The sequence below is a fragment of the Myotis nattereri genome (assembly GCF_964212035.1).
Source record: "Myotis nattereri genome assembly, chromosome: 14".
NCBI classification, from domain to species: Eukaryota; Metazoa; Chordata; class Mammalia; order Chiroptera; family Vespertilionidae; genus Myotis; species Myotis nattereri.
This window is the reverse complement of record NC_138089.1, coordinates 18,122,287-18,367,125: the sequence shown is the minus strand read 5'-3', so window position 1 is coordinate 18,367,125 and position 244,839 is coordinate 18,122,287. Positions and strand designations below refer to the sequence as shown.

Sequence of the window (244,839 nt, the reverse complement as noted above, 5' to 3'; positions counted from 1 at the left end):
ACACCTAGTTCAGTCTCCTGGCAGCAAGATCAGGATTGGAACCCCAAGTCTCGATTCTCAAACTCCAGCGGTCTCCCAAAGAGATGACTGACCAAACCTATAATTATAACAAAATTCTAGGCCAGGGGTGGGGAATGTTCACCTCTCGGGCCATATAAGGTCCGGGAAATCATTTGGTCTGGCCCTGCCAAAGCATTAGGGGTGAGTTAATTAAATGTTTGACGAAATATAGCAGGCTAATTTTTAAGATGATTATTTTGTAGGGCCAGCAAATGATGTCAGAAATATCCAAATGGCCCTTGGCAGAAAAAAATGGCTCCCCACCTCTGCTCTAGGCCTTGCTACTTAAAGAACATCCTCAAGATCAACATGAAAGTTGAATTCCTATGTCCTGTGATAAACATCCCTGTTTAACAGCCTATATGGAAAAGCTACTCATGGTTTGCCCCACCTATTTGAATCAGCTGAGTAAATGGAAGGACAATGAGTATAATAAAACAATTATTCCTTTAGTAAACAGTTCATGTAAAAACATGAAAAAATACTGATGAAAACATGAGCTATATTAAAACAAAATGTTCATTATTTTAAGATAAAAGTGACTTTTTAAATTTGGAGGAAGAGGCACTTTACTTGATATAAAAGAGGCTACAGAAGATCAGAAACAAATGTTGAGGTCTCTGAACATTTTTGTTGGTTTATTAAAAGTATCCCTAAAAGCTAATTTTATCAGATTAAAAGATAATAAATATGAACTAGTTGCATACTGGTGCCACTACTCAATCAAGGCAATCCTCATTTGTTTATCAACAGCCAGCCTGGAAGGTAGAAATCCTAGGCCAGGGGTGGGCAAACTTTTTGACTCCAGGGCCACAATGGTTTTTTTGTGTGTTTTTTTTTTTATATATATTTTATTGATTTTTTACAGAGAGGAAGGGAGAGAGATAGAGAGTTAGAAACATCGATGAGAGAGAAACATCGATCAGCTGCCTCCTGCACATCTCCCACTGGGGATATGCCCGCAATCAAGGTACATGCCCTCGACCAGAATCAAACCTGGGACCTTTCAGTCCGCAGGCTGATGCTCTATCCACCGAGCCAAACCGGTTTCGGCCACAATGGGTTCTTAAACTGGACCGGAGGGCCAGAACAAAAGCATGGATGGAGTGTTTGTGTGAACTAATATAAATTCAAAGTAAACATCTACACTAATAAAAGAGAAAAATGGTAATTGGCGTACGGCGCTACCGTTTTCATTGGCTAATCAGGGCTATATGCAAATTAACTGCCAACTAAGATTGGCAGTTAACTGCCAACTAAGATGGCGGTTAATTTGCATATGTAGGCACAATGCAGGGAGGCGAAAGGGAAAGCAGGAAGAAGCCCCCTGCCACGGACAGTGATCAGAAACCCAGGGGGGAGCTAAGAGCTGGGGGCCGCCTTTGCCCTGCCCCCCAGCCATGATCAGAGAATCAGGTGCCTTTTCCGCCCTGGCCAGTGATAGTAGGAAGTAGGGGTGGAGCCAGCGATGGGAGCTGGGCACGGTCGAAGCTGGCAGTCCCAGGAGCTAGGGGTCTCTTGCCTGGGCCTAAAGCGGAGCCCAAGATCGCGGGGCCGCTGCAGCTGCGGGTCCCCGCTGCCCGGGCCGGACGCCCAGGCCAGAGGCGTTAGGCCTGGGCAGGGGCGGAGCCTGCAACCGCGGGGAGCTGGGGGGGCGGAGCAGGGGATTGGGGGGATATGATGGTCCCCTTGCCCAGGCCTGAAGCCTGGGTCAGAGGCATCAGGCTTGGGCGGGGGGTGGAGCAAGCGATCAGAGGGAGATGGGGGTCCCCTGCCCAGGCATGATTCCTGGGCCAGAGGCCTCAGGCCTGGGTGGGGGTCAGAGCCAGTGATCGGGGGGAGATGGGGGTCCCCTGTCCAAGCCTGACACCTCTGGCGGAGGCGTCAAGCCTGGGCAAGGGGCCGATCCTGCGATTGGAGGGTGATGGGGGTCAACGCCTGAGGGCTCCCAGTATGTGAGAGGGGGCAGGCTGGGCTGAGGGACACTCCCCTCCACCCCCACACCCAGTGCATGAATTTCGTGCACCAGGCCCCTAGTCATTACATAAAAGGGTACGGTCTTTTTTTTTTTTTTTTTTTTTTATTCATTTCAAACGGGTGGATCCAGTCCTGCCCGCGGGCCGTAGTTTGCCCTCAGCTGTCCTAGGCTATGCATAAAGCAAACACACCAGTTGGTGGTAAAGGGTACCTAAAACTAAGACTAGAGAACCAGTAGTCTTCCACAGAGACTACATCTTAAATTTTGTGATGATAAAAATTTTATATTACAAATCATTTAAAATTTTTTAATGAATCAGTATTATACATTATAAGGTATAAGAAAATTAGAAATCTCTAACATAATTTTAACTACATAGTCAATTATCATAGCAAAAAAATTCAGGTTCTGCTGGATATTACTAATTACTAATATTCAATGTTATAATATTTTTTAGTTGTTTAATGGGTGCTAACCATTGCTATGTGCTGAATATGTAACCCTGAAGCAAGTGGACATGGTTACCTCCTTTGACTTTATGGTTCAGTGGGGAATATATCTAAAACTAGAGTCAATAGTGATGGCTAAATGGAGACCTACAGGTTAAGTGAAGAGTCAGCTCTAGGAGAGGGATAGAGGGGCATACATTTGGTAAATCCTACCTATCTCAGGAAAAGTAACACGGTGAGATAAAGAGGATATACATATGTGTGTGTATATATGTATGCATATAGATATCCAGTATGTATGGGGGGAGGGGAGGTGTGCAAGGGGAAGAGCTACCACAGATGTAGTCCATGGATCTGGGGCACGGGCTACCAAAGGTTAGAAGTATAAAACCTATGATGTCCCTTACCCTCAACAACAACACAAGGAACATTAGAGAATATGAGAGTATATCATTAAATACCCAGGGACCACAATTTCATTTTTAAAATTTTGAAACATGAAAATAATCCAATTCAACTCATTTTAAAAATAAAAAAGCATGGGGGGGGTAGTGTTGAGGGAAGTGAAGGGATTGAACAAAAAAGAACTCATGGACATGGACAACAGTGTGGTGATTGCGGGGGCGGGGGGAGGGGAAGAGGAGACAAATGGTGATGGAAAAAATAAAATAAATAAATAGGAAAGGGCAGTAGCCCAAGATCACACGGCAAACTAATAATTACAGTTAACATGCATCGAGTACTTTCTATAAGTCAAGCACTGTTATAAGAGTATTAAATGTATTGTCTCATTAATCCCCACACAAAGTACTAATGTTATCTCTATTTTACAGATAAGGAAACTGAGACAGAGTATTTAACTTTCTTAAGGTCATTTAGGTCATAAATGGTAGAATCAAGATTCTAACCCAGGCAGTCTGCCTCCAAAGCCCATGCTCTTAATAACTGCTGTATGCTAACCTCTCTTCTTAGTGGCAAAACAAAGTCCAGAACCCAGTGTATTTTCCACTTTGCCATTTCATATCACCTCCTCAAACAGTACTTTAAAAGACAGGATATAAATGGTACAACTCAGCAATAATATCAGTATTACTGATGCATAAACCTTTGACTCACAATTTTACTTCTAGAAATTTATAATACAGATATACATATTCATTCACATTCTTAATGTTTATTTATTCTTAATGTTTATTCAAGGATATCCACTGTTGTTTGTAATGGGAAAAGTGTTTGTAACAGCAAAGGACTGGAAACAACCTAAATATCTACCATAGGGTATATCCATACAATGGAATACAGCCATATAAAGGAGTGAAATATTGATACATGCTACCATGTGGAAGAACCTTGAAAAGATTATGTTAAGAGAAAAACCAGATACAAAAAGTCACATATTGTATTATTCCATTCATATGAAAGTTTAAAATAGGCAAATTCATAGGAACAGATGATAGGTGATTACCAGGGGCTGGGAGAGAAGAGAATGAGGACAGACTGCTAATTAATTATAGGATTACCTTTGGGGTGATGAAAATATTCTGGAACTAGATATGCTGTTAGTTGCACAACTTTGTGAATATACTAAAACCCACAAATTATACAGTTTAAAAGGATATATTTTATAATATATGGATTATATCTTAATTTAAAAAAAAAAAAAAACAGAGAACATACGCATTCCCTGAGGACAGATCCTCCAAGCAGCAAACTCTCTTTCCCATCAGCTTTGAAGAAGCAAGCTGCCATGAATTCTACAGCTGCCAACAGCTTGAGAGCACTTAGAAGAAAATTCTTTCCTGTTGAGTGTACAGGTGAGAAAGCAGCCCAGCTGACACAATGATGTCAGCATTGTGAGACCCAGGCACAAAAACCAGCTAAGCCATACCCATCCTCTGACATATAGAAACTGTGAGGTTATACATGGTTATTGCTTTAAGCCACTAACTTTTTGGTAATTTGTTACACAGCAATAAAAAACTAATTATAGAGCCTGGTCGGTGTGGCTCCGTGGTTGAGTGTCGACCTATGAACCAGGAGGTCACAGTTTGATTCCAGTCAGGGCACGTGCCCAGATTTCGGGCCAGATCCCCAGTATGGGTTGTGCAGGGGACAGCCAATCAATGATTCTCATCATTGATGTTTCTATCTCTCTCTCCTTCTCCCTTCCTCTCTGAAATGAATAAAAATAAATGTTTATTTTATTTTTAAAATTTTCAAGGTACTTCGTTGTTAAAACAGGTCACAACACGAAGCCTCTGGCCTGTTCTGCCAATGCACAAGCTACAAATGCTTGCCCAGCAGCTAAGGGGCACTCTGCAGTAGCATGTTTGAAAACTGAATAAAAATCTGTATAAAACAAACATTCAAATAGTTTCCATAGGAACACAGATAAGTATGACCCCGTCACCTAGGCCTTCCACCTTCTTCCATTTGTGCCAACCCCACTTACAAAGACATTTCAAAATTATCCATAATTAAGTTAAATGGTCTCCCCAAGTCCCTTAAGTCAACTACACTTGCATAACAGCTACAAGAATGGCATCTACACATTAACAGGAGCTGAAATCCCGCTCTCCCAGGCACCAGACACAAGCAGAGCGCTGGTGTTTCTGCTTCTCCACCTCCGGCTGGAAGTTGTTCTGGACTTGCCACATCAGTTGCCATGCCGACCCTGACATCACATAGTAGATGGTCAGCCTCTGGAACCCATTGAGAACAGAAGCAGCGGCAGTGTAAGCACCCATGTTTTCAAAGAGCACCCAGTCCCCCACATGCATCTTGGGTAAGCCGCAGCGCTCTACAATGCGATCAAGGCTGTCACAGGTTGGTCCCACATGCTGGATGAAGAATACCTCTCATCTGGTTTGGGATGCTTCTGCAGAAGGTGCTTCCCGTGCACATGATCATAGAAGATGCAATTAAATGATCCATATACTCCATCACTCACATAATACATAAAGGTTTTTTCACTTAACTCACCATCATCAGAACCTGTTTGTTCCTTTGATACCAGTTTTTTTGGCAATGATATTAACTGCAAGCGTGAAAGCTGATGCAGCATAGTATCTGCCTGGCTCAGCTATGAATGTCACTCCTGAGTCTGTTGGAAAATACTGGGTTGATTACACAGGCGATCTCCTCGAATTTAAACTTTGCATACTCAGATCCAGGAAAGCCACCTCCAACATCCAGCAGATACATGTTGAAACCAACCTCAGCTCCCATGTCAAAGACACAGGGGGCATCAGAGATGGAGATCTCAGGGTCAGTACAGCCACTTCCCATGTGGAAGCTGACACCAATGACATCAATGTTTCGCTCTTTTGCCTGTTCCAAAAGAAGCTTGCTCTTTTTAAGTATGGCGCCAGATTTAACACTGAGATGATGGACTGCTTTGCAATCTATAAGACCAACTTTGCCTTTGGATGTGCTCTGGCAACTTTCATCAACTCAACTTCACTATCAAAAGTCATCATCTGGATTCCATTAGTGGCATCATATTTAATCAGAAACACTTGTTTACGAGGATTTGCATAGATAATCCTCCCGGGAGGCACCCCCAAACTCTGCACTAATTGTATTTCAGTCTTGCTGGCATAGTCAAATCCCGTCCCGATGACAACTAGAGTCTTCCCTATGGTTCTGCTATCACTGCATTTGACTGCATAAAAGGGGTATACCAAGGAAGAGCTTTTAACCATTTCAGATGTTTCTTTAGAATGTCTCCCAGATCTGCAGCAGAGAAGGCATCCTTATCATTGGAAGAAGAGACTTCATCAATTTTTTGGTCTAGACCAGTGGTTCTCAACCTTGGCTGCACATTAGAATCACCTGGGAATCTTTTTAAAATCCTGATTTCTGGGCCTCATCCTCCCGAAATTCTGTTTCTTTGTTACTAATGTTGTGGCCCCACCCCATAACAAAGAAACAGAATTTCCGGAGGATGAGGCCCAGAAATCAGGATTTTAAAAAGATTCCCAGGTGATTCTAATGTGCAGCCAAGGTTGAGAACCACTGGTCTAGAAGGTCCTTGGCAGTAAAGCCCTCATTGAGGAAATGGCAGTCAAACTCTTCATTACTAATGTTGTTCCTCTTCATAGTTTTTGGATGTTCCAAAACACAACACAAAGGAAAATGAAGAGGGTAGGACTTAAGAAAGTATTGCCAGTTGTTCATAAATGCAGCTCTCCAGGAATTCCAAGTCCACAGAAGATGGGTGTCCTCTTGGTGCAGCAGTAGAAATGCCCTACGAGCACAGGGGCGCCTCACGCGGACCCCATGGGCCCCTCCCTCTTCTACTTTCTCTAAAAATCAATGGGGAAAAAACCCTTGGATGAAGGTTAACAACAAAACTAACATAGAGGTTACAACATGCCTGGCATTTTTCTAAGTGCTTTACATAGGTTAACTTTATTTAATTTTCACATAAACTCTATGAAGTAGTTACTCATGTTTTTTCTGATAAAGAAGCTCATTATGTGCCAAAAATGATTCCCATTTTTTTTCTGAAGCTCATTATATGCTAAAAAAAGAAGAAAAAGTTAGCATCTGTACACCCAGAAAAGGAAATTCAGTTAAGTATATACACTTATTTGTATAAAACTTTTGTGGAAGGCTACCTAAGTAACTAGCAAATTGGTTGCCTGAGGAAAGGGAATGGGCTGCAAGAAACTTTTCACTTTATATCCTTTCGTACTTTAAAGCAAAAGAAGATTTTAAAAAACCCTCTTCATACAAGAATGAAATAGTAATATTTACAATAATTTAGCCAATACAATAATTTTATGTTTTTTTAAAAAATATATATTTTTATTGATTTCAAAGAAGAAGGGAGAGGGAGAGGTAGAAACATCAATGAGAGAGAATCACAGATCAGCTGCCTCCTGCACACCCCATAGTGGGGATCGTGCCCGCAACCCGGGAATGTTCCCTTGGCTGGAATCAAACCCAGGACCCTTCAGTCCGCAGGCCAATGCTCTATCCACTAAGCCAAACCAGCTAGGGCTATGTTTCTTTTTAAAAATAATTTAAATTTTTTTTCAATTACAGTTGACATACATTATTATTATATTAGTTTCAGGTGTACAACGCAGTGATTAGACATTACTTACTAAGTGATCATCCTGATAATTTCACACCCATCTGACACCATACATAGTTATTAGAATATTATTGACTATACTAGAGGTCTGATGCACGAAATTCGTGCAAGGGGCTTGGCCCTCACAGCTGTGGCAGCTTGCCTCAGCCCTTGCAGCCCTGGCTTCGTCTGGAAGGTCATCTGGAAGGACGTCTGGAAGGTCGTTCGGCTGTCTGGTCTAATTGGCATATTACACTTTTATTATTATAGACTAGGGGCCCGTTGCACGAAATTCGTGCACTGGGTGTGTTGGGGGGGGAGTGTCCCTCAGCCCAGCCTGCCCCCTCTCACATACTGGGAGCCCTCAGGCGTTGACCCCCATCACCCTCTGATCACCTGATCGGCCCCTTGCCCAGGCCTGACGCCTCCGCCAGGGGTGTCAGGCTTGGACAGGGGACCCCCATCTCCCCCCGATCACTGGCTCTGGCCCCCGCCCAGGCCTGAGGCCTCTGGCCCAGGAATCATGCCTGGGCAGGGGACCCCCATCTCCCTCTGATCGCTTGCTCCACCCCCCGCCCAAGCCTGACGCCTCTGACCCAGGCTTCAGGCCTGGGCAAGGGGACCATCATATCCCCCCAATCCCCAGCTCTGCCCCCCACCCAGGCCTGATGCCTCGGCCAGAGGAGTTGACCCTCATCACCCTCCGATCACCAATCACCGGATCGGCCCCTTGACCAGGCCTGAGGCCTCCGGCAGAGGTGTCAGGCCTGGGCAGGGGACCCCCAGCTCCCCGCGGTTGCAGTCTCTGCCCCTGCCCAGGCCTAACGCCTCTGGCCTAGGCGTCCGGCCCGGGCAGCGGGAACCCGCAGCTGCAGCGGCCCTGTGATCGTGGGCTTCGCTTTAGGCCCAGGCAAGGGACCCCTAGCTCCTGGGACTGCCAGCTTCGACCGTGCCCAGCTCCTATCGCTGGCTCCACCCCTACTTCCTGCTATCACTGGCCAGGGCGGCAAAGGCGCCTGATTCTCTGATCATGGCTGGGGGGCAGGGCAAAGGCAGCCCCAGGGCCGCCTTTGCCCTGCCCCCCAGCTCTTAGCTCCCCCCTGGGTTTCTGATCACTGTCAGTGGCAGGGGGCTTCTTCCTGCTTTGCCTTTCGCCTCCCTGCATTGTGCCTACATATGCAAATTAGCCGCCATCTTGTTGGCAGTTAACTGCCAATCTTAGTTGGCAGTTAACTGCCAATCTTAGTTGGCAGTTAACTGCCAATCATAGTTGGCAGTTAACTGCCAATCATAGTTGGCAGTTAACTGCCAATCATAGTTGGCAGTTAACTGCCAATCATAGTTGGCAGTTAACTGCCAATCATAGTTGGCAGTTAACTGCCAATCATAGTTGGCAGTTAACTGCCAATCATAGTTGGCAGTTAACTGCCAATCATAGTTGGCAGTTAACTGCCAATCATAGTTGGCAGTTAACTGCCAATCATAGTTGGCAGTTAATTTGCATATAGCCCTGATTAGCCAATGAAAAGGGTATCATCGTATGCCAATTACCATTTTTCTCTTTTATTAGTGTAGATTCCCTATGCTGTACTTTCCATCCCCATGACTATTCTGTAACAACGAATTTGTACTTCTTAATCCCTTCACCTTTTTTACCCACCCTGCCAACTGCCTTCCCATTTGACGACTGTCAAAATGTTCTCTGAATCTGTGAGACTCTTTTTGTTGTTCTTGTTCATTTTGCTTTCTAGATTCAATTGTTGATAGATAGGTATTTATTGCCATTTTGGTGTTCATATTTTTTATCTTTTCTTCTTCTTCTTCTTAAAGAAGACCCTTTAACATTTCATAAAATATGTAGGTGTGACCAGCCCAGTCTGTGTCTCTGCCCCTCCTACCAGTCTCAATGTGGCCTCTTCTTTAATTCTGTAGTTGTAGGACTTCCATTCAGCCAGATTTCAGGTGATTCTGAATGATGGTTGTTCTGTAGTTTAGTTATAATTTTGATGTCTTGACAGGAAGCTCCCATATGTTTCAATATAGAGGAATTATACTAGTAGACTTCCACATGCTAATCATAGCAATTAAGTAAATATATAATCAAAGTTAAAGGATTCACATATAGTAAAACAAAAGCATTAACAATGTACCTTTGAAGTGAATAAAGTCACTAATAAGAATTGATAGTAACAATAATCATTAACATTTGCAAAGCAATTTCATTTGGGGTATTTATGTTATGTTTCTTTTTTTTGTTCGGTTTGTTTTTTAAATATATTTTATTGATTTTTTGCAGAGAAGAAGGGAGAGGGACAGAGAGCCAGAAACATCGATGAGAGAGATGGATCAGCTGCCTCCTGCATGCCCCCCAGTGGGGACGTGCCCGCAGCCAAGGCACACGGCCTTGACTGGAATCGAACCCGGGACCCCTGAGTCCGCAGGCCGACACTCTATCCACTGAGCCAAACCGGTTCGGCTGTTTGTTTGTTTTTTAAGTAAAAGATGTTATCTGATGCTTACATATACCTGAATCTTCAAACCTTCAAAGGCCACACAGCTAAAAAGTTTGTCTTTCTTTCTTTCTTTTTTCTTCCTTCCTTCCTTTCTTTCTTTTTTTCTCTCGACATTTCCATTGAAATGCAGCTCTAGGGAAAGATAATAGAGGCCAGTCAACAAAACCACCACTAATAGATCCAATTCACATAACTTTAAGGATCTTAGAGATTAATTAGTCTGGTCATTGTATTAATAAAGACAATATTACAAGCCTACAATTTCATTGCCTGTTCAGATGCATTTAAAAATATGAAACTGCCGCCAAACCGGTTTGGCTCAGTGGATAGAGCGTTGGCCTGTGGACTGAGGGGTCCTGGGTTCGATTCCGGTCAAGGGCATGTACCTTGGTTGCAGGCAAATCCCCAGTAGGGGGCGTGCAGGAGGCAGCTGATCGATCTCTCTCATCGATATTTCTAACTCTCTATCCCTCTCTCTTATTCTCTGTAAAAAATCAATAAAATATATTTTTAAAAAAAAATATGAAACTGCCATTCCTTTCATTAAGCTAAAACAATAATCTCATTGAGCAGATATTTCTTGCATTTATCCCAAGAAAGTATAAGAAAGACCCTTTTATTTTGGCAACAAACTGGGACGAAGTTCACTAATGGTTGATGTTCGAGAGTCTTTCCATGCAATGAAGAGAAGGCAGAAAAAGAATCCTAAGTTGAGAAATAAGAATATAACCCTAACCGGTTTGGCTCAATGGATAGATTGTCGGCCTGTGGACTCAAGGGTCCCAGGTTTCTATTCCGGTCAAGGGCATGTACCTTGGTTGCGGGCACATCCCCGGTAGGGAGTGTGCAGGAGGCAGCTGATCGATGTTTCTCTGTCATCGGTGTTTCTAACTCTCTATCCCTCTCCCTTCCTCTCTGTAAAAAAACCAATAATATATATATATATATTTTAAAAAGAATACAGTTGGAGATGAGCAAGTATGCAAGTATCCCTTAAACTACCATGTCACCTAATTCTGATAACTACAAATCTCCCCTAAATCCAGTAGTTAAGAGCTGCGACTAAGGTTTACATTTTTGTTTCCTTTTTGAGTCAAACCCTTCTAAATCTTCTGTTACATGTAATGCCATGGATGAATCTTAAAGGCATAATGTTAAATGAAATAAGCCAGACACAATGGCATATAGACTGTATGATTCCATTCCTATGAGTTCTAGGCCAGAAAGAAATAATCTAAGGTAATAAAAGAATAGTGGCTCCCTTGTTGAGGGGAGGGAGTTTATATTGACTCAAAGGGGACATTAAATAACTTTCTGAAATTATGGAAATGTTTTATATCTTGATCTAGGTGATGTAACAACAACATAAGCAAAATGAAACAAAACTCCTCTACAGGTTCTCATTATTCAAAAGATAATAAAGATAAGAATTTTTCATATGACTTTTAGAGCCCTGCTGACTCTGACCTTTGTTGACCTTTCTATGTCCACTCCTCTTTCCTAAACTCCTTGGTGCTTCCTCAGTCTGGCACACTTGCCCAGCTCCCCTGGCCACATGGTCAACCTTAGCACATGCTATTTCCCCAGCGTACTATGCTCTCCTCACTATTTTCCTCCCCCATTAGCTCCTGCATTTCCTTTGGTTTGTCTCACTTCCTTGTGTAAGCTTCTTTGATCAACCCACTTCTGTTCCAGCTTGGGTTCCCCTCTTGAGTATTCTCATAGAACCTTGTTCCTTTCACCCAGACCAGTGGTCAGCAAACTCATTAGTCAACAGAGCCAAATATCAGCAGTACAACGATTGAAATTTCTTTTGAGAGCCAAATTTTTAAACTTAAACTATATAGGTAGGTACATTGTTATTAACTTAAGTAGGGTACTCCTAAGGCTTAGGAAGAGCCACACTCAAGGGGCCAAAGAACTGCATGTGGCTCGCGAGCCGCAGTTTGCCAACCACGGACCCAGACTATTTACATCCCACTCAATCTGTGACTACTCCCTCATTTGTGGGATTATTTAATTTAAATCTCTCTCTCCCACTAGACCCTATGCCCCACTTCATGGGCTGAGGGGAGATGTCTTGGTTTATTTACCATAGTATTCCCAAAGCCTGGCATAGTGCCTGGAACACAGTAGATATTTACTAAATATGTTTTGACTGCTGAGGACAACACAGTGGCTCTCTGGTATTTTCTGGTAAGAAAATCGCCTATCTCATACTAGAGGCCCAGCACATGAAATCTTATGCGGGTAGGGTCCCTAGGCCTAGCCTGCGATCAGGGCCATCTTCTGCCCGCTCGCCAGTCCCCAGTCCTGCCCAGCCACTGCCCACCCCAGTTCCCCGTGGTTCCCTGTTTGCCATCCAGCAATCTGAGCCTGTGGGCCGGGGGGAGGGACCAAGAGGTCTGCCTTCTGCCCGCTTGTCAGTCCCCAGTCCCACTCTGCTGCCACCCACCTCGGTTCACCCGTGGTTCCCTGTTTGCCATCCAGTGATTGGAGCCTGTGGGCTGGGGGGAGGGACCAAGAGGGGTCAATGCACCTCATAGAAACTGGTTGATTGGTCGTTCTGGTCATTATGTTGTTATGGTCACTGGCCTTTTATTATATAGGACTAGAGGCTCAGTGCATGAAAATCACACCCTGAGGGGGGGGTGTCCCTCAGCCCAGCCTGCACCCTCTCCAATCTGGGACCCCTCGGGGGATGTCTGACTGCCGGTTTAGGCCCGATCTCTACAGGATCAGGCCTAAACCGGCAGTTGGACATCCCTCTCACAATCCAGGACTGCTGGCCCCTAACTGCTTGCCTGCCTGCCTGCCTGATCAGCCCCTAATCGCTTCTGCCTGCCAGCCCAATCACCCCCTAACCACTCCCCTACCGGCCCGGTCATCCCCAACTGCCCTCGCCTGCTGGCCTGTTCAACCCCAACTGCCTTCCCCTGACAGCCATCTTGTGGCGGCCATCTTGTGACGACATGGAGCAGCCATCCTGTGATGACATGGGGTGACCATCTTTGTGGTGGCCATCTTGTGATGACAAAAGGGTGTGACGGTCACCTAGGCTTTTATTAGTATAGATCAGTGGTTCTCAACCTGTGGGTCGCGACCCCTTTGGCAGTCAAATGACCCTTTCACAGGGGTCGCCTAAGACCATCCTGCATATCAGATATTTACATTATGATTCATAACAGTAGCAACATTACAGTTATGAAGTAGCAACGAAAATAATTTTATGGTTGGGGGTCACCACAACATGAGGAACTGTATTAAAGGGTCACGGCATTAGGAAGGTTGAGAACCACTGGTATAGATAATCTGATTTGGGTTTATCCTATTAAATATTTACAGGTCTATCTTGCTTTAAACAAACCGGCTTCATTATATGGGAATCTAGACTTAACCAAAATATAAATTAGGGTGTGCCTATGAACTCCATTTAAATGATTTATACAAATTCAAAGTGCCTTATACTGAATGTGAGAAGACAGGTAAATTTCCTTTGCCAAATCCAAGACTTGTTGAAAATCAAAAAGCTTTAACTCTTGGAAGTGATCATTGTGTTATATCAGCTGGCTGACCAGTATAGTCCTAGTTACAAGATCATTTACACCACTGTCATTTTCATCTGGAGAAAGACTCAGGTTTATACTAACTTCAAATTGTGTTTGTGGAGTTTTCTAAGAAGGATGGTGCACAAAGAGAAAAAAATGCTCAAGAGGAAGTGGTACACTACAAAAGTGCAAAGAGTGGTAAAATATGTGGAAAAAAATCAAGTGTCTTAGGTTTTTATATTTTTACTAGAGGCCCAGTACATGAATTTGTGCACAAGTGGGGTCCCTCGGCCTGGCTGGCGATCAGGGCCAATTGGGGTTGTGGGAGGTTGGCTGGGGGGAGGGGCTGAGGGAGGTTGGCTGGCTGGCTGGCCCCGGGGAAAAGCCACCCCGATCGGGGTCAAGGGGGAGAAAAAAATGCTCAAGAGGAAGTGGTACACTACAAAAGTGCAAAGAGTGGTAAAATAATTTATCATATGCTTCATTTATTCTCACAACAAATATTTCTTAGGGACTCTATCTGCTACCAGACCCCAGACTGGGCTTCTGGGGAACCAAGTGAAAGTAAACATCTATCCTGGTGCTCCCATCACCTGATTTAATCTTCACAGCAGTTGTCAGTGAAATATTGCCACTTTTAGCAGAGAAGGAAATGGTAGCTTAACTGTCTTGCTGAAGGAAACACCACTGTAAGTGATGGACAGGACTCAAATTTACATCTCCTTACTCCAGTTTCAGGCTCTTGCAAATACATTTGCTTGTAGGTCTCTGTGATCTCTAATTTGTTAGTCAAGGCTCTCAAGAGAAATAATGATAACTTATGAAGTTATAGCACTAATACTTTTTAATCACTCCTCTATGTATCTCTTCTCCTCCCCTGTTTGTCCCTTTATTATTCTCAGTGAATAGGAAACTTCCCACCAACAACCTTACAAACACACTTCATTTTCACTTTTTCCTAATGGCACCTAGTGATTTTTATGTAATTTGTGGACAGACAGAATTAAATCAGTCTTCCAGTTTCCTTGAAGAACAACTGGACTGAAAATCTGCTTCCCTTTTATATCACACTAGAGGCCTGGTGCACGAAAATTCGTGCACTTGGCGGGGGGGGGGGGGAATTCCCTCAGCCTGGCCTGTGCTCTCTCGTAGTCCGGGACCCCTCAGGGGATGTCCACCTGCCAGCTTAGGCCCGCTCCCTGGGAAATTGGGCCTAAGCTGGCAGTCAGATATCCCTCTGGCAGCCTGGGAGCCCTCGGGGGATGTCCGACCAACAGCTTAGTACTGCCACTGCGCTGGTCAGCCATGAGCTGGCTTCTGGCTGAGCGGCGCTCCTGTGGAAGCACAGTGACCATCAAGGGGCAGCTCCTGTGTTGAGCATCTGCCCCCTAGTGGTCAGTGTGTGTCCTAGTGACCAGTTGTTCCACCTTAGGGTCAATTTTCATATTACCCTTTTATTGCTTTATTATTTGGTGCTTCATAGTACCAGAAAGCTACTCAGACTTTAACTTTGGAAATTTTCTCCCCAATGCATAAAAGCCCAGTAATAAAAGGTATAGCTGACATGATCTTTTGCTACATAGTAAATACTGGTTTTAATTAAAAGGACCTTAATTAGCCCTGGCCAGGTAGCTCAGTTGATTAGAGCATCCTCCTGATACACCAAGGTTGTGGGTCCAATCTTTGGTCAAGGCACATACAGGAAGCAATCAATGAATGCAAAAATAAGTGGAGCAACAAATAGATGTTGCTCCCCTCCTCCTCCTCTTTCTCTCCTCCCCCCTTCCTTTTTCTAAACTCAGTAAATAAAAAATAAAATAATAAATGGAGACACTAATTAATAAATGTCCCATCAAATGAATGTGCAAAATACGTAAATAATGCCACATGTAATGCCAATAATAATTGGCCACACAAAAAAATAAAATACTGACACATGATAAAAAATGGATGAACCTCAAAAACTATGCTAAGTGAAAGAAGCCAGTACAAATAGCCAAATACACAATTTGACTTATATGAAATGTCTGGAATAGGGAAATCTATAGAGACAGAAAGTAGTGGCTGTATAGTACTGGAGGAATGGGTGGATTTAGGGTAGAAGCTAAAAGATCCAGGTTTCATTCCAACTTCTTTTTTTTAAATATTGCATTTTAACGATTTAAAATAAAAGTTAGATTATTGTTTGGCTTTAAATAGCTATTTCAAATGTCCTTTACCATAATATTCCCAAATACACACAAAAACATGTTTTTCCTAATTATCTTCCCACTTAATGTAAAAATATTCCTGTCTAGGAGAAATATGCAAAACTAGATACTTACAAAAATTACAACCTAGAGTACCGCACTCCCAGTGGCTCTGAAAAGATAGGCATTAATTATTATTCTAAGTTTTCTTCTAAGAAGTCTTTGGGGAACCAGCCAAATTTAAATAGGGTAATTATAGGTCTATGGTTGCAATTTACACAAATTATAGAAACATAACACCAGACATTTATCTAATTGAAGAAAATACGGTGTTTGGTTACATATTTAGAGGAATTCTACATGTGGTTTGTGCCATTCTCTTGAGAACCATATTCTCTTGGGACAGAATATGCTAATAGTGTTTAAAAATTCAGTCTTGCTTTACTTCTTGAAAACTCAAAACATATATTAAATATAAAATACTATTTTTATTTTTTAATAAAATAGTATTAAAATAATATAACTCCATAATTCCTTTAGAAGATATTTATCCACATCCCTAACAGAGATGTCAATCAGTTACACTCACTGTTATGTGCTGCTGCTTTCTTTAAATGTGAATGAACTCTTCACTTTCCTAATCAGTCTGCAATCATAGGTACTATGACCTTAGTTGAGTTTATGTTTCCTGCAAATATAATGACAATGTAAGATATTTAATACTGTCAATTTTTACAAGTATTTTATACTCTACATAAGTGTGAAGATGCTATTTCTATAAAAAAGCATATTAGAATTTAGATTCTTGTAGAATTGCACATATGTTGTCCCAAAGATTTAAGCTACAGAAATTATTCAAGCAAGATTCCACATCCCTATTTCCTACATAAAGAGGTCTGAAATAGAGTCAGATTACAAGTTTTATGTGTGTGTTGTTGTTGTTGTTTTAAATAATAACATACAAGTCGGTCTCAATGCCTCCAACAACCTCCAACCACAGCCTATCTGCAGTAACCTACGACACTTACAAGACAGGAAAATGCCTCATGCCCTCACACTGGGACACTGCAACTTGGAGATTACCACACCGATGTTACTGGTACTCATTTGTTACACTTGCTTAGTTAGCAATTACTTATTGATCAACTTGTGCTTGCCAGAACTGTAACTGATGCAGGGATTAAAGATAGACATATATCCTGCTTGAAAAGACAATGAGGCAAAGGAGGCCATCTAGTAGAGATTCTGAGTTAGCAAAGGCCAGAGAGGAAGTTGAAGTGGAAGGGAGCGTGATAGGAATCTAGATAGAGAGGACAATAAAGGAATAAAGATACCACTGTGAGAAGCAAAAAGATTTATGCTGCAGGGAAGCACAGCTGGTCCTGTGCTGTACAGGGTGAGGCAAGAAGTTGAGAGGCAGACTGAGCTGAACTGCAGACCTGACATATCTCCTGCTTGAAAAGATGAGAGATGAGAATTTAAAGACTTTAGGTAGAGTTTGTGTGTGTGTTTTTTTAAATAAAAACATTGTGTTTTTTTCTTTTGCCTTGCAATCTGCCTTTAATTTTCAAATGGAGACCTATACAGCAGAAATAAAGGCACAAAGGAAAGATGGATTTAGAGGATGGGAGGAAGCTTGTTCAAATACGTGTAAGTTGACATTTTCATTCAAGTATAGTATTAACGTAGAGATTTCTAAATGGGTCACCAGCTTAAAACATCACCTTTAAAACAGTGAGAAATAAACAGCTATTATCTTGTGCTTTTCTTCTCCAGGAACTTTGTTTAAATGGTTATGGCTGCCCCTCCATGGAAGGCAGCTAACTGCTGTCACCGTATCAAGTTTTAACCAGACATGCTTTTGCAGCCATCCACCCACTCAGTCCATCTCATTTCCAAGTTTCTCACATAGGCGAGTAGGTTCTGGTTAATAAAACTTACTGTTGTGTGAAAGATATCAGGGAGCCAGGATGGTGTGATCAGCCACCTTTTTGGCCAACAGCATGGTCACCATCAGCACGGCCCTCTCCGCCTCCATGTCTGTAGGATACTCTGCTCCGGCGCAGCAGCACTCCCTTCAGGCTGCTGATTAAATTGCAACCCTGGGGCACAGTCTTACAGCAGCATCTTGTGTGCAGAGAGAAGGATCAGAGAAGGAATGCACATACCCCTTACAAATAAAAATTCTTCACAGAACAGGGAACGTCTTAATACTAAGGAAGCAACAGTCCTCCTGTTTAAAAAAACCAGACAACTCAGGAGGGTCTGGACTAAAGTTCTGTACTCAGACAGAGGGAAAATCAGGCCTCAGAATGTCTGGCTTTTTTTTTTTTTTTTTTTTAAACCTTCATTTCCTTTTACAAGAGTCCAGGAAAACCATAGGCAAATTAAAGGGGTGGAGGTGATTTAAGGGCCCATGTCACCCAGTTTTCAAAATCAGGTAAGTAAAGCCACCTTTTCTGTTTAAGGTGGTGAAGTACATTCCATGGCGAATGTCTGATAATAGTATTACATTTTCATTTTCCCACTGAACCCGTCAGTTCATCCATGCCCAAGAGGCTGCATCAGGAGACAACAGATTTTTCTGGGCAGAAAAGATGAAAAAACTAACTTAAAAATTTAACAGTCAAGTTGTTGCTTTTCCTAGAGACACAGTCAGAATACAAATAATAACAAATCGTGTCTCTTAGATAGTACCTAAATAAACCAGGAACGAGTGAATTTAGAAACAGTGTTGCACCCAGCACTATTTTCCTAAGGTTCTGTTTACACGTATGATGGTGGATGTTGGGTCCATATCACACATTCCCTTTACTCTACAAACGGGGGTAGGAACCTTTTTCATGCCAAGGGTCATTTAGATATTTATGACATCATTTATGGGCCATACAAAATTCTCAGTTTAATTAGCCTGCTAGCCCTAACTGGTTTGGCTCAGTGGAGAGAGCAGCAGCCTGAGGACTGAAGGGTCCCAGTCTCTCTCTCTCTCTCTCTCTCTCTCTCTCTCTCTCTCTCTCTCTCTCTCCCCACACACACTCTGAAATAAATGAAAAAAAAAATTTTTAAAGTAATGAAGTACTAATAAATATTTCCTTGTTACCAAAACAAAAGTAAAAATAAAGACGTTAGGTAGAGGCTGATTCAATCAGATGTGTAATTTTAGACCAATCGTTCTGGTTTCTGCTATAGAAGGTGGTTTATAGGGATATAACCTGAAAGCAAGAAGACCAGTTAGGAGACTTGTTGCAAAAATCTAGGCAGGAGATGGCTTGGGACTTCACTATTCTTGGCCATTGTCAGCCTAGACACAAACAAGGCTGTGTCACAGCATGAGAGAATTTCAAAGGGAAGAAGGAAAGAGGTGGGAGAAACCAGTGATAGCTGCTGAAGAAAGCTATTGCTGTCCTCCTTCCCACCACAATCCTGTTTTAAATGTGCCAGTGATTTATATTCTCTGAAAGGACCAAATAGTAAACCATGAAATGATGCTACCAGGTGTTTCAAAATAAACCATGAAATGATGCTGCCAGGTGTTTCAAAATAAACCACATAAAGAATGGAAACGCTTCCAATTTGTAATTCAGATGCAGAAGACTTATAATAGTTCACAATTTTTAATCCCCTGTGAAGCATTGTAAGTATTTTCCCTATTGGAATGATTTAACAGAGGACCACAGGGTTTGAAATGGAGTGATAATGAGAAGACTGGATGGCTTCAGATTTCTTTCTTTCTTTTTAAGATTATGAGTTGATTTATTCAGTAACAATAAGCCAAGTCACAGTGGAATAAATTACTTGCATTGAATATATAAGCAGTTTATTATCTAAAAAGATCCCATTTAGCAAAGATGTATGAACTCACTATATTGTGGGGTTATATTGGCCTTTAGCATGTATAGCTGAGCACTATAATATAGAAAACTCACTTATTCAGGAAAAAAAGATGTATGTAACAAAACTTGGTCTTCTCCTCATCACTTCACCCAACCACCAAATTTCCTTCTAACTTGCCTCTTTATTTTGTGACATTAACCAGACGGATTCCAAACTTCATAGTCACATTTGACCTTTTCCACTTTGCAATTTCTTATATCCAGGAAGTGACCAGTGAATTCCTATAAAGTACTTTGTAATCCATCACTTCCTGCCTGCTCTCACAGTGAATGGCTTAAGATACTCTTTTCCATTCTAAGACTAGTTTCAGGCAGTATCTGGTGTGTCAAAATTGGCTCCATAACATTTAAATGCACAATATTGTTTTTAATGTAAAAGACATTTAAATGCGTTTAAAAATAAAATTTGAAATCAAGCACTTGCAGAATATCTAAGACACCTCCTTGAAGCTTAAGGCTCTGAGAAAAGAATCTAACACTGGACTAATTTGGCACTTCATAATCTCCCTTTATTTTCCGCAAAAAAACACACACCCTCAGGAGCATATACACAAACAGTCCAGCAGAGAGCAGCAAAACATCACTAACCAGTTTTTTTTACACCCACTTCCCCCCATCAGCAGCTTTTCTACATTGCTTAACAATTATTTTATGTTTTTAAACTAATATTATATTAGTTTCAGGTGTACAACATAGTAATTATACATTTATGTACCTTACAAAATGATTATCACAATAAGCCTACTCCCAATCTGGCACCAGACATAGTTATTACAATATTATTCAGCAGAAGAGTCATGTGAACATATTTGTTTATATATGTATATGAATTAGTCTATCTCATAGTAATCATGAAATTGTAGCACTTATGTTTAGGCAGACTAGATTTCTTTCTCGAATTCTGAGGCTGCTGAAGGCTTTTGGATGGATAGAACCTGAGATAATAGCAAGAGGAAACAAAGGTGGGCCACAATGTCTTTTTTTTTTTTAATAATATATTTTTATTGATTTCAGAGAGGAAGGGAGAGGGAGAGAGAGATTGAAACATCAATGACGAGAGAAAATCATCAATCAGCTGCCTCCTGCATGCACCACACTGGAGATTGAGCTTTCAACCCAGGCCCGTGTCCCTGACTGGAATCGAACATGGGACCATTCACTCCGTCCACTGAGCAAAGCCAGCCAGGATGGGCCACAATGTCTGAATGTCTTAATGGGGTCATTGGCTGGTGGTTTGCCAACTCTTTTACAAAAAAAATATTGTGGTTTAAGGTACAAAGGGATTCTTTTAAAAAAATATGTTCTAACTATGTGCCTGAGTTTTCTCATCTGTAAAATGAAGATCATTGCACCTAAACCACAAGGGTTTGTTGGGCAGATTAAATGTAAAGTGAGTGGAACACTAAATGTTCACTGTTTTATTTTTTTTTAATTATGGCAAAAATACATTAAAAATTTTACCATCTTAATCATCTTAAGTGTATAGTTCAGTAGAGTTAAGAACATTCACATTACGTATAACCAATTCTCAGAACTCTTTTCATCTTGCACAACTGCAACTCGATACCCATTAAACAAAACTTCCCCATTCCCCTTCGGCCAGTCAGTGGTAACCACCCTTCTACTTTGTCTCTGATTTTATCTATTCTAGGTACCTTATATTAGTGGAATCATATAGTATGTCTTTTTGTGATTGTCTTATATACTTAGAATAATGTCCTCAAGATTTATCCATGCTGTAGCATGTATCAGAATTTCCTTCCTTTTTTTAGGCTCACTAATATTACATGTTATGTATATACTAGAGACCTGATGCATGAAATTTGTGCAAGGGGCTCAGCCCTCACAGCTCCGGCTTCTCCTGGAAGGTCGTCTGGCTGTCCAGTCTAATTAGCATATAACGCTTTTATTATTATACTAGTAGATACCTGGTATATTCTAGAACAGGAATTTATAAAATAATTTTGTGACTACTGCTTTCAGTCATGGTGGAATAACAAAGATCAGACTTATCCTCCCACTATAAACAACTAGAAAACTGGCCAAAATATATAAAACAGTCATATTCAGACATTAGACAACACGCAGTATGGATCATAATTCCCAAGGGAAGGAAACCAAAAGGTAAGCTTTACAACCACCCAGATATTTTATTAGAGGCAGCCCCCAGGCTGTGGATGCAGGAAGGGTGATGGAAACAGAGCCCGCCCAGCACCCTGTCTGAACTGAGAATCTGGGGAGGCCAAGGTTGTCAGGCCGAACCTTAGAGACAGGGAGCAATGCAGAAAAACAGCCCCAGATATCTGAATCGGCGGTCTCCTTGACCATGCATGTGTAGGTGCACCTTCTTGAGGCAGGCAAAGGAAGACTGGGTAGTTGTAAACTGAATAATACTCAAAGCTCTTCCTGGGTGAAGAGATGTGAAAACCTCAATTAGCCGAAGTCGTCAGTAGCCAATGTAGTACACAGTAGTCAACCGAGCCACTCAACAGATATTGAGACAGGTCATCACTTAGTAGTAATATTGAACAATTCCCAGAATAAAGGCTTACTTACATCTATTGTAGCAAAAATTAAAATAGGCCTTGAAAGTATCAAATTGATCTGTATAATTAGTTTACCTGCTTACCAGAACAAAGCCTAAGATTCTTTAAAGTAAAACAACATTCGGACACTCAAATGGCCAGTATCCACCAATATTACTCACATGTCAGGAAAATGTTGACTCATAACCAAGAGAAAAAAAACAATCAATAAAAACAGGCATAGAAATTATAGGAATGATGGAACTAAATATATAAGAATATTTAAACAGCTATTATAACAATGTAAACATATTTAAATGAAAATATGAACATAATGAGGAAAGAATTGGAAGATACAGAAAAGGACCAAATGAAACATCCAGAGATGAAAAGTAATAGTATCAGAAATGAAAGTTTCTCTGGTGGCACTAGTTAGATTAGACACTGATATAAAAATAAATTAGTGAGCCCTAACTGGTTTGACTCAGAGGATAGTGTTGGCCTGGGGACTGAAGGGTCCCAGGTGCAATTCTGGTCAAGGGCACATGCCTGCGTTTCAGGCTCAATTCCCAGTAAGGGGCATCCAGGAATGATGCCCCTCAATCAATGATCCTCTCTCATTTATGTTTCTATCTCTCCCTCTCCCTCTCCCCTTCCTCTTCAAAATCAAGAAAAATATAAATAAGTAAATAAATAACTGAACTTGAAGACCTAGCAATAGAATCTATAAAACATGAAACACAAATTTTTGAAAGATTGGGGGGAAAAAAGAATAGAGCCTCTGTGACCCATGTCCATTAATTAAAACATATTATTATGAAAATGCCAATTATCTCCAAATTGACCTATATAATACCAGTTAAAATATCAGCAGGCTTTTTGTAAAAATTGACTAGCTCACTCTAAAATTTATTTGGAAAAAGCAGAGGATGTAGAATAGCCAAAATAATCATAAAAAAACCCCAACACAATAGTTATTCACATTACCTTATTTCAAAAAGTGCTATAAAGATGCACAATCAAGACTGGGCAGTACTGGTGTAAGAATCTACATGTAGAGCAATGAAACAAAACAGAAGGCCCAAAAACAGAATATCAAGTGATCCAGTGGTCACTTGAGTTTCAAGGTACTGCATTAGTGGTGAGGGGAGAGGCTTTTGAATAAACGGTCCTGAAAGGTATATATCCATCTGGGAAAAAATGAACCTTACCACATGACATAAACATCTTCGTCACCTTTGGTAGGCAAATGTTTCTTACACAGGATACAAAAGCTTGAAACATTAAAGAAATGAATTAGACTTTATCAAAATTAAAAACTTCGCTTTCAAAGGCACTGTTAAGAGAATAAAAAGACACAATGGGGAGAAAATATTTGTAAAGCAAAAACTGGATAAAGGACTTGCATTTAGAAATATCCTCGGGTGAGAGTTAACAAAAACATTTTTTTTTAATGGGCAAAATATTTGAATACACACATTGCAAAAGTAGATATGGGATGGCCAATAAGGTACATCAAAAAACAATCTCAACATCATTAGTAATTAGGGAAATACAGCTTAAACCTCTATGAGATATGATTACACACCCACCAAAATCATGAGAAAGAGAGAGAGAGAGAGGGAGAAGGGAGAGGAGCAGGAGGAAGAAATGAGGGAAGGAAGGAAGGAAGGAAGGAAGGAAGGAAGGAAGGAAGGAAGGAAGGAAGGAAGGAAGGGCCAAACAATACCAACTGTGTTTTTAAGCATGTGGAGTAACTGGGACTTCCTGTTGATACTGGAATATGAAAAATAGCTTAGAAGTTTCTTATAAACATACACTTGATCTATGTTTCATTAATTGCATTCCTAAGTATTTACCCAAGAGAAATGAAAATATAGCTCTACGCTAAGACTTGTACATGAATGTTCATAGCAGTTTTAGTTATAAGTCCATCAACATGTGGATAGATAAACAAACTGGTATATTCATACAGTAGAATACTAATCATCAAGGAAAAGGACTGTGGTACTGATACATATACAACCATCTGGATGAATATTTAAAGTGTGATGAGAGAAAGAAGCCAAACACAAAAGAATACATACTACATTGTTCCAACTATATAAAACTCTAGAAAAGTAAAACCTCATCTATAAGTGGCACAAAACAGAACAGTAGTCACCGGGACCTGGAGTGGGTGGCAGCATTGACTGGGAAGGAGCAAAGGGAAGTCTTTGGGGATAATGGAAACGTTCTATATTTTTACTGTGGTCTGGCTACGTCAATATAAACATTTTTCTGAAGTCATTGAGGAGTACATCTAAAATAGGTTCTATTAAGTCTATGTAAGTTACACCTCATTAAATATGAAAAACATATCTTTGCTTACTCCAGTAGGTTACAAACCAACTGTTCACCAGGCAGTCCTAACTCAATCGCCTGTCCTGCTACTTGGTGTCTCAACAGGCGACTCCAGCTTAACATGTACAAACCTGAACTCACAGTATTCTTCCCGAGACCTGCTTCTCCAGCATTTGCTATTCATTCTCCACATTGCAGCTGGTGCTCTTTTCTTTTCTTTTTTTTTAATCCTTGCCCGAGGATAATTTTTCCATTGAGTTCTTCGAAGAGAGTGGAAGGGAGAAATAGAAACATCAACGTGAGAAAGACGTATCCATCGGTTGCCTCCAGCACACGCCCCTATTGGGGCTATATGTGTCCTTGACCAGGAATTGAACCTGAGACTCTTTGGTCTGAGGGCCAATGCTCTAACCACTGAGCAAAACTGGCCAGGGCGCATCTGGTGATCTTTTAATTGAAAAACTTTATTGAAATAATTGTAGATTTACATGCAGTTGTAATAAATAATACAAAGAGACCCTGTTGGCCCTTCACCCAGTTTTCCCCAATGGTAACATTTTGCTAAACTATAGATTAATATCACAACCAGGATATTGACATTGATAACATATGCCAGTCATACTCAGATTGCCTCAGTTTTTCTTGCACTCATTCGGGGGATGTGTGTGATGCCAATGTTGGATTTTTCTTTTCCGTCTTATAGATGCCTAGGCTCTGTTCATTTTTCTTTTTAGTTTTCTCTCTGTGGTTCAGATAAATTCTGTTAATCTCTCCAGAAGTTCCTGATTCTAGTGTCTGTTACCTCCACTTTACTACTGAGCCCATTCAAAGTTTTTTTTTTTTTTTTTTTAATCTGTAATTGCATTTTCAAGTTCTATAATTTTCTTTTGATACTGTTTTGTGTTTTATTTCTTTGCTGAGATGGTCTATTTTAAAATTTTTGTTTCAAGAGACTTTGTAATTGATATTTGAAGCATTTTTGTGACAGCTGTTTTAAAATCCTGGTCAGATAATGCCAGAATTTGATGTATCTTGTTGTTGGCATCAATGGGTTGTCTTTTCTTATACAAGTTGTAATTTTCCTGGGTTTGGGTATGATAGACTTTTTAATTGTATTCTGGGCATTTTTTTTATTATGTAAGGACACTGGGTCTTAATCAAGTATTTTACTTTTAGTAGACATACTCTGGTTTCTCTTCAGATTGCATAAATCTTTCGCCTTTTACTTTTAGTAGACAATTACCCTGTTTAGCCTGTCGGTCCTGCCCTAGTTTTGTGGACTGTGGCTCCAAAGGCCATTTAATTTTCAGAATGCTGATGGGGCTCCCACTGGTTCCTGCCAGTGCTGGGGGGGAAGACGGGCTGTCTCTAAGTTGGGGAGGTGGTCACAGGCCCATGGGGACAAGTTTGCTTCCTGGGCTTGTTGTTCATGGTCCCTGTGGTACTTCTTGGTGGAGAAGGGTATTCTCAGGCCTGGTGGGGATGGAGAATACCTCCCGGAAGCTTATGGTTAGCAAGACTCCTAAAAAATCCCCTTTGCAGGTGGTACTGAGTTCATCTGGTGCTGCCAGAGGGACTTCTATTTGATCTGGGGAGGCGTGAGCCTATCTGGGCTGCCTTCTGTTGCTAAGTAAAGAAATGCTGGGCATGGATCACCTTCTTCTGTTAGGTCGGAAGACCCCTGCCTCTGTGTGTTCCTCCAGTCCTGGGGTCCCAAACCAGTTCACCTTCCTGTTACTATCCGTCAGAGTTTTTCTTTGGTTGCCTCTTGTGTTATTTCCAGGATTTATAGCTGTACTGAGTGGGGATTAATAGGGAGAAATGAGCCTGCACCATCTTATCTGAACCAGAAGTCTGGTTAGTCTTCATTTTTCCATTTATTTCTATTTTTTTTAAATATATTTTATTGATTTTTTTACAGAGAGGAAGGGAGAGGGATAGAGAGCCAGAAACACTGATGAGAGAGAAACATCGACCAGCTGCCTCCTGCACACTCCCCACTGGGGATGTGCCCACAACGAAGGTACATGCCCCTGACCTAATCGAACCCGGGACCCTTGAGTCCACAGGTCGATGCTCTATCCACCAAGCCACACCGGTTAGGGCAGTCTTTATTTTTATTTATTATTCTAATTGTGGTACAAAACACAGATCATGAACTTTACCATCTTACGTGTGCAGTTCAGTAGTGTTAAATACATTCATGTTGTTGTACAACAGATCTCCAGAGCTTTTCCAACTTGCAAAACCAAAACTCTATACTCATTAAACAAGAACTTTCCATTTCCTCCTCCCCCTTGCCCAGCTGTTAGTAACCACCATTCTACTTTCTGTTTCTGTGAATTTGACTACTTTAAATACCACCTATAAGTGGAATCATGCAGTATTTATCTTTTTTGTGACTGGTTTACTTCACTTAATATAATGTCCTCAAGGCTCACCCATGTTGTACCATACAACAGCATTTTTCTCTTAAGGTGAAATAACATTCCATTGTATGTATATATCACACTTTCTTTATCCATTCATCCGCTGATGGACACTTGGTTTCCACCTCTTGGCTATTGTAAATAATGCTCCTATGAACACAGGTGTGCAACTATTTCTTCTACATACTATTTTCCATAGCAGCTGCACCACTTTACATTTCTACCAACAGGACACAAGGGTTCCAATTTCTTCACATCCTCACCAACACTTCTTGTGTTTTGGGTTTCTGTTTGTTTTAATAGTAACCATCCTAATGGGTGTGATGTCAAGTATCTTTTCATATGGTATTGGCCATGGTTCATCTTTTAAATTTTTAAATTTAGATTTATAATGGGTGAGTAGTGGTATCTCATGGTGGCACTAACGAATTTGTTTCAGTTCTGGGTTGTTTTCAATTGTTTTTTATATTTTCCTCTTCACCATGGGTTGCATTTTCCTGCTTCTTGGCGTGCCTTGTAGTCTTTGATTGGATGGCAGGCTCTGTGAATTTTACCCTGTTATGTGCTGGATGCTTTTGTATTCCTATAAATATTCTTGAGCTTTGTTATGGGATGCAATTATGTTACTTGGAAATAGTTTGGTTCTTTTCGGCCTTTCTTTTAAGACTTGTAAGATGAATCACAGTACTGCTTATTAGAGAGCTACTGAAAGTAGGTCCTTCTGAGTACTTTACCCAATGATGATATTCTTCTAGTGCGGTTTGTGGGAACAGGCACTATTTCCAGCACTGTGAGTTCCCTCGAATCCTTTTGGATAGTTTCCCCACCCTTGGATAGTTTCTTACATGTGTGCACTGATCAGCACACAGATGAGTGCCTGAGGGGTTCTCTCTCCATGCAGTGCTCTCCTGTGTCCTCTAGGTTGTAGCTGCCTTGGCCTCTGTCAACTCGCAACTACATCTCTTCCACTCAGGGGGTTCACTGGATTCTATTGGGTTCCCCTCCTGCACTGCTGCCTGAAAACCCCCTCAAGGCTGTAAACTGGAGCCATCATAGGGCTCCCCTTCTCTCAAGGTCATTGCCTGGTGTCCAGTCTCTTTAAAACCATAATGTGATGTATGTTGCCTTTCTTTTTTTCTTTTCTTTTGGTTGTTTTAGGTGGAAGGTAAATCTAGTCCTTGTTACTCCACAATGCATTACTTTTATTAAAATTTTTTAAAATTTATTGATTTGAGAGATTGATTTGTTGTTCCACTTACTTATGCATTCATTGGTTGATTCTTGTACATGACCAGGATTGAACTCACAATCTTGGTGTACTGGGACAATGCTCTAACCAACTGAAGTACCTGGCCAGGGCTAGAACTTAATACTTTTAAAGAGATTTAAATAATAAAAGTCTTTTCAATTTTTCTACATAGTTGCATTTTAATACTCTTCATTCTGTTGTGTGGATTCATATGCCCACCTGCTATTGTTTTCTTTCTATTGAAAGAAGATCCTTTAACATTTCTTGTAGTATCAGTCTGCTGTGATTAACTCAGCATTTTTATGCCAGAAGATAAAGGTTAGGAAATCCACCAAGAGAGAATAATATCTATGGGGAAAATTAGGAATAAAGAGATAAGAATATCAATAAGAAAATCAACCCCGGAGATAAGAAGCCACATCCAGGAGGTTCAAGACCTCTCTTTCTGGAGTTCCTGAAAGAGAAAACAGAAAATTGTAGGAAGGAAAATACCAAAAATACAGGGAAATATTCCAGATTCTCTGAACTCAGAACCCCACCCTCTCCCAAGCATGCAGCACAATGAATGAAAAAGATCCAGGCCAACGCCATACATTTAAGACATTTCATAACACCATGTGCAGATTTAAGTCATTATTAAATCCTTCCCTAGGCTGGAAGGATTACTGGAATTCAGAGTGGAGCTGTGACTTCATGTCAAGAGATGCAGCCAGCCCAATGAAAACTATAAGCTCTTAATAGTGTTCAGAGTGATTTCATATACACTATTTCACCTTTTAAACTGCCTGAGGGCTTACATTGTCCTCCTTTCATAGACATGGGATAAGTCAGCGGTCCTCAAACTACGGCCCGTGGGCCACATGCAAATACAAATATTGTATTTGTTCCCGTTTTGTTTTTTTACTTCAAAATAAGATATGTGCAGTATGCATAGGAATTTGTTCATAGTTTTTTTTTAAACTATAGTCCAGCCCTCCAAAGGTCTGAGGGACAGTGAACTGGCCCCCTGTTTAAAAAGTGTGAGGACCCCTGGGATAAGTAGATACACTGAATAGGAAACCTAGAATGACATTTTTCAAACCTTCATAGATAACACCATTCACTAATATTTAGGTGTGTTTGTTTCTGAACATGGACAAGTTGCTTGGAATGCATATCCAGTTTTCTGAAGAAGCAGAGCCTGGTTTCTAATTTTTTTCTAATCCACCAGGTCATTTTTTTTGGAAGCTGTTTCCAAATTTATTATTATTTTTTTTTCTAAGAAAAAATTTTTTGCTTTGTTGTGATCAATTTCTTGTCTGCAGTTTTTTTTTTTTTTTTTGCTAAATTATAGTTGCCATACAATATAAATGTTGAAACACTATATTGTATGTGAAACTAATAAGGTATTGTATGTCTTCCAGGTCAATTAATGAACTGCTTCTTTGGGTAGATGTACAGAGCTGACTGACATGCTTCGTTGGTAGGAGATGTGACATGAAGAGCAGTCATCTGCAAACTTGTTTGCATAAGTACTCTTGAGGTACATTGAATACAGTTGTCTTTTCTCATTGTGTGTTTATACGGGCAAGGTTTTCAATCTCCATCATCTTCAGATTCCTTCTGGTGGGTTTGGGCTTCAGGGACCTTCTTCAAATTCCCTTCCCACACTGTAATTCTACCATTCTGCCAATTAACAAGGTAGCATGATTTAAATGAATCAACTACATCAATAAGAGGGCTTTTCTACCATGCCAAGGGGAGCCCAAGTGGTCAGATGTTCTCTTTATCAAATCTTCCAGTGTCCTCAGGCTGGTGGAGAATTTGTAGGTGGGCATGGGCTGAATTTAAATGAAAAGTTGAGTGGCGAGCTCACCAAAATGGAGGGTTGCCATTTCCTGTAAGCACAGAGACATGGTTAAAACAGGACTGTTATGAAGAGCTCTTCAGTCTCAGCTGCTGCAGACTGTGCTAGGAATGGAAACAAAAGCAGTCGGCGGTGGTGACCACAGCCCAGAAGCTGAAACCACACTCTAATTTTGCACAAAACTGCTAGCTGTGGCTCTTTTCTTGGCTTGTGACTTCATTTAGACTGTGAGGGTTACATTTCGTTGTGTGTCAGATAACATCCTGAAAGTAGACTGGAGAAAACCATTTTGCCCTCAGTCATTTGTACTAACCTACTATTGTCAGTAAAGATGTTTTCTAACATGCTAGTACAGATACACTCGAGTATAGAGGTCAGTACAATCCTGGAGCGAAAAGTGGGAGGAACAGCCGAAGTGGCCCTGGAGAAGGAAAAGAAGGCTGAAAAGGAAGGAGGGGAAGGGGACAAGGAGAACAAGGAGGGAGGAGCTGTCATTTGGGAAAAATATTTGGAGTTAAATTTATGTGAACATTTTTGATTACTCTGGAAATTAACAGTATGTTAAAGAAAATGGTAAGAGCTTCTTATAAAGAGAAGACCAATTACCAGCTTTATTGGACCAGTATGCTATTGACAATTGGTTACCAGCAGCTTAAAACTGTTTAACTTTTTCATCCTAAAACCACTCTTTGGGGGGATACAATAAACCCTTGATTTTGTGGACCTTTAATTTTTTAAAAAATTAAATCTTTATTGTTGAAAGTATTACATATGTCTTTTTTCCCTCCACTGACCACTTGTAGCCCACACAATCCCCCACCCTGGGCCTTCACCACCCTATTGTCTGTGTCCATGGGTTATGTACATATGCATGCAAGTTCTTTGGTTGATCTCTTCCCACCCACCCACCCAACCTCCCCCACCTTCCCTCTGAGATTCTGCAACGCATGCGGTAATTGGTTGGATTGTCACGTGGTGGCACGACTTTCTGCAGCAGTTCCCAGGGGACAATGCCCTAAGCCACGCCCCAACCATGTGCATTTGTTTACTCAAGGTGGCTGGTGAATGCAAGCATTTACTAGAGCTAGACCTATTAGGTATAAATTTTAAACTACTATAATGCATGTAGACAACTGTGAAATTAAACTTTTCCTACATACTTAACATTAATTACACAAACCTGTCTACCTAAGTAAAAACAGGTAAGCTAACTAATTTGTCAATTTTTTAACATAAGCATTCAGAAAACCAACTTTATTGTACAATGTACTTTCAGCTTTAACGGACAACCCCCACTCAAATTAGTCCATTGTATCAAGGTTTTACTATAAAACTAACCAAAGAATTTCAAAGTGAAATTTGCCTTCTATTGTTTAGTCTTGAGTGCTTCAACAGTCACCTATGCTAACAGTGAGATCCAATACTTCTTGTCTATAAGAATTCCGATTTATCACTTGACACATAGTACAGATTCAAGATATAGTTGTTAAAAACTAATAAATGGGTAAGTGGATGAGCAGAGAATGATCTTAGAAATACTGAGTTCTGCAAAAGCTTTGATAGGTCAAAGCAAAGCATTCATTTCAACCTGCACCCTCTTTTAAAGTTTGCATTTGGGAACAAGCAAAAATTTTGGAAAGAACCTCCTGGGGAGGTAGTTGAAATTTGATGTTTGTAGGGTATAGACTATACACAAAGAGGACAACATTTTAAAGTAATTTATTGGAAATACTCCCAGAAAGTTTAAGGCCATAATACAAAAACATTCATTTCATCAAAACATTCATTGACTTTCTTCCCGAAGGTCAGCTCTTGACAGACCTCTTTTCTTGACGCACTGGCCAAAGTGGCCGATGGTTCCTGCAAAGAACGAGTCATTCTTTTTCCTGACATCAAACACCTTCTCTCTGCTTCTATCTGCAGCAGGTTCATTCACTCCCCAAATCAGTAAGAACTTGAGAAACGAAGCAGTTTTAAATAAACTTGCAATAGGAAAAAAATTTCACCATGTTTAAGATCTATAAATAGAGAAATAAGCTTACAGGGTAAAATTGACCACAATATTTTTTGTTTTTGAAAAATAAGTAATATACCTTGTTTCTATATTGATAAATCTTGTTACACCGCTTCTCTGAATGCACATGATAGCTGTACGTAATAAAATGACAACATAGCATTTACTGCTTTCTTTTCTGTAAACTTGACACAGAAGATTAAAAAAAAACCTTTTTGGCAATAATTTAGCATCATCACTACTAGTGCTGGTGTGGGTATAACTTTGCACAGGTCACCCCTCATATTTACACTCGCAGGGGCTTTTGTGTGTATTCAGTTAACTTTTTAAAAGGTCTATGACCCACTTGGTGCTGTAAATCAAGGCTGGTCAAAGAGATACTAGTTTGGCTACCTGATCCTAATTAATCATAGACTTAATTAAGTTGGCCTTTGGAGAAGGTAATTGTGATTCCCAACACAGAGCCAGAGAGGGCAACCTCAGGACCCAAAAGCAGAGCAGGAAAGCCCGAGGCTCCGGCTGCTTGGCCTTCTTTTCTCTTTTACTATTTCTCACGTAAGGTCCTGATGAATGTACTTCTTCCAAATTCTTCTCACGTTTCTATAAACAGAGTTGCTGACTCGGTTTTAGTCCTTTTTCCTCATCCCTTCACTGATGCTCTAACAGATGAAACACAGTGGAGACCCTGGCAGATGAAACACAATGGAGATGGGCTTCCTCGCTATCCTGCCGGGTTTTCCCAGGCGCTCTGAGATTTATTCTCATGTTTTAGGCTAGAAATGGCTCTCCTAGGCAAGCCAGCTACGATGACAGAGACTCCGGGTGCAATGCACATTTCAGTTCAAGATTCAGAGCTGACAAGTGCGTTTGTGCTGGTCCTGTTAAGGCCAGACTCTAGTTCATGTCCTAAGATTATTGCATCAGATTTGCACTGGATGACATGACAAGGTCAGGAGGGTATTTCTTCCTTTGGAAATGAAGCCTCTAGGGCCCCCGGGGATGTTTACAAGCTTTGTGGTTGTATAACATCGAATCAAGTTCACTGCCAGGATTGATCTTTCCCGGTTTTCCTTCGAATGCCATCAGGGCACACGAGTGCCTTCTTCGTGCCCTGTGTGGAAGGCCCCCTAACCTCTGTGCCTTCAGCCACCACACCAAAGAGCTAGAAAAGCACTAGGAAACATGGAAGGACTCTTTAAGAATCTACATGAAACAGTAGTTTAGAGACTCCTTTTCTGTTTTTTAAAAATCCAGCAGGACATTTGAAAATAAGTTGTTCAAGTACCTCTTGATCCATCCAGACACTTGCGAAATACAATACAGGAGAACAGGCCACAGATTCCAGCTTACACAGACAGACGGGCGGTTACAGTACTGGGGACAAAGATACAGACACGAGAGAGTGGGTCAACACGGTCACAACATATTAAAAAGTGCTTCTCCAAACCGTTCCATGAGTGGAATGCAAATACTGTACAGGTAAGACACAGGGCTACTTCCAGGAAGTACTTGCTTCTGTCAGACATTGCTTTCAACGTGCTTGCTGTTCCCACAGGAAGAGTCTGTCTGCTCCATGCGCTCACAGTCGAGGCTGACCTCACTCGTGTCCATACTGCAGTCTGAGTCACTGTCCGATTGGTCCATCTGCTCCAGTTTCGTTTCTCCCTGCGGCTCCTTGCTCCCGGCGGCGGGATTTAGGAACGGTCCCTCGGAGTCGAGCACCCCAGCCTGCCCGGCAGCACACAGCACTGTTTCTTTGGCTTGACGAATACAGTTGAGCCACTGCTGTTTGTTGAAGGTGTCATTGGCTTGTAGTGAGTGGGTCTGACTTTGGGATCCATTTTTGAAACTTACTCTAAAGAAGTTTTTAACTAGAAATGAAAACACATGGAAAAAAAGGTCAATGGACAGATATCCTCCCAGGCCAAGATAACACATGTCGTGACACTAACCCCAGGTCCCTATGGCACAGGCATCACTGACTGATTACAAAATATGACCCATGGATCCGGGACATGGCTCAGAAGTGCCCTGCAGCCACCATCAGTCAACCAGAGTTGACACAGGTCTAGCTCTCAGTTGCCCTCAGAAGCTAGCAAATGGGTATCAGCCTGGAAAAAACTAAGTCATGTTTCAGGGGACTCCGGAGTACTGGTCACCCAACCTGGCTGCATTATCAAAATGCCCTGGGGAGCTTATTAAAAACATAGATACCCGGGTTCTACCCTTAGAGATTCGGAATCACTTAGGTCTAGGGTGTGCCTGGTAGTCTGTAATTTCAACAATTTCCTCACCTAGAGAGCATTTCAAGTTTCAGAAGCTCTCTGTAACATCAAAACATGCCTATGAATCTTCACGATGGAACCTTTTCATTTATATCCAGTGATTGAGAAGATATGCAATGATGCAGAGCGGTTATAAATTCGGTTTCATTTAAAAATGAAATTACATTTTTAAGATCTCAACAGGAGTTATGTGCATTTAAAAAACAGTAGTGCACACTATGCAAGACATTTTATTTAGTTTAATAACAACAACATCAACTGGCATTTAATGGTCCCACGTGCACTGCTTGGTTCAAGAAGGATCTGTGTCACAATGCCTGGCACAGGGCCAGTATTCAAGAAATAGAAGTTACTACTACTACCACCATCACTAGGGTGGAGGACTGATGAATAGCTAAGAGGTAGTACATCCTAATTACTCTGACAATATGATGCCAATGTTACCACAAGAGTCAAAATGTCACTTTCTCAAAGAAGTCTGCCCTGACCATCTCATCTAAAACAGATCGCCTACTGCTATCCCATCTATCCCCTTACTTGGTTTTAGTATCCTTAACAGCACCCATCTATCTCCTCCTCCATCACAATGTAAACTCCATAGGAGCAAGGCATTGAACTGTTTGTTCACCAGGGTGTACTAGCGCCTAGAAGAGTGCTTGACACGTAGAAGATACTCGATAGACATGGCTATCTTAGCTTCTCTTGGTTAGCGCCTTTGTTTATTCAGTCTCAAGTTAGAGAAGCTTATTGGAGTATGGTAAGTACAAACGAACCCGCAGCCCAATCGACCATCCTTACGTCTCTTTAGAGACAAGCCTGCCAGCTCAACTACAAAAGGCACTGTTATGCAACTGGTATCCACCTAGGGACTATCTGGTATTAAGCACGCTTTTATAAAGAGAAAGACAGAGAGAAAGGGAGCTTAAGAAGCACCAGTTCAGTTATGTGCAGGCAGGTTCACTTGCAGTATCTTACTTAACCCTGAAGACCACCTTATGGAGTAGGTCTGCATGTATCCCCACTTTGCACATGAAAAACCGAGGCTCACAGAGATTGAACAAAGCTACACAATCAGTAAGCACTGAGCTAGCTCTGGGATGCAGTTCAACTCCAAGGCCATGGCTCTTCTCTTTTCACCAGCCAGCCACGCCCTCTGAACCACCATTGCACTAAACGTTCAACAGGTCAAAACAAACTGTCGTCATACTTCTCTCATTGTTGCTGAATGCCCCTCGCAGGGAGCCGCCCAGCCTCACTTCTCCATCCTGCAGGTCTTCCAGCAGGAGGTCCTTCACAGGGATCGGCTGCCGGTACAGCTGGTAGCAGAGCTGCTCATTGTGGGTGATGGCTCGAGTGATCACCAGCACTTCTTGGAACAGGAAAACGTGCAGTTTCTAGAAGAGAAGAATCCACAGGATGTTCCTAGGCAACAATCTAATGAGTGGTTGATTACTGGACTAAGAGGTCCACAGGTACCAAGTTCACACTGGATTATACACTTCCGGCTCAAGTCCACCTCCAGGTGAACAGAAGTCAGGCAGGTCCCAGATGCACCCATTGCCTTTCTTATAGGAGCCTCCCGAGGGCCCCGTGGAGAAGGCCTTTCTGCCTACAGACACCAGCAGCCAGGGCTGCCTTCACATTGCAATTCGGAACCTGTGCAGACACACACGGTCCCAGCTCCCATAAGAAAAAAATAAAAATGGGGAACAGAATAAAAGGGGGTAATGAAGGGGTTGGGGGGAGATAGTACCTCCCTGACTTTGGTTTACATTACTCAATATAATTCTAAGAGATCAAAATGAATAATCTGTAATAATAAAAGCATAATATGCTAATTAGACCTGACATCCTTGTGGACGACCTTCTGGATGAAGCCAGGGCTGGGAGGGAATTCCGGGTCCTGGGTGCCAGAGGGAAGCTGGTGTGGGCAGCCGGGGGAAGGAAGGCCTACTCTTGCACGAATCTCATGCATCGGGCCTCTAGTAGTCTATTAAGGATAAGACTGGTATATCAAAGCCTAATATTAATCTCTTCTTCCAAAACTCAAAAAAACACTTGTTCCTTCAACCACAGAGCTGATTATCAGCTTCATGCAGGCACCCCCCCTCGGAACACTGCCCATTCCCAGGGAAACCAGAGCATGCTGCCGCAGCCAAGAGAAAGAAGATCAAAGACGTCGTCCTCCTCAGTTGAGTTCCTCAGAACCTCAGTTCTCTGAAGAGGTTGTGTTTAAAAGGCTGACGACCGATGTGTGTGTTGTGGGCAAAAGAAAATCTCAAAAATAAAGGCTTGTGTCAAACCACATCATGAAAGCAATTTTGCCAGGTGGGGGGGTGGGGGGGGGGGGTGGGGGTAAACTGGCTCCATTCAGTTCCATGTGCCAGACTCTTCTCACTGTTGGAAATGCTTAGGGAGTGAAGTGAAAAGATCCACCACTTTGCAGCTGGGATTTTTTTTCTAGTATTTGGAAGTATTTGGGATTGTCCACTTAAAAGTCTCAAAAAGGAAATGGGTAGAAACTCACATTGAAAATTTTTGTTTGTTTTTTGTTATAGAATAGTACGTATTTTTCTATTACTCAAGAAGTAAGAGAAAATAATTTTTCAAATTTATTGGCATAAACTTGTTCCTGGTAGTATCTTATTATCTTCTTTTTTATTAAAGTATAGTTGACACAATGTTACTAGCTTCAAGTATACAACATAGTGATTTGATATTTATGTACCTTACAAAGTGATTACTACGTTAAGTAACCATGTGTCACCATACAAAATTACTATGATATAACCGACTATATTCCCTGTGCTGTACATTACGTGCCGTGACGTAATTCATTTATGACTGGAAGTTTGCACCTATTACTCCCCTTAACCTTTGTCACCCATCTAGAATCTTGATTTGGGGCAGAGGAAGCACATTCAGCATTCTCAGATACTTTCCTATTTGGGAGAAGTGAGAGCTACCCCCACCCCATCACAGACAGACACACACACACATGCATGCACACGCATATGCACACACACATTCACACCAAAAACTAAAGCTCAACCAAATGTTGGCTGGCGGAAACACAAATGATAATTCTGTATTGTGGCGGGGAGGAGGGGAGGAGAGGTTTGAGGAGTGAGAGTTTGTTTATCAAAATGACTAAATAGGCATTTAAAATAGTTGAAAACATAGTAAAGCACAAAATAACCAAGTGAAGGGCTTTTTTAGGGGAGAAGTGGTACAAAAAATGTGTTAAAACTTTTTGTTTTTGGGCAAGGAGAAAAGGGATTGGCCATCGTTGTACACACTAAACATTATCAGAGATATTTATACTCTTTCTACTTAAATCAATCTTATAGCCACTGTAGACAGTTTGAACTCAGATTATCTGGGAAATCTTTTTTTTTCCCCCTTAAAACAATTTTTTATTGTTGACACTATTACAGATGTCCCCAACCCCTTGCCCCTTTGGTCACCTCCACCCAGTCCCCACACCCCTTCCCCCCAGTCCCCACACTCCTTCCCCTGGCCTTCATCATACTGTTGTCTGTGTCCAAGGCCTAGCTATATATGTTCTTTGGATACTGTTTCCACCTTCTTTTACTCAGTTCCCCACACCCGCCTCCCCTCTGACATTTGTCAAGTCTGTTCCATGAATCCATGCCTCTGGTTCTATTTTGCTTGTCAGTTTATTTTGTTCATTAGATTGCACATATTAGTGAGATCATACGATATTTATCTTTCTCGACTGGCTTATTTCACTTAGCATAATACTCTCTAGGTCCATCCATGCTGTGACAAAGGGTAAGAGTTCCTTCTTTTTTTTACAGCCACGTAGTATTCCATTGCATAAATGTACCACAGCATCTTCATCCACTCATCTACTGATGGGCACTTGGGCTGTTTCCAGATCTTGGCTATTATAAATAATGCTGCTATGAACATAGGGTGCATATATTCTTTTTGATTGGCATTTTGGGATTCTTAGGGTGTATTGCCAGAAGTGGGATCGCTGAGTCAAAAGGCAGTTCCATATTTAATTTTTTGAGGAAACTCTATACCAGTGATGGCTAACCTTTTGAGCTCGGCGTGTCAGCATTTTGAAAAACCCTAACTTAACTCTGGTGCGGTGTCATATAAGAAATTTTTTGATATTTGCAACCATAGTAAAACAAAGACATATTTTTGATATTTATTTTATATATTTAAATGCCATTTAACAAAGAAAAATCAACCAAAAAAATGAGTTCGCGTGTCAGAAGTGTGTCATAGGTTTGCCATCACTGCTCTATACTGTATCTGGGAAATCTTTAAAAAAAATTTTTTTTAATCCTCACCCAAGAGTATTTTCCATTGATTTTCAGAGAGAGTAGAAGAGAGAGGGAAAGACAGAGAAATATCGATGTGAGAGAAACATCGATTGGTTGCCTATTGCACTTGCCCTGGAGCCTGCAACCGAGGTACGTGCCCTTGACCGGAATCGAACCCGGGACCCTTCAGTCTGCAGGCTGATGCTCTATCCACTGAGCCAAACTGGCTAGGGCAGTATCTGGAAAATCTTTACAAAGATTTATTATCCCTTACTTATGAATGCTCATTGAGGATTCCTGTTCCTATTTTCTGCTTCTTTTTGCCCTCAAGAAATTGGGTTCTTTTCCTGACACAAGATTTTGTTTATAATGATTTCTACAATTCTACTGGGGAGGGGGGAAATAGCTAAAACAAACCTCCCATCTCAACTACTATCTTTGTTCTCAAAAATCTGTCTCCCTGCCAAATGAACTAGAGTTCGTCTTTAATGCCCTACCCATCCAACCAGTCTTAGTCCTTGACTGAGGAACAGAAAGAGAATAGGCTCTTATCCCATGGAGCACTGCCTCTTCCTGACAATTTCCCACAGAGCTCCTAAAAATGTGTGGTCAGGAGCCAGAGCATTCAGTGTTACAAGTCCACCAGTGCTTTCCAAAAACCAGCAAGAAGCAGAATGCAGCTTTCTACCCATCGGCCACTCCTTAGTCAAAGAGAAGCACCTTCTAAGCAGTGGTCTGCGACAGGTCTCATTACCTCCACTGCAGCACTGATAATGGGTGCTGCGACATGTATTCAGTGATTTCAAGTAACATTTCCAAGCCTGCTCTTAAACGCCATTTCACAGTCCAGCTCAAATGATATTCCTTGAATTATCACAGCTCGATTAAGAACTCTTCAATATAGTTTTGGCTGCCCAGCCAGCGTGGTTCAATGGTTGAGTGTTGACCTATGAACTAGGAGGCCACGGTTCAATTCCTGGGTTATGGGCTTGCACATCCCACTAGGAATGTGCAAGAGGCAGCCAATCAATGATTCTCTCTCATCATTGATGTTTCTATCTCTCTCTCTCTCTTTCCCTTCTTCTCTGAAATCAATACAAATATATTTAAAATATAAATATAGTTTTGGCTTTCATTCCAAGATACTGAAGGTAAAATACAGTAAAAGTGGAGACTCTTTCTCAACACTGAATTTAAATATATAGTGTAGATAATAAAATTTATATGTTATATAAAATACGTTTTACATTATAACATAAAAATTATAACATATAACATGTATTAGCATTATTTTCCACTGACTATACATAAAAATAGCCTGGTCAGTTGAATGAATTTTGAACTCTCATGCAATTCAAATTCATCCTTTCTTTATATAAGCATTCACTCATTCATTCATTCACTCACTCATAATAGGTTCTGGGAATTGACACAGCACAGTCCTCTCTCAAAGAGTATGGTGTAACAGGAGATTCTGACAGAGAGGTGGAGAACTGCAACCCACTGCAGTAAGCACTCCAGGGGAGACTTGTACAAGGTGCCATGATAGGAGAGGAAGAACAATTTCGATATCTACTCAATAATAAAAGCCAAGAAATGGGGTATCTATAGGTCAGAGGTAGATACACAGCTAATGGAAGGTAGGTTACTATTTAAAAAAACAAAACATTGGTCTCAAAATGTCAGTCTGTCGATGGGTACCAATCCTACGAAAGAAAAGAGCTTCTCACAATGCTAAATGCACTCCATGCGAGAGCTGTTTCCCTGAGATCACCCGCTGTTTCCTGATATCCAAGTGGGAGGAGATACTGTTCTGTGTTTGCTTTAGAAGGTTATGATCAAACAAAATAAAACATTGGCAACTCTATGTTGTTTTCCAAAATTCTTTCTATGTTATGGTCATAAAATTAAAAAATATATATGTATACATAAATTATAAACATGTATTTGTAATATATGTTATATATAAACTAAAGGCCCGGTGCACAAAATTTGTGCACTCGGGGGGTTCCCTCAGCCCAGCCTGCGCCCTCTTGCAGTCCAGGAGCCCCGGGGGGATGTTCGGCTGATGGCTTAGGCTTGTTCCCCAGCCGTCAGTCAGACATCCTTAGCGCTGCCGTGGAGGCGGGAGAGGCTCCCACCACCACCGCTGCACTCGTCAGCCATGAGCCCAGCGGCACTCCCCCTGTGGGAATGCACTGACCACCAGGAGGCAGCTCCTGTGTTGAATGTCTTCCCCCTGGTGGTCAGTGTGTGTCATAGCGACCAGTTGTTCAGCTGTTCGGTCAATTTGCATATTACCCTTTTATTATATAGGATTATAACCATCTGTATCATAAAAGGCCTGTGGTCATGACACCATAACGACAGAACGACCAAACAACTGGTCACCAGGAGGTACGTGGAGCACCTCTCGCGGGCCGGGACTTGCGGCGAGGTGGGGCTGGCACGGGGCTGGTGCGGTGGAGGCGGGGCCCACAGCTTGTGCAGGGCGGGTCTGGGTCTCGCGCGCTTTCGCGCACTGGGCCTCTAGTATAATATATAAACATGTATAATATATGTGATTCTCTGATATAAAAGACAATGGAAAAGCCATTTTTGTCTAAAGAACATGACCCTGGGTAGGGAAGGCATAGTAACAGGAGGCTCAGCATCAAATGGATTAAGTGTTGGGGGAGGCCCAGGGAGAGACCACTGAAGGGGAGTAACCACTCACCATGCCCCGGTTGTTCTTCAGTTCGCCATGACAGCACAGCACTCTCGAGCTGTCGATCAGAGAGTCCTTCTGGCCTTCTTCCAAGTAAAGAAGCCGTTCTTTATAATAATGGCATTCAGATTCCCCAGTCTTGATGTTGATTTCTGCTACGATTCCCTGAATGATGTTTATCTATGGAAACAAAAAGAGTATGGGGAATGGAAGCAAGCCACCCACACTAACGAGTCCCAGGGGCTCAGCCTAGAACAGTGGTTCTCAACCTTCCTAATGCTGCAACCCTTTAATACAGTTCCTCATGTTGTGGTGACCCCAACCATATAATTATTTTTGTTGCTACTTCATAACTGTAACTTTGCTACAATTATGAATCGTAATGTAAATATCTGATATGCTATATGTGTTTTCCGATGGTTGTGACCCACAGGTTGAGAACCGCTGGCCTAGAAGGTCGCCATGATCCACCTGGATCTAATTCTGAGATTCTGTTATCCAAGTTGCTGCTTTGGGAAAGGGGAAAAATAGAATGCTTTTAATATGCTGTATCTATCTATCCATCTATACACATACACTACATCCACATGTATTTATACATATGTCCACATACATTTATCTGTAAACACATACAGATATTTGTATTGTATATAAAACTAATGTTGATGAATAATCTTATTTGAGAGGACAAGATATAAGGTACTATTTTCGATAGGCAGGACTCACAGCTACGACATACACTTAGGCCCAAGCCTCAGCACATGTGAACAAGTGAGGGGGCAGAGGGATTTCAAAGCAATGACGGATGCAATTCTGTTAATACAAAATGAAGCAAAGCAAAACGAAACCAAAACAGCACGGCACGGAGATGTGATCAGTGGGCGTGAATTCTGATGGGTTGTTCTATCACATAGGTACATCGAGAAGTTAGAAAATACTAGAAAACAAAGGAACAAGAAATCAGCTGAATAAAAACTAAGACGCCAATCAAAGGCAAAGTAATGACTTCCTCTGTCCTCTAATAGTGAAAAGACCAAAAGTCCCAACTGCCTTGCGGTGGTATTAACTGAAAGAGCTAAAAAGTGACCAGGTCTTTAACGTGTTGAAGTGGTAGTGAATTGTCTCTAAGATGGGTAAGTGATTATTTTTCACATGCGAGTGAAATGATCTTCTCAAAGCAACTGGATGAAAACTTCTACCAGTTATAACTGGAACATCCACGTGAGTGTGACAGAAAAGCGTACAGCTCCGAGCTAAAGCCTGGTGACGGTAGCCTATGAACAGATGCATAATCTGTATACTTTTGTAGCTACTGAGAGTTTCAAAGATCATTTATTTATTTTTTATTTAATTTGCTTATTTAAAAATATTTTTATTGATTTCGGAAAGGAAGGGAGAGGTAGAGAGAGAGATAGAAATATCAATGATGAGGGAGAATCACTGATCAGCTACCTCCTGCATGCCCCCTACTGGGGATTGAGCCCACAACCTGGGCATGTGCCCTGACCGGGAATTAAACTATGACCTCTTGGTTCATAAGTTGACGCTCAACCTCTGAGCCACACCAGCCAGGGTCCCCTCTTGGTTTTCAAAAATGACTGATTATTTACTGCTACTTTAAAAAACAAACAAAAAAAGAAATTGCACAAAATATGTTAAAGCTATGACTCATCCTTTAACTTAATTAAACTAATGTTCGTTGAGCATCTGTTCATTGTTAACATAGGGTGCATTCAAAGAAGCGGGAGGGTCTCTATCCTCAAGAAGCTTAAAAATATTATATGGGAGGTACCTGAGCCACTGATTCATTATCCTTTTATTTATTACATTTTTAATATGTTATAGAATCCATATATTTCCTTGTTTTTAAAGATCTTAGCATTAATTGTTATGACTCATAAGTTAATTATTATTAAGTATAACTGGGCAGCTGACATTAACCAGCACTTGAGTCAATTTTCTGAGTTTCCTGCAAGGGTCCAGGAAACCAGAAGGAAGATGCACCACAGGCATAAAGACATGTTCACTTCCTAATTTAACTCAGGAACTGGAGAGCTGGCATATCACATGAAGATTAATAAACTCAAACACCACGTGGTTCCTTAGGCAGCTATGACTACTTTCAAAGGTGCTTTTTTTCCTCTGGTGTTTGAAAGTATAAAGAGCCAAAACAATGGAAACCATCAGTGTTATTCCCTATTCTATATGTACGTTTATAATAGTAACTCTGGATCTGCTTTATTAAAAAATCTTATTTTGTATTTATAGCCACCTGTACACCGTCAGAGTCTACTCTCTCTGCACTGGTTCCTAAGAGGAATTTATTTTGTAGAATTTCATCGAGGAACAAAGCTAAATATAGTAGACTTCCAAGAGCAAAGAGTCATGGCAGTTGTACATTAAAATTAAATTTATTGTTGCATCTCTCATCAAATCAAAGGGAAGGGGCCGGTAAAGGGAGATGACGAGAGATGCCTGGTAACTAACTGAACTGGGATTAAGCCCACATATGCTGGACTCATCATCCTCAAAGTGGAATCTGAAAGCCCTGTCTGGCTAGTCCCTTGGGTGGTAAGAGCATCTCCTCACAGGCTCCTGACATGAACCAACAATAGCAGCCTTCACTGCTGCTGCATCAAAAGCAGGACTGTTCTTCCCATTGATGGCAGCGATTTTTTTCTGTTATAGGAGTTGGGGAACAGCAACTGGCAGAGGGGAGAGACAGCCTTCAGGATCATCTTCTGGCTGAAACCATCCTGAGAATTTAAAACATTAAACAACTAGCTCCCGGAATATCTGAATATACAGAGTCCTATTATAAGAATTTCTCTTTCGGGGGAAATTTCTATCAAGCCTCCGAAACACTGTTAAGCAATTCTAATAACGATGTGATACTTGATGCATTGCATTAGCAGCAAGACCTCCTTTAGATCTAAGTCACAGGACGGAACGCTTGGTGTAGAAGCAATTTACGTAGTGTTCTCTGTTTTTTTTAATTTTATTTTCATAGGTGGAAACTTTATTCAGGGAACATGTAAGTTAAGCTACATTTATGTTTATCAAACATTCACCATGCTCCCAAGAGTACAGGGCTAAATATTTCTGCGCATCTGGGGTAATGCCACAAGGATTTTGAAAAGAAGATTAAAAAGTGCTGTGCCTACGTTGTGTAAGTGGGCATTCAGAAGACTTGCTTTGCAGACATTTTCCAGTGCGGGTTTCCCATGCTTCGCGCACAAATCTGCCTGAATTACCAGGTGCAGAGTCAACTTCGGAGAAGGGCATCACATTTTATGCACTAGGGAAAGTGGTGCAAACAATCATATTCTTTTTTCCCTTTTAGTTCAAGCTTTAGCTCACTGGGTGTTTTTTTATACACAGAGTATTATTCTTTCATGCTGCATATTAAAAAGAAATCTTCACAATAAAACTGTAAGCAAGCCTGTGTGCTTTAAAAAAGTAATTATTTAGACTAGCGTGAGCTCCCTCTGCTTTCATTCCTGCAGACCACACACTGGCTGGGATGAAATATGGAAAGGAGGCAACTCTATTGCACTCTTCCCAGTCATAAAAACAGACATGATGAAGTGAGATGGGCCTCATCCCTGGTGCCCGCATCCCCCATCGTGCTGGACTGGGGGCCTGGTCTGTGTAAGTCGGGCCTGCCAGACACCTCATGAATCAGGAGAGTCTTTCCTCTTTCTTCTCTGTCCTTACATGGAGGCACTGGCCCAGCTCTGCATCAGCGAGGCCTCTCCGCAAAGCTTGGTGGGCAGCTTTCTGTAATTGCAAAGGCAACGGGGCCCAGAGTATCCAGGCTTTCCGCTCCATGGTATAGGATCACAAGGAAGTGGAAACAGCCCTGGATTTGCAATCTACACTGACAGGTTCAGGCAGCAGCCCCATCCCTTGCCGGCTCTGGGCCCGACAAACTGTCTTCCCCTCCAAGCCTCATCTAGAAAATGGTCCTAACAAGAAGTTACCTCATAGACTACTCTGAAGATGAACTAAGAGCTGATTTACTGGGTATTCAACAAATGTCTGCAGGTATCACTGTTAGTGTTGTTGTTATTACTTATTATTAAGCCCTTCTTTGGGAGGAGATGGGCAGGGTGCTCAGTAGGGTCAAGGCTTCTGATTTTCAAACCACTGACGCACATCCTCTTTCTGCTACTGTCACAGACCCAGTCAGGGAACGAGCCCTATGAATTGGCCTCTTAGCCTCCACACCGACTGCCACCTCTGAGCAGGCTCCTGCGACTGCACAGCTGGGCAGCTGCACCAAGGGACTGTCCCTAGTCTCTCCTTGTCTGTCCCCCGTCCTACAGACCAGGAGGTAACTTGTCCAAGGTTACACAGTTTGTTGCGGTGGAGCTGGGATTTGAACCTGAAGCCCAGCTACTTAGAAAACAAAAACACAACAAAGAGAAAATGTCTCCAACTGACATTTAAAATCTTCTATAGTCAGCTATAAGCCCCCATCCTCTGCCTTCTCTCCCCACTGTTTCCTCAGACTATCCTCAACCTCTGGCTGACCGCTCCATGCCTCTGCCCAGGCAGGACCTGTCCTGTCACATCTTCACACTCTGCACAGGCCCTTTGCTCCTCCAGCCCACCATGTCCCCTGCCTGTCCCGCCGAGTACCCCAATCAGAACCCAGCTCTCTGGGCAGAATGCTCACAGTTCACATTATTCTCATGATGTAGACCCCATTTCCCCCAATCTCGATAAACATTCACTGGAGGCCTGCATCCAATTGATTGGAGCTACATTTTAAGTGGGTGCTGATTTCAAAAATGGGCTTTGGGGCTCAGGTAAAAGGCAACTCCAATTTGCTAACTAGGCAAAGATATTCAACTTAACATCTCCACAGAGATTTTGACCCTCACAGCAATGGTAACAAACAGATTGCAGAATCAAAAAACTGTAGTGTCAAAGGAACTTTAGAGTGCATTGCACGTAAACACTACATTTTATAGGTTAGGAAACTGAGAGAGGAGAAGTGACTTGCAAAATAAAAAAAAATAGATGATTGATAACACAGCCAGGCCTAGAACTCAAGTTTCTTGAAGCCCATGTACCCAGAGACCCTTCATTCACCCATTTACCTAATCCTCTACTGTCCCATGGGGGAACATAATAAGGCAGGAGAGAAAAAGAAACTTACAGCTTCTTCCAGGTGCTGCTGGTCTGGGTTATCATTTGGTGTGTGCCTCAGGATTTCTCGAAGGAGCAGAGGGTATTTTACCAGGCGGCTCCTTGGAATATCGAGGAAATTCCATAGATCTAGTTTGCGGCTGAAGGGGGATTCTAAACATCGCTGAAGGAAATCCTGGACTCGGTGGTCTTGTTTCTTGTGGTCCAGCAGAGCTTTGGCGGCTACTTGATTGCTGCAGTAGCTGTCGTAGGAGCTGAGACAAGGCAGCTAAGAAAGGAACATGAGAAGAGGGTTGAAGTGTTACAATCACTGGAGCTACAACTGACACCACTTGCTGGGACTGAACAAAACCTAACTGGTCTCCGGGCCTGGCCCACGTTCCTTTATCTGCAAAGGCTGAAGGACACAGACCAGTGGAATCTTCAAGATGACAATGGAACAGTGTTTTCTGGCTCTGATTTGCTTGCACAAATTGTCTTAGTTGCATGTTTACTTTCTTGATAGTTAAGACCCCTATCCTAATTTGTTTGCATTTCTGCTAATCTAAGCTAGAAACAAAATAGCTAAAATTATTGCATATGCATTAGTTCATAATTTTCCCAAACTTCCAAAAGTATCTGGTGAGGGGAGAACCTCCTATTACAAATTGTCTTTTAAAATTATTCATAAGAAACATATCTAGAAGACTTAGTAGCGTAAAAAGAAAACAAGCAGCCAGACTCTGCAGCCAGCCCTTGGCACAGCTTGGAAAAAGCACCTCGACGTTAGGTTAAGGTTGACTGATTCAAAGGTGGACAGACGATGAGGAACTCCAAGAAGTTAAAGCAAAAATGTAATCAGTAAAAAAAATTGATGCAAGAAGCATTTAGTAAAATCTTTTAAATTAGTTCTGACAGGCCAGAAGTCGTTCTGGCTCTACCCACTGGTTAACACCACACTACCACGCAAAAAACAACTTAAGCGTAAAGACTTTGGAACACTTCAACTCCACTCTCTCCTTCCAGCAAAATACTAATCTCTCTGAGGTGTCCCATCAGTCCAATCGTGCAAACACGGACTCAGAGACTCAGGGAAAGGGCTGCTCACCTCCCTTTTTCACTTCTCCCTCAAAGAGGCACCCTATACCATGCATCCTAATGCATTGGCTGTCAGCTTCCAGAAAGTTCCTGGAGGCAAGAAAATGCAGCCAACGGCCTTGCTGTGTGCTTCTCTCCCTCCGACTATGAAGCCACATCCACCACGACACCTGCTCTGCAGTGGGATTCAGTGAGAGTCGTTTGTTTCTGTAGCCTTAGCACTTTGCACTGGGCCTACTATACAGCAGTTTGCATTCTGAATTAACAAATAAATGAATGTTTAATGGATTACCAGATTAGTTAATATTTGATTGTTTGGGAACACGGCTTAAAAATAAGTTGTGGCAGCATCTGAACCATGGGTCAAAGTTTAAATAGTCTGCTGCTTCTTTTACACCTCTTAGTGAATTATTTTTTCAGTGACTGAAATAAAAAAAAAAAAGATACCAAGGAAGCAATGTTTAAAAAGTTCACTGTTGAGTTTAATATTCCTTGGAAATGTCTACCTTCTTTACATGTTATGAAAAACCTCTATTTGTGTTAAAAAAGAGTTGCAGAAATTCTTTCCGTAACCTTGTATATGAAAGTAATAACTGGTGCGCGCACACGCGTGTATACACACACACACACACACACACACACAGCAGATGTGGTTTGTGGATTGTAACTTAGATTTTCAGAGTTAATTAAAAGGAGCCTCAGGCCCTCTCAACTTCATTTCCACTTCCTCGCCTTTTAAAGAGACTTGGAAATGTCTAATGTGGTTATTACAGAGAAAGAAAGCAGCAGTAACTAGTGAGGAGGCCCCAAAGACACTGCTGCTCGCTGCCCAATGAGCCATTTACTCTCTGATCCTGCTGCCCCTGCTGCCATGGCAACCAAATCGGGCTCTGGTCCTGTGTTCACACCTGACAGGGTGCTCATTTCCTGGGCATGACCTGGAAGGCTATCTGGTGCAGTCCACTGACTAGAAAAGGCCACAGGTGATCTATAGCTAGATAGGAAATGAAGAATGTACACATCTTGGTTCCCAATTACATACACGTGTACTTATATGAAATGTGAGAGGTGACAGACAACACAGTGGTTAAGAGGACAGACTGGGATCAGGGAGAATCGTTTCAAAGCCTTAACTCAGGCTGTTACTAGTCACGTGACCCTTCTGAGCCTCAGCTTCTCCACTTACAAAATGCATAGACTAATGTCCTCCTCTCCTTTAGTTAAATAAGCAGAATAAAAAGTGTAGCACGAACGTGGTTCCTGGTTAAGAATCGGTAAGGGCCAGCTGTTATTATTATTTATCCTTAGAATATTTTTATGGAAGAAACTGGTTTAGAGAAGCAAGACTACATGCTCAGCTGGAGACAAAACCAGTCTGAGTGTGTTCTCTCCCCATCCCACCTGCAAAGCTCTGCACTCGCCATCTCTTTAAATAGACTATCAAGAAAGAATTTATAAGGGAAACTCACTTTTTTTTTTTTAGAAATTCCTTCTATCTCCCTAACATTGTGAAAAGTGACACAGAACAAATCTATATTTTTGCTTTCATGTGCCCTGCCTCTCTCCTTGGAATTAAAATTGAATTAGGACCCAAATTAACATGAGAACTTGTGCCTTGGAGAGCTTATCAATTATTTTATTACTGAAAAAAGGGTTGGTGTGAAGGTAAGTCACTTGGGAAGTTGTTTCTTTATGATGGGGAGGCTGATGAGAGCAGGCTGACCCCTCAGGGAGACTGATCTTCAGTACCCAGAGAGGTTCCCTGAAAAAAAACCAAAAAACAAAAAAACCCCACACTCCTATAAGGCTTTCAAAGTAAAAGTAATTGATTCATTCAAAGGTCAAAAGGGCTGGTCAGGGCTAACCCACTTGGCAGACTCACTTGTTTAAAAGGGTTTTTCCCCCTCTTTTTCTTATGGGGAGAATAAATCAATTTTTCATGGGTCAAATGGGCTCTGACTTTTCTCATTCAAAGTCCACTAAGATGTTTATTTTGTTCTGTTAAAAAGACCAGAGCTCAAACAGATGTACCCTTTGGTTTACAGTTCCCACTCGCACGGACACATCTGCAGTTAAAAGAGGGAAAACATTTAACAGCTCGTCAGCCTGATAAACAAGGACCGTTACTATGAGGTCTGGTAACAACGGGCCAGTTGTTTAATTTTAGGCTGCTCCTCGAGCTGCAAGTCCCACTTGATGTCTGAAGGATGCAGGTAGCAATGGGCCCAAAGGACTGCAAAAGCTATCCCTCGAGCAAACCAATGTTCTAATAGAAGTGACAAACATTTCTTTCAGAAAAAAAAAATTAATAAGGCAAATGCCTGTACTTTTGCTTCTGATACAAACTGACAATTTGTAAGTTGGTGTCTGAGGAAACCATGCAGTTCCATGTGGCCATCTCATCAGAAACAGCCGTCACCACGCTGATTCTGGAGTGGGGTTTCTCTGGCCCCGGCCCCCCATCAAAGCAGCCACAGACTCAGAAGTGTACGCACAGTGAGCACACCCTCTCTTCTCATTGCACCTTCTCTGTCTCCAGCTGTCTGGCTCTCTTTAGAGAAATTTCTTTGTGGGCTAAAGAAGTTAAAACATCTACCACAGCTTATAATAAAATGAAAGTCAAAAATATAAGATGAATGACCGCTCCTGAAATATTGAAGCACATTTTCTAAATTATTCACATGAGAACATTACTTGCCTTTCAGAAGCCCTTGGGATATTTCAGCCTCTCTGCTAAAATTGACTCCCGAACTAACGCTAGCTAAGTCATGAAACCCTCAAAGTTTCTGGATCAAGGCAGTAATTGAGAAGCATAAGTTACTATAAGAGATCAATGTCAAAACTTAGGAACCAGAAGGTTTTGGGAAGGCTAAAACACAAATGCAAATAGAACTGGATAAAGAGAACGCACATGGTAAGAGTAGAGCTCATAACCTTCACAACATTCTTCAAACAGCGGATGTCCCTAATCCTTGCTGTTGTGGCACTATCTGCCTATTTTCTAGATCAGGGGTGGGGAACGTCTGGCTTGCGGGCCATTATAAGGCCCTCGAAATCATTTGGTCTGGCCCTGCGAAAGCATTAGGGGTGAGTTAATTAAATTTTTGACCAAATAGAGCAGTCTAATTTTCAAGTTGGTAATTGTGTATGGCCTGGGAATGATGTTATAAGTATCCAAATGGCCCTTGGCAGAAAAAAGGTTCCCAGCCCTGTTCTAGATCATTGTGTGGATCAGAAGGATGAGAGGCCTAATCCTGACTGGAAGAAGTCATCAGAGTACTCTGCTTTCACGACCTGGTTCATAACAAATGGAAAACACCTGGGGCTGGGGTAGAGCACTCAAGCATTCACAGAGGGAAACAGAAGCATGCCATAGGAGTGATGGGGCCTGTGGCAAAATAGAGAGTACATGCCTGGCCTAAAATAAATCAGTCAAATGAACAACCACCGTATGGACCCAATAAAACACACGTTCAGCCCAGGACCATACATTTAGAAGCCCTGATCTAAGGTCGCAGCTGATCCCTTCAATTAGGAAAGAAAAGGGGTGATATTGAGATGAAGGTCAGCATTCTATGAAGTTACTTAGAATCAGATATATGCTAAACAACAACAACATTTAGTTATCACCTTGTTTATGAAACTACATTTGGCTATAAGAGGTTTTTGACAGCCTGAATAAAAGTTTTTTATGGCCCTGGCCAGTGTGGATCAGTGGTGGAGCTTAAACCCATGAACCAAAAGGTCACAGGTTTGATTTTCCGTCAGGGCACCTACCCTGGTTTCTGGTTCAATCCCTGATCGGGTGCTTTCAGGAGGCAACTGATGGATGTTTCTATCTCACATCAATGTTTCTCTCTCTTTCTCCCTTCCTCTCTTTCTTAAAAAATCAGTATAAACATATATTTTAAAAAATATTTAAAAGTTTTTTTATGATGATGGATAGGAATATGTCCCTAACTTTGTACTGGAATAGAATTGGTAATAATTATATTATAATTGGCCTGAATAGAACATTAACTAATGTTACTTTATTTTATTGAAATAAAGGGGCATGCTCTCTTTAAATGCAGTAAATGTGTAATAAGAAAAAAAATTATTTCCCTGCTTTGAAGAGCTACAGCCTAACTATAATGATAAATTTTACTAGGAATTTGCTGTTTTATTTGTTTCTGGTGTGAAATCGGTGTTTGTTAATAAAAAGAGAAGTCTAGCTAATATGAAACTCCATTTAAATTATTGAAATTTATCTTCAATCAAGACCAGAGAACTTTTCTTACCCAGCCCACGAGGATGGCACCGACGTGTTCAGTTGAGCCATCAGGCTTCCGGACATCTCGAAGCTGACTAAGGAGCTCTGGTAAACAAACAGAACACTTACTTTGTTAGGCATTCAAATATGAAGGAGGCTGGAGGTAGGTTCTGGGTTACTCACATTATTACATAATCATGACTTGTATAAGACAGCTCAATTAAGGCTACAAGTCACAACTCATCCTTGGAACAAAATTATACCTTCATGTAGAGGAATCAGAGAGTCCAGTGTTCCAAAAATCTGATTCAACTCCTGTTCTGTCATTATGGAGAGTTTCAGCATGGGGTCGTGATAGGCCTGTGCAAGAACCACAAGAGATGGAAGCAAACATTTAAACTCGGAGGAAGTAAGCTGTTAATGTAAATGGTTTCTGAGAGGCCCTGAGAATAACAAAATATTTGGCTCTCCCCAACAACTTCTCCCATAATGCTGCAGAAACAGCAGATGGGTGTGGCTGGAGCAGATGGGAATCCAGCATTGCCTTGAGCCTTTTGTGGTTGTTCATAAACCAAAGATTTTTTAAAAAAATTCTAGTGTATCATACATCTAGGAAAGGGCACAAATCCTAAGTATAGAGCAGATGTGATTTGTATGTTTTAAAATTTTACATTATTACTACCTCTTATTAATGATAATTAACCCACAAGAACACCCAATTATTTCCAGGGTACTGTAATAGAATACAAAGACTCAGATGGCACAGTCTCTGCCTTCAAGATTTATAAAGCTAATTGGGAAGATAAGAAAAACACACGGAAAGTTAAATATATGTTTAAGAAATAGTTCAAGCCCTGACTGGTATGGCTAAGTGGTTAGAGCATTGGCCCATGCACTGAAGGGTCCTGGGTTTGGTTCCCAGTCAAGGGCACATACCTGGGTTGCAGGTCTGATCCCCAGCCCTAGTCAGGGCAGGTGCAGAAGGCAACCAATTGATGTGTCTCTCTCACATCAATATTTCTTTCTCTCTTCCCCTTTCTCCCTCCCTTCCTTTTTCTCTAAAAAAAATCAATGGGAAAAATATCCTCAGGTGAGAATGAAAAGAAAAAAAAAGGGGGCTACATAGGCTACAAAGCATGGGTTTCATCCATTTTCCCACACACAATGTGATTAAAAAAAACAAATCCTATATAATAAAAGGCTAATATGCAAATTGACTAAACGGCAGAATGACCAGTTGCTATGATGCACACTGACCACCAGGGGGCAGACGCTCAACACAGGAGCTGCCTCCTGGTGGTCAGTGCGCTCCCACAGGGGGAATGCCGCTCAGCCAGAAGCCCGTGGCAGCGCTAAGGATGTTTGACACCCCCTCCCCCCCCCGAGGGCTCCCAGACTGCAAGAGGGCGCAGGTCGGGCTGAGGGACTCCCCCTCCCCAGTGCACCTCCCCAGTGCACAAATGTTGTGCACTGGGCCTCTAGTTTCCATATAAAAGACCCTAACTGACATGATAGTACACAAGTGACTCACTTAACCGTATTATCCACTTGTGAGATTCAAATGACTATTTCTAACACACAATTCCAGTTTCAGACCATCTACACTCTCTCTCCCGTGGATAAGGAGGCCCTGCACGTGAAACTTCTAGGACAACAAAACATACGTAAAGCCAGGCCTCCACCAACACTTTCCGATTAAACTGAAGTATTCTTTGAGGTGCACTAGAAGCATGCAGAGGAGAACCCCTAAAGGCGCCAGGTCCGGAGAGCCTTCTTGTTTTGAGCCATTTCCCCCACGGCTTGGTTTGTGCAGGTTTTTCTCAATTTTGGATGAACCTTAGTCATACAAAGAGTGCTCATAAAGACAACCTTAGAACTGTGAAGTTAGAGGGAAAAACATGGGGTGCCTCACATGACCACTGGATTTAAATTTACCTTTTTTGCCAATTTCAAGTCCTCTATTAAGTCTTCTTCGCCTTGGGAAAGCTCGAAGATCGCCTGAGAAGGAAAGATAAAATACATCCACTGAAGCATCTCATTTATGAGACCAAATTCAAACAGTGCTCAAAGCTCCAAATCTACTTACTTCTTAAGTATTTTTAAAGGATTCTTAAAGAGTTAAGTTGAGCTGCAGCAAATGTATCGAGTGGCTAAAAACTACAAAGGAAAGATTTTGCAAAACTTCTGTATAATGTGCTTATCTGTTTGTGGGATAAAGGGGGTTCCAACGTACGTTTCCAACCCAACAAGTCATCTTTCATGTTATAGATCTCTGATGCAGCCAAACAAGAGGGAACTATTTTAGGTAAGATAATTACAGATTGAGCCACGGATACGAGTTTGTTTGAGTGGCAATCATAGTGAAGGATTCAGGGTTTGCTCTCAGTGATGGATGTGGCAGTGTTATTAATTGGGCCATCACAATTTGTCTTCCTTCTACTCAACATAAGGTGCATCTCAACGGAAAGTGTTTCCTATCAACTCTTGTCCTGAGGCTGGAATTATAGGAAGAGTCTAATATTTTATCGCTCTAAATGTCCGGTGAAGTTAATTCATTCTCAATTACTTTGCAGGCCTACACGGTACAATAAATAAAATTACAGGAGCTGGCTATGTGCAAGAGTGCATAAAGGGACCATGTCTAATTTGGCTCTATTAAGCCATCATAATTTAAAGGCTGTGGTGTGCAGAACGCTCTTCTACTCTCCTCTGGGAGTCTAAATGGTGGCAAACATTACATTATGAAAAGACTCCACGTTGGTGGTGCTAGTTCGGGGACTCCTACATTTCTTTTAGACGGCAAGGCAGAAGTGAGCAGGGTGGAGAACCCCTCCATTCCTGGGGTTGGTGGAGCCGGACACTTGCTGGAGCCCAGGACATGGTGTCCCTCCGAGGCCCAGCAAGGCCTTGACGCCATGCCCTCCAGCTACTCTTTTTTGTTTAATCTTTTATGTTGAAATACAGACTCACGTGTGAAGTTAAGCAAATAGTACAGAGAAGTCCGGTACACAGCCTTTTCAGCTTCCCCGAATGGTGGCATCTTACAAAACTACAGAACCAGGAAGTGCATTGGCACAACATCCTTAACTAGCCTTTACTTGGGCCTTCCTCACCTTGTACACCTGTTTTACTAGAGCTCACGTACATAGCCTGACTGTCTGACCGAACGTGACCCCAGAAGAGGGAAATCACAGAACTCCACAATGGGGCAGGCCACAGTCAGTTATCTGTGGGGGGCAGCACAGTGTCACCGTGCAGACCGAGGGCTTTGGAATAGGACAGGACCTGGGTTCAGAGGCTGGCTCTGCCATTTTCTGGTGCTCACTGTGCTTGCTGATTTCCTCACCTGCGGAATCAGTCCCTCCCTCCTTCCTTCCCACTATCAGGCTGTACAAGTAATACATGCACACTAGTCACCCTCGGAAAACACAGAAAAGTATAAAGAGAAAATTTTTTTGAATGCCCATAATATCATCTCGCTAACCATCATTAAGATCTTGCCATATTTCCTCACAGGACTTTTTGAGTGCAAGTAAATGCTTTATTTACTCATTTTAAAATAGATAATGCATTGCTTAGGTTCAAAATTTAGAGTGCACACATTTATACTTGCTGAAAACTTTCCCTCTCACCTCCTTCCAACCACCCAGTTCCCCTCCGAGGAGGCAACAATATTACCAGTTCCTTGTGTTCCTTCCAGAAATGTTATATATTTTTAAATTTAAAAAATTACTTATTTATTAAATTGATTGGGGTGATATTGGTCAACATGAACATAGGTTGCAGGTGTGGGTTAGGTTTTAATGTTTTAAAAGCAAATATATACTTAAAAACACATATGTTCATTTTTCCTTCCCTCTTATTTCACATAAATAGTAGCATACTCTTCACCCTATTTTGTGCTTTGCTTTATCCACTTAGCCATTCATACATAGCAGCACTTTTTGTGTGTTTCTACAGCTACACAGAATTCCATGTATGGACATTCATTATTTAACCACTCCCTGGTAATAGATGTTCAGGCTGTTTCTGGCACTATTATAAACGTTACTGTGATGAATGAGCTCACACGTACATCTTTTCATCTGTGTATAAGTGTGCCTGGCAGATAGATTCCTAGAAAAGAATTGCTGAGTCAAAAACCTAGAAAATTGCCGAAGCCGGTTTGGCTCAGTGGATAGAGCGTTGGCCTGCGGACTGAGAGGTCCGAGGTTCGATTCCGGTCAAGGGCATGTACCTGGGTTGCGGGCACATCCCCAGTAGGAGATGTGCAGGAGGCGGCTGATCAATGTTTCTCTCTCATCGATGTTTCTAACTCTCTATCTCTCTTTCTCTCTGTAAAAAATCAATAAAATATATTAAAAAAAAAACCTAGAAAATTTTCAAGTACTCCCTTTTCCAAGGTCAAATTTGCCTCAAAAAATATAAATTCTAAGGATTTCACAAGATGATGCACATTTGAAGTATTTAGCACAGCCTGGCACGGGATGAACTCTCCATAAAGGGTAATATGATCATAGCCATTTAGGGCTATTGGTACAGAAAACTTATCGGAAATGAAATTAACTGCATTCCCCAGAAGAGTTTTCCACAACACTGAATCAAAGTTTCATTAACTGAATATTTTAAAATATTATAGAAGTTGCTATTAAAATATCACTAAATGATTATGATTATTTTTTGTGAATTCCAGGATCGAAAATAGACATGTCCCAATTCACCTTCTTTGTAAATATAGATGTTCATATCAGTTTCTTTTTCAAATGGGGGCCACACCCACCCAGCTGAATGCTGGTTTCTCGGTTCCTTAAAAGGTCTGACACCCCCATTTGTCTTCCTTCTACACATGCCAAGGAGAATGCATTTGGAAAAGCGGCGTAGACCTGCAGTGCACCTGCTGCCAGGCACACGGTCAACTCCGTGGGCCCCACGCCTACCTCCTGACGTTTGATTTCCTTGGATGTAAGCATCTGATTGACGCACACGTCGAAGGTCTCACTCCACAGCTTGCTGTCTCGCCGCTTGGTGCTCGAGGGGGCGGCATTTCTGGACCAGGGCCGGGGGGTGAGGATGTCAGGACGGCTCTCGCTGCGGAAGCTAATGGAACGCTGAACAATAAGAAAAACAAACCGTCACGGGGGCCGCAGGGCTGGGTGGATCACTCGAGCAGCTTCCTGCCCCTGACAGAACATAAATCAGACATCTGCAAGAAAGAGAGGACAATGCCAGAGGCCTTTTGGGAAGGAGGGCATTGTCTAGAGCCTACGTGCTAAGGAAAATTGGGCAAGGGGCCACTTCCCCGCATACACGTGCTGGGAGTACCCACGATCTGGATAAACACAAGAACATGCACAAAAGGCAGCTCTCAGACAAGCGATGGGTCTACTTTTTTCCATTAAACATTTCCACTCTTCCGAAGAACAACACTGACAGTAGTAGATGTCCTTAAAGAATTCTACTCCTACTCGCCTCCTCCTTCTAGGAACAGAAGCCCACTCTCCTTGCTATTCTACTCACTCACTTTGGTTGGGCTCTCCCAGTCCTGGCCAAGCAGAGTACCCCATCCTGGTTCTGGAAGGGGCATGTGATTCCCTGAAATTTCATGAATCATGGGAGGAAGAGTGAAGGACTCTTTATTCTTTTGGGATGGTGAGCTCCAAGAGTTAACATAAGCAGGAGTTTTTTGCAGCTACTCTCCCTGGTCACAGAGAAGAGTCGGTTGATATAGGAAAGAATGAAGAGACACAGAATGAAGGATGGAGAGAGACACCAATGGAGGAAGGCGGGGAGGGAACAAGCTTTACCCACACGGTGAGAGTCCCCAGATCCCACTGTGCTTGAAGCCAGGAAGAGCCACTCTCAGACTAAGGCGCTAATACATTCTCCTTTCTGTTTGCATTCATCTCAGTTAAGGTTCTGTCAACTTAAAAGTACCAACTAATACACATACTAAATATCAAACAAATGATGCCTGTCCCCGAGTTATTTTCCAAAGAGGTCCCAGTAGATTTTGGGGTGGCCTAAGCACCCAAAGTGCACCCTTAGGGCTGAAACATGCTACCATAGTGTTTTCTCTTGACAAATACAAATGATCAAGACGAAAGCTATGTGCATCATATTCAGCCTTCAGCCTAGAAGATTTCAACACACTTATTAGAAAGTTTGCTAAAGTAATGAGGTGTTGCTGTGCTCAAAAACCACATTCTTGCCTGGCCAGCGTGGCTCAGTGTTTGAGTATTGATCTATGAACCAGAGGTGGTCACAGTTTGATTCCTGGTCAGGGCACATGCCTGGATTGCAGGTTTGATCCCCAGTAGGGGGTGTGAAGAAGTAGCCAATCAATGATTCTCTCATCATGATGTTTCTCTCTCTTTCTCTCTCCCCCTCTCCCTTCCTCTCTGAAATCAATAAAAAAATATTAAAAAACAAAACACCCCACATTCTTACTTAGCAAGTGCTCCCTGCCATGGCTGTGGCCACATATCCATGGCCTTCAGTGTAAATTTCCAACTCTTCAGTGTGGTACAGAATGCCTCTTATAATCGGACCAGAGCATGCATGTATATAGTATCACTTCCTGCAACTCACCCATTCTCTAGCCCTACTATGGTATCTCTAGCCCTATTAGACTATCTGCCATTCCCTAAATGCATCATGCCTTGCCATCTTCTGTGCTTCTTTCAAGAAGTCTTCTCTTCCTAGAAAGCTTTTCTGTCATTTCTTACCTAGTTCATTCCTGACTGTCTTCAGGATATAACTCAAACACTTCCTCTAGGAAGGTTTTACCAATGTCTTCCCATGCTCTCCTAAAGCAATTTGGACATATTGCTGATACAGTAACAATCACATTTTGTTATACTTAGTGGTCACCTGCTCTGAATTATAAATTTACTGAGGGCAAGAATTGATTTTATATGTGACATATGTGTCATCCTCACTAAGACATTATGAGGTAGCTTCCAAATATTTTGAGATTCAACAAAATTTACAAAAGAAAATTTTAAGACAACTATTCACATGAGGACATTGCTAAATAAGGTATACTCATCTGCTTAATGGAATATTATGTAGTCATTAAAACAATTCTGAGCTAATTTAACAGACAATTTTAACAGCTGAAAATCCCTTCTATGCAAAAAGATTAAATCAGTATATGAGCCCGTTTGGCATGGTTGAGTGTTGACCTAGGAACCAAGAGGTCACAGTTCAATTCATGGTCAGGGCACATGCCCAGGTTGTGGGCTTGATCCCCAGTGTGGGGCGTGCAGGAGGCAGCCGATCAATGATTCTCTCTCATCATTGATATTTCTATCTCTCTCCCTTCATCTCTGAAATCAATAAAAAAATTTTAAAAAAAATCATTATATGAACAGTTTATGATCATGAAAAAAATGCACATGAGCAAAGATATAAAGGGGATGCCACAAAACTCTATTTTTTTTTACCTGACTACATTATAGGTAATTTTTAACCTAGTTTACAAAGTTTTGTAATTCAAGAAAAATGAGTAAGTGAAAAATGTAAAAAGAAATTTCCAAGGGACCTCAGGGTGTTACCAGCAGGAAGCCAGTTCTGTCTGCAAGTAGCAACACAGCTCCTTAGGCTGACATGGCATCCCTGAGCTGCTGGGCTCATTAACGAGCTCGAGCTCACGATTGCTGGGCCAGCCTCGGGCTGGTCAAGAAAGTACTTGCTCCAAATACGCAGTTCACTAATGGTATCTCATGAATCCTCGTGATCTCCTGAAAACAGGCCCTTCTGAAAGAGGGAGCAGACTAATGTTGCAGATCCCCAGCACGCAGAATCAATTAGCCACAGGCACGGAAAGGTCAAAACAAGCAAAGTGAGTCATCAAATAACCCACTCATCTGTTAGTGGTTCTGATCCCAGCCTGGGGGAAAGGGGAGTTAAAGAGCAGAGAGAGGAACGCACAAAAAAGCAGATTCAAATGAAAGACATTTTCCACTTTCACTTGAGAGAATCAACGGCCCACCTGTTAGGGCCTGACCAACTTCAAAATCCCCCTCCCCACCCACAGTGTGAAAGTAATTTATGCTAACTTTAAATTTTCATACGTTACAAAGTATATAAAGTTAAGTACGTGGGTGGGGGGTGAGGGCATGTGCTGGGGGGGTGGGAGTGGGTGGGGAGAAGTCAATGGCGGGGGGGGGGGAGGAGACATATGTAAAACTTTCAACAATAAAGAATTTTTTAAAAAGTGTAAAAAAAAATTAAGTACAAATCCTCTCATTTTTCCAAGTCCATTTAGTAGAAGTGAATGCTATTAAGTTTGTTCTAGATCTTGTCAAACCTTTTTTTCACATTTGCTAACATTCACAGAAAACAAAGTTTTATCTTTTCATTTAATAATGTCTTTCTGTGTTAGTATAAAAGACTGACTTTTTAAAAAATAATTTATCATCCTAACCGGTGGTTCAGTGGTTAGTGTTGGCCCTTGCACTGAAGGGTCTCAGGTTCGATTACTGGTCATACCTGGGCTGCAGGTTCAATCCCCAGCCCTCGCCCGGGCTTGTGCAAAAGACAACCAATTAATGTGTCTCTCACATTGATGTTTCTCCCCTGCCCCCACTTCCTCCTTTCTACTCTCTAAAAATCAGTGGAAAAATATCCTTGGGTGAGGATTACCAAAAATTATAATAATAATAATAATAATAATAATAATAATAATAATTTTTTGAGGTGAAGCTTCACACAACATAAAATGAACAATATTTCAAGTGAACCATTCAGTGGCCTTTAGTATATTCATAATGTTGTGCAACCATCTTTATCTAGTTCCAAAACATTCCATCACCCAAAGTCACTCATTCTTTGTTTTTTCTTTAATCCTCACCTGAGATTTTAGAGAGAGAGGAAGGGAGGAAAGGAGAGAGAAAGAGAGAGAAGATGTGAGAGAAACATCAATCGGTTGCTTCCTGTACGCACCCCAACCAGGAATGGAACCTGCAGTCTCGGTCTGGCCCCAACCAGGACGGATCCCGCAGCCTTTCTGTTGTACAGGACAATGCTCCAATCAACTGAGCCACCTGGCCGGGGCTAACTCTTTTTTAATGGTGGCTGAGTTAGTATCCCATATCTGGGTGGACCACATGGACTCAAACAAACTCCAACTGATGGACATTTAGGTCCTTTCCTGTGTCTGGCTATTACAGAAAGTGCCTCAGTGAACATCCTTTCCGTATCTGTGCTGGTATTTCTGTAAGGCGGATTGCTTAAGTAGAAGTCCTTGTTTAAGAAAATCAACACTTTAACATTTGCTCTGTGCTGCCAAGTTGACCTCCAAACAGTCTGTCCCAGAAAGGCACATGGCACGACAGTACACTTTTTCCAGACTCTCATCAACAGGACATTATGATCAACCTAACAGGAAAAACAACCTTACCTCCTTGATTTCCGGGTCATGTTTTGAATGTCAGATTGGGCATATTTTTATGTATTTATTGAAAACCTTCCCAGAGGGTTGGAGATTTTCTTCTGTTGCGGTTTGAAGAAGAAAAGAGATGTGAGCCATACCAGGTGAGCTCTGTTGCTAAGGATTCCTCGTTTTGTGTTTCCTTGGTGATTGCTGGGCTAGGGTACTAAGGGGAAGAGACGGGATGATGTTCACCATGTATGTCACACAGGGGCCGTTATGTGCTTCCCACGCTTAGCAATTCTGGTGAGTTCTCTCCGATCCTCACAACCGCCCTGCAAGGTAGGGATTTATTCCCATTTTATGATAAGGAAACTGAGGCTCAGAGAGGGTGCCTAATGAATGAATGGCATGCGGTATGTGCTGGGCACTGAGGGGAGCTGTAGAGCCCTGCTATACCCCCAGGTAAGGAGTCCTACCCCTGTTTTGCACATGGGGAAACGTGAGTTTCAGAGAGGGTGACACTTGGCTCAGGGTCACACAGCTAATGCAGTGTCCCAGAATTTAAACCCCAGTCAATGGTGAACTCAGAATGACACCTAGGTCTGGTCTATTTCAGTCCAACCTCTCCTCCCCCCAGTTTTTATTTTTTTAAATATATTTTATTGATTTTTCACAGAGAGTAAGGGAGAGGGATAGAGAGTTAGAAACATCGATGAGAGAGAAACATCGATCAGCTGCCTCCTGCACATCTCCTACTGGGGATGTGCCTGCAACCAAGGTACATTCCCTTGACCGGAATCGAACCTGGGAGCTTTCAGTCCGCAGGCTGACGCTCTATCCACTGAGCCAAACCGGTTTTGGCTCCCTCCAATTTTTAACCAATATCCTGCTTTGCTTCCTCTAGGAGAGTGGTTCTCAACCCTCTGGCCCTTTAAATACAGTTCCTCATGTTGTGACCCAACCATAAAATTATTTTCATCGCTACTTCATAACTGTAATGTTGCTACTGTTATGAATCGTAATGGAAATATCTGATATGCAGGATGGTCTTAGGCGACCCCTGTGAAAGGGTCGTTCGACCGCCAAAGGGGTCGCGGCCCACAGGTTGAGAACTGTTGCTCTAGGGTAAGACTCAAGTGTGGTGGGGTGCATGCACCCAAACAGAGGAGTTTCAGGCTACTTCTGAAATGTCCACTAACATTTTGGACCAGAAAATTCTTTCTGGTGAGGGGCTGTCCTGTGTATTACAGGATGTTTTGCAGTACCCTTACCGCTAATCGATAGATGCCAGTAGCGCCCCGCCCCTGTTATGACAACCTACACATCGCTACACATTGCTGGCTGTCCCTGGGGTGAGAAACAGTGGTCTATGGTGGCCAGCAGGGGCTCGCTTCGGAAAGAGGGACCCAGCCTTGGGAGGAACTGCATACAAAACAGAAACACATATATAGATCCCCCCCTGGCATGGTGGTGGGGTTCTGGGTCTGGAATGAAAAACGTTCCAGGACAAGCAAGAGTTTCCATGAGGGAATGCTGCCTAGCACGAGTCAAAAACCCGAAGCTCATAACTCCTAGCAGCTACAATAACAACGGCCATAACAGGCAGAGATAATGCAGACTGAGGAAATGGGTGCTCGTGTTTATGCCGAGTTGGTATGTGGAAAAGATGCTGCAGGTGCACAGGGGGCTGTCTGTCAGGTGGGGGCATGTGCCAGAGGAAATGTAAGCCCAGCAGGTGAGGCGCGATGGAACAGATTTGGTTTGTTAATGCTGCCTGTTCCGCAGGTTGCTCCCTCACCTTTTCCAAAAAACAGAAGGTCTCTCCAGCCAAAGATAACACGCTCCAAACAAAGAGCTCCAGCCAGGAACTTCTTTATGCCTCTTGCTATTTTGTAACAGACAGTTTATTATTAAATGGACTGGAAGCTAGGGGCTATACGAGGAAAACACATTTCTATGTTGCTACGACAATGGGTTAAGCCAAAATGTTCAGCGGCTACAGCTGGGACCAGAAAATGTTCTCCAGCAGCCCAGTGGGGGAGTGTCTCATGTAAGGCTCGATGAGAACATTTAACTTAAACCGACAAATGACACCTTCCCGCTGTGTGGCCTCCAGCACATCTGACCCTCATGCTGATCCTGGAGAGGCACCGGGCAGATTCTTGTGTTTTGCTCCCTTTTAATAGATGAGAAATCCAAGTACCAGAGGATTAAAGTGACTGGCACAAGGCAAGTGCTGGAATCGGATCTGAGCCCAGTCTTGTGGCTACACAACGTGGATTTAGGTAAAGAACACAGGCTTTGAGGTCAAATAGTCATGGCTTCAAGTCCACTCGGAAGCCGAGGTCACCTTGGGAAAGCTAATCCCTTTGGGTCTCGGTTTCCTTTTATGTGGAAGGGGTGTGGTCATAGTATCTCACAAAGTTGAGGATTAGATAAGAAAAAGTATGTCAAGGGATTAGCCACGTGCTGGCCCGTGGTCAGTAGGAAATGAATGTTACCTGTCATTGTTACTACACCACCATCTGCACTGCCACCATCAATGTTTATTCATATGTTTTCATTCATTAGCAAACAGCAGGCATCTCTGAACTACTGGGACCAAGTAGCACCCTGGGGGCCGTCATTAGGATAATTTACAGGAGGCAGCGTTGTTGAAACAGCCTAACATGACCAACAACAGGGATGAAATAAATTACACTGTAACCATAAAATGGAACATTATACAGTTGCTAAAAACATTCTTTTTGAGAAAAACTTGATAATGGGAAGGTCTCACATGCAGCATTAAGTAAGAGAAGGGAGATCCCTATTTAAACACAAAATGTTAATAGGTGTCACCCTGGGTGGTAGAGACTATGGATGATTTTCATATCCAACTTCATACTTCTCTACATTTATTTTCCAGAATGAAGAGGTATTAACTAAGAAAAAACAAAACCAGCAGGACCGTGAACACTGAGTTCAGTGACGCTGTAAACATAAAACTACATAAAAAGAATCCGGTTCAGATTGATGCACATTAAAAACATAGTAAAAAGAGAAGAAACCATTGGCAGCAAAATCTCAGACATCTCTTATAGCAATATGTTTATGGATACATCTCCTAGGACAATGGAAACTAAGGAGAAAATAAACAAATGGGACTAGATCAAAATAAAAAGCTTCTGCACAGCAAAATAAACCATCAACAAAATAACAAGAGCCCACTGCATGGGAGAATATATTTGCCAGTGATACATCTGACAAGGGGTTAACCTCCAAAATTTACAGGAAACTCATACAACTTAACAAAAGGAAGATAAATAATTCAATTAAAAATTGACAAAGGACCTAAATAGACAGTTTTCTAAAGTGGACATACAAAAGGCCAAAAGGCATATGAGAAAATGCTCAAAGTCAGTAATCATCAGAGAGATGCAAATCACAACAACAATGAGGTACCACCCTCACACCTGTCAGAATGGCTATCATCAACAAGTCAACAAACGACAAGTGCTGGTGAGGATGTGGAGAAAAGGAACCCTAGTACACTGCTGGTGGGAATGCAGACTGGTGCAACCACTGTGGAAAACAGTATGGAGTTTCCTCAAAAAATTAAAAATGGAACTCCCATTTGACCAGTGATCCCACTTCTAGGAATATATCCCAAGAAACCAGAAATACCAGTCAGGAAGGATATATGCAACCATATGTTCATAGCAGCACAATTTACAATAGCCAAGATTTGGAAACAGCCTAAATGGCCATCAGCAGATGAGTGGGTTAGAAAACTGTGGTATATCTACACAATGAAATACCGCCTGCTGTAAAAAGAAGGAACTCCTACCATTTGCAACAGCATGGATGGACCTGGAGAGTATTATGCTAAGCAAATCACGTCAGTTAGAGAAAGATAAATATCACATGATCTCACTCATTTATGGAATATAATGAACAACATAAACTGATGAACAAAAACAGATCCAGAGACAGAAAAGCATCAATCAGACCATGAAACATCAGAGGGAAGGTAGGGGAGTGTGGGGATAAGGGGGAAAGATCAACCAAAGGACTGTATGCATGCATATAAGCCTAACCAATGGTCACAGACACCGGGGGGGGGGGGGCGGTAAGGAGGGAATAAAGACACATATGTAATCTCTTAATCAATAAAGAAAATAATAAAAAAAGAAAAAGAAAAAGCTGTGGACCATTTATACAATGGAATACTATGCAGCTATAGAAAAGAAAGAACTCTTACCATCTGCAACGGCATGGATGGACCTAGAGAGCATTATGCTAAGTGAAATAAGCCAGTCAGAGAACGATAAGTATCACATGCTCTCACTCATATGTGGAATCTAATGAACAACATAAATTGATGAACAAAAACAGATCCAGAGACATAAAAACATCAAACAGACTGTCAAACCTCAGAAGGAAGGAAGGGGAGGGGGGTGGGACTAGATCAACCAATGAACTCATATGTGTATATGCATAACCCACAGACACAGACAATAGGGTGGTGAAGGCCTGGGGGGGCGGTCAAGGGGGAAAAAAGGGGACATATGTAACACTTTCATAATAAAGATGACAAAACAATAATAAATAAAAACATGGTAAAAAGGCAAACCCCATAGACCCAGTGCAAGGAAAAAGCTTTCTGTAGCTGGGAGAGATTCTGAGTAGATGAATGAAAAGCTGAAGAAAATATTTGACTCAAGTGTGGGGACAATATTGCACAATTTGCTTAATGTAAGCCAACAATTAGGAAGCCTTCCAGAGACTTGGGGCGGCAGCCCAACCTCTTCATTGGGCACCATAAAAAGGCTTTAGTACAATAATATTCGTGATAAAATATTCCACGAGCCTAAGTGGCAATGACGGCCCTCCCGCCACACAGGGAAACAGAGAGGGAGGGTCAGCAGTGAAGTGGGATGACCCCGACGGACACTCTGGCCATTATGTTGAATCCTGGCAAACTGCAGGCTTCATTATGACCAAACTGACTTTTTGCAAAGGCCTACTGCAGGAGAGGCACTGCGAGAAGGGTGCAGAACCCCAGCTCCCGCACTTCCTGGCCATGTGACGTCGGGCACATTGTCAGCCTGCAGGTTCCTCCCCTAGTAAGTCGTGAGGAAGCCTTCCTTGCATCATTATGGAGGAGAGGAAATGAAGCGATGAATATAAAGTACTTTACATGGAAGCTGGCTCACTGTAAATACTCCACTCACGGAGTTGTTACCACTACGTAAAAATTGACAAGTTTTCAATTATAATAGTCAACTATTACAATGGTTTAACTACTACTGTAGGAGAAGTAAAGATTGGCAAAAGGTCAGGAGTTTCCCTTGACATGGAATACAGGTCACCACTCAGCTATACCCTTACCTTCCAGATGGAAAGGCAGTATGGTTTCTGGTTGCTTCCTCCAACACACACACACACACACACACACACACACACACACACACACACAAGCTTGTTTCTGTATTTGCCAAATAACTTAGGACCAAGGACTTTTGTCACTTATGGAAAGTGTGTGACCTTGGACCAGGGGACTAAGTGTGAGGTCTGTGGAAAAGAAAATCATGGTTTCCAGCTCATGGAAAGTAAGCAAATACGCTTTTGGGTTCTCCTCCTACTTATTTCCCAAAGCGAGATGCCATCAGTCTTCTCTCAGTCCCTCCTCAGATCTGAAATGCCCTTTCTCCCCTCCATCCTCATCACCACTGAGCCCTTCCAGGCCCAACACAACCCCCCCACCCCCCTGCCACCCGCCCTTCCTTCAACCCCTGTCCCAGGCCACTACCAAGCGTCCTCTCTCTAATATGCTCATCATATAAGATTTTCAGATCTTAAATATTTTTATCTGGTTGCAAAGGTAACATATTATTACAGGGTGGGGTAAAGATTTGTGATCAGGATGTCTAAAGCAGTTTATAATGGTGGAAAATGAAAACAACTAAAATATCCAATAATAAAAGGATGATTAAATAAACTGGTATATCTTTTTAATGAAACAGTGTATATACCCAGGAAGAATCGGGTTTGTGAAAAATATTTAATGACATGAATATGTATTCTCATACTATAAGGTTATCTTATACTGTTAAGACAAAAGCAAGTTAAAAATAGTGCTTATAATATGATTATGGTTTTGTTTTTAAAAAATACGCATGCAAGTATATAGTAAAAGAAAAGATTGCCTGAGTATATGCCAACATGTTAATAGAAGTTTTGTGGTGATGGGAGATGGGATTACAAGGGACTTTTATTCCCTTTTCTGTGCTTCTCTATATTTTTTAAAATGATGTTATGTAACCAGAAAAGAAAGCACAATAGAAGGTAGGTATTTAAAGAAAAAAGAACAAGTGCCTTCAAAAATCATTCTTCATATAGAGTTATATAATAATGTGAAAATATTCACAGCCTAAATATCCATTAATAGGAGACTGACTATATAAAATAAATCACATCTACACACTGGAATAATATATGCACAGTCCATTAAATTACAATCATATTTCCAAGAATAACTGTGATATAATATTTCCCTTAAGCCATAACAAAATTCTCATCCAGCTAAATTACAAAGGGAAAATAGGAATGAAAGAGATAAAACACACTAGGAAAAATGCAAAAAAAAAAAATTAAAAAACCACAAACATTAAAAGATATAAACAGGATTATTTAAATTTAATAAAAGGTATAATTCCCCCAAAAGGCTGTAACAATGAGAAACAGGACCCTTTAAGTACCCAACTGTACTTGGAAATATGTGAGGCCAAGACCAATAGAGATGCACAAAAAACCAATCACCCACAGTCTTTGTGAGGGGGTCTCATCCAAAAGTGAACAGATCACACAAAGATAAGGCTGGATAGACTGGGAGTAACCCCAAATTAGTCTCAGAGTGTGTAGTTTATGTAGTTATACCTGGAATGAAATTGAAAGGGAATTATTAAAATCTTAACAGGGGTTATTTTAGAATGAGAGGCTATGTGCGTTCTTTTCTCTCTCTCCTTTTCTGTATTTTTCCATAATGAACATACACTTTTATAATGGGGGAAAAAAAGGAAGTTCATGTTCAAAGAGGAGGCAGGGCACAATCACACTGTAATGAACACGGCATTCCACAGCACACGCTAGACTCAAATGAGTCCGCCAGGTGTGCACAGCTGTGACGGGAGGTGACTGGCCAAGGGGCGGAAGGCGAGCTCGCCTTCCTCACTCCACAGGGGTGCATGCAGGTCCCTCTTGGAGCTGGGCCGGATTTTCCTCCGGGCAGGCCAGCGGAGGATTTATGGGCCCAGAGGGATCCAGACATCTGTGCTCCATCTACCAGCAGTGCTAGCCTCCCCCTGGTCAGCAGCAGACGGAGCGCCATGCAGTCGGCTGTCCCTCTCGGATTTCCACAAACGCCGCCTTTGTGCTGAGGCCCGAGCCCCCAGTCCATGTGGGGCACAAGGGAGGCAGGAGAGAACAAGGCCTGCAGTGTCTTGCTGAGCTGCTGCGAGCACCACTCCACTGGTGATTGGGTTTTAACCTTTTTGGAAGAGGCTGCCAGCCCCACACTCTCCTGATATCCTCCCGAGGAGCCAGAGGAAGGACTGCTAAGTGCTCCATTATTGATGAAAGCATCGTGTTTGGGTATGTGAGCCTCACTCATCCCTTCTCCTATAATGAAAGGAGCCCAACATGAGAGACACAACTGGACATCCAAAGGGATATATATAGCTCCAAGGTGCCAGGAACCAGCGGCGAGGGGTACTGTAGCAGAGAATCAGGCTGCTCAATCACAGCCTTGAGTTGCTTTTGGAAGGAGAAAAGGTATAAATATATACACACATGGGTAAGAAACGAATGCTGAGAGGTAGCCCCTACACTCCTTGTTCTCTGTTCCTCTCCTTTTAGAATAGGCATCAAGGCCACAGTAGGCAAAATGAGGAAGGATATGAGGTTGGGTCACTGAGCACCCCCTTTGGGACTTCCCCTTCCCCCTCCTCCTCCCTGCTCCTCAGGCTACATCAGCATCCTTTCCCATTCTAGCTGGTGCGGGAAGCATAACGACATGAGATTATTGAGATGCTAGGAGTGGAAATAATTTTGCAGAACGTGCACTGCATGCACCAAGGTGACTGCTAGAAATATCTGGTTGTACTTCACAGACCCCCCTGCAAACATGGCTGTCTTACTCTGCATACAACCACAGGAGCCTATTTCCACTTGCTGACCCCTCAAGGACACACTCACAGCATAAGCACATTGTTCAAGTTCTCTCTGTGTCTATGTGCATGACTATTATGCATAACTCTGCTGGGTTGTTTCTGCCCATAAATGGAGCCTGGAAGTAGCTATTCACCAGGATATTTAAAAAAATAAATAAAAATGATTTTGCTACAAAAAATATTTGAGGTTTTAGAAACTAATCTCCACATGTCAGATTCCTCCCTGGGGTCTGGCTTTCTCATCCTTGCTTGGCCTTGTCTATTGCATTTTAGACATGGCTTGACTTCTTTCTGCCCCAGTTCTCTTGGTCAATGCAAATTGTCAAGACGATCAAATATTTCCTGCAGCGTTCCATGGTAGGTTCTGCATAGAGCAGAAACAGAAGAAAAGAAATAGAGGTTGCCTGGGAAGCCAAAGAAAAGATGTTGAAGGTATGACAATGGGGTATGACAATGGGGACATTTGCAGATTACCGCTCGCTGGCTACTCAGGCACAGCTCCTTACTGCCATGTGGAAACAGAAGCCCAGCACCACCAAGCCTGTAGCTCACGTTCATTCCTCAAGAGGAGTCAGAAGGCCAGGTCCTTACATAGATTGTTTTGATTTTTAATTGTTAGCTCAAAACACTGTGCGGCCAAACAAAACACAACTTGGGGGCCAGATGTAGGCCATGAAGTTGTCAGAAAGCAACTCCATCTAGAATGTAAGCAACATGAGCTCAGGAAGTAGGGCCTGGTGCATGACGAGGGGATGAGTGAGGCCCTTCCTTGAGCAGAGGGTGGACTGTCCTAGGAGAGACAATGGGAAGAGATGCTGGCAACATGGGGGGGAGGGTTCATAATCAAGGGGGGAGAAATAACTACAGAGTGAATGAACTTGAGCCACAGTCACTGGGATGGAAAGGAAAGGGTGAAATAGCAGTAGACAAGCAAAAGAATTTCCAAAAAGCAGAACTCAGCAAAAGACCAGATGTGCAGGACTAGGGCAGTGATGAATCTTCCAGAGGAAGCCTGCCATGAACTTGGCCAGAGGGCTGAGGGGCTGGTCACGGGGGAGAGAAGGTAAACAAATTTTTCTCCACTAGCTTCAAAGCCCTTCATCTGCCTCCTCCAGACAACCTTCTTTTTTCCTCCTCGGTTCTCCCACAAAGGGGACCTGGGGTACCCAGAGGCCCCAGCACCAACAGAACCAGAGCCAAACCTATAGGTAATTATGTGCTGAGGTATTCATTCAGAAGACACTGTGAGCAGAGTTAACAGAGGAATGGGCCCGTCACGGGAGAAGCACCGGAGAGGGACGGCAGGCATCTCTAGGGAAGTGGCGAGAACAGCTTGGGCTACTCGGTGTCACAGCACATTGGCTGAATGGTGTGGAAGCAACGACAGGAGGGGATGAGAGAGACTCAAATCGTTCTCAAGTCATAGATTATCAAAGCATGGGACAAGCCTTGGGTTCCAGTCCACAATTTTCCTAATGACTCACAAAGTCAAGAAAAAAATACTACAAAAAAAAGTGTTCAGGACAAGTGAGAAAAGGCAGACTCAAGTCTACTTCTCGGCTAAACAAGATGAGCCTTCTCATGGCGTGACTTTTGCGGGTGTCAGTCTACAAGAGGGCGTTTATGATGATCAAATTGGGTTGGAGGCCTGGACAAATCTCAGTTTTCACTTTAAAAGATAAACTTTATCAGGAGTTTAAGAACAAGAACAACTACCACCACTTGTGAACCAAAGAATTATTACAGTAGGTAATATTTACTTCCTGGCTAACTAATTAGTAAATTAGTGATTGCTAACTAAGGATCAAGGCACTATACCAAGCCCTTTAAATGCACTATCTTGCCCTAGCCAGTTTGTCTCAGTGGATAGAGCGTTGGCCTGCAGACTGAAGGGTCCCAGGTTCAATTCTGGTCAAGGGCATGTACCTTGGTTGCAGGCACATCCCCAGTACGGGGTGTGCAGGAGGCGGTTGATCGATGTTTCTCTCTCATCGATGTTTCTAACTCTCTACCCCACTCCCTTCCTCTCTGTAAAAAATCAATAAAATATATTTTTAAAAAATGTACTATCTTGTAAATATTTACAACAATGCTATAAAGGAGCTGGTGGCATCAACTCCAGTTCATCCATTAGGAATAAAAGCAAGACCTAGAGATGTCACGTCATCTGCCCAAGGTAACAAAGTACTTGAGTGACAGAGCAGAAGTCAGAGCTGAGACACTTCATTTCTGGGGCCCCTGTTCTAAGCCAGGGGTCAGCAAACATTTCCTACAAAGGACCAGATAGCAAATACTTTTGACCTTGTGGGCAATATGGTCTCTGTCACAACTAGACTCTGCCACTAAAGTACAAAAGCAGCCGTAGACAAAAGCAGGACATATACATTGGGCAGACCTGTGTCCCAACATAACTTTATTCACAGACACTGAAATTAGAATTTCATACCATTTTCATGTGTGGGGGAATATAATTCCTCTTTTAATTTTCCCCCAGCCATTCAAAAAAGTAAAAAACATTCCTAGCTTGTGGGCCATAAGGAGACAGAAGGTGGGCTGAATCTTTTCCCACGGGCTATCATTTGCAGATCCCGACCTGCACCACGAGTCTCTCTTGCCCTCGGACTCACATCCTTAGAAGGCCCGGAGACATGTTAGCATGAAACCTGTCAGAGGGCGTCTGAACGGGCCACACAACTCGGAAACACAATTGTGAGAAAAGACTGGACAGAGATGACTCGTCAAGTTACCCCTCTCAAAGGACACCGCCTCACCCCAGTTTACAAGTTGAAATACCTCTCTCTTCCTTTCGGTCCACTGCCTTGCTCCCTTCTGTTGAAATAAACCTTGATTCAGGTCAGGCTGAAGCCAGGGCAGATTCTCGGTAAAACAGCAATGCCCTTCCCGCACATGGTTTTCTGCCAACAGGAGCCCACTGCGCCCTTCTTACCTGCAGGGTTTGGCTGAAGCGCTTTAGCGGCGTAGCCTTCACGGGCGGGATGAGGTTTGCTAGTGATGTGACTCTGGAAAGGGGTTTGACCCGTTTATTACTTGGCTCCTGTAGATCAAAACAAAAAAAAAGAAGGAAGAAATGAAAATGTCGTCAATTATGAAGAAAACATAACTCCACCACAAGTCCTCCCCAGCATGAGCTGCACACGGATCTGTGAAATGCAAACAGTGCCCTGTCTCACCCCAGCTGCGCGGAGGTGACCTGGCTTAGGCTCCCGAAGGGGCAGTGGCAGCCAGATGTCAACAGAAGCAGCCTCTGAGTGCACAGCTCATGGGCCCAGATCTGCTCCCTGCCCCCACTCCCAATATCTGCCAGTTTTTAACTCAGTAAGATCATCCTTCCCAAACCCTCCTGAGAGAAAAGCTGCCTCAGATTCCCCATCCAATGACCTTGTCAGGCGGCTGCCTTTGATACTTCTGGCTTTTTCTTTTGAAAAACCTTTCCTTCACCTTGCGTAAAGCCACTCTCCACATTTCTTTATGCAATGGATTTTCTAAAGCACGAGGAATCTTTCAGTTAATTAAATTTTAAAAAAACTTAAAGAAGTTCTTCTATTCCTGGGCTCTTAAAAAAGCATATTTGCATCTACAGTATATTTGAAATGTACACATTAATACTTACAAAGAATAATCAGACAGCAGAAGAAAAGGCACAAAGAGAAAACCCTGCCATGGGCACCGGTTTTTATATTATATACAACCGTAAGCTTTGAAAATCACCTCCATCACCTCCACATAAAATACTGTCAAAACTGCACGTTACCCCAAACCAAGCTGATGGGGGAGAGGGAGCCTGTCCGTTCCAGTGACTTTGCAGATAAGAATTACAGAAATCAAACAGCAGACTGAAAGACAGAGATGACAGACAAAACATCCTGCAAGGACAAAGAGAACAGTTACCCTTGTCTTCCTAAGCTCCATCTGACCTGCGGTGGACGCTGGACAGCACATGAACACACCAGGTTTTAACGGAAAAGGCCAAGTGTGACAAGCGTGGTGGCGAACCTCAATCATTTCCACAGGGAGTCTCAAGATGCTCATCTTTCTTTTTCAGCCATCGCTTTCTCTCAGAGTTTCGAGGGGTAAGCCAGAACTTCTGCTTCTCCAGGACGTCCCTGCAGGGTGTCCTGAACATAGTAGGTGCTTGGGAAAATCTCGTCTGGATTTGGAATTCTGCCAAATGTCATTTTATGCCCTTGCCAGTCTCGGAAACCAGAAGCCTTCTTTGACACAGACCCAACTTTTCTGGCATTTAAATACAAAAATAAGAACAATTCCACAATGTGGCCAGGAGTGATGTCACGGTTTCTCGAAGCAGTGAAGCACTTTTCCAAGACAGATAATGAATCCAGGCTGCCGGCTACCTCTCCAGCATCTCGGCTTGCTGAGCTGAGCAGACAGCGGGAAACTCTCCCAACACCGGGAAGGCTCAGTTCCAAAACGCAAAAGATAAATCTCTCAGCGAAAGAGACCTCGCATTCTAATTCCTGGAGTGGCTGAGAGAAAGATCCAATAGCCCTCTGCTTCCAGGTGACAGTGCCCTTCAGGATGCTCTCCGTCCAAGTCCTGGCTCCTGAGCATCTGTCCTCAGAGGAGGCTTTTAAAAATATGCTTTACGTAAGAGCTGCATCACTGGCATAATGAAAACACACACACACACACACTCTTGAGCACCCCCTGAATTCCTCTAGGTGGGTGCTGCCTTAGGCTGGCAATGCCAGCATAGTGATATTACCACCTTTGGTGGCATGAACTGCACTGCAGCAAGTGAGGTGAGAGATTTCCTGGGGTGGGGGCCAGGGCTTGGTCTCCAGTAATCCTGTACCCACCTCAGAACCTGGAGACTCCTGGGCCTCTGTTTCTTTAATGGCTAAAGCGGCCGGGTCACAGAGTCTACGTCAGAATGGGGAGACGGAAGGGCACATGCCAACTGAGTTCTCTCGCTTTAAAAGGGGGCAGGGAGCACTGCACGCGCGGCGGGATAGGAGAAGACTCAGCTCTGTTCCACTGCTGTGTCATTTTTTCTACGGTTCTGCTGACTCTGCCGTCCTTTCACCTGACCCAGTTGGATGGGCGTTTTCTGTGCAGCTACAGAACGTACGCAGGATGCAAACGGATGCAAACGCCAGCTCCGCTGCAGGCTGTGCAGTGCTGCTAATGAGACTGCAATGAAAGCTCCCTTCCTAAGGCACTGACCATGTGGAAGTAAACATCAGGCTGCTCTCTGCCGGTCTCATTCCCAAGTAACGAACAACTGAACCAGAAACTACGTTTGCGTGACTTAGTGCTGCGATCCAGCAAAGCAGGCAGGTGCGATTTTAAAACCAGAACATTTACAGGCTACTGGGTCTATGGAGGAGGTTTTATGCATGACCCACATGAGTAAAATATGAGTTATGGTGTGCTCTTGGAGGGCTTCAGTGAGAATAGGCGATTAAAAAAAAATCTTGGCCTAATTTGATTTTTCTTTTCCATTTAGTCAGTATGTCTCCAGCTACCTTTAACGGCTGTCTAAAAAGAGCCCTCAGGGAAAATGTTTCCAGAGTCTAGTTAAATAGCTCTACTCAGAACTAGCAAACGCACTACCAGGGTTGCTTCCGGGCTTTACAGAGAGATGACAGAATACGACTTGCAGAGGCTTCCGAGTCCAACAATTCCAAGGCCAGACCAAGCTGGGCAGGGTCAATGCTAAACCTAGGAGCAAGGTGTCCTGTTTCAAGTGCAGACACCGCCCTCACCATGCAACTTCAAGAGAGAGCAGAAGGGCAGCGCACTAAATAAGTTTAAAAGAGAAGAAAAGTAAAAGGCATTGCATGTTTTGTGTAGGCAGCACTTTCTGAATAACAACATAGTTCTGTTGCATCTTTTCCAGCCTTATAGCTTTTTGTTTTTCTTGTCTTATTGCACTGGCTAGGACCACCTATATATTGTTGATTACAAGGTGAGCTAGTGTGTACACTAGTCTAATTCCTGAATCAGAAGTGATTATTATGAAGCTTTCATCCTTAAGTATTATGTTTCTTGAGAGCATGGACAAGACACCCCTTTTCAAGTAGAGAAAGTTCCCTTCATGCTAAGTTTGCTGTGAACTGTTATCATGAATCCATATTAACTTTTATCAAATGTTTTTTCCTTTTTTCAGAGGACAAGGAAGGGAGAAAAAATGAAGGGAAAAAAGAAGAGAGGGTAGGAGGAAGGGGAGAATGAAGAAAGGCATGAAGGTCATATTTTTTTCATCAATCAGGGCATGTGCCCTGACTGAGAATCGAACCAGCAACCTTTCAGTGCATAGGATGATGCCCAACCAACTGAGCCACACTGGCCAGGACCAGCACAATTTTTTTATTCCTTCAAAAATAATTCCATTCTAATAGGCATGACATAAGGAAACCCCCACTCATTCTCCCTGCACCTCATCGTTGCAGTCTGAGTGGGGCTGGGAGCCACACCATAGTTGTGGCTGCCCCAAGACTACCTTCACTGGGCCATAAACACAGCCCAGAGGGCCCAGGAGCACAGCCACATGTGCGGGATTTAGACTGTTCTACGGCAAGGCAGCACTGCTCCTGGCTGCTCTGCATCTGGCCAGGAGCAAGGGAGAGGAGAATCAAGTGTGCCAGCAGCAGATGCTTTTGCCCATGAGTTGCTGGAGTCATAAAAACATGCCTTTCCGGTGCTTGGAAATACGAGGGAAGGGTTATGGAGAGCTCCATCTGTATAACAGGAGGTGTGCAGTTCCCAGGGGTCACATTTCACCCACCCAGTAACCCTCTAGGATGCTTTCATCACCTTCATGCTAAAAAGGAAGTTCCAACCTCAGAGTAATTGAGGAGCTCTAGCATTATTAAATAAGAACGAGCTAACAACAGAGTGAAATGCCCTTCTCAGTGCATCACATCGGGGTGCATTATGTCACTATATGCTATTACTGCTGATGTTAACTTTGACCTGTTGGATAAAGTGGTGTAATGGGTTGAACTGTGTCCCTCCCAAAAGATGTGCTGAAGTTCTACCCCCCCGAACCTATGAATATAACCTTATATGGAAATAGGATCTTTGCTGAGGTAATCAAGCTAGGATGTAGCCACACTAGATTACAGTGGGACTTAAATCCAATCACTGGTGTCCTTAAAAGAAAGGAAATTTAGACAGAGACACACAGGAAGAATGCCAGGCGATGACAACGAGAGCAGCTAGAGTGATTTATCTACAACACAGAGAACACCGAAGACTGACAGCCAACACCAGGAGCTAGGAAGGCAAAAAAGGATTCTCCCACGGGTTTCAGAGGGATCATGGCTGTGCTGAGACCTTAACTCTGGACTTCTAGTCCCCAGAGCCATGAAAAATAAATTTCTGTTATTCGAAGCCACCAGCATGTGGTGCTTGGTTAGAGCAGCCCTGGGAAAGGAATACAGGTGTGTCTGTCGGATTTCTCGATTGTAAAGTTACTAGCACAGTAGCCACTCCCACCACCCTCGGGGAAAATGTTCCAAGACTCCCAGTGGCTGCCTGAAATGGACTGTACTGAACTATATATACGATGTGTTTTTCCTAAACATACATATCTATGATAAAGTTTTATGTTTTTATCATCTTAACTAAGCACTTAGCATGCACTGTGGCCATAACTTTTGCAGTTTGAGCAAAACTAGCACAATGTTCTTTTTCCTTCTTTACAATTTCACAGAAGATTTGTTCTTACTGCAGAGTTTAGCAACCTCAGCATATAAGTTTTTTTTCTTTCCTTACATAGAGAAATTTCACCTTTTCACTTAAAGGACGCACTTGATGGCTTCTCTTCGGCATATCTGAATTGCCAACACCACTACTCTTGTGTTTTGGGCCATCAGTAAGTAAAGTATGGGTGACTTGAACACAAGCACTGCGGTACCCTGAGAGGTGATCTGATAACTGAGATGCTACTAACTGGCTAATGGGCAGGGAGCATAAACAGCATGAATCTGTTGGACAAAGGGATGATTCATGTCCTGAGCAGCACAGCACGAGATCTCATTACACCACCCAGAACAGTGTGCAATTTAAAACTTATGAACTGTTTGTTTCTGGAATTTTCCATTTAATATTTTGGAGTGTGGTAGACAGCAGGTAACTGAAATTGCACCGTGGATAAGGGAGAACTGCTGCCCTTCCTTTGTAATGAACACATATATTGGAAGAGATACTTTGTGACTATGTGCATCCTTTTAAATCCAATTCTGCCAGTGTTTACCCAGCACCTGCGAAGTGGGCTTCACTGACAGGTGCACTAGGAAGAGCATCTCCCAGTGAACAGGGGGAGCCAGAGGTTGATCCAGGCAGAGTGCCCAGGAGAGTCAGTGTTGGCTGCAGCGGGCAAGGAGTGGGGCATGTGGGCATCAGGCAGGGCATCCCCAGTGGCTGCAGGGCAGAGAGGCAGCAATGAGGAGGCCTGAGCAGAGCAGTGGGGCTGCAGAAATAGGAAGGGGAGCTTCTCTGGAGCCTGAAAGTGACTCTTCTTCACCTTATATCTATCTATCTATCTATCTATCTATCTATCTATTTATTTAGAAAATAGGAAAAAAACAATAAAGAAATAATGGTTTCTAACTCCAAAATTTCCATAAAAAATATTTTTTTCTGTTCTCTTTCCTCTGGCATCTGTTCCCAGAAATTGAAAAGAAAAAAATGAGTCCCAAATCTAATGGAAACCTGGCTTCAGTGATTAGGCCAAAGCCATTTCAGAATTATCGACTTCTAACCCATAAGGTGAGCAGAAGATCTTCAAATCCAGACCTATAATTTTCCCCAAGAGATGCTTATCAGTGATTCCAACAAAGGACTACATGCGCTGTGGACGTTGATAAACCACCCGGAACAGCTCCCGAGGGAGCCTGATACCTTTGTCTTGGCTCCCCTCAAAGACGGAGGCCACTCCCCTCTGTTTATTTTCTCCAGGAGTCAGGCTGCCTTGCTCCAGCACCCAAGGGAGATCTGATTTCCTCTTTGATAATATGGCCCAACTCTCTCCCTACCGGACCCTTTAAGGAAAACATCCCAATTTCCTTCCTTCTTTAAAAGAAAAAACAAGTTCTGGTTTGGGGGGGAGGGGGGTATCTTTATTTGCTAATGGGAAATAAGGAGAGCCTGGCTAAATAACATCTCAGAACACGCGGAGTTAGTTCAGTCCCATGGCCATGTTGCTGCAGACAGGGTGTTGGATTGCTGTGTTTAAGATCTGATAATTTCTCTAGCCACCAACCCCCCCGCCCCCCCGCCCGTGGAAATGCTGAAAAGCATATGATGGAGGTGTCACAAGATGGTCTGGGAAAATTCACAAGATCAAACCATCAACCCCCAGGGCCACACCACTGAACACATCAAGGTTGGAGAAATTACACTTATTCCTGCATAGTGAGTTTGTCTTTGCCTGGGACAGTCAGTCAGCACTAAAGAGTCCGGTCAGCATCTCCAGCATCTGGTCAAGGTCAGTCGATCTGGTGGTCGTTTTTAGGGCAGCTTTGGTTAAGGGAGAGGCATTGGGGGGATATATGACTGAACTCAGACAATGCTGGCATGAACCTCTGAAAGCCTGCTCAGTCCCTGCCCAAACACAGCCTCTCATATAGTGCAAGGAAGAAAATGAGGGTTGAAAGAAATCGTACTTCATGACAGTTTCTGTGGTCATCCTGGCATCATTTCCTCCAGGCCTTCCCTGTTCCCTGCAAGTCCAAAACATGCTAGAAAAACAGTATAGCTCTCTAATGTTTGTATAAACCGAATGACAAAATGAAGGAAAGGTGGGGTGTGGAATGAGCTAGATGGATTTCATCCAGTACACATACCCTAGAGAAACACTTAATGTTACTACAAACTTTCAGAGGGCATGCCATTTTGTTTCTGAGGGAAGACCTCAAGCACATTATTATCTTTATTCTGCTCATTATCATTGAATTTTTTTTCCTCCTACATTGGAAAAGTAACCTATCCTACTTGCCTTCCACAGGGAAATTCATTTTTGCTGAATGATGGTTTGTAGGCTGGAAAAAAAAAAAAAAAAAGAAAAGAACCTTGGGAAATAACTCAGTAAAAGGTAGGACTCTGAGCCCTAGCCAGTTTGGCTCAGTGGATACTGCGTCGGCCTGAGGACTGAAGGGTCCTGGGATCGATTCTGATCAAGGGCCTGTACCTCAGTTGCAGGCTCCTCCCTGGCCAGGGCCCTGATCAGGGCTTGTGCAGGAGGCAATTAATTGATGTGTTTCTCTCACATCAATTTTTCTCTCTGACTTTCCCTCTCTCTTCCACTCTCTCTAAAAATCAATGGAAAAATACCCTCGGTGAGGATTAAAAAAAAAAAAAAAAAAAAAAAAGGTAGGACTCTGAGAGCTGCAGCAGGCAGCAGCAGCCTAGCTTACGGAGTGTAATCTCTTAGCAGTGCCAGTAAAATAAAACAGAACCACTGTTTCAGACACTGTATTTTTGGCTAAGGTTTCACTCCTCAATTACTTTCAAAGTTATTCATTTCAGTCAACATTATAAGGGTAAGTCAACATTTGTCCTGGCAACATGCCCAAAGTTGTTATTTTATTAGTCTGCTACTGGTTAAATTGGCCCAAGATTAAACACATCCAATAAATAGCCCTAAAATATTGGAGTTTAGTAGAAAACCACATTCAAGTTCTCTTGCACAGGATGTTACTATTACTTAACCTTGGGCAGAAGGAGACATGCATACCCACACCCCAATAAGTTCCTTTTAGCAAATGCCAGCCCACTGCCTGAAACTCATCTTGGTCATGCCCAGACGTGGCACTACAGACCTTCGGAGAAAGAGGAAGTGGAATATTTAGCCCTCTCTGCGGTCCCTGGCTCACATCTGCCTCTGAAAGGCAAGCATAGCTCTTCCTCTGTTGAGGCAGCAGGGCCAGCTGATCAGAGCTGTAAGCACTTCAAGAGTTTGACCTTCTGAAAAGTGAGGGCTGCTAGCAGTGTCTGGGGCTTCCAGGAAGGCCAGCCTTGGGCCCAGAAGATGTGTTCTCATGAATAGATTGAGGCTATGCATTTGGGGCAAGAATGCCACAGGAGGGATATGACCACTATGCCATAACCATCCCCAGGTCTGGAAAACGGGGCCAAAGCTGCGCACCCCCTGGGGGGAGGATGCCAACAAGGGCCCTGGAGGTGGCAGTGGTGGCCTAATCACAGCCACAGGGCCCAGAGGAAGGCCCTGCGGTTCTGGGCTTTCGCAGTCGGGTCATTTCCTATTGACTTCTTGGAAACCTTGAGGTGGGATATCAATGCTATACTTGTTTATCTCTGTAAAAGGGCTTCCCTGGCTTCCCTTTTGGGCTGGAATGGAGGGGGGGTGGAGAACAATGCCACTGGGCATTCCACCCCTGCTCAGGGTTCGGGAACTATTGTGTACAGACACTTAGCAATACTCCTGAAGAAAACACCTCCGTAGCAAGTGACAAAGTTCTTATCACTATGGCTCAGAGAATGTTGATTCTCTGCACAGGACCTAAGGGTAAAATAGGAGACAACCTTTCTGAGCACAATATCCTATGGTCTCAACACCCTGACTTTGGGCCAAAAAATGTAACCTCCAAGGGCTCTGTCTCCCCAGTGAAGTGGGGGTGACTCTCCTATTCCCTCACAGTGTTGCTGGGGAGCTGACAAGAGATCATGCCTGCCACGTGTCTGGAACAAGCCTGCCCCATAAGTGGCCCAGCCTTCCCTCCTGCCCTGTCCATTCTGCTCTGGATTTCCCCTGGCCTCCCAGGGACAACGCTGGAGCCCCACGTCACCTGCCACCATCTCACCAAAGACATGCTCTGACCACCGAGGCCCTGCAGCTGGGAGGCCAGTATTTTGATTTCACATTCCTGCCTTCCCTTTCTTCCTGCACCTTTACTGTCTGTTTAGCCAAGCTCTGGCTAGATAGAGCAAAACGGGGGCGGTTTGGCAGGATCCAAGGCTATGTCCTGAGGAGAGAAAAACTTTAGCCTTGAAATCCCAAAATCAGAACCTGAGTGGGGGAGGGAAACCCAAGTAGGTGGGGCTTGAGGCCGTCTGCTTCCACCCCTCCCACTGCACCCCACATTGCTGAATTACAGGCTAGAAAAACTGGTCTCCGATCTTGCCTGTTCCCAGTACTATCCGGGATTAGGCAGTGATAGGCACTCACTGATACTGACTGACTCAATGATATGCATTCAGCCCCTGCAGATGTTCAAGGTGGAAGGTCTCCTCCAAATAACATGTTACCTTTGGCTTCCAGAAAGGACGACACAGATCCACTGACATGTTCTCTATCTCTCATCCACCTGTCATTCCTCGAAGCTCAGCATTCTCTTAACTTCCCAGAAGAGGGGGGAAAAAGTACAGAGATGACAAAGGATGCCTAGATCTTAATCTCAATGTCCCAAAGGAAGAACAGCCTGTTCCAGCGGAATCTGGTACAATCAAACACATCTCAGGCAAGCAACGCTGACAGCCAGGTCTGCCATCGGACTGAGGACTCGGCTGGGACAGGGATCCCACATTCAGCTGCTGGCTAAGACCTACAGGGACATCTGACCAAGGACCCCGGGTCTGCAGTAGAACATGGACTCGCATCGCATGTTCACCAGACAGCTTCTGTTTCTGAGAACAATGACTTTGAGCAAACAAGCCTTGAAGAGATGAAACACAAAATACACTTGCTGTGCTCCCTGGTAGCACCTGGCTTTCTCTCCTAGCACACCGCATTCCTCAGATCACTGGTCCACGCACATCCTCAGTGGCACGCGCCTGCACTTAGGACCCAGAACACAGCATCTGGGTGTTTTAGAACAGCCTGCTCTCAGCTGAGAACAGAATACACTGAAACCTGATTATTCAAAATGGAAAAAGCTACCAGTCACACAGCACAAGTGACTGATTGAATTGGGAATAAAATAAAAAATTTTAACTTTCCTGTGTGTGGCTTTCAGCTAGTATCTTACCACTCACTGACCTATGAACGGGAAGCAGAAAAAATAACGTGCAAGGCGTGCTGTTCAGGAAATTGAACATGCAGAACACAACATTAACTTTATTTGAGAGATAGTAGTTTTCATTCTGTACCACATTTTTAATCACAGGAATTAAAAAATGCCACGAACAATGGATTTTTCCAAAGGCTCATAAAAAACACTGGCTCTCAGTGCTATACATTTGCAACCTTGAAACACAGTGATTATGTGTTATTTCTAACTCTCAGCAATTAATATGCAGCCGGATGTATCATTATCTACAGTCTATTAAAATTCAGAAGCCTGTGAATTTGAAAAAGAGTGAATCACACCATCCACAAAGGAGGCAGAAGCCTCAGAGAGCCAGCTCTAGTCCCCAGTCACTGGCGGCTCATTTCAATTACAAAGACACAAGAGGGAAGATGAATAGACAATGGCCGTTGACTCAAGAGAAAAGAAGTAAATACAAACCTGTCATTTGACTGTTACGTTTTTTTGTGTGTGTGAAAAATGTTGGTTAAGCCATTGGAGAGTCGGTGCTAAGGGGTGCCAATAAAAGTTTCCAGAAGAAACAAAGGCAGTTTTGTGGTAAAAGAAAAAAGTTATTTATTCCTGCCTAAAGTACCCCTGTGGCAGAAAGGGGCAAAGTTCCCAGGAGTTTTCCAGGCAGGCCATCCATAGGGGAAACTACAGGGGGTCTAACGAGGCAACAATTTCCCTGGACAAGGTTCCCCAAGGGCCCCCAGGGATGGAGGGAAAGGCTCATTTACCTGGCAGGCACTTCCTCCTTCTGCTCCGCAATTTAGGAGTCAGGCTCTGGGCTGCTCCTGAATTTGCAAAGCAGAAGTGGGGCGCAAGGGGGCTGCCTGAGCCTGCAAAGCCTCCTGAACTACTAAATTACATGCTGCCAGGGCCCCTACCTACTCAGACTCTAGCAATTCTCTAGAAACAGAGAAATCGTCCCACCTGACCCAGCTGTGATTCTTCTGACTGCCTGACAAGTAGAGAAGGACGTGCTATGTAGACAATGGGGATCCCTGGGTGTGAAGAAGGAGGCACCAAGAGCCATGGAGTTACCCCATGCCGGGGGCTGGAACATTAGCAGGAACATGCACACATAAATAGGAAAACACACACACACACACATACACTCACTCACTCACTCACTCACTCATCTATTTTGTATAGCAACCCCCATCACTCCATTTTATAGAAGAGGAGGCAGGTGTTCATCAGAGAAGTGGAGTGACTTGCCCCAAGTCATTCCCAGCAATTAATTAGCAGAGTTGAAATTCAAAGTCAAATCTACCTGAGTTGAAAGCCCTCCCCGCCACCCTCACACTGGCTTCCCAGGATATACAACCCCCTTTTCTAACATAAATAATGTAATAGCAGTAACACTGAGGGTGACTTCATGCCAAGCTGTGCCCAAGTGCTGTCAGTGCCCGACTTCCCTGACTTCTCTTAAGTCAGTATTATTAACAGACCCATTTCACAAAGCAGGAAACTGAGGCTCAGAGGGGTTAAGAACCTCGCCTAAGGTCATACAGCCAGTAGTGCGTGTGGCAGAGCCAGGAGCGAGTCCCAAGGCTTTTACTCAGCAAGGACTTGGCTTTTAACCACAATGCTGCTCGTTTCCTAAGCTGGGTGGGAACCCTGAAGGAAACCAAGACTGCAGAGGCAGAAGGGCGGTGGAGACTGAGGCAGGGGGTAAAAAAGTAGAAGCTGTTCTTCCAACATTCGAGCCCTGTCACTCTCACTCTGGAATCCATAGCCCCTCTTGTCTCCTCCCCAGCATCTTCCAGCGGCCAATAGTCAATGTTCCCCCTTAAAGGCACACCTGGGAAGTGGTGGTGGGTTACCATCCAGCATCGCAGGTTCATTGGATGGCTACCTCCCGGTACTGCCCTCCTCCCAGTCTGCCAAACTCCCCAGTGAGATTGCCTGCTTCCCTACACCCCTTCTGCTGACTGACAATTACTGCCTGGATGTTAGGATTGTAAATGAGTTGGTCAAACCGAAGTAGAAGTTTCTTACATGCCTCTTTCTCTTCTTTTTTTTTAAACCCAGGAGGAAAAATGCTAGCTGGAGTCTAGTCTCAGTAAATACTTACTGACAATCCAAGAGCATCAGGGGTCATTTTCAGTTGTCTAATTCTTCTCCAACTCATATCCATCACGCTATGGAGTTTCCCCACATTTCTATCACAGGATCCACTTGTAATTAAAGTGCCCTGCTAATGAATAGGGCATCCTCACCTTCCCTGGGTCTGTGTCCTCCCCAGTGGTTAAGATTTCCTGATGAAGCCTGTCAGCTGGGAGTTGGCCTTGAGGACAGATGACATGCTCCTCATTTCCTGTGACCAGGGTGCCTCTACCCAGAGCCCAAACCCCACTAGATATTTTTCATCCTACCTGGCAGGAATGAACGTGAAGCGTACCAGTGAGCTTGGAACAGCTTTTGTGCTGCTGTTGTTTTTTAAAATAGTGCCCAGTGTCAATGCGAATCCCTGGGAAACTGGGTGGTGTTTCCTAAAAGGAAAGTGACCTCCCAGCAGACCACTGACAGGGCTGGTCATCCAAGCTTCCACTGGAGGAATATCTATGCAAAACAGAGGCTGCTGCGGCCGCCAGTGAGCTGTGGGCCCTTGATCTGTGGCGCCCTCTGCATGCCCATTTCATCTCCAGGATTCCCTGGGAAGTTCTCAGTTTACAGATGAGTCACTGGTCCAAGGTCCCCTGACTCACAAGCGGCCATTCAAACACAGCTCAGTCTGACCCTCAAACCCAAGTTCCTAACCACTTCACTCGATGGCTGCCCCATATGAAAACGCAATCTTGCTCAATCCTTCCCTCAGGGTGAAGGGCAAAAGAAGACGGGTTAAATGATTTCAGCTGGAACTATGGAAACTAACTTTGAAGCTTTGAAAAAAAAAAAAAAAGAGAGAGAGAGCTTTTTGTTTTTAGAACAGAAATCCAGTTTAATTGATTTTTTAATTGGTCAACCTTTAGTCAAGAATAGTTACCTACAATACATTAAGACCAGTTTTTTTTTTTTTTTAAGGCTAGTTTTTATCAGTTTAAAAATCAAATCTTCAGTATTTAAAATCTGGGTCCCATGCTCAAAGTCCAAATTTCAAGTTTAGCCTAAAGTGGCTGTGCCCAAATTTGAGAACTTACTGTGGCAGAGTTCTGATTCTACAATGGCCTCAGAACACTCCTAAGTACTGTTTCTAAACGGTTGATACCATCATGACAATTTTTTTTTTGTTGTAAAATGTGCATATCACCTGAGCTATTGTGTAGTTAATATTTTCTTAAGTAACTCATATCTTACTTAAGCAAACTTGTAAAAACAAACAATATCACTGCCTTACAGGGAAAACCACTATCACTTGCCATAATTGGAAACTAACTTTAAAAAATGAGTCCTATTGTTAAATTCTTGTTAGATACCCCTGCCCAAGAATGCAGAGCCCAAAGCCTGCACTTCCTTAAAAGTGAAAATTAGCAAGGGATAAAAATTGTTAAGGATACACTAGCAGCAGGTATACTACCTGCAAACTGAGACTTTCTCCTGGACACAATCAGAGGGATTGGTGGAGAACTGAAAAGAGAAAGTGATTCAAAATTATTTTATGTCTTGCCTTGGCCTATGTGGCTCAGTTGGTTGGAGTATCGTCCGGTACACCGAAAGGTCACAGGTTCCATTCCCCGTCAGGGCACATATCTAGGTTGTAGTCTGATCCCCAGTTGAGGTGCGTGTGAGAGGCAACTGATTGATGTTTCTCTCTCACGTTGAGGTTTCTCTCTCTAAAATAAAAATTTTTTTTTAAATATTTTATTGATTTTTTACAGAGAGGAAGGGAGAGGGATAGAGAGTTAGAAACATCAATGAGAGAGAAAAACATCGATCAGCTGCCTCCTGCACACCTCCCACTGGGGATGTGCCCGCAACCCAGGTACATGCCCTTGACCGGAATCGAACCTGGGACCTTTCAGTCCACAGGCCGACGCTCTATCCACTGAGCCAAACCGGCTAGGGCTAAAATAAATTTTTTTAAAAAACATATCCTTGGGTGAGGATAAAAAATATATATATTGTGTCTTGCCTCTGTATTACCTTGTCCTGTGTCACCTGAGCTATGCACAAGAGGTATGAAACTCACCTTCTGAGAAATAATGATCTAACCTAGCCCGCTCATTCCAGAAACAAAGGCTCTGAGGTTTCAAGAAGCTGAGTCTACTTGTGCCCTGTCCCCAACTAGTAGGGAAACTCTTGTACGAACCAACTGAGAAATAAATGCTGGTAAAGAAACTCAGATGAGTCATTAAGAGTCCTCCAAAGTGAGTTCCCATCATTCCATGTTGAGCCAGAACAAAGCTCTCTCTCCTAGACTCTTAAAGCCTGGACATAAGACATTCAGAGACTAATAAGAGAAAACCAGGGTTCTTTAATGATATTTCTCCTTCAAAACTCGCCAATAAGACACCATCAAACAGCTGAGGCAGAAGGAGGTTACTGCTCGCCTCATATCTGTGGTTGACACTTAAGCTACCATCAATTTTTCCTCTTTGCACAATCTATTTCCTTCTCAGCCGTTTCAGCCCCCTCCTGCAAGACCACACCCAGAAGCACCCAAGGCAATCACCAACCAGCAAGGAGGATGGCTGACAGAGGTGTGTGAAAATGAGACAAGACTGTCAAAACCTAGCAGGATATTGATGAGCCACTCACACCCCTCCCCCACATGTGTGAAGTGAAAAATAAGAATAGTCTTCACCAGTGACCTTTAATTATCCTCTCTATTTGCTTGGGGTTGTGCTTGACATGCCTGTGTCAAGTGGGGATTATGAAATGTTAGCATTTCAATATAAGATAACACACTTGAGCAGGGAGTTTACACTGGCCTTGTGTCAGGGCCAAAAAGCACACAAAAGGATGCCTTATCACTTAGCCTCCTTGGCCATGGGCCCAACTCCATCTCTTTCCAACCACTAGCTGGTTCCTTACCCCCTTCGCTGGCTTCTTCCTCAATGTGAGGTACCTGCTAAACATTTAACTTTATTTTTTCAAGATCCTGACATTGGATCTCAGTGTTTTATTTTAGCCAGGTTGCCAACTTCTAGTGATGTCTACAGAAACAGTACCCTCAGGGAAATGCTCTATTTCTCCTTAGCATTTAAGGATCACCTGTGATGCAAACTAGACCTGCAGAGCTCAATAAGACAGTATTTTAAGGGATGTCATCTACATGGATAGAAGTTTGGTTCTAGCCAAGCCAGCGTGGCTCAGTGGTTGAGCATCAACCTATGAACCAGGAGGTCACAGTTCGATTCTCGGTCAGGGCACATGCCCAGGTTGTGGGCTCGATCCCCAGTGTGGGGTGTGCAGGAGGCAGATTAATGATTCTCTCATCATTGATGTTTCTATCTCTCTCCCTCTCCCTTCCTCTCCAAAATCAATAAAAATATATTTTAAAAAAAGAAAGAAAGAAGTTTGGGTTTATCCATTCTCTGTGGGCTTTTTGTTGACTCTAACAGGGATTTCACATCAAATATGAAAACCTTGCACTTGGATCTGCTGGAGTACACGCCAAGGGAAAGGCCCACCGGTCCACTGGCCCCAAGGCAAGGTCGCTGCATGCTGTGTTCCAGCCAAGTTTATAGGGTTCACTTTGAACACCCCCAAAACAGTGTTGTTTACAACTGACCTCACTCAGGAACATGCCTGGCTTAAGCCAACATTGTGTTATGCCAAGAGGTCAAGGCTAGGCAAGGAGAGACCAACATTTTGGCCCTGCCTCCTAATCGCTCTGAATCTGTTTCTTCTGTTGATAACAAAGAGGACAGTCCTTGCCTCGCTCAGCTCCCTCAGCTGGTGCAAGGTTCAAAGGGGATAATGCTATTTGAATACTGGGTGGCATTTCTGCGAATGAGAACTTAGCGAGCACGATGAGAAAGGGAGGTGCTCTGTCTGGAACATCCTTCCCCCCACTTCTCTACATCCCATGTTCATGCATATATGTTCAGATTGGTTACATCAAGTATATAATTATGCTCAACCTTTTTCCCCTTAATTTTTTCCAGGAACACTAGGATAGATCTGTTTGCTAGTGTGTAATGGCTCAAATGATGTCCCTGACTCTTGTGCCAGAGGCCATGGTACATGGAACCATTCCTCCATTATAGGTCAGAGAGGTTGCTGGCTTTTCTGACTCATATAAATAAGTTCGAGAGGGTGCTGGCCTGGAATCAGACAACTGGACTTGGAGAGCTTTAGCTCTGCCATTCCTAGCTGTGTGATCCAGGGGAAATCACTGAATCCCTCTGCCTCTTAGTAGCCTCATCTTTAAAATGAAGAGAGCCCAGCTGGTGTGGCTCAGTGGTTGAGCATCGACCTATGAACCAGAAGGTCATGGCACATGCCCGGGTTGTGGGCTCTATCTCCAGTGTGGGGTGTACAGGAGGCAGCCGATCACTGATTCTCTCTTATCATTGATGTTTCTACCTAGTTCTCCCTCTCCCTTCCTCTCTGAAATCAATAAAAAAATTATTTATATGTGTATATATATATGTATATACATATATATGAAGATATACTCAAGTGAGGCAAAGAATATAAAAGTGCTTTGAAACTTATAAAATGCACAAACATAAAATGTGAGCATTATTGCAAATGATATCATTATGAACAACTTTGGACAAACAGCTCTCCCTCCCCAGAACTGGGACACAGGGTCCAAAGATTTTTTTGTCTTTTAATGTGCACTGACAAGTTCCCTCATTCCACTAGTCTGTTATTTCCCTGCAACATCCCCAGCACTGGGTTTTATCGTGTCTTTCAAATATCTGTGACATCAATTAAGTATGAAATAGCACATTTTTTGCCTCTTTTATTTCTATAATGTCTATTAGGGTGAATATTTTAAATAATGTTACTTTGATAGATCCTGTGTGTGAATTGCACATTTGTCATTGGTCATCTTGGAGTGTTCTTTTACATCTGTATAAATTATTTATATGTCAAAGATATTAATTTTTAGTCTGTCATCTCTATTTCAAAAATCTATTGCAATGTATTAGTCTACTTCCCTTGTCTAAGGAAGCACATTAAGTATAAAAGAAACCTTGTGTTGGTACAGCATCATACAGTGCTTTGGGCTGATCAATACTCAAGATTTCCAGGCACACAGGGGATGCCCAGTAGAAACAAGCAAGCAAGAAAAATAAGTTGGACAGCATGTTCTATTTGGAAGTGTTAGAGGAACCGGGAGTCTAGCCAAGAGAAGATGAGCTCCTGAGAGGTTGGGGAGAAGAGTGGTGGGGGGGGGGGGGGGGGGGGAAGGAGAAAAGTTTTCAAATATTTAAGGGGATAACCCACGAGAAAGTATTACCCATGAGAAAGTAATATTCAGCTCCAGAAGGCATCACTACAACTAAGAAAGAAGTTTCTCATGATCCACACTGAACAAAGACAGAACGTACAGCCTTAAATGTAATGAGCTCCCTGTCCCTGCAGGTGTTTAGCAGGCTGAATGGATCACGGAGGGGATACAAACTGGGCTCCATATTCTCAACAGGCCTTTCCCACTCTGAGGTTCTCTAATGAAATGACCCTGGGTCATTTCCTGGAGGCTAGTTTTGTTTGCTTGTTTCATAAATCCCCCCGGGGGGGGGGGGGGAGCTTGTTTTGTTACTCCTTTCCTCCTCATCTTAGAGCCCCGAGAGAAAAAAAGTTCAGTGAGTTTACCATAAGGTTTCTGGTTCAGCTTCAATAAACTGACCTTTAGTAATAATTGAGCTGCCTTCTCGCAAAAAGACACAATGGCCCAAACACAGGAGGTCCAGGCACAAGTGTTTCTCGACTTAAAAAGACCCACTCCTATTCCAGCCAGTCAAAGGTCCAGAAGCCTTTCTTGATTAATTTATGACACCGCCTCTTCTGAGCTAATAACTGGTGTCAATTCATACAAAACGAAAGGTATTAAAAGCCACCGCCCTTCACTCCAATGGTCCATCAGCCAACACAAGAATAAATGGCAATGCAATCGCAGCCATGGCCTCCTTTTGTGTGACCTGAACCTGTTACCAGCGCTGACAAATTATGGAAGGCAACTGCATGCATACATCACAAATGAAGTCGCCTTTCAGATATACACCCGATGCCATTAATAACAATTACATGTGCACAGGGCTTTGCGAAATTAGGATACGATCAGTAATTTATTTTCATTCAGTTGTTATGAAAACAGTGGCTCTGGTCCAGGATCTTACAGGCACTCGCAGAGTGTCTTGAGAAAATGACACAATTTGCAAATATCCATATGGCAGTCGGGGCCTTCCTGCTATCGGTTTACTTAGAAGGCTGGTGGTTAATGTGGACTAGCAAAGTGACTAATTGCAGAACTAACTGTGTCACTTCCACAGAGCTGAGCCTGCAGAATTCTGCCAAAGACCAGCTCCCTGCTGAGAAACACAAACGGAAATTATGGACACCTATCGCCTGCCTGCCTCCCCCCCTCCCCCGCCCCCGCCCAGCCCGCCTCCCTCCAAAGAGAGGTTTGCAAATCCCACTTCTGTGGGTCCCAGTCTGAAGTATTGATTACTGGGTAGGTCTCCCATCCAGACACTCAGGAAAAAAATGGGCCTCTGACCATGAGAGGGTTCATTCTTCATGTGTTATGCGGTGAGGAGACCAGTGATTTAGTCATTTAGAGGCAACGTGCTGTGATTGGGAAAGTAAGGACTTCAAGGTCAGACTAGGGTGGGAGTATTGGCTCCTCCACCTACTAGCTCAGCCACCCTGGAAAGGCCAATTACCCAGCTCTGATCCTAACGTTCTTCTACAAAAAGGGGCAATTATACCAAACCCAGAGAGTGAGGATGTTTAGAAGACTACAGGAAGATCCCTCCTGCACTGCTGTGCTCAAAACAGCATCAGGAAATTAAGATGGTGATCACGTTTCTTAAGATTGTTTTAGGAATCCTTTTGAGATGCAGAGGTGTTGATGATGATATTTATTGAGCAACTACTATGTGTCAAGCACTGTGCTAAGCACAGTACAGGAATCATCTCACTGACCCTCGCTATGGTCCTAGGAAGGTAGAACTAGTTCATCCCCATTTTCACTAAGGAAACAGGGGCTTAGAGAGGCACAGTAACTTGTCCAAGGCCACACCATTAGCAGGTGGCATTGGGACCCAGGCAGTCTTATTCCAGAGTGGATGCCTTGACCTCAAATGTACATGTCTAACGTCACCATATTTTCCTCTAATAAACCTACTCCTAATTCATGTGCATCCTGGAGGCCCAAGACCCCCAGATATTTTCCATGTGAACAAGATTGGATGACCATAACCAAATCCTATCAGCAAGGGATAGCTTTTACCTGTGTAACTCCATATGGCTCCTCACCCAGCAAGATCTGAGGTCACATGATTCACGGAGTCTATTTATTTAGTCATTTGAAGAAATTCGATTCTTAGTGCAATAACTCCTTGGAACTATTTCCATGCAGTTCTTTGTACGTACTGTCAGTTCAACACTATATGATACAGATTTCAAAAAAAGTATAAGCCAGTTGACTCTTTTAGCTCTCCAATGGCATGTGGGGAACACAGCCCCAGGTGCATACAATTTCCAAATACACGTGTGGACTGATTGGGGCATACATTATGACAGAGCCATAGGGTTCACTTTATTCTTTAGAGCTAAAGCTTAAAGGTACTTCTCAGCTACAGAAAGTACTCAAGATTCTATATTTAAAATAAATATTTGAAAGCGTTTTACATTGTCTGTTAAGTTTTACACTCCCCCCCCCCTTTTTTTTCTTCACAGAGATAAACACTCTTAGATGCCACTAGGTACATGGGTATTAAACACTGGACTAAATCTGGCATTGGATCTTGGTTCAGCTGCTGATTTTCTTTGTGACTTTCTGCAAGTCACCTCCCCTCAGTGTCTTTATTCATAGAGAGGATAATAGATGCTTTATGTTAACCTTACAGCATGGCTGGGTCTCAAGTGAGACACTAGACATGGTACTTAGAAAAGAACCAGAAATCCTTCATTTCTCAGTAGGTGTCATTCCAAGGGCCACACAAGGCTACTACTGGATGAGTCAAAACCAGAACATACAAGAGACAAAGGGACAAAGGCAATGACTACAAATACCACTAACTAAATCTGGCTTAATCCTGACCAATATCTGAGATAGTGAATCTTAAAACCAAAACTAAGCTGTCCATCACATTATCAGGTAATTCTTAGAAAGAAAACAACAGAAACACCTCTTTGTATTTTCATTAAAAATGAAATGGACCCCAAACCCTTAAGACCTTAACACCAGGCTCCAGAATCCTTAGCCAACATAGTCATTCATTTGAGTCTTTTTTAAGAGCAAACCTCCCCATGGGGAAACACTGGCTTTTAAGTTACAATTGGTATAATTTGTGAGCCTAATAGCTTTCCTTTTAATGACTTGGTCAGGTGTTCGGAGCACCTAACATGCTAGAAGCACCAGTCCCCCCTGGCATGGGAAGTAAGCACCCAACAAAGATCAATTGAGCAAAGCTGCATCGATGATCAGAAGAAGTAAGCTTAGTGATGCTCAGGTGATACCACGTTTCTCAGTGAAAGTCTAGAGCCACGGACTAATAAGCTCCTTAGATTTCAGTTAACGATTAGAGCCGGGAGGACCTACCTGGTTATGGGTATTAAAACTGAACATTTGCAACCCAACTCATACGCCCATGTCATAAGAAATACTAGATTAAGAAGCAGTATTATATTAATGTCATAATCCATACAGAACATTTTTGTCTAAAATATTTTAAGAAAATAAATTTTCAAAATATGTCATTTTTCCCCTTTCACTGGGGACCATCATTGAAATAAAAAAAGTTACAAAGCACTTAAATATCTAGTAGAAATTTTGTTAATGATTTTAAGAGAATCTTTATTGTTGGACATTTTTACTCAAATGTCTGATATCAAATGCACATCAGTGACACCTGCCCCTTCCCCATGAGCCTTTCCCTAAGTGCCCTTCCCTAGCACATTGGTTGCAACGACAAAAAACAAACACTAGAAGGCACTTTCCCATTCAGCACTGTGCCCCTGTCCTCCCATAGCAAATGCAGAAGGAATAGCCATGATACATCTAAAGGGCACAGGTGCTTTGTTGTAACTGCCTTTGAAGGTCAAAAAAGGATTTTAGAAAGGCCAGTTTTTTAAATTATTATTATTATAACCACATTCCTTCTGCAAAGAAAATGATCAATGTTAAAAAATTACTTCCCTAGAAACTAACAGTCAATGCCTCGTTTATAAACAAGTATATAACCACGTTTTCAAAAGGCCAACTAGCCTATGCTGGTTTTTAAACACAAATACTGATGACACCTGCTGGTAGAAAATGTATTTTCATTAACTGCTTACAGAGAAGTGAGCCCTACAAGGTTTAGCTGTCTTTTGCACCGATACTGAAACCAGAAAACTAGCCCCCAAACTCACTTAGGTTTCTTCTTCCAGCCTTGCCTATCGTCATTATCAGGAAGTGATACGCCAGATCAATGAAGCTTGGAAATATACTGGACTGGGCACCTCTGTCTCAAGGTATATACAGCATAAGAGATACTTCTACTCGGATTTACACACTTTAAAAAAAAAATCCTCAATGGTGTTACCTGAAAAACATTTACCAACTACTTTTGAAATAAAATAGTTCCTCCCCCATCCTTACTCCCACACCAGGACATCTTCATAAAATGAAAATAAGTTACGTTATATAATCTGGATCCCTTAGGAAAATTAATATTTGGCATTTCTTTGTGATGATACATTTCTTTCATCACATTTGTGACACAGAGATATATTTACGTTCTAAGTATAAGAATAAGAAAAGACGAAGCAGATGGGTGTTAACCCACATCTTTCACCAAACTCCTAAAAAAAAAACAGGAATACGTAATAGCAAGAAGGAACTAGTGAGAGCCCAGAGCTGTTTTCACTATTATTTTATGTGACCCAATTCAATGTACTAGTTAAACACGGTTATGCTTTGCTTCCTCCCAAAAGGAAGCTAGTTTGAGGGGCACTAGCTTCACTGCTCCTACATTCATTAAATTATGAAGTTCCCATTGAAAAACCATTCTATCCATTCCAAGCCTGAACAACCTGAATCCTATGCAGGTGCCGTCCTGTCAAAACTAATAAGAGTCCAAACACCACTGGGGCCATAACACTTCCACAGCTGCTGGGAACAGAAACTCGTTGTGAAGATGTACAACTGAGCTGGGGTGGAGGGCGGGGGTGGGGGGAGAAGTTAGTTTGGGCTCAGCTTACAGAAGGCTGATCACAACTAGAGACCGGAATCTTGTCAGCTTAGAGCAGTTCTCACTAGAAGCAATGAATCTTTGATGCTGTCCTCCTGAATATACATAATCCAGTGAGCCAAGTACACACAGCCGAGCAGACCCAAGGGTGCCAGGTGGGTGGGACCCCCAGGAAGGCCGGATGCACATCGGCCTCCATACTTTCCCTGGTCCGGGTGGTGGTGGAAAGTGTCAATCTCCCACTCACACACGAGCAACAGTGATGAGCTGGGCCCTGTGAGTCCCACCATAGCTAGCCAAGAGAAGAAGGTGGCACAGGCCTGGTCCACAGGGAGGGTTCAGATCCACAGGCAAGTTCCCAGGAAGAGAAATATTTCTAATGTTCCAAGACAGCTTCCCCCGGCCCCCGAGATTTTAACTCATTTTCAGGACCCATGTGGGAGGCACTCAAAATGATCATTTAGCCCCCAGACCACGAGCTGACTGACCCCATGGCCACAGGTGACATGCAGAAGGGCGCTAGCCTTTGTTGCCAAGCCTGACAGGTGAGATATCCAACCCCGGGAAGAGGAAAGGGACCCTTAGAGTAGCTCTTCCCGGAACTGGGCCTGCTGATACAGTAGGAAGTCCCTCTGCCAGGTCTCTGCAGAAGATTGACACTTGCAGGAAGCAAGGGTGAAGGAGGTGGGGGGGGGGGGGGGTAGAGGAGGGGCAGGGGCAAAAGGCTGCTGCTCCCTGGTGGAGAGGAGCAGGGACAGGGACAGGGACAGGCAGAAGGCGGCGGCGCAGGCTTGATCCACAGGGAGCGCACAGAAGGCAGACAGTGAGAGACGGAAAGAATGAGCAGTGAGTGACACGGAGCCGGACCGGAGAGTCCAGGGGAAGCCCCTACCTCGGCGTCCTTGGCCGGACTGCTGGCCGGGGAAACCTCCAGGCTGCAGTTCGCCCTCTTGACCGAGAGGTAGAAGGGGTAATCCTTGGCCACCATGGCGGCTGCCGGGCCTGCCCTTTGAGGTGTCACCGCTGACCCGAAGCGAGAGCAAAACTCCCAGGCGAAAGGGGGCCCCAGCTCCACGGTGCCGGGCGCCGCGGCGACGCGGAGACTGACAACCGGCTTCTCGCCCGAAGGCACCCAACCCCGCGCGCCGGCTGGAGGGGGCGGGGCCAGGGCAGGGCACGCCCACCTGGTGGGCGGGGCGGGGCGTCTCGGGAGCCCCAGGTGCCGCCCCGCATCAGCGCCTCGGGCGGGGGCGTGATGGCCGCCTGGCCCCGGGGCCGCTGCGCTGGACCCCGCAATCCCTGGCGGGGGCGGGGGCGGGGGCGGGGGCGGGGGCGGGGGCGGGGAGGTCGGGGAAGAAGCCGGGCGGAGGGAAACTGCCCCGGGGAAAGCAGGCGTTTGGAAAGCCCACCTTGCTTATTCCCAGCCAGGCTCCCCTCACACACATTTTTTTTAAATGAACGCCAATATAACAGAGTCTATAAACAGTAAAATGCGCCCCATTTAAAAAATGTTTTTATTGATTTGAGGGAGAGAAAGGGAGAGGGATAGCGAAACAAACGCATCCATGAGAGAGAAACACCCATAGGCCGCCTCCTGCACGCCCCCCACTGGGGATCGAGTCCGGGCACGTGCCCAGGAATCCAACCGAGGACCTCCGGGTTCATGGGTGGACGCTCAACCACTGAGCACACAGGGGCAAACGCGCCCATTCTAAGTGTACAGCAGTTAAGTGATGACAAATATAAATGCCTGTAATCTCTGTAACCTCCTCCAGAGAGCTCCCGGGGCCCTTTCCCTGCAGCCTCAAGGCAACCAATCTACAGCACCTTACTAGAAAAAAACACATTGCAAATGCCCAGCAGGCAATTACAAGGTCATCTCCTGCAGCCCTGTCTGGGCAGTAAAAACCAAGTGGCACCTGGAAACAGCTAATATCCACCAACAGGGAATCCTATATAATAAAAGGTCAGCCACCATAAGCATATGAACAGAACCACCATGGCCCCTCCCAGGGCTGGCTCCACCCCCAAGCAAGTGGTGGCAGGCATGTGGTTAGAGGTGATCAGGTAGGCAGACCAGCAGTTAGGAGCAATCAGGTAGGCAGACAGCCCCTCACTGAGCTGGCTCCACCCCCAAGCAAGTGGTTAGGGGCGATCAGGCAGGCAGAGTGGTTAGGGGTGATCAGGTAGGCAGGCAAGTGGTTAGGGGCAATCAGGCAGGCAGACCAGCAATTAGGGGTGATCAGGTAGACAGGCAAGTGGTCAGGGGTGATCAAGCAGGCATAGGGCCACTCGCAGGGCTGCCTCCCCTCCCCCAGCAAAGAAAGAGGGAGGCCCAGGCCAGCCAAGCCATCACATCCCACACCTGTCTCCTGCAGAGGGAGGTCACCAGTGGCAGTGGAGCAGGGGGCAGCGCTGCACAGATGGCAAGCAGTGGCAGCTGCGGGGGTGGGGCCAGCTGCCTACAGCTGGGGGAAGAAAAGCCCGGATAGGCCCTGATCTCAGGCCAGGCCTAAGGACCCTACCTGAGGGGTCCTGGATTGTGAGAGGGTGCAGGCTGAGCTGAGGGACCCCCCAAGTGCACCAATTTTTTTGTGCATTGGGCCTCTAGTACTTAAACTCTCCTCATTATGGAGCACTCTTAGCAGCGGTCAAAAAGAAGATGGGTCTGGAGTGGAAAGGTCTCTAATGTATGAGTTCAGTTAAAAATTAATTGCAGAAAAAGCACAGTATAATGCCATTTGTGTAAAAACACATTTACAAAAGAATACCATATATTTTCTATAGATACCTGGAGGTAAGTACCATTGGGAACCATCCAGAAGGCTCCACAGCAAACTCCCATCAGGAGTTCTCAGGGCGGAGGGGAGGCAATCAGTACCAGAGGGTACCTGGCATTAAGGGATTAAAGGTAACAAAGGAGACTACAAGTATAGCTAATGCTCTTAAAATTGTTTTTAATCCTCACCCGAGGGTGTTTTTATTGAATTTTAGAGGGAGAGGAGAAGGGAGAGATAAGAAGAGAGGGGGGGAGGGAGGGAAAAAGGGAAGGAGGGAAAGAGAGAGGGAAAGAGGGAGGGAGAGAGAAACATTGACTGCTTGTCTCCCATACCCACCCCGATCTGGGATTGAACCTGAAACCTAGGTATATGCCCTGACTCAGAATCAAACCCAAAACCTTTTGGTGTACAGGACAATATTCCACCTGGCTAGGGCTGTTCTTAAATTTTTTACAAGAGAAATATATTCAAGTGTTTCTTGGGAAATTAGAAATTAGTTTTTAAAAATTAAAATGATCATTACCTTAAGTTACTTTGTCGACTGCACTGTAGGATTTTCTCCCCCCTCCTTCTCAGAGTCCTGGCCACAGTGAGTGTGGTTTGGGGAAGCGTCTTGTTTCGACTTCCTCCGTGTGCAGGAGGGAGTGGGAAAGGAAGTGTGTAGTCCCTGCTTCTGTGTTCTCTGCTTCCAGCTGAGGCCAGAATCCTCACTTCCCACTTCCCAGACAGGAAACCTCACGATACAGGACTCTTTCATCTCAGGTACCAAACCCACACGCTGGCACGAAATCCACCCACTTCCCCGCCCAACAAGTGGAGATAAACTGCCTCCAGAAGGAGTTCTAGGGAGAGCCGGGACCAGCTTTGCAGCCTCACTGCTGCCACAGATGTGAAGGAGACTCCTGAAGGAGTGGGTTCCCACGGAGACGAGGAGAGCGCCTGCATGCTTCCTCTTAAACATGGACCATAAAGCGGTGATAAGGCAGCGGGGTGGGACCACTGATTCCTCCTGCCTGTACTCCTGAACACAACTCTGTCCTTTCAGCCTGGGCTGGGCGGATGGGGGGCTTACACAGGTGGTCTCCACAAGCTGGGCTAAGCTTGGTGGGGGAGAGAGACACCCTCACCTCCAAGGCCACCTTACCCAAAGCAGCCCCTGGTTAATTCTGCAGCCAAAGTAGGGCCAGGAGGCAGGGAGATGCCTCACTTAAGGCTCCCCTGGCTGCCAAGGACATGAGCTGAAGCACCTGCAGCTGCTCCTCATTCCCTCCCTGCTCTGGCTCCCATGGGCCCACCATCCCAACTAGAGCAACGGTTGCCAACCTTTTGGACCTCATGGACCACCAGTGGTCTGTGGGCCACCGGTTGGCGACGGCTGAACTAGAGGACTCTGCCAGCAACAGCCCTTCGGCGGTGGGCTTTGATCCCTGGTGGAGCTTGCTGGGCCTTGTCCTCCAGTTGGGAGGGTGCTTCCAGCATTTGGTGAAGAAAAGAGCGACCCAGCAAACTACGACAGACCTAGGATTAGACTACTCACTGTAGGATCTGCAGGGCCAAGCAGGAAATCTGACACACCATGAAATCCAGTGTAGTAATAAACTAAGCCTAAGGAAGGGAGGGCACTTTAACCTCAAGTTTAAGTACAACTACCACAGAGCAAAGAATAGTCATTGGCTGATGAGAACGCTTCCATATTCACTTTCTTATAACGTTTTTTATTTGCCCCTCCTTAAAATATTTTGATCCTTAAAAATAACCAATATGCTTGGCGACACAACATATGAGCAAAGTTACATCTTTTCTACTATCCATGCTAGGGAGAACTGGGGGGAGAGGAGAGAATTGATTTATAGCTAATGGCCAATAATAATTTAAATAGCGCTGCCAACAAAACAAAACAAAACGAAAATAGGCCCCAAAACGAATGTGAAGGGAAAGATGGCAATCTGGAGTTTTCTTGGGAGGCCTGAGACAGTTAAAGGATTTTCAAGGGTATTGACCCCACGCAATTTCCATCTTGTGCCCTGACTTTAGAACCTTCTCAGTGTGTGATGTGCTGCTCCCAAATTAGCAGATTTGGGCTTTGGGAAATCTGCCTAGGATTCCAACCAGAAGTGTCTGTCACCAAAGACTTTGTCAGAAAGCAGGCCGCTCCACAGAAGGGTCCCCAAGCACACACCTGAGGCTGGTGTCACAGTTGAGCGAAGCCACCCAACTCTGCAGTGCTGCCCAGCTGAGCGGGCCCCGGAGCTCCGCATTACCCATCCTGCCTGTGTGTGTGTTTATGGGCTTAGGAACAACTCTGCTCTAACAGTCAGCTCCACTCAAAGCAACAGCACAAAGTGCCTTTCAGAACTCGCCTTGGGCAAAGCCCGTTATAATCCTATAAAACGCTGCACAGCCGGGCAGTGTTCCTCGCTAGCCAGAAGCCTGGAGACTGGAATAAAGAAGTCTGTTCTGCATTTCCAGGACCGGTGCCAAGAGCAGGGCCTGCGTGCTCGCCTGGGCCGAGCGGGGCTCATTTGTGCTGCTGGTAGAGTGGTGGGTCTCCACACATAAGCCCACCACTGATTATGAGCTCCTTTCAGACGAACCGTCAGCCAGGCGTGGCTGGAAGACCATCAATCAACTTCTCAAATCCACTGCCGTGACTGTGAGCAGAACAGGCTCAGCATGAGGCTAAAACTTCAGAAGTTAGAGCGGTTGTGACAGTCTTCTCAGCCAACGGGACGATGCTTTGTCCTGTCAGCGCTATACTTAACACCAGGGTTAGTGTGTTCTTCTTTTTCCTAAGCCTCACTGTTCATTCGTTCGTTCATTCATTCATTCATTCATTCATTCATCAAGTAGGTAAGAATGCCTATTACAGATCAAGTGCTCAATTAGTTACATTTCTCCCATCTTTTCTGCCCATTCCTGAACCTCTATGCCAGGAATACACACCTGCTCAAGGAACATGTTGAGTGTAAAACATGGCCGTTCAACGGTAACCTCTGCAGAGAGGTATGCACTTGCAGAAGAAGCTCAAGTAACAGTAGCCCATCCTCCAAAGCATGGCCTTCAGCTTCCTTGGCATCTAAAGCCATCTCTTCTGTCCCTGCTAGTCTGACATGGTCATGTAGATACATGTCAGACACACATGTGTACCAACACCTCTCCCCTCCCCTTCCTTTTGGGTGACATACCCAGTTAATGACCCAGCTCCCTCTCCTCTCTGCAACTTCAGTCTTGATGGGAGAGGGGAGTTAAAAAAGCCTGCAGAAGTCCTGGCAGTGAATTCTGAGAGATTGGGACTATGGTTTACTGCCAGACAGGTAAAAATGGCACAGATGAAGCATTGAAGATATCTAAGATCATACCAGTGTCCAGTGTTACTCTCCCTCTGTCTGGGGATACGTCTACTGGCTCCAGGCTAGATTTATGAAAATACATCCCTAGATATTCTAAAGCTGCAAGGCTTCATTCTTGCATTCTCTTAAAGATCTCATTTTCTGAAACAAGTCTGAAAAACTGGTTAAGTGACAGAATTTTTCTCTTTCTCCTAGGATCGAGCTAATCCTGTGGATTACTAACTCTAATGCAAAAATAATCAAGACTCTATGTTTGGGGGGAAAGGAGGAATGAATATCTGTTTTGCCCTAATATGCCACATGCAGGTGCATTCCCTAGGTTCTGGTTCATTTACAGCTGTGATTCTCAATGGGGGCGGGGGGGGGGGGGGATGGGTGCGGCCGGTGATTTTAACTCCGGAGGTGACATTGGCAATGTCTGGATAGACTTTTCATTGTTCCTGGGGGAGAGTGCTAGTGGTATCTAGTGGGTAGAGGCCCAGGATGGGATGCTAGAAAACATCCTATAATGTACAGGACATACCTCCACAACAAAGAGTTAACAGGTCCAAAATGCCAACAGTGCCACTGTTGAGAAACACTGCATTACAGAGAGAGTAAAGCTGAAATATGGCATTAGAGCCAGAGAATCTTTTAATTTTGACCTCAAGGATATTTTCACCTTGATCATTGATTGATGTCAAATGTTAGCTTAGGCATGGCGGTGTAAAGAAAACAATGGTTGAGTGCCAGCCCTGGCCTGGTAGCTCAGTTGGTTAGAGCGTTGTCCTGATATACCGAGATTGCGGGTTCAATCCCTGGTCAGGGCACATATAAGAATCAACCAATGAATGCATAAATAAGTGGAATGACAAATTGATATTTCTCTCTATGGCTCTCCCTGTCTCTCTCTCTAATCAATTTTTAAAAAAAGGGTGAGTGCCAAGAAGCCTCAGAATATTGACATGCCTAGAATCTTTCCCTGATGCCCAAACTTGACCCTTAACCGAATGACAGATTTCATAACATATGAAATGGACAAGAGAATAAGGAAGGATATGGGAGTAAGGCAGGCTGGGGGCGGTATAGAAAACTGTCTTGGGAAGGGCACGAAATGTTCCAAAGCTTGGTCTTTCCCAAAACAACCTTTACCGCCGCATTTCATTGTTTTGGGGGGCAGAAATGCAATCTCAGTGATGAAATAAAAACCCCACAGAGTTCAATTCATTATTGTTTTGGCTGCACAGCGTGTGTGATGGGAAACTTGTCTTCACTCCAGATGTTGCAATAAGAATCCTGAACTTCTCCAATTTTAGCTGATTACTATCAGTAACTTGTTTTGCTTAGAGAATCCAAGCTATCTCTGAGACTACTTTCTGTATAATTCTAAAGGGTCTTTGAACTTTATAGATAGTCTGCATTTGTTTGAGAGTCTTTAATATTTTTGAACAAAAATTCAATAAACTTGTTTATACCCCAAAACTATTTATTCCCTGTAGACTACAGCTAATGTATGCATTGCGTAGGTTTTAAAATACTAATCATTGCATGGAGAAATTAGAATCCAAAATGTATAAAGTCTAGCTTTGGATATTGGAAGTGTTTTCTATCAACTACAAACTCAGCAAAGTACCATATTTCATCAAACCTAAGATACCACAGACTGTAATATGTGGTATTATTTTATGTACTACCAGGAGAGAAAAAAAAAATGCTGCCAATTATAACATATGATCAATTCCAGAGAAGTTAAAAAGTGGAGCAAATGTGCATAAAATAAAATATAACAGTATTCATCCATCTGGCTGGGATTTGAAAACACACATTTGTAGAAACATGACTTCTGGGAATTCAGGGACAATAATTCCAGAGACTACCTGCGATGAAATCAACCAAGAAACTTATCAAATCCGTATCCCTGGGCCCTACTTTGGGTCCATGGAATTGGAGTCTTTAGCAGTGGACTCCAGAAATTCGGATCACAGTTATCAGCAAGTCCAATAATGAACCTGGGCCCCCTCCTTCAGAAACACTTTCATTGCAGATCCTCAAGCCAGAGCTGCCCAGGGGTAAAATGTGGCAGCATCAAAATCCAGAATGGGCACGGGAGCGGCTTATTTGCTCATCCAACACTGAGAAACTATTCTGTGCGGACAGGCTGCTATATGCGTATGGATGCCTTGGGGGATACAAGGAAAACTATGCAAGTCCGCACTTCAAGTAAACTACCAACTGAGCCACCCACCAGGAGCTGTGTTCTGGCTCTCGGGACTTGATTTACAATCTAGTATCCAGTTCCAATGAAAAACATGCTTATCTTCATAGCCAGGGGGCACGACTGCATTTAGGTTTTTAAAAAATTAGCTGTAGCAGTCGAGAATGGGAGGAGGGTAGTTGGCTTGAGATGTTTACTTGAACAAGACCTGCGTCTGAGGGGAGGCGGGGAGGGGGCTGGCATGTGTAAAGGAACTTAACTACAGAACAAGTTCAGCTAGCAGAAGCAGACTCCCAGCAAGCACATGCCTCACTCGCCTGGCGGGAGCGGAAGTCGGCTGGGGTGTGCTAGAGAGAGCAGCCCATTAGCTGAAGTGTTCTTCCAGCCCAGGGCGTCCGACAACACTGCAGAGGGGTTAGGAGGTGCAGGTTCCCTGAGCACTTTGGTTAAGTGGGTGCTGACTTACATGTGCTTCTGCTGTATTTGAATTGTTTTTCATCTCACATCCAAAACTAAGCTCAGCAAACACAGGTCTCCCATGCCCACAATTCTGACTGAACTAAGAGCCTTGGCAACAGAAGGCTGAACACAAGCATCAGCCCTGGTTCACCAACTTTGATCACCACCCTGTCATTTAGTTCTTTGGCATGAGGAGATAGACCGCCAGATGGCTTTCTGGCTAATGCCTCTCATCCGAGGCTGTCCCTGATGCCCAGGATCGGAGAACCCTTGCTTTGTGACCCCACAGTGCTGACTGAGCACCTTTCTTTCCCCTGTTCTCATCCTGCTCACAGGGACTGACTTGCTGTGTCTCCACTGCCCAACAGCAGCGAGCTGCCAGGGAACAGGGGCCGTGTCTGTCTTGCTCACCACAGTGACTCCAGCTCCTTCCATCACTCTGGCACATGGCAGAACAGTGATGGCGAACCTATGACACGCGTGTCAGAAGTGACACGCGAACTCATTTCTTTGTTAAATGACATTTAAATATATAAAATAAATATCAAAAATATAAGTCTTTGTTTTACCATGGTTGCAAATATCAAAAAATTTCTATGTGACACGGCACCAGAGTTAAGTTAGGGTTTTTCAAAATGCTGACACGCCGAGCTCAAAAGGTTCGCCATCACTGTGGTAGAAGGACCCATAATTGTTAAATAAAAATTAAATTGAAATGGAGCTATTCAAAGAACACATCATGAAGGAGGTAAATCCAGAGAATTTTTGCAACGAGGGACAGAAGTTTCTGAGATGGGACTGAGAAATCATATGCACAATACCGCAGCAAAAAGACATTTTGAAAAGCATACCTGAGTCCCTAACGCTTATCTTCTTGAAGAGTCCAAGACTCACCGAAAGCACGTGGAGAGCCAGCTCCTGCGGTGTAGGCTGTGGGCCCTCTCGGATATTACTGAGCTTTCAGTTCCCCTGGCTTCTTGTAACACCCCCGGCGGGTTACACTAATTCCTGAACAAGGTGGACTTTCCGGGAGACTGAAACTCTGGCGGCAAAGGTATGTCAAATAGTTTTGTTTTCAGAGACACCGTGTAACATGTTCATCTGAACCTTTTCCTTCCTCCAAAGGCACTTTCTTCCTTTTCCTGCTCTGTTTTTTATTTCAGGCTAAACTATAATTTTGTTTTTCTTTTCAACTTGCCATGTTTACACCTAGTGCTATTTAAGTATATTTGTATTGATTTCAGAGAGGAAGGGAGAGGGAGAGAGAGAGAGACAGAAACATCAATGATAAGAGAGAATTATTGATCGGCTGCCTCCTGCACGTCCCCCACTGGGGATCGAGCCTGCAACCCATGCATGTGCCCTGACCGGGAATCGGACCCTGACCTCCTGGTTCCTAGGTCAAAGCTCAACCAGAGCCACTCTGGCCGGAGCCACGCCGGCTGAGTTAAACTTTGCTCTCTTGAGTTAGGCCCAGAGGGACTGACTTTTAAAGGGGTAGGAGGGATTTTTGCCTGTTTCTGCAAGATTAAGCATGGCACTTATCTAAAGTGCCCAGACTGATGGGAAATTATGGACTCCAGGACTTTTTATCCAAGGAAACTGCCCTGCTGGCTACTCTACCAAGGGATGACCATGGTCTCCTGTCTGGCCTTTCTGGAACATTACATGCTCTGAGAGCTCAGTTTGATCTAAACCCAGTACATGCTGCACAAAACCCATCTGTCAGTGAGTGGGAGGAAGGGAGGGTAGAGGTAAGAGAGAATTAAAATTGTAAAGCCAACATCACGTGGCTTCCTCCTTGAACTTTAATAACCCAGGGCTGCCTGCAGGCTCTGAAAAACCAAATGCAATGGGTAGGGACAAGGATTGCTCTGGTGCCAGGAAAATGCAATAAGACATAAACTTTACAAGGTAAGCAATGAATAAATGCCCTCCAGAAACAAAAAGCCTTTAACATCTCTGAAGTTGGCAGCCAGATGCCTGAAACGTTGGTTCAGTGCATCCAAAAGGCACAACAGGTAGGACCACCTTTTAGATGAAGTCATTGTCCAGGGCAAACAATAGCTGGGGAGGCTGGATTTCATGATTCAAGGAAGGAGGGGAATTAGTTCAGTATTTTCTTTGCCACAGCAAGACCCATGTGAATGCACATTAGAGGCTTTCCACATGTTGGGCACATTTTCTAGAATGTCTGTAAAGGAAACACTGCAGACTGCCTTGGTTTCTGAAAGAGCTGTCTTTCTCCCTGGGAGGGGGAGGGATCTGATTTGTCCCATGATGGTTCTTGAGAAGATCCGCAATTCCAGGTCTTCCTTCGGGTCTCCTGTGGTTCTGAAATGCAGTTCGGGGTGTCTTGTTATGCTTTACCCCCAGAAGTGTTGCAGGAAGTGCCTGTCACCATAACTCAAAAATAAAATTGAAAACGATGCTGGCAGAGCTCAAAAACCAAAGGGATCAGCATTCTGCTGCAGTTTCCTGTTCATAAAACTTTATAAAAACAACCCACCCATCAAAGAAAAAAGCCTACAACAATAGCTCATTATTCTCTTCCTAACACTTGCCTCATACCACTATGAAATTAGGTGCCATCACATTTCCTGAGTTATGGGCTCTGAACACCACATCCCTTTCCTCCCGTCCTCGCCCCTACCCCACCTGGCATCATTCCTGAATTTACTTCTCTAGTGTATGGGCTCAGCAGAGAGAGGCCAGCATCCTCCTTCCTACCTGTCCAGAGACCAAGCACCTGTACCAGCTGGAAGCAGGAGTAATGGAGGCTTCCTTCCCTCAAATTCATTGTCATTTCCTAGAGAAACTATTAATATGGAAGGTGCAAAGTTACAAAGTGAAAAAAAAAAACCCCAAAACCATACAGACTGCTCCAATAAACTGAAAAATAATATAAATGCATTGCCTTGTGACATTAATTTTTGGCTCTAAAGTAGAAATGTATGGAATATTCAACACCCCATCCTTTAGTACCTGATAGACTATAGGACAATACAAGCTCTAGAAAAAGAAGCTTAGATGCAAATACCACGTTTTCCACTGGCTGTCTATAGGACTTCGGACAATTTATTTAACCATGCCAAACCTCAGTTCAATCATCTGTGAAATGGGGATATGAGAGTTTCAAGGCTTTAATGAGATAAAGCATATTAATAGTTTAGCGAGTTAATACATATGTCAGCATTTTAGATACAAGGTAAACAAATAATCCACATTGCTATTACCTTTCTGGTATATAAAACATCCTGCTCCCTTTTGTTTCCATGAATTAGAGAGGAAAACATGGGATTTGGGGAACCTTGCTTCCAAAGGGGTTAATTCTTTAATTTAAACCAATGGTTTCAAATCCTGATTTAGTTACTGAACATACATAATAAAAGCAGCACAGAGAAGAGTGGAACTGACCTAACGTTGAAGACATGGGGTCCAGTCCTGGTTCTACAACTAAACTTGCTGTATGACCCTCGGCAAGGCAATTAAACTCTTTGGGGTACAGTTTCTTGAACTATAAAATAAGGAGATTTAAACAAAAATGCTTATCTTCCTAGCCGGCGTGGATCAGTGTTTGAACCTTGACCTATGAACCAGGAGGTCATGGTTCGATTCCAGGTCAGGGCACATGCTCGGGTTGCAGGCTCGATCCCCAGTGGGGAGTGTGCAGGAGGCAGCCGATTAATGATTCTCTCTCATCATTAATGTTTCTATCTCTCTCTCTCTCCCTTCCTCACTGGAATCAATAAAAAAAATGTATATTCAAAATGCTTATCTTCTATGATTCTGTAAAATAGCAACAACTGATGTGTATATGAAATATTGTTTCAATTTTATCCTATTTTATATCAGGAAAGAATAAAAATGGTAATGCTATTGATGAAAGCATCCTTGCTTAAAACCAGCATGTTTGATATAGGCAGCCCACAGTTTGGGTCGGTTCAGAATAATCATATTTCATAAGGGGTCATCAGAAAATTCAGCTCGATGTCCTCATTTGTCAGGAAATGCATAAGCATATGGATTTCTTTAACATCGAATGGCCAAGAAAACAAGATTGAAGCAGGGGTAAGATCAATTATGACCAATGAAACACTGAGGAGAAAATGCAGCTAGACTAAAAATGGAAGGGAACTGGCCTAACATATACTGTCAGTTAAAAATAGGCCCTTGGCCGCATGGTGCCCTGTTATCTGTACGACAACATTTGGTTCCGATTGTGTCCTCTTCCTACAGCCTGTTACGACTGTGAGAGCTCTCTGTTCCTTCAGGGACAAAGTCTTGCTGCCGTGTGGATTTTCCCCCCAGTCATGACTTCCTCTCTGCCTTTGGATAGGCTCTGCTTATGTCCAAGTAGCAGGGCTGCAGCCGGTTCTCTCCTGAGTGCAACACACAGATGGCTGCTGGCGAGAGCTGAGCACCAGGGGCTTCTCAAGGCTGAGGGCCCTGTGCACCCAGGCCAGCTGCCAATGCAAAATACTTACTGATGTCACACATTTTAAAATTCGGAACTAAAGACAAAGATGCATTGCAGCAACTTCTGAACAGTGCCTTATAGATAACAAGTAGAACCAGAATTAGCCAACAAACCATAAGCTTCATTCTTCTTTATTCTGTGTCTTCCACTTGACTGTAAGTTCCCTAAGGGCAAGAACAATGACTCTTGTTCACAGTTGTAACCCCAGTGATGGCAAGTGACCAGAGCTCAACCAGTGACGGCTATGGCTGATGCTGACTGAGGGTCTGCTCTCTGTCAGGCACTGTTCTTTGACTTTACAGGATGTATCTCAGATAATCCTCACAACAATCCAATGAAGTGGGTACATCTATTAAAGGAGAAACTGAGGCACAGGGAGTTTAAGCAACTTTCCCCAAGTCCTAGAGCTGGTAAGTGGCAGAGCTGGGGTTTAAATGCAAGTACTTTGCTTCAGAACCCGCAGTTCCAATGATGAAGTGGAACATAATTTCTGCAGTCTATTTGCAACTTAGCAGGTCTCCTAATGCCAGAGACCATGACACTGAGGGTCAAGAATGTGAGCCTATTAGCTATGTTGGAAAGAACAAATGGCAGTCAGAAGACCTGGGTTCAAACCTTAGCCCTGGACTCCTATACCAACTTTGGTCAAGTCCTGTGACCTCTTTGCTCACCAGTTTCCCCTGCAGGTTAATACGAGGTTGGATGGTCACGCAGGTCCCTGACCGCTGTAAATCCCAAATGCTAGAGTCACCCTAAACACACTCCTACATCCAGACAACTGCAGGTCACACAAGTGTGCTCCTCCGTCCTCCAACGAGGGAGAACCACCAAAATACCCTCGACAATCAAGCAAGTTCCTCAATCTCTCAGAGCCTCGGTGCCCTCATCTGCAATTAGGATATAATAGCACCTACTTCAAAGGGTGGAGGGGAAGATTATAGAGAAGCCAGGTAAGGGGCTGACACATAGCAGTGATTTCATAAACAGTAACTAGGTTTATTATGGTCCCAAAGAGAGCTTCGAGGTAAGTCTGGAGGAAAAAAATACCTTCTCAAAGCCCCTGAACCAACCAACCCATCAAAAAGACAGTGTGGAAACAAAGATTTTAAATAATTTCTAAGAGTAGAATCCCCAGAGCAAAAATTCCGTATTGGATTCTCTTTCAAAAACTGGAGCAATGCAGCCAGGTTTGAGTTGACTTTGGATAGAACAAAAAGGAACCCCTGTGATGTGGGGAGTTCACGTGTGAGTGCCGAAATGCTAGAAAGCAGTGTTGGGTGCCATTTGCTCTACGCCAGGCCCGTGACAAGCACGTGACATGTATTATCTTACTGAGTCCTCGCAGCCTGATGAAGAGGGTGCTTTCCCTGTTTTACAGCTGAGGGCAAAGAGGCTCACACAGGTGAAATGATGTGCTCAAGGTCACGCAGCTACTGATCTACACAAGAACTCAGTCTGCTAGGAACACTGATGGCCTTAACCACAGCTGCACCCCCTCCCCAAGGATAGACTGTTGTTGGCCTCGGCATGGCCCAGGTCCAAAGGGAAGCGATCTTTGTCCACAACATGGGCGGGTGGCTTCATATGTAGGGTGTGTGTGGCTCAAGCGGCCTTGGGTGTTAGTCTCTCTTTAGCGCCAGACTCCTGGGAGCTGTGGACAAATCATTTGATGTTCCTGGATCCTGTTTTGATCAAACAGAATGCAATGGATTAGAGCAGCGGTTCTCAACCTGTGGGTCGCGACCCCTTTGGCGGTCAAACGACCCTTTCACAGGGGTCGCCTAAGACCATCCTGCATATCAGATAGTTACATTACGATTCATAACAGTAGCAAAATTACAGTTATGAAGTAGCAACGAAAATAATTTTATGGTTGGGGTCACAACATGAGGAACTGTATTTCAAGGGCCAGAAGGTTGAGAACCACTGGATTAGAGTTTTCCAATCCAAGTCTTGTGGAATATTAACCACATTCATTTTGTAACCAGGAGGTCAGGGATGAAAGAGTCAAGGCTTGAGCTGACCCTCTATCGTGATATCCTGGTTGGGGGAAGTAGTGGAATATGTTGGCAAGCAGGACTCCTCAATTCCCTTTCATCTTGAAAATTCTGAAATTCTACTGAATATGACGGGATAGAGGAAGAGAAAAGGGAAGAGAGGACCTCACAGGAATCATGGGGGAGGTTGCAGGGGCTCACCTTGAAGCTGTGTTTACATACCAACCACACTATACATACTTAGCTTATTTGGGATGCTGTTAGGTGGAGGGAGCTGGTGCAGAGAATGGGGAAGAAAGCTAAATCTCTCCTTTTGAAATGATCCCCACAGCACACAGTAAGCACTCAATAGATGCTGATAGAATCGACCTCAAAGGAAAACAGATCTGGATCAAACTGACCGAAGCGGAGCTGCTGCAGAAGATGTATGAGTATGTCAAAAATACTAACAGCAATGCCTTTCTTTTGTTCCCAGCCACCCACTCCACCATAAGCCATTTTCAAACTAAAGATCAATTCTCTTTTGTGCGAACGAGCACACCTCTCCCAGGGGGATAACCACAGGTAAACCCTCCCCCTGCCTCTATCCCACACATTTGGAATCTGAACAAAGGTGAGCTGTCTGGAGCTAAAGAATTCTTCTCATTTTCAATTGTATCGTTGCCCAGGGTAATGACAAATATTGTTTCATGCGTTTCCAAGCTTAGCTTTAGAGCTCAAAGGATAAAGTGCTTCCGCAAGAAAGAAAGAGTAGAAAGGAAAGAAAATAAGAGAGTGAAAAAGCTTAAGCCACACATATATGACTTTAAAAAAAAAATTAAAATAGCAGAATCTTGTCCTCCCCGGAAAGGTGGCAGTGTGCCACAGCCTCAGACCTGCTGATGTCTCCATCTTCAGACACCAGGAGTGACAACCTCAAGGAGTTCTCTTTGTGCTGTTATTCTAAAAGCAGGATTTCAGAGTAACCTCGGTTCATCTGACTCCTAGCTGATGTTTCTTCCATGATACCAGGTAACCTCATGAGCCATGTTCCCATCTCACACACACACACACACACACACACACACACACACACACAGGTTGGCGCATAATAAGATCTCCATACATATTTGTTGACTAAATTAAAGAAAAAGATTCAGAAGATATGTACCGAAGGCCACCCACATGAGTGGACTGATTGACTGTTGACTGACATTTAAAAAGTTTTATGTAACTTTGAACTCATGTCCAGAGCAGCCCCACCCTCCCCCTCCCCTGCCTTTTCACATATCACCAATTATTCAAATCCTAGACCAAGTTTTTCTTCTGAGAAGCCTTCCCAAATCAAACAGCCCACAGGAGATGGTTCCTGCTTTTGAGATCTAACAACCCTTACTACCACCACTCGGTGATCGTGTTCTGCCAGGCGGCAAGTTTTGAAATTACTTAACTTTCTACAGCCCCATAACTTTTTATCTCCCAACCTAGAACTCCCGAAGGCAGGGCCTTTCCATGCCTGCCTCTGGATCCCTTCTTAGGGCACTGGAGCCAAGAAAGAATGACTTCCAGAACAATGACTAATCCATTCAACTTCTTCCAACTAGTTTCATGGTCAACTGAATCTCTGTGCTTTTCTCCTGCTGCTGGGAAGGCCAGTTACAACTGGTAGCTGGTCAACTGCATAAAACTCCACTGAGGGAGGGACTGGAAGGATGTGTTGTCCCCATAAAAATTAAGGAAAATACTTATCAAACCTCCAATTCTACTCACCAGTTTACAGAGAACAGGAGGGTAGAGGGAAAAGTAAAGCTATATTGTGAGAAAGCAATCCCTGAACCCCGAATAGAAAACATTTCACAAGACAAATGACCGGGTTTCTACAACAGATCAATAGCATGGGAGAAAAGAGAGGGAGGCAGAGTTTTACAGCATATCACCCGTAAGAAATGGGTGGAGCATGCTGGGACCCTGACTCAAACAGGCCAACTGTACAAGAACCTCTTTGAGACACATTAACAAGAATCCTTTATTATCACCTATAATGCAATCCAAAGGCAAATTTGAATTTGGGGAAATTGATGGTACTAAGAAATTCTTAGTAGTCTTGTTAAATGTGGTAGTTATATATAAAAAACAAACAAACAAATAAATTGTCCCTATCAGGTAGAGATGTATACCGAAGTACTGACAAGTAAAATGATATGAGGACTGAGGTTTGCTTCAAGTACCCCCCGGAACAGTGTGGTGAGATTGTGGAGGCTGAATGCTGGGGGAATGGAGGTGCTAATTTTACTATTCTCCCTACTTCTCTACAGTGGGCAGATCGTAAGGTGTCATGTTTAACATACTAAATTGCCCACCTTGGAAAGTTAGCTTCCAGTGCTGGTGAGGGTGTGGTGAAAACGGCACACTTACAATTGTCGGTGACAGTAAAAACTATCACATCAAGAGATGTCAGTATATACCCAGAGCGATATAAAAGTGCAAATGTTTCGGCCCTGTGTTCCTACATGTGTGAATTTACTAAAAGAAAATAATTCAAAATAAAACATGTTCAGTGCCTAGTCATTTAATAGTGATGAACTAGAAATAATAATAGGATAGTTACTAAATATGGAGAATGCACTACGTGCCGGGAACTATGTTAAATGCGTTAGATGCCTTCTCCTCTAAACAACCCTTTGAGGAAAGTATTCTCCCAGTGACGTCCCCAAGAGGCACAACTAGGAAGTGGCAGAGCAGGAAATATGGGTCAGGCTGGCTCCAGGCCCTGCACACAGCTACCCTGAAATCTCAATGTCGAACAACAGGGATGTTTAATGAAATTATAGGACAGCCACTGGATAAGCACTGTGTAAACATTAGCAAGTATAGTTATGAAGTCAAGCAACGTGAAAAATGCGAGGTTAAAAAGGCAGGAAGAAAACTGATTATCAGGGCACCTCTGCAGCCTGTACATACGTGGAAAAGCGTGGCAGGGAAAATACACAAAATGAAAATCCTGGTGGCATCAGAAGGGCAGTCTCCCGATTATGAGCCATATGGTTATGTTATTTTTATAATGAAAATAATGAAAGGGGAGGTTATTGAGCTGAGGAGTGCGACCACTGCTGATGCAAACAATTTTGGTGGCGGGGTTTCCATAAATATTGTGAGCCATCGGTTTCTTCATGTAAGTTTTTTCCCCCCTTTTTCTTTGGAAGTCTACCAAATTAAAGAAAGAAATATTCTTTTCCTTCCTCCCCACACCACCCCCCCTCCCCCGCCCGCCCCCAAATATCTTTCCAGTGAGCTCTGCTAGGAATTCACCTATTTTGATCAGGAAGCAAGAATTATCCCACAGTTTCCTCTTGCAGCAGAGGCCGAGTAAGATGTTACAAGATAAGATAGATGTCTTAGACATAGCCCAAGAGGAAAAAAAGACAACAGTGTAAATGAATCTACAAAGGACTGTTTTATGATTGAGGTTGCCTCTGAGTCTTGTGAAATCCTCTCACAGGTCGTATATTATTCGCACGACTGAGAAAAGCACCAGAAAACAGAGATACAGTTCTCCATCTTATCATGGTCCAGCCCAGGCACATCCTCACGGCATCTACCAGACTGCTAATCACCTCAAAATCCCATCCTGCCATCAGCATCCTGGATTCTCTCCTCTTCCTCCCCCTCACCTCCCAGACAGACACATCTGATCTGCTGCAGAGACAAGTTCACGGTGAGATTACAGACACGGAAGTGCTTTGGAATCTATGAAATGCTCTACAGATGGGAGGTTATCCTGATTAAAAATCTGATATGTGCCCTTGTGTGTTTCTTTGGCCATAAATGAATTCCAGGGACGTGCCTTGGGGAGGGAAAAAAAAAACAACTAACTAGACCCCGGGTTGTTTTAACTGCGAGAACCAGGGTTGCCATAAATAATCAGCGTTTTATGACAAAGTTTCTACAGGACCCTGGGGATCATTATCACCTGGGATAATGCACTAATCTGTGAGCCAAGCCACACGACCATGTGCGACTCTCTGTGGTATTTATCAGTACCTGCCACCAAGATAACAGCTTAATCTTGAACGGAGGAGGCAAGAATATTTTAGAGAAAGCCCTGCCAGATATTCCCCTTAGAAAAGTTAAACAAGGAGGAAAGACTTGGGGAAAGAAGGGAAACAGAACAAGCTAGACAGCCAGCTGGAAGCGAAGGCAGAGCGAGAGCCACCGACCCTTCAGGGAGTTAGTGCAACTTCTGCTGAAGATTAAGGAAAAGCTACTGTTTCCAAGCCTCTGGACACCAGAGGGGGGGAAAAACACACAAAAGAGAATTTGCTGAACAGAAAGCTTTAAACAATTCAAGTTCAAACGAAGAGAATTTCAGGAATTAGGAAGAGAGGAAATTGCAAGGTGCTTTGCAAACCACTGCAAAGAAAGATGTTTATTAAATGTCAGTGATGAAAATGGAGCTCTTGTTGCCGTGCAGTTTCTTTCCGAGGGGGGAAGGGTGAGGATAAGAAATAATCATAGTGGCAAATAATAATAGTACTTGTAAGAATAAGTGATTGTATTCCTGGCAGCTGGCCTTTTGGACCCCTTATTAGGGGCAGCACTGCTGAGTACTTTGTAAGCGTCATCTCCTTTAATCCTCATGACGGCCCTGTGAGCTCAGACCTACTAATGACCCCCTTTATAGATGAGGGACCTGAGGCTCAGACAGGCTCCACAACTGCTTTGAGGTCACCACGACAGGACTATGATTCAAACTCAGATCTGTTTAAAAGCTCAGCCTTTGAGCGATGTACACACAGGTATATAATTACCAGACCTTACAGATCATTCTGTTTTTGAAGATCATCGATAATTCTAAAATTCACAGCTAATGGCCATTTTGGTCAGTATCCTGGCTCCTTGCCTTCCTTCCTAAAGATCAGAGGAAAGGAATGGAATGGAATGCTAGATCTGGAAAAGGTGGGAGGAAACCAATTAGGAAAATCTGGGGAATTTTCTTTTTTATTTGTGGTCCATCATTATCAAGAGGTCAACAGACACCAGGATTCTCAGAGTGAAACACATTAGTGGCATCACTGTTTAAAGATTCTCCTAACAACCCAAATGCTCACCTCTCAAAGGGAATGCGAAAGCCTTGTGAGGTGACAAGGCCAGGGCTCCACGGCCAGCTGACAACAGCACTGGAGGAGCCGGGACACTGGAGTCTGAATCCTGACTCACCTTTGCTCTGGGATCCTGGGTGAGTTCATCTTCCTGAGCCTCAGCTTCCTTGCCTATAACATGGGGATGGAAAGAGGACACTTTCTGTTGTGAGGACTGAGTGAGATGGTGCCTGGAAGGCAGGAGCAGGGTGCTGGACACAATGTCAGCCACTGCTCTTGGCACAGCCAACAAAGTAGCCAGACCACTTCACTGACAAAGACCGCTGCACTCATGCCACACTCTTCACAAGATGTAGAACATTTGGGTGTGGAATGAGAACATGACTTTGTAAAAGCACCAACTAAGAATCCTGTCTGCGCCCTAGCCAGTTTGGCTCAGTGGATAGAGTGTCGGCCTGTGCACTGAAGGGTCCCGGGGTTTAAGTGCAGTCCAGGGCACATGCCCGGGTTGCAGGCTCGATCCCCAGCGTGGGGCGTGCAGAAGGCAGCCGATAAATGATTCTTTCTCATCATTGATGTTCTCTCTCTCTCTCTCTCTCTCTCTCTCTCTCTCTCTCTCTCTCTCCCTCCCTCCCTCCCTCTTTCCCTCCTGCCCTTCCCCCTCTCTCCATCTCCCTCTCCCTCTTCTTTCCTCTCTGAAATAAATTATATCTATATCTATATCTATATCTCCTGTCCAATTCAAGACCTTGTTCTTTCCCCAAACCATAGTCAGCGGTCGAGAAGAGAAAAACAGCACCTCTGTATATATTTTTTCTATTGGGTTTTGGTGTTTGACAAACACTGATAACACCCGATGGTAGCTTTTCCAAAAAATTCCATTAGAAACTCGCAAACCCGACAGGCAGCAACATTTTCTGTTTGGGCAGTTTTATTTTGTAATGCTGGTGAGAACTGACAAAAGCTATTACTCTTCACCATCACATGACATAACTCAGTGAACCTTCATTTTTATAGGCTTAACCAAGCCCAACTGCTCCAGTCATGACTTTCATTGCTTATGTTCTTGGCACCTGGAGTAGATTCTTAGAACAAGAAGTTCGAGCTGCAGGGCACTCTGGGGCTTTGACTCGCTCAGCTCAGCAGCAGTCCCTCCCTCTTGTAATGACAGTTCTTCCCTTTGCTTTGGGGCAACTGCCTGTCTCTCGATGCTTGTCATTTCAGAGGGGCTGAGCCCAGTCAGTCCCTTTGGAAGGACATGTGACTCAGGACTGGCCAACCAGCAGCCCCTCTTGCTGGTCACAGCAGTGGGTTCAGGAAAGAACATGAGAATCAGGCTTGGGATTTTTACAGGAAGAATTGGGCCAGAAAGCAGCTGGAAATTAGAAGCAGGGAAGCTAAGAGCTGCTGGGGGCCATACTGCCACCAGGAAGGGAGGACATATCTGAGAATGGAACCACCCAAGAGAAATAAAAACTGGGAAGTGAAAAGAGAGAGAGAAATTCCTCTCTCTCTTTTCACTTCCCAGTTTTTATGAGCACCTAGATCCAGCCATGACTGAAGGCAAAAATCCTGGACTTTTCTGTTATGTGAGCATAAATTCCCTTTTTGCATAAAGGAATTTGAGTTGTGTTTCTGTTACTTACAACTGGAAAAGTTTCGATTCAAATGCATACACAAAGGTCTTTACCATATAAATGAGTACTTGCCTCCTTACTCCCTTACATTATTCAGGATTTACATTACATCTCTAAGTCTCACTTCCCTCAATGAGACTGTGAGTTCCTTGAAACTAGCAGACAAGTGTGATAACCTACTGGTAAAGTAACACTTTTTGCCAAACCCAAACTATGTGTTTTTAAACCCATATTTCACATGGTATACCAGGAAAAACTTCAAATGGATCAAAGATTTAAATGTAAATGTGGAAACAAATAAGTTCTAGAAAAAGATGGGCAAATTTTCTGGTGTAGTAGGGAAGATTTTTCTAACCATGACTCAGTCTAGAAGAAAAGAAGACATTACTAGATCAAAATATAAAATCATTTTATAAGAAAGCCAAAGAGAAGAATGTAGGAAAACATGGAGGATGCTTCACAGGGGAGCTGTTGGAAGCTGATGGCATGAGGAACCAGGGTCTCATGAGTATCCGAAGCTCCCTCCAAAAGTTTCATTTGCCTGATTATCCTCTCTCAGCTGTCCACCACTCTGCACTTGATCATCGCAGCAGACAGGAAAATCCTTACCAAAGCTTCAGGCCAGAGGTCTACTTAGAACTGTGAACAACTTCCTACTTATCATGGTGACACCAATATACCTGCTTTTATTATTTTATTTTATTTTTTTTTATTATTGACTGGTTTTTTTTAGAGAGAGAGAAACACTGACTTGTTGTTCATTCATTGGTTGACTCTTGTATGTGCCCTGGCCAGGGATCGAACCCATAACCTTGGTGTATCAGCACGACGCTCTAACCAACTGAGTTACCCGGCCAAAAATGTTTTGAAGTGTTTTTCTTTAAATCCATATTTCACATGTTATACCAGGAAAAACTTCAAATGGATCAAAGATTTAAATGTAAATGTGAAAACAAATAAGTTCTAGAAAAAGATGGGCAAATTTTCTGGTGTAGTAGGGAAGATTTTTCTAACTATGACTCAAAGCCCAGATCAAAATATCACAAAACATAAAACACAAAGACCCATCTACATGGCAAACACAATAAAACATCATAAACAAAGTAAAAGACAAACAATAAACTCGTATCAGAGAGCTCTGATCTCCATAATATATGAAGTCCTTCTAGAAATCAAGAAGCAAAGGGCCAACACCATCTCTATATGACTGTGTGTTTGATTAGTATGAAAACAAAGCCATTTATAATGCACACCCCCCCCCCCCCGCCCTACCCCTTCTCATACACATACAAAATGACCTGGATGAACCGGCACACCTCCGGCCAGACGGCTACAACGGGGCCTGACAAAGTGCTGAATCACCCACAGCTCACCCCTGACCTCCAGGAAAAAGGAGGGAGAAACCGAATCATGCACCTCCAGGAGGCCCTCCTGTGCAAGAAGATTCCTCAGAGAATCAAGAAATGACTTGTGCTATGTTTCCTCAGTTTCCCCAAAGTCAGAAAAATCACAAATCTTAGGAAAACTGCTGGTGTTTAGCATGAGCATTATTTACCTTTTTTTTAAAATGTATTTTTATTGATTTCAGAGAGGAAGGAAGAGGGAGAGACAGAAACATCCATGATGAGAGAGAATCATTGATTGGCTGCCTCCTGCATGTCCCCCACTGGGGGGTCGAACCCACAACCCAGGGATGTGCCCTTGACCAGAATCGAACCTGGGACCTTTCAGTTCACAGGCGGACATTCTATCTACTGAGCCAAACCAGCTAGGGCCATTTTTTACCTTCTTGACACGGTGCAGCAGGCAAAGGCATCAAGCTTATATCTGATTAATGCAAGCCCTCTGATCACTTTTCCTTGCTCCTCCCCCATCCTCTATGCTTAAGAGGTAATGCCTGATGTTTGCATGAGGCCAAGTTAGCAAATTTAGGAAGAACCAGGGGAAAAACCGGTGTTAGTTCTTGATAAGTCATTGATGAAATGTTTCTAAAGGAATAAAGGTCACCTATTACCTATAGGGAAGGAAGCCTTGTTTAGAGTGGGTTTTGTTTTGCTTTTAAGATTCCTTCGTACTTTCTTTGTGCACAGAAATGTTTCTTTGTGCACTAACTTCAATCCATTACTATTTGGGGGGAAATGAGAGATAGTTGACATTTTGAATTATAAGTTAGTTCTGAAACCTTATACTAGTAAATTCCACCATGGGATTATTCTAATTAACTGGGACACCCATTCATTTGATTCAATTCATTCAGTGATTTCATTTATTCAATGGTTCATTCACTTACCCAACCAGAATCCCTATACGGGCTCATCACGATCCCATACCTGGGGATACAAATGTGATTCCAACCCCATTATGAGTGATCCACACCTGTTCTGGAGACACTTCTAAGACAACTAGAGAAGATACAAGGTGAGCAAAAGTAGGTCCACAGTTGTGGGTACACGAAACACAGAGCTTATTCTTATATTATTATTTATTAATTATTGTATTATTTTTCATACAAACAAGTATGAAAGACATTATGAAAGAGCCAGCAACGATGCAAAGAGTTAGCCTGCATTATGTAGACCTTACTCTCTCCAGAAGGCCCATCCTCCAGACATTCAACACGAATGCATGCTTTTAGAGACGCAGAGCCTGCGGAAAGTATGCTTTATTTGATAAACAAACGATTTCCTAAAGAAAGAGTAGAGTCAGGATCAGAATCAGAAAGTTAAGAAATTTTATTTTTAGCTCTTGAAAAGACGGTTGCTGAATTGTTCATTAAAAAGAGTGGTGGTGATGCCTATGTCCCAGAGAAGAGTTTAAGTGAAAGAGACTTTATTTAAAAGAAAGGGGAGGGAGCAAGCAAAGAATCCAGATATTTTCCTTCTTCTGCTACCCTGTTCTGAAAAGAGTGTGACCAACTGAGTTCGTGAGGGATCAAGCCCATGCCTCCTGGTCCAGCATTACCTCCACAGTCCCATCAGCCAAGCTGACTAGAATTGACTGCTCAGTGGAATTAGTCTTCCCTTTCTAACTGGCTAGAAAACTTGGCAAGAAGTTTTGCCTGACAGTCCACCAGGCAGAAAAAGATGAGGATAAAAGATGGTCCAATAATTACCAACGGGAAGAGGATGACTACTCATTAAAGAGGCTATTTCATGAAGCTATTTGAAGCTGGCAGGCAAGGAAGTGCTGTGGAGGCAGAGCCTGTGGAAACCTGCCCCTTGTAAACCCTGGACTCCAAGGCCATCACCTCTAGCCCATGAGGTCACAACAAACTGCAACAGGTCTCGGCAAACAGTTTGCTCCCAGGAGTCAGAAAAGGCTTAGTTCTGAGTGTGAATTCACCCCAGCGTGAACACACAAGCAGTGATTCTGGGGGAGACAGGGCTGTTTGCTTTGCCTTGTGAGTGCACAGCCGCTCAAACAACTCTTCCCTGGAACGTCAGGATTATAAACTTCCTTCGGCAGCTGGGAAATTGCATATTGTAACACTCTGCTCAATGTGGCCATCAGAGCCTTCAAAGTGTATGGTTTTGATGCAATAATGTCACTCCTGGGAAGACAGCCTCTTGGATATGTGCGGAAGTATAACTACCAGGCTGTTCCTAACAGGGTTGTTTATGCTTTAAAAAATAGAAACAACCTACATAACATTCTATAGGTGCTAAATATAGCCATAAAATGGAATAGTATGTAGCCTTTCAAAATAAAGATATAGGAAAAAACTCATCGATGTTTCCCCAGTTTTCTATGATAAACAAATATTTTTGTAAAGCATGTGGAAAACACCATGGGGGAAAATAATGAAAAATTTTACATGGGCCAGTGGGTACGTAGTGAAATCATAATTCAAACGCATTGAAAGAACATAATACCGGTGTGATTCTTTTTCTTTTTTTTTTTTGTAAAAATCTCTACATAGTACAATCTAGATTCCATTGAATTATCACTGAATTTTGCATTGTTATTTATCAAAACCTAGTCAAAAACTGGGAAGAGAATAAAAGGGCTTTTGAAAAAATGTCATAATTCACACGCTAATATAGCCCATGTACCTCCGTTTTAGGTATTTTTCCTCCCGTAATTCTAGGAAGCCCAAGTACCTGGTTATAAAGTCTTTAAAGACTAGCAGCTGAAATATAGATGAGAAAGAGCTCTATAACATACAAAAATGCTGACGGCAGGAAAGTAACAGCTGGCAGCCTGGCAATATGACGGGAGCCAGAAAAGCTGTAGCCAGCTGACCAGAGGCCTCAAAAAGCACAAATTCCTGGGGCCAAACAGCCCGAAAACATCAAGAAGCCAATGCAATGCAGCAAAGCATAATGACTGGTTGTCACCCAGTAACAGCAGGTGATAATTATGTTCACCTGTCAAAAGGCAGGGGGACATAACATCTATTTATATAACTGGATAAATTGTGTATTTGCAAATGTACATTTTAAAAGTGGGATTTTATATATATTTATATATTGGTGTGTGTGTGTTTCATTATTTTGGTTTTTATATTAAAGAAGAATGTATGATGAAATTCAAATAGACTGTACTTTTGTTAGCAGTACTATATCAATGCTACTTTCTTGATTTTGACAAATGAACCAAGATTATGTAAGATATTAACATTAGGGAAGCTGAGTGAAGGGCATACAAGAACTCTCTGTACTATATTTGCAACTTTTCTATAAATCTAAAATTATTGCAAAATGAAAGTTTATTAAAAATACAAAATAGCCCTGGCCAGTGTGGCTCGGGTGGTTAGAGCATCATCCCGAGCACTGAAGGGTCATGGGGTTGATTCCAGTCAGGTCACATACCCAGGTTTTGGGTTCGATCCCCAGCTGGGGCTTGTTGGGAACACAACTGATCAATGTCTGTCTGTCTGTCTGTCTCTCTCTCCTTCTCCCTTCATCTCTCTAACATATCCTTGGGTAAGGATTACAAAAACAAAGAAGAATGAGGGCTTGGTTATTCAGACATATTTCTCCACCCTGCACCCTCTCCCCAAATCTCAGGGGGTCTAGTGGCTGAGGTTTTACTGATTGGGTTTGCGGACACTGTTGCAAGGACCCTTTAACTCTAGAAGGCTACCTTCTTTACCGTCTGACTGTCCTAGCAAAGGATCACATTTTAACCCTCTACCCTCCTGAGAAAGGGAGTGAGCAGAGTAGTAAGAACACGGGACTGGTCCCCAGGTTTGCAAACTCTGCTGCGGGATCCTGGCGCCCTCAGGCTCGGAAGTGTTTCATCTGACAGGAAGCCCTTTAGGGATGACTTAAACCACCAGATCCAGGCATTATCTCATCTTGGCACTGTGTCAGCCTCAAGTGGCTAAGAGGAAGTGGGAGATGAGCGGCAGCTCCAGCAGCTCACCTTGTTTTTAAGGGCACATTTTTAGCACTTTGAGGCAAAGAGGTTACTTTCTTTTGTTTGTTACTCCTCACCCAAGGATATTTTTTCCCATTGACTTTTTGAGAGAGTGGAAGGGAGGGGGAAAGACAGAGAGAGAGAAACATCAATGTGAGAGAGACTCCCACACGCACCCTAACCAGGGCCGAAGACCAGGCCTGCAACCAAGGTACGTGCCCTTGACTGGAATCGAACCTGTGACCATTCAGTCCCAAGGCCAACACTCTAACCTCTGAGCCAAACCGGCAGGGCAAGAGGTTCCTTTTTAAGATCGTCTCAGACATTCTGCACAGGAGAGGTGGAGACTTTCTCTGCTAAACTCTATAATGAAAAACCCAGGCTGTGCTCAGGAGAGCAGCCAATGGTCAGCAACAGGAAAAAACACTGCTCCGGGGGGCCATAAATATTACCATGTCCAACGTGTACTTGGTCTTCAATGACCATGTAAAAACAAGCGTCCTCGGACAAGACATGGTCTGTGTTTCCACAGGCTCACAGAGAGTCAAAGCGGGAATGGGACAGAGATGTCATCCAGTTCCCACATTTCACAGATAAGAAGGCTGAGAGTCCAAGCAGGCTCCCATCAGACGTCTCCTGTTAACGTCTCCTGTTAAAAATATCTCTATTACAACACACATTCCCTGAGCCACAGTGCATTGTTTACACGTTCGCCTCACAAACGTGTGCTTGCTGAGGGGCTTAGCACAGTGAGCATCAGCAGCAGCCAATAAAAGTTTGAGACAACAGGATGGAAGTCCAGCTCTGCCCTGACTCATATTCCCAGGGACCACTTCACTGCACCTTATTTTAACGCTGAGAAGACAAATCTTCCTCTTGAAAGGATGCAAAGTCAGACAGGAGTACATGGGGAATTCACTAGGTGATATATTATGAAATTAATACCATGTATTCAAAACTTGAAAAAAATATTATTTTACTAGATAAAGACTAAAGCAGTATTTTTCCTCTTTTTAAAAGGTAAGAATACCTATGATGTTGCTTTATTAAATTTCATGGGTAGGAAGGTTTACTGAGCTAGAAAAGGTTTAAAAAATAGTGAACTAGGCCGGCTGGTGTGGCTCAACGGTTGAGTGTCTACCTATGAATCAGGAGGTCACAGTTCAATTCCTGGTCAGTGCACATGCCCGGGTTTTGGGCTTGATCACCAGTCAGGATCATGCAGGAGGCTGCCAATCAAGGATTCTCTCTCATCACTGATGTTTCTATCTCTCCTTCTCCCTTCCTCTCTGAAACCAATAAAAATTAAAAAATTTTAAAAATGGTGAGACAGAAATAGAAAGCTTCCTGTTATTAACATATACACAATTAAGCAATGCTAAAAAAAAAAAAAGCCTTTTGCCCCATAATATAGCCCTAAGATTGCTGAAAACCCCTTTTCTTCATCCCTGATAGATGAGTACTTCCAGCTCCTCATATGTACTAGTCAAGTTCAGGGTAAAACAGAATCTTTGCCTAGAGTAGCAGTGGCGGGAAAAACCTAGGCCATCAGGTAATGAGGCAGACGCTCTAAAGAAATGATGAAAAGGTGAACTTGGGGGCTTCCTAACAGGTGGGCGCCCCAAACTGAATCACCTTTTCAGCTACAGCACACTCCCACTTGCTCCGTTACATGAAATATTTGAAGGCCTCCATTTAGGCACAACTTAACCAATTAGCTGCCATCAACTCTGCAAGGTTCACACTCTCCCACGTTCTCTATCAAGATGATCACTTGAAAGCCAAGTAGCTGCCCAGCTGGTGTGGCTCAGTGGTTGAGCACCGACTATGAACCAGAAGGTCCTGGTTCTATTTCTGGTCAGAGCACATGCCTGGATTGTGGGCTCGATCCCCAGTGTGGGACGTGCAGGAGGCAGCCTATCAATGATTTTCTCTCATAAATAATGTTTCCCCCTCCCTAACTCTCTAAAATCTATATATCTATATGTATATATATGTATGTGTGTTTGTGTGTGTGTGTATATATATATATATATATATATATATATATATTAAGAAAGCCGAGTAGCTGAGTAAATTTCACTTTTCTAAGTACAAAGAAGTACAAAGTTAACTAGCAAGCACTAGAGAGAGCACATATACAGGCTGGGAGCACATAAAAAGTAGGGTTACAGTTATAAGTACCCGAAACAACAGTTTGTTCTTGTATTATTATTTATAAACTAGAGGCCTGATGCATGAAATTCGTGCAAGGGAATTGACCCTCACATACATGGTGACTGCCTCAGCCCTCGCAGCCACGGTGCCTGGCTTCGTCCAGAAGGTCATCTGGAAGGTTGTCTGGAAGGTTTTCCAGAAGGTCATCTGGACGGTCATTCCGCTGTTCGGCCATCCAGTCTAATTAGCATATTACACTTTTATTATTACAAATTATTGTAATATTGTTCTAGTTGGTGTGACTCAATTGGTTGGAGGGTAGTCCCATACACCAAAAGGTGGTGGGTTTGATTCCCGGTGAGGGCACATACCCAGGTTGCGGGTTCAATCCCTAGTCAGGGAGCATGTGGGAAGCAACTGATTGATATTTCTCTCTCTCCCTCAAAAAGTCAATAAAAATTTTAAAAAATTATTGTATTATTTTCCATATGAACAACTGTAAACCTATTTTTGCCCCACTCTACTAGAGACTCCACCTTCACAAAGACCATTAGAAAATTTTTTGGGTGTGAGTCTATGCATTTCAGAGAAGCTATGTAATCACTTAGAGTATGTGTTTTACCTTTTTCAGCCATCAGAGTGATTTGATAGGTAATTCCATTATCCCATTAAAATGTTAACACAAAGAGGACCAAAAAGTAATAGTATAGAGAACGCCCCCCCGCCCCCGCGCCCCGCCACCACATACACATACAAATTTCCAAAATGAGAAGCTGAGCACTGAATCACCACCAAAAGATGGCAGCAACTTTTATAGATGTTATACTTACTCAAGATCTTCACATTTGTTTTATTGTTTGCAAAGACCTTTTTCTTTTGGTAATAGTTTGTAAGTACTACACATTATGCTTTATAGATATTAGCTCAGGTAATCCTCACAACTACTCTATGACACAGAAACTACTATCAGCAAGCCTACTATGAGGTGGGGAAATTGAGTCTAAGAAGGTTAAGGCAAGATTTGAACCCAGTTCCTCTCCAAAGCCCAAGCTTCTGACAATGTTTCCCCCAGTATGGCCCATGTACACTAGCAGATTGTGAGATATCATATTAAGATGCAAATGGATAAACAGATTTTTAATAGTTAAGAATGTGTTCATTTTAATGCAGATTAGGAAAAAAAAGTATTTAACTAACTTACCATAAGTTACATACATTGCAAAAGCCAGAAAAATAGTCAGGAATTGTCATGCTATTTCTCCTAGGAATTAAGGGATCTGGCCCACCAAGGGATGGAGTCCATGCCAGTCTCATTAGACTGGTTCTCAACTGAGTTCATCAGCCTGGACACTAAATGATTCCTAGTAGATACCTAGAACCAATACTTTTACCTTCAAAGAGGAGTTTCTTTTCTTAGCCCTCTCTTCTCCATCAACTATCCCCCCTTATCCCCCCCTCCACCAACACACAGACTGGTGAAGTGATGAAGCACAGAGATGTCTGGGAGGAAGCCGACCTGCTCACTCATCTCTGTCCTGAACGGCTCATCACAGGATTCCCCAGGGTGGCCATAGCTAACTCCTGAGCAAGGGCTCTAATCAGACAATGGTCAGACATCAAAGACCTCGCTGACTTAGAAATCTCGAGGGGGGGGGGCAGGGGGGACGGGGAATCCTCATGGTGATGTGGTATTTTTAGTTCATCCTTTTCTACTTGTTGAAATGACTTACAAATAACTGCAACTTTTGGCTGGGCTAGTCACAAGGTGGGCTGACGTTGTGTTCCATACTCTCGACTAAGGAACTTCTAATTACACAAGTAACACATAAATACTTTCTCCTTGTAGGAACTTAAAATATTAAAGATTAGACTCAAGTTCTCCCAGACTGCCACTGCATCCAATACCAGACCCCATCCTCAGAGGGATCATTTTAATAAATTTAGGGTGTTACCCTTTCAGGGTGTTATGCTCTCAATTAATTTGTTTATCTTTAAAAAATAAAATGGCTTAGCCCTGGCCAGGTAGCTCAACTGGTTAGAATGTCACTCTGATACAACAAGGGTTCGGGTTCAATCCCCAGAGCACATACAAGAATCAGTCAATGAATGCATAAATAAATGAAACAACAAATCAATGTTTCTCTCTCTAAAAAAATAAAATCAATAAATAAAAATTTAAAAATAAACAGAATTGCTTTTATCTTTTCATGTGGTTTGATTTAGCACACAAATGGCATCATATTCAAATTTCTGTGACTTGATTTGTTTTTTATTGTAACTTGATGTATTAAATCTACCAATATATCTTGGCAATCTTTTACCTCAGACCTACCTCATGTTTTCATATTTCTTTTCCCCATTAATGAATTCATTCATTCTTTCCTTCCTTTCATTTCTTTTTTAAAATTGCTGCATTGTACTCCAGAGTGTGTGTATATATGTTTTATAGCTTAAAACGTGAAAATATCATGCAATTCAACCTTTGGTTTTTCTATAATACTTTTTTAAAAAGAATAACTTATTTATTGTTTTTTAAAGAGAGAGGAACAGGTTGTGGGGAGGGGGGGGAGGAGGAGATACTACTGGGGATTGAGCCCGCAACCAGGGCATGTGTCCTTGGCCAGGAATCAAACCAGCAACCTCCTGGTGCATGGGACAATGCCCAATCAACTGAGCAACACTGGCCAGGGCATATAACACTTTTTCTTAGAGAACGATGACACAAGAAGAAACTCCCCTTGAAGTTCTATGGTTTCTGGCTCCTGAAAACCTGCCACTAGAAAGACCGACGGGCACTCAGGCATGGCAGGACAACCATGTGAGGACAGAGCAAGAACTCAAGGAAAGAGGCCTCAGGACAAACCAAACCTGTTGACACCTTGATTTTGGCCTTCTGGCCACCAGAGCTGTGCGAAAATAATGTCTGTTGTTTAAGCCAACAAACAAACAAACAACAACTGCCACAGATTTCATTTCAGGAAAAATAATACATGGATAGCAATCTGAATGAGGGTCAACTTGAGTTCCATAATTCCTGGTTCAAAGACACGTTAACAGGATACGGAGTCAGGCAGAATCCTAACTCATGGTCTTGTTAAACAACATCCTTGAATCTCAGACTCATAATTTGCAAAATGAAGATAATATTCACCTGTCAAGGTCACTGTCAAGACTGTGTAAGAAAAGGAAATGAAGAAAGCAAGCACTTAGTATACGACAGTTATTTAAAGCTTCATGGCATGGTTCTGCTCAATAGTGGAGAATGCAAATCAATTTCTATTACGTAAGATTTCCAGTTTATGTTAAAAAATTATGGTGTCCAAGTTTCCCTTGGAATATCTTATTAGTATGGATACTGTACCTTGTGGATTTATAGGGAGGGAAACTGAGACAGAAAGCTACGCTCAAGCTACACCATGGTACCAGGATTAGCTTTTCTGAGAACCGTTAAGTTCCTGTACTTATGGTTCATCATTATATTAATGAAATAATGCTTGGAATTGCTACCTGAAGCCTTCTCAGCATGTCTCTGGAACCCTGCCTGCCTCTGTTAATCTTCTTCAAAGGACTATTATTCAAATTAGTTGAGTTAAACAAATTAGAGTTAAGAACAACTAAAAGGAGCAACATCTTTCAGGGAAAGAATATTTTTAAAATGAAACAAAACAGCCCTGCTGGTGTGGCTCAGTTGGTTAGAGTGTCATCCTGTGCTCCCAAAGATGGCAGGTTCATGCCTTGTCAATGCACATACCCAGGTTGCGGGTTCAATCCCCAGAGTCTGTACAGGAGGCAACCAATAGATGTTTCCCTCTCACACTGATGTTTCTCTTTATTTAAAAAACAACAACAACAACACACACACACACACACACACACACACACAAATGAAACAAAAAAGAAAAATAAAACCAATACCAACTGGATGGGACTAAACTAATCAGCCTGAAAGATCTGGTGGGGATTCTGGAAGAATTTCCCAAGGGGGTCATGTGACAACAGCAATGTTTTCTGGGAGACCTACAGGCTGTGGTCCCTTCACCCTCTTGTCTGTTCCATCGCCTCTACTAAGTCACTGAAATCACAGATGGCAGACAGCTTCCTAGGGTGGCCCTCATGACCCCTGCTTTCTTGTGTTCATGTTCTTGAATGATTCCTTGCCCTTGAGTAGAGGCTGGCCTATTAATTTGCTTCCAGAGATATAGAATATGGCAAAGTCACAGCGTACATGACTATGTGTATGTGATTACATGATTGTGTGTAAGACTGTAAGGCCTGTATTTCTCCTTTACTGGCACTGAAGAAGCAAGAGGTCATGTGGGGAAGCCCGTGTGGCAAGGAGTTGAGGGCAGCCTCTAGAACTGAGGGCAGCCTTGGCTAATAGCCAACAAGAAGCATGTGGCTCTACAATCACAAGGAACTGAATGCTGCCAACAACCACGTGAGTTTGCAAACAGATCCTTTCCCAGGCCAACCTCAGATGAGACCACAGCCCTGGTCAACAGGTTGGTTGTAGCCTTCTGAGAAGTGAAAGCAGAGGACCCAGATAAGCCACACCAGACTCCTGACCCACAGAAACTCTGAGATAATAAACATAGGTTGTTTGAAGCTGCTAAATTGGTGGTAATATTGTTATAGATAACGAATTTGTCACATGTGCTTCCACTCCTCCCTCTGAACCCAGGGGAGAAACCATAGAAAGCCTGGTCTCACCGGTAATAAGAGAGCAAAAATCTACAGCAGTATTGGGCTACCAGGTCTATTTGATGACCCCTGAATAGAAATGAGCCTTATTCCAAACATTGGTGCTATATGTTGTGTTTCTTTGTTCATTGATTTTTCCTGTTTTGTTCACAGTGAGACAGAACAACATACATTTTAACACATAGAACTCCATGAGGAAGCGATCTCCCTGGGAGATTTCCCTGACTTCCTGATTGATTTACCAGCTGCCAGGCTCTGACTTCATTAAGCCACTCTCCCAGTTCTTGACCTTCTGGAAAGACCAATCCAATCTGATCATCTCCCTCTTCCAAAGCCTCTACGACATGAAGAATCAGAGACAAACTCCCTAGCAAGGCCCCAAGGCCAGGTTTGTTGAGGAAATAAAGAAAGAATAAAGACATGTGGAAGAACACTTATACTGCACTGCAGTTGTGATTCCTCAACGCCGTATCTCAGGCATCTTCACTTCCCCAGCGCCCAGCACAGCTCTTCCCATGTAGCAGCTGCCCCTAAACTTCTAATGTGAGGCTGAAACAAAAAAGCAGCATCACTCTCCACGGCTCTAAGGATCTCTGAGTTTCCTTAGTTCTGGAAGCCTACACTAGTCCAGCTTGCCCAAGGTCATCAATCTATCCGTTATATAATATTATTAGGGGCCCAGTGCACGAATTCATGCACCTTGAAAGGAACTGTGGGGCACAAGGCTGCAGTAGGCACAGGGGCGGGTCTCGGACCATCCTCCACGCCTCTGCCCAGCCTCTTCTGCCGCGGCCCCTGGTCCCCTGTCTGCCAGCAGCCCAGCTCCCACTGCTGCCGCTTCCACGCACTGATAGCACCAGCCTCACTCGCACCCACTGATGGCACAAAGTGATTGTGGCTGGCGCCAGCAGCAGGTGCAAGTGGGGCCAACACTGTCAGCGGGTGCAAGCGGCGGCTGCTGCCCTGATCGCTCCTCAGGAGCAGGGGGAGGTGGAGAAGCCCTGAGGGGTGATCGGGGCTGGCAGCCGCTGCTGGCACCCACTGATGGCACCAAGCAATCGGGATCGGTGCTGGGTGCCAGCAGTGGGTGCAAGCAGTGGCTCTGGCACTGGTAGCAGGTGCGAGTGGGGCAAGTGCCGGCAGCAGGTGTGAGCGCCCGGTGGGACTCTGGCACATGGGAGCAAAGAATTTTCAGTAACCACCAGAGGCTCACCCCAATGACAGCAACCAGTGCCCCGCCTTGGTCTGGCACTCCCGCTCACCTGCTCCACCATCCCACCACCAAGGCCCGCCATGTTCCACGCTCTGTTGCCTGCTGCCGACGCCTGCCATGTTCTGTGCATGGCCCCCGGTGGTCAGCGCACATCATAGCGACCGGTTGTTTGGTTGTTCTGCTGTTTGGTGTATTTGCATATTAGGGTTTTATATATAGAGATGTTTAACAATTACTAGTAAACTTCTTCTTGGGTCCATAACAATTCCCTTTTCACTGCAATCCAAGGGACTTTTATTTATGCCATTCATTTGCTATATTTTACTCCCCTTCACAGCTCAAAGGAGCACAAGAACACAAACACAATTGAACAGAAATGTAGAAATTAGAAAATGGGGCTAGAGGAAACAGGAGTTGAATGAAAAGACCAGGTCATATGGTCTCAGAGTTTATGGAGGTATGTTGATAGTGAAAGTGGGCTGTCGGGGCAGCAACAATTAACAAGAGCTCATTGTTAGGGTAGAAATGACTAGAGACCTTCCGGGCCCAGGTGTTGTTTATTCAAAAGGGACACATTTGTAGAAATTGCTGTGAATGGGCTCAAAGTATGTGTAAGCTGTTGGATTTGCTGTTTTGCTGCTTTGAATGCTCTTCTGTACACCAGAAATTATGTGGTGCTCCTTTGGAACAGGGCTTGCTCAAGGACTAACTTCATAACCTTTCCCCATATACACAGTCACCTCTCTTCAGATCCAGTCTTTGACCAAATGGGCCCTTAGTGGGCCCAGGGCCTTGTATCCTGTCTCCTTCCCCTCCATGGCAAAGCTCTAAAAAGTGAAGACTCATTCATAAGGACACAGTACTATTCAAAGTGCTCCTTTTCATAGGCACTTACATTTTAACAAGGAAAACACCATAATTATTACAAAATTTATTGACAAATTATTTTCACATATACCATCTTATTTGATGCCTGGTGCCCAGCACATGGTAGGCACTCAGTTGTATTTACTGAATAGATGGATTGAGAAACAGGGGCTCCGAGAGGTAAAGTGACCTGCCTAAGGTCACACAGTGAATCAGAGGCAAAACGGGGGAGGGCGACACAGATTTTCTGATTTCACATTCCAAGCTTCCTTTATTCCCACCAAGTCACAAACTATAGACAGAAAGATTCACAAGAATTGCAATTTGTAGGGAAAACTTCCCAACTCTCCAGAATTTATTCCATGAAAGCAATTTCTTCTGCTCTGCAGCCAATTCACTCCTACCTAAATTGTGGCATAGTTCTAAGAATCAAACTCACAAATTCATCCCAGAATTCAGCCTTGTTTCAAACCTTCAATTCAGTTCCCCTAAGCAGTTACTGGCCAACTGTGCTGTCCACACATGTAAGGTGCTTCCGCGGTGAGGCAGCAGGCTGGGGGTTCCCAGGAGCACTTTCTCATTTCTCCCTTCAAAGAGTCTCTTGTTTTCCGAGGCTTGCTTGAAAATAGTGACCCTCCACTGTTTGAAAAAGTTGAGATGCCTCTAAGAGCATTTACCTTTCATTTTTATAGATGGGAGTTGGGCCCCACCGACTCGGTGCAGAGTGTGGGGGTGAGTGGGGAAGGGGGGAGGATGACACAGGGCTGCCCCCTTGGAGGCTGTGAGGCACAGGAAACAGCACACAGAGACGTCACAACCGCGATAAGCCCTGTGAACTAGAGAGAAAAGTTCACTGTGGAGCAAAGCAAGGCTTGAGCGGAGGAGGAAGTAGCTTTGCAGCAAAAGAATACTGATGTTGTGACATTTAAACTACCTTTGGGTTTTATTTATGGATTAAATGATACGATGCTTGAATGTGCTTAAGATTACAACAACAACCAAAGAAAGAATGTGTGAATGGGGGAATTGGTAAAAGAAAAATGGTAAAGCAATGGGTAACGATTGGAGCTGGGTGAATCAGTTTATGGGGGCCTCATCATACCAGTCTCTTGAATTCTGTGTATGCTTAAGCATTTCTACAATGCACAAAAGTAAAATATTTGGAGAGCCACGTCTAAGATGGGCCATTTGCTAGCTCTGTGGCTTCAGGCAACTCACTTAATTTTTCAGAGGCTCGGTTTCTCCAAATGTATAATGGCTACGGTATGCTTTCACTTAGAGGGCTTTTTTGAGATTTAAATAATAATAAAATATATGTAAAGGATCTGGTACCACTTCTGAAAAAAAAGCTCAACAAGCAGTAGTTACTACTGTTATCATGTAATAAAAGTTATTTGGGGGGAGGGGGAGAGAGATCAGCACTCAGCTCTCCCACTAAGACATCTTAATACACATGCTGTGCAGGTGGCTTCTAAAAAAGACTGAACTGAACCATAATTATTATCAGCAGGTATCCAGGTCTTTATTTAGCAAAACCATAAAAGAGATTTATTTTTATCTTAATTGCAGTGAACCAAGCCTCATTCACCTCCCGCGGACATGAGAGCCAGCCTTTTCTGAAGCGACTTCATCCTGTGTATCCCAGGGTTACAAAATATCACCTAAGTGTCCTGGACCTACAAAATCATATGGCCTTTCACCAGAAATGTGCATAATCCTTCTTTACAGGTTTGCATGAAAAACTGGAACTCTGATTTGTTTAAAATAAAAGTAACGCATGCTCAAGGAGGCTCTTTTGTACATACATACAGTACAGTTTAGGATAGCCTCTGGATTCATTCTAGCAATGCAGAGTTACAGCTCTGATCAAGTTTCTTTGCCTGTTTCATCCTCATTCGTTTCATCTGTAAAATGGGGACAGTAATAGTAAGTAGCAACTTCTCAGGATCGTTGAAAGGTATAAAGGAGAAAATAGATGTTAGGCCATACAGTAACAGCTCAATGCAGGCTAGCTGCTTTTATTATTCGTGTACCATGACCTCAGTAGAAAGTTCTCACATTGACTCATCCCTCCCTCCCATGATGTCTGTGGCCTGTTACCTTAAAGATGAGGTTTTACCAACTCCCGTAGCCCAAAATAGATGGTCCCTCCCCACCTCTGGGTGAAATAACTTAGTTAGCAAAGAAAACACACTTTGTTTTCTATTTCTAGATACCAATCTTAAAGTAGCACAAAGAGTGGAAGAGTGTGCCTGAAATCCTATTTTCAACTTAGGTTGGCTGTTTCTAGAATTCAGGGAACAATGTATTCTAAAAATACTGTGCCTGCCTCTCCCCATCCCCCCTCGAAGGCTGCCTCAACACTGCAGTCGGGACATGACAGCTGAAAGGGCCTTTTGGAAACCACTCCTTACAAAATGTAGCCCCGTGCCTTAGATCTTATCAATTTTGGCCCAAGATCCAAAACTAAGTTGCTTTATGCATTTTCTGAGCTTTAAGCAGCGCTTCTCCCACCACAGAAATGCACTGCCAGACACTGCTCAATAGAGTTTTTAAGCCCTATTTGTTTAATTGATGCTTTTCCACATCATCCATCATATGTAAGTACAGGCCCTGTGGTTCCTGGAATTTTTGAAAATACAGGCAAGCTGTCCTCATCTGATGAAACAGTTGTGTACCAAGATTTCTTTGTAAACTTGGTTATTTGGAACTTGAAATGAAGTGAGGTTCCCCACCCCCACCCCCACCGCCCCATGCATAGAAAACCAAGCCATCTGAGATCTAATTACTGATGAATTGTCATGTTTATTTATTTGACAACTATATGCAATGCATAGTGTTTACAATATACCTGCCTATCACTATGTGAAGCACTTGGAGAAGGTCCAATTAAACATACATTCCCAGTCCTCAAGGGGCTCCAATTCTAGTTTCTACTTATCAGTCATTATACAGAGCTTACGAATGTCGGGTCCTGTGCTAACCACTTTGCAAACATTAACTCATTTAATCCTTATAACAACCATATGAGGTAGGTATTATTATTATCCCCATATATAGATGGGGGAAACTGAGGCACAAGAGAGGTCAAGAAACTGTTTAAGGTCATGCGATTAGTAAGTGACAGAGTGAAGCCCAAGAAGCCAGGTGGTCTGGCTCCCAGATTCATCTACTTGCTTGTCCACCATGTGGCCTTTCCATGGGGAGATGCTCTCAAATTCCATCCGAGGTCCCCAGCTGTGTGCTGGGGTGGGGGCCTGTGTCCCCCATGTCCCCACTTCCTCTGCACCTACTGGGTACTCCTGTCCCTCCTCCATCCATCTCTGCTCCAGGGACTGACAGAAGGCCACTGAATACCACTAAGGCCTCCCCTGCCTGTCTCCTAGCACGCTGGATTCCACTTTAAAACCCACTTCCCTCCTTCCAACACTGTCATGCCTCATCTGGACTATTTTATACCTCCTAATGGGCTGTCCTTTCCTCAGTCTTTCCTCCAATACTCTTTTCTTTTTTTAAATCCTCACCCAAAGATATGTTTTTATTGATATGAGAGAGAGAGAAGGAGATAGGGGGAGAGAGAGAGAGAGAGAGAGAGAGAGAGAGAGAGAGAGAGAGAGAGAGAAACATCGATCAGGTGCCTCCTACAGGCTCCCCAACTAGGGATCGAACCCACAATCTGGGTATGTGCCTTGACTGGGGATTGAACCCGGGACCTTTTAGTGTACAGGACAATGCTCCAACCAACTGAGCCACACTGACCAGGGCTCCTTCAATACTCTTTTTTTCTTAAAAAAAAAAACAAAAAACAAAACCTGTTATTAGTGTGGGTTGTTTTTTTGTTTTATTTTTAGTTATAAGTAACACATGATCTTCCCAGAAAAACTAGAAGATACAGACAAGCAAAAAGAAGAAACTTAAAATCACCCAGAGCCTATCCCCAGAGATAAACTTTTCATCAAATCATTTTAGATCTTGTCTCTTTTTATATATAATACTAGGGGCCCGGTGCACAAAGATTTGTGCACTTGGAGGGGGGTGGTGGTGGAGGGGGAGTCCCTCAGCCCGACCTGCACCCTCTCCAATGTGGGAGCCCTCAGGGGAGCCCTCTCCAATCCGGGAGTTTCTGTCTGTCTTTGCAATCATATGAGCGAATTGTCTGAGACCCCCAACCCAGTTTGGTTTGTTGCTCACAGAATAATAGAGGCATTTTTTCTTCTTTGCTCCATTGGTGGAGATTTCCTGGAAGTTTTAGTACATCTTCCCTTTAATTCTTCCTAGACACTCTGATTTTACTTACGTCTCTCACCTTTGCTTTCCCTCCATCCCCCACCACAAAAGTAACTTGCTCCAGGCTCACTTTGGTCTAGTGTCTAGGACAGTGATGGTGAACCTTTTGAGCTCGGCGTGTCAGCATTTTGAAAAACCCTAACTTAACTCTGGTGCCGTGTCATATATAGAAATTTTTTGATATTTGCAACCATAGTAAAACAAAGACTTATATTTTTGATATTTATTTTATATATTTAAATGCCATTTAACAAAGAAAAATAAACCAAAAAAATGAGTTCGTGTGTCACCTCTAACACGCGTGTCATAGGTTTGCCATCACTGGTCTAGGAGATCCTTCTGCCACCAGAACTACGATTCCCAGCATTCCTGGTGTTCCCTGTGCTCTGGGCTTCTGCTTCCAGTCCTGGGGCTGCCACCAAAACTACTATTCCCAGAATTCCTGGTGCTCCCCACGCTCTGGGCCCCCCCAAGCCTCTGGCTCTCCTGCTCTGCTCTCCGTCTGGTGAGCGAGGGAGCCACGTCCCCCCAAGGGAGCGACTGAGGGAGCCACGTCCCCCCAAACTGCTGGCTCTCCCACTCTGCTCCATGTATGCAAATTACCCGCCATCTTTGTTGGGTTAATTTGCATACTCACTCCTCACTGGCTGGTGGGCGTGGCTTGAATGTAGCAGAGGGACGGTTAATTTGCATGTTTCTCTTTTCTTATATAGGATATACACCAACATTTATCTATGAAATCTACTTTTTTACAATGACTCAGTATTATTAAGTTGACTGGATCACATTAGCTGTGGTGCAGAAAACCCACCTTCAGTGGTTCTAGGTGGAGTGTAGCCTTGTTGATTTGGCCCGGAGCCTGCTATCACCTGGTTTGCCCTGGGAGGGTCCAGCAGGCCCTGAAGACCTCTGAGTCTCCCCATCCCATCTTACTCATTCTGCTCCCACCAGAGTTTTCCAACCTTAGGGTTTGTTAGGGCTGCTCCTTGTGCAGAGCAAGCCCACTGCAGATCAGAGTTGTGGGTCACTGCAACAAGCATGCCTTAGTATAGAAACTAGAAACTCCCCTCTGAGAACCCTACCAGATGGGGGTCTCTGAGGCCCCATGGCCCCCTGGGTGTCTAATCCTATTTCATTATTCATTGCTCTTTTTATATCTGGAGTGAGGATCTGAGTAAGTGTTCTTTCCTGGTTCTTCCTCTTGTAGTTTCTTTGAGTTGAATCAGAGCCCAGAAATGTTGGAGACCTGAAAAAAAGGGGACCTCTGGACCCACACACTGACTGCCAGTGACCTGATCCCATCACAGCACGGTGCCCAGCAGGCACAGCCTGGCAAGCAGCCTGACCCCCTGCATGCTATCATCACCTTTGGAAGACACGCGCGCACACACACACACACACACACACGCACACACGCATACACGCACACATACATGCATACGTACACATGTGTGCACAACCCCAAAACCTAAATTGCTGCTTTCTGAAATGCATAAATGCATCAAACATAAAGCTACAGGACTGGGCCCTTCCCCCCTACTTCTGCAAATCAGAACCATGGCTCATTCTCTTTTGTTTCATAGGATTAAAGGAAAAAACCCCACAGAGTTGTCACAAGCTGATTCACGTGCTGTAAAAAACCCCACTCGTATAATATGCCATTCTTAACGGTCAAATTGGAGAAGAAAATGTGAAGTATGCAGCTGGTAATCTTTCCAGCTCCAGGCTTGAGTGGCTGATTCATCAAACCTCAACCTGACATGTCCACTTTATCCCCTCAACCATTCCCTTGACTCACGAGCATTATAACTTCCCACAGAGGAAGCCTGGCCGGCTGCTCAATGGATGCATAGCTCATGCCTGCACCTCAGAGGGGAGAAAGCGGGACTAAAAATAGCCAGCGCTTTAGTTGAGAGTCTCCCTTTGAAGTTCAAAAGATTTTCTGTGTAAGAAAACAAGACCTCCCAGGAAGAGGAGATTTTTAAGCGCTGCATTTGATCCACAGACGGAAATCTGTACATATGTTGCACCTCGTTTTGATTTCCTGCAAATGGGCACTTCCTTTCCTCTGGTACCTGAGCACAGGGCGCAGGGGTAACAGAACAGGTGACACAGTGTTGTCAGAGGAAAAGTTGGGGATGACAAGTCAGAAGTCCACAGACAAAAAGGTCTGGTGACTAGAAGAAAGCTTCCATCTTCCACCCTCACAAATATCACCGAGTGCCCCGGCCAGTTTGGCTCACTGGTTTGAGTGTTGGGTCTGTGGACCAAAGGGTCACAGGTTCAGTTCCCAGTCAAGGGCACATACCTGGGTTGCAGGTTCCACCCCTGCACCGGGGCACATGCAGAAGGCAATCAACCTCTCTCTCTCTCTCTCTCTCTCTCTCTCTCTCTCTCTCTTTCTCTCTCTCTCCCATTTTCCCCCTCCCTTTCCCTCTCTCCCTCTCTTCCACTGTCTCTGGAAATCAATGGAAAAAATATCCCTCAGAGAGGGCTTAAAAAAAAAATATATATATATATATATATTTTATTATATATATATAATAAATATATATATTTTATATATATTTAAAAATATATATATTTTATATATATATTTAAAAATATATATATTTTATATATATATTTAAAAATATATATATATTTTATTATATAAATATATATATATATATAATCACTGAGTTACCTTGTGGTTCAAGGTTTTCTTGCTGAATTTTCATTGGAGACTTTTGTTAAGAATACAAATCAATGAGTGCTGTAAACTTTCCAGAGCCTCTCTACCCCTCCACACTGAGTGTCTGTGAAGCACAGACTACATGCCAAGAGTTGTGCCAGGCACTGTGGGCATGTCATAGCAAGTGAATGCAGGCTTCTGCAGAAGCCTCCAGAAGGGGCACCTCACTCTCTCTGAGCATCAGGGAGGGCTTCTCAGGAGAAGTCACAGAGAAAGCAGAAGGACCAGTAGGTGGACAGTACTATGTTCAGAAATGACAGTGCGTTCAGCTAGCTTGGGGGTGGGGCGCGGAATGGTGAAGCCCCAGGGGCAAGCTGGGGCTGCCTCTTGAAAGCCACATGAAGAACTGGGCTTTATCCTCAGGATTTCTCTAGAGGGAATGGGAGGAGTCGGCAAAGGTGTAAAGTAACAGAGCAGCAACCTGACTTGTGTTGTGGGAAGAGCCCACTGGCTTCAGGAGGGATTGGGTCTGCGGGGAGGAAGGAGGCAGGCTGATCTCCCAGGTGACAGCACGAATGCAGGCCAAGGACGGAGTGGAGAAGACTGGAGGATTCCAGAGATACTGAGGAGGCAGACGGGTCAAGATTTGAGGGAAAGGTAAGAAGCCATGTGACCTCCCAGGTTTCTGGCTTTGGCAACTGAGAGGTACTATTCAGGGGGACACAAATCCGTCAAAGGGCAGTGGGTTTGGTGGAACGAGGGGGAGGAAGGAGTCACAGCTGAGACACTTGAGTATGAAGCCTCGGGAAGACTATCAAACGCAGCTGTCCTGGACCCCAGTGGCCGGCCCACAGGAAGAGGAGCCCACAAGAAAATCCCAGCGGGAGTGGCCAGAAAGGTGAGGGTAGATAGGAGAGTGTGTGGTCCAGAGGGAGTGTAAGGGAGAGCTTGACCAGGAAGGTCAGCCACACCACGTAGCAGAGGTCAGGAGGGAAAAAGAGACATTAGACGTGGCCACGGCAGTGGGGTCATTTACTCAACCCGACATATGGAGTGCGGCTACAAGGGGTAGGGAGGAATCCAGACTGGAGTGGAACCCAGAGTGAACGGAGCTTGAGGAGAAAGGAGAAGAGAGAGATGAAGGTGAGGGGCAGGATGGAGAGATGCCTGCAGACACCAAAGGGTTTCTTCATGATGAGAAAGATGAAGGTTGTCAAGCAAAATTACTGTGCCCATTTAAAAGAATTTTTTTTTTTGGTTAATCCTCGGCTGAGGATATTTTTCCATTGATATTTAGAGAGAGTGGAAGGGAGAAGGAGAGACAGAGAGAAACATCAATGTGAGAGAGACACATTGATTGGTTGCCTCTCACACCTGCCTGACCAGGGCTGGGACTGAGCCTGCAACCAAGGTATGTGCCCTTGACCGGAATGGAACCTGGGACCCTTTCAGCCCGAGGGCCAACGCTCTATCCACTGAGCCAAACTGGCTGGGGCTGTGCCCATTTTTATCCAGAGTTTATGATAAAATGATTTCTCAAGAAAGTGGATTCTGACTCTTTAAAAAAATCTCCTCTTTGTAGCAACAAATGAACCTATATTGATAGAAAAACAGGTCATCTGGGCTGCCTCCCCCTAAGTGAGGGGAAAAGCTATAAGGCTGAGCCAGAACCCTCCCAAATCTGCGGCCCAGAGGATGGATGACAGATGCCATCACCAGTGGCAATCCCAAATATTTACCCTTAACCCTAGAATAAAAGGAAATTTAACTTTGACAACTACAAAAAGACAAGTGTCATTTTTCAATTTCACTTATTTGGCTTTCAAAGTGTCCCAGTTATGTCACTTCACTCAGTTTTATTCTAAAGACCAGAGGGTTCGACGGTGAGGGAGGAGATGGTGGGGCTGGGGCCTACCCTGGTGTCCATGGGAGACGTCTGCCAGGGGCTGGATGATCTGAATCCACCACCAGCCCATCCAGACCCCTGGAGGACATCTCCAAAGGGAGGTGACCATGGAAGAGCACCAAGCCACATGAATTACACACAACTTAAGTAGCAAAAAAGAAGTGTGGGGTAAGGGGAGGAATAACCTCTTTCTCAAGCCCTTTACCCCAGAGCCTTCAAATACCAACATGGGAATGGAGGGTTATTATTGTTTCTAATCCTCACCCAAGGATATGTTTTTATTGATATTAGAGAGAGAGAAACATCGATATGAGAAACATTGATTGGTTGTAGGTGCCCCACCTGGGGGTGGAACCCGAAACCTAGATATGTACCCTGACTGGGAATTGAACCTGCAGTCTTTTGGTGTATGGGATGATGCTCCAACCAACTGAGCTACCCAGCCAGGATTCTTAAGTCATCAAATGTAAGATCCCCTCTCATTTACTTGTATCTTTTGTTTTAGAATTTGCCCAAAGTGAAAATTCTATTCTACCTCAACAGTATTTTTGAATTTCATAGGCTCCATCATAATAGCAGCTGACCCCTCTGCTGTAATAAAACTGGAATTAAAAAAAAAAAAATCTACGGGCTTTCTAGAGCTTGGTTAGAAGTTTTGCTCTGCCTCCCAAGATCAACTGACTTGCTTCTTTATAATCTCAGTAAGGTCTAAGCAATGTTATTTCTTTGAAAATTTATATTAGAGCTTTTCAAATTCTTGACACACATTCTCCCTTTAAAAGAAACTATGGGACCAAAGCCTGATAGATAAGCATCCAGGGCTACAGCCATGGGCCAGGTTTCCTAAGCTGCCAGATCACAGACCGATAACAAGGCAATAATTTTAAAACCTTTTTTTTTCCCAGTAGAAAAAGGCCCAGGTATTTGAAAAAATAAAAATGGAAATAATTAGAACTGTTCCTATCAGAACCCATTCAAAGTGGTTATTACTGTGGATGGAAAAAGGGGTTCTTTGAAGAGTAGCCTCACAGGATGATCTGATCATAAATTCTTAACTTGGCAGGTTATGGTGGGTGTTCATACCCCAGGCACATAACTTTTTTTTTTAATAACTATTTTTATTTTTACTTTACGCAATAGATACTAACATAAGGAAAATGACAAAATATTATTCCTTTATTCGATTTGGGTTTAATTCAAAACTGCTTGATCTTTATGAATTAGTATATGGAGCTTGAAAAAAGTAAGATTCTGGTCTTCAATACAAAATTGAGTCAAAACAGTGCCCCAATAACTTACATCCTTCAGTAATAAACTACCTTATGTGTGGAAAAATGGTAAAGTATTTCAGCATATAGTTGCAGATAAAGCTCTAGTTGACAAAGGCTTAAAGAAAAGACACTTTTTTGTAATATGCTTTTATGGAATTTCTTATAGTGCTTTATCTAATCCATCTGTTTTAAAATGCAAAAAGTGTCATTCAATGGATAACCTGATAAAGGTCTATAGTATTTATGGGCCATTTTCAATGACTGCAGGCACATAACTTTTTAGTAAAAGGTTTACCTTTGCCTTAAGCAAGCCCTGTCATCGTTTCTGTGCATCTAGGTTAACACACCTTTGAAATAAACACAACTACCCTCAAGAGAGCACATAATCTTTTTATTTTTATTTTTTTATTTTAAAATTGATTTCAGAGAGAGGAAGAGAGAGGGAGATAGAAACATCAATGATGAGAAAGAATCATTGATTGGAGAGCACATAATCTTAACTACCTGTAATCCAGTCTCCATGTGGCCACCCCAAATCATTTTTTAAAAAAATGTTTTTATTGATTTCAGAGAAAGCAAGGAAGGGAGAGGAAGAGAAAGACAGAAACATCAATTATGAGAGAGAATCTTCAGTGGGCTGACTCCTGTAAAGCCCCTATTGGGGGGACTGAGCCCACAACCTGGGCATGTGCCCTGACCAGGAATCAAACCGTGACCTCCTGGTTCATGGGTCGATGCTCAATCACTGAGCCACACCAGCGGGGCCATCCCCAATCTTAACTATCGTATAATGCCATCCCTGAGTTGCTCCCTCCTACCCTCATGTAATCTTCCTTTCATTCCCTCCTTAATCTCAAATGCATAAAAGAAACTGCAAAACTTATTCTCCAGGGCATTTGAGATCTTGCTTCCTGGCACATGTCATCAATTTGGCTCAAACAAACTCTTAAAAATTCTCTACAGGTTTGGATGTTTCTTTCAACATTGACTTGGCTTACTCAGCAGGATTCTGAAGAAGCCCAGTCAGAACCACCCTGAGAACCAGGACTTGGTGCTAGGTACAAGCAAGGGCTATTGTGCCCACAAGCTCCCCGCTTTGCACCTGGTGAACTTGGGTGACGTTCTCTCAGAAGCCCGGGCCTCCTTGTTTCAAGTAGAGGGCCATGACTTTATTTGAGCTGTTCTTAAAAAATCCTTGAGGTGAATAAGGGATGAGACAACCCAGAAAAGGGGAAAAGAAAAAAAAGTTGCTGCTTTTAATTTTGGCTTTTTAATTGCATTGCATACAAAACCTTTGTTGGTTAAATGGATCCTTTAATACTTCTAAATTAAATTTTGCATGCACTACTATAAAAAGCCGACTATAAAATTAGGTAGAATGAATGGAAAGCATTTAATTGGTCTCGAAAAGAGGATTTTGATAAATAGATCAACCTGTGATGTCCTTAGGTGTCAACCCATAGGACAGTGAGAGAGTGCACTAAAAATGCGGGGTTTCCTCTGGCCAGTCTGATACAAAGTCAAAATCACAGGTTGTCACCCATAGCTTGAAATGGGGCTCAAGTGTAAGTCCCTGAACTCCTCGCCATTTGGAATCTACAAGGAGTAGCACCGAGGCAAAGGCATGGCGAGTGGTCTGGGAGCGGGAGCAGTTTGTCTGTCTTTAAGTGTAAGAGCCCCCCATATGACCTGAGAGCCCCCCCAAGAACCTCTCTACCACAATTCCCCCACCCCCATGCCCACTTTGAATCCATATCTGCTGAACAGCTATTGCTGAGCCAACATCAAACCACTTTTGAAGAGGGTGGGGAAACACTCCTTTCCTAAATCCCTGCTCTTGTTCCAAGGGCTAAACAAAAAGCTTTTATCAGGATTATTTCGCTGGGCGACACGTCACAAAGAAAGCAGTTCGCTTGTAGTCTGAAGGCCAACAGAGCTGCTCTTGTTTGAATCTGCAGCTCCGCTATGAGGCCAAGGCTAAATCGTGCCACCCCGGGGGGATCTCCGTGGCAATGGACGTTCATTTAAAGACTCACACAGGACCAGGCTGCTGTGGGCAGCTGACCAAGGCTGACCAGCAAATTACACCTCCTGCCTTTCCTTTGGCCCTGTCATTAGATTTTTTTTTTTAGGTCAATGAAACGTTATCAACACTCCTCCACTGGAAAATGTTTGTGGTGGCAGCTAAGCGTGCCGGTTACAACTGCTGACAAAGGATTCCAAAGTCAAAGGACAGAAGAGGCAAATGAAGCCCCTTAGCAAAAACTCCTCTAGCTTTTTCCACTTCATTTCAGCTGTGTACCCTGGGCAGCTTCATTAGAATTTCTGCTTTCACCCCTCCTCATCCGAAGGGTTTTGTTTTTCTAATGAATCACACATCTGGTGTGTTTTAAAAAGGCATCTGTTCTGAGCTGCATGTTTATGTCCCCCCCGGATTCATATGTTGAAGCTACCCCTTGGTGTGATGGTATTTTGGAAGTAATTGGTGGCGTTTGGGAAATAATTAGGCTTAGCTGGGGTCATGAGGGGAAGGGGGCAGGCACGGTGAGCTTAGTGTCCACATAAGGAGAGCAAGTGAGTTCGCAGCTCTCTTTCCACCAGGTGAGGACAGTGAGAAGGTTAGAAGGTGGTTGTCTATAAGCCAGGAAGAGAGGTCTCACCAGGGACCGAATCTGCTGCCACCTGATCTTGGATTTCCCAGCCTCCAGACTCTAAGAAATAATTATTTGTTCTTTAAGCCACCCAGACCACGGTATTTTGTTACAGCGGCCTACAGTGACAGCATCCTGACTAAAGATGTGTTTGCTATAATAAGAAATGGAAAAGCACATATTAGTGGCCCCTAACTGCTTATGTCTTCTTCCACCATCCCAAGGAGTTGGAGAGAAGGACTTGAAGCAAGGTGGTTACATGAGCAAACTTACATATTGGTTTCCCATTATTAACCAGCATCTAATTGCATTTACCTTTTAGTCATCTACCTGAAAAAACCCTGGTACCCAAAACGTCATGGACACAGGGAATTTGGGCACTGGAAAGGATGTAATCTGACTAGATTACTTTATAGATGTGGAAACTGAAGTTCAAAATCGTTTGGCCTGGCCCTGCCAAGGCATTAGGGGTGAGTTAATTAAATGTTTGACCAAATATAGCAGGATAATTTTTAAGTTGATAATTTGGTATGGCCCTCAAATTATGTTATAAATATCCAAATGGCCCTCAGCAGAAAAAAGGTTCTCCACCCGTGCTCTAAACACAGCCACACCAGCCAGGACTTGTTCACCATTTTATCCACTCACCATCAACACAGTGCAAGTATAGAAGATGCTCAATCAACATGAATATGAATGAAAAAATAAACGAGAAAAGGAATTTAAACATACATGTAAGGCCCTTTATTGAGGACCTAGACATGTCTTCCTAATCACCTGTACTGTGGGAAGCTAATCAATGATCAATGCCACTTAACAGAGACCTTTCTAGGAAGAGGGAAATTACTGGACACCCTTCTCTCAGAAGCATGCTCGCATCTTTAAAACCACATCACATCTATGATAACAAAAGTGCAATATGCTAATTAGACCGAGAGCCGAACGACCTTCTGGACGAAGCCAGGGCTGTGAGGGCCAGGCCCCTTGCACAAAGTTCGTACATCGGGCTTCTAGTAAGATATAATAACATTTCAAAGTGTACTCAGTAAAATATCACTGCTCCACCAACAACGTGAGACCCTCAGTCAAACATAAGCTCCCAAACTAAACAAAACCTCCAGGTGCCAATGGCAATTTTGCTCCTTACCGTGGTTTCCCGGGAGCCCATAAATCATGACCTTCATTATAGAACACACAGAGATAACCCTCCCTCATGCCATGCCTACTTGCAGACACATTCTTCATGACTGTCTCCAGCAGCCAGCTCATTTCTCATCTCAGACACTCCTCCACATCCCCATGGGGACGGCATGCACATGGCAGGCCTACTTCCGCAATATGACAATAATGCAAATTAAATTTCAGCCTCAATTGCTGGTTGTATTAGGGAGAGAGACCACCACGGAGAAACCCAGCAAAACTTAAAGCAGCAATGTGGCAAAGACACGATGCGACAGAGCATGGATGAACCCGAAAGAAGAATGATCCTGGCATGGCAAAGAGCAGGGCAAACAGAGTTGTCAGCAGCCGTGCAAAAGGCTCTTCAGAAACATAATCACAAGCAAACTCCCTGTTCCATGTGAAGGTAACACAAGGTGAAATACTGACTATAGGAAGATAATTTACCATTTTTTAAAGCCAAAGTTTTTTTCAGCTAAGCATAACATTCGCATTTGTGAGAAACAAACTACGTTAAAATGTTGTCTCTCTTCGGCCTTCTCGATGGAATTTAGTGGCTTTGATGCCATTTAGACAGGTGGCTGGTGAGGTGCCATCTGTGAGCAGTGGCCTCTGTTAACGATAGCGGAACCATCGGCCTTTTGGGTTATTAGCAAACTTTTCAAAGTCCTTCTTTCTTTTAAGCTATAAGCATAATGAAGCGGAGGAGACCATCAGGTCCATTTGGGGGTCCATTCAGCTCCTCTTCTGTAGTTTCCCACTGTCTTTGAAGCTTATAGTCAATGAAAGGCATTTAAACCACAGCCTTATTCACCTTCTCCAGGTACGAGGAGCTAAACACACAAGGTAAAGGGGAGGCGCCCTGCATTACCTTCCTAGGCGAGGCTCCTCCACTAGGCAGGGAAGAATTCCACCCAGGTCCAGCTGGGAGAACTAGAACATTCTAGTCCCTACAAAGCTGGGTCTCTCCAAAGCAGCTTTCTTATTTTCTTGAAAATGCTCAGGAATTCAAGGCATGCTCACATTTCAATGTAATCACCAGAACGCATTCCAGGGTGAGATACGGATGATGTACATCCTGGTAGTCCACCGCTTTAAACGGCCTGGCGTATACTCCTTCCCACTAAACGGATCACCCGGAGATGAGTGTGACTGACAGCTCCTTACACACTCCTCTCCTTCTCTCTCCACATGGAGGGCACTCGGAGCGGTGCTTTGCACTCAATCAATGCCAGTTAAATGGAAAGAAACTGAGACTTCAAAGGGGGGGTGGTTTTCATTTTTACAGGAAGTTTCCGTTCCTACTATTCCCCTGAGATTCCTGCAGCACCAGCTGGGCTAGATGTGGAAGCATTGGCATTAGCGACTCCACATCTTCAGGAATCCTGTGTGCATTCCACAGTGCTTACATCTTATGTCGGGGCTGATTTATTTTATGAGCTCGGAAAAGCCTGGCAGCAAGCTCACTTATCTTGGTTTGTATACCACAAGGTCTCTTCAGGTAGGCCTTGGTTTTGCCTCTTGTTTTATGGCCTTTCTTAAAAATTGAGGAAATGCACATACATACACAGAGGAAGACAGACATCCTTCAAGTGTTGCCAAGATAAAGCCAGCTCATGGTTACAGTAACCTTCTAAAGACAGCATGAAACATATGAACATTAAAGTGGCCACTCATTTATCCGACAAATGTGAAGTGGACACACTCCGTGCCAGACGCCATCCCAGATATTAGGAATATGGAAGAAAAACAAAATAAAAGTTATATTCTAGTGTGGACAGACACTAATAAGTAGAAAATGCATCGTGTGACAGGTGATGATAAATACTATGAAGAAAAAAAATAAAGTCGGGGAAGAGGCGTAGGGAATGCAGGGATGGAGTAGGTTCTGGGGATGGAGATGATTTTCAACATAGGGAGACAGAAAAAGCCCCTCTAAGCACATCTGTGGAAATACCAGAAGGAAAAGGGGGAAGTCAGTCACACGGGTATGTAAATGGGCTCTCCACTTAGAGCAGTGGTTCTCAACCTTTGGGTCGCGACCCCTTTGGGGGTCAAATGACCCTTTCACAGGGGTCGCCTAAGACCATCGGAAACACATATATAATTACATATTGTTTTTGTGATTAATCGCCATGCTTTAATATGTTCAATTTGTAACAATGAAAATACATCCTGCATATCAGATATTTACATTACGATTTATAACAGTAGCAAAATTACAGTTATGAAGTAGCAACGAAAATAATTTTATGGTTGGGGATCAGCACAACATGAGGAACTGTATTAAAGGGTCGCGGCATTAGGAAGGTTGAGAACCACTGACTTAGAGAGACCCAGCAATTGCTAAGCCCCCGGGTTTGAGCGCAGGAAAATAAGAGGTGGGCAGTGTGGTGAGAGTCCAGGGAAAGGGGAGGGAGTAGGTGATGAGTTCTAGAACCTCGAGGGCCACTAGGAGGATGTGGCAATACAACTGAGTGAGGAGGGAGACATGAGAGAGACAGCGTGTGATTTAGGCTTAAAAGAAACCTTCTAGCTGCTGTGTTGACAGTGGACAGCAAAGGATCAAAGGCAGATGCAGGGCGACCAGGTGGGGGACCCCTGGAATCACCCAGCCACTGTGATGACCTCATGAGGCCTGAGACAGGTGGTCCCGCTGGAGGTGGTCATGATGTGGTTGTGGCTCTATTGAAAGGCAGAGCTGAGCTGACAGTGCTGTGATCAGTCAGTCACCTGTTGATTGAGACTGCTTGGATCTGAATCAAGCTTTGCAGGATGAAATCAACAGCTTTGTCAAATACCTCTATTAATTATTATAGAAGTGGCCTGTTTAAAAACAAACTCGTTTCCACCTAGAAAGGCACAGAACTCCACAACCCTCTTGTTTTAAGCAACACATGAACATCTTTATTTTCTCTTTCCTGGTATCATGTATTTATGAGAGTTACAAATTTACATTAGAAAAAAATCTATTCAAAAATCTAATCTTTAACTAATGGTTGGATATACTAGGCACTTTCTTGGGCAGCAGGGAGACACTATTGCCTAAAATAGACAATATCCCTGGTCTACAGTCCTGGATTATTTTGCAATATCAATAGTACGTGTGCTTACCTGTTGCCACATTGTGCCACAGCCCTACTTGTATCATTGTATTGAGCCCGTACAGCAACCTTATTATCATCTGTATTTTTCCAGCCAAGAAAACCATAACACAGAGAGTTTGAATATGTTGTCCAAGGTCACACAGGTAGGAAGTGGTGAGGCCAGTATTCAAAACGCCAAAACCAGAACTGTTAGCTTCTACCCTCTCTGGGATTTAAGGTCCGATCCGGAACATGAGGCCCAAGACTTGTATTCTCACTCGTCATCAGTCACTTTGGGCAGGACACTTGACTTATCCAAGCTTCAATTGCCACATCTACACAATGAAATGCATTCAACAAGACAATCTCTTCTAGGTCCCCTTCAAGTCTAAAAGTTTGAGAGTTCTTGCTCTGAAATCCAGTGCTCCCAATCCCTATCAGCTCACAGTAAGGAGAGCACAGGTGTAAAGCTCGCCTGCCATACAGTACAAGTTCTCAAGGCCAGCTTTTCCATAAAACACTGCGAAGCACATCCCCAGTCGAACCTTTGGGTTGACCAGCAGGAAGAAAAGAAATCAATTTCAAGATACTCTAAGGTAGAAAAATGTTGCCAGAAGAATTTATTTATTTCAAAACCAACCAACCAACAATGTGGAATTATTCCCTTATGGAAAGCAGAAAACCAGTCCTGGGTGCAGTAAGATGTGCCTTCTCCGTGCCTGGTTAACTTGTGACAAAATCAAGAGCAATTTCCACTCCTTTGCAGATGAATGAATCCTAGGTTTCACTTCCTTCAGTGTCCTTGCGCCTGACCCAGGGTAGAGCTCAATAAATACCGCTTGACTGAATTAGTGATGCAATGAATGAACATGAGTTCATTAATTCTATAGTAATGAATATAACCCTTGGATGGGATTTATATAGACCTCGCCGGCAAAACATCACTTTGCCCTGCCAAGGAAAGGCAAAGAACACACTTTAAATGTATTGATTTTACTGTTCCTAGAAGATTCCAATTTTAGAAACTGATATTTTGAGGTGTGAGGGGAGTAAAAAAAAAATCTCATTTATAGAACCATCAGAGGAAGAGGTCAATCTGCTCATGAAAGCACCACAATAAACACCTTTACGCAGTTCCCTGCAGGACTTCTAAGGAGTTAACCGGCACTGGCATTTTGACCACTGAGGATAAGCAGGTGATTCAGTTTCAAATGCTTCACCATCAGTACTGGCCATGAAGTGATGCTTATAGAGAAACCACCTGCTTATTCTGGGTCGACTTGCTCCATAACATGATCCGAACACAGCAGTGTCAGTTAGACAGCAGGTGCAGGAAGACACACAAACCACGAGAATTCACCTGGATCCTTCATTATTTTTACCTTTTTCCAAAGTTACCCAAGAATTTAAATGCCAAGGGAAAAAGAAAAGGAAAAAAAAACAAAAAATTCTGCTACTGAAACCAGGAATATATAACCAGATCAAAGATGAGGCTTGATGCAATTATATAAGTCATTTGGGGGAAAACTCAATTATCTGGCAGTGGAAGCCTGGATGGAACTTCCTAACCAAGATTATTTACATAATTTTCAGGGGGACAGACCCAGGCTACCTTTTAGAGAAAGAAATCATAAGAAAAAGCATTTGTGGACAATTATTTTCTAGTGACTGTTTTTACTGCAAATAATCTCAAAGTAGAGTTAATGATAAACAACAAGATGTTAAAGGCAGTTGAGATGTAAACTTTGTCAACATAACAAACGTATTCTTTGAATTCACTATGACAGCCTCTTGTTCTTTCTTTATTTTTGAACCACAGGTGCTATTTCTGGATATCTAAGTTTAAAAGCTGCACACACCATTATTTAAGTGAAACATACATGATGGAGACAAAACTTTCCTTCTCCATCAATTTTAACAGCCTTCTCAGATCTGCATTTGCTAACAGTTTGCTTTCTGTTTACTTTACATTGGTCTCTATGAATGGAACAAAACAGCACATGCATCTGAACTATAACAATGGCAACTTACTACTATTCACACTAATGTTAGAGAGCAAGTGTCCACAGGCATTTTTTTGCATCGACCTTACTACTGGTTCTGGGGTACGGGATGGTCATTGTTGGAACGGGGAAATACTGGAAGCGACAAAAGTGCCTCTCTATGGAGAATCGGGTTAAAACAAACCATGACTCATTTGTTTTGTGCATGAACAGGCAGCCATGCAATGAACCATATCCTTCATGAGGTGAATGGACAAGTAAATTGTGCTATGTGCATACAATGGAATATTACTTCAGTGATTAAAAAAAAAAAAAAAAGAGTTCTCAAGCCACATGAAGACATGGAAAACTTCAATGCATACAATTAAGTGAAAGAAGCAAGTGTGAAAAGACTACCTACTGTATGACAGACTGGAAAAGGCAAAACTCTGCAAACAATAGAACTATCCGTGCTGCCAGCGGTGAGAGGGTAGAGGAATGAACAGGTGGGGCACAGAGAGTTTTTAGGGCCGTGAAACTATTTTGTAAGACACTATCATGGTGGGTATGTGTCATCACACATTTGTCAAAACTCACAGAAGGTACAACACCAAGTGAACACTAATATAAACGATGGACTCTGGGTGGTTATGATGAGTGTGCTTACCAGGTGTCACAAACACACCGCTCTCTTGGGGAGGTGGATAGTAGGGGGAGGCTGTGTGCGCGTGAGGGCAGAGGGCAGATGGAAACTCTGTAATTTCTGCTTGATTTTGCTGTGACCAGGGCAAGACTACTCTGCCCAGTTAGCAAGTTTCAGAACAGACCAAGAGAAACAAAACCACAGAAATGGGATCTTTTTAAAGTACCTGGACTCTGCTGAGCAGAGATAAAATACGCCTGCTGCTACTCGGTGTCTGGTTTAACATATCCTAGCAGGGAAGCATTATTTGGCTTAATCCAGACAGGAAGCTTTTCCCCTTGACAGCAACACTTGTGATTTGAGCATCCACGCAACAGGGGAAGTAACTGGAAAGCACAGTATGGCAATTGGGGATGTATGTCATAAACCTTGAAGCTGGTTTGCCAACAAGACCCGTCACCCACCACCAGCAGCCATGGAGCCGAACACTTCCTTTTCCTGACTGTCCTGGAGGCAGCGTGGGAAGCAGTGAAACCCAGCCATCCTGGGTTTAAATCTACAATAAGCTGGGACTTGAAGCAAATTGCTTCTCTCTCTGAGCCTCAGTTGGGTGTGATAACACCTACGGTCAGAGGACAGTTGTGAGATTAAATAGATCTCACCCCACCCACAATCATGGTTCCACGTGCTACCCTGGAAAAGCCCCAGGTCCCCCAGCGCAGCAGGAAGGATTCCTCCTAAAGAGGGGGTGTAAGCAAATGTCCCATGTGAAAGTATCTGATTAACAAGGGACCAGAGAGATATCTCAGAGAGAGAGACGGGCCAGAGACACCTGAAAACAACCCCCACTCTGAGTCTCCGTACAAGATACTCAACTGCTCTGAGCGGCGTTTCCACCTCTCACTGCCAGGAGGGGTACAAACCTGTCCACGGGTTTAAAAAATATCCACACTCTTTTAGTCAGGTCCACATTTTATCCTACTAATAAGAGATTACACAGTGGTACTCTAGAATGCCCACTGGTGTTATTTATAATAGAGAAAAAAGTTGTAACGTATCTAAATAGCCAATGAAGGATTGGTTAAGTAAATCTGGTGCTCCCATGTGACAATGTACTTGACAGTTACTAGAAATAATGCCCTCGAAGACTATTTCAAGATGTGGTAACATGATCTCAATAAGTAAAGTAAATGAAAATACAGGAATAAATTAATAAGTGGTTTTGCTGTTAAGGGCATATTTCTTCAATTGCATTGATAGCTACATGGAATTTTATATTATCCTTTACACCATTTTATATGTCTGCACTATTTCCTAATGAAAAATACTTAAAGTGAATGTGTGTATAATGCCAGGAAGGCAATACATCAAAATGTAGCTACTGCTTCATGATGGATTTATTGAATTCTATTGTTCAAAGTTTCCAAATCTTCTGCAAAGAACATATATTCCTTTTTGTCTTTTACATTATTTTTATCATTGGAAACTATTTTTATTCTATCCACCCCCCCAGAACTCATTTGTTTTTTTAGAAAGGATGCTTGGTGCTAGGCAGTGCCCTCCACTGGGACACACCTGGCTCAACTACCCGGGCCTTTCCTGGGGCGCCATGAACCCTGATCTTCACTCAGGTGTCTCTCATCCATTAGAACTTAAACTAGAAAAGTGCTGTGGGGGAAGAAATGTCCCTGAAATCATCCCACTCATTTCCTCTGACGTGAGGGAGATTTGTAGGCGGCTGCTGGGAGCATTCTGTATTCTGCAAATTGTTCTCAAAAGTATAGGTTGCTCTTTTTTTTATTTTTCTGGAACAGTTTCTATTCTATCCTGCCAGGAAGCTGGGGGCTCAGCCAGTGGATTGGGTAAAGTGATGGGAAAAAATAGAGACCAATTATATCATCACACAATTCATTTTTCACCAAGGGCTGGGGGTGAAGGGTGGGAGGATAGTTCTTTGGAGATACGTCACTGTGCCTTTAGACCAGTGGTTCTCAACCTTGGCTGCACATTAGAATCACCTGGGAATCTTTTTAAAATCCTGATTTCTGGGCCTCATCCTCCGGAAATTCTGTTTTTTGTTACTAATGTTGTGGCCCCAGCCCATAACAAAGAAACAGAATTTCTGGAGGATGAGGCCCAGAAATCAGGATTTTAAAAAGATTCCCAAGTGATTCTAATGTGCAGCCAAGGTTGAGAACCACTGCTTTAGACCTTTCCAACCCCTTTTTAACATGGGGTCTTGGCTGGGCTCCAGGAGGCCCATGAAATCACATGTCAATCTTGTAAAACTTTCTGGAGCCCAGTGCTATTACCAGATTCCCAACGGAGTCTGTGATTCCCCAAACAATGGAGGACCCTGCTCTATAAAAATAAGCTCTTAGCTTATCCACTCCTATTTGGTCTTTAAGCCCAAGTTCTATAAGAGGTTGGAGAGAAGTGTAGAAAACTCTCAGGCAGCTATCAGAATCGTCATCTGAGGCTTTAAAAGAAAGCAAGATGTCAGTGGGAATGTCACTCCAACACCCTGAGGGACTCTATGCACACCTTTGATATCTGTCCATTGATTTTCAGAGAGAGGGGAAGAGAGAAGGAAAGACAGAGAGAAACATTGATGTGAGAGAAACATATTGATTGGTTGCCTCCTGCACGAGCCCTGACCAGGGCCCGGGCTGTGGAGGAGCCTGCAACCAAGGTGTATGCCCTTGACCGGAATCAAACCTGGGACCCTTCCGTCTGCAGGCCGGTGCTCTATCCACTGAGCCAAACCAGCTAGGGCTCAATGCATACTTTTTAATCCAAGGGAGAAGATTTCATCTGTGTGAAAATTTCCCAGTTTTATGTCACTGGTACATTTCTTTAAAAGGGTGAATTCCACATAAACTGGGGGGCTCACCATTTTTAATTTTTAAGAACAGCAAATAACTATTTACCAAGAGCTCACCGTGTGTGCAGCATTCAGCTGGGACTCAACAGAAACCTGAGCATGGTCCCCAAAAGACTCCTTCCCCTCATCTAACAACTTCTTGTTCAAAGCTATCTGGTGAATGTCTTTCCACTTATTAGTGGAATGAAAATCGAGAGTTACTAATATTACTTTCCCAAACCCTCGCATCCTCCATTATGAGTCACCCATTGGAACCCACCTCTTTCTTATATGCTACTTTCCACGACACATAGAAACAGGCTCAAAACAACCCTGTAGTCATGCTGTTGGTTAAGGGACTGTCACTCGACTGCGTGCCCCCACTTAAAAGCCCCTTCACTCCATCATGCCTGTTTGCATCACAGAAAACTCTGTAAGAACCAAAAATAACTAAGAGAGCACTGCTCACACTGGCAAATAAATGTTGTCAGATCAGAACCCAATAATCCACGATCTATGAAGATTCAAAAAGAAAGCTCTTTACTTGCACAGAGCCTTCAAGGGCCATTTATTTATCAGAAGGTTAATTCATTGGACTCAGATATTTATTTAGACATTGTTGCTTTTATGGAAAAACATTTTCTCAAAGGTGACCTCACCCCCCACTTCATTCAATTTCAACTCCTCTCTCCCGAGTGCCTGCGAGGTGCAAGGCACTGACAGGACCACTTCCTCAACCTGTCACACATCCTGTCAATCTCCATGTGACAAGACCTGTCAGTAAACCTGCAAAACATCGGTTTTCATGTCCTCCAACGGCTTCTGGGATTCTTCCAACTTTTACAGTTTTTATAATAATGTGACAATGTCTGGAGGGAACTCTGCCCAGGCTCTAGAATCTGTAAGATCCAGGAAAAATGCCAGGCAAATCAGGAAGGAGTTTGGCCATAGTTGAATCCCGAAGTATCAAAAAAAGTCTCTTTACTGTGACAAAACATGGTATGAGATGCTTAAAAGAAGAGAAAGAGGAAAAAAAAATCACAATCTGTAATTGAAAATACTAATCTTTTCACACAAAAGAGATTAGAGGTTCTTTGCTAAAAAGCTACTAGAGACATGTTTTCCTAAAAAGTAAATACAGTCGAGGAAAAATGAATGATGAGGCATGATCTTAGGAATGACCTAGATTAAAGTCTTGCCTAAATCACTACACCTCCCTGGGCTTCTATTTCTTCATTGGCAAAGTGAGGGAACAGGCTAAGGGTGACTTAAATTCTGAAAGCCAATGAATCTACTAATTTCCACAAAACTTAAAGCATTCAAACATAAAAATATTGCTGCTGATAGTGGAGGTTCCATAGACTTCACCTGTCAATAATAAAATAAGTAAAACCCAGAAGCACATCAGCTTTTTGTTTTGTTACCATGGCAACCTAGTAAACGGGTCCAGCTTCTTTAATAATAGCCTAAAGACGGAAACAAACGCCATACAGTGAAATAAACATGTGCAAATACATTAATTAGACGACAGCCCAGGTTCACTCCATCATCGCTGTTTGCGTCACAGAAAACTCTGTAAGAACTAAAAATAACTAAGAGAGCATTACTCACACCAGCAAGTAAATGTTGTCAGCTGAGAACCCAATAATCCACGTTCTATGAAGATTCAAAAAGAAAGCTTTTTTCCTCTATCATCACCAGCACTCAACTACCATGTCACTGAAATAGCTTTTGCAAACTTCTTTTAAAGAAAACGCAGTCAGGCTAATTAGTATTAATATTTGGTGGGGGCCTAGTACATGCTAGGTAATGTGCATCATATTCTCACTTTTGTTTTATTTGATCCTCATAAAAATTCACCCCTGTTTTCCAGATGAGGACTCAGAGGTGAGGAAAGGTGTCACAAAGATAGTAAGAATCTTCATTGAAACCACCATCTGTTGAATCCAAAGCCCCTCACTCCGACAGCTGCTGGAGACTTCTGGCCTTTGGGTGCCAGCTGCCTGGGTTGGGTCAACTCGCTAACTTCTCCAAAGGGGGACAGACATCTAGTCCATCTTCTCGAACCGGCTTCTAAAATAGCACAGTGGCCTTTTTCTAGATTCTACCCAGATGCACTGAGTTCATAACCCATGTTATGAGCGGAAAGATGAGTGGTGTACAAGTTGGCTTGCAAGTTTAAGTTGGCCACACAGCTTTCTCCAGTAAAATGAACCATTTCGTTTAAAAAGAATTTTCTCCCAGCTCAGGACTTCCGTAGTCAGATCCTAGAAGCCACGGAACGTGCACAGCATGTTAACAGATAGACGGAGAATGAAAGGTGTTCCCAGTGGGAAGTGCTGTACTTACACCAATGTCCAGACTACACAGGCTAACAGCATCTTCATCGTGGGCGCTCTGCTTCCGTTTTCGCTGCAAAACAACAATAAAACAACGTTTAGATGTAAACATGGATTACGGCTTTGATTAAGAAAAAATATTCAATCAAGCAGCACATGCAATCCTTGTCATTTCTACCCTGCTCCCCAAAACCTTTAACGTAAACAAATAGTTCTAAGAAAGTACGGGAAACTATTACGCTCTAACAGTGATGGCGAACCTTTTGAGCTCGGCGTGTCAGCATTTTGAAAAACCCTAACTTAACTCTGGTGCCGTGTCACATATAGAAATTTTCTGATATTTGCAACCATAGTAAAACAAAGACTTATATTTTTGATATTTATTTTATATATTTAAATGGCATTTAACAAAGAAAAATCAACCAAAAAAAATGAATTCGCGTGTCAGAGGTTCGCCATCACTGCTCTAGAATAACTGCTTTGTGTTATTATTTGTATTCATGCTGCTAAAATTTGTTTCTCTGTATTTTCCCTTTTAATTTCTTCATATATCAAGGTTTAGAAATCTAGACACAAAGTTCATATTCTGACTAACATGAAAGAAAAAACTGGAGAGAAAATCTAATTCACTTAAAGACATTCCATTTTTAGAACTGCTTTGTACTAGGGTAATTTAAATTTGTTCTAAACCTCATCCAGGGTCCTGACGTAATTGCAGAACCAGAATGTTGGAACAAACCTTAGACACCGTCTCCAACCTTCCTCTTTTATAGACATAAACCCTGAGTTTCAGAAAAGTCATTACTTGAACTGAGGAAAATTGTATTTCCAATGAACTTATGACCAAAGAAGTCTGCCAGTTTAGCTGTAGAAAAATATATTTTCCACTTTATAAAAAGAACAGAAACTCAAATCTCCAAACCACAATAAAGGCTCATCCAAGATACACTCACCTCTCTTCTGCATCCCAGCTCAACCAACCAGGCAAGTACTGCTTGAGTCCCTCATCTGTGACTTACTAAGTCTCCCTCTCCGACTTGGCAGAAAGCTACAAACGGACCAGAATCACTGGCATGAAGTGATGGTGGAGTCAAGAGCCATCTGGAGCCTTCAACCCTCAAAGAGGTCCACCCCTTCCTCCTCCTCTATCAGGCCCTGAGCGTGAACACTGGCAGAGACTGGAAAGCAGCCAGAGTTGTCCTCGTCCTTCTTACTGTAGTTTTTCTAGTATTTTTTCACTTCAATAAACGTTTGTTGCGCAGCCATATGTGCCAAGACGTGCGCTTGTTCCTGGGAAGGCCAAGAACAGCAGCTCCCACGGTTAGGAATTTACATGCACCTAGCCCGAGGGACAGACTCTCATATGATTAACGATAATGCAGTAAGATCCCAACAGTCTAGGGAAAGTCACCTCACTTCTCTGAGTCACCCTTTCTCAACTCTAATAGGGGGCTTCCTATTCCACTCAAGCAGGGGAATGATTCAGAGATCCAGTGCCGGGAGCCAGGACGCGAAATCAGCCGCTCTGTGATGGTGCACAGGCACCCGCATCAGCCAGCTGGCCAAGTGGTTCCTGGGAGTCAAATACTCCACTTTGGCGGGAGCTTTGAGAAGATGCTGCTAGCCCTTGCCTTTTTTGAGGATGCCTCATGTTTGGGGAGGGTCCTGGCCCTTACTGATTCGTATCCAGTTACAATGAAAGTGGCATGGTGCAAGCAGTGAGGCCGACTCCCTGGCTTATACTTTACACGGTGACTTGTGAGGCAAGAGGCAGTTACGGCCATAGGAGAGCTCCCCTCCACAGGTAAATAAACAAACAGGTCAGGGGCAATAAGCAATCTGCTCAAAGTTACACAGCTACAAGAGTAACACTCTGAATCCAGGACTCTCATTCCTTGCAAAACCCTTCACATACATCGTTCAAAGCAAGTTTGGCAAATAGGTTAGGATTCATCCGCCATCTGGGATGTCTGGTAGCATCTGCCTGAGGGTTGTACTGAGCAGCGTGACACAGCACAGCAAATGGGAGAAGGCCGCCATCAGTTAGTACTGGGGTGCAGGAGCGGGGAACAGTCGTGCTGGTGTCCTGTGGCCCAGGACCACTCGGCCTTTCCTGAGTCCAGCTGCTCTTGCCGTGAGAGGCTACAGTATTATACCTGGGATCCTGGGAAATGCCAAGGAAGTTTTTTGTGAAGTGGAAATGATGCCTACCAGTCAGGCAGTTGTGAGGCACATAGATGATCTGTGTAGGGTTCCTGGAAGGAATCCCGGCACAGAGTAGGGGCACAGTAAGTGGTTATGGATTACCCACACTGTAAGCCACGCAGATGTGTGCAGCTCCCTAGCACTGTCAGGTTACAGAACCTTATGCTGCTGTCGTTCCATTCCTAGGGCTCAATGATGCTGTCAACTTGGCACATTAACAGCAGTAGCATGTTACCCCAGGAGGAGTAACAGGAGAGGGGATAACGAGAGGCTCTTTTCCTCACAGGCACGCAGCCCTCTCCAGACCGACTCAACACACTACCCAGTGCTCAAACCCAATCTTCTGAGTAGCCCTCACCCCAGACACTTCTGCCCAAGTGTCCGATCCAGAAGACAAATGCCCTGCAGGGGCCTTTTTCATGGCCAGTTAATCTGGCATAGAATGATCTCCTTAAGAAACCCATAAGTTTTATGCAATAAAAGCTGCATGGATTATGAAAGTGGATTTTTTTTCCGATTTCCATTACATAGGGTGGTGACTGGCCGCTGCCAGCAACGAAGAAGAAACCTGAAGTTTAAAACTCTGGCCCAAAGCATTACTTAGTCATTTGTCCACTCATTTTATGTTCACCAAGCACTTCTGATGTGCAGAGCCCTCCTCTGAGTCCTGGGCTATGAGCCAGGCATGATACATGCCCACTAATTAGGAGTAAAAAGAAAAAAGAATAATTCGGTTGTGATCTCCACAGTGAATGAGTCAGAGGAGATGCTGAGATAGAGAGTAGCAGGGACACCCATTTCATAAAGATAGTTTAATTCAATGTTTTGTTTTATAGTTTTTGGTTGACCTTCTCATGAGATGGAAGCCCATGAAGGCAGGACTTGGTCTGTCATGGTCCTCTTCCTAGAACCTGGTTCAGTGCCTGGTACATGGCTGACTCCCCCCAGAACAGTATTTCTTTATATATTTTTTAATACCCTGGGTCCTGCTTTCTTTGAGAAACTTGTCCTCGTCACCAATTACCCAACTCCAGAAAGGACACGGGTGGAGGGAGTGGAGAGAAAAGGGCACCCCTTCCAACAGCCTGGCCAGCACAACCAACCCACGTGATGAAGAGCCCGCACGTGAAACAGCCCCATGCTGGTGCTGAACATCTCACCCAGGAACTTCGAAATCCCACCCCGGACTTTTCTAAAATATTGGGGAGCTCGTTCATGGCAATGATCTAAAGAACAGTTCCTGGAATAAATCACCAGCAGAAAACTTAAGCCCTGGAGACACGGACAAAAGAGCATCTCCAAAAACAGAGGGTGTGGCTCTACTTTGAACTTCCCCAAAGCGATTAATAATGATCATACTCGGACTGGTAAGAATGGCAGCGTTAGCCTGTTAAACACACACTAAATATTGACCACAGAACTAAATCCTTCCATGCATGATCTCGTTCGATCCTCACGGTCACTCCATGAGGTAGGGACAAGTATTGTATCCAGTTTACAGAGGAGGAGACAGAGGCTCAGAGAGGGGCTGGGACTTGCCCAGCGTTCTATAATTAGCAAGTGGCAGAGCCTGGATTCTAACCTAGATCTACCTGGCTTCAAGCTATGTGCGTCCCCACTGTTCTGTCCTGTCCCAGAGTCTGGGAGAACGCATCACACCTGCAGAGGAGGTTGAAGAAAGTACTGCACATCAGGAATTTTGGAGGAAACATCTTTATAACTCTATTCTGCTAGAGAATTGGCCTTGAAGACAGTATACCTATCTGGACTGGATAACCTATACCATTCTGTGGTCCTGGGTAGGCTAGTGAATGAGCCATTTTACCTCCCCTGTGCACCGGACGTCATGCACAGCTGACCTGGGGGAGTTCCTGGGCAGGAAGGACCCTGTGTGTGAACCGTCTGCATTTACACACTTGGTCTCACAGGTTCTCAGCTAATTTGAGGAGCCACAGACCCACCCTGTTATTCCTGTCAAATTTATGAAGCCAGTGCACAGTCCACTCCCTTTCAACCATGGAAGCAAAGCGCAGTGGGTGAGCCCAACAACTGTGCCTTGGTCTGCGGCCTCCGATTTGAGCACATGACTTGAAACCCCAGTGTCCTGCGTGGCAGGTCAGTGAATAATTTCTGAATGAGTGACTAAAAGGATGAATAACGGAGGCCCGTGTTCTTGGGGTGACACCCTTCCTTTCCGCTAACCACCTGGCTGCCAAAATTAAATCAAAACCTCAAAAGCAAAGTCACTGAAGGCTGAAATTCTTCAACCTCAAATTTCCTTGGAGACTCCAAACCTGCAAGTTCAGGCTACACTTCTTGCTTTTCAAAATAAGAGAGAGCATTTTCCCTACCAGTGGGGGCATTTGTTTTCCTTAAAATACACAGACACGTGAAAAGAAATCACAGCTGTTCAGACATCGGTCCACATGGGGCATTTGTAACTTCCACTGCTCCTGTGAGAGGGAAAGTCAGATCTGCTCAAGGGTGAGGCACCCATGGCCAGGGCGTCTACCCATACGCTGTCCTGAGCAAGAGCATGGGACGCAGCCCTTGTGCTTTAGGAGCAAGGAATCCAAGACTGGTCATACCTCACTTGCAAGGAAACAGGCGGCTGAGTCCAGTCATAAATAAACTGAAAGGGCACCTGAGCCCTCTGCCTGAACCCGAGGTGCCTCGCTGGGGCAGGAAGGAAAGGCAGTCACAGAGGGGAATTTATGAAAACAAAGAAACATACTATCCGATTCCTTAGCCCTGCCGGTTACATATTCGCTGGAGACAATTTCTAGAAATGTTTGGGTTCTGCGAAAACCCTCTCATGCTTCTCAAATCAAAAAACAACCAGGAAGAGGCCCCTTGTTACGTTGCAACCGAGCAAAGGCCTCTGTATACTCAGATGTGAGATCTGATGGAGACACAGGTACCTCTGGACGGACCAGGTGGACTCTGGGATTCATCACTGGTGCCTCCATCCTGCTGTCTCAACGTTAAGCCTCCACTTGTCTCCTTCCCAATCCACTTTTGTCACTGTCCCCGGGGCCACACAATGGCTGTCTCCTTTCAGGCTTGGCTACCTTCTGACGGCACAGGGCAGACGTCTAAATCTCATTAGTAAATGATCCATGAACAACTGCTTTTTCCGTTGTTCTGGGTGAGGCTGTCTGAAGAAGCACTGACCCATATCTCTGCTGATCGATTTTCAGGAGAGCTGGCCCTGGTCCAAACCTGAATACCTTAACCTTCCTGGGCTCGGCGTCCATTCGCCCTAGATCCAAATCTTGGAGTCCTTTCATATTGTGTCTTAGAATCAAAGGAGAATCGCCAGGTGCCTCCCAGTACACAAGTGGAGGGACCAGGGCACCTGCAATGAGCCATGCAGTGTGCTCACAGTTGAGAGGACTGGTCCATGTAAGCTCCCCGTTAGCCCAGGGTAAGTAAGTATTACGTTCGTTTTACAGAGGACAATCAAGCTCAAAGGCTTTACTGACTTGCTCAAGGTCACAAACTTAGTAAATGCCAAAGAGGGGATTTTTCTTTAGGCCCGATTCCCAAGCCACTCATCTTTCTGCCATACAATGCTATTTCTCTTTTTATATTTTTTGAAACAATATGTGTTTTATGTAAATTAATATATTAAGCTAATATAAAATAAATTTAAATATTTGTTTAAAACAATGTGCTTGACAACAATATAAAAAGGCTCACAATGCATTTACTTACATACTTCAAGGAGATTAAGAGCATAAATGAGACAGACGTGAGTTCAAAATCCATTTGCTACTTGTTATGACCTTGAGCAAATTACACAGGTTCCGTGTGTGGGTTTGTATGTGTCTATAAAACATTTCTATAAGCATTGGTTTCTCCATCATAGAGTTATTTCCAGGATTAAAGGAGATAAAATATTTAGAACAAGGCCAAGCAAATGGCAAAGATTAAAAAATAGTCATAATTATTGCTCCTGTGGTTATTACCATCTTTACCATTATCACTGCTGTGCTATTGTTAAGGGACTTTGAGAGGCAGGCAGGGTGGGTAACTATAGATGGGGGGGTCCTATAGGAGACCTGGGGTGCAGCCTGACCCTCCTCTAACCCACGTCACACAGGGTTGGAAAGGGGTGCTCTCTGGATACCTTCAGTCACGTTTGCTGCGTGTTGCTCCCACTTCTTTCACAGAGACAGGGCAAATGCGAGGCCTGACCATCCTAAATGGCCGAGATTGAACCGGCTGGTGTCAGAACAGCCCTGTTATTTAATCAGAGGGCTTTTCTATTTAATAACCAAGTGGCCAGAGCAGCAAAGATGCACTGACGGAGAGAGTGCAGCACCCGACCTGACAGCAAATTGCCCTGATTAGTCATTTATAATTAATAAACTCAAACCAGATCGCAAACCCTTTTTGATTTATCTCTTTGCTGGCAAACAGCTTTGGTGGTTTCAGAGGCTTTGATGCCTTGCTTTTCATCAGTGCCTTCTTTGGGGAGAGATTAGCGAAAGCATTTTGTGTTCTTGTACTTGCCCTTACCTGGAACTTGACTCGCTAAACTCACGTTTTGAGCAGGGTAAGGATCCACATTTTGTTTCTCTCCTGTCTGACGCTCCAGGGGTGAGCAGAGAATCGAGAGAGGGACCCTCTACTTCGTTTTTAATACACTGCTGGGGGAGGAAGGTTTCCTCCTATTTAAAAAATATCCTCTCTTTTCACAGCATCCAGGAGCACTGTCCTTTTCTAGATTTTTCAAGGTGCTCACCGGGTAGAGAACCTGGAAATCATGGTGCTCTCTGAACTATTGGTAAAAAATCTTAACTAACAAAATAGGCGGTTTTGTACTCAGATGTCATTAACTGTGGTTTGAAGGTGCGAGGTGGGCCCTAACCTCAGACTTGGTGGGCTCCAATGCTAGTTATGCTATTTATTTGGTGTAGAACCTTAAGCACATCACTTCACCTTTGGAACCTGTTTCCTCATCTGTAAAATGGGAACACAAAGGTTACTGTGAGAGTTGAATGGATGGATGTGGGAAAGGGCTCAGCACAATGCCTGGCGCACAGTAACCACTCAGGTACCCACGATTAGTGGTAGCAGCAACAGCAGCAGTAACAGCACGCGAGAGGGGAGCCACCAGAGGGGAAAATCATGAGGCAAATATTTAACGTGTGTAAACGTCTGCCCATGAACTTCACTCTGGCCAGCCAGGAAAAGCCCCAGATATTGATTTTGGCCACTGAACACGGGGCCCATAGCTGGTTTGGAAGCAGAGATAAGTTCTTCTTGGCCAAGGAAAGGTCTTCCTCATCTGTGGGAAGGAAAACATATCCCACCAGGCAAGTGGGAGGAGGAGCAGACTCAGCCCAGCCCCCAGAGCCACCACCAGCCTTGACAGCCAACAGCCAGAGCCACTGTCATTTCACAAACATTTACAGACCGCTCTTCCCTCCAAAACACTCAAGGCCAAGGAGCCGGAAGAAGGCAGAAAACCTGTCTACTCAGGGCAGATGGCTGGTAGGTATATTTTCCAGAAAGACTGTTCTAGAAAAACTTCCTGATGGGCACCAACCTAAAATGGTATAAGGGGTTCACAGTCACAAGTATTTTCAATAATGGGATATGCAAAAGCACAAAACCAAATTAACCAGAGCGCTTTTTCTCTAGGCCTCTAATAATTGCAATTACTTATTTCTACTGGGTCTCAGGTACACTGAATTAGATGAATCACAACCTTGGTTCATAAAACATTATTAATACTGGTGCTTCCCTGTCCCTCTTTTATTTGTTTATTCATTTTTTTAAAACAACATCATGAACTCCTATTTTAAAAAAAATATTCCCAATCAGCAAAAATATTATCCATATAGTGTAAGGAATGCCCAAGTAATTTCTTAATTTCTAGAGAATTACTCCATGGAACCAATCAACTTAGATGATTCAACTGCACAATTCAGATTCAAATGTGATTATACTGGGAACCAGAGTTTTTAAAAATATATTTTTATTGATTTCAAAGAGGAAGGAGAGGGAGAGAGAAATAGAAACATCAATGATGAAAGAGAATCATTGATCGGCTGCCTCCTACACTTCCCCACTGGGGATCAAACCTGAAACCCAGGCATATGTCCTGACCGGGAATTGAACCCCGACCTCCTGGTTCATAGGTCGATGCTTAACCACTGAGCCACACTGACCGGGCTGGGAACCTGATTTTACAAGGAGAGTTCTCAGTTCTTCACGCATTTGTGTTCCTGCCTTTTTCTATCTTGAAAGACTGCAGAGCCTTAGCCATAGCCTGAAAAACAGTATTCTCCCATTACTCTAGATAATTTTTTTAAATTCATGCTATGAATCTAATCAAGAAGAATCATCTAATAAACCCACATTAGGAAAACTGTACAACATAACTGGCCTCTACTCTTCAAAATGGTCAAAATCAAGAAACACTAAGAAAGCCTAGAAAACTGTTCCAGATAAAGAGAAATGACAATAAATGCAGCACATGATCCTGAACTGGATTCTGGTCCAGCAAAAACAACAGCTATAAAATACAATACTGCGACAATGGTGACTCTAAAAAATAAATGGTGGATGAGTTAATATGTCTTGTCCATGCTAAATGTCCTGCCTTTGATAGTGATACTGTGTGAGATGATGCTCTGTTCTTAGGAAACACAGACTGAGTTGAAGTATTTGGGGTTAAAGGAACATAATGTCTGCAACTCATTCTCAAATAGGAAAGAAAGTAATTTACATTGATATGCTAAATACACATATACAGTCTACACATCTATACTAATAAAAGGGTAATATGCTAATCAGACCGGATCGACCAGACATCTTCCGGATGTCTGACTTCCTTTCGGACAAGGCCATGGTGGCAGGGGCCAAGGCAGAGGTGGTTAGGGGCAATCAGGCCAGCAGGGGAGCAAGCAGTTAGGGGTGAGATCGGGCCAGCGAGGGGGAGCAAGCAGTTAGGGGCGAGATCAGGCTGTTGCGGGGGAGCAAGCAGTTAGGGGGCGATGAGGCTGGCAGGGAAGGACAGTTAGGCAGCAATCAGGCAGGCAGGCGAGCAATTAGAAGCTAGTGGTCCCAGATTGTGAGGGGGATGTCAGATTGCTGGTTTTAAACTGGCATTCTGACATTCCCCCAAGGGGTCCCAGATTAGAGAGGGTGCAGGCCAGGCTGAGGGACGCTCCCCCCACCCTGCACAAATTTCATGCACCGGGCCTCTAGTAAATATATAAAGAGACAGACATACAGGGAGACAAAGAGGAGAGGAGTGTATAAAGCAAATGGGACCAAATGTAAACAATCAGAGAATCTGGCTTTGGGATTCAGGAGTACCTTACTCTAGACTTGCAACTTTTCAAGTTTAAAATTGTATTAAAACAATGTTGCCATGTTCTTGTTTCTCTTCAGAGAGAATAAACCTTTTGCCTTTAAAAAATAAACAAATAACGCTGCCAAAGTAAAACAAAATGAATTTACAAATAACCTATACATCCCCTTCCTGTCCTGAAAAAAAGAAAGGTTGTAAACAGCTCCATGCCCATCCGTTCCTCTTCAGGGCATCGATCTGCACTCAATGCCGGGGGAACCAGGCCCTCCGTGCACGGCCTGCCTTGCCTGCCTGCCTACCGAGGGCTCAGCTCCGTGAACTGCCAACCCTCGGTGCCCACGACCCAGTGCTCCGTCCGCCCCGGCACTGCAGCAGAATTTGGTTGGTAGTAACTGGAGCACGATTCCTTAGGCCCCAAATGAATATAATTTAAGGATCTGATCAAAAACTGGGCTCTCTCTCTCAAATAAAACTGGAAACTCTCACCACAGGCTGTCTACCTGTACAGACGTTCCTCTCTCTCAGATACAAAGGGACAGCCATAAGCAAAATAACTGTGTAATCATGAATACCCTTCTCCTTAAAACCATGTACTTGAATATACCAACAATGTCTCTTCATTGTAGCTCCTCACAGCGTTGCCTCTGGAGGCGATTCCGGAGACGCCACGGCCTGTCCATGTGACAAAGACCCCTCTCCCTGTGCAGCCCGAGCTCGTTAGCACAGAGGCGGCCAGAGTTTTCCGAGCGGTAGACCCGTCTAACTTAAATAACACTCTTGGCAACAGTCTGCAGGGAAGCCACCAGAACAGTAATGTGAAAGCCAGTTGCCATTTGGTGCGGTGTCTGGAAAGACGTCAACTGTGATTAGAGGGACGTTTTCCTTCTGCAGCTGCCTTTGAAAGTGGAGGAGGGCCTCCCCACAACCCTAGGTTACAGGAGGGGGCAAAGGACCCCCGAACGCCAGGGACATGCAGGTATTCGGCACCTCCCTTCTTTAGCAGCACTGTCATGTCCTGCCAAGGTCTGAGTAAAAAGCAAAAGTTGTGGTGAGCCACAAATGGCTGCTGGGAGGGGAAAGGACTTTGCGCTGAGTTTTCTAATCCTGATTTTTGCTTCAAAGCCCATCCCGATCGCTTTTATCCTGGAGTCTGAAACCGAGGGTCTGGGTTTTGCAGAATCGAAGCCTATTTATCCAGCATTTAATTCATCTCCCAGGAAATCAGTGTTTTGCTAAGAATGGAAGTCTCTTGTGTCCAGAATTGCCCTGGATGTTTCTAAGGCCTAGCCCAGCAGAGAGAACAAAATCAACAAATGTTTGTTGACTGATACATATGAACAGAATAACCCTCCTACCCCCAAATGGCAAGTATAATGCTGAAGAATTTCTTTTCAGGAAGACTAAAACACCAAGACATGTCAACCATAAAATTTTCATATTTTATGCTGGAGCCGACAATATTGATGAATTCTGACAATAAAAGCCCAGGAACAACAGACTTTCTAGGCACAGACTCCAAGCTGAAGACAAGAAACCCTCTCCCCATTAGAACATCAGTTCTGCTTTGAAACTGCTCATGGGACTCAGGTCGAAACAGAAGCTCCATCTGCAGAAGCGCCTTTTTAATCTCCCTAAGTTTGGATGTTAACCTTTTTGACTGGGCACCCCTCAGGTAGAGAACACAGGTAGTCATAGATGGGTACAGGGGATTGTGCAGGTAGCATCTGGGGTGAGGCTAAGGGACATGAGTGGGAGAGTCTGCTACCAAAGGATTTACCCAGCCTCAGATCACATAATAAGGAAGTTATTACGTTTTTAATTCACTGTCCAGCTGGAAGGAGAAAAGCTCAGATGGGGGCTACCGCACCTTTAACACCCACCTAATGCTTACCAACCTCAATCTTTCTCTTCTGTGTGCAATAGCATCTTCTAGAATCTAGTTACACCGTTTCGTGCGTTATTTATTTATCTTCATAGCTGTAGTCTATTTATGGCAAGCATATTGGTTTTGTTGATCATGATAATATAAACTTTCCATTGAAGATAAATATAAAAACTGTTTTGTCGAAAATGTCAAGTATTTTTCTGTGTGGCTATAGTAAAAGGTGATTCACAAATGAGTGAGGTTTAGGAAATACTTTCTTAGTGGAAATTCAATCTCATGACTGTCACACAAAGTAACCGGCCCATGCATGTTTGCTGCTCATGACAAAGACAGACAAAGCAGTGCTCTGGTCCCCTCTCCCCTGGGAGCACTGCAGAGCGCCTCCTCCTCTCCCCATCCTCTCTGGAGAGGATTTGTGGCCCTGTCTGCCCAGTCATGGATTAAAAATGAAATTCGTATCTAATAGGTCTAACTTTAGCCACAGGAAATGGGAGCGCTTGTGGGACCCAGAGAGTCAGCCAGGCTTTGTTTGAGGATGGGCACGTTATCTTTACTGGGCATGTTTTCCCTTTTTGGGAGGGGAGGGCGTGGAGGATTGGGTTTGGGGAGTGAGCGGGAAGCGAGGTCCACTGGATCTGTTTCCTGGTCGGCTCTGTGGGAGATTTCTCTGCCTCTGCTGTCACAGTCCTGTCTCTCAGAGCTATACGACATCTCATAAGGGTCTATTATAAAAGATTAGAGGCCCGGTGCACGAAATTTGTGCACTGGCTGGGGGGGGGGGGGTCCTCTCAGCCAGATTGTGAGAGGATGCAGGCCAGGCTGAGGGACCCCACCAGTGCACGATTGGGACCAGGGCGGGAGGTTGGCCAGCTGGGGAGGGACTGTGGGAGGGCTCCAGGGCATGTCTCGCCTGTCTTGCTCAGTCCCCATGGGCCGGACTCCAGCAGCAAGCTAACCTACCGGTTGGAGCGTCTGCCCCCTGGTGGTCAGTGCACGACATAGCGAGTGGTTGAGTGGCCTTACTATATCATTAGCATATTATGCTTTGATTGGTTGAATGGATGACCAGACAACCGGACACTTAGCATATTAGGCTTTTATTATATAGGATATTTGATGATGAAAACCACCCACATAAAGAATTTAAAAGCCCTTTATTGTTGCAAACATATCTATGAAATGCTTCAGTTAAAAAAAAAAGTTTCAGTCTAAGTAGTTTTTTTAAAAATATATTTGTATATTTTCTCTGGCTTGATTACAATGTACACAATGTGCAGAAATATGTTCTATAAATTTCTTTTTATCAGAAGTTGCCAGATCACAACTGATGTTCTCTCTCTCTTACCTGATGGATAAGTAGTAAAACAGAACAACTGGGGGACACTTACTAACAGGTTGTTATCTATTTTTTAAGGCCATCAAACTAGCTATGTGACTGTGGGCATTTCACTTTCCCTCTCTGGATCTCAGTTTCATTATCTATAAAATAAGGGCGCTGGTCCAGGTGACCTCTAAAGTTTCCTTCCAATATTGTCTGCCTGTATGAAAATGTGCGGCCAAGGAGACTGCTGGGTTAGGGAGGAAAAGTGGGAATGAGAATGGTAGAGGTTGGAAAACACTTCCTAGAAGTAAATATGAGATTCTCAATTTGCCTCAAAGTCACCTATTGCAACAACCCCATCCCTAGGTGATACTTTTAAAACACAAGGTTGGTGCTCAGGTCCCAGCAAGGCCCAGTGCACGGCACAAAGAAAGTGACCACAAATGTGTACTGAACGAATGGACAGAGGCACCTTCTCTGGATAACTTTTGAGGACTCAAGGCTAATGCCAGAAAGACCAATGGTCAATGACAGAGAACGGAAAATGCAAGGGATTGGGAGAAGAAAGAAAAGAGGTAAAAAGGAGAGTGAGCAAGGGAGAGAGTACATACATGCATACGTACACACAGTGGGGGCTTGTTATTCGCGGTGGTTAAGTTCTATAAGTCTCTGTGAGCAATAAGTTAGTGAATGCTGAACTACTGCTCCTAGAGGAAATACGGGGGTAAGTTCCTGCCACCCTCTGGTCACAATATTTCCATCAACCATTTCAAGACATGTGTCTGGTTGTGTGTGTGTTTATTTAATGTATATTTTTGATTCATTAACTTTGAACTCATGGCCCATAGCAAGTTATAGAACTTGCACCAGAAGGCAGCCCATCTACCAGGTGTACTTGCTCTGTGAGGAAACCCCGCAGCCTCCCGCGCCCAGGAACCCTGGGCAGCGTGGCAGCACTGCAGTCAGGGGCATTGTAAACAGTGCAGTTAACCAAAAACACAAAAATGAGAAAAGCATGGCACCGAACAGACCATGAAAAAGAAGATACGTGCTTACAGTATGAGAAGTGGAACAAGAAGGCAGTGTTGCCTGGTCAGCCCTCAGCTGGGAAGGTGCATGTCAGGTGACTCAAATGTTCACTGCTCTGTTCCTGTGCGTGAATGGCTGCAAAAGCGCTGTGAGTACTGATTTGGGGTTTACAAATAAATTTCCGTAAGTAGGCAAATACAGAATCTGTGAATACTGAGCACTGACATATGCATGTATATTTATATGAGTGTGTGTGTGAGTGAGTGTGTGTGTGTGTGTGTGTGTGTGTACAATTCAGAGCTTAGTATCTTATGCTCCAAGGTGGGGAGTGATGGTGGGGTAGGGGCTAAAACAGCGAGATGCTATTTCACACCCACCGGATTGGCAACATTTAGAAGTGGGATAATTCTAGGGGCTGGAGAAATGGGGACTCTCATGCAGGGCTGGAGGGAGGGTCCAGGTGAGAGCGCAACCTGCCATCATCCAGCCAAGCTGAAGATGCATGTGCCTTGCTGCCCAGCACTCCGCTTGTAGAGAGACACTCTAGGGCAGTGATGGCGAACCTATGACATGCGTGTCAGAGATGACACGCGAACTCGTTTTTTGGTTGATTTTTCTTTGTTAAATGGCATTTAAATATATAAAATAAATATCAAAAATATAAGTCTTTGTTTTACTATGGTTGCAAATATCAAAAAATGTCTATATGTGACATGGCACCAGAGTTAAGTTAGGGTTTTTCAAAATGCTGACACGCCGAGCTCAAAAGGTTCGCCATCACTGCTCTAGGGCAACTCCTGCATGTGGCTGGAGGTGGCGTGTGCATGGGTGTTCAGGACGTTAATAACAGCAAAGGACTGAAATAACAGACGTGTCTATTAGTGCAGAAATAGGGCACAGGGCATGCACTGACATTCCCACCAATCAAACCGATCCATCCATCCAGCTTCCCGTCACACATACCTGCCCACACCATCTCGTTGCACTCAGACACATAAGGCACACTCCTGCTCCGGCACTGCCACTCATGCCTGCTCCCCGACGCACGCTGGGATAGCTGCATTTGCTCCCCGGCAGTTTCTTTTGATCCAACCAGAATTACAAGCACACAGGACCTCTTTGCCTCTAGACCAATAGTTCTCAAATTTTTTTTTTGTTTTAATCTCAGGACATCTCTATACTTTTAAAAGTCATTGCGCTCCAAGAGCTTTTGTTTATGTGATTTATATCAATATTTGCAGTATTAGAAAATAAAATTAAGAAATTAAAAAAAAAATGTTTTTCCAAAAAGAATCGTTACTTCCTTTTTAAAAAAATCCTGACCTGAGGACGTGTGTGTGTGTGTGTGTGTGTGTGTGTGTGTGTGTTTATGAATTTAGAGAACAGAAGAGAGAGAGAGAAACACTAACTGGTTGCCTCCCATACATGTTCCGACCCAGGATCGAACTTGCAACCTGGGTATATGTCCTGCTCGGGAATCAAACCCGTGATGACACTCCAACCAACCAAGCCACACGGGCTAGGGCCATTATTACTTTTACTAGTGACCCAGTGCATGGATTCATGCACATTGAAAGGAAATTAATTAGAAGGTGGCCAGCAAGGCAGGACTGGGCAAGACGGGCCAGGCATGCCCTGAAGCCAACCTCCTTCAGTCCCTCCCCAGCATCTGCGGAGTGAGTGGGGTCCCTCTGGCAGGTGGGGTCCCTTGGCCTGGCCTGCAGGGATCAAGGGGTCCCAGAGAACAAGAGGGCACTCTTGCAAAGTTGCTATCATACAGGATGTGGCACACAAATGCAAGTGTACAGTAAACCAGATTCGGGCCGATAGTGCCCCAGCAACAACATAACCCCCGGCCAAAGGTAGAATTGTGCGGGCCCCACGAGGAATCAGGCTCCTTCCTCTCTGGTTTCAGAGTGTGTCACCCGAGAACCACCACTGCCAAGTCACTGCAGCTCGGCAGCAAGCATCTGCCCCCTGGTGGTCAGTGTGCGTCATAGCAACCGGTTGGACAGGAGGAGGGACACTTAGCATATTAGCCTTTTATAGTATAGACTAAAGGCCCAGTGCACAAAAATTTGTGCATTTGGGGGGGAAGGGGGCCCCTCAGACCGGCCTGTGCCCTTTCACAGTCTGGGACCCCTCGGGAGATAACGCCCTGCTGGCTTAGGCCTGCTCCTGGGTGGCAGAGGGCAGGCCCAATCCCTAGGTGCAGCCCCTGGTCGGGCTCAGAGCATGGCCGATTGGGGAGTTGGGGCGCCTTCCCCTGTCATGCACAGAGCAGGGCAGATTGGGAGGTTGCGATGCCACCCTCAGTCATGCTCAGGGTAGGGCCGATTGGGGGGTTGGGGCACCGCCCCCTGTCACACTCAAGGCAGGGTCGATGGGGAGGTTGCGGCGCCACCCCCTGTCACGCACAGAGCAGGGCCCATCAGGGGGGTTGGGGCTCCGTACCCCGTCACACACAGAGCAGGGTCAATCAGGGGGTTGGGGAGCTCCCCCCTGTCATGCACAGAGCAGGGCCGATCAGGGGGTTGAGGAGCTCCCCCCTGTCACTCACAGAGCAGGGCCAATCAGGGGGTTGAGGCGCCGCTCCCTGTCACACACAGAGCCGCAGGGCGATCAGGGGGTTGGGGAGCTCCCCCCTATCTGGCATAGAGCAGGGCTGATCAGGGGGTTGGGGCACCTTCCCCTGTCATGAACAGAGCAGGGCAGATAGGGAGGTTGTGGCCCCGCCCCCTGTCACACACAGAGCCACGGGGCGATCAGGGGGTTTGGGCGCTGCCCCCTGTCACGCTGATCCCGGTGCCAGGAGGCCTCTCGGCTCCGCTGATCCCAGTGCTGGGAGACATATTACCCTTTTACTATATAGGATAGAGGCCTGGTGCATGGGTGGGGCTGGCTGGTTTTCCCTGAAGGCTGTCCTGGATCAGGGTGCGGGTCCCCACTGGGGTGCCTGGCCAGCCTGGGTGAGGGGATGATGGCTGTTTGCAGCTGGTCACACACCCTTCAGGGTGGGGGTCCCCACTGAGGTGCCTGGCTAGTCTGGGTTAGGGACTGAGGGCTGTTTTCAGGCCGACTGAATCTCCCAACTGCTCCTTTTTTTCTTTTTCTTTTTTTTATTCTGGGCCCGGTTTAGCTCTGGCTCCAGCTCAGGCTTCTGCTGCTGAAAGAAGGTATCTGGTTTGTTTCGGTTCTATAATCGAAACACTGTATAACTCCAGCTCTAAGATCCCAGCCTCGCTGAAAGCAGGTTTCTGGGGTTTTGTTTAGCTTCTATATTCGTTACAATGTTTCTTAAACTGCAGGCTCAGAGGCTGGCAAAGCAGGCGGGGAGTGTTGGTTTCCTCCGTCACTGAAGCAAGCAAGCCTCATGTTAGTTTCAAGCTGCCTGGCTGCCGGCCGCCATCTTGGCTGGCAGTTAATTTGTATATCTCGCCAATTAGCCAATGGGAAGGGTAGCGGTCGTACGCCAATTACCATGTTTCTCTTTTATTAGATAGGATAGATAGATAGATAGATAGATAGATAGATAGATAGATAGATAATAGCCCCTTATATCCTTAGGCTTTCTTGCCAGATGCCTTTGGAGCAGGTACTTTCTGGGCTGGAGCTTTCGGACCCTTCTGAGCTTTTGGAGGTGCTGCCTTCTGGCCTGCAGCTTGCTGGGCAGGAACCTTCTGGGCTGCAGCCTTCTTGCCTACAGCGCTCACCTTTGCTGCTGGAACCTTTGCAGTAGCAGCACTATTAGCAGCAGGTGCTTTCTGGGAGAAGCTTTCAGGAGAGCTGCCTTTTGAAGCTTCCTAACTTGAAGCCTGACTATTCACTTCCTTATTTTCTTGGCCTTCATGACTTTGTAATGAACAAAACCTGTCTTCTTGGCTTTTTCCCTGGCTTCAATCTTCCTGGCCCACCTCGTGGCTGCCCGCTTTGTACTGATATCTGCCTTCTGCCAGGCTTATCAAACATTCTTCTAGCGGGCACTGCGTGGGAACCTTTCACAATCCAGCCCAAAGGTCACCTCCTCTAGGAAGCCCTCTCGATTCACCCTTCCCTTGGAGTTTTCTCTATGTATGTTTTAGATATTTATTTTTTGAGCAGATAATTCAAGTGACTGAAATTCCAAAATCTGTCATTGTACGGTATATCCTTAGGAGGCACCACTGTGATCCGTTTCTTTTACATCTGTCCAGAGCTGCTCTAGACAAAAATAAGTCGTTTCTTTAACCCAGTGGCATCATACCACATGCACTACATGCACTGCTCAACACTATACAGTGGGGCCTTGACTTACGAGTTTAATTAGTTCCGTGACGGAACTTGTAACTCAAATTACTCATATGTCAAATCAATTTTCACCATTACAATGAATTGAATGCTGGGCTGATGTTATGGCGTTCACTGTGACGTTCGCTGCGCCAACTAGCGGTGGGGTATCTGAAGCTGGCTCGTAACCCGAATTTAAGCTCGCAACTCAAAGCAAAAAATTGGCCGAGAGACGGCTCGTATCTCGAAAAACTCGTTAGTCAAGACACTCGTAAGTCAAGGCTCCACTGTACCCTGGACAGCCTTCCGCACCATCAAATAAATATTGGCTTCACATTTTACAACAGCTGCAAAGTGCATTTTAAAAATGTACCATAACTTATTTAACTAGTCCCCTAATGACTAGCTGTGTATGTGGTTTCCAATCTTTTGCTGCAGCAAAAATCCTTCTACATAAGTTACTCTACACACATAAAAAGCTGCAATGTTCAGGATGGAACTGCTGGGCCAAAGGCAATGTACATTTGTAATTTTCACAAACATTGCCAAATTGCCCTCCCTTGATAAAGGCCATTCTAACTTATTCTCCTACTGGCCATGCGTGAAAGGTCCTGTTACCCATGCCAAACAGTGTTATCAAACTGTTTAATCTCTGCCAATGTGGTAAATGAAAAACAATACTTTGATCAAGTTTAATGAGTAATTAGTATTTTGCTAGTACGACCAAATCTCTAGAGTCACACTGTCCAATATGATAGCTATGAGATGCATGTAGCTGTTTAGATTTAAGTGGTTTCCGTAGGAGACAATGCAGATATAAAATATTACCATCATCATAGTTCTGCTGGATGCTGCTGCTCTAGACCTGCACTCTCCAGAGGCTACTGTGAGCCACGTGTACCGAGCACTTGAAATGTGGAAAGTGAACTCAGAGGTGTTCAAACGTTATTGACACACACTTGATTTTGAAAACTTAGTATGAAAAAGAAAGTAAAATGTCCTCTTAGTAAATGTTTTTATTAGCAGGGATCTCACTTTATTTTTTAAAACCTTTTGTTGGAGAGAGAGAGAGAGAGAGAGAGAGAGAGAGAGAGAGAGAAACAGCAATCAGTTGCCTCCCATAAGCTCCCGGGTATGTGCCCTGACTGGGAATCGCACCCACCACCACCTTTTGGTGCATGGGATGATGCTCCAACCACCTGAGCCACTGATGGCCAGGGCCTTAATAATTTTTATACTGATCACATGTTGAAATGCTAGTATTTGGATGCATGTATTGGGTTAAATGCATCATTAAAATTAATTTCGTGTATTTTAAGGTGGCTACTAGGAAAGTTAAAATGACATCTATGGCATGTGTTCTTTCAGAGGGCACAGTGTTCTGCTGTTGAGACCCGGATTTTAGCATTCTTCTTTTTACACAGAAGTGTAGCTAACTAACTACTATTGCTACAAAGAAGAACAGATTCACCGGACTCTTTTTTTCCTCCTCGTCCTTCCCTGTGCCATGCAGACAGGGTGGCACAAGCGGAGAAAGGGCGGCGATGATCCTGATGATGAAATATCAGCCCTGAAACAAACCAGTACACTTCCCACCTGGGCGGCCCCAGCAGGAACCAGGGGCACTGCTGACCCTGAGCAGGGACTGATTTCCTGGCTGCTGCTGAAACAATGCACCCGAGAACAAAGTGCCTTCGAAACTAAGAATAGAAGAATGGCTCCAAATAAGAGTTCCAGGACGGTGCAGGAACCAACCCCTCCCCTGCCGCCTTCCACCCTTGGCTTGACCTGACCCCCTGGCTTGACAAATGTCCCTCCCTGTCTCCGCCCAACCGTCCCGCACTCTCAGCAGTCTGTACACACAGCTCTGGGTGAGGGCTGAGGGACAAAGTGGAAGAGATGACAAGGGCTCTGCCCTAAAGGACCCACACCACAATGGTCCTACAGTGGAGACTTGGCATTTATGTCAGCCATGTCTTTGCAATGTGAGCCATGAAACTGATAGGTCAGAATGAAGACCGTTTTTTTAACCAGGTACTGGTAGAATGAAACCTAATTGTATCTGAGCATAAGTCATCTGCTTGGAGGAAAATATTATTATTATTATTATCATTATTATTATTACTATTAACAGTTGTGTGCCTTTGGGCAAGTGAATTAATCACTACAGGTCTCCGTTTTATTGTCTACTTAGAGGCCCAGTGCACGAATTCGTTCATGGGTAGGGTCTGGCCAGGGGGAGGGGTCGCGGGTGGTTGGAGGGCCAGCCCTGCCCCTGATTGGGGTGGGGGGTCCAACTGGGGGCGGGGCCGGCCAGGGGGAAGGGCCGTAGGCAGTTGGCCGGCCAGCCCCGCCCCCTGGTCGAACTCCTGGTTGAACTCCTGGTCAAACTCCCGGTCAAGGGGACAATTTGCATATTAGCCTTTTATTAGATAGGATAACATGAGCATAAAAATAAATACTTGTTATTTTTTGCCACTGAGTTTGGGGTGGTTGTTGCTCAGCAAAAGTGGGCTGAGACAATCTCCTTTACCCTCATCCAGAGATTGCAGGCAAAGAGTGGCTTTGGCTTCTCTTCTCATTAAGGTGGGATTTCAGCAATTGGGTCATTCCGTGGCTCTCTCCATTCCATTTTCTCTGGGCTGGTAAAGTCCCACTCAAAGAAGACAGCAGGCGCAATCAACACCCATATTTTGGCCATCTTGGTACCTGGCACTGAGTCATGCACCAAGCTGGTTCTCAGGCAGTGTTTGATGGGTGAAAGGATCGGCGCTGTTCGTCTGGTGGGATGAGCACTGTCAAAATCACCAGCAGCAGCAACCTGGCCTCAGGCACTCAGAGCCACTGGCTCCACCGTCCCCAAAGTGTGGGAAGTGGACGTACTGGTGACACACTATCATGTCAGACCACATGCTGTAGACCTGGGTGCATCTACTACGATGTGTTTTAGGGAACACATTATAGTGTTTAGGAACGTCAGGATTATTATTGCTGAAGATCAGCCCAAGTTAAAAAACAAGTAGCGAATTTAAAGAAAAACAGTAAGTAAAAGATAACAGTACGAGTGGTATGTGGATATGGGAAACATGACTGAAGTTTAGGAAACACTGACCCATATCAAGTCTCATTTCCCTACAAATCACAATCATAATCATAGCTGGCAGTTTTTGAGCACTGACAAGATGCACTAGCTTTAAGGGTTTCACAGATATTTTATAAACTCCTAGTGTCTGAGGCGGATACTAGCGTCATTTCCATTTTGCAGGGAAGGTACCTGAGGCCCAAGGGGTAAGGAACTTCACGACGTCAAGTGGCAGTGAGGATCAGAACCCCGACTGTCACCCTCCACAATCCACGTTCTTAACAGCCACACCTCTACTGGAGAATCTGGCACCCAGGGAAGGTCAGCGCTGCCCAAGGTGAACCCCAACACCTAGAACTTGAACCCCAAACTCCTGATTCCCAGCCAGTGCTCCATGAGGAGCACTTTGGCGAGAGCATTTGGAGCTTGTGGCAGTGGCTGCGTGGGGTCTGCAAGGAACAAGGGAGAGAGGCGGTAAACTCCCCCAGCAAGACGCGGAAGGGAAAAGATGGGGACATAAACCCGCCGAACAGGCAGGTGCTCGAGGCGTGAGAAGCTAGAATATGGACAAACTTATTCGGGGCGGACGGAGCGAAGGGGCTGCTTTCTGAGCTCTCCCCACGGGACCCACGCTCAGAGCAGCATCGGGAGCTGGTTTCCCTGAGTGACAGCCACACAGTCTATATTTAGGTCCTAGAGTCACTCATTGTTTCTGTCCTGGTGGACACTCGGGGTCAGCACCCTGACCTCGCCCCCTCCGAGTCACCTCTGAGTGTTTCATCAAGAGAGGCCTTTTTAGGATCTGGTTTGAATCAACTTCCCCTTCGCGGCTCCCACTTGGCGTTCTGGGAAAGCTGTAAAAACACGGCTGGAATCGGCACTTTAAAACGAAGCACTGGCCTTCTGTGGACTATGCTGCTTCCTTCCCTCCACAAAATCAAACTACATCCTTACCGTAGGATAGGAGGTGTCTCACCGCCCTGTTGTTGCTAAGCCCTTACGCACACACGAAGAATTCTTTTTTTCTGGTAGCAACCAACACATTTTGTGGTCAGTAAGACCTGGGACATAAATCACTTTTGCTGAGTACTGACTCTGTGCTAGGCACCATCAGGAGTCATTTCATTTACCCCTCATGGCAATCCTAAAGGTAGACACTATTATTACCATTTTACGGAGGAGGAAACAGATTCACAGAGGTTTGATAACACACATAGGATTGCATGGCTACTAAGAGACAAAGCTGGGACTCGGACCTAAATCTCTGTGGTTTAAAAGCCAGGCCCTTCACCATCACACTCTATCATTTTTCTACAGATACAGAACCAGCGTGGCCAAATCTCGGAGGATGAATGCATGAGATCTGTAAAGGGCTTCTCCGCGCCCTTACTCACCCTCCACATCCAATTACCAAGTGTCCCTCCCACATCCAGCCCAATTCCTCCAGTCCTTTCCTGGAGACTCTCAGAGCCAAGAAATAAAAAATTCATTTAATAATATTTTCAAGAGCAGAATAAAGGTCAGTAGCTAGCCAGACAATTACATTTTGAGTTCCAGTGATATTCTTGGGAAACGTGCACTTAAAAGCACTCATTAAATCATTTGACTTTGAAATAGGGAAGATATGAGAACTATATTTTACTTTTTGGACAAGATATCTGCATACCTAAGATTCATATCAGAGCTAAAATGATTTAGAGACATGTCCGTTTGAGAGGTGGGGAAACTGAGTCCGGAGAAGGTGGTGACGTGTCACCAAGACCTCTTATGTCGGTGTTAATTGGACCATGGCAAACATCCACCAGAATAGGCTGATCTGCCAAAGTACTGAAAAGTAAAGTGTCACTGGAGATGCTGTGTGTGACAGATGTGGGAAGGGGCCCATCATTAAAACCATCATGTAGCGTGCAATGGCTAAGAGTGTCATTTCTGGATCCCTTCTGCCTGAATTTGAAGTCTGACCCCCTACTGACCAGCTAGGTGACCTTGGGCAAATTAAATTACTTGTCTTCTCTAAGCCTCAGTTTTACCATCTGCAAAATGGTAATGATACTAATAGCCAAACCCCACAGTGCTATAAGAATGTCATGAGCTAACGCGAATAAAGTGCTTAGTAACGTGAAAAGTATCTAATTACACGTTAGCTATTATTGTACTATTTCCTAGCACTGTTGCACTGAAATGTGGTAAATCATTTTAAATGTTGTCCATTTACATATCTCAAAGGCTCAAAAGTTATTCTTTATCAGGTGAGCAAATAGCTAGGTGAGATGGGAAAGAAGATAAACAATGAAACCACCCAAATCACATGAAAAGACTAAAAAAGTCATTCTATTTTGGGTGAGCAAATAGCTTGGTGAGTGAGATGGGAATGAAGATATGCAATGAGACCACCCAAATCACATGAAAAGACTAAAAAACATAAAAATGTATGTCTATAATGGTCATGCACAAAAGAGTTGGAATTAGTATTACAATTCTGAGAGGAACAGAAAAAGCAATGGGCATTTCCTTTAGAATACAGTTTTGGCTTCTCCAAAGCTTTAATTCTCACCCACAAACAAACAAACAAATGAATAAAAGGGGCAGAGAGAGTAAGCCTCAGGGCTCCTAATCAGCCCATAGAAATCGAGCGTTTTCAGCCTCTCCTGAAATAACCCACGCCAGGCACCCACACTCCTGATGGGAACACCAGCGCGTCAGAGTCTCCGCTGATATTATCTGACTTCATCTTCCTGATGATGAATATATTCAAAACACCAGGATAACTTTAAGGAAACCTACAAAAAAAGGTTGCTCCGAGCAGGATGAACTCCCAAAACTGAGTTCGGCCATCTTCCAACGCAAAGAAGAGAAGATCTTGGAAATCCACTTTGTGATCCAAACAAACAAAACAGAAGGCAGATACATCCTTCCTTCTTCCCCATTAACTGAAAACAGGTCTCATAAAAATTAATATACCAGCCTCGTGGGGCGAAGCGTGAAAGGCCCACCTCCCCTTGCTCTCCTCCAATCACAGATGCTCAAGGACACGCTGACACCTGGGCGCTCCGCTTAACTCACCATCCCCACCAAGCTCAACCAGTTGTGGTCTTAAACTCAACCACACACTCTTTTCTGATTCAGACTAAAGTGAGGCAGAAGTCTGCCTCCACCACTCCAGGTGTTTTTAACAGCAGCTTCCTCCTCAGTTTCTTGGGAGAGAAAAAGACAGCTGTGCCCCCCTACACCTCAGCTCCTGGCACCGCTCAGCCAGGCCTGGGTGGGCGTTGGGAGCTGGTCCAGCCCCAGCTCAGCTGCAGGGAGCTTACCTGAGCTCGGACAAAGAAGCAACACCACACCATGGGGCGCTCCGACCTCATCCACGCGGGAGTCCCCCGCCCCTCGCTGTGGCGGAGCCCTGCGGACGGGATACTCCAAGCAGAGTAGAGCATGGTTTCCCTGAAGGAACTCCTCCCCCTACTTGGGCTGCATGACAGGAAGTGACAGGGGCGATCAGTTACAAGTGTCAGGAGCTGAGAACCACACCAGCCAAGAGCTCCGGCGGTTTCTTCGCCCGCTGCCTCTGCGGCTGCTGCTTCTTCGGAGCACCCTAGCTTTGGGCATTCAAAGGGACACAAGAAATTCGGTTCCTGGCTGACAATCCCAGCCTGTAAGAAAGAAACCATGTTCCCTGGGTCCCCACCTAAAGCCACGCTGGGCATTTTGGCAGCTCTGAAGGGTGAGCTGCTAGGACATCCTGCCCCCACTCTGCAGCTTTGCAGACCAAACGCTGGGTGAAGTGAAGAGAGAAGGAGCGCTGGGAGGAGAGTTTGGGGTATTCAAAGAGAAATCAATAGCCCACGTGAACTTCACCCCAAAGTTGGAGGCCCTGCCTGGACACAGAGCCCACACTGAGTCCCAATTTCACAACAACTCAGTACATGAGAGCGGTGGTAAGCACCGCACCATCCGCTGCTTTCTTTTTTTCTTAAGCAAATGTTCTCCTCAGAGCTTCTTCAAAACAGCTGCTTCTGGAAACCTCCCTTTCAGCTTTTGACATGGATGACAAGAGGCCTGACTGCTCTTCTCCGAGTTATTATGGAAATAACTCTTGGCTGGCGTTTCTCATTTGATGAGCTGGGGACCTCACCAGACTGAACACCTTGCCCCAGTTCCCAGCCTTTTACAAAACCCAGATTCTCTGGGTGAGAAAGGCGGTTTCACAGTGAACTACAAGGTTTCAGATGAAAACTATGTCCATTCATCCCCTCTCCGCAAACAAATCGACACCCTCGCCCTGCATCGTGGCGGTGAGCCTCAAGCCCAAGGAGGCATCGCTCCAGTGTAGTTTTCAATTTTTTATCTTTATTTTTCAGTTCCCTAAGGAGGTAATATTTGAATCACAAAAATCTTTTTTTTTCTTTGATTTTTAAAAAGGAAGGGAGAGGGAGGGGGGGAGGGGAGAGAGAGAGAGAGAGAGATTGAGAGAGAGAGAGAAGCATCAATGTGAGAGCGAAACACTGATGATTGGCTGCACGCCCCAGACCTGGGAATCAAGCCCACAGCATGGGCCTATGCCCTGACTAGGAATCGAACCAGCAATCCCTTTGTGTAGGCGATGACGCCAAACCAACAGCCACACTGGCCAGGGCGCAAAATTCTTTCTAATTGCAACTTCAGGCTGCAAAGATTTATCCCAGAGTTTCCCAAGGCATCCTTATAAAGACAGACTTTTTAAGAGCTTTTACCTATCTTAGCCCTGAGTAAAGTGGGGAGCCCAATGAAGAAAGAGGGTTCATTTGAACAAGATTCAATCCAAAACTCAGGCTTACAAGAAAGCAGCTCTCCCCACTCTCTCAGGCCAGTGGCTGGACCCCTAAGATAGGGCCTCTGGAGTGAGCCTTCTGCCCTGTCCATACGTGGATGCACTGGGCTCTGGTAGTAACAAGGATGAACTGCCGATGACCAAGAATAAAATAAATGCTGCCAGGAACTTGCAAAAAGTGTTGAGGGGGCCAAGAAATAAGTGAGCCTGGCAAATGCATTTTTTTATGGGGACAAAGTCTGGGAAGGTTTCTCAGAGCAAGAGACACATGGGCAGAATTCTGAGGGTGTTCTAGGCAGAAGAACTGAGGAGAACAGCAGGGCGAGGTGCAGAACCACAGGGCGCTGTGGAAGGAAAGCAAATGTTTGAAAGCACTGCTCTGCCAGCTTGGGTTCTGCTTCAAGGAGCATGGGGGGTGGGGGGGGTGGGGGGGGGTATCTGTTTGAGAAAGAAGGAAGTGAAATCACTGTGAAAGGTTCAGGCCTTTCAGGCAAGCTTCTGTGTCACCTCAAGACCCATATGCAGTCCCTACTAGGTCTGGCACCCAGGAAACACTCAGTAACGTGTGCACATCAAACAGCAGGGTCCACAAAAGGTGGGTTTCGGCTCGGCCTTGGGATCCCCTGCTTCCCAAAGCTTGATTCCCCGCACAGCAGGGGGGGCAGGGGGGGGCAGCCAAGGGGAGGCATTCCTGAGAAGGCCTCTTGCTCCAGCCTCCTGCACAGAAAGGGCCCTGAATGTGAACAGGCCCGTAACAACCTGCGGCTACCCAGCTTTGGTTCATGAAGCAGCTCAGCTCACGAAGAATGTCAGTCCCCCGAGGACCCATGGAGGTTCCCATGCACACAAACTGGCCACTTTGTGGAGCGCAGCGTCCAAGGTCAGGACCCAAAGGAAATCTGAGATCACCGCGGCACACTGGGTTTATTTCTCATCAGGGGGTGGGGGAGGCACATTCACATGAACTAATCCTAGAATGATGAGGCCTAACTTCCGGCTGCTGCCTGACCGAGAATGGAGAACCGAAACCCGTGGGTGGCAGCCCTTCGTGGAAGAGGTGAAACTGGAGTGGGCTCTGGGGCAGGTAGCGGGGGAGGGGGAGGGAGGAAGGAGAACCAGCAGACGCCCTGGCAGGGCAGCGGGCAGCCTGCAAAAAGGAAGGAAGGAACGGGGCACGGCCGTTTCCTCTGATGCTCCTGCTCTGACCAGAGGCAACCACCCCCGCCATGAAGCCGGGACCCGCAGCAGGCACGGGAGGAGCACGTCAGCGGTGAGAGGCTCCTGCCCGCAGGACTCAAGGCCAGTCTGAGCTTCATAACGGGAGCTTTTAAAGGGACAGGAATGTGGGTTTCTGTGTGGCATCAAGGACCCCACCAAGCAGTCAAACATGTTTCTCTACTGATTTCTAAGTGTGAAAACTTAGTATCACGGTAACACATTCAAACCGCACGGAAGCATATACAGTGAAAAGCGAGTCTCCCCAAAGACAACGCCCCACTCCAATCCCACCGGCCCACACGGAACTTAACACCCATGTCAGAGCCCGATGTAGATAAGGGGGCACACAGCCAAATGCTGTCAGGGCTGGCGGTCAGACACCTGAGAGGCAAGGCTGGGTGGGCACTGGGGCACCACTGGCAATGCTGGCCTTAGGTCAGTTCCAGCTTGTTGGGGTCCCGAGGGACTACTGGCCCAGGGTGACCAGACATTACAGTTTTTCAAGAGAAGCTGGAAAGTCCAGGTTTTATATAAAAATCTCCCACATTTTAAATGCTGGCAACTAATTCCTCATTTTTTAAAATACCACACAAAACACAGTTGCTGGCTAGGTTTTTTAAAATATATTTTTATTGATTTCAGAGAGGAAGGGAGTGGGAGAGAGAGATAGAAACATCAATGATGAGAGAGAATCACTGACCGGCTGCCTCCTGCACACCCCCTACTGGGGATCGAGCCCGCAACCCAGGCATGGGCGCTAACCTGACTGGGAATCGAACCGTGACTTCCTGGTTCATAGTCGATGCTCAACCACTGGGCTACTCCTCCGGCCAGGCATTGCTGGCTAGATTTGACCCGAGGGACACCAGTTTGCAACCTCTGGTTGCGATCCTTCTAGACATTTCCTTCTGAACACATAGGTTGCTGGGTATAACATTTTGGGGTGTGTGTGTGTGTGTGTGTGTGTGTGTGTGTGTGTGTTTCACCAAAAGTAGAATGGTAACATTATTCTACCACTTCCTTTTTCTCAGATATCATCCAGGGCATCTTTCCACATCATATACATTTTGGACCCACATTGCAGAGCCCTCATGGTATAGAAGTACTCTGCTTATTAATGCATTAGCCCCTGCCCTGTGAACACTCAGCAAACACGAAAGATGCACTTGAAATGTCACTTCTAACTGCTCACTGCTCTTACCTCTGCCAACGCTGAGAACATAACTCAGGACGAAAGTGCACCTGTGAGCAGATATGAAAACATTCTAAAGCCACAATTACTGAAACCATAAACGGTGACTGCAGACCTTTGATGTTTTAATATGAGAACTTACCATGAATTTTTTATTTGATTTTTTAAAAATATTTTTTTATTGACTTCAGAAAGGAAGGGAGAGGGAGAGATAGAGATAGAAACATCAATGAGGAGAAAGAATCATTGATTAGCTGCCTCCTGCACACCCCACACTGGGGATCGAGCCGGCAACCCGGGCATGTGCCCTGACCGGGAATCAAACCATGACCTTCTGCTCCATAGGTCAACACTCAACCACTGAGCCACGCTGGCTGGGTCACTTGATCTTTACAACTGTCCTGAGGTAGGTCAGACTATCATCTCCACTGTATAGATTTCTAAAAACTGAGACTCACACAGGGGTATGAGCCTGCTCAACAGGGCCTGGAGGTGGCGGGGTCAGGGGTGGAGCCTGGGGGGGCTGACTTCAGAGCTCCCGCTGCACACATCCAGCCCCCAGAACAGACAGCCAGAAACCTGCCTGAGGAGATTCCACAATTTGACAGACGGCAAATGTTGGACTGCAAGCCACTGGTGGAGAGAAGGATCACTAACAAATGGGACAATTCATTTCTTGAGGGAATAAAAAAAAAACCATGCCTCTTTTTAGGCCCTACTTAACATTCATAAAAATATTCTGCATGGATTAAAGTGAATTATTGAAAAGAAAAATATAAAACTATGAAACTCTGGGAGTTCTCAAGGTATAGCATTTTTCTTTAAGTGTATGGAGTTGAAACATCAGGTATTTATACACGGGAAACTGCCTGGCACCTATAATGCAAAAATTGGCCCTGTTCACCCACGTCTATTAAATAGCCAACTTCTTATTGGACTCTAAGAGTCTGGAACCAACATGGAACCTAGCTAAGACCCCACAATGCTCCTCGAGTCACTGGAACTCTAAGTGATATATTTCCTGTGTTGTTATTCTATACACCTAAGGACATTTTCTGTTGAGAGGTTTCTAGCAATTTTCTCACCAAAAATATTATAAGAAACATACTCACCAGGGTTTGATAAGTTCATTTACATAAAACAAAATGGTGAGATTTCAGTAGAATTACTTCTTCATTAAAAGTTGATGACCAGGCCTGGCTGGGTAGTTCAGATGGTTAGAGTGTCGTCCCAGTACGCCAAGGTTTCTGGTTCGATCCCCAATCAGGGCACATGCAGGAATCAACCAATGAGTGTATGAATAAGTGGGACAACAAATCCATTCCATTTCTCTCTCTCCCTCGCTCGCTCTCTCTCTCTCTCTCTCTCAAAATCAATAATCAATAAAATTAAAAAACTTAAAAAAAAAGTTGGTGACCAAAGACTTGAATGTAAGACCTGAAACCATAAAACTCCAGAAGAAAATCTAGGTGGTAAGCTCCTAATATAGGCTTGGGGATGACTTTTTGAATCTGACACTAAGAGCAAAAGCAGCAAATGCAAAAATAGAGAAGTGAGATGACACCAAGCGAAAAAGCTTCTGCACAGCAAAGAAAACCATCAATATGAAATCATGTATCTGATAAGGAGTTAATACGCAAAAATATATAAAAACTCATACAACTCAATAGTAAAACCCACAAACAATCCAATTAAAATGGGGGCAGAAGATCTAAACAGATATCTCACCAAAGAAGACATACAGATGGTAAAGAGGTACATGAAAAGACACTCAACATCATTAGTCATGAGAGAAATGCAAAGGAAAATCACCAAGAGATATCACCTCACACCTGTTAGAATGGTTATTATCGAAGAGATCAGAAATAACAACTGTTGGCAAGGATGTGGAGAAAAGAAAACCCTTGTGTACTGTTGGTAGGAAGGTAAACTGGAAAACAGAACTTTGGAAAACAGTATGGAGATGCCATAAAAAATTAAAAATTAAACTACCACATAATCCGGCAATTCTACTTGTGGGTATTTACCCAAAGAAAATAAAAACACTAATTCAAAAAGATATCTGCACTTCCATGTTCACTGCAGCATTATTTACAATAGCCAAGATATCAGTGCAGAAACTGCATTTGCAACAGCATGGATGGACCTGGAGGACATTATGTTAAGCGAAATAAGTCAGACAGAGAATAACAAATTCCATATTATCTCCCTTATATGTAAAATCTAAAAAACAAAATACCAAACTCACAGATACAGAGAACAGATTCGTAGTTTCAAGAAGTGGGGGTGGGAGAAAGGTGTAAACTGAAGTTTCTTTTTAGTTTAAATAAATGAAATTTTTTAAAGTTGGTGACTAACGGTGATTCTTTCCATTTGAATTTTATTTTGGTTCCTCAATATCTTTCCTATTTGTACTCGAGAGGCCACAGATTTTACAAAAGCTCAGAGTTGGCCAGTAATTTCAGAGTCCTTGGCCACATTCCATTTGGTGCTTTATGTTTTAAAATAACTCCACAAACTGAGGTGGTAAAGCAATCTCATTAAAATGGGGTTGTAGCAGTGACCAAATTCAAACAGGAGAATGTATATTGATTTAACCAAGGGTTTCAACATCAGAAAAGCGTTACCTCATAGGTCTCGGGCTTCTGAAGCTGTTGTCAAATTCGGGTAAGACTAAGAAAAAAACAAAGATCTATGCTGTGGCAGAGAAGGGAGGTACAGTAACACTCTTTGGTGTTGCTAGCTCGGCAGGAAGGAATAATGTACAGCAAGTCAGTGAGAAAGAAAAAGAAGTTCAAAGTATATAGAGCTTGGGGGTTTACTTGTGGCCACACTCCCTGAATGTCTTTATATCTACTCCTCAGTGCCAGACGTCTGTTCATCCAAGAAAAACCTGAGCAACTGCTCTGCCAACTGTGGGCAACTGGGAGGGGGCGTCCGGGCCAGGGTCGTTTGGACATAAGGTGGTTTAACACAAGAGACTCTTGGCCATTTGAAGAAGGGGATGCTCTTCTGGAGCCCCGCTTAATATCCCAGCACAACAAGATTGCAACCTGATGAGAAGAATGTGGAAGCAGACCTGGCTGCCCCGGGTCAAGAATGAATAAACAGAAAAGTCTTCATCTGTGGTTTCAACACGAGAACTAAATATAAATGAGGCCTGAACATGGACGTCTCCACAGATTGCTAATCATGGCTAATCTTGAGTGCTTATCTTGCTGGTTTCGTCACGAGCCATGGTTTGAGCACTGTATTTTCTCTCTCTCAACAAATCTGAACTGTTATAATCAAATTCCTCACATTATTTTGGCAACTGATACACAGATGGTTATTTTTAAAAAGCCAATGAAAACCAAGGAAACCTGTGTACTGCGAAGCTGCCCCCAGCCCAGCCTGGCCCCTTGACGAACACAAGCCCAGGAAGCCCCAAGAACCTCGGCGTGGAGCAGACTGGGCCCTTAGCAGATCAGCTCACTCGGGCTATTTCTTAGAAACTCGAACACTCTGTCTACGGCTTTTTCAAAGGACTGTCAAATCCCCTTTGTTAGACTGTCAGTTAAAAGAGAAACTCCCACGGGTTGCTGACCTCTGCCCAATTCTTAGGAAAAAGAAAGGTTTAAAAACTGGTTAGCTGATATCTATCAGCCTAAGAGCTTCCTTACTTAGAAATGAGACTTACTATTTAGCATTATAACTGTCAAAATTGATTAGAAGTGGAAAATCTGAACATCAGGGGGCTGGGATTCCCAACACTTGAATACTCAGGAGGGTTTTGAAAAAGTAAGTTGCTTCTATTAACAAAGCAGCTCTTGACAAACTGAATTTCTTAGATAAAAATATATAACAAAAGCAGAAATAATTTTTATTGAAAATTTTCTCATTGTGATTCTGACTCCAGGTATCTCCTCAAGGGTAGTTTCTGGGAATAACTGGCTGTCTGGAATAACCAACTGTAAATTAATACGGGAACCCTGTTATTTTTGGCTCTGGCATTACTACTTAAATGACCTGGTAAGTCACTTCTTAACTTCCTTGACCCTCGGTTTCCTCATCTGTAAAACAGAAATAATGATTCCATTATCCCTCCCAGGCTACAGAGAGAACCATAGGAATCTAATTGATCTAGAACTAAAAATGACAAGGGATATTAGAGGGTCATTATATTATTCTTTCTATTTTTGTTTAAGTTTAAATTTTTCCATGATAAAAAAAAATGTTAACGACAAAGCACAGTAATAATGTCTTTGCTTATTTTTTTCAAGCAGAAAAGGAAGTTTTTTGGTGTAATTATGAACATTAGTTCAAATTTTCCTCTTAGGGAGCTGAAAAGTTGGTACTAAATCCCACAGAGTTTGATTTTTACCATGATTTACATGAGAACTGTCAACTGGGCACCTAATAAGAAAAAGGCAATAAAAATTTGCTATTTTCCATTTCCCCTCTTCACTCCAATAGAAGGGGAGAAATGGGAAGGATGTTAAAATTTGAGTCCTACCTATTTTTTAAATGTTATATAATGGTGACTTCCTTGAAGTCCTTGGGCTTTTGTGTTTTATTTTGTTAGATGTGTACCTTTGTGTCCTTGAAAAATAAATACTGTAATGCCACTTTTCCCCTTAAATTGGAATCAGAAAGAAATCACCAAACCACTGGGAACCCGCAAACCAAGTGGGGGATACTCCGGAAAGGCCCCTCCCTCGGGAAGCTCAGTGCCTCCTCCCCGTTAGGGTTCTGCCCTGGAGGCTGTCCCTTTAAATCAGACTTCCTGGTGAGGCTCAGAGATTTGCGCATGCAGCTTCCTGGAGACAGCATAAGATAAACAATAAACTTTGCAGCAAACTCTTGGACAATAAGCCCCACGTGGCCATCACAAGAAGCAATTATAAGCACTGACAATGGCGAGGGCATTTCCAACAGGAATGCAAATCTTGATAAACACAGCAGAAATATGCTACCCACACACCTGCACAAACTCAACCAACTTTTTAAAAAAAATAGTTCCTAGCTTCTCATCAGTTGAGAAATAGTTGCTTCAAAATCTGGCACTCTTTTTTTTTTTAAATCACTGTCTAAGAGGAAAGCAGTCAGGTCTTCCTTAAAGTGCCACCACCCATGAGATGAACACTGCTGAGGTCAAGTCTCTCCAAGAGTCACTTACTCCATGTGCCTCTGTAAGGGACATGTATCATCCGCTGGATACTCTACAGCTCCAACCCCTTCCTAGGTTTGGGGAACCCCCAACTCAGAAATCACAGGGTCCCCACATTCCACCAAAGGAGATGAGGATGCCAACATTCGCTTTCCCAGCTTCCCTTGCAGCTAGAGCACGAGAGCATGAGTGAGGCTCAGCCAATCAGATACTCCCACTTCAGACTTGGCATCAGAAACTGGCATGCAAAGCAGCAGGGACCCTGCAGACACTGTTCTGGTGAGGGTGGGGACAGCTCACAGAGGAAGCAGTGAGTGCAGACAGAGTAGCCATCCTATATAATAAAAGCATAATATACTAAGTGTCTGGTTGTCTGTTCAACCAAAGCGTAATATGCTAATGATATGCTAAGGCCACTCAACTGCTCGCTATGACGTGCACTGACCACCAGGGGACAGACAGCCAGCGGGTCAAACAGTCGCTATGACGTGTACTGACACCAGAGGGCAGTAGACCAGTCGACCAGTCGATATATGTGCACTGACCACAAGGGGACAGACACTCCGACTGGTAGGTTAGCTTGCTGATGGGGTCCGGCCAATGGAGACTGAGCAAGACACGCTGGGCATGTCCAGGCGCCCTCCCACAGTCCTTCCCCTGCTGGCCAACCTCCTGTATCCCTTCTGAGCCCCTGTTGTGCAATCCACCCTCTCACAATCTGGGACCCCTCAGGGAATGTCAGAGAGCCGGTTTTGGCCCCATCCCACAGGCCAGGCCAAGGGACCCCACTGGTGCACAAATTCATGCACTAGGCCTCTAGCGTTCTATAACTGGCATCGGTGGTGCCACCAAAACCCGCCCAGAGGTGGCAACAATGGTATCCTTGTAGGAAATGTTTGGTAGTGTAATTTGGGGTTGTTTCTGGTTCCCTGATCCCTCCAAAATCCTCTTGAGCTTCCTATATCCTTTAATACATTCATTTTCTGCTTAATCAGAACTGGCTTTATTGCTAGAGTTCAGTTCATGAACACAGAACACAGGAAGGGCTAGAGCTGAAGTACTCCAGAAATCAACCCCACAGATTATTCTTTTTTAAAAAATATATTTTTATTTATTTTAGAGAGGAAGGGAGAGGGAGAGACAGATCATCAATGAGCACTGTATTTTCTCTCTCTCAATATCAATGATGAGCGAGAATCATGGATCAGCTGCCTTCTGCACGCCCCCCACTGGGGATTGAGCCTGCAACCCGGGCATGTGCCCTTGACTGGAATCTAACCTGGGACTCTTCAGTCCACAGGCTGATGCTCTTTTACTGAGCAACACCAGCCAGGGCCCCACAGATGATTCTGAGCCTAAGGACTGAATGGCTTCTTTCACACTTCGAATTCAACCTAAACACTGTCCCTGGCCTATAAGGCCCTGCATCAATGGCTCCATGTCTCCTTGCTGGACCTCACCTCATTCTGCTCTTCACCCTCCCCTCAAGCTCTGGCCACACTTGCTGTTCCTTATTAGGCTCTTTGCTGCCTCAGGGCCTTTGCACTTGCTCTCCAGGAAACTCCTCCGGCTCTTCACATTGCACAGCATCCTTCTCCTCGTTCAGTCTCAGTTTACAGAAGGACTTCAATGACCAGGCTGTCTAGGAGACCACACAGCCCACCCCACCATCCTCCATCACAATACCCTGTTAATTTCCTTTCCAGCACATATCCTGTGATTAATTTATTTCATTATTAATAACAATAGCAACCACCACTGATTGGAGGCTTGCTATGTGTCAGGCACCTGCCTAAACTCATTTAATTCTATTACTACCCTATGAGACAGGTACTATTATTATCCCTAGGAAACAGATGAGGAAACAGGCTCAGGTGGGTTAAGAAGTTGTCCAAGGTGCCAAGCTTGGCACTGACACAACAGGGATTTGAACCGAGGCCTGCAGTATGGGCTCATTACCACTTGCTCATTCAGGCAGTAGCCTGACAGCAATGCCATAAGCATCACCCACAGTGCAGGCTCTGGGCCACAGGACAGGACGGGCTCTCACAGAGCCTACAGCCTGTGATCCAGGTCTTCCACCTGGTAGTCTCCGTTCTATCCATGGCCCTCCTCAAGGAAGAGATGCAGCTAGGCCTGTGCAAAGAGGGGGCAGAGGTCCTTCATTCAACAAATAAGTGCCCAACTCTGTGCTCAAAGTGTCTGCAAACAAAAATACCACAGAGGAGCTCACAGGCCAGAGGGACATGGACCTTCGGACAATGCTTTCTGCTCAACCTTTGGACAATGCTTTCTGCTCAACCTGCCAAATTCCACCGCCTTGGGGTGTGTCAGAGCTGCCAGGCTAAGGAGATGGGGTGTCGGGCAAGGGAGAGAAGTGGGGAACAACATGGCTCATTTGGGGAGGGAGGAGATGTTCAAAGAGCCTGTGGAAGGGACAGGTGGAAGGCTGGGAGATGAGAAGGTTGGACTTCCAACTCTAACTTATAGATAATGGGGGCCAGAGCAACCTGTTTTGTTTTGGTTTGGTTTTTGGCAAGGACAGATGTACAACCAGATAGAGATTCTTTTTGTCAAGAACAGAGGCCATGGCTCTATAATACTGCTTGAGAGGTTTTGGTACCCTGTTTCTATTTTAAATACATCAGCTAAACACCAGAATTTTAACAACAACAAATTCCGTGTCTATGCTGCCCGACCCCCTCTCCCTGCTGAATGAGAAGTGAGGTGAATTTGCCCTCCCAACAGGAGTTCAGCACTGCCTTTCCCTCCTGGAATGTGAAATTACACAGAGCTCTTGCATCGGAAATTTATGGAGGAAAGAAGGAATTCCCCCACTACTTGACTTTACAGCTCCAACCACCTCTGCCCAGATTCCCTCAGTGTGATAACAGGAACCTCTCCTCTGGCTTGTGTCATCATAAAAATGAAAGGCTCATTAAAAAAAAAAAAAAGAATGTACAGGGTTGAGGCACAAAGGGCCTCCTGTGTTGAATGAGCATCTGGGGGCTGTGGGAGGGGTCCCCAGAAAGACTCTCTGGGGCTGGTTGAGACCAGCACACAGTAACAGGCCCTGGGAAATGATATGCTAAATTTGCAGCTGAAGTCAGCCAGGATGACAAGGGCATAGCATCTGGAAAGTAGATTGGAAATTAATAAAGGCCGTTTAGTACAGGAGTTAGGAATAGGAATTCTGAGCCAAACAACCTGGATTCAAGTTCCAGGGCTATCATTTACTGTGTGACCTCTGTCGATGTGCTTTAACTTTTCTGCACCTCAGTTTCATCATCTATTAAATGGGGATAATAAGAGCATCTGCCACACAAGGCCTTTGTGAGGATCAAATAAGTCACTTAAAACAATGCCTGGCACATGGTAAGAACAACAGCAACTTCCTGGAGACCATATAAGAATGAGCTCTACAGCAAAATCATGGACAATAACGTCCCATGAGGGACAACAAAAAGCAATTATTAGTGCTGACAGTGGGTAGGACATTTCCAATAGGAATGCAAATTTATGCAAATAGTTGTTACTGCTACCATTATAATATAAAATATGTATTATCCTATATAAGAAAGAGGTACTATGCAAATTGACCATCACGCCCACACACAAGATGGCCGCCTCCATGTAGCACACAATGGCCACGCCCATGTGGTCACAAGATGACCGACAGGGGAGGACAGTTGTGGGCAATCAGGCCAGCAGGGGAGGGCAGTTAGGGGTGACCAGGCCTGCAGAGAAGGGCAGTTGGGGGAAACCGGGCCTGCAGGGGAGGGCAGTTAGAGGGGACCAGGCTGGCAGGGGAGGGCAGTTGGGGGCGATCAGGCCAGCAGGAGAGGGCTGTTAGAGGGGACCAGGCCTGTAGGGAGGGCAGTTAGGGGTGACCAGGCTGGCAGGGGAGAGCAGTTGGAGGGGACCAGGCTTGCAGGGGAGGGCCGTTAGGGGCAACCGGGCCAGCAGGAAAGGGCACTTGGGGATGACAGGGCTAGCAGGGGAGGGCAGTTGGGGGTGATCAGGCCGGCAGGGGAGTGGTTAGGGGGTGATCAGGCTGGCAGGCAGAAGCAGATAGGGGCAATCAGGCAGGCACACAGGCGAGCAGTTGGGAGCCAGCAGTCCCGGATTGTGAGAGGGATGTCCGACTGCCGGTTTAGGCCGGATCCCACAGGGATCAAGCCTAAACCGGCAGTCGGACATCCCCCAAGGGGTCCCAGATTGGAGAGGGTGCAGGCTGGGCTGAGGGACAACCCCTCCCCAGTGCACAAATTTTGTGCACTGGGCCTCTAGTTATATAATAATAGTATTATAATGTTTTAAGCCAATTAAAGAAAGAGTTTCTCAGCAAAAATTAGGGGTTTGAGAAGAAGTGCCCAGAAGCAGGTGCCTGGGTGGTGCTTGTGCAGTGGTTTTTGGCCACCTTCAGGTGGCACCAATGTGAGCTGTGGAGCCAACTTGCTGGGCCAGAGCCTGGGCTCCACCACATAGGATTTCCTCATTTCTGCAAAGGAAATAACAATATCACTCTCTTCATAGTTTGTGCCAAGGATTGCCGCTCAATTTTATATGCATTTTTCACATATAATTTTCCCACAACCCTGTAAATCACATGCAATTATGATGTCCACTTTACAAATGAGAAAACCCATGGCTCAGAGATGTTAATCGAATTTGCAAAAGGGCACGCAGCTAGTCTGATACCCAGAAAATCTGACTGGAGCCAGCACTCTAAACCCTCAATTCCCTGACCCGTACAGCGTGAGAAGTGTGCGCAACAGGCCCTCTGCAGGATGCAATGGGTAACCAGCGAGTGCACAGGAATCGCCTTTTAGAAGGGTGTACACCATGACCACGTGGGGTTTATTCCAGGGATGCAAGACTCGTACAATATTCACAAATCAATAAATGTGATACATCACAAAAAACAAACGGAAAGACAGAAATCACATGATCATATCAATAGACACAGAAAAAGCATTCAACAAAACCCAACACCCATTTTTAATTAAAAAAAAAAAACTCTCAGCAAAGTGGGAATAGAGGGATCATACCTCATCATAATAAAGGCCATATATGACAAACCTACAGCCAACATCATACTCACTAGGCAAAAACTAAAAGCACTTCCCCTAAGAACAGGAACAGGGATGTCCGCTTTCACCACTCTTATTCAATATACTAGTACTGAAGTCCTAGTCACAGTAATCAAACAAGAAGAAGAAATAAAAGGCATCCAAATTGGAAAGGAGGAAGTAAAACTGTCATTATTTGCAGATGACATACTGTACACAGAAAACCCTGAAGACTCCACCAAAAAACTACTTGATTTAATAAATGAATTTGGCAATGTAGCAGGCTACAAAAATAACACCCAGAAATCAATGGCATTTTTATACGCCAATAATGATCTCTCAGAAAGAGAACCTAAATTTTAAAAAATCCCACTTACCATTGTAACAAAAAAATTAAGATACTTAGGAATAAACTTATCTAAGGAGGTAAAAGACCTGTACTCAGAAAACTACAGGGCACTGAAAAAGAGATAGAAGAAGAAGAAGAAGAAAAAGAGACAGAGGAAGATACAAACAAGTGGAAGAATATACCATGTTCATGGATTGGTAGAATTAGCATCATTAAAATGTCCATACTACCCAAAGCAATCTATAGATTCAATGTAATCTCTACTAAAATACCAATGGCATATTTCACAGATCTAGAACAAATACTCCAAAAATTTATATGGAACCAAAAAATACCCTGAATAGCCGCAGCAGTCTTGAGAAAGAAGAACAAAGTTAGAGGGATCAATATACCAGATACAAGGTTATACTATAAAGGCACTGTAATCAAAACAGCCAGGTACTGGCACAAGGCATATAGATCAATGGAATAGGACAGAGAACCCAAAAATTGACCCAAGACATTTTGCTCAATTAAGATTTGACAAAGGAGGCAAGAGCATACAATGGAGTCAAGACAGTCTCTTCAATAAATGGTGCTGGGAAAATTGGACAGATACATGCAAAAAAAAAAAATGAAACTAGATCACCAACTTACATCATACACAAGAATAAACTCAAAATGGATAAAAGACGTAAATGTAAGTTGCAAAACCATAAAAATCCTGGAAGAAAACATATGTAGCAAAATCTCAGACATCTCTCGTAGCAATATGTTTACCGATACAACTTCTAGGGCAAGGGAAAAATAAACAAATTGGACTATATCAAAATAAAAAGCTTCAGCACAACAAAAGAAACCATCAACAAAATGGAAAGGGAGCCCACTGTATGGGAGAACATATTTGGCTATCATACATCTGATAAGGTGTACTATCCAAAAAATATAAGGAACTCATAGAACTTAAAAGGAAGACAAACAATCCAATTTAAAAATGGGCAAATGACCTAAATAAACAGTTCTCTAAAGTGGACATACAGATGGCCAAGAGACATGAAAAACTGCTCAGTCATTAATCATCAGAGAGATGCAAATTAAAGTGATAATAAAGTATTAGTTCACACCTGTCAGAATGGCTACCATCAACAAATCAACAAAGGACAAGTGCTGACAAGGATGTGGAGAAAAGGGAACCCTTGTGCACTGCTGGTAGGAATGCAGACTGGTGTAGCCACTGTGGAAAACAGTGTGGAGGTTTCTCAAAAAATTGAAAATGGAACTGCCATTTGACCCAGTGATCCCACTGCTAGGAATATATCCTAAGAAACCTGAAGCACCCATCAGAAAGAACATATGCACCCCTATGTTCATAGTAGCCCAATTTACAATAGCCAAGACCTGGAAACAGTCAAATTCCCATCAGTAGATGCGTGGATAAAAAAGCTATAGTACATTTACATCATGGAATACTATGCAGCTTTAAAAAAAGAAGGATCGCTTACCCTTTGAAACAGCAAGGAGGAACCTGGAGAGTATTATACCAAGCGAAATAAGCCAGTCAGAGAAAGACATGATCTCACTCATATGTGGAATCTAATGAACAAAATAAACTGATGAACAAAATAGATCCAGAGACATAGAAGCATGCAACAGACTAAAGAATTTTAGAGGGAAGGCAGGGGTGGAGGGGTGGGAGAGATTAACCAGGGAACTTATCTGCATGGATGCATAGCCCATGGACACAGACAATAGTGTGGTGAAGGCCTGGGAGAGGCAGGTGCAGGGTGGAGGGGGTCAATGGGGAATAAAAGGGAGACATCTCTAATACTTTCAACAATAAAAACAAAGCTTTTAAAAAGGGGTGTGTGTTTTCCCATTGTGGATATCTGCCCTATGGTAACTGCCAGGCAGTGGAACTCCCCCATGCTGAGCATCTGCTACCCACCAGGTACCATGTCATCACATCACTGCCATCTCATCACCATGGCAACCTCCAATGCAAGGACTGGAGGACACTCAGACTCAGGGAGTTTGAGTTCCTGGTCCATGGTTACAGAGTTTGTCAGTGGCGACACCCCACCACACTTCTGAGTCTGTCCTATTCCCACTCGGACTTGGAGACAGGCTCTGAAAATAGCCCTTAATGTCCCTCAAGAGCCCCTCTCTCCCTCATTACCTCCCACTCTGAAAGCACAAAACTGCTTATTCTGCACCAGGATAATGACCATGGGGGCCGAGCAGGACTGGAGCACAAACTGTAATTACTGCAAACAATTTGCATTCCAAATCTGAAACGCACTCAGGGCCTCACTTGAGCCCTGTAATCAACTTAGCCTCTCCCCAAATCTCTCCTGAAATGAAGACATGGTCCCACTGAGCCACAGCGGTGTTTGGAAACTATGCCTCTGTCCCCAGTGACTGCCACCTGGGGACACACTGCTGAGAAAGGGCCAGGGTTGAGTGGGATCTTAAACTCCAGAGAGGTCAAATTCTTCAGTTGTAGAACCAAAAAAACAACAACAAAAACCCAGCAGCCAGGACAGTGGACGGGCACAGCAAGACCAGTAAATAGCTAAGGCAGGAAAGGCATTACATAACATATGGGCCTCAGTGAGAAGTAGATGGACACCCTTCCCTCCTTTATCGGAAGTTGCTGCCTTGCCTATGACTCACACATCAGGGTGTGGTGGCTTCACTGCCCAGGACAACACAGGGAGCCCCCAAGATCCGTGGAAGGCCTACTATGTGCACACCAGGAGAACAAATACTTCCTCTGAGTTAGAGAAAAGAGTTTGGGGAGGATCTCCCCATGGATAAAGAACTCTATGATTTGTGTGCTCCCAGGTGGGGAAGGAGAGTGTAGATTGGGGTGTGAGGGCAGATATACCAGAATTTTCAACCCTGCCTGTGGCTTCTTACACTTGAATCAGAGGGATGTGTACTGGTAATTTTGGTTCCAAGTGGCTGGAGTTCTGGGTATTGGTTAACTATTCACCATAGCCCTACTTTTCTGATTTGAGAGAGAGAGAGAGAGAGAGAGAGAGAGAGAGAGAGAGAGAGAGAGAGAGAGAACAGACCACATGTCAATTCTCATCACTCCAAATCCTGACTGAAGATCTCCATATGAAACCTCTATTGAGTTAACGGTATCTGCGAGCGGAATCTGGACTGCCCTAAAAGTCAGAGTGCCCCTCAGACTTTAATGTGCCACAGATCATGGGGATCTGATAAAATGCAGATGTGGATTCAGGCCTGGGTGGGGCCTGAGGTTCTGCATTTCTAACAAGCTCCCAGGTGCTGTTGCTGCCGCTGTCCACGAACCACACTTTGAGAACTTTTGCTAGGAGACATGCTAGTGGCTTAAGGAGACTGAAAAAAAAAATCATCATTCCCTATTTTCTACTACAATCAAGGTGTCAAGTAATGAAGTTGTTCTAAGAGCAAAAAAAAAATTAACTCAAACACTCTGTATCTTTTTTTTTTTTTAATTGATTTTTTACAGAGAGGAAGGGAGAGAGACAGAGAGTTAGAAACATCGATGAGAGAGAAACATCGACCAGCTGCCTCCTGCACATCTCCCACTGGGGATGTGTTCGCAACCCAGGTACATGCCCCTGACCGGAATCGAACCTGGGACCTCTCAGTCCGCAGGCCGAGGTTCTATCCACTGAGCCAAACTGGTTCCGGCTTTTTATTTTTATTTTTATTTTTTTCACTCTGTATCTTTAATGTTCTTGCTTCTGAGTTATCCCACTGGATGATTGTTCTTGAAAGAAAACCTTGTTTTGATGCTATAAACTAAGGAAAATCAGCAGATCTTCCCTTGGTAAACTTTCTTTTCTATTTTTGTAAGTAATTTTTTTCAATGGCAATTGATATTCAATATTATATTAGTTTCGGGTGTATGCATAGTGCTTAGACATGCATATAACTTATGAGGTGATCCACCCATAAGTCTAGTACCCACTTGACATCATACGCAGTTATTGCAATATTATTGACTATATTCCCTAGGATGTACTTTCCATCCCTATGACTATTTTGCGACCGCCTTGGCCGAAGTTTCTGGAATAGCCCTGGATCCTCTGAGGTTCAAAGGACCTGTAGCATCAACGGATAATGTGGCGAAGCAACTTGCCTTTACCAGTGTTATTCACGGACGCCTCTCTTCCGTTCAGTGGGGTGGCCGACCCACTCCAGGTGCATCCATGTTCTAGAAGCTGAGTAACCTGCTAACCCAGCCCATCAGCGGCGGCTGGGGGCCTCTTAGGGACTTGAGCTCTACCTCATCAGTCACAGGCTGCACCTTACCAACCAGACAGCACTTTAATAAAAATCATTCAACTAATTTAACACATTTTTTTAAACTGGCTTGAGCTGGATGCCCCATCCCACTATGCAAACAGTACACAAGGAGCTCCTGATAGCATCTGCTCACCATTGCCAACATAAACACTGCCAGGCCAGCAGGAGTGAGCCCCGTGACTGTAAGCAACAATAGCTGCATGGTTTTGTTTAAGTAAACACAACCAACAACACGTGAAAATGTTTTTATCTCCTCCTGTAGCTATACCAGAGACTTTCTTTATATATATATTTATTTATTTTGGGGGGATTAAGCCCGCAACCTGGGCATGTGCCCTTGACCAGAATCAAACCTAGGACCCTTCAGTCTGCAGGCCAATGCTCTAGCCAAAACAGCTAGGACTATACCAGAGACTTTCAAGACTGAGTTTTTCTAGAAATAAAACCAGTGCCAAGTGTAAGAAACAGAAGGCCACTGAGTGGAGAACATCCAGAAAAACAACTCTGTGTTTCTTCCAGAAGTACACATGTAGACATAGGTTTTTTAAATAAGTTACTAGAATTTCTAAAACCAAATTAACTGACTGACTTGCATTGTCTATTTACTGCCTAACAGTAAAGAGGTTTTTTTTCCTATTCTTGTCCAGTGCACTTTTTAAAAAACTGTGTTTTCATTGATTTGAGAGAGAGAGAGAGAAAAAGGAAGAGGGATGGAGAAATAGGAACATCGATGAGAGAGAAACATCATTGATCGGCTGCCTCCTGCATGCCCTCTACTGGGAATCAAGCCTGCAACCCAAGCATGTGCCCTGACCAAAAATCAAACCGTGACCTCCTGGTTCATGGGTCAACATTCAATCATTGAGCCACACCAGACAGGCTGCAGCAGAAATATTTCTTATTAAAGAAGTTTGATACCACTAGATAACACAAAATTGCATGTAAAAGATACATATGGTAGGCAACATTTGTCTTTAAACCAAACCCTAAAATAGAAAAAAAAAATGCAGTGGACAAGTGAAGGGAAATGGGCATTTATTCAAGCAGAGAGATAATGTCAAGTAGGAGGGACTCAATGAAGGGATGGGGTGGGGTGAGCTACGTCAGAATGACTCAGGAAACAAGAAGGAGCAGTTACTTCCTGAGCAGTGGGTGCGAGAGAAAGGAGAGTGAAGCGCGAACAGGCATTTAGTGGCACACATGCAGGCCTCTTAGTCATTCTGGATAATAAAATAAGTATATTTTTAAAAGAAGGGAATAAAGACATGACATCAAGACTGTCAAATAGGCAACAGGAGACTTTATTGTGTCTCAAGAACGGCAAATCTTGTCCATTTGTGCCAATTCTGTAGACTTGAAAAGACTATTCCAGCCTAAAACTCAAGAATTTCCCTTCTTGAGAAGTTTTAGAATTTGGTGATTAAATCTCTTGATGCCTGGAAAAAGTTGGCCCCAAGAAAAACGCATTCGACTTTAATTATACAAGCTCCACCGTGAAAAACTTATTTTGGGGATGGAGGGTATTTTTTAAAGCCAAGTGTATCTTTTTTTTTAATCCTCATCTTAGAATATGTTTTTATTGGTTTGAGAGAGAGAAGGGGGGGAAGAGAGAAACATCGATCGGTTGTCTCCTGTATGTGCCCCAACCAGGGATAGAACCCAAAACCTGAGTATGTGCCCTGACTGGGAATCGAACCCACCACCTTCTGGTGTACGGGACAACACTCTAACCAATTAAGCCACACCGGCCAGGGCAAGCTAAGTATCTTTTTGACACCAAAATTCCTAAGCCAAGTTTGCAATCTGTAGTCCTCTGAGTTTCAATAATAAGCCCATGAGAAGGAAAGGCTGCCAGATTAGGTATTTTTCTCTAATTTTTCCAAAGTGATATTCTAAAGTATTATCCCAAGCCATTATCCAGAAGCCATAAAAATAATGTGCCCCAATGCAGTAAGATGCAATTAATTACCTATTAATTACCTATTAATCTTTGGGATATTATTAACTCTTTGGGGGATGCTGGTTTTAGAGCTATGATTTCTCCTGACTATACAGCATTCATTCTTAATTAAGGTGCTTCCCTCCCCTCTCAAATATCCAAGTAAGATTTATGGCTATTTTTTGTTGTTGTTAGAAAAGGAAGACAAAATTCCTTCAAGTTCACCTTTACCAAGTTCTCACATTTGAAACTCCTCCACAAACACATGCCATATTTTAAAATTCCATCTTAAATAACTATGGAATTTAGACCAATTCATTGAGCTTTTCTAAGTTAGATTTATGCCTGTTGGGGGTGACTTTTATTCTTAAATGTTCAAACCTAAAACTCCACTTCAAGCCTGCAGTTTAAATATATGTCTTCTCACCTCAATTTTCTTCTCGATTATAAAAATTATGTATGTATGTATGTATGCATCCTGTAGAAACTTGGAAAACTCAAAACAAAACAAAGCAAAATGTCAACTATAACCCCACTTACTGAGAGGAAATCCTTATTAATAATTTGGCATCTTTTCTTTCAGTCCTTTTAAACAAATTTTTTTTCATAGTTGGATCATTACTGTATATACAATTTTATTTCCTACTTTAAAAATAACAATAAAAAATTTCCCCTGAATTAACAGTCTTCCTTAACATCCCTTATGGATGCATAGCATGCACTCATATGGATAAAACACAATTTACTGCAACTGTCCCACACTGTTGGACACACAGACTTTGTCCATTTTTTCTACCATTATAATGACTGCCACACTGAGCATCTCTGTGCATAAATCTTAATCCTGGTGACTTCTCCAGGACAGAGCCTAGAAGTGAAGTTATTGGGCCAATAACTATAAATATGTTTATGGTTCTTGACACAAATAGCTTTCCAGAAAGATGAGATCAAGTAACACTGGCACTGAACCCCTGTGAGAGCATCATCCTACTGCACCCTCGCCAGTGTTTCAAGTTATCACTTCTTAAAAGGATGATTAGGAGGTTATGGTTCAACTCCCAGTCAGGGCACATGCCTGGGTTGCAGGCTCGATCCCCATTAGGGGCATGCAGGAGGCAGCCGACTGATGTTTCTCTCTCTGATGGATGTCTCTATCTCTCTATCCTTCTCCCTTACACTCTCTAAAATCAATATCAATATATTTTAAAAGGCTGCTTAATTATGTAGGTGAAAAATGACTCATGGAAAATTTTCCAATCCTTAGACCAACCTGCTGAGGTCAATGATTTCAAATGTTCCCTCAATATCAAAATAATCTTCTTCTATTATTCAAAACAAGATGTTAACTTTTCCCACATATAAAAATTCAATCAAAGCCACAAGCATGAAAAGAATGTAGGCATTTGTTGGGTGTTTTCGTTAAGCAACTTAGGTGCCATGGTTAAGAAGCCAAGATCAGTCGGTTTGATGTACCAGGCTGTGACAGGACGGAGCGACGCCCCGTGCAGAGATGTGAGCAAAATAAATTCAGGCTGAATCCACTGCCAAGCTTCTCGAGATACATAAAATTTGAATGACCATAAGTCAACATTTATCAGAATGCATTAGCGTGTTCAAGAATATATCTAAACTACATTTAAAATTCATTTAATTCCTCCCTCTAAATCAGTGCGTAATCCCATGTACCTCCAATGTTGTTGTTTTTTTAAATTTAATAATGCATACATGCAAAAAGCAAATGATCCAGACTCAGGCTCCCATATCTCAAGGCCTGAAAATTGGTCATTCTAGAACATGGAAAAATATTAGATAAATGGAAAGTTTTTCTATTATACTGGTAATTTTGGGGGTATCTTTGCCACATTCTCTTTCCAGGAAATTTGCCCCACTTTTCCCAATGTGGCCCAGTTTCTGTTGAGTGGATATAATAGGGAAAAGTATTCAGCAATTAGTATGTCATAGGCTCAGTGCTAAAAATTTGATGTGGATTATTTAACTTAATTCTCGTAAGAACCCTATGAGCTAGATACAGTTTTCAGATGGAAAGTCTGAGTCTTGGTGAGGTTAGTAACTTGCTCAAGCTGGTGGATGGCAGATCCATTTGACCCTGGCTTTCTGGCCACAGAAGGAAGAGCTGATGGGATCAGAGTTTTCTTAGGGATTTTGGGGTGGGGCAACTGAGACTATCCTGTGAGCCGAAAAAAATCAAACAAACAAAAACACACCACAGAAACAAAATAAAATCATGGTTCTCAACTGAATAAAAACAAACAAAAAATCCAACCAGATGCAATGCATGATCCTTGCATGGTTTTGGGGGAAACCAACTATTAAAGATAATTGGAGAAATATAAATATAGACTGAATGTTGACTGGTAATTTCCTTAGGTTTGGTAATTATTTTCTTAGGTTTGGTAATATAGGAAAACGTTTTTATGCTTAGGACATATACTGAAGTTATTTAGAAATGAAGGGTCATGATATCTACAAATCTGAAATAATCCTATATAATAAAAGGCTAATATGCAAATCGACTGAACAGCAGAACGACCAGTTGGTATGATATGCACTGACCACCAGGAGGCAGACACTCAACTCAGAAGCTGCTCCCTGGTGGTCAGTGCACTCCCACAGGGGGAGCACCGCTCAGCCAGAAGCCGGGCTCACAGGCTGGCGAGCACAGCAGTGGTGGTGGGAGCCTCTCCTGCCTCCACAGCAGCACTAAGAATGTCCAACTGCCAGCTTAGGAGGGAGTGGGCCTAAGCCATTAGTTGGACATCACCCAAGGGCTCTTGGACTGCGAGAGGGCGCAGGCCGGGCGGAGGGACCCCCCAAGTGCACGAATTTCATGCACCAGGCCTCTAGTTTAGTAAATAAAAGCCAAATTAAATAAATAACTAGAGATGGATAAATAGGTAAAGCAAAATGTTAGCAACTGTTGAGTCTAGATGGTGGGAGTTCATTGCACTTATCTTTCAACTTTCCATGTTCAAAATTTTTCACAATAAAAAGTTGGAAAAATAGCATACAGAGTAAAAATAATAATCATGAAACTCCTTACAAAGACACCGAATGAAGCCTGACACTCCCTCTCCATAAACCACACTCAATAGTTGCCCCTGCCCTGCTGGAACAAACACTGTACAGACATCTTCAGTTTGGCCCCAGATGAAGCTGTTATTTGTTTTTAGGGTGCATGATGCACAAAAACCCCACGTTGGGGCCTAGAATCACCTTCACCCTATCAGGATCAACAGAGTGAACAGCAGGTTCACCATAAATCTAACACTCTAGCTGAGTCATAAATTCTCTCCCAACCCCTCTTCAATGAATCTGCATAAATTAAATGCATATCTGATACAACTCTATTGCACCTTCCTCAAAGCACAGCTATGATTTTAAACAAAGCCTCATCTGCTCATAAACAAGTAATCAGCCTCATCCCCCCCTTTTTCTAAATGAATGTTAAGTAAAGTCAGCCCTGATGATACAAAAACACATTGTGCATTAGTACCACCTGCACAGAACATCTCCTCCTCCCTGAACACAGGAGGTCTGGGCACTGGTGGTCCATGTTGTTGCTGCAACATCTAATCCAGTTGGTTCCATTACCAGTACCATGTGGGAGTCAGCAGTAATAGTCGTGCTATTACTCTTACAAAAAGGCTGGTCCAGGAGTTGTGTTCATTGAGATTTCCAGAGTTGATGGCAGAAGGAGAAAGCCTGGGCAGGAGATGACAAATGTGGGAGGCCCAAAAATCAAGTAAGAGAAAAATTTTCATCATCAGGCTTATATAGGGCAGCCCATTTAAAAACGGGACCTATGCAATCAAGTTGAAATGAGCATTTCAGCTTGCTTTTAGAGAATATTTATTTCAATTCCTGAAGATGAATACATTTGTAAGACTTACTCATCTTCAATAACAGAAATATTTTGTCATGTTAAGTATAATAAGTGGTTAGTAAGTAGAGCATGTGTGTGCTAAACATAGATAGGAAAGGGTAGAAGAGCAAAAGATACCTAATATTTATAAGATACCTGGTTACTAACTGTTTGTTATGCACTAAATATGAGTGAGACTTACGAGGCACTAAGTGCATGGGCACTTGCATGCATGAGGCCTTATTTGGCTACCACTGGAGACACTCTGGCTCCTCTGCCCAAGAAACACAAATGAAACAGAAATTAGTCAGATGTTCACCCAGCTAATCTGCAAACTGCAGCTGTTGACCAGGGAGACTTGCCCTTGAGTCTTTTTGATAAAGCAAGTGTATGTCATTGGCCCAGGGAACCCTCAGTCTGGGGGCCTCTTGCTTGAACTTCAACTCTGGTCCTTGCAACCACATCATCAGTGGAGAAGGCCGATGCAATAGAGAGAAAGGATGTACTGGCACTGTAAACCCCAGGATTCAGGTGGGATCCTTCCGTCCCATGTGCATCCTCTCCGTAGTTCAACTTACTCATCTTCCCCTTCCCCCCCGCCCCCCCCCACCCCCCCACCCCCGCCCTTGCTTCCAGTTGTATGTTTCAATTGGTTTAACTGACAGTGTGATGTTAGCATTTTAAAGGGGGGAGGGGAGAGGTAGCTATTTAGAGTCACAATGAGCTAAACCCAGTCCAATCCACTAAATGGGCCATATTCACTGGGAAAAGAAAAAAAACTGATGAGAGAGAAGAAAATTTTAGTGACAGGACTTTCACTAACCCCCATGCAAGAGGCTTCACTTCCCATCCCCAGCTTCTGACATGGGCAGGAAATAGAGAAATAACATTTAACATGGAAGGGGAAAAGTTAAACTGAGGGGGTAAGTTCAGCTTCAGAAAAGAAATTTTCCAAACTGGTGTAATCCTCCGTTTCTCAAAAACACCGTCCCTCCAACCTCGTCAAACTGCCTGAGGGCCTTTAGGAGGAGACAAGATCACTGCTGTGATACTGTTTGTATCATAAAAGGCTAAATTGATTAAAAGAAAAAATGGGGGGGGGGCTCCATGAAAAGTTATAAATGTGACAAACCACAAAGCAGACTGATTCTGGGCCACCTATTTTTTTATTGCAAAGAAATATTTTAATGGTGCTACAAGGATTACATTTAAATCTCTCAAAATAAGGCTGTGCCACCCACCCTCTTCCATCCTACGGAGGGGCCTCTGTCCTTCCTCACATATACTCAGCTGGCCTTCTCCCTCCGCTTCTCCCACTACCCAGATGTCTAGAATGTGGGCCCACCTTTTATTTAAAACCCCCAACTCAGCTCTACTACTTCCCAATATGATAGAAATGGTCTCGACCTTTTCAGAATGTCATTTTCCAGGGGCTGCTAGCATTTCAATTAATCCATAGAACTGTTGTTTTTTGTCACATGGACAGCCTAATTTTTGCTCCCAAATCAGACTGTCAGGAGTGAAAAAAAAAAATCAAACCAAATAGGAGTTCTGTTCACTTGAGAGATGGGGACGATGTCTGTAGACAAGAACTGCTTGCATCTATCTAGTGCCTCTGCCCTGCTGCCTCCAGGTTACTATGGTTACCATGGGAGCCACCACAGTGGTACGGCAGAACTCGTTCCATGCCCATTGCTGATTGCTCCAGGAGTAGCCACCTGACCAAGCTGAGCAAATCAAAACCCCTCCCTGGTAATTTTGGCTCTGAGAGCAAAAAGGCTCTCTCTCTGCAGATGGCTGCACGTCTACGGTATAAAGAAATGGAGGAAGTCCGTCAGCAGAAAAAAAGGCAGCGAGTAACAGAGAGGAGTCAGAAACCTTCATGGGGTCCTGGTGCCTAGTTCCAGGGGCTCCTGAGGCCCCGCTGCACCCCATGAGATATCCCCCACACCTCTGTCATTAAAAACTCTCCCTTGCTTTTAAGCCAATTTTGGTTGAGTTTCCGTCACTTGCAACAGGATTTCCTAATTAACCCACAAGACCAAAGTCAAAAGTATCTTTCGCCATGCACAACTCTGTGCATGAAATGCACAGAAAGGGAATGGCTGAATTGATAACTGCATAAAATAAACAGAAGAATCTATAAACCCTGCATCAAAAATGCAGGATTGGCACAGCAGACATACAAGCCACTGCCCCCAGAGACCGCACATGTGACCAAAAAAAGAAACTGCTTTTGACTCTGAAAATGAGCTTCCATGTGCCTGGCATATTTTTGGTGTCAGCAGACGGAAGATGACATGAGCTTTTCCTCACAGGTGTCAGCATCTAATCGCAGGCTGGCTGCTCCCCCTTCTGAAGGGAAATGAGACAAGAGGTCTGAGCGGAAACCAGAGAGAGTCAGTTTTTCCTTTTGAGGGGGCACCGCACATAGAAAAGGCATCTAGTAAGTACACATTTATAAAACAGACATTTCAGGTAGTAGAGACTCCTGGTTGTAGGGAGCTAATATTTTCTGCACATTTAACTCCATGGAGGCATTATTTGGATCACTTTATACATTACAGCCAAGTCTCGTGTTTTGAGAAGACAGCATTATTGTCCCTGTTTTGCAGATAAGGGGCTTGATGCTCTGAAAGGTGTCTTGTCTGAAGTATCCAGTTGGCATTCTGACCCCAAAGAATGTGCCTTTTCACCACTTAAGCTTTTACAATAACTGCCCAAAACTGTCCACCAGACTCAGAGGTTGGGCTGTCCAGGGGCAGCAGACAGTAGACTCCCCAGGGTGCATGGAGACTATCAGGGCAGTAGGGAGTGTGGGAAGATGGGGAAGACAGTACCCTGGGGGGAGGGGGGTCTCTTCTATGTGCCCATATTTTATCAGTCCCCAGATGTTTGCCACAACACATGCTCAATAATGCACCCTGATGTTCTCTAAGCACCCAAAACTTTACAATAAACCTCCTCTTGCTTATGGAAGACTGTGATTGAGGAAGAAGTTTGTTTTTAATTATTACAAGTTTATTGTTTTCACTCATTATAAAATACTAGAGGCCCCGGTGCATGAAATTCGTGCACTCAGTGGGGGTCCCTCAGCCTGGCCTGCGCCCTCTTGCAGTCCAGGAGGCCTCAGGGGAGCGGGCCTAAACCGTCAGTCAGACATCCTTAGTGCCCCTGTGGAGGTGGGAGAGGCTCCCACCATTGCTGCTGCACTTGCCAGTCATGAGTCCGGCTCAGGGCTTCTGGCTGAGCAGTTCTCCCCCTGTGGGAGCGCACTGACCACCAGGGAGCAGCTCCTGCGTTGAGCGTCTGCCCCTGGTGGTCAGTGCGTGTCATAGTGACCCGTCATTCTGCAGTTCAGTCGATTTGCATATGAGCCTTTTATTATATAGGATATATTCTCTCTAAAAAAATCAAACATTACAAAAATATTTAACTAACACAGCAGCAATTCCCTGGGACCTCATCAACCCAAATTGTCAGTCAGCAGTGATAGCCTTTCGGGCTTCTTTCTGTGTATATATTAATATATTATCTCCTTACAGAAGGGGATTGTTTCAGTTTTTGTTATTTCAGTTTGCTTTTCTTGACTTACCAACTTAAAGCTATACATACATGTTTTACATTATATGCTTCGGCATCATTTGCACTCATTCAGCAATTACATGGCTGAGAGCACAGGCTCTGAACCCAGATGGCAGTGGGACCTTGAGGATGTGCAATTAAGATTCTGGGCCTTAGTTTGCCCATCTGGAAAGTGGGCGTAATAACAGTATCTACCTAATAGGATTGCTGGGACTGTGATGACGTACAAAGCACTGGAATCAGTAGCTAGCAATGAAAGAGCTAAATAAATGAAATATATTATTATAGTGTTATTTCTTATTACTTTGTAACTTCAGAACATTTTTAAAGTATGAGTTAGAGTGAACAGTTTGACTTTGTTTACTGGTCATATGTATGTTCTCTTCTGTGCTGCCTATTCAGATTCTTCAATAATTTTCCTATTTGGTTTCCAATCTGGGTTATTGCTTTGCAAGAGTCCTTTGTAGATTAAGGAGGTTAATACAAGGTGAATATTGCACATATGTCCCCCACTTGCAAGTAATTTCATACTAATGAGAAGTTTCTAAAAGGTGCTGGCAAAGAACATGGGTTTGGAATGAGGTGAGCTCGGATTTGAATTCCAGCTCTGCTACTCCCTTGTCATGTGACCATGAGCAAGCGCCACCAGAGCCACTAATGGAGTGGGCAGGATTCCAGAACTCCCCGACACCCCCACCCCCTAGGGTACACACCTTGTATAATCCCCTGCTTTTGGGTGCAGGCAGAACCTGAGAAGTAATGGGGTCTCATTATCATCGACTTTTAGATAATCCAGAGGAAGAGGATCCAGATGAGCCTAAGCTAATGGGGTGAGCTCTTGAGAGGAACTGGGCTCCTCCTCAAGTCAATGAGACGTGAAGATGAAGAGATATTTGATGTGAGAGAGATTCTCTATCGCTGGCTCACATGAGCGTGACCCCCAGCTGCCAGCCTGCAAAAAAACAGGGACCTCAGTCCGATCACCAATCACCTGAATGAGGTTGTAAGAGGCCCAGGAGCCTCAGATAAGACCCCGCCGCAGCCAACACCTCGATTTCAGTCTTGTGAGACCCTGGGCAATGAGAACCCAGCCATGCCATGCTCCAACCCCGGACCTACAGAACTGTGTGCTAATGGATGGGTGTTGCTTCAAGCTGCTAAATTTGTGGTAATTTAGAAAACTAAACTGCCCTATCTCCTCATCTCTAACATGAGGATGAGGCTCAAATAACATGTTCCTCTTGGGATTGTTCTGGGAAGTACGATATGCTTAAAGTGCTCAACATAATGCCTTATATAGTAATGAAATGCTGGGGGTGAGTTACCTGGGATTAATGGAGCTGTTACTGTTGTCATAATTACTGATACAAAATGAAGCAACAAATTATTTTTTCATAAATACAGTAGGAAAGATCAAAACTTTAAAACTGAAGTCCAGGGCAGTAGAAGGGAATGAAAGGGGATTCTAGGTGATGAAAAGTTTAGCACAGGACACGCCCTTGTTTTATAAAGATCTTCACGTCTAAACTCCTTTGGAAAAAGGTATGTCATCAGCCTTGTTTTAAAGAGATAGTGTGCTCTAATGGCCTGGGGACAGACAATCCTGAGTTCAAGTGCTGGCTCTCACACTTACTACAGAGGTGACAGATATGCCAACTAGCAGTTTCCTAGTCTGTGAAGTGGGAATAAATATTATCTATCATGTGGGACTGCCAAACCCTTGCCTGAAGCCAATCTATATATATAAAAGGCTAATATGCAAAGTGTCCCCTTAGGAGTTCGGTCGCTCACTATGACATGCACTGACCACCAGGGGGTGGCGTGGAGCGAAGGAAGGCCCTGATCGGCCCTCATTGGCCCTGATCGCCAGCCAGGCCTAGGGACCCTACCTGTCCACGAATTTTGTGCACTGGGCCTCTAGTGTTCATTAAATGGATGAAAATGAACAAACTGAGGCCGGCAGAGAAGAGAAAGCCGGACGCCTTCTTCTGCAGAGTAGCCATGGTAAGGCCACAATAAACAAGAACCTGACCAGGTGTGCTCTGAGTATCAGAGATCCTGTCACTCTCCTGAATTATGAATTTTAGTCTGACCTTTAAGAACCACTCAGAAAAAAAAAAAAAGAACCACTCAGCTACACAGAGGGTTTGTCAACTTCCTTCCAAACAGACGACCAGGGATGTTTTAAGGCAGAGAGGAGCAGGCACAGGATTACTGTCTGAAGACACGGTTCTAGTCCTGACTTCCAACTCTGAGCGACCCCAGGAGCAGTCATCCTGATTTCCTGTCTGTCTAGGAACCAACTACCTTTTAGTTACAGTACCAAACTCTTCCTTGGAGCAAATGCCCCTTCCCCACCTCAGTAAGTGGCCCTAGTGGAGCTGTCAATCACAAGCCCTGTCCACCCAGCTCCCTCAGAGGGAGCACATGACCAAGGCCTGTCCAATCCTGTTGACCACACAGTGATTGGCCAAGATATGTGACCCAAGAATCAGAATCCTACACGGGGATTTCCTATGTGGACCCTGGAAACAAAAATTGCTCTCTTTTCTCTGGGAATGTGCAGCTGCTTGTGATCACCCTCTTAAAAAAAGTCCACGTGCAGTAGGCAAAGACCAATACCCCAAGAGTGACAAAGCTGAGAGGGAGAATCCCAGAATAGCACCGTACCTGAAGCCTACCCATCTCAGTGCCCCTCCATCAAATGAACCAATCAACCCCCTGTCCACTGAGCTAGTTGTAACAGAGTCTCTATCATTTGTAATTCAAAAAGCCCTGACTAAGACACTAGGGTAAAGCCCAGGGTCTAAAAATGTTTTCCCAAAGTGGTTCTCAACCTTCCTAATGCCGCGACCCTTTAATACAGTTCCTCATGTTGTGGTGACCCCCAACCATAAAATTATTTTCGTTGCTACTTCATAACTGTAATTTTGCTACTGTTATGAATCGTAATGTAAATATCTGATATGCGATATGTGTTTTCCGATGGTCGCGACCCACAGGTTGAGAACCGCTGGTAAGCAATAGTGAAAACCAGGCACTGGAGGAAGAGACAAGATGAGCATAGCCCTGAAATTTGGTTGATATTTAATTGAAACCTCAGTTCTGATATGTAATATAATGCCTTGCACACAGTAGGTCTTACTAAGTATTTCCTAAGTGACCAATAGCCAATGGCAGAAGTTGTGCTCCTGAAATTTTCACATTTCTAGGATAAGTTTCCTCCCTGAACCAGTCTCTCTCTCTCTCTCTCTCTCTCTCTCTCTCTCTCTCTCTCTCTCTCTCTCTCTTTCAGCTAACTGGAAGGGCTGTAGCAAATATTTTCACATGGGTGGAAATTTTGAGCTCATCTGCGCCAACCAGATGGGAACCAGATGTGCAGTGAGCACCTGACAGAGGAGCTGTCTCGAAGCAAGACACCCCCCAGGCTCCTGCCTTCTCATCCCCCCCCATTCTGTTCTGGTTTTATTCGTAATGTTCCCACCACAACTGCTCCAATCAAGACCATTGTCTTGACTTCTCTCCATGACTGTATCTGTAGCACCCAGGGGTCTGGTAAGAGCACCACCCCTTGCCTGGAAGGGCAGAGGAGTCCGAAGGGGTGCGTAACACCTAGGGCCTGTCTCCTTAGACAGGCGTGGGAACCAAAGGACACAATCTGCAGTTAATACCAGTGACAACTCGTGAAAGGGCTAAACTGCTTGGTAGGTAGAAGGGACGTGACAGCCAAGAGTCACCAGCCCTTCCTTAGCCTCTGTACAACCAAACACTCCAGCCAAAGAAAAGAAAACCGCAAATGCTACTCCTAATGCCTTGAGGAGCGATGCAGATCTGCAGTGCACGTTTCCCGGAAAGACGAAGAGGGGGGTACAACACAATTCACTCAAAAAGACTTTCCTTAAAAGTATTTTGAAACTCTTTCCCCAGAATGTCTGCTCCTTCAGCCGCCAGCCACTCCTGTCCTCCCTGTGCTCTGTCCCCAGCTCCCTCCTTAGCCCTCACATGTGTCCCTCCCCACATCTCATCCACAGCCGTGCGGTTCCTTCCCCTCTCGGCCTTTCCAATCCGTTTCTCACCACCTCTTCTCCCCACCCCACCCTCAAATCCACCAATGCCCAGCACCGGGGTGAACTAACACAGGATCCTTTTTCTTTACAAGCTAAAGAGGAATGAAACTCCAAATGCTTGTAATGGTTTCCTCTGCCATATACATAAATATGGGAAATTTGCTAGCACAGAGTCCTAAAACCTTACTTTCTCAACGAAGGAGAAAACAAAGCACTCACAAAACGCCGGAGGACAGCACGCACAGCTCAGTCTAGCAGGCCTGGGAGCTGCATCTCATTGTAGGAAATGCTATCAGCTGGATCATGCACCCTTGCATTCTGAGTCGCTCTTGTCCTTTAGTTGCCATCACCATAATGAGGGTTATAAAGCATGTCCTGACTGGGTGTGTGTGTTCCCACTTGGTTGGGTTCCCTTCCACCCCCGTGTCATGGAGGATTATGCTCCGAGGCAGAGAGAATAGATCTGAACACAGGACAAACTGGCAGTTGACCAAGGCCCCAAACCACCTCACTCTGGTATATCTTGATCTCAGTTTGTCTAACTTTACCAATAAGTCACAGGGGCCAGAAGAAGTGAAAGCAAGGACAAGAGACCAAGGTAAACACCACAACTGACCTAGCCACCCAGCAGACTCTATTCACTCCAAAAAGTCTTGGGAAATCATTAACTTTAAATGTTACCACTGCAAGAATAAGGCCAAGAACCTATTAGACACACACCTAAACCAAGTGTGTGTCTAACAGTTCTTCAGCAGCAAGTTCTATAAACCAGCGTTCACAAAACATTGAGTTGAAGTGGTCTCACCGCCACAGGGAAGGTAATCAATTATCCCAGGTTGCCTGGAACTAAAGAGTTTCCCAAGACACGGGACTTTCACTGCTAAAACCAGGACCAGACCAGGGTCACCCTAGGTGTACCCCAAGCCTTGGCTACTGACCACTATAGAATCAGAAGGAAGGATAGGATACATTGAAGGGAGGGTAGAGAGGGAGAGAAAATAAATGCCTTCAAAAAGGCCAACTTGCCCAGCTGGTGTTGCTCAGTAGTGAGTGTCGACCTATGAATCAGAAGGTCACGGTTCGATTCCCAGTCAGGGCACATGCCTGGGTTGTTGGCTCCATGCCCAGTGTGGGGCATGCAGGAGGCAGCTGAACAATGATGCTCTGTCATCACTGATGTTTCTATCTCTCTCCCCCTCTCCCTTCCTCTCTGAAATCAATAAACAAAAATGTTTTAAAGGCCAATTTGCTCACTGGAGGTCTAATTTCTCCATAGACCTATTTTGTCAACAAAAGGTTCATTATCAACAAGTTTGGGAAATGCTACAAACTCCATCAACTCTCCTTAATGTAGTTTCCATACACATCGACACTCAAAGGTCTGAGAAGTCCTGCAGCAGTGGAAATACTTAATTTTTCTCTCACTGTGGCCACATTTATTTGACCACACAAGTCTTTTTTCACTTAATGGTGATGATCATCCAATTGAACATACGTGGAGAAATGTGGATCTTATCCACAAAGCCATAAACAACTTAGGAGTTACCGGGCATATTCAGTAAGACCTACACATCTGCTTAAGAGGTCAACACAATTCTCCTTGTACTCAATGAAAGCATATTATAAACTTAGCTAAAATAGAGCCATGGTCTAGATTTTTTTTAAATAAGACACAAGGAAAATGACTGAGATCTATGTAGAATATTAAAGATGAACTGAACCAGTAAAAACAGTGCTGAAAAGACCAGAGACTTCAACTTGAAACACAATCTGAAGTGGATTTTGTGTCTGATGGATGTGAGAAGATTCAGTTATTCATTCATTAAACAAATTAGTTAAGCATGTGCTGTGCTAGAACTAGGAATACTGCAGTGAACAAGAGAGAGCGAGAAGGTCTCTACATACCTGACGCTGGGGCTTCCAAGCCTGCATTTCAGTAAAAGCTAACTAAAATCTTAACAATGAGAAGAACGTTCAGGGGTCCACATTCAGGAGGGGCCTCTAGCTCAGACCCGGGGCAGTCATGATGGCTTCCCACAGGAGGAGATGTCAAGGTTTAGACTCGATGGATAAGGTGGGTGGGCCAGCTGTAGTGTGTGTAGGAGTGTGGTGCTGGCCTGCTGGGGACAGTGTTCTGGGCAAAAGGAACAAGGCATGCAAAGGCCTGGTGGTGAAACAGAGCTCAGAGCATTCTTTATACATGCAAAGATCTTGCTCCTGAAGTCAAAGCTAGTACTCATTTCAGCACACAGTAGGGCTTTCATACACTTTTTATTATTATTATTATTATTATTATTATTATTATTATTTTAAGGAAGGAAACTTTGCATCAAAAGGAGGTTAGATCTGACCCTTCCTACACCTCTAAATGTCTATGACTTTGAGATTGGGAGAATTTTATGATTACCTTTAAAGTCTTTTTAAAGCTTACAGACTTCTGGAAAACAAAGCTCCCCATGAAGTCATAAATCTATATATTAACAGACTGCACATTTTTTATTTCTTTTTTTTCTTCACTGTGCACGGGTTTCCTCCATGTTCCCAAGAAAACAGCCACAACGCCCACCCCATCAACCTTGACACCTCTGGGCTTCCTCAAGATGCTTCCAGCAGCCCAAGACCTTCAGGGAGAGCGGACACTGGTTGGGCCACTTCCATTTGCTAATTAAACCGCAACCGCAGATGCAAATGTGACTTCCCGAGTGTAAAGCACAGAAGCTTTCTCAGTGGAGACTGGTTAGTAAAGCGACCCTGAGAGGGTCCTTTCTGGCGCTTCTAGACTGGGACACACCCAGGGAAAACACTTACCCCTCTGAAGTTCCAGGCTTTAGGAGAGGGGAACATGGGAAAGTTGTTCTGCCGCTGCCTTTTAGGCCTAAAAGAGGAGAAAAGACAAGACGGTGTGTTTGTTATTCACTGGTTAGATATTCAGCGGAAGTCGCCGGCTTCAGATGCAGCTTCATCAAAAACAAAGATGCCTGGAGAAATGGCCCGGGCACCGGAGGCCGCTCTCCAGCTCCGCAGTCTCCAGCAGCCAAATTCACTCCAAACTTCCTCCCAGCCCCTGGAGGAGAGCTCCAGAATCCCTTAAAATAGTCTATCCCTCACCCTTCAAAAATAAAATAAATCCGAAAATTCAAACTAGATGCAATATCAAAAAGCCAGACCAAACTCCCAACGTTGATCTTTCTTTCTTACACTCACACGAGTCCCCAGTGGACACCACCAGGTGATGTTTATAGCTTCGGCCCAGCCTGGAGCTCTCCCTGCTCACAGGCCCTGGGGAGTCCCAGCACCTCCACACAGGCCACACTGGGGCTCTAGACTTTTAAAGGGACAATCAGCAGGACATGGAGCCACTGCCTAACAAGTTGGAATTGGTTCCCTCACCTATTCATCTCTCCACATGAGCCAGTCTCCTCAGATGCAATGGAGACAGCTTCAGGTCAGGCCTGCACAAGGGGCAGGTAACTAGGGAAGGAGAGTGCAGCAATGTGGCTGGGCGGCTCCAGGGACACCTCATTTCTGTCTTGTAAAGTGAATGCAATCCTGCGGCTGCCAACATACCTACAGGACACCTTTTACAAACATCTTTCTGGGGTGATAAATTCCTCCTCCCAGAAATGTCGCCTCTGTCAATATGGATATTCAAGTCATGTTTGCTTGACCATCTCACCAAAAAGCATCCCTGAAAAAGGTCCTCCTGTACTTTCCCAGAGGTTTTAGTCACTGCCGTACCAAAAGGGTATGTTGTTGGTTTTTACGTGATAGTTGCACCTTCCCATAGTCCCCTGCCACGGTCAGCAGTGACCACTGAGTAGGCTCCACAGGGTGTCGGGTCTGGGTAAAAATCTTGATTGGCGCCTGGCCGTGGTGACTCAATGGTTGAGCATCAACCTACGAACCAGGAAGTCACAGTTCCATTCCTGGTCAGGGCACATGCCCGGATTGCAGGCTCAATCCCCCGTGTGGGGCATGCAGGAGGCAGCCGATCAATGATTCTCTCACATCATTGCTGTTTCTATCTCTCTCTTCCTCTCCCTTCCTCTCTGAAATCAATAAAAATATATATTTTTAAAAAATCTTGATTGGCTCTACCACACAAAAGAGATAACATGCAAGGTAATTCCTGTAATAGCAGCAGCTAATGGGTACTGAGTACTTAATAGAGCATATGCTAACAGTCCATAAAGTCACCCTCACTGACTCTCACGCTGTGCGCTGGGGTTCATTACTGTACCCATTTAGTAGACAAGAAAATGGAGGCCTAGGATAAGCGACTTCACTGTCCTCACACAGGTAAAATCAGGATCCTGATCTCAACAGCCTGATCTCAAATCCCATGGTGTTTTATTAGCATAAGGCTTAATCTTTTGAGCTTTCAGATTCCTGGGAGAAATAATACCCAGCACACAGAGTTAAGTTCTATCTCTGCTAAGTTCTCAACAGATGTCAGCACGGTGCCACCACGCCCCCCGCCCCCCTCCCGCCACACACACACACACAAATCCAGGCTCCAAGAACAGCTTTCATCCAGGGACATAGGACTGACACGGAAAAGCTGGGACAACAGATGAACCCCAGCTTATGGGTCTTTCTATCGAGCCCCCTCTCTGCCCACCCTCCTCCTCGCCCACATGTACAACAATAAAACCGCAGGCTAATCACATCTCAAGACAAACAGAGAACTCGTGGGTGGTTATTTAGATTTAATATCCTTCTCTATTAAGTAACATGTTGGTCTAAGTTCTTCTGAAAAGACATTTCTCCCTTAAAAACAACAACACTTAGAACTCAACAATACTTCTCCCTGGATTCCATCCCCTCCCTCCTGGGTTATAAATGGGCTTTGCTTTCTAATCATTTGATGAGCTTCGCTGCTTCCAAAACAACAACACATACCAGAACATTCTGGGTAAAGGTTTAGTTCACAGAAAATGACAATCACAATAATTAACAGTGATTAAGTTACATGATGTGCGGGGCCTTATGCTAAACACTTTGCCTACATAATCTAAGTCTCAAATAATAATAAGATAGGTTATGACTCTAGGGTATATTATCATTGTAATACATGACATACAGGTAATATTATAATGGGGTTATGCCTTATAATATGTATAACACATTATAATGGCATTCTGTACTTTAAAAAGTAGTATATTACAAATTTGTGTCATAATGTATTTTCATATAATATTATGGTATAATGGGATATTACCATTAGCCCATTTTATAGATAAGATCAACTCAGGCTCAGAGAGGCTAAACCATATACTATAAGTGACCCAGCAGGTAGGTGGCCAAGTTGGAATTCATACCCAGATGTGCCTGACTCCAGATTCAGAGGGTGTAGCCCCTCTCAAAAGAGAGAAGCCCCACCCAGCCGGGCAGAGCACGCTTTTACAGGAATGCAGCCTGGGGGTTCCTTGTGGGAGGGCATCAGTTTGGCAGGGCCTCCCACCACGAGGCCTCTCAGAGCAAGTCTGTCAGTCCAGGGCGCACTCAGGCAACTTGGACCCACCCTCCTGGGGTGGGGAAGCTGCCAGGAACTAGGAGAGAAGGGCTCCCCACCCTCGCATTCCACCACCAGCGTCCACATCACTCACATTTACAATCTAATCTGGCATCACAAGAGTCTCCCAATAGTCTCCTGCTTCTCCCCAGCCAAGCACTGCCACCCAGGTGGCCCTGCAGGACAGCTGTCGGGAATGAAACCGCTCTCCTGAGAAGCTTCTTTCTAAAGACACAGCCTGTGAGGGACGCTGGCAGCATAAGCTGCACCCCGTCAGAAGCCTGTCCTGGCCAGTCCTCGCCGCACGAGGGCCACACGAGGGCCACACGAGGGCCACCCGGCCCGGGTGTATGTCTTCTGTTTCTGAAGCAACGTCTTTGCACTGCCAGCAGGAGTCCCACTGGGTCGACAGGTTTCCCCAACACAGAGAAATGCAGAGGGGCCTCGCAACAGGGCCCGGAGGAGTGCCCTACAGCATGGTCAGTGCTTGGGCCCCTAATGTGAGCACGGCCTGTGCGCGGAGCACACACACATGGTTGGGGAGCACAGACCACCCACAGATGTCAGGGAGATAACACTATCCAGTGAGCACCCGCCATGCAGAGGGGCTGACGGGAAGCTGGGGACGGGGGACAGGGGGAGAGACAGTGCTGAGACAGGAGGGACAGCTTCTTGCCTGGAAGGAGGGTCCAACCCTAGGAAAGGTTAGGAAGAAAAGGTATAAACTCTCCTCCCTCAGGAGTGGAGAAATGCCCACGTAGGAGTGAAGAGTCAGGCTTCAAGTGCATTTAGGAAACGATCTCAGTCAGGTGTGTGGATGGCTGACTCACACAGAATGAGCTCAGGAGCAGTGGGCCTTGGGGTTGGCAACAGCATGTGCTTTCCCACCATGTGGAAACAGATGGGATTCTTTTTATATATATATATATTTTTTATTGATTTCAGAGAGGAAGGGAGGGGAGAGAGAGAAAGAAACATCAATGATGAGAGAGAATCATTGATTAGCTGCCTCCTGCACACCCCACACTGGGAATCTAGCCCACAACCCAGGCATGTGCCCTGACCAGGCATCAAACCTCCTGGTTCAGAGGTCGACGTTCAATCACCGAGCCACGCCGGCTGGGCACAAATGTGATTCTTTCCCACCGCCCTGAGAAGGGCATTAGTGCCCATTTCCAGGACAGCTCCAAGGAGCAGGGTTTCAGAAGCGAACATTCCGACTGTTTCTGCAGCCTGTGCACTGCATGCGGCCAAGAGACTGGTGCTCAGGGTGGATCTCTGTGGGGCTCCAAGACTGGCTTGGCTCCCTCCCTGTCTTGCTGGGACTTCCACCAGGCTGCCTACGCTCTACTCCCTCTGAGCCTCCATTTTCTCATCTGTAAAGTGGGGGTGACACTCTCCTTTCACAAAATAGATGTACTGTGTACAATGTTTAGCGAAGAGCCTGGCACTTAATAGGTGCTAAAATTAGCCAATATTATTATTATTGTTGTTATTATTATTATTAAGACTCTTTAACCAATAGTTTGGAATGTTACCTATCATTATTGTTGGTAAGGCTCATGGTGGAGCAATGATGAAATCTGCACTGATTCTTACCGATTGGATAAAATATAAATAAAACAATGGCTTCAATGTGCTATGAATATTTATATTAGGTGACAACATGGCCACAAATATGAGCACAAGGTAACTGTGAAAAGAGACACCCCCCCCCCCCCGCACTCTAATTTCCTGCCCCCTTTTCCCCTTCCTAAAAATTATCATCTTTGCCAGCATGCTGTATACGTTTTAAATATTTTAATGTCTTAAGTATCAATCAGAGCATCTTGCTAACCAAACTTCCCTTTTAGGCTCAATTGGTTAGAGTGTCAACCTGATACACCAAAGTTGTGGGTTCAATCCCCAGTCAGGACACATACAAGAAGCAACCAATGAATGCACAAATAAGTGGAACAACAAGTCAATGTTTCTCTCTATATATCAATTTAAAATCAAACAAATTTCCCTTTTCTTTCTTTCATTTTACTTCTCTCCATCCATGAAGAAAATTGTAGCATTACCAGGAAAACCGAACAGCTCTACTTTATAAGACAAGTTAGTGCCGAATGTAGTACCACCTGTGCCAGATATTTTCATTCTGGTTGGACCACTTGAGATGGTGGTGGTTTTCTTTCACTTATGTATCTTTTTAGTTTCTGTCCTTAATACATAATCGCGGATGGACTGGCAGGTGTTTAGCCAGGTGAAGACCCAGTTCTTGGAGGAGAAACTCGCTGTAAGGAAGTTTGCAGAATGAAAAGCTCACCACTTTAGCTTCTCTCTTGAACAAAAGCACAGAGGCAACCACTCATCAACATGTTCTGTGCTCATTGAACCACATTTGGCTTCATTCTACTCATGTTATGGCTCAACTCCAGCTCTCTATTTCCTGTCAATTATGTGTCCACTCAAGGGCACAGGCCTGGGTTGCAGGTTCGATCCCTGGCCCCGGTCGGGGCATGTGAGGAAGGAAAAAAACAATTGATGTGTCTCTCTCACATCAATGTTTCTCTCTCTCCCTCCCTCCCTCCATTTTACTCTCTCTAAAAATAAATGGAAAAAATATCCTTGGGTGAGGATTAACAAAAAAACATTCTGAAGCCAATAGGACAAAATGTTTATTAACTCTATATGGTGGGTACAGAGATGAATGTTATAGTAGTCTATATTTTGCTATACGGGTGAACTATTTTATAATTAAAAACAATATGAAACAAATGAACAAATTATGGCACAGCCATACAAAATACTAAGGAATCCATTAAAAATATTGAGGTATACTTATGTCCTCACCAGCAAAAACCTTAAACTATGGTATGTGAAATAAGAAGTAAGACAAGCTGTAAACCTGTATGTCTATACTAATAACCCGGTGCATGAAATTCATGCACATTAAAGGGGAATTAATTAGAGGAAATATTTTAATATTGCTATTTTCCCTTTCTCTATAATAGAAGTGTCAGAGATGAAAGAAAATTAGTAAAATGTATATGAAAATCTTCCCCCTGTCAGAGTCTGGGGCGTACCACGGGAACAAGAGTCAAATCCCCACCCACCCACGTGTGCCTTGAAGTCACGTGAGACGCAGACCCAGCCGGCCCCACTCCCATTGGGCTAGATCCAGACCCAGCCGCCCCCCCCAATCAAGCCCCACCAGGCGGGGGGCGCAGCCTCAGGTCCCCTGCCCCAGCCCAGCGCCACGCAGCCTCAGGTCCCTGCTGATTGCTCGTTAAGGCTCGTTACGGGAACTCAGCCTCCGCTGTGGGCGCAGCCATCTTGTTATGGTGTGACCGTCAATTTGTATGTTCCCTCTTTATTAGATAAGATATACATATATGCATGTGCACACACACACACAGAGAATCAGCTATGTGTATGCAGAGTGAGGGTCCTGAAAGGGTACATGCCCAACTGTTGACAGTGATTAATTATGTAGCTGGGGTGGGGGAAGGGCAGAATGAATGTGGACATTACCTCTTACCCTATGTATTTTAATATCCTTACTATGGAAACATATTGTGCATAAAATGAAAATTGTAACGATGTTTATAAAAAGACCCTGGCAGATGGGAAAGGAGGTCGAGAGGCATGAGATGAGGCTGGCTAGGGCAGAGTCTTAAAGGCCAGTGTTGGGTGGCGGTGGCCATGGGGCTCCCCCGAAGTTATACGTGGGGAGTGACATAAGATTTGCCTTTAGAGAGCTCTCTGTGGCTACAGAGAGGAGAAAACAGCCAGGGGGCTCAGAGTGAAGACAGAGACCATTTGAGGGGCCACTGCAGGCATCCAGACCCACTGCAGCCACTCATGGGGCACATTCACCATTCCGAAGGCGCAGATGTCAGAGCATCTATGCAGACCTCTGCCACCTGTTCTCCACCCTCTGCCAGCTCTTTTAAAAACTTTTTTAATTAATTTTTTAATTATTATTTTTTTCAATCCTCACCCGAGGATATTTTTTTCCATTGATTTTTTAAAGAGAGTGGAAGAGAGAGGGAGAGGCAGAGAGAAACTACCGATGTGAGAGAGACACATCGATTGATTGCCTCCTGCATGCCCCTGACCAGGGCCAGGAGCCTGCAACTGAGGTACGTGCCCTTGACTGGAACTGAATCCAGGACCCTTCAGTTCACAGGCTGACGCTCCATGCACTGAGCCACACCAGCTAGGGCTGCCAACTTTAGAACAGCACTATCCAATAGAAACATTGTGCCAGCCACATATGCAATCTTAAAATTTCTATCAGTCACATTAAGAAAGGAAAAAGAAACAGATAGGTTTAATTTTAATAATATAGTTTATTTAACCCAATATATCCAGATATTACTGTCAGTTCAACATGTAATCAATAGAAAAAAATACTAGAGATACTTTACATTATTTTTATACTAAGTCTCCAAAACCGAGTGAGCATTTTACCCTTACAGCGCAACTTACCTGACACTGGCCAAGTGTCAGTGCTAACAGTGGCGTGTGGCATGTGCCTGCACACTGGACAGCAGAGGTGCAGAGAAATAACACATGCAGATTCAAGGAGCTTCGGGCTTTGGAGACCCACTGTTCTATGTCTCCGTAGTTAGTGGCCAGCCTAAATATGTAAATTTAGACCCATGTGAAAAGAGACACTTTTCATTTTTAAAAACATTGTCCCCAAAATGATTTTAGTGTCCATCTGAATTCAGAAGAGGGGGATCACCTGAAACTCAAGGGCAATGACCTTCCAGTCACAAATGTACAAATGTCCTACTTGAGCAGAGAACCAAATGAAATTCTTCCCGAATGGAGAGTGTCCCAAACCAACATCTCTGATCAGTTCCTAAGTAACATGAACTACTCTACCAAACCAATCCCAGAGTTACCTAAAAAGAAGAGATTGAAGAGATTTTTAAAAACAATGAAATTATTATATTTGTAGTTCCCCTTTTGCGAAACGCTTGTTCAGGTCATTTGCTCATTTATGTAAAGGGATATTCTTTTTTTGATACGTGAGGGCTCTTTACATAGTCAGGATGTAGCATGCAGCAAAGTGTCCAGCACATGGCTGGTAGGCTAGCAACCATATTAAAAAGGTACATATTAAATTCCATCAACTGGTGAATGAATAAACAAATGTGCCATGTGCATACAGTAGAATATCATTCAATCATAAAAAGGAACGAAGCACTGATGACATGCTACAACATGGGACAACCTTGAAAACGCACAAAGTGAAAGCAGCCAGGCACAAAAGGTTACAAATTGTGTGATTCTATTTCTATAAAATGCCCAGAATAGGAAAACCCATGGAGACAGAAAACAGACTAGTGGTGGCCAGGGGCTGGGGGAAGAAAGGAATGAGGATGACTGCGGAATGGGCACATGGTTTCCTTTGGGGTGATGAAAAGTTCTGGAGTTAGTGATGCTGGATGCACAACACTGTGACCGTAATTAATGCCACTGGATTATTATATACTTTAAACTGCCACTGAATTATTATATACTTTTAAACAGTAATATGTTATGTGTATTTAACCACATATTTTAAAAAGTGGGGGTGACATTCAGATATTTGCTGGCAAAATAGGTATATTTATAGAAAAAAATCCTCATGAAATCATAATGCCAAGTAAAATGCTATCAACTGCTGCAGAAGAAGGACTCCTGTAAAATAAAGCAAGGAGAGCAAGCCTGCTGTGCAGCCTGGGAACTGATGAAAATGGCTTCGATGTGAAGTTTATCAGCACTCCTAAGAAATCTGTCCTCCACGCCTGCTTCTGAGACACGCATTTACGTGAATCATTCAACCAAGATAAAAATTCCCACACCCTCTGGCAGCCTGCACCTCATCCCTCTCTCCAGCCCCAGGTCTCTGCTCTGAGATTCTGCAGCAACACCCTTTCCATCTTCTCCCATCTTCTCCCATCTCACCGCCCATTCTGCGGCATTTCCCTCTTGAACTTGGGCTTCCTGCACAGCCTTTATCTTTAGAACAACTTTTCACGGGTACAGTCTCCCAGAAGCACTGCCCATGGTAAATACATTTCAGTGACTCTTGAGTTCGCACCATAAAGGAGCAGACTGGTACAGTGGTGAAGAACACAGACACTGGAGCCAGCGCTGCCATTCATTCGCTGTGCGCCAGGGGGCAAGTGACTTAACCTCTCTGGCCCCTACTTCCCCATCTGTAAAATGGAGGCTGCCGGGGTCCAACTGCAGCAGGTCCAGGGGTCCCCAAAGGTGTGGACGGAGTCGGCGAAGAAGGAATGACACGGAGACAGCGTTCAGTTGATCAGCAGCCTAGCCAAGATCTCTAGCCAAGTTCTGGTCAGGATCTCCAGTGAAGTTCTGGTTAGGATCTCCAGCCAGGTTCTGTGTCCATGTTGTCTTGCTAGGTTCTCCAGCCAGGTTCTGTAGCCAAGTTCCCTCGCTAGGTTCTCCAGCCAGGTTCAGTCACCAGGTTCTAGTCAGGTTCTCTTGCCAATTTCTGTAGTCAGGTTCAGTCCAGGATCTTTTGCCATGTTCTCTCGCTAGGTTCTGTCTCTAGGTTCTGAGGCCAGTTTCTGTCCAGGATCTTTTGCCATGTTCTCTCCAGCGAAGTTCTTCTGTCCCTAGAGAACGTCTGTGTAGGTTCTGTGCCTAGGTTCTGTCTCTCTCTCTCTCTGTCTTCTTACATCTGTATTTATACCAGTTGATTCCAATCCTATCAATCTCTATTTCAAAGGTTAGGGCGTTTCTTATCTCCATTCCAGGGAGTAAAGATTATGTAGCTTAAGCATGATTGTTCATTGTTAAAGTGATTAATTACCCACCTGGCACTTAGTTAAGAGGTTTTATTCCCTCCCTAACTTCAGGGGAAAATCCCTACCTGGGGAAACAACCTTTCTCAGAGACCTTGGTTAAAACACATAGTGCCTAGAAGGTGAGCAAACGTATTAAGAACAGTATGCCATATATGCCAGGTCCCTTGAAACAGCAAGCATGGACCAGCTCCCGGCAGGAGGCAACAACAGGACTCCCTCCCAGGGCCACTGTGAGGATTAAATGAGTTAATAAGCTCTTAGGGCCTGGCCCACACAAGGTGTGCGTTAAGGGTTAGCCCCCTTCCTGGTGGTGAGCTTTGGCAGGTCAGGGACTACGTGAACTGGATTCACTGCTGTCTCTGCACTCCGATGTTGCTCAAAGGAGCTTAATAAGTAACTGGAGATGAACGTACTGTGCTTGCCCTTGGTAAGACTGTGGTCAACAGTGTCACAGAATCGCCTTATGTACACACTGACAACATCAACAAAATCACATGTATTTGAGGGGGGAGAGAGGGAGGAGAGATGGAGGGAAGAAAAAAGGAGGGAGATGAAGAGAAAGAGGAGGGGGGCAGAGAGAGAGAGAAGTGTCCCATAGTTGAGGCTACCTCACGGGGCCTTCTGAGCACGGGGCATGGACCCTGGGCAAGCCTGCCATGCGCTGTGGACCAGCTCAGCTTTCTCTTCCCCAGGCCTCTCTCAGGCTGAGCTGGACCCTCAGTAGGCACTTTGTGAACAAAAGGTCCTCACATTCAGCCAGGCCCCTGGCCAGAGCTGCCCTAGTGAACAGCGCTGAAGGGAGCCCTGGTGGCGAGGGCAGGGCCGGCTCCAACGTGGCGCCTTCCCGGGGGCCTAGAAGAGTGCTCTGGATCTCCTGCAGTTTCACCTCACTTGCCCCAGTGTGGTTCCCTTGCTCTCTTCTCCTCCAGGAGAAAGTATCTGCAAGATGCCAGAACTTCGCCATCAAATTAAACCCCAAACACCCTGAGAGACACCATCCCATCCTAACAAATACTCTCTCCATTTCCCTATTCAAGTCCAGGTAGGCCACTGGGTGCTCCTTCACATTGCCATGCGTTGGGCAGCCCCGTAAGCCTCTCCAGAACAAAATAAGGCCACGATAAGGAGACAGAGGTGGTCAGAGCATGGCCTCTGCAGTCTCCAAGACCTGGGTTCAAGCCCAAGCTCACCAGTGGCCTTGGGCGATTTATAGAACTTCCCCAAATTGAGTTCCTCAGTTACCAACCTGAAAATGGGCGTGACAAGACTTACACTTGATAGGGTTGCTATGAGAAATAAGTAAACAAATAATTTCTGCAAAGCTCACCCTGGATGCTTGCTAAATGTTAGCTCTAAATATTTGCTGAGTGTCGATTACATGCCAGGCATTGTTGCAGGCCTAAGGGATCCTGCAGAGAGTAAAACAGCTCCTGCTCTCTCAGAGTTTACATGAGGAGGTGATAAGTTCTGTGGAGAAAAACAGAGCACGGTAGGGGGCAGGGATAACGGGATTAGCTGCAGTTTTATATACATGGAGTACTCAGAAGTTTCTCCAACACAGTGATGTTTGAACAGAGACCTGAAGGAGGGGGATGAAAGTCTAGGTGGACAGCACAGCCTATGCAAAGCCCCTGGGGCACGGCTGAGGGGCAGCATGTCCAGCACCGCTGGAGTGGGGGGTGAGAGAGTGAGCAAAGGGCAGACAAAGCCATGGAGGCGACAGGAACCGGATGGCAAGGGTCTTACAGATTCTGCAAGGTCTCGGAATTTTAGTCTGAGTGAGATGGGAAGTCACAGGAGGATTCTGAGCAGAAGAGAAACATAATCTCTCTCAGTTTTAAAAGGACTGTTCTCATTGCTGTGTGGAGAAAGCAGGGGAACGGGCAAGACAAGGAGGATTGAAGGGATGAGGAAGTTTCTACAGGGCCTGGGTAAGGGACAGCCAGGACCTGGACCTGAGATGATGGCAGTGGGGGTGGTGAGCAGTGGTGGAATCATGCACGTATTTGAAGGCAGTAGGGTCACAGGACTTGATGGTGGACCGGATGTGGAGGGTGAAATAAAAAAAGGAGTAAACGATGCTCTGGATTTTAGCCTGAGCAAGTGGAAGGGCGGAGGAAACCTGTGGGAGGGGCAGATTTGGAGGCAGAAATCAGGAGCAGACACAGCTCCTTTCAAATGAGCTGGTCTGGACCTCGAAGTGGAGATGTGGAGCTGGCACTGGATGTGAGAACTGGAGACTGTATTCGAGAGTCGTCAGCCTGCAGACAGGAGTCCCACCAAGGGGAGGGAAGAATGGAGAGAGGGCACCGCCAGAGGCCAGCGGAGACAGTGGTTCAAGGAGGACTGCCCGGCTATTTCACTAAGTAGGGGGTGGGGAAATGCCCACTGAATTCGGCAAAGCAGAGATCCCTGGTGACTTGACCAGAGGAATTGAGTGGATGTGGGAGGCGAGAGCTGAGAGGTACCTAGAAGCACTGATTGCAGAAAATATAAGTTGACGGAATCTTAGGTATTGGCTGTTGTACTGAAGTCATTAAAACGTGAGCTCCTTGCGGGCAGGCATTTCATCTGTCTTTTTAATGTTTCATTCCCACTCTCTGGGTACCTGGCACACGGTAGATGCTCCATAAATATTGGTAAGACCTTCTTGAACTTTCTTGATATTTTTCCAGCCAAGGAGTATAGGTCAATGGGAACTCCCCATCCCGAACAGGATGGCATGGAAGACAAATCACACACAAATCATCCCAAGTGGAATGTTTCATTCCCCTCCCTTAACTAAAAAAAAAAACTGGAATCAATATTACGTGGCATTCAGTTAGCATGAAAAATAACGTGTTTCCCAGCTACTCCCCTCTGACATTCGGATCTCCATCATTAGGGGTGGATGACTTCTTGCTGGCCGCACCAAACTTCAAACAGCGAAACTAATTGTAAGCCGGTCTAATGAGCAGAAATTACAGAATATTTCTGCAGGGAGATTTTGTCACAGAGGTCTTTTGGGAATACAGTTTCAGAACATTATTATTATTATTATTTTTATATTCTGAAAGTGCTGACCTGCAAATGATGTCTCTAACATGTTTAGGGGTTGCCTTTAAAAGCAAAGGGATTGTTTTCCCTCTTCCGCCCACCCCTCCCCACCCCTCATCCATCAGAATCACGGCACATTTTCAACAGTAAAGGCTTCATGGCGTCCTAAGGAAATCCACGTCCTGCACGCCCAGGTCACAGCCGGCAGGCAGGCCTCGAGTCCCTCCGGAAAGGATAATTAGTTTGCTACCCTTTAATCAAGGAGCAGCAGCAGATTGTTGTTTTTCTAAAGTTCTGCCTGGGAAGAGCCCGTTCTTTCCTGAGTGTGTGTTTTCCTAACCAGGACTCTTAGTCCGTACCCTACCTGCCCTTGAGCCAACACTGAGAGGCGCCCCGTTGTCTGACCTGAGAAACTGAAGCTCCCCAATGGTGAGAGCCCCTCAACTCCACGGATGTGGGATCAGGTCAAAGTCATCCCAACTCATCGACACCTCGCACCTTTGACCTGAGACTGGGAGAATCCTCAGTCACTCTGTCATGGAGAGTATGTTCCTTAGGGTTTACTTTAAAAACAAAACAAAACCAAAAAAACATGTACCAGACACTGTTCTAAGGGCTTCATAAATATTAACTCATTTAATCCCCAAAACAATTTTAGGAGTAGGTACTTTTATTATTGCCACTTCACAGATGAGGAAACTGGAGCTCAGAGAGATTAAGTGGCTTTCCCCAAATCACACAGCTAGTAGGTGGCAGAACCAGGATTCAAACCTAGGCAGCTTGGTTCCAGGGAATATGAGTGGAAGAAACACATATTAAAACCATTGCAGAAGCAGTGACAACAAAGGAAAGGAGGTGGAAATTAATATGCTTACAATGTACTAGGCCCAGAGCCAGTTTTACTGGGTTGGTTTCTCTTTAAATGGAGTGCAACTGGAGTTTTAAAAAAATAACAATAATAAAGGTGAAAATTAGTCTTACTTATTGGTTTCTCTACATCTGCAAATAAAAATCCATGCAGATTAATTGGTATACTTTACTGCATGTATGTTATTCTTTAATAAAGGTATAATGTTACTTTAAAAATTTTAATGGCTGAGTTCCTTAATGTTTTAAGGGCATCTGGATCATACAAACAATCCTTATAAGACATTTTTTTTAAAAAATCACCCTGAACTTTCTTTCCAATTTTTGTCTTAAGAAGAAATATAAGAAAACTCTTTGGAATTGTTCTGTGAAACTATATACAAATCAGAGACAAATAGGAAAGAGATCGATCCGTGTTTTCCAGGTCCCGGAGAACGCTCACTCCCAAAGCATCGACAGACACCATCCTTCCCGGTCCCAAGTAACAGGGGCTCCAGGAGGGCTCTGTGCCCAGGGAGGGGGAAAAGTCTCCACACTTCATTCAACAATACATTGATCAGAAGCTAATAAGTCAGTATGTAGGTGGCCCAGCATCTCCAAAATGAAAACCTCAACCCTACAAATGAGTTCTTAGAGATGGGCATCTCTAACAAATGTTCTGTTGATCCTAACTCAGTTAAAAACACCCAAAATTCTTCAATTAGCCAGCACCGCTTAAGGCAGTTTATTGACTCTGATACAGGACCTACCACATTCTCCAAGGTAATTAGAAGCTCCATAAATGCTGTTTTTGGCAGTGACTGGGGGCCACACATAAAAACATGTTTATTCCCAAACTGTCAGTGAAATATGGGGGTGGGATCACGTAGGACTTGTTACCGCAAACGTGCAGAAAAGGAAAGGTACTGCCAAGGCCCCATTCAAATTGAGATTACTCATCACTGTGACAGAGAGCAAACCACCCCCGAAATCCTGGGGAAGAGAGCAATTCTGAGTAAGGGCACTTCTCAGAGAAAGACATTCTGAGTAAGAGGAAGAAATATTACTCTGCCTCACGGTTACTAAAGGTTACAGCCGGAGAGCTGGCTCTCGGCCCTGAGGCTTTTCCTAGCCACAGACTGGGGAGAGAGAAATGAATCGTGCTGATCACTAATATTTCAATCAAACAGGATCCATCTGAAGCACAGGGTAGAGCAAGCGCCCACCCCATTCTCTTGGGCACCTTAACGTCTGGCTCACCAGCTGGGCTCCCGTGGGAACAGGGCCTGCGCTTGCATCAGTGTTGCCATAGCTACTGTCATGGCAACCAGCCCTTGTTGCCCAGGCAAAGATACTCTCCAGGCTTGGGAGCCCTGATTTAGGGATGTGGACCCTTCAGACACTCATCTTTTTATCTGTTCCCGACTTGCTCAAGTCTTTACAAGATGGGGAACCTACTGGGGGTTCCCCAGGTCCCTCCATGCATTTGGACCAGACTAATCTGAATACAGGGCCGGCAGGGAGATGGGGCTCAGAGAGGCCATGCAGAGTGCAGAGTGGGTGGTTAAGCTTTGCCGGGACCTCAGTGCCTGGCAGGGCTGAGTTTGAGTTCTGGCTCTGGGACTTGTTAACTGGGGACCTTTCGCAAAGGGTTTGGCCTCAAGGATGCATTAGCGTAAGAAGCAAAGGGATACTGTTGGATTGTACACTTTACAGAGCTGTTGTGAGCTACAAGTAGACCCAAGCACATAAAGGACATACCGAGTGAATGCTGGTTGGTATTGGTGGTTATTAATAACTCTTATCACCAATGCAACGGTGCTGGCAGAAAAGCAGGCGCCCTCGGCCTCTCCCCGGCCACTGCCTTTACAGCTCCACAGCCCGACATTCAAAACAGAAAGCGCTCCTGTTGACAGCACTGACCGGAGGGCCGGGCAAGGCCCGTGTTCGCACAGTTCGCACAGACCCCGCTGAGCGCTGGGAACAGGCTAGTGGTCAGTGTGACCCCAAGTTCAGTGCCCTTCTCACTGGCTCCTTTGAAAAGATTATTTATCAACATAAACCCACTACTTATATTCAACATAAACACCACTAGGCAAAACCACCTTTTAAGGTACTTAAAGAAATCTTTAAGGCCAGATGGTAGCATTCCAATTTTTCTTTAAAATTCTGAAAACCTCATGTCCACACTGTCAGCAGTGATGGTCTCTCGGGGCTCCCACCGACCCAGGGAAGCCGCACTTGCCATGCCAACAACCACCACCTGTGTTTCACCAGAAGCCATAACCTTGCCTTGTTTGAAACCCAGTCATTCAGTTAAATAGTGTCTGTTTTCAAATGATGTGGAAAGATCCTCCGAGAACCATCTGGTCTCCCACCCTCATGTAGAGGCTGGGAAACTGAGAGCTGGCTCAGGGTTATGTGGTCAGTTGGTGACAGACTGGGACCCTTGTAGGTCCCCCTATTGCGGGCTCTTTTCTCCCTTCTTGCTCTCTTGAAGCCAGTGTTGCTCGGGTAGATGCCAGCTGTTTCTCACTGCCCGACATTTAGCTCCCCTTCTCCTGCCAACAGCACCCTGGTTTCCTGTATGGGATGCCTTCTCTTCGGCACCTAGACCCTGTGAGTCAGGAAGGGCCAGCCCTAGCTCCCCGAGATGGGCATGAATTGTGCGAGGTGTTTTATACAGAGAGCCTACCTGAGAAGGAAGATCGTCTAGGGAAAGCAGAGTGAGAGGCCTAGAGAGGTAGACTCCTGGTGACAGAGGATTAGCCACCTGGATCCAGCCATGCCTGAAGGCAGAACTATCACTGGATTTGCTGAGTCCATTTTTTAAAAAATTCAAACAAGTGTATTTGCATTACATATCTGTCACATGCAAACCAAAAAAACTATGTTTTTTTCTTTGTAAAAGAAAGCAAATGACAAAACGGAAATGTTCCCAGGACACCCTCTCCGGTGCCTAGCAGAGTGTCCGACACACGGTAATAAGCGTGATGCATGTGTGAGGGAGTGAAACCTCTCCTTCAGGTCTCTTTCGGTAGGACTCTCCCGACCACACGGCTGGACACCACAGCCCTCCCCAGGCTCGCCACCCCCACCCCTGCCCTTTCCCTGTGTGTTTATCACCATCAGGCCTAGCCTGTGACTTACTCATTGCTCCTTGTTGGTTCCCTCCACTCCAATGCCATGAGTGGGGACGTTTGTCTGCTTTGCTCACTGCTGTATCCCAGGGGGCAGATCAATGCTCAACATCTGGTGCATCAGTGAATGAGGGAAAGGAGGATGGGATGAGTGAGGGCACAGAGCGCGCAGAGGAGAGTGCCCAGCACGTAACAGGCACCCAGGTCCCCACCCGCCTGCTGCCTCAGTCAGCAGACCCTATGACCTCTGGGATGTGGGTCCTCTTCCCTCTTCCTTGAGCCAACACTCCAGCAGCCACGCCCACAATCCAGGCTACCTGCCGGCCTCCCACCTGTCCAGGTAGCATCACCAAGAATTAAAAGACAAGTAGCCCTCTGGGTTATAAAGATGTTTTCCTTGTGTCCCTTGCTTTTAGAAATACTATATGCTCATTACAAAAGCATACAATGGAACGAGTAAACAATGAAAAATTATAATACTGAACCCCTCAGTTAAGCTTTGGGCACAAGTCATAAACAGGCACACTGCTGATATATCTTACTAGTATATGACCCAGAAGGTGATTTGTGGGGGAGAGAGAGAGAGAGAGAGAGAGAGAGAGAGAGAGAGAGATTGATTCATTGGGAGATTCTACTAACATTTTAAAATCCGGGAGATTTCATTTAGAAGCCAGGTATCTGTCTTCAACTCACCGTCAGAGAGAGCTCTCCTTCCCACATATGACAATGGCCAGCGGGGTTGAGTGGCAGCTGCCCCTTTTAGGTGGGGGTGGGCTCTTGGCACCTCTGCCTCTCCCCCTTGTGGCCCTTGCACTGCCCTGGCTGCTGGTTTCCTACGAAACCCCTCTGATAAAATGTCCCTCCGCCTCCGACAGCGGCCTGCGACGCTCCAAATATCCCGCATCAGAAAACACTGCCCTGGCAACCCCTTCTGCAGGCTCCGCAAGCCGCCCCAGGTCCCATGGCTCCTCCTCAGCCGAGTATCCCAGTTCATCAAGCGCTCTCCACGCACTTCGGCACACAGCCTCCCAGCTAACCCCACATGGGAAGGTCCCACAGTCCTGAGCACCCAGGGGCCGCCTTTTCATAGGGAAACTCCAAATCCGGCTTCGTTGATGCAGGACAGCCACAGAGGCCGGGCTGCCCCTGCACTGGGTCTGCAGGCCCAGGGAACCCCGATCTGCTACCTTCCCGTGTGTTTGTTTTCACTCTGGTCCCACTGGTTAACCCCCTGACTGCCTCACTGATGGCTGTTTTCCCGGAGCCTAACCTGTTCCACACAGACGAGGTCCTCAACCCACGACGGACGGATGGTCGGTGAGCGGACAGACTCACCATAAGGGGTGGGGTGCTGCGTAGGTTTCAGGGTGGGAGGGAGGGGTGAGCCCCTCACTGCAGTTTCTAATGTGCCAATGTCATGGGGAAATGAGTATAGTAAATTGTTGAATTTTAAAGTATGGTACAAAGTTACATAATGAACAAACGCATGCTAAAAAAGATAAGGAAAACACTATCACACATCATGATAGAGGTAGAAGGTTTTTTAATCCCTTCGTGCACTTTCCACTTTCTGTTTTATAAAGTTCGTTTTTAACGGCCCACACTGACCTATGACCACGTGCATATTCACCCCTGGACTTCACAGAGAGCGCACTGCCAAGGGCCCACCGAGGAAAGGATAATATTTTGAATTCGTTTGGCTCTTGGAGTGCATTTGAGAGGAGGAGGAAAAGCAAACACGAAGGCCAGGCTGGCCTTCCACAGTGGAAAGCGACCCTCAAACTCCTCGGTGGCCCTGCACTAGCTGACACCCCACCCCCGCCCCACCTGCTATCAGCAAAAGCAACACTCGCTTGCCTCCTGGATCCTGGAAATCCAAAATGTTATGGGAAATTATATTTCTTTTGGAGCGAAGGATGGTAATTTTTTCAGCACTGGCCTATGAATGCTTCCAAAAGAAAAACAAAGAAACATAAGGAAATCTAATACAAACACCATGAATTTAAATTAAAACGGACATATGCCTTGCAAAGCACACTGCCCAGGTGCTGGAACCATCGTCACCCCTAGAACAGCCGTGCTCAGCCCACTGAGGACACGGCATGTTCACCGCTCCTGGGAGCCCTGGACCGGCTCTGCCACCGGGGCTGGTCTCCAGGCAGGGTGGGCAGCGAGAGCTCGGGCAGCTCCTTGTAAAGACGGACGAGGAAACCGAGGTTCTGAGAGGGGAGTGTGCACTGCTGAGGACAGAGCCGAGAAGCTGTCTGCAGCCCTCCTGCCTCGTCCCGCATTCATTTCACAATCGTTTTCTGAGTGCTCCTGGGGGCCAGGCCCCGGTGAGAGAGCGAACCATGCAAACCTAAAACTCGCAAGCAAACAGGGCCAAGGGGCGGTGGGGAGGGGTGGACCGTTAACAAATAACCAACCAAGTGAATGACCAAGATAACCACAGACGGTGACCTGAGCCGGCAAGTGGGACAGAAAAGCAAGGAGCAGCAAGTGTTTTCTGGTCTCCCAATCCGTGCCCAGGAGATCATCGGCCACTGAGTGCCAGGCAGTTACAGATGCCCCCAGGCCCCGCCAGACACGGCTTATTAACAGATTGCATTTAGGTGCTGGAGTCTAGGAGGGATGCATGAATCACCGGCAGAGCGGACTGAACTGGAGGCGTCCCCGCCACCCTAAGGCCCCAGCAGCAAGACAGGAAGTGCGGGTGTGCAGCAGGCGGGCCTTCAGAGACGGACGGATGGGACCAGCCCTGCTTCCCGGCGCAGGCTCCCCGGAGCCTCCGACTGAACTCTCCTTTGCCTACAGACACCTGCTGCCACCAACCGCCCCCCACGCCCTGTCCCCAAGGCCCTCCTCCCTGGCCCGCTCTCCACACCGCTCCTGGGTCATGCATTCCATGCATGTGATCTAGAGCTCTAGACGGTGGGGGAGACACCAGCCCAACTGCCTGCATCTCCCAAGAGCTTGGTCCTCAGCTCCCAGAGCAGCACCCAGGGCCTGGAGGGGCTGAGGTGAAGGCAGAAGAGAAAAGAAAGAAACCTTCTCTCCACCAATTCCCAAAGGCCCGAGCTTCAGTTTCCACATCTGTAAATCTGGGGTGAGGACCGACCTGCTGGAGGGTGTCGACAGCGTATCTTGTCTTCCCGCCCAGCAGCCTGCATCTTATGAACTCATTTTTAAAATTACACTTTTACATAGACTCAAATTCACATTTTGGTGTGCAGATGTGAGTTTTGACAAACACTCAGAAGTATGTGGCCCCACAATGAAGACACAGTTCCACACACCCCCATTCCCCTCAAAGTCCTTCCTACACGGCTTGGTGGTCACACCCTCCTCCCCAGCCGGGTTCCTGGCCACCAGTGATCTGTTTTCTGTTCCTGTAATTCTGCCTTTTCCACAAGTTGTGGAAGTGGGGTCGTAAGCAGTGTCTGTGTGTCCGACTTCTCTCACTCGGCCCAGCTCACCGAGACCCGTTCCTTCCCATCATCTTCTCCCTGAAGAAGCCTCCTCACTTGGGGCCAGGCTCACAGAAATAACAGTGGACCTGCTGCCTTCTCCACCCCTGAGACTTTATCAACAGCTTCTGGGACCCATTCCGGCTTGGAAAGGAAAGGTGAGCCAGGAGTCAAAGGCCCCCCTTCCCGGCTAAAGGGAACCCAAACTCCGGGATCTGTGCAAGCCCCCCACCCTGCCTCTCTCCGAGGTTGCTCTTTTGTAAAATGGCCAATAACACCCAAACCTCCTCAAAGACGATGCCGGCTCCAGGTGGTGGACTCAGAAGGCAGAGTGCCATTGGGGAGTCAGGAGGCAGGACTAGCGGTGGAGGGTCTGGAGCTTGGTTTAACACATACCAGCCCGGGGGCCCTGCCAGGTGCAGGCAGATCGATCTAGCACACGGTGGGACTGGGATTTGTAGCTGAGGTCAAAGAGAAGGCCCTGGCGTGGATGGGCTGGCCACAGGCAAGAACCTCCAGTGAGAGCGAAGGCCAGGACTTGGGGAGGGGTGCACCTGCGGGCAGGGAGGGGGAAGCCAGCAAACAGGAAGAAGTAGAATTGTCCAGAAGGAGACGGGGCCAGGGCCCGCTGCGGTCAACGGGGCACCCACGCTGCAGACTGTGCGAAGCGCACCTGACAGCCTTGTTCTCGGCTACAACCTGTTTCAGGGCAGTAGTGGGGGTGCGAGGGGCAGTCGGCCAGGCTCTGAGGAGGAAGCAGAAGAGAGAGTGAACTCTCTTGAGAATATGGGGAGGAAAATGAAAGAGAACAATGGGATGGTGATGGTCGTCATAATACTAGTACTAATAATCATGAATACTCATAAAGGCCCATGGTTATTGAATACTCACTCAGGGCCAGGTGTGCGCATTCGTCTCAGATAATCCACACAACTTGATGGGGAGATTCTATTAACACTCCATCTCACAGATGAGGAACCTGAGGCACTAGGCGAGTGGCCAGTGGTCTAGCAGGTAGGGGAGCTGAGCTTTGGCTCCAGGCCTTGTCATCATCATCATAGCCCCCACCCCACAGGAGTTGAGCCCAGCTGCTGGCAATGAGGAGGCTTAGCAGGAGCCAGGGAAGGAAGTGTGTGCCCAGGAGGGAGGCAGGAGGGAGGCAGGAGGGAAAGAGCCACTGGAGAGAGAGCTGGAAGATGAAGGGACCCAGAGCCTTGGGGTGGATACTGCTCCTGGGCGTGCTCTTGATCCCCTACACTGGGGGTTCGCTAATTCTTTTCAGTAACAATCCATATGTCAAACGCGATCCTCCTCAAAGACATCCACTTGGTGGAAGCAGAGTCGCTCTAGGTCAGCGGTTTTCAACCTGTGGGTCGCGACCCCTTTGGCGGTCAAACGACCCTTTCACAGGGGTCGCCTAAGACCATCCTGCATATCAGATATTTACATTACGATTCATAACAGTAGCAACATTACAGTTATGAAGTAGCAACGAAAATAATTTTATGGTTGGGGTCACAACATGAGGAACTGTATTTAAAGGGCCAGAAGGTTGAGAACCACCTCTCTAGGTGAAAGGAAGGAGGGAACCCAGCAACCTCCCCCTAACCCTACCCCCCACCGCCTACACCTCCATCCTGGTGGCCACTGAGGAAGGGACCTTCTTAGAAAAAAGGGATTCCTTAGGACCTCCAATCTCAGATGTTTGCTTCCCGAGAGAGCTCTCTCTCAACTTTCAAGCATTTAAACAATAACACATTCGAAATTAAAATTAACCAGAGATGTGCTGTGTCTTGTGCCTGCACCACACAATCCAGCCTATAATTGGGACTCAACATAAGGGTGATGGAAAGGTCTGGGCAATGCCTGTGTGGGTCAAATCTGGATCCTCCCTCCTGGCTAAGTGAACCTCAGTACGTGTCTGACCCTCAAAAAGCCTCAGAAGACCCAGCAGTTCCCTCGCCTCTTGAGATTTTAAGGTCAAATAAGCTGACACTCATATGAGCACTTAGCCCAGTGCCCAGCTAATGGCAAGAGCACATAAATATTACCTATCAGTATTATTAAAGGCATCAACAAGATTAAAAATATGTTGGGGAAACACAAAGAATCCACTGGAAGGAATTAAAATGCCCCCCTGGGGAGCACAGTGTCCTGTACGTCCCAGTGTTGTTTCCCCGGAGGACTGGCCAGTGAATGCTCTGTTTCTGAAACCATCTCTTGCATTTTTGCACCAATGGGAGGCGTGGCCTGGACCATGGAGGTGTGCAGGTCGGGCACACCTGGAGCCAAGCATTTATTCACTGGCGTTTATGCAAAGCTCTGTGCCCACTTGGCCCCCCTTCTGTCTGAGCCTGTGTTCTAAGAACCTTGGAGAATGCACCTCCCTCTTCTGACTTTTATAGGGCTTTGCTTGCTTGACAATAGTGGGTGCCAATGTTCAAACAACAGCACAGACATTGCAGCTCTAAAAGGGGAAAGCCCCACCCTTGAGAACGCAGAATTAAATGAGAAATACCTAGAAGTGAAATCTTTTCCGGGGCTGAGGGCATGAGACAGCAGGGTTCCTGCCTTCACAAGAGAACAGTTTCAAGCAGGAAAACACACTGAATGTGAGGGAAGAGTGCCCCCTGCTGGCCAGTGTTAGAAACGCGCAGCTGAAAATAAGTACTGCCTCGAGGCGTCAGTCTCAAATACCTTCTGTAGTTCTTTGTTTTGTTATTAATCTGAACTGCAATTTTTTTAAAAAAAAGAAAGATCTGAGAGAAAGTACAAGGTCATAGAGTATTTCATCTCACTCCTCCCTTGTTTCTCTTGCTAGTGCACTTGAATGTCACCTTAGAATGTCACCTAAAAGGTGAATGCTACAGCTCTGCATCAGAGAACCTCTGAGCCTTAATTGTCTCAAGATACTAGGCTCAGATGGATGGGTAATCTTTTAATATTTTTCTTGACAGACCTAGAACTTCACACAGGACCTCCCTCCCATATTCTCCGGAACCCAGGATAATAGAAGAAAATAAGACATTTAGCAGGAATGATGGCTGGTACACACAGCATCAATTCTTAGCCTTGGGTTTGTAATACCTCAAGATATTAATTAAATCAAAGAATAGTGTGAAATGCTAAATATTAAAAGTCCAGACCTATCAATTCTATATGCCTTTATGCTCCCTTAGGGACTCAATGGCTGTGATAATATCAGACAGTGAGGAGACATGCACTCCTTATTTTTTTAAATCCATTCCAAAGCAGTTAGAACTGAAAACAGGTGTTCAAGAGTCTGCCACTAGAGGTCCTGCTAGTGTGGTTCAGTTGCTTGGGTGTCATCCCATGCACTGAACGGTGGCCAGTTCAATTCCCCATCCGGGCACGAGCCGGCATTGTGAGATCAATCCCGGTAGGGGGTATGCAGCAGTCAGCCAATCGATGCTGTACTCTCACATCGATGTTTCTCTCTCTCCCCCTCTCCCTTCCTCTCTAAAAATAAAATAGTCTTTAAAAAAAAATAGAGTCTGACACTCGGGGGCGAAAGGGAGTACAAAGTATATAATTTTTCATATCCAGCATCTTTTCTGACCACAATGGCATAAAACTAAAAATCAGTCAACTACAGAAAGAAAACTGGAACAAAACACAAATATGTGGAGATTAAACAACATGCTACTAAACAGCCAACAGATCAGAGAGGAAATCTAACAAGAAATCAAAAACTGTCTTGAAACAAATGAAAATAAAAACACAACTTTTCAAAATTTATGGGATGCAGCAAAAACAGTTCTGAAAGGGAATCTCATAGGTATACAGGCCTGCCTCAAGAAAGAAGAAAAATCCCAAACTAGAAAAAAAGAATAAACAAAACCCAAAGTAAACAGAAGGAAGGAAATAGTTAAAGTCAGAGGGGAAATAAATAAAATATACATTAAAAAATATAATAAGAAGATCAATAAAACTAAGAGCTGGTTCTTTAAAATAGACAAACTTTTAACCAAACTCATCAAGAAAAAAAGAGAGCCCAAATAAATAAAATCATATATGAAAGAGACATCACAACCACACAGAAATACAAAGGATTATTAAAGAATGCTATGAACAATAAATTTGAAAACCTAAAAGAAATGGATAAATTCCTAGAAGTATATAATCTTTCAAGTCTGAACCAGAAATAAATACAAAATTGGAACAGACCAATTACTAGCAATGAAATTGAAGCAGTAATCAAAAAAAACTCCCAACAAATAAAAGTCTAGGGCCAGATGGCATTACAGGTTAATTCTACTAAACATTCAAAGAAGAATTAATACCTATCCTTCTTAAACTACTTACAAAAGTCAAAGCGGAAGGAATGCTTCCAAACTCATTTTACTAGTATAAAGCCAGCATGACCCGATACCAAAACCTGTAAATTCCTTTTTTGTAACTTCTTACAAAAAAAGAAACTATAGGTCAACATCTTTGATGAACATAGATGCAAATATTCGCAAAATATTAGCGAATTCAACAACACATTCAAAGGATTATTCCCCATGACCAAGCGGGATTCCTATGAGGGATGTAAGGATGGCTCACCATCCACAAATCAATTAATGTGATACATCACATTAACAAAATAAAGCAAAACCTCAATAGATGCAGGAAAAGCCTTTGAAAAAATTCAACATCCTTTTATGATAAAAACTCTCAATACCTTTCAGATTTGACCTTCTGTGGGGAATGTGGATGGTGGCCAGAAGAAACTGAGCAGTAAGTGGAGGTGATCATTGTTTCCATGGTGCTCTGCCATGATGACGCAAGCTGCTGTGCCCAGGAGTTTGTCAGGCCTGTTAGGGGGTCCCTGCACCAAACCTCCTGGGCACCGTCGGCTGAGGGGGAGCTGCAACTGGATGAACGTGCTCCTTTCACAGCCCTTCACAAGGACAAGCCACTTTCTCATAAAAGAAGGAGCTTAAAAGATGCCTGAAAGCTGAGAAGAAGGTCATGGAGGAGGCCAAGCAGAAGGACCTCAGTGAGAAACAACCAAGCCAGGCCACTGCTGCGGCCACCAACCACAGAAGAGGAGAGAGCCTGGACCCAAACCAATACTAACGGATTCACAGCCCAGCAGCCCAACAGCGAAAGGCCAGTGGGGGAGACCCGTACCCACACAAGTTCCATGTAGACGTCTTGCTCACTCACTTCATCCAAGAATACAGTCACCTGCAGCCTGGGGACCACCTGAGTGACATCACCTTAAAGGTGGCAGGCAGAATCCATGCCCCAAGAGCTTCCAGGGGAAAGCTCATCTTCTGTGACCTTCGAGGAAAGGGGGTCAAGTGGCAAGTCATGGCCAATTCCAGAAGTTATACATCAGAGGAAGAGTTTATCCGTATCAGTAACAGTGCCAGGGAGACATAATTGGAGTTTTGGGGAATCCTGGGAAAACCAAGAAGGGTGAGCCGAGCAGCATTCCCTAAGAGATCGCACTGCTGTATCCTTGCTTGCATATGTTACCTCAGTTTCACTTTGGCCTCAAAACAAGGAAACACGATATCATCAGAGATGCTTGGACTTGATCCTGAATTATGAGGCAGAAATTTATCATCTGCTCTAAGATCATCACACAGTATAAGAAGTTTCTTAGATGAGTTCGGATTCCTAGAGATTGAAATTCCCCTGATGAACATCATTCCAGGGGGAGGTATGGCCAAGCCTTTTATCATGGACCACAATGAGCTGGACCTGATTTTATATATCAGAACTGCTCCAGAACTCTACCATAAGATGCTAATGGTTGGTGACATTGACCATGTTCACAAAATTGGACACAAGTTTGCGTGGCTCAGTCATTGAGCATTGACCTATGAAGCAGGAGGTCACAGTTTGATTCCAGGTCAGGGCACATGCCTGTGTTGCGGGGCTCGATCCCCAGTGGGGGGCATGCAGGAGGCAGCCGATCAATGATTCTCTCTCATCATTGACGTTTCTATCTCTCTCTCCCTCTCCCTTCCTCTCTGAAATCAATAAAAATATATATATTTTTAAAAGTGAACACCAGTTGCAGCCACTGTGGAGAACAGTATGGAGCTACCTCAGAAGACTAAAAATGGAACTCCCATTTGACCCAGTGATCCCACTACTAGGAATATATCCCAAGAAACCAGAAACGCCAATCAGAAAGGATATATGCACCCCTATGTTCACAGCAGCACAATTCACCATAGCTAAGATTTGGAAACAGCCTAAGTGCCCATCAGCAGATGAGTGGATTAGAAAACTGTGGTCCATCTACACAATGGAATTCTACGCTGCGGTAAAAAAAAGGAACTCTTGCCTTTTGCAACAGCATGGATGGAACTGGAGAGCATTATGCTAAGTGAAATAAGCCAGTCAGAGAAAGATAAATACCACATGATCTCACTCATTTGTGGATTATAGAGAACAACATAGACTGATGAAAAGGGACAGACCCAAAGACTGAGAAACAGCGATCAGGCTATCAATCCCCAGAAGGAAAGTAGGGGAGGGCGGGGGTAAGGGGGAGAGATCAACCGAAGGACTTGTATACATGTATATAAGCCAAACCAATGGACATGGACAACAGGGGGATGAGAGCATGAGTGTGTGTGGGGGGGTGGAGGTTGGGGGTTAATGGGGGGGATGAGGACACATTTGTAATACCTTAACTAATAATAATAATAATAATAATAATAATAATAATAATAATAAGTAACAACCAAAAAAAAAAAAGTGAACACCAGTTCCAGAATGAAGGAATTAATTAGATTCACAATCCTGAGGTCCCCACCTTTGAGTTCTTCGTGGCCTACACAAATTACCACAATCTCATGGAAACCACAGAGAAGATGGTTTCAGGGATGTTGAAGTACATTATAGACAGTTACAAGGTCACCTACCATCCAGATGGCTACCATCCAGATGGCTACCATCCAGATGGCCCGGAAGACCAAGTCTACTAGATTGACTCCACCCCACCCTCCCAGAGAATCAGCACAGTAGAAGATCTCGAGAAAGCCCTGCCAGAAACTAACCTTGCAAAATTCTTGATGATATCTGTGCGGCAAAAGCTGTCAAAAGCTGTCGAATGCCTTCTACCTCGGACCACGGCCAGGCTCCTTGATAAGCTAGTTGAGGAGTGCCTGGAAGTGATAAGCATCAATCCTACATTCGTCTGTGATCACCCACAGACAATGAGGATCTGACTAAGCGCTTTGAGCTGTCCGTCATGAAGAAGGAAATATGCAATGCCTGCACCGAGCTAAATCACCCCATGTGGCCATGGCAGCTTGTCAAATAATAGGCCCAGGCCAAGGCCACTGGCGATGATGAGGCCACGTTCATAGATGAAAACTTCTGACCACGCTGGAATACGGACTGCCTCCACAACTGGCTGGGGCCTGGGCATTAACCAAGTCACCATATTTCTCGCAGGCCAATAACATCAAGGAAGTCCGTCTGCTTCCTGCTGTGAAACCAGGAGGCAAGGAGACGTTAGCAACTGCTGATGCACTGGAAACCACAGCAGCTGGCACTTCTGGCCAGAAAATAATAATTGCAAGTCGTATGCAAACTCAGCCATCTTTGCACTTCTGCAAAAGATCAGAGCCCGCGAGGGAATTGTTGCGTGCGGCTAGCCATTTGACCATTGCGGTCCAGTCAGCAGAAGAGAGATGAATTAAGAATTCCTTTCTACTCCTTGTCACCAAATAAACCATTTGTTTCAAAACAACAACAACACATAATTCTCAACAAAGTGGGCATAGAAGGAACATATCTCAGCATAATAAAAGACATACATGACAAACCCACAGCTAACAGCATACCCAACAGTGAAAGGCTGAAAGCCTCTCCTCTGAGGTCAGGAACAAGACAAGGATGCCCTCTCCAACCAGCTCTATTCAACATGGCACTGGACGTCCTAGCCAGAGCACTCAGACAGGACACAGACATAAAAGGCATCCAAACGGGAAGGAAGAAGGAAAACTCAGTATTTGCAGACGACATGATACTGTATATAGAAAACCCTACAGGCTCCTCCCGAAAAATACAGGAACTAATAAATGACTTAAGTTGCAACATACAAAATCAATACACAGAAATCTGTTGCAGTTCTATACACCAATAATGCTCAAAAGGAGAAATTTTTTAAAAGTCTCTTCATAAATGCATCAAAATGTATAAAATACCTAGGAATATATTTAAGAGTTAAAAAAAAAAGTACCTATACTCTAAAAACTATTAAGCTACAGAAGAAACTGAATAAAATACAAATAAATGGAAGGATATACCTTGCTCATGGATTAAAAGATTAATATTGGGGGGAGGGCCAGGGGGGGACGGAGACATGTACTACTATTTGTAATACTTTAAACAATAAAAAAGATTAATATTGTTAGAATGTCCTTACTACCTAGAGTAATATACAGATTCAATGCAATACCTTTTAAAATATCAATATACTTCTCAGAATTTGAACAACTAATCATAACATTTATATGGAACCACAAAAGACCTAGAATAGCCAAAGGAAATTTTTTAAAATAATATATTTTATTGATTTTTTACAGAGAGGAAGGGAAAGAGATAGAGAGCTAGAAACATCGATGAGAGAGAAACATCGATCAGCTGCCTCCTGCACATCTCCCCCTGGGGATATGTGCGCAACCCAGGTACATGCCCTTGACCGGAATCGAACCTGGGACCCCTCAGTCCGCAGGCCGATGCTCTATCCACTGAGCCAAACCGGCCTCGGCAGCCAAAGGAATTTTGAGAAAGAAAAAAGTGAGAGTTATCATGCTCCCTGATATCAAACTATACTATAAAGCTACAATAATCATGGTAGCACTTGTATAATAACAGATATGTAGATTAATATAATAGAATAGCGAGTCCAGAAATAAACCCTTGCTTATATGGTCAATTAATCTATAACAAAGGAGGCAAGGATATATAATGGGGTAAAGACAGTCTCCTCAATAAGTGGTGTTGGCAAAACTAAACAGATACATGCAAAAAAATGAAATTGGACCATTTTATTACACCACATACAAATATAGACTCGAAATGGATTAAAGACTTAAATGCTAGACATGAAACCATAAAAATCCCAGAAGAAAACATAGGCAATAAATTCTTTGACACCACACTTAGCCCTATCTTTTTGGATATTGTATCTCTTTGCACAAAGTAGACAAAATAAATAAATAAATAAATAAATAACCAAATGGGACTACATAAAACCAAAAAGGTTTTGCATAGCAAAGGAAACCATCAACAAAATGAAAAGACAACCTACTGAACTGGAGGTGAAAGTTATACATGATACATACAATAAAGGTTTAATATTAAAAATATATAAAGAACTCATATCAACTAACACCCCAAACTAAAACAA

General features: G+C 44.2%; 1 protein-coding gene and 2 pseudogenes across 5 annotated transcripts; 1 reads left to right on the top strand and 2 right to left on the bottom strand.

The window, feature by feature from the left end:
* Positions 1 to 5,032: 5,032 nt before the first annotated feature.
* On the bottom strand, positions 5,033 to 6,588 carry LOC308530130 (ornithine decarboxylase-like; annotated as a pseudogene). The gene is made up of 2 exons: positions 6,506 to 6,588; positions 5,033 to 6,293 (listed from the first exon to the last, which is right to left on the bottom strand). The product of its transcript is annotated as an ornithine decarboxylase-like (transcript).
* Positions 6,589 to 31,808: 25,220 nt separating this feature from the next.
* Positions 31,809 to 180,458, bottom strand: ARHGEF3 (Rho guanine nucleotide exchange factor 3; the record flags this gene model as incomplete). Of its 3 annotated transcripts, XM_081105969.1 has the most annotated exons (11): positions 31,809 to 33,990; positions 35,612 to 35,798; positions 41,422 to 41,592; positions 46,580 to 46,837; positions 51,927 to 52,003; positions 52,162 to 52,258; positions 53,834 to 53,896; positions 56,836 to 57,006; positions 72,435 to 72,542; positions 155,974 to 156,036; positions 180,393 to 180,458. In XM_081105969.1, 11 exons carry the CDS (start codon positions 180,441 to 180,443, stop codon positions 33,638 to 33,640), a joined length of 1,599 nt encoding a protein of 532 aa, XP_080962095.1. In that variant the 3' UTR covers positions 31,809 to 33,637. The 3 variants fall into 3 exon arrangements, with proteins under 3 accessions (XP_080962095.1, XP_080962094.1, XP_080962096.1); XM_081105968.1 differs by lacking the exons at positions 155,974 to 156,036; positions 180,393 to 180,458 and adding an exon at positions 95,701 to 95,949; XM_081105970.1 differs by lacking the exons at positions 155,974 to 156,036; positions 180,393 to 180,458 and adding an exon at positions 73,397 to 73,510.
* Positions 180,459 to 242,272: 61,814 nt separating this feature from the next.
* Positions 242,273 to 243,119, top strand: LOC308530129 (lysine--tRNA ligase-like; annotated as a pseudogene). The gene has a single exon. The product of its transcript is annotated as a lysine--tRNA ligase-like (transcript).
* Positions 243,120 to 244,839: the final 1,720 nt, after the last annotated feature.